Genomic DNA, 266,281 nt, shown 5'->3' on the forward strand with positions numbered 1-266,281 from the left:
GAACTTGTGTATAGTGTTAGCATCCATATTATAAGTGTTGGTAAGAACAACAAGTTTTGCTCTGAAGGTCAGTTTATCTATTCAAACTAGATGTAATTTGTCCTTTCATTTCCTGTTTATACTGTCAAAATAAATAAAGCCTATTACAGCACAGTATTACAATATTAATGTAGATATACATCGTATGACTCCTGTCAATGCAGGTATGATGTACTGATATTATAGGATACCTGGCCAATGCTTATCTGCATTTCAGAGTAAATGTGCTATGTTTTAAATCTTTATTGTTTCAGCAAAATTTCCCAATCGGAGAAGTAAATAAAAACAATATTTAATATTTATTTTTTATTTTATATGTTTGTTTTTTTCATCTTGATCAGAGTTCTATGTAATAGCGGAACCTCCCACATGAATATGATTTAAAACTGATTTTGTTATTATTAGCATACTGGATCTTCTGGTAATTTTATAAACAAGAAGCTGTTTCAGGGACATTAAGAAACAAATATATTTTGTATGTTGTACTTTTGTTGAAATGCCATGAAAACAGCAGTTTATTATTTCTGATTTTCTGATATTATGTATTTCTGATGTATTTCTTTAGAGGATGTGTCTCATTTATAAGGAAACAATAACTTTGTAGGTTCTGTCCAGATGTTATATTTTGGTACAAAATCAGATTTCACTTATTTTATTTAAGAATTAATATTTTTATTTACTTTTTAATTTACTTTATTTGTCAGGTGTGTGTGTGTGTGTGTGTGTGTGTGTGTGTGTGTGTGTGTGTGTGTTTGGAAGTGAAGTATTTTGAAAAAAAATTGTAAAAAGACAATAATAATGAGTTTTATTTTGTAGGTGTGACCGGAAGGTGAGGTGATTTCGCCGCTTTTTTTTCAAACTTTATCCTCAACTTTGCTCAAATATGTGTTGTTTTAAACATAATTAATTATTAATTAATGATTATTAGTTAATTAATATTCATTTCTGTAAAAATTAAGAATTAAGGAAGGAAACTTCATTAATAATCGATTTTACTTTGTAGGTGTAAGCCGGAAGTTGAGCGCAGGTCTTACTTAAACTGCTGTGAGAGAAGTAGATGACGCTGTAAACTCTACTTTTCTCTTTTTTATAAAACATTACTGTTTAATGGATGTGTAATAGCTGTATGTGTTTTTTTTTAGCAGTGAGTTTTATCTCAAAGTTAAAACAAACCGTTAAAAATCAGCTTTATTTTGAAGGTTTCGATCGGAAGCGGAGTGGCGGTATCACGTCAGAGGCCATGACCATGACGACAGTAGCGCGCGGCTCAGTGTGACAGATGTTGTTCGAGGAGAAACCGCTTTACTAAACTGGGAGACGAAGAAGAGGAGGAGGAGAGCGGGCCGTGTCTGGATCTGTCCCCGCGGAGGAGAAGCGGCGCTCACCGAAACATGTCCGGGGAAAAGGCGGCGGCGACTCCCTGCAGCAAGTTCCAGGCGAATATTTTTAATAAGAGCAAATGTCAGAACTGCTTCAAGTCGCGCGAGCTCCATCTGCTCAACGACCACGACCTGGAGCAGGTGAGTTCACGATCACCTCAGGTGCTCCTGTCATAACGTTTAGCCACTTTTGTTTGGATTAGTGAGCTTTCTGGATAAAAAATGTTATCATTAAATCGCCAGCTTTAGTCTAAAAACATGCAAATATTAAATATGAAGATGCTAACTTTAAGATTTCATTTTGGTTGATCAGTAAAAGAATCAGAAAAGGTCATATTTTTTATTTTATCTCTGAAATGTTCGTGTCAGGAAGTCTATATATTCAAAGTGTCCCATGTCTCTCAGAATATATAAAAGTCCATAATCAGCCTCCCTTCAAGTCGAAAGGTCCACAATAAAACTATAAACTATAAATAAAACTTATTTTCCGTGGTCTTCGGCATAAAAATCAGACTTTTAAAGTTATTTAATCTTTATTTTACCAAACCAGCGGTTTATTTTTTTATTACGTTTTTAATTAATGGATTTCTAGATTTACTATGTAACATATTCTATTTATTTATTTATTTTAACATGATTGTTTTATATTTCTTTACTTTTAGATTATATGGTATAATTTTATATAGCCTAAAATACTACAAATGTAAAAAACTTAAAAAGAAATGTTGACTTTAAGTTTTTAGTTCATTTTTAAACCATTTCATCAATGTTAGGAGCTGTGTCCAAATTAATAACTAAGGTAGGTGGTAAGGGATCAGGTTTGTTTTATTATGTGAAAAATGCTTCCACAGCTATGATTCAGGAATGCAAAAATAGGGCTGGGTAATGAGTTTCCTAAGACAAGGGAGAAACAAAAATTGAAACTCTGCACCCAGAATAGATTAAAAGTCATGACTAATTCTGTGATTTCACCACCCAACCCCACTACAGTAACCTCCCTGCAGTCCCTTATCCCATTGTTCTGTAGAGTAGCAGTCTTTGGAAACCCGAATATGTAAATGAACTCTGATTAAATTACATGATGTGATTAAGACTGATGCATCAATGCATAGGTAGTGTTTACTGTTAATTCTGTTAACTGTTATTCCAGTTAAAGGTGTGCTGTTAGGGCTGTTGCTTTGTATTTTGGGATCAATACTTATAAATAGTTACTAAGCAAATCTAGTGGAATAAAAGATGCCTTCACCCGTAGTTGTAGTTTCATTTAATTCTGTTTATGAAGGAAAGACTGGGAATTCATTGGTTTTCTGTTACTTGTAAATTTTTTAAATGCATCAATCTGTCAAAAAAAAGCCTGAGGAAAAAATAAATTACATCATCTTTTTACCAGGCGTGCTTCAGCCCTGTGTACTTAGTGCTGAGCAAAACATGTCAGGACTGAAAACACGCTTATGAAGGCGAGGTGATGTAAGGAGGTGATAGTGACAGCTTCCTACATGCCTCACATTGTTCAAATATGCCATCACTTTGTGTCCCCCCTCCCGCCTGCTTTTGCCGGGCCCTGTAATTTCAACACCGTTCATCAAACCTGCAAACACCACACATGGTTTTCCAGTGACGCTGCAGGCTCAGAGAAAACCTCCTTGTTTTGCTGTAATTGTGGCACTTTTTCCCAGCGTTTTAATGTTTAAAATGACTTTGAAAACAAAAGAACCCAAGTGTCTGAGACAGGAGGAAGCACAAAGAATATAAATATGTTTATTTAATATTTTCGGGTCACCACAGCGGGTAGCTCACCATGTTTGATACAGCAGATTTTTTTTCTTTTGGCCAGATGTCCTTCCTGACTGAATCCTAAGGGGATTTGTGTCTCCCCATGGAATCAAAACCAGGGATCTTTTGCTTGGTAGGCGAATGTGTAAAGCATGGCATGAGTTAAAAGTGAAAACTAAGTACAACCTCACTTAGAGGGCAAACACCACCCAGGTGCTACTGATCAATGCTCAGACCCAAGAACTCCGTCTCAGTCTCTACAGGCCTCAGCTAGCAGGATAAATGTTCAAGTTTATGAGTGTAAAATTAGAAAGAGACTGAACAAGTGTGGATGGTTTGGAAGAGGTCCAGGATAAATGAAAATATCTGTAGGGCTTATGTTTGCAAAGCTTGCTGGAACAATGTTTTTAGACTGATGAGAGTAAAGAGGAGATGTTTGACCACAATGCACGCAACCAGACTTATCATATCAACATATCAATGCCTCATACCAACTGTCAGCACAGTGGTGGAAGGATGAAGATTCGGGCACCTTGTGTTCATTCAGTAGACTGTGAACTCCTCATACCAACGTGTTCTAGAGTCAGATGTGAGTCCATCTGGGTGATTGTGCTGGAGAATAATCCTAAACACACCAGCTGATAAAGAAAAGACTCAAGGTGGTGGAATAACTCAAAGTCCAGACCTCAAACTGACTGAGATTCTGTGGTCGGACCTGCAGACAGCTGAACGTAAAGCAGTGCTGCAAACCTTAATGAACTGAAGTGACATCGTAAAGACGAGTGGGCCAGACGTCCCCCACAACCATGCAAGTCTGAGATATGTGTGATTCTGTTTTATTGTGAGGGTTTTGTGCAGCTCCTGAAGAGTTACAAGGTTGTTTTTTTTAAATTTAAACTAAAGTCTGAATAAGTTATTCTGTACTTGAAAATTACCAGGGGAAACACATCCCAGGCTATTTATGTGCTTACATCTGACTTGTGCTGTGGCACTGTTATTGCACTACGGTGCTGCTGAATGAGTTATTCTGTCTCATTAGAGAACAGGGACTGAAAATGCCCTTTGTTTTGCTCTGATGCCTGTGAGCTGCAGTCTCCGATAAAACACTGTTAGGTACTTTTTATCTGTCAGATGTAAAAGGCTGATATTGCCGCCACACTGCCGGCAGGGCGGGCAGGTGGGTAAAGTGGAAACCCAAGTTTCTGAATGTGATAACTCAAGAACGAAGCGACGTAGGAGTTTCAAATTAATACCATAGGTGTATCTATCAGGAGGCTGAGGGGTCCCACTGAGCGCTGCCAGTGTTTTCTTCAATGTTCATAAATATCATTATTACACATTTTCTTGAAATATTGTGATATAGTTTTGTGGCTACCCATGCATCAGGTTATTGCTGCTAAAGGTGGTTCTACAAAGTGCTGAATCATTGATGTACTGTCACTCAGAAAAAAAGTTTAAACCTGCTGAGACGCTTTATATTTCTAAATTTAAAAACCCCCAAACAAACGTGAATATTGAAACAGGAAAAACAAAGAGCCCACAGATCCATGACGTAACAGAAGGTGTTTTTTGGCGGGTTTGTACATGTTTCTGTTGTCAGACTACAGGTTCAAATCCCACAACAATAACAACAGGCATCAAATCCACACAGTTCAAAACACTGACTAATATATGACATCACTGTCCTGTGTCCTTCCAGGCCAAACCCATCTACGCAGGCTGGCTGTGTTTGGCTCCAGAGGGGACAGATTTTAACAACCCGATGCAGAGGTCAAGGGTAGGTCAACTTTTTAAAAAACACATGAGTGTGGCATTAGTGTGATCCTGTGGTGATTTTAGTTTTCTGTCCTTCATCGTCAGAGATGGCAGCGGCGCTTCTTTATCCTGTACGAGGACGGCAGCCTGAGCTTCGCTCTGGATGAGCTGGTGAGAAACAGCACAGATACTAAAATTACAAACAAATGCAAACATAAAACATAACACGGAGTGTACAGTAAGCCCCAGCCTGTGCATGCATCTGCATCTACTGTATGTTTTGTTGGGATCCAGAAGGCATCTTTAAGCCAGATGTTGTGCACACAACCACAGCAGATGATGTGGGCTTAGCCCGTCCTTTAATGCACACATCCCCCCTCTCTGTTTCTCTGTGATCCCCTTAAATCCCGTTCCCTTTCATTCCACACTTCACACCACAAACTGCTTTCTGTTTAGCGGCCATGAATCTGAAGTTTTAGTAAACATGACGTCTTAACTCGCTCTTTGACCCCTGGAGGGATCATTTGGATGTTCTGATTCTCCTGCAGCCCAGCACTTTGCCACAGGGGACGGTGAACGTGAACGTGTGCACAGACATCTTCGATGCAGAGCCCAGGACGGGCCAGAAGAACGCCCTCTGCATCGTCACCCCAGAGCAGGAAGTATTCATCCGTGGTGACAATAAAGACATTATTAATGGGTCGGTATAAAAACCTCAGAGTAACATTAAAAAAAGAGATTGCTGACATGTGTGGGCACAGATGAGCAAAAAGGGAGAAGCTTTCTTGAAAACACAAGTTGAAAAAAATATAGAAAGCCTTTATTTTGAAAAGTTGGCATGTTAAAGCCCAGCGGTAATTTACTATGAAGGGCCTTTATTCTGAAACTCTGACAGCCTTGAAGCATCTTCATTGCTTCCAGTATCTAACTACAGTCTTTTGTTTTGAAAACTGGACATATAAGTGCATTTTGATAAATTCGTCTAACTCAGGTCTTGTTTTATGTCAAACATAAGACTCAGGGACCAAAATCAGCCCAGTAAAATCTACAGTCTGGCCCACTGGATGGCTATGGAAGGCCACCCGGACATTTAACGGCTTTTTCAGTTACTGTTTTTTCCATTTTTATCAGTAGGTTTGTTTTTTTGACAATTTAAGTCAAGAGACATGCTGACATATTTCTTTCATTTACTACAAAAGGATTTTTTATCATGTACAAAATCTGAAATACATTTTTGAAATTACTCTGCTTATTATTATATTAAGATGAAATGTGTAGTTAAACTTTATTACAATGAGAGAAAGTTCAGTTTCATTCCTCAAGATCAAATGAGCGTGACAACTCTGCTCTAAATAGGGCTTCACATTTAGAAACTCTCACATACCTCTTGTCATCCTGGTAGCTTTCTATACCTACTTTGAGGCTTTTATTTTGAAAGGAATTACATTTAGAGGCGTCCTGATGGCTTCCTGTACAAACTGATTTGTACAGGAAGGGCTGTATTTATCATGATAACCTTCTAAAACTAACTGGCTGGTTTTGTTTGAGAAATCACATGCTTTGAGGCAAAAGGGGGCTTTTATTTTGAAAAAGTTAATATTATGAGACTAATTGTGGTATTTTTTTAATCATCAATGGGTGAGTATAAAGATTTAGTTGGCTGTTTGTGTCATGTTTTGTCTCCAGGTGGAGTGAGCAGCTGGCAGTTTATCTGCGAACTCACAAACAGAATCAGAAGAAGAAACGCAAAGTTGAGCCTGTGGCCAATCAGGTATTGTGCTCATGTGTTAAAGTCTCCAGTTTTTGTGTTCACGCATGCTGATTATGAGGCTTATTTCAGACAAGTTTATACCAAAGAATCAAGACTGGTCTTATTAAGATGAAAACCACAAATGTGCCAGTAAATAATCACCTGTCAGGAGACGTTTAGACGATACTTCCTCAGTGAAAACCTGAAAGAAACACCAAGGAAGAAACTTTCTGATGCCTTTGAAAGTTTCAACTTCATTTCCAAATGAAGACAGAAAAAAAGAGTTCAAGAGATCAAAATAATCCTTATTTATCTGACTCTTAGCCTCAGTGCAGCCCCTCAGTTCATCCTCTGTTTGAAAATACTCTGAAATAATGTGTTTTAGCTCCTCCCCCTTTAAGCCAGCTTTCCTCCGATTGGCTGCCCCTCCTAAACAGCAGGTGGTTCGTGGATCTCTGGTCAGAAATTAGGCATATCCCCCCTCCATGACATCACAGAGACACAGTGACAAGAGTAGAAAACAGTGTCTAAAAAATTAGTGTTTAGAGCAGAATGAAGCATATGAGAACGTTTAAAGTGTCTGTTATTGTACAGAATCTGTTTTCAAACATAAATGAACTGTTAATTTACAGCCACATTATTGTACCTGTATTAATTTAATGTTAAAAGTGTGAATCTTCTTTGTCTCTCTAACAAACTTCAGGAGCCCAGTCCAGCAAAAATGGTAGCAACCGATCCGAGTTTTCCATCCTCGGGGAGGGACCGCCCAGAGCCCGGCCAGTGGCAGGAAGACCAGCGGGACGGGGGGCCAGATGTGACTCCCATCTGGACTGTCACGGACACCGAGCCTCTGGGCCCTGAGCGGACACCTGCAGGTGCAGCGGAGGAAACCATAAAAACACACACACAGGCTTTCATGTCTATCAGCCAATCACAGCCGTTTCCTGTCCTCTCGCACCATCCTAACGTCCTGCAGATGTTTGCACACTCGCAGATTTTTATTTGTCCGTTTCGTTTAACTCTCCTCTAACCAGGCGTGCCGGCTGAGTGCTCACTCGCGGGCAGTCGGGGGAACGGGCTGGATGAGTTTCTGTTTTAACAGGAAGTGGAGTTACTTGGAGAGATGTGCAGGAAATCCTGTGCCTCTGACCTTCAGGCATCATAAAAGCCAAACAGCAGACATGAGCGCTCCAAGGCCTCTTAAACAAGTCCTAATGGGCTTGATGTTCGGCACAGGGCAGGTATTTTTCCCTGCTGGAGCTTCAGGCTGCGACAAAATGGACACGAGTGCCCATCTGGCATCAGGCTTGTTGCATAGTCTGGAAAGGTCCCATAATGAAGGTCTGGATTAACTCCTGCTGACTCTGACTACAGGCTGCTTCATTAGAGAGATGGAGGCTAAACACAAAGCTCCCTCTGTCAGGATTCCCCTGCTTAACAGGCTCTCCTCTGGGGAACTCATCCAGTTTTTTAATTTCTTTTGCACATTTATCCCATTTCATTATGTTTTCATCATTTGGAGATTTCTAATGTTTACTGAAACAAACACATACTCAAATCCACCAAACACATCAGCTGAGATTTCAGTCAGTTGATTCTTTGACCTTCCAGTTTAAAATCTCTGCGTTTTTAGAAACAAATACTTTTTAAATGGCTCTACAGATGCTCTCAACCATTTTTAGACAAAAATAAAAGATCGTAAAACTTGACCGTTAGTTGTGCAGGTTCAGGGAATAATTAAATAAATAGTCAGCAGACTTATTGCTACAAATAAGGGTTAGCGACAACCGTAAAATCACAATGGATCCACTTATTCTTAAATCAGCTTAAAAGGGAGTCTTCTACCTTTGCACTGAACAGATATCAGTTATGATGATGACGGCTTGTGGCTTGATTGTTTTGCCTGTCAATAAATGTTCAAGAAGTACACTAATCAGTACATGCTGATGCTTTCTGTGTTTCCAGACTAGGCAAACAGAAATCCGATAAACCCGAGTTCAAACTTGTTGTTTCATATTGTTGACGTGTCAAAGTTTTTTTTAGTTTTTTACAGAGTGGATTTTCTTTTATGTCTTTAACAAAATGTTTAAAGGTTTGGTGAATGTGCAGTCCTGTGAAAAAAGTGCACCTGGTTTTTTGGCGGCCTGTAGAACCACCTTTACCAGCAACAAAACAATCGTTTTCTGTACGACTTTATCAGTATCGGCAGAAAACGTGAACTTTGGGCCAGTCTTGTTTGCAGTGTGGCTTCAGTTTATGGAAGTTTGCAGTCCTTAATTTATGCACAGGTCTTCAGTCAGGTTGGAGATTTGCTGCTCTGCTGAGGATCATTGTCCTGTTTCATTTGCTCCAAGCTTTAGCTGCCATACAGAACGCCTCACGCTTTACACAGGAGTTCATGATTGAGTCAGTGACTGCAAGGGGCCCAGGTCCCGTGGCCAAACATCTCCACATTGGCCTCGCTTGTACATGGCACGTTGTTCTAGAAGTCGATGCAGCTTTGCCAACTAAACCATGCTGCCGCGGTTTTCTCCTGGCAACACTTCCAAACACGCCGCACCTGTTCAGTCGTTCTCTAATTGGACTGTCATGAACTTTAACCTTTAACATGCTGACAGAGGCCTGCAGAGTCTGAGATGGAGCTCTTGGGTTTACAGTTTCCCTGAGTATTGCCTGACCTTGGGGTGAATTTGCTGGGACGTCCACTCCTGGGAAAAACTGCAAAGTGTCTTCAATGTTTTCCACCCTTGACTCTTTCTCACTGTCAAATTATGGATCTTTACAAAGGGCCTGATAACCCTTCCAACACTGAATGAGTAACATATATCCCCACAAAGCTTCCTAAGTTGAATACTTAAATTAAGACCTGCACATTAGAGAAAATTTACTGACTTGAACTCGACGGGAAATCTTTGAAATCTGTCTTTTCTGCTTCTTTAGTCGGGCTTTGCTTTTATTTTTGCGCTTTCACAGTGTTGTCAGTGTTAACGGTCTCTTTGTATCGTAGCAGCCAAAACAAAATGATTAATAGGCTGTCATACAGTAAACGGAGTACTTCTCTGTTGATGCTACCATAGCAACTTCACAGTATTAACTATAAATGTGGGATTATCCTCTCCACAATGGGGAGGAAGCGAAAACACCTGAACCATCTGCATGACTTTTTCTGCCTGTTTTTCCCAAGAGAAGCTGCTTTAAAAATAGACACAGAATGATCGGATTTAACTTTCTGCCTAATTAATTTGCTCATCGCGAAAAAAAAAGAAGAAATAATTTCATTCAGACGCAGCCAAAGGAAGGTTATTTCCATATGCAGAGCTGCCTAACTGACACAAATTATTACAGAAACTGCAAGAAAAGGTGGAAGTGGGTTGCAAAGTGGCTTGAATGTGTAGCAGAAACTGTAGGAAGTCGAAAGCAGCTGAAAAAGTTGAAGAGAAGAAAGTGACAGATTTGTGTATTTGAGGGCCTGTAACTCAGACTGTTTGTGTAGTGTGAAGGTACACTACACAGTTACTGTAGAGTGAAAATCAGCTGATTTTAAGGAGCAGTGATTTTCCTTTCACCCTGTGATTTATGGCTTATCGCACTGTTGAACTGATGTAGTGATGACAAGCTGATAAAAGTCTGAATATAAAGCATCAGCTTGACATTGTTCTTTTTATCAGAGTGGTAAAAAGCTGTGATTTTAGTTATTTTAAATGGTGCTGAATGAGGTAAAACACTGATGTGTTGGTGTTTCCTTAAAAGCCGGCGGGAAAAGGTTGGGATGAGTGAAATGATTTGTGGTTTGTGATTAAAGCTTGGCTGAGGTTTTATGGCAAAGGGACGCCTAATTTTGTGGACTTAAACCAAGCTGTGGTTTGATGTTCCTGCTCTCTGATGATCTAACAGTCTGAAACTTTTTTGTGTTGGTTTTATCTCCAGGCAACGCCTCCTCCTACCTGTGCCTGGACCCCAGGGGCTCTCTGACCTCAGCCGGCTTCGGCGGCTCGGTCGGTTCTTCGGACTTGGCGGCCTCTGAAAGCTCCGACACCGGCAGAAACAACCGGCTGACTGAACCCAACAACATCCAAACATCAGCAAACAACAAGAACCAGAGGCAGGACGGGAGGTTAGAAGCGAAGCTGCTTCCTGCTCATTTTAAACATCTTATGATTACATAAATCTTCGTGTTTTGGAGCAAGCAGCTTTTTCTTTTCTTATTTATGTTTGTGTGTAATCTGTGGGTAACTCATCAGAGCCATTTAAAGTGCACTGGCAGAGAAATGTGCAAGCAATTAGCACAAAGGACATCCAATGCCTCCCCCAGCATAAAGCCGAACAGGCATCACACACCGCTAAACGGCAGATCAAAGCCTCGCGCTCTACCCCTCCATTAGAGATCTGACTGCTGCATTTTTATATTTAGCCAAGAGAAACCCTCCCAGTTTGTGCCCCAGCAGCATGCGAACGGGTCACGTGAGGAGAAATCATGTCAGCTCTTCGCTCTTGTTGCCTTTTTGGGAAACGAAAACACAAAATCCTTATCCCTCCCCCCCAAATAAGGTCAGAAATTCCAAAACGCTGGTGTAATTAGATATCCTCGGCATTGTTTCTCAGGACCTCAACACCGACAGTCTGCCTGCCAGTCAGGGAACGAACCTCAGTTTGAGGGCACGGAGGTGTCTGAACCCACCAAATCCTCACATTCAGGAAGGAGTTAAAGAAACAGGCCTCTTATAAAAAGCCCCCACAGTGTGCTGGAAATGACAAGAAGAAACACTCAGTTCATTTCAGGTTCATCCAGGTTTACTTTAAAGGTGACACAGCCTCATGTGTCCTTATCTATATGAATACCACAAGTCTGGGTTTCTGTTTTAAAGTTCTTCTGTTTGGTGACTTTTGCCTCGATTTAATAGAAAAATGCCATTTTTGACCTTTTGAAATCCCGGAGGATGAATGTGAGCAGGAGAGCATCCACAGACTAGTATAGGTTCCCGTTAAGGTCCTTATACCTGAGTGGAAGGAGAATCTAATCAGCTCTTCCTGTCTTCCAGCAACAACAGATCGGAGGCCACCAGGAAAGAGCAGGAAACGGGAGCATCCATGTTGAGGACGGGCAGGAGCGAGACTCGTACCAACAAACGAGAGGTGAGATGTAAAAACTGCTTCTGTGACACAGAACCTGCATCTGTTTTCCTTTCTCTTTAAATGAGTGGTCAGTGTGAGTGTCTGAAACTGTGAGCCCAAAAATCTGCGACGTCCAGCTTCTTTTACCCAATCTTCATCTTCACCTTCAAGCGTGCTGAGTTTCATAAAGTTTTTTCAAATATCCTCTAAATTCTAATAGAAAATATTTTTATTGGAGAGTGAAATCCTTCCAGCATGTTTCAGGTTTTCTGTGAGAAGCCCTCTTTAAAGTCAGTGATTAATGGGACGTGTCGTTCAGTTTCTGCAGGTTTCTGCATGTTCGTGCATTTATGAAACAGTACTCAATATTATGCAGCCATGTGAAAAAGAAAGTTTTCCCAGGACTCTGGAAAAAACTCAAGTCCTGAGACAAACAAAGTACATCCCAGTGTTCAGTAGCTTGTACAGTCACCTTTAGCAGGTGTAACTTCAAATAACAGTCTTTAACATCGCTGTGGAGGCATTTTGGCCCGTTCTTCTTCCCACCACAGCATTTCAGTCAGAGTGAGGTCTGGACTTTGACCGGGACACTGCAGCTCCTCCGTTCTTTTCCTTTTCAGCCAGTCTGCTGTAGGTTTGATGCTGAGTCACATCTGACTGATTATAAAGAGAAGCTCATCATCAACTCAGAGGCTGCAAGATGCCCAAATTGTCATCCCCCCACCACCGTGCTGACCGTGCCTGTGGGGTGTTTGGTTTACAGTTTAAAGATAGTGTCATTATTGATGTTATTTAATATGTTTGTAATACATTTGTCTCTTAATTTTATACCATGCTTTTCACCCGTGGAAGTGAAAATGACATCACACTTCAAGGGTCTTCCTGATATTGAAAATCTAGCATCATAACAACCCTGGTTTACAAACACAGCTCATTCTTTAAAACTAGTTTAACCGTCAAGTTTCTTAATAGATAATGGGACGTATTTATCTCGTGGCCTTCCTGCGAAACTTGGCTGGCTTTGGGAGGCAAAGAGAAAGATTCAGTTAAAATATCTGAGTGAGGTTTTCTTTCTTTGTTGTCAAACTGGGCGACGATATTTAGAACCTGGTCTATCCAGTTATTATTGGAGAAGGAAGACCTGAACAGGTCGTCAGTATCACAGGAGTAAGAGAGTGAAACACTCATAGTCCTGTGTTATGGAAGCCCGTTTCCGCCACTAAAAAAAAAAAAAAAAAGATCCATAACTCAAAATTCCGAGTTATTTTCTCGAAATTCCGAGTTATTTTCTCGAAATTTCGACATATTAACTCGAAATTTCGATTTATTAACTCAAAATTTTGAGAAAAGCAACTCGAAATTTCGAGTTAGCGCTGCCAATCAGTAATCTACGTGAATGACGTCATTTCCTTGTTACCCGGAAGCTGAAGCCCTCAGCTACAAATGCTACAGCTAAGCTACCGGTATTACATCCAGTCGTGAATGCACAGATTGCTGAGTGTTTTCAGCCTGGCTTCACAAATGATGAAATCCCTGTGTTATTAGCTGAATCACATGGTGTTACTATCAGCAAACGTACTCGCGAAAGCGCCAATTTGTTGGGATCCGTTTTTGAGTGCGCGGTCCTCTGCGCCATATGCTTCCAGGTAACAAGAAAGCGACCTCATTCACGTATATTTTTGATTGGCAGAGCTAACTCGAAATTTTGAGAAAAGTAACTCGAAATTTTGAGTTATATTTCTCGAAATTTCGAGTTAATAAGTCGAAATTTCGAGAAAATAACTCGAAATTTCGAGTTATGGATACTAGCTGTTTTGTTTTTATTTAGTGGCGGAAACGGGCTTCCATACCGTGTGGACACAAACGCCACACAGGAAAAAAAAAAACACACAGCCAGCCACTGGATTCAAACCCACAACCTTCTTCCTGTGAGGTGTGAGGGAATAAGATGTGATTAGAGGAATCGAGGAAAGAGGACTCACTGCGCTCAGTTCAGAGATTTCTTTGTGGAGGGCTTCATATTCAGCTCATCTGTAAAACACCGCTGGGCTCTGGTCTCTGCTTAATAACCCACATTTTCTTTTTAACAATTCAAACAAATGTTTTTCATTTGAATCATGTTTAAAGTTAAAGGAATTCCCCTTTAAAAACAAAAAAGATGGTGTTCTTTAATAATTTTGATAAATAAATGATGTTTTTACCATGAGCGGGCAGCCGTACTGACCGCTGACCACTGTAATAGTCAGTATACAGACAGAGAGCGCTGTGAACTGGTGACGGCACAGACAGACGGAAACATCCAAAAATTAGAAAACTAAAGACAAGAACAAACACAGAGACAGTGTTGTTATGTAATGTGTAACTGGGAGGTTGGTTTCACATTATTACAAAAGAGGCCGGCCTATTTTTAACCCGGTGAGAAAAGAGCCCAGAGCAAACAATAAACAACAAGATGAGAAAAATTCTCAGTGAAATCGTTTATTGTGGTGAGGCTGTGCAGGAGCGCAGAGCTTATAATAAAAACGTGATTGAGAAAATAAAATTTTAAGTCCTTCAACGCCGGCATCCAACAATTAAAAACCCGCTTCCTGCCTGCGGTCGTTGGTTAACCGTGAACAGGTAATGATTAATCCTAGCGTGGGTTTGCCGTGATTCAGACCAGCCGTCGTATCCAGCTGTGCTCAGGCTGCACCGGGCCGGGCCGGGAGGTTGGACTGGTTTGAACATGACTCAGGCAGCAGCCAGGTGTTATCCATGAAAGACGTCACTCTGAGGCCGAAGGTCCGACCTGATCAAACGCTGCCCAGAATTAGACGGAGAGTTAGGAAATCTCCCAAATTACAGTCTGAGGCTGTTTGCTTCAGTCTGTCAGTGTGGGTGTAAACAACCCGAGGACCCGTTCAGGTCTTCAGAGCGCTCATTCGGTCTAAGCCGGTGATGAGAGCGTGGCGTGAAACGCGTGGACGAGCCGTTCGGGCCGTGTCCGGGCATGACTTTCTTCCAGCGTGAGCGAGCGCATGTGTCGGCAGGTGGGAGGGAGGCTGGTGATTCACTGTGAGCAGAACTGGTTTTGATGCCCTGAAGCAGTTCAGACGCCGTTCCTCTTTATTTTCCAGGGATTCGGAATAAACCAATTAAATGTGAGGACCCGAGGCGCTCGGGGATTCTTCGCGAGTCTCTTGAAGTGCTGCTGACGGGCTGAAGAAACACATGATGTCATGTATTTACTGATAAACTTGGAGGAATGAGCGCCTCCCGGTTTCCAAGCGCACATCTGTTTGTGAATGCTAGTCAGTGTGTCAGGGCTAGACCCCGGTGATTAAGGAGGTGAGCAAACCCCAGCAATAGTCTGTGTGACGGCAAAACACAAACATTCCCACGGATGATACTTAAAGCGAGATCACCTGTTAAACTGGGCTCACTGTAGTAAATATCCAGAAATGTTTTCAGGATTTTCTGTTTCTGAAAGGAGGGTTTAGTAGTTCAGATTCCTCCTGATGAGCCAGAAAAGCAGATTTAAAGGAGAGTCCATTAAACGAAGCAGGAGAGGCCTGTGGGCAGCGTGTTGTGCAGCACACATGAGATTAACTCGCTGTTTCACGGAGGGACCAAGGACCGAGCAGCAACCTTCAGCCAAAAGCTGGCCCTCCTCTCATGTCCACCTGAGGCATTAGCCTTACGGCACATGAGATCCCTGCTTCACCCAGTGAGTTACACCGGCACTGGAGCTCGCTGGTGTCTGCTAATTCAAGTCAACTGTGTTTGTGTTGTTGGTGCCTCTAAATTTATTTATGACTCATAACATGGCTCGCTTTGTGTGCTGACTGTGCAAGAAGTCTGTGTTTGTGCATTGTACACATAAAGTTTAGCTGACAACTTTCCTCTCCATCCTCACATCCAAAAAGGGTCACACATGGCTTCACATTTCTAAGCGGGTTCACTGCCACCCCACCCCACCCCCCAACCGACTGAGGTCTACCCCACCTGGGACAGGTGTCTCTGAACCAGTAAAAAAAACGGATGAATGGATTTTATAACGGACAGTCAGACCTCAGACTGTCGTCTCCAGGCAAGTATTTTTTCCCTCAGCTGTAAAAGACTGATGGGTTTGTTTGTCACCCCGCTGGGCCGGTGGGGAGGTGGCATGGACACTCAAGTTTGAGAACTTCTGTGTGAAGTTTGCGTGTTCCCCCGAGGCCTGTTTGGGCTCTCTCCGGGTACTCCGACTTCCTCTTGCAGCTCAAAGATGTACACGTTGGATTAGCTGGTGATCTTTTTTAAATTGGTCGTGTACAGTGAGTAAACAGCGTGAGTGCATTACATTAGTCTGCTTCCTTCAGCTCTTTATTTTAGTTTGTTCGCTCCTTTCACAGTAAATCCTTGTTTTCAGCAGCCGGAGCTGCTGCAGAAACATTGTTAAATCACAGATGCTCGTCTCAGTGGCCGCGGTTAATCTTTGATTAAACACACTCTCCTTTTCCAGAGGATTTACTTTTTAAATACAGCAGCAGAATATTTAGGCCCACGCGTTCATTTATGTGTCTTTGGGTGCGTTTGTTTTTCTAGTCATGAGAAGGTCAAAAGAGCCTGTCTGGAGATTCTCGAGTCAGCCTCTTCTTCTTCTTCCTCACTTCCTCCCCCTCGGCTTTGGGAGGCCTTCAGGGAACAGAGGAGCGGCTCTGTCTGCAGTCAGAGCGCCGTGCTCCTCCGTGTGTCGGGGCTTTGGATACTTTTCAATATAAATGCCAGGAAAAAAACACAAAGAATGTTTTGTTGTGATTAAACTGGACATTTTTCCCTTTTAAAGTGGTTATATAAGGAAGAAGAATGAATCTTTTGAACAGCGGAGGCTCAAGTAAACAAAAAAAGGGGACCCTTGTTTCACTTAATGCGTGTAATCCAGAGTCTGATACGTGCTGTTAGAGCCGGCATGAAATCTGATCATAACAGGCGTGCGGCAATCTCACTCTCAGTTTCGGAGCATCATTTTGAAAAGTAAGACAAAAGCTGCAGAGTCCCGGGATTATTTATCCTCTAAAACCTTTTTCATGCATTCCACAGTCAGACCCGCTTCAGCGAGTGAGAGTTTAACAGGCAGTGGAGAAAAGCCCGCCGGGCTCCCCGTGGTGCTCCGCGGCGGGCCTAATCCTCACAGCTGACGTCTGTGCCAAGCGTCCAGACTATCGGTTACTCTGGTTGGTGGAATGCAGGCAGCACATGCAAACAGCCTCCGTCCTGATTGAGGAAACGCGTCACGTCTTCTCATCAGTGAAAGCCTTCCTGTGAGGGAAGTTCTTATAAGTTTAATTCGGGCTTCTTTTTTTTCCTTCTGTAGAAACTTCAGTCGTGTGGAGATTCGTCCTCTCTCGTTGCCCCCCCTCCCCAGAGAAGAGCCAAGTCTCTGGACCGCAGGACATCAGACACGGCCATGACGGTGAGCCACTGATCCGAGGGCAGTTTCAGCCTCGAAGTTTCCAGAAGTGACTCTAAGCACAACTTTTTACTCATACCTGATACTGATTATTGATCTGATCCCAGCAGAAAGCTGAGGTAGAGACCCTCCTCTTACCTGTAAGGAAACATCAGGGGAAGCATCGTCTGTTCTGACCTTTTCAGGCACGTTTAAACTCGCTTTGACCAAAAACGTTTGCAAACGCACAGAGAGAAGCTGTTGGTGGAGCAGGTGTGACATGCCTCCAACTGCTGAAACTCTACTCTGCTGACCTGTGGCATAATAAACACAGTCCCACAGATCAGTCAGGCTCAGACTGATATCTGATTCAAACATCAGATGGTGTGGAGCTCCCTCCTCCTACCCAGCCCTCAGTTTTGCAAATGGAAATACTACAGTACTAAAAATCGATCTAAACCTACCTGGGCCTGTCTGTAGAAGTAACTGCCACCCAAATGTGCCACTTTTGGCAAGCCGTGCAACCAAGTGTTTGTGATTAAAAAAAAAAAAATCTCAGTCTTACTAAACTCCAAAACCTTCATTTTGTTTTTGTTTTTTTGAGCACGATGGGCAAGTCATCCAGGTCCTGAAGGAGCAAAACAGCCCCAGACCATCACACTACCACCACCATGTTTGGCTGTTGGTGCTGAATGTTGTGTAAGCTTTACGCCAGACGTAACGGCAGTCAACTCAACTCGTTAGTCCACAGAATTTTTCCCAAAAGTCTTGGGGGTTGTCCAGACGTTTTTGGGCAAAAGAAAAACAAACCTTTGTTTCTTTTTGGTCAGCAGCGGTTTCCTCCTTTCAACTCTCCCATGGATGCTATTTCTGCCCAGTTTCTTTCTGAATGTTGAATAATGAACTCTGACCTTAACTGAGCCATGTGAGACCTGCAGTCCTTTAAATGTTGTTCTGGATGCTTTTGTCTCTTGGAATAATTTTGATAGGCCGGCCAATCCTGGGAACGTTCACCGCTGTTCCAAGTTTTGTCTCTCACCGTGGTTCACTGGAGTCCCACAGCCTTAGACATGGCTTTGTATCCCTTTAAGACTGATAGATGTCAGTGACTTTGTTTCTAGAGATCGCAGCTTAATGTGCTGCTTTTTGTCAGACAGGTTTATTTAAGTGATTTCTTGATCCAGCCGGTCTGACAGTGTGGCCGAGTGTGAAGTCAGCTTTTCAAATCATTTAAAAACTGCATTTTGTATTTACTCGGTTTGTCTTTGTCTAGTATTAAAATTTATCACATAAGTAAACTACTGGTCAAAAATGATGGAAGCAACAAACAGTCTCAGCTCTTCTCTTTTCTGTGTGTTTTATTCAAACTTTGTATTTTTTATCTTCTGTACAGCCAGACTTGTTAAACTTCAAGAAAGGCTGGATGGTCAAACTGGATGAAAATGACCAGGTAAACATTTTAAAGTAATCCAAATCTGGCTGTTTCAGGTTGTGGTGATGATTTAAAGGATCTTACCAGCCTGTGTGAAATGTGCTTTGCTTCCCTCTAGTGGAAGAAATATTGGTTTGTGTTGTCGACTGACAGTCTGAGATACTACAAGGACTCGACGGCCGAGGAGGTACTTTAAACCCGGCTTCATAAAGTAGAATATAAACAGTTTTTGTGCATTTCCAGATCTTCACGACGTTTTCTTTCATCTCCTCACAGGCCTCAGATCTGGAAGGAGAGATCAACCTAATGAAGTGTTACAATGTGTCTGAGTACCAGGTGCAAAGAAACTACGGCTTTCAGATCCACGTAAGTCTTCGCTTCTGCATGTCATCACTTCATGTTCTGCTCTAAAGATGGAGGTTAGTCACATGTTTTTATGTCGCAGACTCCAAAGGGCGTCTTCACGCTTTCGGCGATGACCGCGGGGATACGAAAGAACTGGATCCAGGCGCTGATGAAGAACGTCCATCCGGCCAACGCCCCTGATGTGGCCAGGTGATCAAATCAAATCAAACAGGTTTTGTGCAGGTTGTGCAGTTTAAAGTGTTTACAGGTGATTTAAAGATGAGATAAAAGTAGATGAAAGATAAGGTGAAGCTAAAATAAAACGCTGACGTACTAAAAGCACTTAAATGATAATAAAAATGATTGATTATTCTTTTTAAATTTTAAATCATCCTGTTCTCAGTTTACCTGGCCAGCACATTCCCTGCAGCCCACCTGAGGTCCTCCCCAAACCAGACGTGACTCAGGACTCTCCCTCGGCGGACGTCTCCTCGGAGAGCGAGCCTCACCCCAAAGCCAGCAGCGTGACGGAAAGACGGCACGAAGGCCGCTACAAAACCTTCGACTGGGCTGAATTCAAGCCTGAGAGCGAGCCGACGGTGGACGCCGATCCACAGAAATCCCCCTGCTCGCTGGAGCTGGGTGACCTGGAGCGAAGGAAGCGGCGCGAGGAGAGGAGGAGGAGGTATGAGAAGATGCTGGGCTTCTCTCTGCTAGAAAAGGACGGCAGCGTCCGAGCGCTGAGTCCAAAATCGCAGCAGAGAATGGAGGAGGAGATGGAGGAGTGCTGGAAGCAGGTGGAGAAGACAATGTTCAGACTGGAGAGGACGGTCCCGCTGTTTTCTGACGGGAGAGATGCAGAGGAGATGGAGAAGGTGCTGCAGAGCTACAGGAAGGCGGTGAGTGGACTTTCAGTTTTAAAGAAGCATAACCAGAAATAAATGATAAGAGTCTGTTGATGTGTAAGTTAAACCATAAAAACAGGTAATTATGCAGATATTATTGCAAGTATATCTTTAATTGACACAGTTGATTCTTTTGTGTTTGTGTTTGCTCACAGGGAAAATACAATCAGTTTGTCTGTTTCTTTTCGATACAGGTCTAAAATGAAAAGTAAGGCTCACCTGATGGAGGGTGTGTGAGGCTGTGTAGATTAACTCTTTGTGTACTTTGTGTTATTGGAGGTGGAAGATCTGAAGGTTCAGTTGGAGGAGTCGGAGCATCGACGACTGGAACTGGAAGCTCAGCTCAGCGCAGAAAGATTTCAACATCAGCAGGTGTGAGAAAGCAGCTTTTATCTCAGACACTCTTTGGTGTTTGATGTTTGGTGTTTGATTGCTTCAGTCAGGTTTCTGTAGTTTTATGACCTTTTTTTTTTTTTTTTCAGCTGGATTCTCCCGTCAGTCCTGAAGCTGATTTTTACCCATCAGATATGAAAGAAAAGCCACTCAAAGACCCGACAAAGAGCCTAAAGGAGGCGTACAGAGAGCTCCTGCAGCAGCAGAACGTCATTAGACAGAACATGAAGGAGCAGCTCGGCCAGGAAACACCTTCACCAACACCACAGCTGCCCAGCATCTGGCTCTGCGATACAGGGGGCGAGCTGCAAGAACTGGAGGATTTATTGTCTGAGACAGCGGCCTCACCTTTACTGTCACCTGCATCAGACAGCCAACACTCTCAGAGTGAGGGAATGAGCTTCGATGACAGGACAGCTGACCTCCAGGACCAGCTGCACGCAGACGCCCGTCAGCTGTTTCCTGTCTCAGAGACACAGGTGGATAAGTTCGGCTCGTGGGCCCATGAGCCTGCAGAGGGAGACGAGTCCCAGCTGAAGCAGGTGACTCCTGATCAGGTGACCCTGGAGAAGCTTTCCTTGGAGGTGGAGCTGCTCACGAGCCAGAACGAGGCTCTGAACCAGCGCAACCAGGAGATGCTGAACCAGCTGACGGAGGCAGACCGCGAGATCGAAAGGCTGAAGGCGGAGCTCAGCAGCAGGTACTCAGAGCCCCGTGACCTCCCTGAGGTGGAGCAGCAGGGAAAGACCAGGGTGGAAGATCTGGAGATGGAGCTGAACTTGAAGAACCAGGAGCTCCAGGAGGCCCAGACGCTGATCAGCTCCCTGGAGGAGACCCTGAGGGAGACGGAGGTGCTGCTGCAGCTGAGCGACCCGGTAGGAGAGGATGAAAACAAGAAGAGGGCCGAGAAACCGGAGGGATACCTGCTGCGGTGTTTCGAAGCGACCGAGGCCAAGCTGACAGAGCTGGAGAGACAGCTCGACCAATCAGAGCTGAACTGCAGGGAGCTGCAGGAAGCGGAGAAACTTTCCTGCCAACGAGCGGCGGAGGCGGAGGCTGACATCAGGAGGCTGAATGAGGAGTTAGAGAAGGAGCGGCTGAAAGGAGACAGAAGTGTTTCTGCCGAGGAAAAGACCCAGAAGGTGATCGAGGGGATGGTCGCAAGGCTGAGCGCTTTGGGGAGACTTTTAGAGGCGATCGACACGTTGGAAGGAGGTGAGGCGAAGGTGGAGGAGGGGGAGAGGAGTCCTGCTGTGGTGAGCCAGCTGGAGTCGGAGGAAGCTTTTTGGAGTTTGCTGCTGAAGAAACTGAAGGAGGATCCGTCCAAGCTGATCGAGCCCGCAGATGTGCGGGTCGGCGAGGCGGCAGAACAGATGGTGCTGGAGACACGAATGCTGCTCATAGGCCACCGTCTGCTTCAGACCGAGCAGGCGGCGCAGGAAGGCAGAGAGGGCAGACGCGAGGGCGAGGCTAACGATATAGCATTGGAAACCACGAAGACGGAGGAGGAGAGCGGAATCTTTGATTTGAGTGACTTTGAGTGCTTCAAAGCCGTCACACAGATTAAAATCTCTCTGCTGGACCAGCTCGCCGCCTCCCTCAGCGCCGCCGCCGCCGTGCACGAGGAACTCCAGCCGACAGCAGACAGACTGTATGAGTTTCACTCTTCAGATCATCCTTGGATAGCGTCGTTCATTTACTCGGCGGCAACCGAAGCACTTTACCGCCATCGACTGTGCAGGCTTTGGGCTAAATACGCCAACTGCTCACAATGCGCCAAACTCCGGGAGGAGAACGAGGACCTCAAAGCAAAACTGTCAAACCTTGAACAACAACGCACATCGAAGATGAACGCAGGCTGCCAGACTGATGAGATTTACCTCCAGGACGCGGAGCTTCAGGGCGCAGAGGAGAGTGAAGAAGAGGAGGAGGAATTGATAGATGAGATGGAAATCCCACAGAAGGTCTCAGATGAAAGCTTAGAGGAGAGCGATGAACCAGATGGAAACGTGGAGCTGATTTCAGCTCTGAGAAGAAAGGTGGAGGAGCTGGAGGAGCAGCTGACGGTCTCCGAGGACAAAATGACTTTGGTGCAGCTACAGCACGAGAAAGAGACGGAGAAGCTGAAGGTAGGTGCCGCTTTCATCCACTTTTGTTTGACTTCCTGTCACGAGCTTTGTGTGTGACTTGTGTGAGCATCCGCTGTGCCTGCAGGTCACCTGCGAGCGTGGACTCGCCTCCATGGAGGAATCTCACCTGAAGGTGGTTGAGGAGCTGCAGCGTCGACACAAACAGGAAGTGGAGCGCCTCCTGGTGGACAGGGACAGACTATTAGAGGAGGAGAGTGCTGCTACTGCAACAGGTGAGGGAAACCGCCCAGTAAGAGATGAGGTGTTGCCCAAAATCGATTAAAATTTTAGATTCAGATCAGCCTCCTGATGAATGCCTGTGGTTTGCGGAGATTCAGCACCTGCTAACGTTCCTCACCTGTAGACGAGCCCTGGATCGATCCAGACAATTTTTTAAAATCTGAGATATTAAAAACATTATAGAGAGTTTGAGTTTCAAATATTCAGACCTCCTCCTCTTCCTCTCAGCGATCGAAGCCATCAAAAACGCTCACCGCCTGGAGCTGCAAAGGGAGGTGCAGAGGAGATGTGAGTTCGAGAACAGCAATGGGCTCTCAAACCTGGAGGAAGTCCACAGGCAGCACAGGTACGTGAGCATCCCAGCAGGTTTTACAAGACAGGAGGGAAACACTGGAGTTAAACCAAAATGTCATTCTGGAAAAATCATCACCGCAGGCCGGCGTCAGGACAAAGAGCAGACTGTTGATTCTGGTGGTCAAAGATGTTTTTTTACAGGGAGAACAAAAGCACCTGCAGCTCACAGCTCTGTGCCAGAATCCACAGGAAACCTTTTCCCCACCAACACGGTGCCGGTGCAGAGCCTGAACTGAACTGGCTGGCAAATGTTTTAAATCCCACGATATTTTTTTCAACAATCAGAGCCCGAAAAAATCCTACCTGCCCTCCTCTGTGAAGGCAGGTAGGAGGTGCTCGTACATAACATAGAACATGTAAATCGCAGCAGGCTCTCATACTCACAGCAGTTTTCTAAATCAGTCTATTTTCTGATGGAAATGAGTGAAACTGGATCCAGACTGGGAACCAGCACCCTGTCATAACCGCTGCAGTTGAGTGGGAAGCAGCAGTGATGAGAATTGGCACCTTTGTCTGCTCCTCTGCATCAAAAGGAGCCAGCTGAGGTGTTTCAGGCATGTGATCAGGATGCCAGTGAGGGGTTTGGGACCCGGTGCAGGCCCAGTACATTCTGGACAGATCGAGTCTGTCAGCTGGTTTGGGAACACCTCGGTGTGCCGACAGGAGAGCTGAACAGAGAAAATGCAGATAGGTTGTGACTCTCAGTGTGTGTCTTTGCAGTGAGGAGCTGGCCTCCTGCCAGCGGGAGCTCGAGGTTTTATCGCAGCAGTTTTCTCTGAAGTGTCTGGAGAACGGACATCTGGTCCAGGCTCTGGATGCCGAGAGGAAGGCCCTGTGCCAGTGCCAGCAGGAAAACCAGGACCTGAGGACCAGAAACCAGGTGAGACGAACAATGAAGGCTGTTAACAGCTACTTCTGACATCCTGAAATTTAAAGACAGTTATGAAGACTTTCGATCCGATTACAGCTCAGTTCAGATCACTCTCATTTTCCTCTGCAGCTTTCTGATTTAGCGTCTAAGTCTGCGGCCGCCATCGTAAAAATCTCCACATGACGATTGTTCTCTGTTTAGTTCCATTTATGCAGCCTTTGTTTACACTTTGGTGAAACACTAATCAGGATAATTCAGTGTTTTTACTGTTCCTAAGTAGATTCATGGACTTTTGTACTTGGATCATGTCAGAAATCATTCATTGTTTGAGTGTTTGTGGCTTTACAATCTTTTCATTCACGCACATTAAAAAGCTGAGCTGTTGTTGACTGTGAATAAGAGCTGCAGGAGTCAAAAAACAGGCGAAAGATATTCACAGACTCCAGTGAGACCAGAGGTGTGAGCTCGACTGTCGCTGTGGGGGTTTAAACATGTTTCCAAATACTTTTAAAAAAGTGTTTTTGAGGTCAGAGGTGAAGCAGCTTGATCGTTTCTCCTGTTTTTCACTTTTACTTGTTCAGGAGCTTAGCGGCCACCTGGCAGCAGAGATCACCAGACTGTGCACGCTCGCCAAACAGGACGCTCTGCCGCTCAGTCAGGGGATGGACGTGTACGAGATGGAGGTGAGTTTGGCTACTGCATGGTCATCTAGAGGATTTTAGGGGATTCTAACGTTCTACCACAAACAAAGCCACCACGGCTTTATTTCCAGCATTCAAAGTTATTAAAAAGGACTGAATAAGAAGAAGTCCCACCCTCTATTTTGCTGTCCAAATAGAGGGGCAGCCAATCAAAAGAAAGCTTGCATAAAAGTGGGTGGCTTTAAAAGAAAGAGGAGCTCAGAGAGAGGATGAATCTGAGGCTGCACCAAGGCCCAGGATCAGAAAAATAAGGATTATTTTGAACTGTGAGTCATGCAAAGCCACTCTGGAGCTGATGTAAACTTTCGGCATGTGATACCCTCTGGCTCCATCAACACAAACTGCAGTAAAAACTGAAATTACACCCACTCTAGTGATTCCACATAAAGAATGATGGTTTTTCACGATTGGCTCACACGTACAATATGTAAACTATGTAAATGTGCTCGTGAGCCGACTCAAAGGTTAAAAACACATTTCATTTCAGATCACGCTGCGAGTGAAGGAGTCTGAGGTCCAGTGTCTGAAGCAGGAGATCACGTCTCTGAAGGACGAGCTGCAGTCGGCTCAAAGGGTGAGTTTCACAGCAGCTGCACTAATAATACAAATATTACTAATAATAATATTGTAATCTGCTAGTTAACCAGTCCGTGCTGCAGAGCTTCATCTGTTTTTAAACCTCAGTGTTTGATTTTGAGAACTGAAGGAGTGCTTGAGCCTGAACAGCTCATACTATCAGACTAATAAGCAGATAATGTTGCTTCTACCAGGGCGGGGCTTCCAAACATTAGCTGTAGTCACGATCTGTGTACAGGTGACTTACTTGCAGGGTTCGAGTGTGTTAATTGGGACTGAGGGTGATCTGTGCCTGGAGTCGATCGAATCGAGTGGACAAAACAGCTAAATAAACCAGATTTTGTTTTTTTTGGTGTGACAGGACAAGAGGAACGCGACAAAGAAGTACAAGGACATGTACACGGAGCTGAGCATCGTTCGGGCAAAAGCGGAGCAAGAGGCAGACGAGCTGAGAGAAAACCTGAGGCTGGCTCATCAGGCGCTGGGACGGACGTCGCCGTGACGACTTGTCAGTTTTATTTCCTCATTACATGCCACCTCACCCCACAGTTTACTTCAGATTTTTATAGAGATAAAGATGTTTTTACTGCTTTAACCTTTCTGACACTGAATCTGTGATGTGTTTGTATTTGATGAATATTACCATATAAAAAACTGTAAAATATTTGTTTTGTTGTTTGTCATTTTAGAAAAATATTTTAAATTAAACTCCTTTTCTGGCTGATACAGCTGCACTGTAATTTATATTTGTATTCAGGCTTTAACACTGCAGTGTTTTTATTGTAAAACTATTATTTTTATTAAATGAATTTGTGTCATTGAACCAGCGATGTTGTGTTCCATTGTGCTAAAGGTGAAATGCTTTTCATTATTGCACTGGGTTCCTATACAGTGGTCCCTCGGCTATCTCGGGAGTAATGTTCTAAAAATAACCCGCGATAGGTGAAATCCACAAAGTAGCCAACTTTATTTTTTACAATTATTAGGGATGTTTTAAGGCCGTAAACCCCCTCACTACACACTTTATACACTTTACTCAAACAGGCACGAACATTTTCAGACTTTTCTCTCTTGTTTAAACACTCTCAAAGTTCAAACCTTCATAGAAAAATAAGTCCAGTATTATAGAATGAAACCAAAGGCACCCGCAGGTGCCTATGACGGTGCAAAACATTTCATAGACATTGTTGTGTTTGTTGGGGAGAAAACTTACAAACATACAGTACAGCACTTCAGAGTCACGCTGCTAGCGATCGAAGATTTATGTAAATTTGACAAGCTGAACGCATTCTGTACTGGACAGGAGACGGCACGAGATTGATTGACAATGGTCTGTAGCCAATCAGGACGCAGAACACAGTCAGCTGTAAAAAAAAAAAAAGAAAAAGAAAAAGCATGCAAAGTTGCACAAAAAAAATTGCGAGGCCACGAAAGGTGAACCGTGTTATAGCGAGGGACCACTGTATATAAGAAGTTTTTATCAACACATTTACCTTTATTTTGGCAGTTGTGGTCCTCCGTATAATAGAGCTACATGTTTCGTTATTTAGCCTCTAATTAAAATAAAAAAACAGCAATAATTTGTACCAAAAATAAATAGATAAATATGTAACAGTTTTTTTTATTAAGTTATTCTGACATCTTGTGAAGATGCAGCAGTAAATAAGAATCAGAACGTGAATGCTAGAAGGAGTGAGTGAAGATACCTGAAAGTTAAAGGTGATTTCCAAGTGAATATTTCACAATAAAAGCCCCATTTGTGTGACGTAGGAGTTTATTTTAGATTTCCGTGAACATCATTTTACATAGTACTATTGAAAAGAATGCAGTTAATAAATTATTAATATGCAAAATTCTATACTTTAGGAAAGTTTGTTTCCGGAACATTTTTTTTTCCACAAAAGTCTTCACCACAAAAGTGGCAGAAACAATCTCCCACAGAGCTGCACATTTGTAGTTTTTGGGGGGATGTTCTGGGTGATATGGGATAGTAGTTTGGTAAGTGTGAAATAAGTTTTCAGTATAAGTATACTAAAAAGAAAATGATCAAAAAAACAAGAGTGACAGATATTTTGGTGAAGTCACGATTACAAACAAAGTTTTCAATCAAACAAAACAGAAGTGCTGAGCTCGGTGTGACTGCAAAGGTGACACAAAGTTGAAATACAAATAGATGTTGACGGTTTCCTGAAGCTCTTATTTTGAAGACGCCGCCTTCTCTTCCGCTTTATTTCGCGGTGGCTTGACTAAGGAGGGAAGAGACGTCCATGATGACAACTTTAAAATACCGATGGTAGCAGCAGGTCGGGGTTTACCTGGTGGATTTCACCTCCGCGGAAATGTTCACGGGTCATCGTCGCGTCAAGTATCGGCTGCGTTTCGGAGCAGCGTAGCGGGCCGACGTCGGCTTGCTGTCCGGCTAGCATGAGCTGGGGCTGGCGTCGCTGCTGTTTACATCCAGTCCGGGCCATGGGCCTGGAGAGCTGCGTTAGCTAACCGCGCTACTCGCGCTGCTCCGGGGAAGGTGTCACCCTAAAGTTCGCAGTGTCAGGATCGGGGAGGTCCGCCCCAACCGCCCACACCTCAGGGGTAAGATCCCCAGCTGTTTGACAATAGCAAAACATATGTAACAGGCAGGTTTTAGGAGGCATCTGAGTGAACGGGCCTACCTGTTAGAGGAAAAGCTGACATAACTTCTCATCCATCAGTCACTAAAGCCATATCCTTAATCATCAGATATAAATTTTTGTGATATTTACATTTATTTCCTGTGTATTATTTAAAAGTAGCTTATATTTTACTGCTTGTCCGGCTAAATAAATAAAATAATAGTAAGCTACATCTACATCGAAATTTGATTAGAAAGGACGATACTGTGAAACTAAATCCTTCTTATCGTCTTATATTTCTTGGATAGGAGCTTGTTTTCATGTCACGATTATCACGGGTAAAAAAAAATGAACAAAATGCAAATTTAAAAAAAGGAATGATACTTCGTGTCTAACTTTATTGATTGCGTGGCTTTTTGGGGGAAATGATTCAAAAATACAAAACAGAAATACATCAAGGTCAGTCTGTAATCAGTCATAGCTGTACAAAGGCAAAAAGAAGAATAGTGTAATTGAATGATGGATTACAGTGTCACTGTGGACCAATCACTATTACTGATAATCCTGGAGACTGACAGCAGAAATTTAAAAAAATAAAAATTTTCATTTCATTTCATTTCAATTGATTTATCGTAATGTGTTCATGCTATAAAGGTCTATGCATATCTGCGTTTGTATGCTTATTTTCTAATACATTTTTTTTTTTTTTAATTATACCATTTACCTGTAAACTCATATTAATAACAAACAGGTCATATGACCATCCATTGTTTACCAACACTGAACTGATTGTTTTTGTCTGTTCCATAAATATTCTTTAAGTTGCATGCGCCGCTTTAAATGTTAACTTATTTGTTACCCACTAACAAAACAGCTCTTAAAGTTTCAGTTGCTCTGGTTTTCCAGTGACTGTTTTCAGTTTTCAGTCAGTGTGTTTTTGGGGTGTTTTTTTTTTAATCACTGGGAAGCTGTGCTAACTGGATCACAGGGTTTTGCTCGTCTGTGTGTTGCAGTGATGGATGTGTCCTCCCAGGATCCTCCTCTCATGGCGATGGACCTGTCAAAGAGCTACAACCCACTGACCCGCAGCCACGCTGAAGCCATGGACCTGGCCAAGAAGCCCGAGTGGTACCACAGACGCCCAGTGAGCACAGATCTCGCCTCCTCGTACAGATCCAGAGCCTCCTCCTCCTCCTACGGCTCACTCTCCACGCAGCCAGGAGCGCCCGTGCGCTGCAGGGACATGGAGGACGGCCCAGAGTCTTTGGGGGGCTACATGAACTCGACGCTTGGTCCAGGGCTGGATCTGTACCATGACGGAGTCCATGGCAGCCTGTGGCATCGGGGTTTCTATGGGCCCGAGCAGAGCGGTGGCCCTGTTCCTGAAAGCAGTGGCGGAGAGGAGAGCGACAGCGGCTCTGATGTCATCTTCCTCGTGTCCTCTGCAAAGGAGCCGCTCCTGTGCGGCTCTTTCATGCAGGATGGCGTGACACACATGGTGGAGCCCCTGTCCCCCGCCGCATCCTCGCTCGACGAAGAGCGAGCGTGCTACCACCTACCTCAGCCTCTGAGCTCACCCAGCCCTGACAGCTCGTACTCGGAAGATTCCTCGGACAGCTCGGTGGACATTCCTGTACATCACACCCGGCCCGTCGTCCTCCTATCCGACCTCGGTGCCGTTTACGCCAACACAGCTGAATCTGCGGTCGACATCTCCAGCGATGACAGCGACATCATCGAAGTTTCTGTCACTGATCAGAAGAAGAAAAACAAATGCTACCAGAAGACGACTCCTCCTCAGAGTGAGAGCGAAAAAGCGCCGCAAAGCGAAGTCCGCCGCAGCGCTAGGATACGAAGGCCGGCCTCAGAAATCCCGCCGCTCACCTGTAACGTATCTCGCCATAGCTTGAGCAGGCGAGTCAAACACGACGCTGTGGGTATATACAACGAGAGCTGCGACTCCGATGAAGTGATGGACTACGTTTTGAGGGTGTCTAGCTCAGATGAGTTGCCGGTGAAGTCGCCACAAAGAGCAAGAAGCCATTCAGAGGAGTCTGACGCAGATGTTGGGACGGACAGGAAGTCCCCGCAGATTGAGACGCAGCATCAGCGCGAAGCTTCAAATGCAAAAACCGTTAATCACAAACGAAAGAAGCCGCTTGCAGCTCCTAAAACAAAAAAGTTAAGAAGAACAAAACAGAAGCGTAGGATCCTGCCACCATCGCCGCCACCGCACCAGAATGCTTCAGCCTGTAGGAGTGCGGTGGCGAGCAAAAAAACTGTCGCAAGGTGGCGGAGGAAACGCCGCCGTCAGACTGGGCCTTCGTCTCTGTTTTCTCCGACAGAGCCTGAGATCAAGCTCAAATATGTGAACAATAAAGAGGACAAAAAGGAGAAGAAATCGGGCGGTTTCTGCCCGTTTGTTCACCTGGAGCGGCGAGCGTGCACTGTGGTCAACTACCGGGAGGAGGAGGCAACTGTTCGGAGTAGCGAAGGAGGGCGGCGGGCTGCTTGCAAGTCTCTGTCCGGGTTTGTTCCCAACACTTCCTGTTTTCAGCCGGGTCGGCTCAGCTCAGACAGCCGGTGCGAGTCATCGCTGTTCTGCTGCCTGTGCGGCCACACCGCCAACGTCATGGGCCTTGGGGACCTTCACGGCCCCTACTATCCCAGCGTGGACGCCCAGAAGGAGGAGCTAAACGGACTCTCTAAAAGCCGAGGGGTAAATCCCTCAGACGACAGCAGAGCTGCTGATGGCAACGCCTCCCCAAAGGTGCCTCTTCACCTGGATGAGTGCTGGATCCACGAGGACTGCGGCATCTGGTCTGCCGGCGTCTTCCTTATCCGAGGAAAGCTGTACGGGTTGGAGGAGGGAGCGCGGCTCGCGCAGGAAACGGTGAGTTAGAGCTACAGCTGGGATGAATGCTGTAGAACACAGAGGTGTCGCTCTGAGAACATATGATCCTTATCACACGATTTTCTTTTTTTAATCTATTGAAAGTCCCAAAGATGGTCGTGTTTCTTATGAACATTCATAGTTTCACATTATGAGGTTAGTGTATGAGCAAGTAGCTCTTCAAAGCCCAAACACTGAGGTACAGACTTTTTTTTTTCTTCTCATGGCTCTGTGTGATGTCATAAACAGTGGATATCCCTCATGGGGTCATCTCCGACACACAGCCAATCAGAAGAAAGCTGGCTTAAAGTGAGGAGGAGATGAGGAGATGTCTGTTCAGAGAGCCAGCCATAAATATGGATTATTCTGAACTGTTTAATCATGCAGAGCTACTCTGTTAGAGAGCCAGAATAAATATATGAATATTTTTTTCTTTTCTTTTTTTTTTTTTTTTAGATTTGTTCCACCTGCCAGCAAACAGGCGCAATAATGGGCTGTTTCCAGAAGGGCTGCCCCAGGAATTATCACTACAGATGTGCCATCCAGTCGGGTACGAGTTCAGCACTTCGGTGATGCTCAGTACTGACTTTCCTTTGGTTATTTCATGTCCTGCTTTTGTTTTTCCAGGCTGTGTCCTCAATGAGGATAACTTCTCAATGAGATGTCCAGAGCACAAGGTAAAAACATAGCAATGAGGTGGAGTGTGAGGAGCTGCTCGGCCTGCAGGGGTCACTGTTGCTGCTTTTTGCAGATGTTTAAAGGCGTGTGTGAAAGTAGAGGGACGTTTCCACATGCTACACACAGCGAGGCCAAAGAAGCAGTTTGAAATTTAACTGGATATTAAAACATTTTAGTCTGTTTTTTTTTATTTTTTTAATTATTTAACAGAAGAGTTAAAATCAAAAGTGCATGTCCAGTGTCTTTTCCTTAAATGCCTTATTAAATGGTTATAAGGAGGTCGTACTTTGATTCATTTAAACGGCTGTCTCTCCAGTGGATTTCTTCCTAAACTCCATCGTCTTGTAACTGCAGCTGGCGGCAGTAGTCTTTGTTCTGCTCCACCTGCTTCACGAGGCCCTCGAGCCTGCAGAAGATCTACAGAGCAGAACAAGCACTGCTGATGCCAGCTGCAGTCCGAGGCGCTGGAGTTTGAGTCTGAGTAAGTGTGTCAGTCGCAGCAGCCACATCTGGAATTTAAGCCTCAGCTGAGTTAGAAAGCAGTCCACCTGCTGTAGGATGAAACCAGAGGTCAAAACTAGACCCTGTAGCAGGCTGAACGTGTTTATTTCTGCTGTAAAGTTGCATGTTGGGGACTGGCTCGCTGTTGAAGCCTCAAGTGGACGTTAGAGGAACTGCAGCTTTTGACTCCATTAGCATTAGCCTCGTAGCTGATGCTGTCTAAAAGCTCAGCACGAGTTAAACGTTTGCTCTTCTTTTTGTTTTTCTGAGCTGTTTTTGTGAACGTCCTGATTTTGGTATTTTATTTGCAGCTGATGTTCGTTTGTCTCCAACAGAACAAACTGTTCATAAGTGCGACCAGACAGCAGAAGAGGTGACACAGAGGACACATGAGGGCACTGGAGGTTTGTACTGTCGACCTTTACTTTTATTTTAAACCAGGACATGAAACTTGGGTTTAAGAGTCCTTTTTTTGTGGGTGTGTGGGCTGGATGTGCAGCAGTGCTAACACTGTTTATTAATGCATTTTAAATTGATAAATGGAATCTGGGGACTTTGAAGAGCTTATTTAGGACCAAAAGTTGTGTCACGTATCCAAATAAGGTGAATTCAAAGCATTAAAAAGAAAAAAATCGTGTCCTGGCCTGACGTCGTCCTCCTGTGTTTGTGTCCTCAGATCTCCTCAGGGTGCGACGAGAGCTGCCTGACTTCACCTCAGCTGTTAATCTTTCTTTTTCCCCTTGTTTTGCAAACACTAATTAAAGTACGTGTGTGCTCGAGCAGAAGAACAAACCTTCTGGTAAGGTTTCACCCATCACGGCAGACAGATGGAAGCAGGCGGCCACTTTGGGTTTATTTTCAGTAAGAAGTGTCTTTGGTTCTGTTTCTGTAGGTCTTTAACAGGCACTTACCCCAACTGGACTGAGCTGAGATGGTTTGTGTTTATTTATTCCTCCTCTTGGAGATCCACACTTGGACTAGCCACAAAGATAGTTTATAATTTGAACATTACGTTAGAGTTTAAATAAGCTTTATTGATGTACGGTATAGAGTATAATATCTTTATATGAGGCCACTTTTTTCTACTGTTTTTGTACTACTTTTCTATTCCTGTTCAGTCATAACATAATTTATTTTCCTCCAGTTGCATGCACGGCTGTTTGCTATGATGCACTTTATAGTCTAATTTTACTAGTTATTACTCAGCTGTTATTTATGTCCGTCTGTTCTTCCCTTTTCTACTTAAATTATTTAAATTTAAATAAAGCTGCACTAAGCTAAGATTCACAGTTAGAAACGAGGGCGTCCTGTCCTCGCTGATGGAGATAACAAGCTGCACATTCACCAGAGTCAAGCACATTTCATTCAGCGGTGTCAGGAGTTTGTTTTTCTCCAAATAGAGGAAAAGGTTCAACCCATTAAAAAGATGTTTATCAGTGTTTATCTCACATAGAAGGATTTTTTTAAAATAATAAAAATAAAGGAAAGTTAAAGGGTCGGTTCAGCCAAATCCCACATTTATTTAGAGGTTTGAAATTTGGGTGATGGGAAAATGCTGAACTAAGATATAAATGTAAAGCTTCTGGGATACATGATAGGATATTATTACCACTGAAGGGGGTGGATTAAATGGCATAGCTGAGGTGGTTGAGTTTACTTTTAATACTAGGAGTTTTACAAAAGGCAAAAACCCTTGCAAGTGAGAAAACACCCAATTAATAAATGTATTTTTAAAAATCTACAATATTTATGGTAGTAAAGGTAAATAAAGTAAATTTACACCCCAAAAATTAGTTTAATCAGAAATGCAGATGGAAGATTTATGATTTATGTGAATTTTGCAAGGCAAAAACTTGCAATTCCCTTTAATCTAAGAATGACATCATATCTCATTTTATTGTATATTTGGGAAGAAATTTACACTTAAATTCCTAAAGTTTGTATTTTTTTCTGACTTAAGCGTGAACATTTTTTTTCCCCACCTCTTTTATTGCCTCTGGTGGACAAACTATGCAACATCAACACTCATAACAAATGGTAAATGGCCTGTATTTGTAAAGCGCTTTACTAGTCCCTTAGGACCCCAAAGCGCTTTACACATCCAGTCACCCACCCATTCACACACTGCACAAGGGTGAGCAGTGTTGTGTTTTGTTTTTTTCCATTTCTTCTTTACTTTTAAAAATGACTATTTGTTAGCCTATTGATGAATCAGTCGGGCTCTGTAGCCCAGTAAACAGCAGTTAGTCAGTGCTGACTTCTATCAATTTCCCGTTATTTAAGGCTAGGTGATAAACGAAAGTGTTTTGTGTCTTAAGTGTGAGAAACTTCACCTTTAAAAATTGGTTTGAATAGTTTTGTCAGTCCTGGTGATTTTAATTTTGGCCAAAACGTCTCTGGTGAGCACAAGAATTTTTTAAAATTCCAGGAAAAATATTTGGAAATGTTTGTATTACTAGTAACTAACTCTATACCACCGATGCTGAGCCCAGACAAAAACCAGTTCAGTGGTTTGTATAATGATGAATTTGGAAAGCTAAAGGGCAGTTGCAGTTTATTTCAGCTGTTGTATTCAGCCTTTGCAATACAATGGAAGCTATATTAAGCAGCTATGAAAATAAACAGTTTTAAAATATAAAACAAATTTTTAAAATCTAAGAGAAAACGTCGGAATTTCCAAAACAGGCAGCCTGAGGAGGTTTTGGTGATTTAAAAAGTTCAGCGAATGGGTAAAAAAAAAATCAAAAATGTGATTTAACTTTTGCCAGGGTCTATGCATTGTCCTCAATAATGATAATAATATAATTATCATTATCAACAATATTAAAATTAATAATAATCAGTTGTGATTTGGGTGAATTGACCCTTTAGCAGTGCTGGAGTGGCCTAGTGCAGCTTTGACTGTCCGTCTGTGTTTGTCGTTACTGGACTGAAATGTTTAAAAAGCTTTTAAGGAAACGGTCCGTTTGGTTTCATGCCTGCACTTCCTCTTAATTAATTACTAAATCGTTAAAGTTATATAATAAAAGTCTGTTAAACTGAAGCCTCGTCTGTGTTTTGAACTGGAAATGCATGAATGATTTTGAGCTTCGCCAAGTTTATTAATGTTGTTCATGCCGAAATTTCATTCCTGCTCCCACACAGGAGCAAAATGGTTGATGCTGCAGGGCAGGTAGTGAGTTTGGCAAATTACCATCTGAAGAGTTTCATTCTCAGACTTGATAAACAACTGAAAACATCCTGCTGCTGGTATCTGAAGTTTAACGATCAGAAACAAACTCACTTTAATAGAAGACGATCGTAGGAGATTATTTCACTCCAAGTCTTCAAAGTATTTGTAACCAATACGTAAGGCGCCAGTTTAATTTCAGTAATGTTAACTTCTTTATTGTAACATCTTTCTTTTTCTTTGTGGGCGTTAGTGTGAAGGCAGACTACAGTTTTTACACACAGTCTGAAGTGCTGATTGGTGGCTCTGCTGCTACCTGTCCATGTGTCTGATTGGTCAGATGCTGCTGGCGCGGTTGCTTTCATGTGAACACACTCTGCTTGTCAAGATAATAACCACCTTTCTATGACGGCTTAGCCTGACTCCAGATGTTAAAGTGACGCCAGATAACCAAATCGTAAGGCTGGGTCAAATCTGGTGGCCTCTGTTTGTGGTTTCTTAGCGTGGCTGCTATTTTAGGTGTCTCAGAAGCCCCGTTGTCATCACTAGTTAACTTGCGATGGGCTTGATTTTCATTTTCGGGAAGAAGATAAACTCAAACGGACTCAAATCTGGCTGCAAAGCTGCTCATACCAACTCAATTGTAGCTGAAGACGGGGCTCTCATTACCAGAGATGATCCTCCACATGAAAGCCATGTCAGCTTCTTCAGTTTCAAAGCTTTCTGAACAGGACTTCCAGGGAATGATCTAAAAATGTCCGGTAAGGCCTGAGAAGGTGACCCTGAAGGTGAGCCGGGCCAAACTTAAATCAGGTAAGGCTTTGATTTTTATAGACCTGCCCTGATCGTCTCAGAGTTGTTGTTCCTCGGTGGTAGAGAACATGTGGGCCGCGAGCTGCTGCATCGCTTATGTTCAACAGTTTATATCTGAAGCTTCGTTTGACTCATTTGGATAGAAATAGCCTTCGTGTCACAGAAATGCCTTCTATATTTGGGAGTTTCTTACACCTCTGCTTCATCACATCATCATCATCGGGCTGCTGGTCTCACCTGCTCAAAAAGCCTGGCAGTTGGAGACGGTGGCGGCGGTAGTGGCATAGCGATGGCGTTATTTTTGCATGTGCAGCTGTGCTGTTTGACTCCATTTGAATATGAGAAAATGGAAATTTTCAGCATTTAATCATAAGACACTGTTAGTGTGCCTGCAGAAGCTGCATCCAGGCGCGTAGACCCCATCTCCTTTAGATGGTCTGAGAAATTCAAACGTTGAACTTCAGTTGGCCTGTTTGGATGTTCCAGTGAAAGAAATGGTAACTAAACCTTTAGTCACAGCTGTGATCATCACATGAGCTAAAAATGAAACATTTCCTTTGCATTTTCATTGGTTCATTTTGATCTTTCGATGACTTGCTTGTTGAACTTTTCCATATTAAGTTCCTTCCAACAAAAGGACAAGGTCAGAGTCAGAAAAGTCAAAAATGGATAAGAATTTTTTAAACCCCAATGCTTTGTTGGGGTTTTTAATGTAAAAATGTCATTTTAAACCAAATTATAAGGACACAGCAGCCTAACATTTGCCTCTTTAAACTTACACAAACTGTCTTTTACTCCTCCTCCTCTTCAGTCCGTCTCTTCACTTCCTGCCTCAGGACAAGCCACGCTTTGCTCGAGTTGATCTCTTGTTTTAGGGCTGAGCACAGCCCTCCTCTCGTCTCTGCAGCTCAGCACAAACTGCTGCTGACACCGAGACGAACCAAACACGTGAACGACGCTCGGAGCAACGCTTTGTTACGTAATGTAGGAGCACATCAGCAGAACATAGAAGCAACAAAAGCCCATAAAGATTTACTTAAAAAAAAAAAGCATTAAGAGAGACATTTAAATCACATCCTTTGGTTTTTTTTTTTTAGGGTAATTGATGAAGGTGGTGCCTCAATTTCATCTACAATTCCAAATGCTGGGTCTGGGACAAATGTTCTAAATACTATATACTACAAAAATTCTGCCCACATTTTTCCTCAACTACTCTGAGTGTGTAACATCTGTCTGCATCCTGTGTTGGAAATCAAATCAAACTATCCTCCATGCTTTACTTCCTGAGCTACAATTGGTTATTAATTTCCTGCCACTTATTTTCACCTGGTTTGTGAATAAAGAGCTTGAGGTTCTAGCAAGAGCCCAGCTTGGGCTTCATCTTCGCACATAGCCGATATCTCGGGCTTAGGGCTTACTACCAAGTCTTCCAGCCCAGCACCCTCACAGGATACAGATGTCCCAGCTGGGAATCAAACTTACAACTCCCGCTTCAAAGGCGTGTAGTCTTACCACTACGCTAAACTGAACCAGCTGCTATATATACGCCATTTAAATATTTCGACATGTGAAATGCTCAGTGGCGTTATTTCGAGTGCTTGCTTTCTTGATTTGAAACCTTTGTTTGATGTTGAGCAGATGAAGCTGTTTGACGGGCTTGTGAGGTTTTCTGCTATGAAAGGTTTTGTGTTCAGAGATATGAGAAAAGGATGGATTCCATAAATGTGTCGTGGCTGATATGAGAAACTGTAATAAAATCTTTGTTTTCTGAACTTTTACAAAGGGCCTGAGGTCCAAACTACAAAGGCAGATCAAAGGCAGCGGCGTAACCCTCGTGACCTCCAGTCCTCGGGTATTTTACTTTTTGTTTCTTGATAAAACTAAACAAGCAAACGCCTCACTGGCGTTGCTGAATATGTAAACACGCTGGTGGGAGAAACTGAGATCAGTAAGTGCAGGCCTCTGCTGTAATTACTATGCTGCACATGCCTAATGATTTGCTTTCCAGCTCAGCTTCCCGTCTCCTTTGTATTCAGGCAGATTGTTTTATCGGACTGGCATCAGAAAGGCTCGCTTCACCCTGCTCGTTCTCATCAGCCTGTAAAATGCTTCAGTTTAAATGTCCTGCTCAGCTGCTTTAGGTTTAAGCCTCTGTAGGTTGTTGTAGCTCTGTGGTTGATGTATGGATAACACTGTATGAGAGGTAGGAGGGTTATGTAATTCTTTCTTTAGCCAGGTTTTGAAGGCAGTCACTGCTCATTACAGCCAAGCCTCAAACATGCCTTAGTGCTTTTACAGCTTCGCAGGGCGTTATGAGTTAATTGGGGCATAATTATGTGACCGACTTATAGCAAAGCTTGATCTAAGGCTTAAAAATAAAACTGTAGTGTGCTTTCAACCACTGAAGCAGTAATGCATGTGCTGATACAGCCACAGTTTGATCAAATGAAATGACAGTATCTAGCTTGCAGTTGTTCCCTGCTTCAAAGCCGAGCAGAGAAAAATCCAGCGCCAACTCTGATTCACCATTTTCATTTTTAATGATCAGAGAGGGGAGAGTATGAGCTGGAATCACTGCACAAGGTTTCATCTGCTGACTAAAACACCACAGACATCACATTAAAACACAAAGACTTCCTGCTGTCATTGGTAAATCAGAGTCTGGGATTAAACCCTCAATGTTGGGGAGAAAAGGGACATGTACTAGACACTCGTGGTGAAGACGTGAACTGGTCGCTTGACCAGTTGGTCAGTGTTCCTACCTTAACCTGTGATCTGGGTAAGGTCAAGGTCACTGATAGAAATAGCCGAAAGGAGTTTGTTCTGTGGGGCAGCTGGGCTTTGATTAATTTACGTCCACATAAATCAATGTGATGCACTCATCCTGCATTGTGTTGTAGCCAACTGTTGGTCACCAGTGATTGCATAAGTGTGGTCTCTGATTGTAACTTTACTGCTAGTTGTAGTTTCCGCCATCTGTAAACACCTCAGAGTAGAGCCCTCTTTTTCAATTCAATTTTCAATTTTCAGAAAATTTATATTGCGAAGTAAAGGCCCAACAATAATAAAGATAAAACAATCAGATGGCCCTGTATGAGCAAGCGCTTTGGCAACAGTGGTAAGGAAAAACTCCCTTTAACCTCCTAAGACCCAAAATCTTTCAAGTCATGCATTTTTAATTTCTCTTTGCTATTTGGGCTGATTGGGACCTGATGAATGTGAAAACAAAGAATTATCAGATTTTTTTTATTTTATTTTTAATATATACCTGATTTTTGTTTCAGAGAAAAATGAGATCCACATATGAGGACATTCGTTTTAAATCTCGATGGAACAGTGGCAGTATAATGTCCTCGTAAGTGGATATTAGGCGCTTGTAGAGCAAAATTTGGTATTTTGGTCGAGACAACCCAAAATGTGTTGTCCACACATATGGACACCAGGTCCTAGGAGGTTCAACGGGAAGAAACCTCCAGTAAAACCAGGCATTGGACAGTCTTGTTTCCAAAGGAGCTGTTGAGGTGGTGTTGTCTCCTACGACAATTATAGAGCTCTCTATCCAGGACCTTGAGACTCCAGGAGACTCCAAGGAATACCCTTGCTGTACAGTGATATCTAGTTGGTACCACTCCATCTACTGAACTAGCTTGGGCTCCTTTCCTACCAAAGATGGGAAGTTCCAGACTCTTTGGACCAGTCTACACATCGGAAGTAGGTTCTATCAAGCCTATTTTATTTATTTTTTGCCTTTGGCTGCCTGTCTGGTTATAAAGAAAAGTGGGTCCTCTATTGGTTGGTGGATCCATGGGCTAAGGCTTGACCCAGAAGTTCCCCTTCCAGGTTTGGCTCCAGGAAGGTACCTGGGGCCCCTTTTCCAGCTGCTCAATCATTTCAGTAACGTCTCAAAAAGCTTAGTCTATCCTGTCGCTGGGATCAGTTTGCCTCAGGTAAGATCTGCTGATTACTGTTTATAAATGTATTTAATAATTACAAGTCTTTTAATTCAGAGTTTTATTTTAGCAAATTTTCACCACAGTAACGTTACTTCATGCAATACTTTACAAAAGAAAAAAGGGGTATAAGAAGCATTTTGTGTCCCTCCTGTCACATTTTCAGCGTTTACAGTTTGTTTGTTTGTTTTTTTTATTAAACTAATACTAAAAAAAGAAGACAACTTATAGTATCACCAAATACCAAATCTGCTCTTTTACCCGAACAGCTTTGGTGACATCTTATCCCCCCCCAAAAAAAAACAGTCCAAACATATCGCAGAATAACTAACTGTTCAATGAAAGGGTACAGTTTTCCATTTTCGCACCATGCAACTAGAAAAACTGTTTTGAATTTTTTTTAGTAGTTATTTGATAATATTAGCAGATAAATTTTGACAGACCATAAAAAGTGTGCATTTAGATTACTTCCTAATAATGGGGGTAGGCTAAAGTTGGCTACTACTGTACAGCTTGTTGGGAATCATGGGAAAACATGAAAAAAAAAAAAAAAAAAGACTTACATTTTTATGAGCGGTCACAACATCATGGCCACTTTAAGGTAATTTTTGTAGAAACACATTAAAGGCTTCTAAAATTAAAACTAAAAGAATTGGACGAACAGAAAAACAGCTACGGCATAATGTCCAAGCTGTCTTTGTACTGTTTAAACAAGGCAGTACTTTAATGTAATACCACTTTGAACCACAAAGTGATGCAGTAAGTCAGTGTAGCATCCTGCTAACATGAGCTATTTCAATATTATTTAAGCTAGTCTTAGCTCATTTGTGTTTGGGGGGGGGGAACTCGAGACAAGAAAATTTTTGATTTGAAGGAGTCTTTCAGCAAAATACAAAATAATAATAATAAAAAAAAAAAACAGAAATAGATTGCAAAAACGTTCACCACACTGCCACCTTGTGGTGAACGTTTTCATTGGCCTGGAAAATCCACCTGCTTCTACAATTCTTTTTGTAGTAGCTGAAAATTATTTTTTTATTTCTCATAGGAAAAAAAAAAAAGAACAAAAAAACCAAAAACCTCAATCTTCAGCTCTGTGGTCCCACTTGATAAAATAAATACTAAATAAATTTATGTGACATAAATAAATAAATTAACTTCAAATAAAAAACGCTTTACATGAACAAATCTACCAAATGTGAACATAACTAACACGTTAAACACAAAGTCACGGTCTCGTTACACACAAACCATGTTCGTCGTCTTCTTCAGTTTCTCTTTTCTTTATTTTTTTAACCTATTGCTTGTGGATTATGTTTGCTTTTCTTTGTTTTCCTGTCCTCAGCTTTTCTTGGGTTTTTTTTTTTAATCCTGTAACTGAAACCACACACAGGAAGCTACAGCTGTGTGAGTGTCGCGGGTCATTTCCTCAGAGTTCATCTTCATCAGAAATGAGCAAATCCACGACAAAGCTACAACATACGTCAGACTGTCGTTCGTTTCCCGATGCCAAACATCGCTCGCCGCACCTCTTTCTCCCGCTCGGAGAAATCTTTTTTGTCAGCACACGCGTGAACAGGTAGCACGATGGCAGCGCTGCGCCGTCTCTACACGCAGATCTCAATGGGCGTGGTCACCAGGATGCGCCCTCTTTCGTTGTTCTCTCTGTTGACTCGCTCGTAGCTGCCGGTGGAGGACGGCGAGCTGTTGGTGGACATGGAGGAGTACTGGGTGTCCATCATGATCCCTCCCTTTGCTGCCACGCAGGCCGGCGACAGGCTCTGTTGCTTCAGTCTGTCCACAAGTACGTCCTCTTCTGATGACGATGAGCTGATGTCCAGAGGAGGCGCGCTACTCGCCAAAGCCCCGCTGTTGCCATTACAGTTCCCGTTCTCAGTATCCAGCATCCAGCACTGGTTGAAGTAACTGAAGACTTCTTTGACAGAGCAGCGGCGATCCTGCTCGATGGAAAGGAGCCTACGAAACATTCGCAAGGCTTCATTGGTGAAGCGGCGCCACTGCGATGGCACGGCGGCGGTCCGACGGCGTTGCCAGCGGACAAACTCCTCGTAGAAGGCATCGTTGGGCATGGCCTTCTCCCAGGGGAAGTTTCCTGTCAGCATGCAGAAGAGCAGCACCCCGAATGCCCACACGTCTGTGCTGTAATCCACGCAGAACCCCTCATGTCGGGAAGTGTCGCACAGCTCTGGTGCCGTGTACGGGATGGTTCCGCTCACGCGCTTCACTGGTGATCCGGCGCGTCGTGTCATGCCGAAGTCTGACAGCTTAACCTTTCTGCACTCTCGGTCAAAAATGAGGACGTTCTCGGGTTTGATGTCACGATGCACCAGCTTCTTGCAGTGCAGGTAGTCAAGAGCAATGGCTACCTGGTGCACGCAGCGCTTCGCCACCGCCTCAGGAAGTCCCACCTGAACAGAGAACAAGAGGAGTAGGAGTAGGTCATGTACATGAAACTGAAGTTTAGGTCCATATAAAGGGGACAAAGTTCAGAGGATCTGAATCTTGCTTTATCAAACCTCATACTTACCACTTTCTTACCGGCGCCATGCTTCCTGAGAAGCTGCCCACATTGCGTTTTGGGAACTGAACATTACATAACTCATAGAAAAACATGAAACCAGTTGTAGATGACACAATAAAGGTGGTGCTTGCGTTTCCTTTTCCCCTCAAGATAACACCTGCACTTCTTGCGATCTATTATATTAACAGTAGGTCACAGCTGATTGGAGCCACCGGGCACGTTAGATTAAATCCCCATTAACTGTGGTAAAAGCTCTTTAACACAGTTTTAGATATAATCTCCCTTTATTCAAACACATCTGTGTAAATGCTCATCATAGTGACCTTTTACACTGGGCTCATGTTTGGCCAGTGTAAACAGGAAGCAGAGTGCTGGCTGCTGACGACAAGAACACTCATTTCGAGGCAAAACGTGACGTCACGGCATCTACATCCATCTTTTACACCATTTCCCGGGACACAATAGACCAGCATAAAGTACAGACGGGCCAGTTTTTACCATCAGTTTTCAATACAAAACATATTCTGGACATAAATTCATACTGATGGATTCACTGGATTCTGTTTGTAGGTTGTAAGGTTCGTTAACTACAGACGGGAATTTACAGAATGTCTTTTTAAGGTCGTCTCATTTAGGTCTTGGCACTTTAAAAACCTCTTTAGCAAACACATAAAATATTTCTCTCTGGCGGCCTTTTATTTTAATAATGCTTTACATTTTAGTCCGTGAATTTTCGTGTTTTGGCACAAAAAGAGGACCTCCGAGCGCTGTCGGGACTGAATGCCAATGTGTAATTTGCAGCATGTATGCAGCTGGGGCTTTTCAGTTTCAAGGAGGATTAAGGGATAATCATCTGGATTATTTGAATAAACCTACATCAAATATAGAAACCATCCATCCACTCAGATTTCTTATCCAGGTCTGGATCGTGTCGGCAGCAGTCGGCCACCCCTGCTGTGCTTCTCACTCTTCCAGGGGAATATTGAGGTGTTCTCAATACAACTTGGGTCTGCCCGGCATCTCCTCCCAGTCGGACATGTCTGAAACGCCTGACCTGGCTCCTTAGGATTTGGAGCAGCTTATTTGTTAAACTACAGGAATGGCTAAGCTCTCACCTGTGGAGGGATGATGTCAAACAGATCTCCCGCCTGCGCGTACTCCTGAGCAAAGATGTAGTAGTCGTCGGTTTCGAAGGCGATCCCGTACATGTTGATGATGAACGGGCAGGGCGACAGGTAGAGGGAGATGCTGTACTCTCTCAGGAAGCTCTTCAGCTTGGTGGTCTTTTTCTTCAGAAACTTTAGCGCCATTTTCGTGCCTGAAAACGAGGACAGGACCGGTTACATAACCTCCAGTCTCACTCCTCCTTTCTTGTTCTTTTCCACCCCATTAAAGTGTTTAGGGATTTATTTCACAGCTGTCTAATTGCTTCCAAGAAACTTAATTAAAACAATTTGATGAATAATTAAAATCTCGACAGAGTCAAATCCTGATGATTTATGCTTTAAGTATTTAAAATCCTCTGCTGCAGTAGTTATATTTGCACTGTGTGAGCAGGATGATGCTGCTTTCATGTTTAGAGTTTTGCAGAAAGCGTTGTTTACAGATGGAAATTTAATGTAAAACTTGCACGACAGCACGTTGTCTTCAGCCGCCTCACCTCCGCTCAGTGGCCAAGAACAAGAGAAGCACCGAGGGGACATGAATTCCCAGGACTAATCTGATAATCTGAACGCTGAGGGGAAAACCCCCCAGACAATAACCTGGACGGCTGCCATGTCTGCTTATAATTTCCCCTCCAACAGGCAGCGTGTCAGCAGAGACTTCTCCAATACCACCGGATCAGCTCCCCTAAAGTGCTTTGTGCTTCTTACAGCATCCAGGCACTTTAGAAAGGTCGAGGGGGATTTTCTGTTAGTCGGTGACACAGTTTAAAAAGAAATAAATTAAAAAGGCATTCTTGGTAGCAACACTTTGTGCCACCACAGACTGTACAGAAAAGATCAACAGAATCTAACCACAGTTCGTGAGATTGTCATGATCGATGAAACAGCTATTTGAGAAAATGTTCATTCTCTCAAAGGTCTTTCCATCATATCTAAAATAATTTAAAGAGTCATATTTACAAAGATGTCCACTGGAGGTCTTTCACAAGCACCGTCCATCCTTTTACTCTGCCAACCTATCCTGATGCATTTGAAGGAAGTAAATGAATTGATAAGGACTCAAACAGCAGTTATATATGATAAAGTGCTAGCTTAAACATAAAAATGTGTTCTTGTTTGCAGTGTATCATTTCATTACTTTGATAAGAGAAAATGTTACTAGACTTAATAAATACCCTTTTTATTTCACTTTAAATGGGTTTGCAGATGTTTAATTGCAGTGAACACCAAACCCAATAACCAGCAGGTTGTCTAGTAACATTACTACAGGACTAAAGTATAATAAATGCAGCTTCCTGGCTGTGCAACGCCAACATGTCTGATTTGCACCGATTCCAACAACAGCAGGTCGTCTGCAGGAATTTCATCATGTTTATATGGAAATTTAGTTGCTTTGTAAAAGATCCTGCTGGCTAAGCTGCAAAAATAAACAACATCTGTTCAGGGAGACTCGGCTGATTCCTGTTGAGCTACGACTGAGCGTTTTAGAGCAGAAACTAAATATAACCTATATTTAGGGGGAAATAAATAAATACATGAATAAATCTACCCCACTGAACAATCGAGTCCCTGAACAAAACATCAAAGATGTTGGGGTTGTTTTCCTCTGTAACCGTGACTTACTTACAGTTTTACATAACAACAAACTCATCATTAGGTAAATATATTGCTCATGTAAATATAAACCTATTGTTTTGGCAACTGGCAATTTAAAAACAGATGTTCTATAACCTAATCTAAGTTTCTAGTTTGTCACTATCAAACTGAAGTATACCTTCTCATTTTGAATCTCTGCTTACATACTTTACTCTTTAATCTATATAAGTGAGTCAGTCCAATATAGCTAACACATTTTTGAAAATAAATATTATAATAATACATAGATGGAAAATAATGTTAATAGAATTTGCCATATTATTCATATCTCAAACCACTGATAGTCTAATAAAGTCTTAAAAAAATGTTTTTCTATTATGTCTAATGTTATTTATTTAACTGTCATTAAAATTATAAGTAAATAATTCATAACAGGCATCAGTTACACTCATTTCCAGATACATCCAGTTCAAAATAATCCTTATTTATTTTATACTTTTGTCTTTGTGCAGCCATCACTTCATCCTTTCACCAAAACCAACCACTTCTACTCTGATTGGCCGTGTTACCGTATTTTTATCTCGTATCGTATTTAAAGAATAAAATTTTTAACGATCCACTTCGGTTCACAGAACATTCTAAACTGTCAGAACTTTGCTATTGTGATAAGATTAAATTAACAAGCTTTGACATATCACAGATTCCTTTAAACCATCAGTACTTATACATACGAAATACAGAAATATAAAAACAATGATTGACATACTCAAATTTCAAATTCATCAAAAAGGATGACAAAGAGAAACAGACATTTGAATTGAATTAATAAGATATTGTGAAAACAACCTTTTAAGGTTTTAATTGAGTTTTAACTTTGAAATACAAAATGCATTTCAAACTGCATGTGACTGCTTAAAATGTCGCTAAAGGGATAAAAAACTCGCAAGTTCTACACATGTCGCAGAAACATCTGGGGATGAAACACTTGAGTTTGTTCATTTAAAAAAAGAAAGTAAAAAGGTTAAATGTTACACCTTCAGTCCATCCATTTCCACAGGTAACCTGATTTTCTGCTCCACACTGAAGGTCAGATAATTTAAGCTACACTTATTAACGGCTCTGGGAAGAAGCTGGCGGTTCAGTACCAAATTATGAAACCAAAAGGTATATAACATTTTTTATAAATCCATTAACGGCACACCTCAAATGGCTTGAAAAGGTCACCATTTGTCACTCCAAGAGTCTGCTGCTACTTGAAATAGGCAGTGAAACAGAGGCTTTGTGACTCCATAAAAAAAAAAAAAAGACTATTAAGAGGCTGAGAACAGATGGGCAACAATTTGGATTTTAATGTGAAAAGGTTAAACAGATTTTCAGTCAGTTAAGTGGTGAATTGAGGCAGTTTGGATCTCGACCTGGGCTAAAAATCCCTGCAAGAAAGCGACCTCCAGTACCTCCAATTTGGCTTTTTTGAAAGTAAACACTTCAGTCGTGAAGTACTTTACCTTCACAAACACGCCGTCATCTGACTCGAGAGCTTCTTTCAAATTAGACTGTGTTATTACTCTGAGTCACAAAACAGGGCCACAAATGAGGACAACATCTCATTTCCTGCAAGTGCAACCCTGCAGATCTGCTTATTTTGTGGGCAAATGAGTTTCTCGGAAAATCTCCTCTCCCCAGAAGAAGCAATGGATCTGAATTTCAAAAAGAAAACTGTCTTCATGGGCTTTACCTTCTGGTTCGTTTTTCCTCTTATGCAAGATGAGGATGAAACCGATGTGAAAAAAGGAGGAAATTTAATTACATGGAAAAAAGATCATAGCCATCTTTCTGGCTAAAAACAACCATCATGGCATTTATTAGCTACAGCTAGCTAGCCAATGAAACTAATGATAATTTATTTAATTGACGCTACATCATGAAGTTAATGCTAATGCAGATCCCAAACTAAAAAGCCATTTGAATTAGGAAATTCAAATATATTCCATTTACTGTTTTGTTATTTTTATTTATTGAAAAGCTTTTGGTATTTTTGTTCAATAAAATTTAGACAAAAATACCAAGAAGTTAATAAATGTAAGTACAACTTGACTATTAACTAGTTAATTCTTCCCCCAAGAGCAAGAAAACAAACAAAAAAAATCCCTTTACATTATTAATTTGTCTTAAAAATATTGTAAATGGTAAATGGATTTGTTTTAAAATGACACTGAGTTACTTGATCACTACAGGTAGTTGCCCAGAGTACCAACATGGGTACACCATTTAAAAGCTTTTCCTTGTGCTCTATGCAATTTGTATTTTGGAAAACAAAATAAATAAAAATTTGGATACTTTGCCATTTAGAGTCTGTTGACAGGAACCCCCCCCAACAACCTCTTCTTCCATATTTCACTGTTACTACCAATATGGTCGTCTTTTATGGTAAAAAATGCAAAAATTTACTTTAAAGAAATCACTTTAAATATAATTTTGTTCTTTACAGTAGCAGCCACAGTTAATACCTCTGATTTTGTGGATGACCAGGTCCACCTTTCCATAGGTGCCCTTTCCCAGCTCACGGATGATCTCATAGTACTTGTTGATGTCCAGTTTTTCCAGATTCTGCGCAGCAATCAGCTGGAGCTCCTCCAGGATGTCGATGGAGGCACGGGAGCCATGAGGCAGGGAGTTCATGTTGGTTAAAGGGACGGGGCAAGGGGGGCCGAGGGCTGGTCTGGAGATGGATTTTCCTGGAGAGCAGGAAGGAAGACGAGGTTTACTGTGAGGGAACTTATCCACCCATGTCTGCATTCCTAAACTATACACCACTGCTTTGCAAAGCATATCTTGTACTGCATGTGTGTACTGTACTGGTATCAAAGGGAAAGTGAAAACGCTTTGAGTCCAGGCCAGTGAACCGTTATGTAATCTTTACACTTTGTTCTTACTTTGAGAAAATATAGTTTCTAAGATCACAGCTCCTCATAGCAACAAAGAGAGCATAATCGAAGAACAAAAGGTGGGAATTTTTCTATCAAAGCCCATTTAATATATGCAGATTCAGACAGAGGTTCGTTATTCACACAGCTCAGTTACCTTCAAAGTCTAAACAGAAACTAAAATTGGCACAAATAATGCATCAGACACAAATTCATGTTGTATTACATTCAGTATGCAAAAGACAAAAAATGATGCAAGTTTGGTAAATGAAGGTAAATTAGCATCCTTGCAAGATTAAAATGTTTATATAGATGATAAGCTTATTGAGGTCTCTCCTTCCTGTTAAAATGTAGTTCTTAGTTGCCAAAAATGATCTAATTATTGGGTTCTCTAATAATATTTTAGGACATTTGCTTTAGATTATAAAGGGTTTAGAGATAACTCTTACATAACTAGCTTTGTAGAGATAATACTGATAATGGAAAAAGCACCACGTGTCATTACTACAGCCACAAGGTTAAAACAGAAAATCTCCCTGCACCTGAGTTCAGTTTCTACTTTATTCTAGTTTTATTTAACACAAATAGAACTTCAGTCTCCGAGCAGCAAACTTTTTTGTTAACCTTGTGCAAAGACATCCAAGTTGAATAGCTTTGGGTGAGATAGGCGATATAACCCCGGCACAAAGTCCTGATGCTGACTGATGAAAGAAAATGAAGAAAATTAATTGAACGAGTCCATCCCTGAGAGCAGAGAAGTGTTGCTATTTGCAGAGCTGATCCTCTGCAGCTGATTAACGATCTTTCCACATTAACGAACGTCTAATTCCGAACTGACGTGTTTCTTCTCCGTCACGCCTGCTGCCATTCACTCAGCAAATCTGTCTCGCCTTCCGGCTCCTTCTGCTGCCGAGGGGAGCCAAGCAACACTTCAGATCTCTGGATGAATGCGGAGACTTCACAGCCCTGATGGCCCAGCAGAATTGCACCATGTCTCATTAACAGGGATGAGAAAGTGTTTAAGGAGACGGGATGCTAGCCACATCCTGTGTTTCGGGTCCATCTGTCCCCGCTTGGCTCCCATCTACAGTGTGAGTGTGCACGATGGGGAAATGTGTACAAGAAACTCAAGTAACGCGTGTGAAAACAATGAACCCAAACAACAGAGTATGGTCCGCTTGGAAAAAACACAGTGAGAGTAAAACTGTGATTTGAGTAAATAAAAGCCTATTAATGCAGATTTACTGTACTGAAACAAATGCAGCACGTGAACCGGGACGTTTATTTTTTTTTAATGTCACTGATCTCAGCTTCAGTGTTTGCAGCGTACTCAAGATGGATTAAACAACAGCCTTTATTAACCCAACACTTCATGCTGCTTCACAGGGTGGCTTTTATTGTAAAAAAACAAAACAAAAAAACAACAACAACCCACAGGAAAAAAATCATGTTTTTCTGAGAATTTAATGTCATTTTTTTTCTGTTCATTTCTGAAAGACGCTGACTTGTCTGCAACTGCTCACCAAGTGGTAGTGAAACAGTAAAAACAGACCATTTACCTTCAAAGTAAAAGTCGTGCTGTGAGCATGTCTCAAAAGGCGCAACTTACTTTGAAAGTTGAGCCTTTGAAGGTCTCCGTTTCCAGTTTGCACTGACCGCTCAGCGTAAACGTTGAGTGTTTGTAGGTGAGTCGGGTTCTTCCACGTTTCACCGAGTTGTTTGTTACATGAATAGAACTTTTCATTTGCTAACGTGTCTCGGTTCTTCAGCTCTCAATTGTCCAATCATATAAACGACACCGAACAAGAGTTGAGAACAGAACATGATTTTTGGCAAGTTTTTCCATGGGCTCAACCCACATACTCAAGTCTGCTGCTCAACCCATGACTGTGGGTTGAGCAGCAGCTGTGGGTGCAAATGTGGCACCGTTCAAGGGGAAATAAACAGGCTTTCCAACTGTATGAAATTTATTATCAAACAGTATTGTTACAACGACATTTTACTTTTGGTGTGAATTTAGTCTCATAGCATACATCTTACACAACTGTGTTTTATGTCTTTGCCTCCAAATCTTAGTAATGCATCAATCTGTTACACACAGAAAAACTCAAACTGACATCAGTGATGAATATCTTGAATTTTTAAGCTAACCGTATAAGTCTGGCTGTGCTGTAAACAAAATGTAGTATTTAACTGTGCTTGTTGTTTCTTCAGAACCTCTGTTACTGCTAAATAAAGCAGGCTGACATGTTCAAAACTGAAGCCCCGACATGCTGAAAACACTGCGTTAAAAAACAGTGAAAGGAAGCCGTGAGCTCGGCTGTGTTGGAGTGACAGCGGAGGATGGAAATGGCCCTCGAAATAAACAGTATGTGCTGAGCATTAAAGTACGACAAGCTGATAAAAATGAGGACTCAGCTGAACCCAAAGGAGCCAACTGGCTGTCTATCACCGGTCCTCTCAGCATCCCTCTGACAAGGTCAATAAAGCACAGAAAGGATGAGACAGCCAGAGAGTGTTTAGAGCTGCAAACAGACACACTCGGGCATCTCAATTTTACATGCTAGATACGTAGGTAGATTTTTAATTAAAATTCGAGCCCTTTTCAAAATAATGGCCGTTTTCTTGCACAGTTTTTCTGCTCAGCCAGCAGTACAGTTCACAGGGTCAGAGCGAGGGCCCAGTAAATGAACACGAGACCAGATGCACAAAGAGAACGAAGCATCTCACCTCTGCTTTCAGGATGATCAAATAATGCCAGGAGGAGCACTTTGCGCCTCCCTTCTTTGTTCGTGTGTCAAACACATTTTCACAGCACAAAGAGACACTGCAGAGACCTTTTGTTAAAGGACAGTAAATGTTTTTTCCATACACCTGTTCTGTTTCAGACTTTCATTTGGAGCATTAAAGGAGCCCAGAAAACCATTGTTATTACTGACACTGCTGCTATTATGTGAAACCAAATCATTATTTTAAATAGCAAGTACTCCATGTACAAGCTTGCATCAGACAAAAGAACCAAAACAAAACAACAACAACCCACCACAGTAATCTCCTAATTTTTGGGAAAACTGCTCTTATCTATGCTTTATACTGTTAGTTTTTGTGCTTTTCTGGACTTTGTCTTGACTTTAGATTACTGGACTCTATTATCCATAATCCTCCATTATACTGTTAGCTAGTACTGCTCATGGGAGCAATACTAGCAACAAACATTAAAGTCACCTCCTTTGTATTTTCACTAAAAATTAGCCCACTAAAATTTAAGAAGAAAAAAAAAAATCATGTTAATTAAATCACGTACTTGATTTCTGGGCTCAATGATTCATTAATTCAGAAATGTTAATAGAACACCGACAGGTCTGCTGATTTTCTAGAAACTTTGTGAGAATTTAGAAAACTAAAACCTGGCAACAACAAGTCGAATGATGTTACCATATGACCAAATATGAATGCTGGTCTTCTACAAAAGACGCATTTTTGTTGTCAGATCAAGCAGAGAACTCACCATCCATTTACTTTCTATCGTTACGTTTGCCTAACCATAGCAACTTTGACATATATGCATTAATTATGTTTCACCCTCGGTGTCATCCTGCTATCCGAGCGTGAACGCTTCCTCACGTGCTCTCACACTGAAGTCATATCAAACACCCCGGAGATGAAAGGAGTCACAACCACTGCTAATTAGGTGTAACGTTTTTTAGCTGCAGCTCCCGGCGCTCCCGCTAAGTCTAAGGGGTAACTGCTCCCCCAAGGGCATCAAGAAGCCATGTCTGCCTCTCTGACGAGCGGCGCGAGACCGCCTTCCAATCATTCTTTCAGTCGGTAAACAAAGCCCGGCTGGAATTCAACCAGTCTGCTTTACGTCTGTTATGCACTGATAAGGTTACCTGTCTTTTGCGCCGCTTGGCAGGTGGGTGCAGTCTAACGGTGAGAGCGCCTGTTGATGGAAAGCTGGAGTGGCACAGAGTCAGAAAGCTGTGAGTTTTAATGACCTTTGATTTTCCTGCAGCAACAGCAGCAGCGAGGTGGCACAGCTGCCATGGCTACAGCCTGACGATGCTTTGCATTTCCAGCGGTTCCCTGCAGAACTTGAGCTTCTCTTGGACTGCCAAAATGTCACACTCTTGTTTCTAATAATGTCTCGTTCACAGTAAAACAAAGCGAATACATTTATTGAAGGGTCTGGTTTCAATGCTGGGAATGCTGGAGCTTGTAGAGAGTGCCAGAGTTTTAACTGGGACACATGGTTGATGTTTGAGTCCCTGTAGGTACATTTAGTTTGTATAGGGACAGATTTAAAGCTGAAATTTCTTCTTCGTTTTAGGATTTGTTCCTGAACTCATAGATCCACAAAACCTGAGCCAAAGACAAAGTCAGAAGCTTCCTTCTGTGTTTTCTAAGGTGTAATCTAAAGAGTAATCCGAGGAGACCACTGATCACTTACAAGAAGAATAGTATTGCCGCTGTGACGATGAGTAAACCTGACAAACTCGACAGAAGTGCTGAGTAATGGTCTCCCGGTGCCGCAGGAAAAACAGCCTCTGCCACCTCGTGTGTTCAGGCCAGCATCGACTTGTAAAACATCGGCACCCAATTAATCATTTGTAATGTGAAATCGATGCGTTACCAGGCTGAAAAAATATTTATGAACAAAGGCTGCCATCTTACACTATGCCTGCCTGCCGACAAAAATCTTTCATACCTCAGAGAGTTTCCAAAAACAAGAGGGGGAAAAATGACCTATTCAGGGATGATTTGGACATAAAAGACAAAAGAAGAACTGATGTCTGCTTCGTGAACGTCTGGTGAAACAGCAGCAGCATGACTCTAGATTTCTCCAGCTATTGATGGGCTGGAATGAAATTTGGTGCACATATCCAGGATGTCTGTAGGATGAATCTTAATGCCTTTGCTGAGCTGCTGACTGTTCGCATAAGGTTAACATTTGTGCTCAAACACACTAAACGAACAGGCCAAACACTTGAAAAGACTCCTGAGCTTTAGATGACCTCCTTCACAGTCTGAAGAATCTTTTATGTCTTATACATTTAAAGATTTCAAGGTATTTACTAACAACTATAATATAAACCACCACAGTGGTTTTCTTTTTGTACCCAGTACACTCAAAAGAGCAAGAACATTTTTTTGAAAGCGCACCGCTACACATATCTACAGTTATTAATCTTTAGGACCTCTTAGGTTTTTTGTTTTTGCTTTACTTTGAGCTCCACTAGTACAATTTATATGTTTATCTGAGCAGAAATTCGTTTCTATAAGTCTGCAACGTTCAATGTATGTCAGTTTTATTTATCTAGCACCAAATAACAACAACAGTTGCCTCAAGGTATTGTAAGGTAAAGACCAGAGGCGTAATTTCCAGGGGGGTTATGACCCCCCCCCCAATAATCAGACTCAACCAAAATAACCCCCCCAATAAAATCATGAATTATCTTGCATAAATAGGCTGTTGATTTTCTTTACTCATTTCATGTATTACCAGCAAAATTGTTGCATGTTTAATCATTTGGGAATTTAGCTAGATTTGTTTATTTATTTAGACAGAGATCTTGACCCCCCCCAATGTTCAACACAAAGTTACGCCGATGGTAAAGACCCTTGAATAATACAGAGAAACCCCAACAATCAGACTAAGCCCTATGAGACAAACACTTTGGCGAAAGTGGCAAGGAGAAACTCCCTTTTAACAGGAAGAAACCTCTGGCAGAACCAGGAATAGGGAGGGGCGGCCATCTGCCATGGTTGGTTGGAGGTGAGGTGTCATTGAGTGCCAAAAACTGTCAGGACTATCGATGTCCACCTTGTGCTCCCCCTGTGGTGCTGAAATTTATGTCACTCCAACACAAGTGGATAAATACCTGTTGGTTACTCCTCCAACTCTGAAGTTGAGAACATAAAACAAGAACTTTTGGTGATAATTTCTCAGTTTTGTAAGACTTTCTCCAAATGTTATCGTTCACTATTACTCAGGGCCTGAATAAATAAATAAACAAAGATTTTTGTCTTATTCTTCTAAACTTTGTTGTACAAACTATTCAGTTTTTGGAAGTTTGAATAAATCTAATTTATTGAAGAAAAAGCCTGCAGTTCTATTAAGACTCACATCAGCCCCATGTGTGCGTTATATCAATAAATGTTAGCATGCTAACATGCTAAATAAAGCAGCTAAAAGTACAGAACATTAACCCACTCAGCGCAGTGGGTATGTTACAGGTTTGATGTTAGCCTTCATCTCTAAAATACTCTTTGCCGAAGTGGAGCATTAAAGTGTATGGGATTTATGCTAGAGGGGGATTTTAATATTTCCTGCTACAGTCAGTGACTTTAATCCTATCTGGAGAGCATGTGAAGGATTCTGACTGCTGTCAAAGTAACAATTCATAAAATAATCCCAATCTAAATCCCACCATGAGTTTTTAAAAGTGGATCTAAAAAAAATGAGAAAATGGAAGAAGAAAAAGATCTGATAGAAGCACCAATGAGCAGGTCTATTTAGCCAATAATATGGTGACAGGAAGAAATTAAATCTGTTATTAAATTAAAGAAGAGCAATACCATCATGTAGCTTATTAATATGTCGCAGCAGATGGTTTGTTACTCACAACCATCTGGTGGAATTAATCTTGGAATCTTATTGGGAAAAAAAGGTAGACATTTAAAAAAAAAATATTAAGAAACAAGAAAAAAATACTTTGTAAAAATACTTGATCTGATTGTTTGTTAGCCTATGACAAACAAATAACCACAACTAAGTGATAAAGTAGAGTCTCGCTGAAGCCACTCGAAAACAATTTTTTAAAAAGCTTTCAGTTAACTTTTCGTTCAGTAACGAGATATTCTCCACTTCCGATATAACTGATGCTACAGAGGCCTATAATAAAGTTGGATGACTGGTTGGTTAATTAGTGATTGGCGAAGCCCATCCCTGGTGGATTCTTTGGTGATGACTTGGTAACAGTCTCAACAGCACACCAGAGGCTACCTCCATCTGACGCCAGGCATTCTCTTTTCAAAGATTTCTAAATAGGTTTAGAGGTGTATTTTCTTTATTTTGGTTATTTCTGATGAATATCCATATCTCTCACATTGTTTTGCCAGTTCTCTATGAGAATTTAGCAATGGCTGACTTCTAATCGCTAACTAGTGTGACTACACTGAAAGTGCCCAGTTCTAAAGTCCTTGACATATCTTTCAGGCAGCGTGAACACCCAAGTTTGTCAATGTGATAACTCGGGACCCAGATCATGCAGGATTTCAACATTCATACCGTAGATGCAGCTACTGAAAGGTCAATTTCTTTTTAAACATCACCACAGATTTTCACATTTATACGATAGGTGCATCTACTAGGAGGCTGAGGAATAGCATATGTCAGTATTTTTATAGTTTTATTCTTTGTTTGGAGAGAGATCAAGCACAAAAACAAAAATACCAAATTATCTGCTTTTTAAGGTGTCAAAGCTCTTATTATGTGTTCTGAGTAAAGCTTTACAAACCTTTTTAATGGAGGACCTTGTTCCATTTTAAAGACAAAAAAAAAAAATAGAAGGCAATCTGAGGACAAACTCAAGTTCTAAAAACTAAATGTGTGGTATTTATTAAAGATACCAGCAGTAGCAGAGAGCATGAACCCTGACAGAATGACTGATAGTAATTTCGGTCTTGCAATGTTCAGAATCCAGGACCAGACGAAACACATGTGGGATTTGAGATGCGACAGTCTGGCAGCTTAACTCTCTGAGCTAATGTACTTAAAACAGACATAAAAAGCTTTTCCGATAGTTTTCCATGAAGAGAATAATGGCTTCACTTAAGGTGAAGGTGATTAATAATGAGCCATTTCGAAAAAAAAGCAACAGAGTTTAGTTTTTCTGCCACTGCCTATAGCTATTTCACAGTGACCCAAGTATGTTTGGGGTTTAAGTGACCAAAATAAATTTTTAAAAATACATTTTAGGCCGTCTCCTTGAGCCTTTTCTCAACAGACAGAATAACTAAAATAAAGTCTTTACAGTGATCAATAATGTAAGCAATCATTAGCAGCAGCCTTGGGCTTTTCTTGTGTTTACCGTATATTTTATTAATGCTACATAAAGGCTTCAGTTTGAGCTCTAATGGGCTGAAATGTCTTCTGGTTGCTGTTGGTCATCAGTCATTGTCTGTCAAGCTGAGTCCACTGAACTCTGTGAACCGACAGGTCCAATCAATCAACTAAAAGAAAACAGCCAATCAGTGTAAGAAAATGGTGACTTTTTGCCATTACTGATGACACTTCCTCTCAGTTCACTACCTGTAAGCTTTTTATTGCCATAAATTGACTATTTTAGGAACAAATGCCATACATTTGATGGTTCACGCTAAACATGTCGACTTGCTTCTGTCAGGTATGACTGTAAACGGAGTAATCTGGGAGTTTGGGCTTTTGGTAACAAAAGATAAACATGAATTATTGCTGTGAGACACTGTGAATGTCACAGCTTTTAAAAATCTCAATTCTTCTGCTTAGAGCAGAAGAATGACAGTTTCATTATCACCTATTCCACCCAGAGAAGATCTCACCAGGGCAGATGATGAACAACACTTCATAAAAACATTTTTAACAGACAATAACTGATTATTTAAATAAGGAAGTGATTGTCAGGTTATTTGCAGCTCAAACAAAAATACCCATCACAACGTGTCATGATTTCCTCTAACACAAGTCAAAAATCTAAGAACAAATTTCATTTGTAAAAAGACATTTTTGCCATCTGACTCTATATTGAAGATATAAAGAATAACATGATACATTAATTTTTTGAATACATAAGCACAGCAAACGAGCCCTGTAGACATGGCAAAAACCGTGTGTACAGTGGGTTCTTGCTACTATATAGATTAGGGCTGGGCCATATCATACCGTTCACAGTAATATCGATACAATGTTAGGCAATGATAAGAAAATCAAATATCGCGATAGAATATGGGTAAAACACGCATGCGCAGTGCCTTTGTTTTCATGCGCACATGGAGACACACGGAGAATGAGAAGGGCGAAAACGGATCGTTGAATGAAACGGATGAACCAGAATTTGTTTGTAAAAATGTTGCAACTTCAGTCAAACTGGTTTGGCTTTCGTCCATCAGATACACACCAAAGCACATGTATTGGTAGAGCATGCTAGCGGGCCTTCGTTATTACCGAACCGATTTTATTTGGTACACGGCGCTTAAAAATCTGTCAAAAAATGTTTTAGTACGACTTTGCTAAGCTACGAAGCCACACAGCTTGATGGATTGTCGGAGCATTACAGCTACTGTAGCCTCGCGGAGTGATACGTACTGTGCTTCAACATAATATTACCGTATTGTGTGTGTATAACCTCTTTTTAAGTTTTGTGGATATTATACATGGTTATGCTGAGGATATGTCGGCCAGTTTCTAATTGTGATAAATGTTTTTGGCCATATTGCCCTGCCCTAATACAGATTATAATTACTGAAAAGATGACCAACCACTTACATAACTAATAAATGACACTGCTTCTAAAAATGTCAATTTATCACCTGGTTTCAGTTTCTCTAATCTGAGGATTTACTACATTTCTTTTGTTGTATATAAAATCCTGAAATAATCATTTCAGCTTTTAGATTTTTGGCTTTTGGTTATGACAAAAGGAATAATATAAAGACCCACACCTGACAGCTATGAGCTAAAACCACACACTATTTATAAAAGACAGATGTAACCACTGTGGTTATCACTAATTGGCTTCCGGACTCTGCATTTTGCTCTTTGCTCCTTGATAACCATAATAACATGGATGATTTTGGACATTTCCGTGGGGTCTGTGGGGATTGACTCACTTTTAGAGAAGCCTCAAGTGGTTGCGAGTGAAACTGCAGATTTTCTTGCCTCTTGGCTAAAACTCCAAACAGCACTGATCATCTCATAACAATTGCACATGTCCACGTCTGCTACATTTTACACAACGAGAAAAGAGTCATTTGGAAGACACGAGTACCTACTGACTGAAAGACGTACAAACCACATCCTCGGCACTTTCAGACATCGGTAAAAACCAGATGTCTACTTCAGTGATGCCACAAAAAGTATGTGTCGATCAGTTTGAAATCATACCGAAATATTACTAAAGCTAAAGAGTTTTCATCCTACCTAGGACTTATCCCTTTATCGGCCCTGGAAAGTGCTGACTCTTCCCCTCTCTGTGCTGGTTGTTGTTGGCCTTTCAGCTCCATCCTCAGTCATTCAGCTCACTGCCACTGATCTAATGTTAACGTGTGAACTGTTGTTCTTTAAATCTGCTCACTGAGAAGCAACAAAACCGGAGAGATTACTTCTGCCCCGTGAGCAGCTCATTCCTCTGGAAATGTTTGCAGAAGTCAGACTGCATCACGCCAGCCGTCACGGCGCTGGAGTTCAGCGTCCTCTTGTGCGGCGGCCTCCGGCGAGGCTCGGCCGTCCGCTCCCACGGCGCTCACGGAGCTGTGCAGCACATCAAAGCAGCCGGCTTTAACCGGCTCGACCTACATCGCCTGCGAACACTGAGGCTTTGTCCCTGCGCGCTCAGCAGCGCATCACTGGGCGCTCTCCTTTACTGCCAAAGCATTTCGGCTGCTGCGATCCCCACGCAACAGAAGGCAGCGGTACACTCTTTGTCTGATTTAATCTCATATTCTCTAACCGTCTTCCTCCTGCCTGCCGAGGAGATGTGCATGGTTTTATTTTCACGTCTCCTCTGCAGGGCTGAACTAACAAATATTTCTGTGAAATAAAATATTATGGGCTGCTGTGTGGTGCAGGCCATCCAGGAAGTTTATGCTGCAGTTTCTGTGAAAAGAAAATCTAGAGTTTTATTCACTATCTGTGTCTGAATGCTAGCGCTCAGGTTTATGTTTGTAGTTTGCTATGAAAGCTCACCAGGTTTAGCTGATGAATGCACTCTGCACTCTTATCTCAGTATTCTGGCTCCAAATAAGTGTGAAATCCAAAGATCCATGGCAGTGACTACATCCATGTTTTAAAGTCCTTGTTGTAACAACACAAACACTCAAGGCTCATTCACGTGGGGCTACTTCGTCAATGAAACCTTAAATAGTTTTATCAATACCCATAAGAGGTTTAATAACGCCCTGAATAAGGGTGTTGGCTGTGTTTGTCTGTACAAACATACAAACAAAACCAGAAAGCGGAAATCCTGTCATCTGAGAAGCTAAAAGTGACATGAAAGAAGCAGCTCGTAGCCCATGAGTGGATGAAGGTGTGGAACTGGCACTCAAGAACTCCTGCGCTCTGGACTTCAGGTTCCACAGGGGGATTTCATCGTGCTTCAGACAGAAGGAGCTGAGACAAAAGAGACAATTTTAGGGATTCGATTGTGGCAAAATTCCTTTCTGCGACAGCACCACTAATCACCGCCACTTCCATTTCAATCATCTCCAAGTGCCGCATCCAGCCGCTTCAGTGTTTCGTTTGCAAAAGGTGAGGGAGCGTGTCCTGTAAACCTTTAAGCGACCAATCAGCTTGAGTTAGCAGCACGCTAGCGTTTTACAGGTAAAATCAGCGTCACCAAAAGTGTCGCTTTGTTTATATTTGGACATATGATTGAGGCTATGCTTGTGAAAGTAGGTGTAAATTATTTTTTAAGCAGTTCGGCGTCTCGTGTTGTTCTGCAGCCAATTATATATCCACTACTAGTAACCAGACGTGGCTATTAATCCCACAAAGTTTCAGATTCCTCTAAACTCGATGGATTTATGGGAGCCAGAGCGAGGCGATGAAGGAGCCCTCAGCAGGGAGGATGCAGACAAAAAATAAACTTTGGACAAAAATACCGATAAGCATCAGCATCAAAGTCAACACACTGGTGAACCTTTGTCATCTGAGATGCTGAATTCTTAGTGTTTAGCAAACCTGTCCAATTTTTGCATGAAAAAAAATCTAAAATGTCAGAACCAGAACCACGTCTGATGATTAATCACCTTCCATTAACACCATAAATCCCCATGTCTGTATCCTTGATGCAGATCTGGAGTCAGTAACACTGTTTACAGACACTCAGACATAAAAACTGCAGCACAAAGAGATCAACTATGGAGGTGATCTGCAGACACAAAGCGTGCATGCATTATATCCATGACAGCGTGCAGCACATGAGCATGTCTGTGGCGAGAAATCTGCTCTGTAAATGTAGAGGGAGGAAAGTCAATACCAGAGATTGTAGCTCTGAGACAATAGCTTCACAGCAGCTCTATTGTTCTGCTCAGGTTGGGTGAACTTTGTTTTAGATTTACAGCTGTATATTTAGAATACATTGTTTTCAGAGTGCAAAGCCCAATATAGTGCCCGTGCATAGACACACAACAGCCGTGGAGTGTTGTGCTTTTGCCTCAGAGCAGTGAGGCATCACTTTCAAGCTGAATCTGAGCTTTAAATGCTTGAAAAGACACACCGAGCAGCGTTTCGTAAGCTGTTAACTGGTTTTACTGGGAGAAAAACGAAATCTTCGCCTACCGTTGACAAAGTGCTGGAAGCTGTCAGTCCATTCAGACAACGTTCGGATCCTTCAGCGACTCAGGAGACCGGCTGGGAGTGAAGGCTCTGCGGGGACCGGCTGCTGTCTGTCACCGTGCATCCGCCGTGGTCTGTCTCCCGAGCCCCTCTCTATTGTCTCCGCACTCGGTCGGCGGCCCCGCCCACCGCCTCTGACCTCCAATCAGAGCACAGAGCGTCAGTGACGCCTTCCAGGATTGCAGGAATTTACACGTTAGACCGAATTAAAATTCAGATGTAAAACTGTCAACAGTAGTGGTTTACGATACTGCAAATTTTTGTATAAATCGCCGATACCATTATCAATACTTTTAACCTATAAAGGCACTTTTTACAGACCACTAAATCAGTGAGATTTGTATTTTCCATAATAATTAGTTAATAGAATAAAACACACATTTCAGCTTTTCATGTATTTTGAAACTGTTTTTTGGAGACCTGTAATGTGCCTGTCTCTAAAACACTTGGGTCAACTTCTGTTAATGAAATGTGCTATAGGCTATAAATAAAATACATATGGTGGGTAGCACAAAAAAGTTCAGACATTTTATAGTGCATGTTTAAGCTATATTTTTTTAAATGTAATTTTAAAATATTTTTAAAACTAAAAAATATATTTATTACAATTTAGTGTGCTACATACTGAACTTTTAGCATAAAAACAAACTATCCATCCTATTGTCAGTCATCCAGGTCATTGTAGTTTGAGGAGAAAAGCATCTGGACCTCTTTAAGTTTCTTGAAGACATTTCACCTCTCGTCCAAGAAGCTTCTTCAGTTCCAGGAGAAATTGGTGGAGAGTCCCAGATTTTTAAGCGGAGTGTCCCTAATCATGAAAATGCACAGAAAATAAGATCAGACACTAACTAGGGAGAATCAGAAGGACAAACGGAACAATGTTGTCATCCCTTATGTAGTGGTTTATCAGAGAAACTCAGGAGAGTCTTCTCCAAGCACGACATCCCAGTCTACTTCAGACCCAGCCACACAATCAGACAAAAACTGGTTCATCCCCAATACAAAACTCGCAAAAACAAACTTAACAACGTAGTGTATGCTGTACAGTGTAGTGAGGAGTGCTCAGGCTTCTACATTAGAGAGTCCAAACAGCCACTTAGAAGAGCCACCTCGACACGACAAGACTCAGCTGTATATCTGCATCTGAAGGACAAAGGTCACTCTTTCGAGGATGCCAGTGTTCACATTTTGGTCAGAGAAGACAGATGGTTTGAAAGAGGAGTGAAAGAAGCCATTTATGTCCACTGTGAACGACCATCTTTGAACAGAGGGGGCAGTTTACGACACCAACTGTCTGCCATCTATAATCCAGTTTTGAGATTTTATCTTAGTAAGTCACATAATAGGGTGGGGCTAGGTCTCACAATGGGTTCACCTGAAACCTTGGCTGATTGTGACCCACACCCATTTTCACACCTTGGCTCGTGTGGTTAGGTAGTGGAACAATAGGGGGTCCACAATCCTCTTAGGGACACTCCCAAAAGGACTTAAAAATCTGGGACTCTCCCCCAATTGCTCTTTGACCTAAAGAAGCTTCTCGGATGAGAGGTGAAATGTCTTTAAGAAACTTAAAGAAGCCCAGACACTTTTCTTTCCAAGCTTCTTAGACATCCTATTGTGCTTGCATCAATCTAATACTAATATCAGCTTTGGTATCGAGCATCAAGATTTGATTCGATCTGCCCACTTCTATTCAACAGTAATGGTCATACCTTCACACCTTTGTGCATGTGGAAGACTTAAACACTGGATTCTAATCAGTTGTTGGATAAATATATCACTTCCTGTGCAATTTCCTGAGCGGGAAATGTATATAAATACCGGCGACAACATCAGCCACTTACATAGATTACGTTGTAGCTCAGCAAAGACTCCACACAGAAGTCTAAATTAAGCTGCAACCGCAACGACTAATTATGTTTCCACCAGAGGGCGCTATAGCCGCGGCACGTAACACATCAGTTTTAGCTACAAAAATGAGCAGAGATGAATACTTGTTTTAAAAAATCGAATTTAGACGCTCAAAAACTGGCTTCCAGTTTATCCCACGTCCATGAATGCAGCACGAAAGGAAAGCAGAGCTGTGGCTCAGATGCAGTTTGAAATTAATGAGGGAATGAATAGGTGTGAGTATCGGCTTGTGCTTTTATTACCTCCTTCAGACAGAAAAAGGTTAAAGAAAACAGCCTGTCGAGCAGATATCAACGAGACTTAAGTGTGCTTTTAAAAAAGTAATGACTCGTTGATGGTGTTTAGTTGTTTTATTTCTGCAGTGGGAAATGTAAGTGAATGATCATGGAAATTTTTCTTTAGTTTGTTGTGGTAAGGGCTGTAAAAACAGCTACTCTTGACCTGATCAGGCTCTCTGTGGGCTACAAACAGCTGTTAGTGCAGGGTAATTGGAGGATTTAAAAAATATTCAAAATGCTAAAAAAAACTAAACTGACGTTTTAAAATCCAAAATCAATCACCACAGAACGATGCTGTCTATTAGGAATCAGTAATATTCATCACAGTCCTTTGCATGATGTTGTGAAGTGTGTTAAAGGAAGACCACAGCTTTGCAAATGTAATCACACGTGTATAAGAAAAACGTGACAGTAAAAAAAGCAAATTACTCCAGGGTGAATTAAGGCCTAGTTAATCCCTAAATGACATGTACTTAAATTAACACAACAGGAGAAAATGTGGCTTCCATGTGCTCTTTGATTCAAAGGTTTATGTCTTTAAAGCTGGTTCTCAGTTTGAAAAAAAACCCAAATTTGAAGATCACATTCAAAATCAACCAAAGAAGCTGGTCTCAAAAAGTGATTCAAAGTGAAATCACAGGCTAAACTCACTAAACATGATTATAGTATAAAACTGTTTGGTTAGAAGATGAGGCTGGTATGTGTTTTGACCACCTACCCTACCTACCATACATGATGACATAATGCACTTTTTGAAGTTGTCTCCAATCAATTATGGAAAAACCAATGTTTGTTGTTGTTCCTCTACATCATGGACATTATTGAAACCATGGTAACATTCACACATACACAGGACTTTATTAAAAGTGAGATTGTTTAGTAAAAATATCCCGATTCACATAAAAATGCAAAGAAAAAAACTAACTGTGAGGAAATGCTGGACAACCAAATGCCAACAAACAACAACAGCACACAGTCTGACATAAAAATGAAAATAATGGTCATCACATTGACGTTGGGAGACAAAATCTCAGATTTAAACAATGAGTTAAACACTGGCATAAGCTGTGGTAAAAGCACAGTTTTCAGGTAATCAAAATGCTGTTTACGTGTGTACAAAATGCATTTAAATCTACATTTACCAAAATACCCATGTATGTGTGGACATGCTATATCCCATGATACTGATGCTCAAAATTTGTCTGCTGATAAAGAGACACGTTCTGACGCAAGAATCTTTTTTTAAGTTGGAGTAAAAACTGATCATCAGAGCTTAAATGTATTTTTTAGAATTGTAAAGGTCACGTGGATTTCTTTTCTTGATACAAAGTGCGATAAAAAGCATCAAATTTCAACCCACCCTGTGTACTTTGAGGACGTGTAACTCAGAAATCAGTCCTGGAACGAAGGTGAAAATCTTTGCATGACATCATTGAATCGAAGCTGCAGTTCTGAGGCGGTCGGGTGGGAGGGACTGATCGATTTTTGGAGTGACCCTCAAAACATCAGGAAACAATAATTATTCCTCAATGTCAGACGTCTCCATTTGGACACAAAAGAAAGCTGTAAGAGCATCACCACGACCGCTCTCACCTGCGACGGCACGCTCGCTCGGTGAGATGAAGTCAGACGATAATTTTAATTCACGGCCTCCTGACTCATCGGCTGTGTCACTACAGCAGATTGCTATTCTGCATGCAGAGGGAATAGTGTCTGGGGGGAGACGGGCGACTCAAAAGCCAGGGAGAAGCAAAAACAACAACAGTGTTGATGGAAAAGAACATTGATTTTTTTTCCTTTTCTTTTGCACTGTGCTGTCACTGCTGAGATAATCCCAGAGCTGATTATTCAACCGTCAACATGTCAGTGCTGTGTATCCAACAGCTTCTCTTAGCAGCCCATGTCGTAAATTTACCCCTCACTTTTTAAATCTTGCTATATGAGAAAAACTAGCTGCTCTCCTCGCTCCCTGGGATGGGAACGGTTGTAAAAACTGACAAGCTGACGATGCTTTAAATCAGATGACAAATCCCTGAAGACGAGGAGGGGAAGAGGAGAGGAAATTTCTCCATGGACCGCTGTGACCTCGCAGTAAGTAATCTCAGAAGTGTGAAGGTGTGAGGACACGTTCAAAGACAGGGTCCATTACAACATTAAAGGTATAGTACAGCATTTCAGGAGCTACTTTTCCATCACAAAGTGGATCCCTTATGCTGTTTTTTATTGTAAAATGGTGGATTCCCATTAAACATGGCCAGATTTTTAAATAATGAGGGCAGCATACGCACATGTAATCTCTGTGAGTGGAAAGCTCAGGCTTCAAATAGCTCTAAACACTCGGTTTCTAACAGTTTATTCTACTTGGTGCTCTCTGTGAGGTCATAAAGAGAGGTTAATCTGAATATAAGCCCCACCCACCTGCTGTTTAAACCCAAGAAATTTGTCTTAAAGGGGGAGGAGCAACAGCTTGGGGCTGCACCAAGGTCCCATAAGATGAATACAGATTATTTTGAACTGTGACTTAACCAAAGGTACTCCAGTGTAGTACAGGAATAAATATACAAGAGCTGGAAAAGTGCTGAGTGATGCTAACCCTTACTCAAACTCTGTTTAATTTAAGTTTCAAAAAAATATTCTCTAATGTCTTGGCAATTTCAGCGCTAAAAGCGACCCAGCCTAAAAAATTATTTACATTTTTCCTCAAACAATGCTTTTCTGCAAAGTAAAAGGTGAACAGGTAGGGTTATTTGTTGTTTGTTTTTTTTCTTTTTATAATCTGTTATATCTTGTAAAGCACTTTGTGATTTCTATCTAGAAATGTGCTATATAAATAAAATTTTACTTACTTACTTACTTACTTACTTATTTGTCATTACTGACAAATACTTCAAGTCTTTAACCTGCCAGCTCTGCAGCATGAAGTCCACGTGATGTCCGACTGAGCCCACATGTCATTGTCTGGTGCATTCAGAGTGAGCGAGTGGGCGTCCTGTGTCCTACCTCCTACACGCTCCAGCAGCAGCCACACTGAATCCAAACAGTCTTTCCAATACCGACAACATGAACAGTCTTAATACCATATCATCGTAATATAACATCTTTGTTTGCTACAGCCCGGATAAATATTAATTCTCTCATTTACTGGCAGCATCGTTAAAAACAGGTGCAAGGCAGGATCATGAAGAGCAGAGGATAAAATGAAATCCTACTCCTACTAATTCAAATTTAATTCTGAGTTGGACTCTTCCATAACAGCGTCTGCACGAATTCAAGCATATTCCTGTAAACCGATACGTGCTTCTCATCTCACTGCAGTTACAAAAATAGTATAAAAACAGAAATCACACCAATAAGTAGGAAACAACACACAGCCCAGGAGCCCGGTTTTAAGATTACATTGCTCTTTTATGATTTACACTGGATGAAATTACTTACAGCTTGTAGAGCTTAAAGCTTTTGACAGAGGAACTTTATTATTTTTGATATAGGGTAAAAAGATATAAAACAACCGGTCATAAATATCCAACATACACATGAAAAGCCAAATAGAAAAAAATGGCTTATTTGGTCCATTTCCTGACTGCTATAGCATTTTTAACAACAAGACCAATTTTTGGTGTTTTAAAATTTCAGTATTACACTATAAATATTTTTGAGACATGAAATATGAACAGATTTCTCCAACTCTTAATTTATTAGTATTTTTATTATTATTATTTTTTTTTTTTTGAGGTGAGGAAGCCATTGACTGGGTGGTTGAGTGGTTGATGTTTTCAGTGTGTTGGCAGGTTACCCAGGTTCCACACCAGAAATTAAGCTTTTAAGAGGTTTAATTGTGAGTCTGCTTCTGGTGGTGTCAAACAGACTCTATTTAAAGCAGTACGACACTTTAAGTACTGCTGACCTACGAAGCAAGGTCCGAGGGAACTTCTCGTAACGGTGGTGCTGATTATTGGGGAATTGATTGGTCAGTAGGTGCTGATTTCTTATCTCAAACACTCTAAAGGAAGATTAATGGGTTAGCGAGGCATACTGAGCTAAAGGTTGGATGGTTGGACTCTTTCTACCTGTCTAGATTATATGGCACCTTAAACACCTTTATAATTTAATTTATAGTATGTTTCAGGTACTACACAGATTCTCTGCTGTAGAGATACGTTTTATACATTATACAATTTACCACCACATGAGTTTGCATGCAGTAAATTTACAGCAGTGCAAACTCATGTGAATTTGCATGTACTCAGTTAAGGATGCAGAAAATAGATGTGTATATTTTTATGTTTGGTCCTAAAATCTGAAACATAGATTATAAAACTGGTCCCTCATTTGTCAGTCAATGCATCTGTACTTTGGTTAGGTCTGCGGGATAAGTCACTATGTGCGTAGCCCAGTAAGAAGTGAACTCCCTCCATAAGACAGAAAATCCAGGACTAAACCTGATGGTCACGCTGTCCCCTTGTCATCCTGAAGGTGATCCGTCCCTTTCATATGGACTGTAGCTGCTTTAAAGCTCCTGCTGGTTGACAGTGAAGCCCAAACTGTTCTGGTGGGCACTCAGGAGCAGCTCTGGGCACGCTGAGGTGATTTTCCTGCAGGAGGTCTAAGAGCAGATAATTAGCTTGCTGTTGGCTCATTATCGCAGCGGCGTGTTTGACTGCGTTGTTTGATCAATTCTCCCTGGGCAGGAATAATGAGATCCCAGAGCTGGGAGGAAGTTGCTGCTCCACATTGCATGCAGCAGAAACAAACATGCCATCTGTCAGCAGGTGAATCAAACCTGAGCACCGTGGATTACATTTGCATGCAGAAAAACAGCATTCATTTATCCCAGAGGGATTTGTGCCTCACGTTTGTCCTCACCCGAACTGCTCTGTCTACTGCTGGGCAAAAATAAAAATCCTCTAAACACTGGGATTCCTTCAGTAAAGGTTATGGTAGCAATCTCCCAGAATGCTACGCAGCACCCTGAATCCCCTGTGGGCTGACATCCAGCAGTTTTAATCTCACCAGGAGTCAGACGCAGGAGTCGCTCGCCGGCCTGTCTGTTCGAGCTTCTCCTCAGATAACCAGACTCAATTTCTCAGTCTGATGGCAATCTGTGTGAGTGCGGCAGGCCGAGGCAAAGATCAGGTGGAAGATTGCTGCTGTTGTGTAATTACTGGAAATGCTGCGCTTGCATAAATTAGCTACAACGCTGCAGAAGTGATTTGTTGTTGGGAGGATGTGAAGACTGATTACAGAAAATTGCTATAAAACTTCAGCTTTGTGTGTGGTAATTACTCACCACATTTTTAAAGACCTATTAATAAATCCTATGTTAACTACAGCCATCATGGGAATGTGAAGAAACAACATTTATGTGCAAAACATGCGTGTACAGAGCTCTCTATTTTGATTCCTTAGTTTTTTGCATATTAGCCATATTTCAGACCATCAGATAGTTTTAGTATTACACAAACATAACCCGAGTAAATACAAAATACAGTCTTTAAATGATGATTTTATGTATTAAGGGGAAAAAGCTATCCAAACCTACCTGACCCTGTGTGAAAAGTAATTGCCACCTAAAGCTAACACTGCCACCCTTGGCAGTAAGAACTGCAATCAAGTGTTTGCAATAACTGGCCTACTGTAAAATTATTTTAATTCAGCTTCATTGGAGGGTTTTGAGTATAAATCATTCTAAATCATTTCAGGTGGATTTAAGTCCAGACTTTCACTAGGCCACTCCAAAGCCGTTTGTTTTTTAGCCTTTCAGAGGTGGGCTGGCTGTTGTGTCTTGCATGCCCAATCACTGAAATAAGGAAATCTCAGAAAGTTGATTCTGTTCATCTGGACTTCCTGGAGTTTTCAGTAGGAGAAATATTTCCTCACTCAGCCAAGTGACTTTCTCAGTCTCAGCTGCCTGCACGTCTCCCAAACCTTGAATAGCAACCGAAACTAGCATTTAATGTCATATCATTGACTAACAATGAGGAATAAGCTCAGTTTCATAATTGTTAATATGTAAGTTTTCATCACAACTCAAACACTGACAACAATGAACAGAATCAAATATCTCAAGTGCCGTTGGTCTTTAGTTCACAAACCGTTCATGGTTTCATCAGTTATGGGAAGTCGCCCAGATCCTAAAGCAGCAAACCAGCCCCAAACTATCATCCTACCACCACCATGTTTGACTGTTGATATGATGCTCTTTCATGAAATGCTGGTGTAACTGGAGTCCAAACTTCCAAAACATTTCAGCTTTTGTTTTGTCAGCTCACAGAGTATTTTCCAAAAGTCTTGAGGATCATCCAGATGTTTTTTGGCAAAAGAAAAACAAACCTTTGTGTTCTTTTTGGTCAGCAGTGGTTTCCTCCTTTGAACTCTCCCATGGATGTCATTTTTGCCCAGTTTCTTTCTTACTGTTGAATCATGAACTCTGAACCTTAACTGAGCCAAGTGAGACCTGCAGGTTTTTTAGATGTTCTGGGTTCTTTTGTGACCTCCTGAATGAGTCGTTGATGCACTCTTGCAGTAATTTTGGGAGGACGACCTCTCCTGGAAATCATCATTTAAAAACTGCCTTTTGTATTCAGGAAGGTTATCTTTGTCTAACATTCAAATTTTCTGAGGATCTGAAACATTAAAATGTGACAAATATGCAAAAAACAAGAAGTGAGGACTGTAGTTATGACAAATTGTCTGACCAAGTGTTTGCAAAGTGTTCCTTCTCTGTAGCTCTTCAATTAGACACAGTTTTCAGATACTAATCCACAGATTATTCTTTTTTAAATCCCCAGCTCTGACTTTCATATTCAGAACATCCTCGCTAACATGTTACAAACATCGTGGGATAATGGAACAAAAAGCTGGAGAGAACTCTCCATCCTTCATCCCCTCCCTGCCTCCCGTTGTTGCACATGTGCAGAGGACAGAAGTAAGAGCAGGTGAAGGGTGGTGGGATGTGCCACACCGAACATCTGCCATGTGCTCTTTTCACCAGCGCAGACAGCAGCGCCCCCACCACACAGGCTAAAACACACCAGCGAATGAGAGCAGCTCGTGCAGCAGACACAACACGGCGTGAACACGTGTGCTGAAGGAAGATAAACTGCACTCTGACACCGCTCTCGCTTGGAGTTAATTTCTCTCTCGCTCTTCTTCCCGAGCGGCTCCTTGATGACATCGCTGCGTAGAGGGAGAATATTTATTTTCATCGCCTCCCCATCCTCCGAGGCTCTCCTGCCGCTGCCTCCGTCCTAAACCGTCCTGTTAATTGAAGTGGTTTATGATAATCATTAAATTCGCAAAGAACAACAACATAAATATTCTAGCTTGTTCTCGTGTTAACAATCCAGAGAGGAGGAGGATTAAAATGATTAAAATCCTCTTGGCTGAAACACACCGCAGCATCATGAGACTATAAAGAGTATCAGGCGCTGCACTCGTGGATTGAAGTAAATCTGCATTAAATGATTTGCCGGGATGTTCACACACAAGTCCAGCTATATGGATTGGCATTTTATTCTTCCCATTTTAATTAACCTTTCAAAATCCACCTTACAGGATGCTCCACATTAAAACAAACACTAGAAACCAAAAAACTATGGCAGTTTTTTAAATACAGTTATTACAGTAAAAAGTAAATTAAAAGTGAGGTAAAAATGCAAAACTGTATTTTAACTTAAAGTAAGTGTCTGAGGCTGTGCCTGTAAATGAGTCAGCCCTGTTGGACATTAGAAAGAATGTAGGATTAAGCCATTTAATGTCATCACTTTAAATAATTTACAGTCTATTGTTAAGCTCAATATTTCCATTTTTGAACTCTACTGGAATAGCTTTGAATAAAGCCAAATTCTGGCTTCATAGTTCATTTAAATTGATTGATTGATTAAATCGATTGGTTTCCTGGCAGGGTCCTACCGTGGCACACACATTTTATGACAAAATTTGAGAAAAAGCTGTTTTTTCTGTGATGCACATCACATGGCTGAAAGGCTAATACCTGCTTTTCTTCATGAGTATAATTCAGCATGTCCTTTTTTAAGTGCTTGTATATAATTAACGAATGTGTGTGCACGAACATGCTTGTGTTATTTTCCTCTCAAACACGCAGAATCTCATAAGTTTGGTCAGGCGTGCAGAACAGGATATTCAGGGTGTTCACAGCAGCGGGGATGGCAGCTCCTCCTGACCCTGCAGCTCACTGCTCAGAATATTAACACCGTCTGATTATCAGCAGACTGCAGAGACAGAGCGATTCAGCGTCACGCGCTGTGGTAAACAACTCTGCTTTATGTCACGCTTCTCTCCGTTTGTGGTTTGAATAGTAAAAGCTTCATGTAAGTGGATAAAACGGGTTTGTTCATTCAAATAGAAAAGGCCACAAGTTCATTTAGCATTAACTGTTTTCATCTGTTTGATTTTAGGATTTGAAAGCACTAATGACTCATACGCTATACTGCCAAAAGTGTTCAGTCACCCATCCACCCATCAGTGGATTCAGGCGCTCCAATCACATCATAGCCACAGGTATAATCTAGCACCTTCAGACGGCTTCTACAAAGAACAGGTCGCTCCAGGAGCTCAGTGAATTCCAGCGTGTTACTACCAAATATTCCACAGTCAGCTGTTAGCAGTGTTGGGCAAGTACTTTGAAAAAGTAATCAATTATAGTTACTAGTTACTTCTTCAAAAAAGTAACTGAGTTAGTAACTGAGTTACAAGATTTTAAAAGTAATTAATTACTTGAAAAGTAACTATTGCGTTACTTTAAAAGAATGTTTAACCCTCTGGGGTCCAGGGTATTATTGGCCATTTTAACCACTTTTGATTTTACTTCTACATTTCACCTTTAAAAACTATTTACTTTGCCTTGTTTGGTATCATTCTTTTCAGCACAACCTTACGCGTCTGAATTTACAGTTATGTTTTCATTTTGATATACTGTATTAACACAATTGATCTAAAATCAGGCAAAAAACATAAAATTCGATTAGAAAAAGTTATATTTTTTACTGTAACAACCACAAACATGTTTATTAAGTCATAATTCATAACTTTAAATGCAAATATAAATTGTCAATTTTAAAATCATATGCACAAGTTTTGCAAACAACAAAGTTATTTGCAGCCATTCACCTTTTCCTCTTTTTTTAATAACCATTTCAAACTATTTAAATAACAATCAGCTGTTCTGCATTCAATAAGATGCTGCACAAATTATTTGTGCCACTCCAAAAAAATCATTTCTGTCCACTATAAAGGAGAACATCACAGCCTGATACCTGCAGGTCTGACAGCAGCAGGTGTGTCACTCCTGTTTCTACCTGGAGACAGCAGTCGCCTCATTGTTCTGACACAACACAAAACTATCCACAACACTACACACTAACTACACAAGACAGCACATTAACTACACACTCCAAACACGCTAAACATCACAAATCTCTCACATCTCAAAACTCCCTCTCTCTCTTTTTCTCCTGTCTCTCTCTCTCTCTCTCTCTGTCACTCTGAAAACTCCCCTGTCTTCCTAAACAACCAAATATCATGTTGCCATATCAGTTTTTGATTGGTTGACATGTTGCATTTTTCCACCAAAACGAACGGGCTGCTTTTTGTTTTGTTTTTTTATTTTTTTGTCATAAGCAGAGAGTGCTTGTTAGCGCTGTCCTTAGACAGTAAACGTGGCGAAATTATTCAGGAAAAACACGCGTATGTATTGTTTATCATGACTCTGGTTTTACGTTGCCTATTAGCACATTAAATTGTTTTGCCCCCTTAGCTCTAGGAGTTGTGCCAAAAAGTGATCGTCAAGCGACCTTCAGATTAAGCTCAAGAACAGTGTTTGGACACTTTCATTCTCCCAGTTTTGTGGGAATAGTTTGGGGGATGATGCAATTTATACACCTGTGGTCATAGAAGTGTTTAAAACACCTGAATTCACGGGTGAGTAAATACTTTTGGCAACATAGTTCATCTCTACCAGTGAGCTGGCGCTGAAGAAGCCCCTTGGATAAGAGGTAAAATGACCTCACAGACTTAAAGAAGTCCAGTTGTTTTCTGTTTTCAAGCTTTAAAGACGACTGCGAACGACTGCGACTGAGAACCTAGAAGAAAAACTAGAACCAGATTGTTTTAGCCATTTAGCTCCATTCACTCCTACTCATTGGAAACTGTCTTGTGAGCATTTCTGGCTGAAATGATTAGATTTTCTGCACAATGGGGTTAACAGAAAGTGGAAAGACTCTTCTAAATATGTTCTGGCTTGGCTCCGACTGTGGTCTCTTCATCTTAAAAAGGATTTCTGACTGGTTTATAAACCAGTTATAAATAACCAGCCCTGTTCCTATGTGAGCAGTTCACATGTTTATCTATGAGAGTCCTGAGAGTTTTTTATGGTTATAGCAGGAGCTTTTAATTAAGTGCAGCAAGCAATATTATGACATAATTTTCTGCAGCTTATAAAAGCTAGAGAGCTTCAGACCTTGTTGTTACAAATTCCTACATTATTCCACAATTTTGTTACATTTGATGGATGAAATTTAAGTGGCTTTGGTCTGAGTAAGAGCTAACTACAAGCAGCTCTGTTTCTCTCTTTCAACCATGACCTTGGAAACAGATTTACATTTCTAAAAAGGACGGCTCCAGGTCCATTCATCCTCACGGTCAAATTAAAGACATATTTGTGTGGATGAGACAAACCTGGGACAGTCTCCCCTGCTGAATGAACATGCATTCAGATAGAAAATCAAATCCAACCCTCAAGAATACCTTGAAAGTTTCACGTAGGAGACAAAAAGTACAAACGCCCGAGCTGAGCTGAAGTCCAGATGATGGCCACCAGCTTTATTCAAAGACGGATAAATAATAAGAGGAGCTTTGTGCTGTAGGCGGTGAGTCACAATGCAGTTTTATGAAGTGAAAGGCCACTCACATTATTTCAAAAATAAGAGAGTACAGCAGCTCGAAAACTAATCTGTGGTCTAGTCTGGTGCTGTAACGGGGAAATGAGTCAGATTTCTAGAAATGTTACAAGCAGAGAAATATAGATGGTTGGATTTTAATAAAATATGTTGTTTTTAATGAGGTTTAAGGACTGAATATTCTGGTAAGATTCACAACAGACTGAACATAAACAGGTCTGATGTTCACAGTAAGTTAAAAGCACATCTGGTTTTTGAGCGTCTTGTTTTTTATGTGTCTTACAGACATCATGGAGGTTATATAACATTGCTGCTTACACTACATACATGCATACAAATGAACGCCAACTAGTGGAGCCTGCTTCATTTTCACGCAGATGTCACTTTCACACTCAGACATCAGGATTCAACACATAGCTACTTTCATTTAGCATTGTTTGCTAATTCGCCTGATTTTGTTTGGCTTTATTAAGCCAAAAATACTCCAACGTGCTGTTTTGTTTGAGCGGAGAGCAGACTGTTGAGTTCATTACACTCAGAGGTGAACATTACCTTTTTACCAGGGCCAAGAATTCAGTCAGTGTGGTGTTTAATTAGTTCTCTCCCTTTGCAGAGCCCATTATAATTAATCAGCCTGTAGTACCCCTGCTGGTTTTCTTCTTCTTTTTTAAACCCTAAATAGGGCATCCAGCTGTCAGATGGTGTGTGTCCTGCTGGGGAACATTGCCAGTTTTCCTACGTTTGCATTCAGACATTAATGTAATTGACATGTGCTCCTGTCCTTTGACTCTGGAGAACCTGGAGCTGCATGTGAAGGTCAGTCTCCTGGGACTATAAGAAAACCATATATAAAATATTAATATATAATAAACTTAAATGTCCTTTGTTGCTTTTTCTGTTGAGCTGTCATGGTGGAGGATTTCCTTCAGGACTGCAAATGCACAGGGTCAGTGCAGGTGAGGGAGTGAGTGGGAAGCTCTATTACTTGGCCTTGGTTTAGCCTCATGGATGACATGGTGTTATAGAGATTCCTGTCCTAATTGCCTCCATCCCTGAGGACACTCCAGGTGGAGGAGGGTGTGAGTCAGTCAGCGACAAACATAAAAATAAATAGGGTGAGATTTAAAATCTCCTGAGAGAGGATGTAAGGCTCTAGGAGAGGAGGGAGTGGATGGACAGAAAAATACAATTATTAGATTACCAATCTAATTAGATTATTCGATTACATACATACACGACCTTTTTAAATGTACAATGGTCAGTGTATATATATCCACTGAGAAAAGTGGTCAGGCCACAAGTTAACAAAACAAATTAAAAACCTAAATTTAAACATAAACGATAAACTACATATTTTTTTTATTTTATTTTGAAATGAATCAATCTCACCATTTTTACATAAAAGAATGAAAATAAAATATTTTCTTCTTCCTTTTGTTGAACATTTAAATAACCGCAAAAATGAGTTTTCAGCCCTTTGCATGGTTTATTTTTTCTTCTGTAAATTTAAATTACAATAATTAAGTACCTTCACTGTTTATCTATGAATATATCATAAATAACTGAACATGAAAATGAAAATTAATTCACGTATGTTTGCAGGTTCATTGTGCCTTTTGAATAAACACTTCTTTTATTTATAGCTACACTTCCACAAGGCAGTGAGGTGAGGTCATGGTGCTCCTCAGCTGTTAGCTTCACAGTTTGACATTTATCCATCTTCAGCTGCAGAATCAAAGCAGTGGATTAAAAGCTGCCGTCGGCCTCTTTCTTCATATTCTTATTTATTTATATCCACTGGGAGGTAAGCAATGCATTAATGTTTTTTTGTTTTTTTTATGTGTATGTGTTAGTCCCCGTAGGGAAATTACTCCTCTGCATTTAACTGATTCACCCAGTGGGCAGCCACCAATGCAGCACCCGGGGAGCAGTGTGTAGGGACGGTAACTTGCTCAGGGGTACCTCAGGGTAGCCGCTCAGTGGAGTCGAACCCCCGACCTTCCAATCATGGGGCAATCACTCTACCTACTGAGCTATCCCTGCCCATTAACCTTTACTTTGAAGCAACTTCTAAGTAGTCACCTTTTCAAGAGTTTGGTTGTCCCAAGATCGAGGGTCAATCTCCATTTTTTCTTTTTTAAAGCCAACCTCAGGCTAACCTATTCTGGATACAACTAAAATAATAGAAATGACCATGATAATAAATGCAGAATGGGCCAGAAGAAATACTTTAAGAGAAACTGGTTTGTGGTTGGCCATCACTTATTCTTCTGCAGCAGCTTCTAACCACCAAAAAGGTTAGTGCGGATGTGAAATTCCCCATTAGATTTATAAGGTGCGCCCACCAGTCTGTTTTAGTCTTACCACTGTGAATATCATATCAGGGCATTCTGAACCAACAGACTTGTGCAATCTTCATACTACCACACCAAATTTCTGTATATGAGAAAAGAGTTTACCTGCAGGTGAAGCAGAGAAAGTGATGACAGTTTTTGGAAGAGAGAAGTGTGCAGGAAACCAGAAACAGCATAGCTCTCAAAAATGTTTCCACTGGAGTGAGGATGGTTAATACCATGCATAAATGCACATATAGTTTACAGTAAGATATGAAATACAGCAACATGTTTAAATTACAAGGTTAAAACCTTCATGTTTCCATTTAGTATTTAGCTTTCCTTAGGTGCGCCATAACTTTTTAAAATTGAAATTCTGAGTATTTTGTGGCTTATTTTGTTCCCGAAAACTAAATAATCAAAATGCAATAAAATAAGCTGTTAGTAGTACCATTACTAGTGCTACCAATTCATTTTGACAGCATGTGTTGTGTTTTCTTGGGCCCAGTAGTAACTAAAAGCCTGTAGAGAACTGCCACTTATGTAAATGCACCCCCCCCCCCTCCTTTGCTGATTTTTAAGTAAAGTGACTTTGATGTATGTCTGTGAAGGTTCTCAGTCATCCAGGTCATCGTAGTCAAAGGAGCTTGCAAAGAAAAGCGTCTGGACTTCTTTATGTTTACTTGAAGACGTTTCACCTCTCATCCGAGAAGCTTCTTCAGTTCTTCAGTTCCTGAAGAAGCTTCTCGGATGAGAGGTGAAACGTCTTCAAGTAAACATAAAGAAGTCCAGACGCTTTTCTTTGCAAGCTCCTTTGACTGACTTTGATGTACATCAGATGGGTTCTTTTGTTTGTCCACACTTCACCTCAACAACACTTTTATAAAATTGATCTTGCTGAGTTTTTGGTATAATCTTGCTAACAAAAAATAAATAATAATAATAATAATAATAATCAAGCAAGATTAAATTGCTTATCTGCTAGAAAACTAAATGGAAACAAGCAGCAAGCCCTGCTCCTGCACCTACATCTGTAAACTTCAGCTCCTTAACCGAGTCAGTCACAGAATATTATTTTCTGTTGTGCCTGGGACATGATTGGTTGCAGATACACATTACTATCTCTTTATCCACTCGATGTGTTTAAAAGACGAGGCCATTGTTCAGTGAAGGAGATGCTTGGACCTATAAATACAGGGCTGTTACATCATCACTTAACAAGCACATTGTAACCTTTGTGTTTTTGTTTCCACCATGAAAACATGGACGGGGCAGAAGAAAGAATACAGCCAGAGGGTTTTGTTTTTCCCCAAACACAGGTGTTGCCTCCTGGTGGCCATTAGAAAGAATGCAGCTTTAGGAATTCACTTTTCAGACCACCAACCATTTCCATCTTCAATGTACAGTCTATCAGCTGGATACAACTAAAGAAGTCGGAGGAAATAAGTAACAGGGAATATCACAGGATAGATTTGACAGGAATCAACTTTGTAATAAGAAAGGTGAAAAAATTCTCCTCTCATAATGAGTTCAGATTTAATCTTGGTCATAAAATGTTTTATTTAAAAAGGTCAAAAAATGTGTGTGTAGGGCATACATCCATGTGTTAAAACATGAGCAGACATTCATCGTCATTCTGCTCGTTTGTAGATAAAAAGCTGCACTGACTCACTCCTCTGGTTGAAGGCTGATGTGCAGCATATTATCTAAAAGCCTGCTTTTCATTAAGGTTTAGAAACTCTTAATTGAGGCCAGGTGCACCTGCAGGCCGAGTCCGAATGTAAGCAGGTGTAGTAAAAGCATCAGTGGTGGATTTCCTCACAGTGGTCTCGTGGCATTTACAGGAAACAGTCCAATAACTCCTTTCAGCTTCCCTTTCCACCAAAAAGGATCAGACATATCCAGCACCTCAATGACGTCTCCTGAGTTGAAACCAAGCTCGTCGTCTTGTATAGCAGGGAAGTCGCACATCGCCATCACTCGAAAACAAGACGTAGTCTGTGGGAGAAAAAACAAACACTGATCAATACCCGACAGACAACTGATGAATGAAGCCCTTTCAAATGTAGCCTTAGGAATCAAATGTTTCCAATGTGACTGATTTTCACAATGAAATGGTCAAGAAGGAAGAAAATCTTAAAACTTAACCAAAATAACTGATCTTGTTCCTGTGGTGAACTGGTCACACTAGAATTTGATATCACCAAAAGACATTAAACAGGTACAAGCGCCATTTATATTTACACATTTTCAAATGAGTTGGAAGAGAATGGACCAAAACAACTACTGTTACAAATGAAGATGCAGATGAGAGTCAGCCAGTTGTGTAGGCTACGCCGTATGCTGTGCTGCTTAATGCACAAGTACAAATTTAAATTTGATACCCAGACTTTTCAAAAGTAGAATGGGAGGCACAGACTCTAGGTAGCATACATAGCACACATTTCATTGTTATGCAGATGATACTCAGCTCTGTCAATCCATGAAGCCAGATGATACACTCCAAATAGTTAAACTGCAGAAATGTCTTAGAGACAAAGGTTATTGTACTGTCCTGAAATATCTTAGCAACATGGTATCTAACCAGATGCTCAAATCCAGCATCACATTTTAAATCCTGTACCTCACATACAAGGTCTTGAATAATCAGGCCCCATCTTATCTTAAAGACCTTATAGTACAGTATCACCCCATTAGAGCTCTTTACTGTCACACTGAAGGTTTACTTGTGGTCCATAGGATATTTAAAAGTTGAATGAGAGGCAGAGCCTTCAGCTTTCAGACCCCTCTCTGCTGCAACCAGCTCCCAGAAGCTTTCCTTCTTGATGAGGCTTGCACAGTTTAGGCTGGATGAGGTCATCCCGATCAGCCCTCCTGTGCTGCATCTACACTTCGATGGTGTTCCACATGTTTAAAGTTGTAATGTTTGCTGGTGTGATCACCTTATCAAAAATATAACCGAGTTTGAAAGTGCACGGACTCTCTTGTCCTCTCAGGTTAATTCCATAAAGTGAATTGACTTGACAGCTGCAACGCTGGAATATTTGAATAAGCGATATGCTGGCACCATTTTAACTTTTCACTGCGCAAACAAAACAACCAACATGTGACATCACCCTGTTAAGTGAAAGGAGTGAGAGAGATGCCTGAAACTTGTATCTGTGAGTCTTCCCTCAGTTACTGGCTGGTTGGTCACATTAGACGGTGGTCCCTCCCTGAACGTGCATTTGTTGGATGTCACTTCCTATCTAAAGGGAGTTCTTCCATCCTGTAAGTGCTCCTCATAGGGTATCGACTGGTCTTTACCTTAAAATGTAAAGCACCTTGAGACAACTGATGTTCTGGGACTATACAAGTGAAACTGACTGAAACAGCATGCCTCGTAACTTGCTTGTTGTCATAAACTGCTCTTTAATCTGAGGTTTTCAATAAAAGCAATCATGTCTCACTGGCTGATCATCGGAGGGGCCGCCTTGGTCCAGGATCCCATTGACGTTGAGGTAGATTATCCTGCTTTTGGAGATTGAGTTGGTTTTGTAGAAGTCCACCAGTTTGTTCAGGGAGGTGAATTTTTCCCTCCACAGGAAGTAATGACCTCTCTTGTCCCTCAGCAATCTGTAATGCATCATGCCCTGCTCATACCTGAGAACAGATTTAAGAGTCAGAATAACTTTACTATAAATCACTCACACCAAGTTTATTATACTTAACGTTATTTCAAACCTAGTTTCAGTTAAGTAACAGAAACGCGAATAAAAATGATGCTAGTAAAATGCTAAGAGGAAAAGAATACAGGAAATGGCTCATTGGGGCTTGGGCGAATGTTTGACATTTGACTACATAAACCTCTTTAGAACAACTGAAACAAACAAATGTCTTTGAACTGAAAATAAAAAATTTAGAATTTATGAACTTTAAGTCTGTCTCACAACATTAAAAACACATTTCAAAATTATACATCCTTATTAGAGAGTTCTGGCTGGACACTGAATGGAAGTAGTTAGTCAATTTTTGTGTGTGCAGACTGCAACAGACGTGAGATTTTTGCCAGATTATCAAAGTTAATCACCATATTATATCAACCAGATTGCACACAATGGCCAATTTGACCCCATTCAATTGCAGACTAATAGCAGACTGACTCAGTTTTATTTCCATTTTAACACCGTCTTGACGTATCAGAAATGAATTTGAAGATGGAAACTGCGAGTGGCAGTTCATAGCAAACAGAATCATTTTCTTTATTACCACCATTTTCCCCAGTGTGACCTTATCATAAACGCCTTATGAACTTTATTTATTTCTCCCTTTTAAGGCAATAAAAAGGTCTAAATGATCAGGTACAATGTAATGTGTGTAATACTTAGTTGGGAGACACACTTGACTCACTTGACAGAAATGCAGAAGTTTCCTGGGCTGGTCCGACACCCTCGGATCACAAACTCTCCCACGTGTTTGTTCATCAGAAACTCCACTGCATCTCCACGAGTGGCATCCTCCCGAAACCATCTGCAGAAACAGGTCCTGTGCTCATGACTATCTGATGCAAACATGCATCAAACATGCAAGTACACACACCTACCAGCCAGTGTTGTAAAAGCAAAACTATCCTGCCTTTGGGCCTTTCCTGTACGATTTTAACATCTAAATTTGGGCTTTTTAAGACCTTAAATGAAATTCTAAGCTCAAAAGTGTGAAAATGTAGAGACTTCTCAGGTACATTCGTGTTACTGAAGGAAAATGTGCAGCTGACTTTTGGGCATCTTCTTCATTCCTGCTTTGTAGTCATTTTAAATAGTTTGCACACAGAATGAAAAGGATTTCTGCTTTTGCAGCGGATTATTGTTCATCTGTTTCTTACCTTGGAAAATGAATGTCAAGGAAGTTACGTGGCACAAGCCCCTCCTGTCCATTCATCTCTGCTTTACACCAGATGTTGTCATAACGTATAATCTGTCCAGATGCAAAAAGATAAAACTTCATACAGGAGTATCAGATTTCTTACTTATATTGGACTGCATTGCATTTTAACCTCCCGTCCATCAACCCACATATTGAGACAACATCCCAGACAGTTTTTAAATTTAACACAGTAGGACATCTGTGGGAGTGACGTCCGATTGCTGTGATGAAAGCAGGGAAAGCGGTTATTATTATCGGTTGCAATAAAGGGGAAATTGTGAGTCACAAGCTAAGCAGAACAGAACATGATGAAAAATGACACAGGAAAAGAAACAAAACCACAGTTTAGACTGAGAAGCTGGGACAGACTGGAAGTATCCTCTAGAAATGAAAGTCACCTGAACTCTCTTTATTGGCCAGCAGGTGGCGATTGCCATGGTTTCAAACATGCAACATACATCGACTGTATATAAAAGATGGGAGGAATGCTGAGTTAGAATTTAATGCCTCTTTTCCACTAGCACCTACTCACCTCAACTTGGCGTTTGGTCATTTTCCATTACAGTTAAATTACCACCTCTGTGTTGGTGGTGTTGTTATAGCAACCCAGCCCAAAATTCCCATGACATCATGTGACACGAACAACATAGTAACTGAGGGAATGCGTACCATGTGATGGTGTACCTGTTGATTGTGTGCAGCCATTTTCATTGCCGGGTTTCAAAAGTATGGATGGATATCAGGATGGATAGATGGGGTTTCAAAAATCGCAAGTTTGATGCTTGTGAATGAGGCGCTCTCATGGCTAATCCAGTGATGTCACTCTCTGACCAATCAGTGGCATGCAGTTTGCTGACGGCACATTTTCAGCTCAACTCACCTCACTTGGAACCCTGGCTGAGTAGGTATTAAAAAAAAAAAAAAAAAAAAAAAAGAAAGAATACAAGTCGTACATACTGACCAGTGGTTGTACTTAGTCACTGTGGAATTGGTCACAAAGAGGTATAGAGCTCTTCACTGAGTTGCTTTGGTTGCTAGCAGGTTGTTGTACTAACCCACAAGTTGGCACCTCTGTTGCAACTTACCTGCAAATACTCACCAACTACTCATGAAGCAGCTGTGAAACTGAAGAGTGCCACACAAACTGTAAAGGAGAGAGTTTGCCTTCAAAGTAAAAGCTGCGCCTGTTAAATGGGTTGCTTGTAGTGCTGAGGCACAACCTTTACTATGAAGACAAGCACAACAGCACTAATGAAAACTGTGTACAGCTGAGTAAAGTTACGCACTGACCTTGACTATGTCGCCCTGTTTGAAGCCCAGCTCATCATCTGTTACTGCAGTAAAGTCAAACTTTCCTCTGGTTTCCATTAGGAGGGGCTCAAGCGTCTGAAAGGTTTAGAAGACTGCGAACAGAAGAAGCGGCTCAATCAGAGAAAGCTCTCCAGTAAACAGTCATCGATAAAAGCCCAGCTGCATTCCTTTATATTGTCTTCAAAGCACTCAGACTTCCTTACAACTTTTAAAGCGGTCTTGAGCAATAGGTTCTTCAGGCTTTCTGAAGGTTTTTCAAAGTTTGTCTTTTGACATTGGCTGCTTTTACACTCACTTCCAGTCCTTTCTTTTACCAGTTTCAAAGGAAAGTTTTATTGTTTGCTAAGCCACTTAATGCTAACCCTATGAATCATTCAAGTATAAAAAGCCTCCTAACTCAAGAGGTTAGCCAGTGTTGTGTCTACAACTAACAGAAAACCTAGCAAGGAACCAATTTTAAATTACATCTTTAGGAACTTTGTTACCAGCCGCCTGTCTGAAAAGCACAATTTGTTCCTATTTCTTTAGCTGATCTATTAACACAGTTTGACAGGCATAAAATAATATTTTCATACCTGGCTCTCCCTTCACTTTCTTCTCCCTTATCCCCCAAACGGTTGAGGCAGATCGCTGCCCTTCCATGAGCCTGGTTCTGCCAGAGGTTTCTTCCCGTTTTAATTTCTCATTGCCACATAGTGCTTAGAGTCATTTAATTGTTGGCTTTTGTCTCTCAATTCTTTGAATTGAACAAGTGATTCCTAAAAGCATATCTCAGCATTGTGTGCAGTGTGGCCACTTTGATCCTCTTTATAAAGCAGCTGGGATCAGCATGACAGTGATCCCAAACACACCACCAATGTGGTAAAAGCACACTCTGATAGAGGAACACAAACTCTCAGTCATGGCCTCCACAGACCTCAACATCATTGACAGAGACCAGAAGAAAAGGCAGAAACACCCAAAGAAGAGCTTTGAATGTCCTTCAAGAAGCCCGGAGAACTACACATGAAAAAGAAATTACCAGAAGGCTGCCCAACAGAGTTCAGGCCGTGCTGAAGAACAATGGTGGTCAAACCAAATATTGACTTCCAAACTCATTAAAATGTATAAACCGGTTTTGCTTTATATACTGTATGTTCACATATGTTTCCACCCATTTCCCATTAATCCATGTCTGGGAGACCTGCTGTAAATAATTAAGATATTTGAATGTAAAAATGCAAATGAAAATCACTGATTAGAGGATGGCATGGTGGTCAGCACAAGGTAGACAAGTTTGTTATTAGAGGAAAATCTCCAATGAAAACCTCAAAAAATAAACAAACAAACAAAAACAAAACAAAACAAAAAAACACAACATATCATAGCTTTTAAATTCAGTAATTTGCAGAGTTGTAAAATGCTCTTCATACTCGCTGCACGTCTTAAATGTTTTTTTTCCCAGCTGTTGCTGCTTTTTCATTAAGGTTTAGAGGTTAAATGGGGGCTAAATCTTTGTAAATTAAACCATTAACCCAAACCAGTGGGCAGATTGATTTAAAAACCCAAGAACATGAGTGGACAAACTTAGTTGGGAGCTTAAAATAGAAATGACAGTTAAAGGAAAAATACCATAGCTCAAACAGTCCGCATGAAGAATCAGTTAAACAGACAAAAGTCACTGACTGTCATGGCAGCAGCCACACATGGTCACCTACCTGCACAGGTTCATTTCATTTGCAGCCACTCAAAGTCAAACTTTTACCATCATGCTTTTAACCTGTTTAGATGAGGCACACGCTTTCAGCCTGCAGGGTTACACAGAAATTATTACATTCTTTGTTTCTGTGAGTTACCAGTGATCTGTGAGGTCATGGTAGGGATAAAGACCTTTGCAGGTGGCATGAAAGGGCGTGGCTGCTTCTCCTCCTCTTCCTTTTGGCAGTTAGGTGTATTACTACCACCTGCTTGTGGGGAGTGTGGGTGCAAAGGATGAGAGGTACCTGAAGTATATGTATAAGGAAGGCTGCAGGATCAGTTAGGTTTCTTATGTTTGTTTGGTAACATTGTGTTTCATATAACTGAACCACATCCCCCTTTATTCATTTAATTCATTTTTTGTTTGCTTTTCCTTTTTAGCTGCTGTAATGAAAGAATTTCACTACCTTCAGATGAAAAAAGGATATTTTTTGTTCATTGTTCATTGAACATCAGGCTGTACACCCACATCTGACCTCTGAAGATGCTGCTGTGATAAAAATTATGCTTCGTATTACATTATGGACAATTTCATAGCAAAAAACAAAAAAAGTCATAAATAACATCTGCTGTCTATTGTAAAATGACTATTTGGACTATTCACCCACAGCCCAAGTCTCATAGCTCAGCAGCCTCAGACTGAATTTAGATGTTTTTTCTGAAGCTTCTGTTTAAATAATGTTGAAAGGACCCAAATGAAGAAAAACAGGAAGTATAGAGCAGTGTAAGTTTTGCTGACCAATCATTTTTGTTATAGTTTTCATAATGGCTTTTTTTTTGCTGACGAAAACAAGACGATAACAAGACGATAACTAAAAAATGTTCTGACACTTCAGTCAGCGAATAAGAATGAGATGAAAATATTTTGTAGGGTGAGATCCAATTAGAGCTAATTAAGTGGTATAGAAAGGCGATTTGGAAGTAATCCAATCACGAGTAAGCTCCTTGTGCAGTAAGGTTAGAAACTGTATAACTAGCTTCCTGTTTCTCATAAAGAATAGACACATGGACATATTTTGCATTTAATGTTGTGCAAGATGCTTTCAGGGGAAGCCTCCCAAGTACAGACGTATACACACTATATTTGAAATACCTTTAGATGTAGTTGACGAAATCTAAAAGCATTTAGATGTCTAGATGATTGAAACTAAATGGTAAATGGCCTGTATTTGTATAGCGCTTTACTAGTCCCTAAGGACCCCAAAGCTCTTTACACATCCAGTCACCCACCGGTGATGGCAAGTTACATTGTAGCCACAGCCACCCTGGGGCGCACTGACAGAGGCGAGGCTGCCGGACACTGGCGCCACCGGGCCCTCTGACTACCACCAGTTGGCAACGGGTGAAGTGTGTTGCCCAAGGACACAACGACCGAGACTGTCGGAGCCGGGGCTCGAACCAGCAACCTTCTGATTACAAGGCGAATTCCCAACTCTTGAGTAGCACATTGACCTTATGTCTAAATGTTTTACACTCCTTTAGAGGAAAAGATAACCCGAGTGCTGCGAATGGCACCGACAGGCAAACTTATTGGAAGCAACTACTAAAGCATTTCTTTTAGGTTTAAGACTTTCACGACAGCTCACCAAGAACACAAAACTACACTAGTGGTGGGGCTGTGCATTGCCTTACATATGTGCACTCAGCTTTGACTTCCAGCCTCATTGTGTACAGTGGAAATTTATGCACTCTTGCACCATACATAAAAACCCTTTTGAGTTGCAGCTTGAGGCAGTTTAGTTTGCAAAGCTCACTACAACTATGTTTAAAGTGAATGCAGTTCTCCATTATTGAAGGTTCTCATAGAGACCAAGATCCCCTTATTAAAGAAGAGCAGCAGAAAACTGACAAAGCAAACCCTGGTGGGAGGAGACCAGTTAAGTAGGTTTAAGTTTCAACAGGTAACAGACTGAGCTCTGACATGCATCTATGTAACTGAGCCACAAGTTCTAGAAGTTGAGCTGGACTGATTAGCAATCTTTGTTTTAGAACCAGTCACCTTAGTAAACTCCAGGAATCACAAGCAGATTAGTGGTGTAAAATTATTTATTAGTCAAAACATGGACAGTCCATTTCATCAGCAACATGGCCACAAATGATTCCACAAGCTTTGAGACAGGTCTGGCATTTCTAGCATGGTCTCTTTCTGGAGCCATCAAAGCAGTTTTAAAGCCGCTGGTATCTCAGTTACATACAATGTGTCTTGTAGCAGCAGAGTAACAAACCAACCATGGAGGAATCTGGAGTTCCTCATGCCAGCCGAGGAGGGGTGTGGAGAGCCAAATCCTAAGGATCTGGTTAAGTGCCTAAATCCTAACCAAAGAGGAATAAAAAGCCTAATCCTAATCAAAGAGGACTCGGTAAGTGCCTATGTTCAATAAAGGAAGAGTCTAGACTAACCCAACCTAAAGCGATATGCAGTGCTAAAAAAAATAAAAATTTCCTAACCAAAGAGGAATAAGAGCCTAATCCTAACCTAAGAGGACTCGGTAAGTGCCTGAAACCAACCACAGAGTAGTTGGAGAGTACTAAGTGCTAAACGTAGAGCTCCAAACCTCGTCTCCTGGCTGAGGAAGGTACTTCAAGTTACCGATACCAGAAAACACCTTGTATGTAACACGCGATCATCTGATAAAACGTCATGACGGCACCCTGAATGATAACATGCGGTTCCTGTGTGGGAGGTTCAGGAAGCGTCCATCTCTGCTCCTTTGTAGATAGAAGCTGCACTGACCCAGTCGCCTGGGGAAGTCTGAAATGCAGTGCAGACAATAGCCATTTGAGAGCCAGTGGACCTGGAGAGTTTTATGCGCAGGTCTTGTGAAAGCATCACCGGGGCCTTGTCCTGCTTTAAGCCACCTTGATGTGCTAGTCCATCGCCTGCACCATGGACGCCATCTGTGGGAAGAAACCAGTGTGATGTATCAAACCAGGATTTGTTAAACCATTGAGGCTTTAGTTTTTAAACTCACTTGACAAATGCAGAAGTTTCCAGTGAAGTTCTAGCATCCTCAGAGCAAACTCTCCCATGTTTGGTCTTCAGGAGCTCCTCTGCAGCGCTGCAACTGCTGTTCTGTGAACCACCTGAACACATAATCACAAGCCTCATAGCCCTCTAACCACAGTTTGCAGCCAGTACATTTCTACTTGATAATGAGCATCTAGCCTCTTACGCTGGAGTCTGCATTTCACTGTAGTAGAAATCTTTCTCGTCTCTTCGTCCATTTTACACCAACCGTCTTCAGGGCTTGGAGTCTGCAGAGAAGCACAAAGAGTCAGATAACAGCAGCGAGTCCAATTTATACACTGATATTCAGTGCCTCACCCTTTTTGAAGCTGAGCTCATCATTTACAGTGTAAAACCATGTCCCCCTCTGGTTTTATCTGCGAGCCAATCAAGCATCAGAAAAGGTTAAAGACGGCGACGAGAAGAGGTGCCATCAGGGAGAGAATCCTCCATGAAGTGCTTCACCTGCAGGGATAAAAGAGTCAGATATGACTGTTCATAACTTAGCCAGAAAACTAATTTACATGTATAGCCACACATGCCCACGAGAACAAATTAAGCCCAACACGTCATCTACCCACACAGATGCACTTCATTTGCAATCAGACACTTAAGCAGTTAGAAAATTTGACTTTTAGTGAGCCCACCTCCCAAAAAATACAAAACACATTTACAGAGTCACACAAACAACTAAATTTTTAAAAACTTACCACAGCGTTTACAGAAGTGGCTGGAGGTGCAGACTCTCCCAAACGGCACAAAGGGAACACCTGTGAGTTGCCTGAGACTCCTTAAATCCTGAAGCCACCTTATTGGGTCAAACCATGTGCTGCATGTCATGGGGGTGATTTTGGGTTTAGTTGGCGTCATTGTCTATTTAGTCATGATCTTTTTTTAGTGTGTTTACCCCTTGTGTGTTACTTGGTCTAGCCAAACAATTATAAAGCAGGTGTGCTGATTACAAACACGACCTTTTCCATACCAGCTGGTGGCGCTAATGCACCATTTTGTTATTTGCCAGTCGCCAACAAAAATAATTTCTTACGTCCACTTTGTAAACTTATAAATATCGATGTAAAGTATTATAAAATTACCTCACAAGAGCAGATATCCCACTTTTAATATATTCCCTACAATTTAACCAGTGAACTGGATAGGGAAAAAAAGAAACCAGTCGTTTACTGAGCAGGATGAGTCTGCCTTCCTCAGCACAGGTGCATAAATCACACTGACAATGTAAACGTCTGAAAAACTCACAAAAACTCGCAAATCAAATATGATACAGGGTTATGAGCTGTAAACATATATCTGATGGTTTTGGAAATGTTTGGGTAGAGAATGGGACGTATCACCTGTACTTCTACTTCGAATCACTTCTACATGTCCAAATCTGGCTGTTACTGTTTAGTAAAAGCTGCTCTCAGTGACCAGTCTGCAGCCTTTTTTGTCCTTTTTGGTTAACTCAGTGTGCCAAGTGCTGTTTTCTGGCACCAAACTAGAGGATTTTGTGTTATTTAAGGTGAAACTCTGCACACGTCGCCCTCTCTGTGCCACGTCAGCCTGCCATCATGTGCGTTTGCCAAGGCCAGCTTTGATATTTTCCTCCAGTGAAGTTCAGCAGAAACAGAAACTTAGATGTTTATTAATTTATCTGCTTGATTAGTGGACTGATCACCGCTCTGCGGGAGCTGCTGCACTTCAAGCCTCAGTAAACAAACAGCTAATCCATCTCTGTAAGTGAAATTTAGTTATACTGAATTTGTGAGGCAAGAAAAATACTGCCATTAGTCTCACTGTCAGGAATAATTCAGCCTTTTATTGTGGTCCTGCTGCTCAGCTGCTGCTGGCACTAATTCATGCCCGAGCATAATGGACTCATGAAATACACCGGATGCTTCCAGAGACAGCAAACAACAGGAACGCATTTCCATCAATTTACATTACTGGCAAAAAGGGTCAAAGACGGTCTGACATGAGGTTTTAATTTACCTGCAGATTATTCTGGGTACAAGATAAAAGAAACGGGGATGACATGACTCGAGGAGACTCTATCAGAGGCAAAGCTGAGATGGTTTAGTGGATATATGGGAAAAAGAGAAGAAGGAGCTGCCAGGCAGCTGGAAATGAGGAAGACTCAGAGAAGACTTATGGAAGGAGTTAAGGAGGACATTCAGAGGATTGGTGTGACAGAGGATGATGCTGGGATAGGGTGAGTTGGAAGTGACCCCTAAGGACTCAAGGGTTTTTATTATCATTGCCGCACATCCGGCACTTAAACCTCGGTGAAGACCAACAATAACACACATCAGGAACAACATAAATACGAAAACAAGAACAATATTTACAGTGTAGTATAAAAAAATGAACAATTACAATTATAAATAAGAAATATGAGCATCTGAAAAAAGGAGATTTGTAGATGTTTTCAAGCAGAATCCTCCAAATCTGAAAAATGAAGCCAAAAACTGCAGTTCCTCTAACGGCCACTGGAGGCAGACTCCAAAACCGAATGCATTTCCTTATTTTTTTTCTCTTTAATTTTATAAAAAGAGGTACTGAATACAGAATAAAGCTCTTTAAATAACAGTGTACAAAATAAACAGATCATAACAGATACAAACATGACATTAAAAAAAAGATGCACGAGTTACAGTGACATTAAATAAAGACATTAAAAACAATGCCCATTTTTAAAGCTTTATTTCTATGCAAAGAGCAGCTTGTAGCCACATGTTGTGTTTCCCTCATGAAAACTTGCATTTGCTGATGTGGAATTTCATAAGGAGTAAAATCAAATTAATGAGGTCAGTCTCTTTAGTCTTTCTCGCTAAAGGCAGTACAACCAAATAAGATGCTTTTATGGAAAACTGCACTGGTACCTGTGTTGCCCATTTTAGGCTTTTATTTAAGCCAAACTAATAATCATAAAAAGTTGTGGAGCTATTTCTGTACACTAGTACGAGGACACAAATGAGGAAACTCAGGATCCACATTTAAATTCAGTTAAAATTCACATATGTGTCCTTAAGCACTAAAAGAACATGATATCGATACAGAGGAATCATGCGTGACAATGAAAAAGACCCAGAAACAGCCACGCAAACAAACCACATGTTGTAAAATGAGGTGGTAGAGAAGACTTGGGATAAGGAGCGTGGTTGTGTTGGATACAGGAAGTCTGGGGGATGACATCAGCAATCATTGGCCAGCTCAAAAGTCCAGCCACGGACGGACAGGAAGACGACCGAAGGGGAATACAAACGAGTCTCAGAGGAGAAAAGGGGAAGCAACAGCACAGCACTTACAGTGTTTCAGCACCGTTAAAAACTCCCTCATCTTTATTCAGCAGAGTTATGATTGTTTTCATGCTCATATGTTAAATATAGTCCAGTTAGAACCATTTTCAGACCATAGTTTAAGAATTTAAACTCAGCTAGTATGAAGATCTAAACCCTTGTGGCTTCAATTCAGTTCAGTTTCATCTAATCAGCGTGGAGATGACTTCATTTGAATCTTTAATTAATCCATCAAGAGGAAGAAGGAAAAGAAAACTGTGTCACAGCATGAAATTAGTATTAATAACAGGCAAAAATGAGCAGAAAAGAAGGAAGCAGAGTTATGTAAAAATATGCAAGCAATAATTTCATAATATGTTGAGTAAGAGTGTATTACATAAAAAAGTAGGCTAATAGATTAAAGCGTCATTAGGATGAAAAAACAAGAGCAAAGCAGGAGAAGAAGTTTCGTAAAAGTGTTACTGTTAATGTGAAACAGATGATATGATAGTCAGATGTCATGAAAATAAATAAACATGCACACATATGTAAAGATCACTGTCTGCAGATCAACACACAGTGTAAGAGCACACCTGTTCTCTGTGTCCTCTGACATCATCGCCCCTCCATCACCTTCACCTTGCACGGTTTGCAGCACGTGGACCTGCCGTCACTCTCCGCAGCTCTTTTCCAAATACGTCACCTCTCTGCTGGCACAAACCTCGGCTCTTTTGCTGAATCAGACACTTGGCCAGATCCGGATGAGACATGTGGAGGAGAGCTGCCATCCATCATCTGGATCTCAGTGATCCTGAGATCCAGATGATGGATGGCAGCTGGATCTGTGTGGTGGATCTACAGGTCGCAGAATACGCCACGGCCAGGTGACTACAGCTAAGGGAGCGTAACGGTGTGAAGTTATTGTTATTGATATGTTTACAGCTTATGTTGTCACATTGAAATGACTCTGTGTGGGAACATTTTATTTATTCATTTTTATACATATTTTTCTCCTTTCTATCATTACTTTTACTCTTTCGTACTTTATGAGGAGAGACTTTTTATATGCAAGAAAACTACATCAGCGATGGATAAACTAAAACCTCAGATGCAGAAAGTTTATTTTAAATGTATTAAAACATTATTTATTAAGGCATTAGGGCTGGCTGGCCAAACCAAGTCAGCTTGTGCTTCGGAGAGTCTTTCAGAGGTAACAGCTGATCAGGGAGAAGTGAGGATGTAAAGCTGAGTGGGTGGAGGTTAGAGGAGGAGGTCGAGGCAGGCTTATAATTGAAATCTTTGCATCTATTTTAAACTTCCACATTAATCCATGATGTGCAACTTCCTCAGTGAGTTTCCAGTGAATGATCAGGAAGCTCAGATGAGAGTTTTGTCCTTGTCCAGCGTGACGTCCTGACAGAGATAGAATCACAGAAGAAAGTAGAACACAAACCTCTCCGACGAGACCTGCAGAGAGTGCTTTTACAAAACGATGTGGACATTTAAAAAAAGCTGAGAAGCTGTGACTCATTTCTAACATTTCCACTGATGTTTCTCTGCTGCTGGTGTCATGGTCGGACGGTCTTTCCCGGGGCGACCTGCCTGTGTGTATATGTGTGTGCTTCTCTCTCTCTCCTCCTCCAACCAGTGGCTGACACACCTGCACCTAATTTGCCACCCAGCTGTCACTGATCATCCTTCGTTGTGGGCTGAGGTATTTAACTGTGTGTCCAGATGGCAGTCGACGCTGGATTGTACTTGAAGCTCGGTAGTAAAGAGTGTTTTGCAGCTTAGCTTTAGCTGGCTAGCTTCCTCACCTGTGGTTTTTGCTCGTTTATAGGAGGAAGAGATACAGAGCTGGAGGTTGGAGAGAAGGAGCCCGTGGATTAAGCTATTGGAGGAGAACACACACTCTGAGAATCGCTTTGGAAACTCACCTGCGCACCACTGGGAGTTTGGAGAAGATCACTGTTGCACTTTGCACTTCACTTTATGTTTTGAAACTGTTTTTGGGCACTGTAAATAAACACACTGTGTACTTTGCATCCTGAGCTCCGCGACTGAGTCCGTACTTTCCCATTACCCGTGACGGCTGGTTCTGAATATTCATGATCAAACTTCTTATACAACAAAAACAGAGCTGCTTCAAGTCTGAGCGGCCGAGATATCACATCGTCTGCAAGAAATAATTCAGCACCTCAAGTCCTCCGCTCTCAATCTACTTATACTATTACTGTGTTTAACAACCTTTTACTCTGTAATTTTACAAGTAAAGTTTTATGTTTGATATTTCAGTTTTAAAATACAAACTTTAAAGTACAGTTTTCAGTAAATTACTGACATACTGACACCAGCAACCATAATTTTTTGTCAGATATTCTTGTAATTCTTTAAAGCGGTCTTAAGCAATAATTCTCCAAAGTTTTGGAGGGTGAGGATGGGCCACCAGCCAATCACAGGGCCAGTAAGTCCACTCCATCTGACTATTTTCAGAGGAATGTTTTTTTTTTTGTTTAAGCCACTGAACTGTATCTGTAGACACTTTGTTTCAGCCTGTCACAGAAACACATCCTTTGTTCCCAATTTCTTAGTTGAATCTATGAAAAATGCCAAACATAACACAGTTTGACAGACATAAAATAGTATTTCTGCTTCAACAGCCAAAAACTTGGCATATTGCAGCATTTGTCTGAGCAAACTGGACAAGTGAAGGACAAAAGAAGAAAAAGTATCAGGCCTAAAAAAAACTATCTACAGTAGATGGAAAGTATCTGAAAGTCATGTCCATAAGAGACTGGGAAAAATCCTGCAAGGGGCCTGAGAGATGCACCCGACCCTTCAGCTGGTCCAGCTACTGTTCACTGAAGCTTCATCACAAATACTCTCAGTGAAAGGGCAGCTGTCAAAGAGCCATTCTTAATGAGGGATGAAGGCTGAGGTTAACTGAATTACAAAAGAACGTGATTACAAATCAACTAGGGGAACTATTCCTGAAGACTGCTTACAGAAATAAAGTTCAGACGGTGTTTAAAGAATAAAGGCGGTCATATCAAATATCGACAAACTCTGTTTTTGCTTTATATGCTGTATCTCCACGTGTGCTTGCACCTGTTTCTCATTATCCCAGCTAAGTATAAAAACATCATTGGCAGCTCAAGACTTTTGCACAGCACTGTGTTTCATATTTGTATTTATGTCTTTTCCACCACTGCTAATAGGAGTGAAAATGCAGATTGACTGAAATATCACAAAACACTTGTTCAATAAACAGGAAATAAATGTTCAATAGTGTCTAAGAAAATCTGTATATTATATAAACTCCTCAAATATTATGGTTCGTAGATACTTTACTGAAAATCTCCTGATATTTCTGCATTTATTTAATAACTTTACATTCGCATTAAAACAAATAATTTGTATTTAATGTGTCATTAAAAGTTCTGGTTTCATTGGTGAAATTTAAAAAGTAGAATAAAAGATGAAAACTAAACATTTTCGTTACAGAAATGAAAACTGTCACAGATTATTACCGACACCTAGTGGACAAAGAAGAGACAGCAGGACCTTCATCCACTGTTTTCACTTCTCACTTTAGCTAAACTGAACAAAACCAACCACAGCCTGCTGTTAATCCTCTGAGAGGGAAGAAAGACTTTCTTTTGTACTGGAGCAGCCAGCCATGCCTGAAACTGGTCAGCATGGAAACCAGTAAACAAAGTGACAAACAGGAAGAAGCTCTGATCACTGACTTGCTGTGAGTCACATTCAGGGTAAGTCTGTTCCTCTGTGATGCTGAACTGATAAAATGATTAGGGGGGATATTTATCAGCGAGTGAGAAAAACAAGCAGTATTTATATGTCTTTGTAGCGCTGGTTACAGATGAAAAGCCATTAAACAAAGAAGAAAAACAACCATAGGGCAGAATAAAGACACAAACATGCAGATTTAGAAAATGTTAGCCTATAAACCACGTCCACCCCGGTACCAACAGGTGATTTTACAAGTTTGCACCTTAAAGGGAACAGTCCTACATGTTTAATGCCTTAATATAACTGAAGGAAAGATGAATATAAATTTGTGTCATGGAGTTTAGACAGTAACAGTGACACAGGTCTGGTATTTCATTTCCAGTCTGTCTGGCAAAATTACTTAAAATGCAAATTAATCCACACAGGCGCAAAAGTTTGGACCCATCCCTTTCACAACACTGATGCATAAGATAGATGTCACGGTTTTAGCTAAAATAAAATGATAATTAACCTTGAAATCCAGAAGAAAAAGCACAAATATGTACATTTGATTGCATGGGAAGCTTCAGAAACCTTTCGAAACTGTTACTGTAACTCTTTTTTACTGCGTCAGGTGATTCACACAGTTTAACCTTAACACATGAACTCTTTAGTCCCTTAGAAATATTGGAAATTAATTAACTTTATGGGTTATATAAAAGTATTTATTCAACTGTTAAAAAGTGATGCATTTATTGTAAAATGAAACTTATTTTTGTAGTGACTGTTCTTGTGGGTTTTAATAAATTACACAAATAATTATCATATAAATAAATGGTTATTTAACTTGTCAATGTCAGAAGTAACCTGCTTCCAGGTCTTACTGAGCTCAGCAGAGGGCGCTATAGGCTCACGTATACTTCATAGTCACTCAGCATGTCAGGTTTTTTATGGTGCCAAACACTACAGGCTGCACACAAACACTCCTGCGGTGTATTTCCAGCAGTGACCGTGAGTTTAAGCTAAAATAAAGCGAGTAAAATCAGTTTTCGTCCACCTGAGAAACTGTGAGAGGATTTTGAGGCTCGCAGGATCTCAGCAGGAGTCCAAACTGCAGATTTAACCTTTGTGTTCGACATAAGCGGGATTACTCTCTCCTCAGGTCGTACAGCACTTACAGGTCACAGCTCTCTGACATGTTCATGTAAACAGTTTTATCATTAACTGGCAGCTTTTTTACTCAATACTCAAACTTTGTAGTTATTTATATTAAATTGAGTTTCATGAAAATGTTCTGTTCTGTATCTGCTGGGAATTATTTTGATTTTTTTTAAATAAACCTTTGCAATGGTTGTTTTTTTCCTTCTATTTTTGAGAGCAGTTAAATAATTAAACTATAAAAGTACTTCAAATTCATCCTGCAAGAGCACTTACATGATTAGAGTTACTGCGGTAAAAAGTTACTCGTCCACTGTGACTGTGCCTTCCAAAGGGTCACAAGATAAACAGAGGGGTCTCCAGGTGATTAATGTTAGTTCACATGCACACATTTATATCCAGTGCTCAGACATTTCATTTAGATTTTATTTTGAAAAAGTATTTACATTAATTTTATGTCTAGAACAAACTGTGACTTAACATTTTGAGGCCAAACAATATAAACGATGAACGATACGCTTTGTTCTTTAACATGATGGGTTTTGGCCCAAACTGCATAAAGGGGACAAACGTTTTCGGTTCAGTCTAACAGGTCGACCCTCTGTGGTTCTCATTTCCCACAGTGGTCTTTGGTGAAACTAAATTCATCAGGTATCAGTCCATAATGAAAAATCCTCTGAGTCCTGCACAGCAGACGGAGCTCTGCAACATCACAATTCGACTGTCACATAATTTTATATTGTTTCTTCTTAGTATCGGATCTGTTTCATCCATCCATTTTCTTCACTCCTTATCCAGTTATTCAGGGTGCTGGAGATTATCCAGGTGGGCCAGAGTTGGTGTACAGCCAAGACAGGTTGCCAATTCATTACAGGACCGATTTTATACTAGCATAACCAGAGCATTATCATTCCCAACGTGGCTTTGTGGCTTTCTATTCCAGCCCTAACCTTAATCATAATCTTAACACATTTATAGATTCATGCAAACCCGCTCTCGTGCCTCCGAACGTGTAACATACCGATGATTTGTCACTGTCGTCGGTATGTTACGTGTTGGGATGAGGACCTGTTGACATAACGTACTGAAATATGTGGCTATATGTAAGTGGTTGTGCAGCAGAGCCGACACACAGCTTTGCACTGTCATCTACATATTGGAGCTGTTTACTGTCACTCGGGGGAAGTGTCACGAACTGTGGAACAACTATTCTATACGCCGCTCGTGCTGTTGTTTGTCAGTTAGCCAACACCATCAAGGACAAGAGGGCATACCATATAAAGATGTTCTGTTATGCCGAGAACATTAGAAATGTTTTCAGCTTTTACATTTTCAGTTTTCTTTTCAACAGAAAAGAATCCCACCTATGCACAGCTCCGTCACCGTGAAGTTACACAGTGGTGGGTTGTTTTTTTTTCTGTGGAGGACTGAACATGTCTGGTAAAGTTGCATAACCAATATATGTTGTTCAGGTGCCAACTTACTTCAGGATTTTCTGTCTCACAGGTGGCTGTGAGTCAGATTCTCCCTGTTGACTTTAATACTGTAAACAGCTGCAGCCTTGCAGGGAGTAAATTCATTGACCTACAGACCAATCATGACCTGATGTTAACTGATAAAACTGTTCTTATACAGATCCTAACGGTCAGGTGTTATTCACAGATTTCAGGTTTACACAGCACTGGGGTTGGGTCAGGAAGTAAAGCTAAAACTGCCAAATCAAACATCCAGAGCTCCCCGATGGTGGTGCTTTGGAGCATAAATCCTGGGCTGCACCTGGGGGCAGATAAAGCTCTTAAAGCTTAAAGCTATTAAAGTCAAAATGCAATGTTTGTTCAAAGAGTGAAGTATAAACATTAAGACAGAAGCTCGGTTTGTGTCTGATTAAACCTTCTGCGTTTCGATTTTTGATAGTTTCATGTCAGCTGCTTTGAGCGTTTTGCCCATAGCGTCATCACTGCTGCTACCCGGGGCTGCGTTAATACACAACTTTGTGCAGAAGTGAATGAATGTGTTCCTGAATTTGTCTTAATGACAGCCCTCACATACCAAGAGCGCGCCAGAGAGGCTGGTTGAACCTGAAATGCACTTTGAAGCAATCCAAGGCATAAATATGAATGAGACCAGCAGGATTTTTATGGGACGGGAGATCAAAGACTCAACATGTGTCACATTTTCCTCAAAGGAAGCTGTGAAAAAACAGAAAATAAAATAAGCTCTTCATTCACAGACAATTCAGTGTTTCATGTTGACCCTCGGAGGGATTTCAGTATATTAACATAACATAAAAAAGATGGTGCAGACTTATCAGGCAGAGTCGTATCATCAGCGTACGAACTGTATCACCAGCTATTTTTTTATCAGAGGAGAGGAGGAGCTCGTTAACTTGTTTCACAGGGGGATTCAGGGGCATCTATAAGTATGAAACAAGTTCAAGTCCACTATGTGTAATCAAAATCTTAAGATAGGAGTAAAGAGTCGGGAAACTACCGAGATCGTTTTGTTCTAAACCTCAGCAAACTGTGAGTGAAAACTAAACTTAAAAGTTAAAAAGTACACAAGAAAAGTTGAACCCCAGTTTCCTGGATAAAAATCATGTGGATTATGTCTCCTACAAACAAAACAAAACATTTGAAGAAAGATAACTTTATGTGTCCTTCACCACATCTTTTACAAAACCTTTAGAAGATGTTTAAATGTGGATCTTTCTACAAAAGAAGTGGAAGCTCCAGGATGGTGGCAGTGGGTCGTGGATCAGGCATGTTCTGGTGGACTGGATTAGGGCAGCACTTTGGGTTTGTTGGGTTTTTGCTCTGTGGAGAGGGAGGCTGCTGCTGTTGGGGAGCGTCATTGGCACTGGGGGTGTGATTGGTCTAGAACAAGGCAGAAGACTGGTTTCTAACATGATGTGGAGCGTTGTTCACTTCACTACTGTTGTGGTCTTTTTGATGTATGTTACAACACTCACACTACTCTTTTCCTCAAATAACAAGTACCAGGACTTGACTCCACTGAGGGAATACATCAATCATATATTAGTCATCTACAGAGGGTGCAAAATGCCGCAGCTCATCTTTTAACTGGCACTTGAAAGTTTGAGCACATTTCCCCTGTTTTAGCTTCACTTCACTGGCTTTATTTTAGGATTCATTTTAAAATTCTTTTATTTACTTTTAAAGCTCTCCATGGCCTCGCCCCATCGTATCTCTCTGAGCTGCTACAGCCTTATACACCCACCCGCTCTCTCAGGTCAGCTGATCAGCTGCTCCTGAAGATACCCAGGACTGGGCGTAAACTTAGAGGAGATCGTGCTTTTGCTGTAGTAGCTCCAAAACTGTGGAACGAGCTTCCTTTAGAGATTAGACAGGCCAGTTCTTTATCTGTTTTTAAGTCACTCTTGAAAACCCACCTCTTTACCCTGGCCTTTGACACCATGTGAGATGTTGGTTTTTATTTTTATTTCAGTTGTTTTTAGGTGATTCGATGCTGTTTTATCTTGTTTTTGTTTTAATATAGGGCTGTTTTAATTTTCTGTTTTATGTGTTTTATTTATTTATTTTGCTGTTTTCTGTTATTCTATTGTTTTAACTTATTTTCTATACAGCACTTTGTTCCTGTGCTGGGTATTTTAAAGTGCTTTATAAATAAAATTGGATTGGATCAAAACCTTCAGTAAGTGTGTAATTTCAGCTCGGTGATGGTGAAGTGTCTGAGTTTATTGAATTGTTGCAGTGTTTCCTTTATCCTGTGCAAAACTTTACCAAGACATGTATACATGGATGAGTTTCCTTACATAATTATATTTAATAACAAACTGGTCACACTGAGATCTTCCTGGCTGTCCAGGTCATACACCTTCGTCTCCAGACAGGATTTCCTGTCTGTATCTGAAGGAGGGGCTCGATATCTGGATTCAGGAGGTCCCAGCCCTGTGACTGGCACTGACCAGTACTGGGAGTGAGGAAGCTGGAGACAGCAGACTGGTCACCGTAGCTTTGTTTCCTGCCTTCATTGTTTAAGATAAGCAGGAAGGATGAGCCATCACGAAACCATCTTGGCTATCCTTTTTATTCTGTCACTCTGCTGCTGTGATGTGTGATGTGGGGTTGAGCAGGATTAACCATTTATCAGGCTTTCTGCAGAGCATTAAGCTTTTTGGGGTATGTTTCCAGTCACTGATGAGCTCATTTGGACTCTGTGTCATCATGTTTGGGTTTGTTTGTCACGGGGAAAGGCTGAAAGAATACCAGTGATGTAAGCTGTTGTCCCTGGAAAGAATGGAAATTTAAAAATATAAATTCAGAAACTGACCTGAATTCTGATCAGATGAAAACAAAAAACTGCTGAAACTGTTGGCAAAGAGAGACAGAGTACAACAGTACAATAGCATAAAGAACTGAAGGTAAGTAGAAAAACAATGCACAACATCCTCATAGCTTCTGACAGGTTTTTATAAGAAGTCGTAGAAGTACAGTGTTTTCTCTGAACGTCATAAATAACTAACATGAACACCAGGATTTTCCGTCACTAATAATTCACCAGAAGTGGATTCTTTCATGCTCACACTTCAGGGCTGATGAAAGAGTAGTAACATCTGTGAATGTAAAGAATCAGGTTTTGCCAGCCTGTTTGTTGCCCTGCATGCCGTATTTGTTACTTTATGTTTTCATAATCATCCTCAGTTAGAAACAAACTGTTCTTCCAATTTTGTTTCTTATAGAATCCATAGCATTCTTAAAAGTTCTCAAGTCCACCTTCTCAAGTTCTACCTCTTTTAGTGCTGCAAATAAACATGTTGCACACATGCATTCTTCACACAGATGTTTCTCATTTTATTTTGTATTATTTATGTTTTCATTGTGTCTCATCTCTAAAGTTTCGGGTTGTACTGATTTAACTGTAACGTGGTATTTCCTGTGGTTAAAGATTTCCGTGAACGCAAACAAGCGGGAGTCTGAGAGCTTCCTGGACGAGTTGATCGGGTGGTTTTCTGATCATCAGCAGGAGATCGATCAGCTGTTCATCCGCGGTGACGTAGACAGAAGTGAATCAGTCAGCCTGAAGGACTTTGAGCTGGGTAATCCATCACCCCTGACCTGAATAATCCGGGATTTTCTTTGCCAGGATGGGAGAAGGCTCTCTCGCTTCTTTGAGTGTCACATAAAGATAATCGCAGAAGAGAAGGAGATATGTGAGTCAGTACTAAATGCCACAGTGTCATTGTGCTGAAGTATTTATGGAGGGTACTGTGAATCAGGCTCTTGGTAATGTCAGCGGAGCCTCATTTCCTCCTCACAGATAAGAGTAGCTGGCTCTGGGAAACAAAACCAGGACAATGTTCCTTTTGTCAGTCTGACTTCAGACACACTGAGTAAACTTCCAAAGAGATTACGGCGCAGACCTGCAGCATAACACCGCAGCTATGACTCTGACTGGGAAGACCTACAGCACAGAATCACTGCTGTAGGTCTTGATAATCAATAAATTACTTTTACAGCACATCCAATGTGATCATTTATAGCTTCATTTCCAGGTTTATAGATCATACACGATTCACAGAGAGAGACCTCAGGTTATCTCATCTTCTGAACAAAACTGTCTCTGTGTCTTTAACACGTCTCTCCATAAAAGCGTTTTTTTTATTGGCCAGCATCTGGAAGCTTCGTGAGGGGCAGCACTCGTGAGCTGCAGGAGAAAAGAGGGAATCACATTTTAAACATTAAAGCCTGCAGGGATTGCACGTCCTCATGTTAATGTTATTTGACACTTTGTTCACATTCTACATCAGCTTTTTATAAGCAAATAAGGAAAACGTTTGCAATTATTATTATTTTACTCTATTTTGTTTTTAACCAGGCATGTCACCATTTTATACTTTAGGTAACATTTTCCTTAGTTTTTAACCGTGTTAAGACATTTTCATGTCCTAAAGGCAATTACTCACATGTGGGCAAAATATGGTTTGTGCACCACGTGAATCCGGCCTTTGAAGCCCTAAAAGGAAAACTAAACAACCATCTAAATCTCAGTGCAGATGAGTAAAGGCTGTGCTGTTATTAAACTGGATTTCAGAGGAGGGCGTTCCACTTACACGTGCACGCTCTCTATGTTTTTACTGCGCTGCAGGTTTGATGAGTTTGGGTGTCCCCTGTCAGCAGTTTCAGCTCCACATGCTGACTCAGCAGCTGAAGACCTTCAATGACACGATTAGTTATGAAGATTTGATGAAACAAATACAGTCTCTGAGGTGAAACAAACTTATTTCTCTGTCAGTATTTGATTATTTTTCCTTTTATAGGTTTATGAGTTTACTTGATTTTATTTCCCACAGTGACAGTGCAGAGCTCCACACTCAGATACCAGGGCACTTCATAAAAAGACAAGAACCAGTGGAGACAGAAAATTTAAAACATCAGCAGAGACTGCAAAACACTGAAGCCCAGAGGTATTGAGCTCATTATGTGTTATATTATATGAACAGAACATTCATTCTATAAAGATAAAAATAAAAGAATCAGTGCCGCGTTTTACAAATACACAAACATAGATGTGACAGATGTGGCTCTGGTATTTCATGAGTTTGTATGATTTGAAAAATGTCACAGTTTTATTTTTGTAAAGTTTTCTCAAGTTAACTATTTTGGCAAAATTACCTGATTTTAGCATTTGCAAAATTTTCAAATAAAAAAATAAATTAATGTAACCTTGTTTTCCTGTTTGTGTAATTTCTTGAAGTTTAACCTCCTAGGACCTGGCGTCCACATTTGTGGACATCACATTTTGGGATGTCTAGAACAAAATACCAAATTTTTCTCTACAAGGGCCTGATTATCCACTTACGAGGACGTTATACTGCCACTGTTCTATCAAAATTTAAAACGAATGTCCTCATATGTTGATCTCATTTTTCTCAAAATTAGGTAAAAGAAAGAAAAAAATTCTTTGTTTTTACATTCATCAGGTCCCAATCAGCCCAAATAGCAAAGAAAAATTAAGAATGCATGCCATGAAAGAGTTCGGGTCTTAGGAGGTTAATATTTCTAAGAGAGTTAAATATTTTATTATTTTCATAAATTTACTATTTATAAGTTATGTACAATTTTATTATTTGTTTTTATTTTTTATTATCTGTTCATATTGCCTTATTTTCATATTTCTGCTCATTTTTATAATTACCAAAATAAATATAAATATTTAGTGGAATATGTGGAAAAACTTGCCTTATATTTCGATTGTAAATCATCAATTAAAATTTAACTTAATTTTATTACCTAGAAAATGATTTAGAAAAAAAAGATTTACAATATTAAAAATATAAAACATTTTACTATATTTCAATATTAACACAACCTTACTAAAGTTCTATATGATATTCTATATTAAGTAAACTTACTAAAGTTCATTTTCTGAGCACTTTAAACATACATTTGGCTAACTAATATAGTTATTTTGCAGGTTAACATTAATAATTATTTTTTTTTAAAAGTTTCTGAGCACATTTTCATTTGATGAACTAAAAAAATCTGAGTGATAGAAATTCAAATATCATCAACTGAACCACTTCAGACCAGTCTGTTGATAGAGAAGGACAAAATGGTTTTTCTGTTTAATCTTACTTGGATTTCCTGCTCAAACAGACTGAAATATTTCACTTTTTCCTTCCACTTCAACAAGTTGTTTCACTTTAAATTTTAAAATGTTAAGTCCACCTTTTTTTTTTACTGTGATCATGGTACATTTGAATATTTGCATACAGTGCAGACATGAAGCCACAAAATCCCTCTGACTTGTTTTTAGAGTAAGTGGGAGGAGCAGCAGCTGGTTTTAAAATATCATAAAGCCAGACAGACATCAGACATGTCCTGGAGAAAAGCAGTTTCGACAGTTTCTGTGGCTGCACTGGGACAAACTGGGCAGCTCCTGGGAAACACAATCAGGCTGTGTTGACATTCATTCCAAACCTCCATGAGTGAGGTTAACCAGGCTGAGTTATTCCTGACCCTCAGCTGTAAACCACACTGTGACTCCGCTCCTGTAACTCAGACGCCCAAAATGACAACATCAGGACACAAGCAGCCTCAACAGCTCTGAAAACAAAGGACTCGGGGCGACCTTTAGCTGGCCCGCTGACAGGTGCCGTTGCCTTTTTCTGACCTGGCTGCTGTGATTGTTTTCCTGTGCCACAGAAGGATGTTTTAGCAGTAAATCACACACATAACATAATGTGCACAGCCAAAGTTGAATTGAATTCACTTTTTTCCCTCTTTTGCTGTACTGGTTTGATAAAATTAGACTTAGAGTCAAAAACATTGCATTTCACAAGTTGATGTTATTTAAACCCACTGATTGCTTGATTACATTAGCAAACAGCATGCTGTGTCTGGAAAGTCTCCAGGGGTTTAGGCCTGGAGTTTGCTTCTCGGACGTGTGGTTAAGATGCTGAAACAAACATGTTTTTGCAGTATTTTCAGTATTTGCATTTAGCCTTGATGTGTTCTGTCTGATGTTAACAAAAGCTAGAGATTAATCATTTCTGTTTATCTGATCTAACACGGAAAACACATCGAATGGTTAAAATGACATATTTTAATGTTTCATGAAAAACATTGGCTCTTTTCGAAACACACCTTAAAAAACACTGGGATGGGGGCAGTATAAAGGCTGGAAAACTAAGTTATGCTAAAAAGAAAGAATGGGAGAAACATTTTGTACCTAATCAGGTTAACTGGCAACAGGTCACAAATGGCAAATGTAAGTGCTGTGCTCTAAATTATTCCCTAATTTACTATAATGATGACGACCATTCAGACATTAAACTAGTGATTCAGACCAGAAATTCATCAGGACGCTGTAAATCAAATGAAAGGTTCTCACATTATTCTTAATACCACGGCAGTCGCCCCCTGCTGGTTAATTAGAAACAGTGTTGGGGAGTAACGGAATACATGTACCGCCGTTACGTATTTAAAATACAAAATATGAGTAACTGTATTCCGTTACAGTTACCGTTTAAAAAGGTGGTATTCAGAATGCAGTTACTTTGTTGAAATAAATGGATTACACGGTGGTCTTTTCCTGTTTTATATGTTAGGCTGTCCCCTCTAATGCCTGTGCCTCAATCTCGCGGCCCATGTCAGCTCTAACTGCAGCCTGCAATGACGTGAAGAAATTAAAAAAATTATTGTTCAAAAAATTATTTAATATGAAGGCAATAGGCAGAGTGTTACAGGCATAGCCCTAAAGAATGCAGCCTCATGGGCAGTGTAGTCCAGTTGTAAGTAAGCTGTTAAGACTCGACTGTACACTGTGTTTGTGTTTTTCTCTGAAACAATAAGTTCAGTTGGAGCAGCCTTTCGACGCCTCTCTCTGTCTCTCGCTAGCAAAGTTGACCCGGACAACAAAGTAAAGCTCGTTTTCGGCTACGAGCCCGACACAGAACCCGACGTATTAGCCAGAGGTCCCTTTACTACGATTCGGAGCCACGGACCTGTTTTATATAAGCGCAGAATAGTTTTCTATACGAGATGCCTGCAAAAAGTGCAGCCTTACCTAATATCCACCTACTGTTACTTATTTATATTAAGATTTAAAAATCTAGTTGGTATTGGTATGCTGAGTATCCTTCAGTAATAGTAATAAATCACACAGCAATAGTACATTCATGTAGTTGTAAAAAGCATGACAATATATTAAGTAATCCAAAGTATTCAGAATACTTTACTCTCATCTGGACTTTCAAAACCACTTAACCAACCTTTGAGCCATCTTCTGTAAATATTCAATTCAATTCAGTTCAATTCAATAAAACTTTATTGATCCCGAAGGCTGACCCTGAAGGAAATTGTTTTTGTTTTTTCGTCTCAATTCAATAAAAAAATATATAGTGTAGTCACATAGTTTTATAGAGTCTAAACTCAAAGCTAAATTTTCATTTTCATCAAACCGCCAGGTTCATCCGTCTGAGCGTCCGACTGATACCTTTCACCTCGGCCACAGTGCACCCTGGAAACTTTGAGGTTGTTTTATTGAGCAGCCGCACAGTTTTTGGTCTGATGAGTGTGATCGAGGACCGAGCTGGGATCCAGACCTCGAGCCTGGAGGTTTTCAGTAGAAGAGTGCCAACAGAGGAGGCCCACCTGCCCCTGGAGAGCACGCTGGAGGAGTGCGGCTTCAAAGGAGGGCCAGAGGAGAATCCTCCAGAGGCCACCGTGTATTATGACTACAGACTGCCATTTACAGACTGTCCCATCCTCAACTACGACCACTACATTAGGTCGAATCAGGACTCTACATCGAATCGGAGTCTGTGAATTACAAAGCTGTTTTGAGGTACCTACACCTACTGTAGATGCCAGTTTTGTTATACACCTGAGTTTCAATATAACAACAACAAAGGTGACTTCGAACAGCACCCAATGTCACACATAGTTGAGGTCAGAAGTAAACACACCCTAATCATACACATGAATGTTGTGTTCTTTCTGGGCTTTCAGGGATCCTCTTTTTCCTGGATCGCATGATTGCTCAACAGACATCTTTAATGACTTTAATGAAACAAAAATGTGGTGCACATGTTTAATATGGATTTTCCTAATCCACACAGGCTCAAATATACAGCATACACTCACTTAAATCTTTAAATAAGTGGGTGCTGAGTTTTCTACAATCTATTATCCTGACAAGTCCAAAGGCTATTAACTTCTCATTGGGGTCATGATTGACTTCAGCTGGTAGTTCCTCTTTGCCAGGATAAAAATGATTTCTTTGACAACATTCATTGGATTGACAAATACTCAGAACAATGGGAAAGTCAAGGAGCTCAGAGAAGATCTAAGGGGAATTGTAGATTTATCTAAGAACAAGGTCTGTGAATGAGTCATCACTTTACCAAGGTCTGGAATAAGAAAAGTTGTTAGGATGTTCAGGAACAACCAAGGAACCAGGACTCAAGACACTGCTGTAAAACCAGCTTTACATAGTGAAAGCAAGTTTTACATCACCACGGACTGAGAGTGTGCTCACCAAGAAAGAAGACCCTGCTCTAAAATCCAGAAAAACCCTTTAAGCTTGAAATTTGCAGCTGCAAATGCAGTGACAGGCCTTTAAACCTAAGAACACTGTCCCAACTGTCAAGCATGGCGGTGGTAGCGTTACGCTCTGGGGCTGTTTCGCTGCCAGTTGTAATCATGCAAGAGATATCAACAGCAGCTAGACAGTTTAAACTTGGACACAGTTGGGATCCAAGAAGACAACGATCCCAAACACAAAACAAGTTAATGTTGAGCTTCTGGAATGGCCTTCCCAAAGCCCCGACCTCATCCCCATTGAAACTGTGTGGACTATGTTTAAAAATCAGGTCTGCAACAGCAAACCAACCAATTTATATCATCTCTGTCAATTCTGCCACGTAGACACATATCCACCCAGAAGTATGACAGAAGGTTGTTAATGGCAACCAGAACGGGTATATATATTTGAACCCGCGTGGATTAGAGAAAATCCCAAATTAATTCAAACTCATTAACCAAGTTCTTGTATTTGTTTTAGTCATTAAAGATGTATTTCTCCCTTTAAAGAACACCTTGAAGAAATCATTAAAAGCCCCAAATTACCACAACATTAATGCCCATGATGACATCAGTGACAGCTAGCTGGATAACCACCCCCATGTTGGCAGTTACTAAAGTAAATATTAGCTTTACAGCTTTACTGGTGGATACAACAGTACTGTTTTATTAAACATAATTTAGTACCATGAATCAAGTAATTTGGTAAGTTGGCCAACCAGTTTTAAAAGATGTTTTCTGCTGCTCGTAAAATATAAAAATATGCAGGGATGTCTTCAGTATCCCTTTTTTGTTTGCTAGTGTTAATAAACATGGCGATAGATGCCTCATGACCTCACTCAGGTCTTCCCATTTTATTATTGAAAAGAACTGAACTCCGCACAAACTAAATTAAGAAATAAAAATTAAAACAAAGCATAAATGAAAGCTAATGAGTGCCTCGAGTGAACCCTCAGCAACATTTAAAGGAGCATTTATGTAAGAAAGCTGCAGGGAGCGCCTCACTCAGCACCTCGCGGTCAGCTCATGCTTTAATTACACCCTCGGGGATGCAGTTTAAGCCGGCATGTGCAAATCTTCACACCAGGTCAGAGTGGCGCTTTTCCCTGCAGGGCCTCGTTGGCTGAACGCTGCCATGCTGGAGTCAGTGGAAAGTGCCTGGCTGGTGGAAACCGCAGAGTCGCTATAAACAGTGGCCACCAAAGCGTGCCATGCAGCTACCACACCCCACAGCTTCCCTCCTTCTACTGCGGCTTCTGCTGCTCCACCCAGCCCAGCTTTTACATCCCAACTTCACCCCCAAAGCTGCCTCCTCCTGTTTACTAACACAGGCCCGATTTAAGGAAACAGACCGTAAAATGAGGCAGGTTTTCCAAGTCAAAATAATATTTATTCCACAGGCTCAAAAATACTGCGCAGTATAAATATTACAAAACAGATGAAAAACACAGACAGACGTCAGGTGATCGAGCTCTGCGGCAGTTTTTTTAATACATCAGAAGATGTTTTATGCTTTCATTTATTAAACCAGCTGAACACGTTAATGCTGAGCAGAACAAAGTCGGGTTTATGTTTCCTATAATAAACTGAGTTCTTCCAGAGGAGTTTGGAGAAGTTCTGGAATTTTAATGTCTCATTTTTATTTTTGGCCTGAGCTCTGCGGTTTGGAGGGAAACTAAACTGTAATTAGAGCCGCATTAATGAGGCAATTAACCCAATACCTCATAAAATGTTTACTGTCATGTTCCCAAAAGCTTTTTAACTTTTAAGTTGCTTTCTCATATGAAGTTTAGTGCTTTTACTTTTTTTTCCATGTTTTACACAGCAGGAAGAAATCTGCTTCAAACTACCAGGAATACTCTGCATGGTTTAGGCCACAATCCGACATCTATGGTGCCAAAATCCCAATAAACTATCCCAGTAAGAAGCTGGGACAAACAGGGCGTTTGTGTAGGAAAATGTGTGAGGCTAATCTGCTGAATGGTCTCAATGAGTTAATGGTGTGTTGACCTAAAAAATAAGACAACATGAACCATGTTTGGTATTTAACATTAAAGTAGCTGCGTTTCTCTTTTCTTTGTGCTAATTTCCTTCATGTTTTCAAGGCTGGACTTAGTGTGGGTGCCTCAGATGCCTCCCCTTCTGCAGAGCTTTCTTCTGAAAAACTGATCCTATCAAAATGTGGGTCATGCATCAGTAAGTGGAATAGGTGTACGACATCACCCTGACCTCTGACCTCTGTGTAGGCAGGCTACAGATGGCTCTGTAGTGCGTAAACAGCTTTTCATTTAAGTAAACAAAAGAAAATATTCTTTAGGTTTGGACTCATGAGGTTTTTTTTATTGTTTTATAGAAAGATCAATGAAGCAAATAACCTGTAGAATAATTGATAATAAAGAGGATCAGGCTTACCAATAACTTATTTTTCTGTTTCTCTGGATTGCAGCAAAACTTCCAAGCAGCGATTCTCAAACTTTTTCTCTTGACATGCCTCACAAAGATTCACAACCTACATATTTTTATCAGTTAATACAAAATAAAAAAGTAACTCTAAAAATTAATCAAGTTTTTTTAATTGGTTGTCCACAGCTTAACAAACAAGGGCAAAAAGATAAAGAAAATAAGCTGTGGAACAACTGATAAATATAACCTGCAGTGCTAGTTGTGATCCTCTGACTTCGTCTTAATTTAACTTCTTAACTTCCTGGTGAACCACTTTGGCTTAGTCTAAACCAGAAGAAGTTACCGATCTCTCCGTATATGCCCAACAGGTCAAAGATGCAACGTAACTATACCCTAAAAAAGATCCTCATGGTTAATCCCAACTCCAGCCACTTGGTTTTAGTGCCTAAACCTAACCTGCAATTTAACTTGAAGCTGACCCAGCAGTTTTTTTCCTAACCCTGGCCACTTGTTTTATGTGTCTGACCCTAACTGCCTTTGGTTTGAGGATATCTGGTGCTTTTTCTCATTTTACCCTGATGTGGATCTCCTCCATGTCATCCGCTTCCTCTGGACCTACTTTCAAGGCTTCTTGTTTTCTTTAACGAAGCTCTCAACAGCTCAAATCACTTAAAGTCAGTGGACTGACACGGGAAGAGTCAACAAGATATTTGAATTTTACTAAACCTCACTCAGCATGGTATTTCAGAAACCCTTTACCCCAGTAAAATTTTCCCATTCTTCTGGAGGATCCTGAGGCGTCATCAGGCCTGAAGAAATAGATCATCTCTTCAAGGAACTCTTAGTCTACTCCACAATCTTCTCCCAGTTGGGTTTACCTGGAAAACCTCCAAAGGGTGGCCTCAAGGAGGCCTGATCAAATGTTTGCACCGCCACAGCTACTTATGACATAAAGTAGTGGCTCTACTTTGAGCCCCTCACCACATGTTTCAGACTGAGTCAACCTAAGGAGGAAGTGCATTTCTTCTTCTGAGGGGTCACTACCCACAACTCGTAGACATAAATGAGGGTTGGAAAATGGCTGGTCAATCAAAAATGTCATCTTCAGAGTCGGTTTTTCTCTTAACCATGATGCTTCCTACACAACATGCTGATCCACTTTCCTATAATCGGTAACATTAAAGCTTCCTCGCAATAACTCTCCCTGAATCGTATGTGTTTGACATAGTTTGAGAACCGCTGCTTTAAAGCACGAGTTAGTGTTTAACCTGGAAACATAATCTGCTCGGGGGAAATCTGCCTGCAAGTTAAAGAAACCAAACACACCTTTACCTGCTTTTTTTATGTGTGTGTTTGTGTGTGTGGAAAAATGAGTAACACGCTACAAGTGCTAATTAGATTTTACTTTTAAACGACTGATAATATTTTCTGGTGTTACAGCAGCAGACTGATGTTGAATCTATAGAAGGAAGAACCTGAAACAGCAGAAAACTGAGGGTTAATGTTCAGTCGTTCCTGCGATGAAACAAATGGTGCAACACAAAGACAATTTTCCTTGTTTTGGAAACTTATCTGGATCGGAGACATGCCCACAGGCAGGTACTTCTCTCTAACAAAGTAAACAACTGGGTAACATATTTTGGTTTTGGAGTGTAACATATAAAGCTTCACAGTTTTTTTAAATAGATAGAATTTAAAAATGAATTTGGAAATAGTTCCAGTTGAAGCCAGACGTGAGGGATCACGGAGCGGCTTGGCGGCGCTCTTCGGGGGCTGGTTTACTCCCCCTTTCACTGTTTTTGAGTTTGTTTTTAGAAGCTGGTAAAGAAAAAAAGAGCTTTTAAAACTTGTCTTCCCCCTCTGCCTGCCAGCAAAGCGCCTAGAGTCTGAGTTCAGTTTGATTGTCTCCATCCCACAATGAGTCACAAACAAAAAGGAGGAAGTTTGTGTTCCTTTGGTTGGGGGGAATCCATCCTGTGAGAAATACTGACTTTGGGATGAAGTTCACGCCCTCCGGTATTCCCAAATTGCACTTTATCGTCCACTAACGCTCTTCCTTCAGCAAGTTGCCAAAGTGGAGGCTTTGATGCCTGCTTTGGAGTCCATGTTGGCAACCAGAAGTTTAAGTGTGTCTCCGGATGAGCGAATCAGTTCCCGCCCACTGAAACGAACACACAATAAGTTGGAAGTTAGTTGTTGAGCCTTTCGCTTTACCGTGATACCATAATGACGTGTTTTAGATTTCTGCTATTTTCTATTTAAAATGTTTATATTTAGAGTCAAAAGATTAAAAATACAAACAGTGCTGCGATTTACATGATACCTCACATTAATCTGTGAACTGTTTTCTTAGATGTCTTAAGTTTTCTTTATATGATTTTCTTTTTTGTGCTTTTTATACTTTACTTGCATGGTACATGTTTTATTAAGCACCATTTATCATGTGTTTTGCTGTTGTTAAAGCTTTGGTAACAACAATGGCCTACATGACCTGTGCTGTACCTCAATATGGGTCCACTTCCATTTCCATGATATGTGCTACTACTTAGATCAACCTTTAAAAACTTTGCACTGCTAATCAATTGTACGTTGACGACATCCAAATAGACTTACATCAGACGCCGACTCCTCAGTGAAGTCCTTAACTATTGCTAGCTAGCTCTCTTTGCTCGGTCTCTCATGTGTTTATGTTGGACTGAGTTTTTGCAAACATCACAATTGCAATTGATATGCCATCTGTACTTTTACACTCACATGCTATATTCCATCCCGACCAGGCTGACACCGTTCACGGCCAGGATTCGATCGCCCGTTCTGAGTTTCTGACATTTGGCGGCCGGGGACTCGGGAACGACTGACTTCACATAAATGCCGCTCATTCTCAGCGGTGTTTTCTACATGAAGACAAAAACATGACAAAAAATGTGATAACTTGGAGCACTGAAGGGATTACAACATTTTTATAATTAAGTTTTTCTAGGCTGGTCCACTGCTTTGGTGCAGACGACATTCTGTTGATCTATATGCCCCTCATATTTGCTAAATATTTTTTCATCCCTGGTGGGAGTAGAATTTTGCCATGATGCTGTAAACACATTAGAGAGGTGGTTAGAAAATTTGTTGATTGAAAGTTTGCTGTAAAAGAGGAGTGACACGCTGCAGATGCTCTGCAGTAAAGCAGAAAAAGTCCTCCTACATCGTTTTGCAGATATTTAAGCTCCCAAGAGGAGGATTTGTATTTTTTTTGCTAATGAATACAAAATATTACACAGCTTAAAAGATGTCTGTCAGAATCAACAGATTAAAAAAATGACATAAAAAGACAATGGAAGAAAATCAAGCAAATATTCCAGTGTAGGCGGAACATGTTAAATGTTGTTTTCTGATCATTCCGCCAAACAATTAACTACGTATTTCGGGATAAGCATAAGGAAGCAAAAACATCAGATTCAGTTCATTGTAAGAGTTTTATTGTGTTGTAGCACCTTATTTGTCACCGTGTCATTACGGTGTTAAGCACTGATCTGTAGAGTCTGGTCTGCAGGAACATTTAGTGATTAAATGAGAGCTTTCAGCCTTCCAGCAGTTTGCAGTCTGAACTAATTAGCGTCCGATCTCATCAGTTAAACACACTTCCTCCTGCCTACTACTTTATTTACAAACAGTGATTGTGAATACTTACCGTCCCATCTACGAGTGCCAGCCCGAGACCGTGAGGCCCTTTGTGGAGCTCCACCGCAAACACTTCCTCTCCGTCTTCTTCTTCCTCTGCTGCTGCTTCCTCGTTTCCAGTCTTCCTCCCAACACTTCCACTGGCTAAACAAACACAGACAAACACATCAGATCAAAGAGGCGTCCAGGAGTTGATTCCCACACTGTTCTCCAATAAGTCTGGTGGGTGGAGCTTCTGCATGTACATCACAGACTGAATCTATTTTCAGTCTTTTTCACGCTGCTATAAAAGATGGACGTAGCCACAGTGACGTCAGCCGTGCGTGGACTTTCATTTGAAGCCTGAGCGTTAGCTGTTAGGGAAGCTAACGAGCATTTCACTTTACATAATCTGAGGCCTCAAGTGAGCATTAGAGGAACTGCAGATTTTCACATCATTTTATTTTATTTTTGTCCTGAAGTTGCCGCTTGGGGTCGTCCTGTCAAAACACCATCGACAGCAGCCTTCCCCTCCCCAAAAATAAACCCTGATCCTCCCCCTCCTCCCCCACTGTCTGCCCCCCACGCAGGACCTGCCCCGAACAATGCCGCTGCCGATTAAGATTCCACGCACCAACCCAGCTGTAAATTCCCATGACGGATCCGCCGCTGCTTTCCTTCCCTGACATCACCTCCTCTCTGTCATCAAACCTTCACCAATCATCACGCGCTACCTGAAACCTCAGAGCTAGATGCAGGCGAGTGCAGGAAGAATATAAAAACTCTATTTACATAACTTACAGCATGATGTGAGCATGATGCTCAAACGCTTCATTTTATTCATTTGCTTCATTTTAAAAAACAAAACAAAACACTGACAACATGTAATAAAGTAACATTATTATTATTATTATTATTATTATTATTATTATTATAAGGACAAAACAGAAGAAAACAAAGTTCTTTTTTTGTTTTTTTTGCCAGTATTCTTAAAGAAAACCTTAAAAATAGCTTTCCTTGCAGAATGTGTCTCAGTTCTTATGAAGTTATATTCATGCCACACAAAGTTTTTTTGTGATTTTGGAGGTTTTAGAAGCTAAACAACTGAAAAAAATAGCCGTTGGTTGTTATCCCATGAACTTGGATAACCTTAACTTTAACTGTCTTGGAAGGGACAAATTTATCACTTTATCACTATCATGATTTATTTAATACTTGATGAAAATACTGAAGCGTTCAAATTCCCCTGCAATTAGACTGAACAACAATGGGCTTTTATCATAAAACTGTAAAGAGGAAATAAAACTAAAGCTTTTCCTCTTTACTTTGGTCTTAGTTTAATTTACAGTTAAATGTTGCAGATTTTAAAATCATATAGGAATGTGCCAATTATTTTCCTTGGAAAATAATTTTATCGTTAGTCCATAAAGCATAGATAAAAATAAATAAATAAAAATACCAACAACCCCCCCCACACACACACATAAGTGCTTATCTGTAATGGAAGAAGGAGAAGCAGGAAATTATTCAAGCAGTGGAAGAAATGAACATTTAACATTTAATTGATCCACCTTTATATAAAAGTATAAACAGTGGGATTTCCTGCCCTTAAGTAGAGAGAAGGTGCCAGATGGCTCAGGTCCAGTGTAATCCTCAAAGCTTCTCAGCAAATTACTTTTGTTAAAAGCGTTAAGAGGGAAAACACAAAGCAACAAGTGACCAATGAGAGTAAAGACGTCTGATTAAGATCAACCAAATCCTGCTTCTGTTGGAGCGCTGAGGCCCACCGGGGCATCTGTCAGGGAGCGCCTTAGCACAGGTGATGAAAAGCGTTCCTGAAGGTTCAGATGTGAGGGATCGTTGGAGCAGATCCTCCTTCCTGAATCCACTACAGCACTTTTAACCATTACAGCCTCTGTTTTATATGCATGTTGTGTCTTTGGTGTGTATTTGGTAAATGTGTTGAGGAAATGTTTCTCCCTACTTTGGGACTAAAAACACATCTTAGAGCTGAAGGCAACAAGCAGCTCCAGTGGCTGTGGCTCAAGAGGTGGAGCGAGTCCCCAACTAACAGAAACCCAAATTTCCCCTGAAGGCTCCGCCACAGTGTGAGTGTGCGTCATGGCGTTATTGTGTTGTTATTTTTCACAGTTGGGTCGAAAAATGTTTGAAACTTGGGAATTTACTCATTATTTTCTCAGCGACTCCCTCTCACTCCTACAGATGACCTCATGACGGAGGCGTCCATAAACAATAGGGGTGGGAGAGGAAGCTCTCTTTCCTCTGCACAGTGAACCCACCCTGAGCAGCCTTCCACTTGAAATTCCTGACCTCCAGAGTCAGTAAAAGAAGAAGAGGAGGAGGGCGAAGCCACCTTTATGTGGACAAATATGCAGCCGGCCCCCAGGGTCAGGCTGCTAAATACTCCCCTAAAGACTTAAAGGAGGTTCGGGAAGGAGTTAAAGGTGGGAGTCACCCTGTGCGTCATCTGAATTAAAACCTGCTGTGTGCCAATGAAGCCAAGAAAGAACTACAAAAATGTGGTCAGGTTGTTGGCATGTGCACCAACTGAGGGGGCTCAATCTTTGTTTTAGTGACTGCTGAACATGTTCTACGCTCACTGACAACCAAAAAACCCACTAAAGCATCTGACAGGACCGGAAAAACATAAGCTGAGCTCTGAAAATGATTTGCAGTACTGATTAACGCTCATATATTTTCATCAATGGCTTCAGGCCCTCGTATCCCACACGGAAGTTGTTGTGTTCTTGAAACATCTTTACAGCAGAAACAAAATATAAATAACTTTTATGACAGTAACTTCATACCAAACTTATGGAAGGTGAATGTTTGTTAAAGCCTGATGTTCAGGGTGTTCAGGGTTCAAAGAGCAGATAAATAGATATTTAGAGCTTTGTTTGGGTTTGTATTTACCTGAGATTCGGACTGGTACTTCTTTCCTGATTTGTAGCACACTCTTACCTTTCTTTAGTTGGCGGGTGCCCTCCTGCAGGTCAGCCTCCAGCTCAGCCAGCTCCATCCCCTGTGGGGTGTTGGGTGGCGTGAGCAGGCAGGATGGGTCCAGCGCCAGGCTCTTGTGGTAGCCCATGTCGGCCTGTCCTGGGAGGGTGTTCTGCAGCTCCAGGCTCTTCAGCTTCTGGGCCAGGACGGCCTCACAGCTGCTCAGGTCACCGGGAGGGACTCGGGCCTGAGCTGGTTCCGCAGATGTAAGAGAGTCTGGGTCTACCGGGTCGGAGACCGCCTGTTCGACTGGATCCTGGGCGACTCTGACCGAGGCCGGGGTCGCAGACTGGCTGTCTGTAGTCGTCTCATTGACAGGCTGAGTTTGGGCAAAGTAAAATTAATCAACAGCAGACGCGGAAACATCAAAGTGTCTCATTTACTGCCGTCTTGTTATGGCGGTGCAGAGAGCTCGTTACCTGCTCCTCCGCTTCGGGTTCGGTTCGGGTTTCACTGCGAGGAAGCTGGCTGATGAAGTCCTGCAGACGTGCGAGCTGTTCAAACAGCGCCGGCTCCACGATGGGTTTGCCTAGCTCCAGGTGAAACGTGCTGCTGGGCAGGATGAGCGGCGGGTGGTTGTCGAAACTCTCCAGGATGTCGGCTGCGCAAATGAAGAAGAGGAGAAGGGAAAGTCCAATCACCATCCATCAAAAACAACCTGAACTTCATTACGGCTCTCTAATAAAATTTGATCCTGCATGTTTATGTGGAGCTCCTGGGTTTGGTTTAACGTTGATTAAAAGCAGTACATACACTACAGGCTGTTAAGAAAGGCTTTGATCACGGGTCACCAGACTGATACCAATTCTTTGTAATCAAGGAGACCAGTAAATTGTGTTTTTAATTGTGATGTGCAACCAATCAGTAGCTCTGCAGGCAGCATGTTGCTCTACACCAGAATGGTGACTATAGAGAGGGTGCATCAGAGCTGAATCAGGGGCGATCCCCTAGTCACCATCGTTCGCTGCCTAAAAGGAAAATGTGAAGTCACCACAAATAAAAAGAAATGCAGCTTCATTAAAACGCAAACTTCTAATAAGTCAGCCAAACTGGTGAAAGGTGGTTCTCACAAACATCTGTAGCTCAGAAGGAGACGTGCCAGCTGAAACATTTTTTTTATGGTTACAGCGATAAAAGGGTTGTTTTATCTTCACTTAGAGGAGGACTTAAATATTTTGTATCCTTCGCATGATGAATACCTCTCAACATTAGTGTCCAAAATCACTTTGTTGGAATCTGGTTAATCTGAAGTTGGAGGTGAAAAGGGTTAGAGTGAGGTGGTGGTGGTGGCTGAGAGTTAACTGTGATTGGTGGAAACAGGCTGACAGGCCAGGATTACTCTCCACCGTACATCCACATTAATCCTGCTAATGTTCATTTTTTTTTCTCAGTTTCAGCTCGTTAAGCGGAGTCTTGCTCCCCCGATGAAGAAGCTTCACTCCAGCAGCTCTGAGTTAGAGTGTAAATCTTTTAACTCTGAGTTGAAGTTTGCTCGACTTTCTGGAATAGTTTTGTTATCAGTTCATTTGCAAAACTAACAAGATATAATTAACAATTCATTTTTTGAAATAGTAATCTTTATATTACTATTTATAAATAGTAAATATTGATTTATATTGTAAATATTGATTTATATTGATTGACATCTGAAATCCATGTTTTTTTTACATTTATATTTTAACTTTGATTTTTTTGAGATTGACAGCTTTGGGCCTCCGTAAATGTTACACCTCTACACCTCGACCTCTAAATAAATATGCACAAAACAATGAAAGGAGACGCGCTCACAGCTGCACAGGACAAATACCTGACAATATAATGAGTATAACAATAAACAGGCGTCGTCAGCTGATGTTTCAGGAATTTCAAGATTGCTTCTCAGCTGCTGAGGAGAGTCTCTTCTTCTCTTTTTGTTTTTTAATCACATTATTAAACCTGCTGCCTGCCCTGTTATTTATCATGACATATTCCTCAGTCAAAATTGTCTGACAACAAGTTTGAGCATGCAAAGCTGCACAACAGGTCGTTCTGATTCCTCCTGAGCGAGGAGTCTGATTACTGCAGTTTGCTGTAAACAAGGTCGTCTTGTAGGGAGGACAAAACTGAAAATGTTTCTAGTAACAAAAAAACACTTGCAGTATGAGGAACTTCACAAAAACTGCATTAAAATGCACTTTGTCAACTCTTTGTCGCAGCCTTTTAATTATGAAATCCAAGCAAAAGTAACGGGAACTGTTGATGACAGGAGAATGTATTAGGCAGTTGCATTTATTATTCATTCCCAATAAAAGTTATTACAAAAAAGGCATCACAGTTAGCCAAAACCCAATGTGATGTCTTTAAATTTGTAAACGTGAAACATTCAAATATTTGCATACATATTAGGGGCATTAGAAAAATATGTTTTTTGTGCTAATTTGCTTAATCAGAAAATGTTGGTTTATTTTTCTGATTGGCAGCAGCTGAAGAACAGCAGCTCGTTCATACCCGCCACGAGTCAATTAACAACATTCTTCTCAAAGGTGCCAAACGCTCTCAATTACAGACGAGGTTTGGCTCTTTGAAGTTTGAGATGAGTCCAAACTCATCGTTTTTCAGCCTGCAGGGTTACTTTAGTCCTAAAACAGAAGGTTTTCCTAAACCTGACTAAGATGTTTTTAAGGCGCGAAAAAACCAAAACATAAAGGTCTGACTAGGCCACCACTAACCCTCCAACCTCATAATGTGACCTTTGTAGGCCTCTATAATTGATCATTTAGAATCTGTGCATTAAGTTAATCCTTAGAACGATTTTAACTGGAAACTGCTTGTTAAATCTACTGTTATTAACTATACTGGGGCCCAAATGCTCCAAATGTCCGTTCCAAAAAAACAAACAATCTCTGAGTAGCACTAAGATTTAAAAACACTTCAAATTCTTTCAGTTACAATAAATCGATCAGTGTGGCTGTCCTCTCAGGTGTTACAATTAAATAAAGAGAATTTATGGGGCTATGACTCATGTTAGTAGTAAGAAAAAAAACTTTGACATGACTTTAAAAAGCATTAATATAACTTTGGATGTAGCAGCAGTGAGGTTTGGAGGGTCGCTGAGGTCAGACGGGTTGACTTACAGTGCTGAAATATGGTTAGGCTCTTAAACACATTAGCAGAGGGAAGATTTATGAGAATTGGAGGATAGAATGAAGGTTAACTTGTTCTCAGGAAAAGTGCATGTAGAGACTCAAACACCATAATATGGCAGGAAGAAGACACTGAGAAGGACCAAACTTGAGCTAAGAACACATCTGAGATGATCCGTCCACAACAGCGATTCTTTCTGAAGCATTCAAATATTTGGTGTTTGGGACACTGTGAGCCCGTGGGCTGTAGTTACACAGAGAGCTAAAAACGTGCTGCACACGAACAGAGCTGGTAAAAAGCCGGACACGCTAAAAATGACCACAGTGACACTTAGACGGGACACAAGGCTGCTACGTCATCATTCAATAAGTCTGTTCTTTACCCGTTCTGACGGCGTCCTCTGCATCACCCAGTGACGGGCTCCATCCGGAGGGGCAGGCCTTCCCGGAGTTGTACTCCCTCAACATGTGGTGAAGCTGGGCGGGTTTCAGAGCAGAGAACTCGGTCCTGAGAGAAACCCAGGATGCCTGGAAGGACATAAAACAACAAAGAAAAGACAAAAACATCAATAAACACGAGGCAAAGCTCCTCTGAAGCTCTTCATGGGTTAAAATATGGGTTCATAAAAGAATTTCCCTGATGGTTTAGTTTTAAGTAGGAGTCATAAAAGCTCCTTATTGGACTGTATTTTTCACATCATGCTTCCATATGAGCAACTCTCTCATTTACATGCAAAGTATTCTAAACTAACTAGATAACATGCAAACAGGAAGCTGTGGTAACAAGGCCTCATGGGAAAAATGTGTCCACAGTAGCACTTAAAGTTTCAGTTTTTCTTGTGTTTACTCTCCAGTGAGAGGTGCGCGCTAAGTTTCACTAATCAACTCGTCCTGCTTGTTCTGTGCAGCGTGAGAACTGTAAACTCGCCTTTATCTCCACACTCTTAGCGTGAAAGTCCACATCGTGAAACATGATGATCGCCTCAGAGCTGCAGCCACTCTTAAGACAATATTTGATATTTGATCTTTTGATGAGTGCAGCAGTATAAGGATACAGGTGAGTCACCTGGTTGTGTTATTGAACCTACGGAGTCCAAAAGGATCAAAATTAAATACTTAAAAAAAACATTATCTTTATAAATATTAGTTTAGTTTGTCTTTGTCTTCTTTGTACGATGAGCAGAATCCCAGAAGGAGATGTGCTTGTTCAGCTGCACAGGCCTTAACGACAGACAGACGCTGATAATGAGTGTTTTTCTGAAACATTGGGTGATGTCATCCTGCCAGCTGATCTGAGCTGAGCGTCTGCTGAAAGTAGCTCGAGGACACGGAAACAGGTGAGTCGCCTGGCTGCGTCATAGTGTGTTTGAAGTCCAAAATGATGCAAAATTAACAAAAACATAACCAAATCATACTCAATCATCTTTATCCTTTTTTATTTTATTGTATCTTTTTTGTTTTGTTAGTATGATGACATGTTATGACATCATTCTGCCTGCTGATGTTCCTGAAACACAGAGGATTCCTTCTGCTGGAAGTAGCTTGAGGATATGGAAACAGGTGATTCACTGCATACTATTCATGCATCTGTTACAAGACAAACTTTACAAACATGACACCTTTCATTCGGTCTGCTCCCACTGGAACTACTGAAGGTAAAGACTGTGCTCAGACTTGCTGGGGCCAACAGAAGCTGGAAGCTGCTCGGTCACAGAGACGCCACGCTGAGCCGAGGAGAAGAAGATGAACTTTAAGTTCCGCTTACAAACAACCCAAACTTTAAAAATGTCTCATTTTTAAAGATGTCTGAGATTTAATGTCCCCCTAAAATGAGGCCCTCCAGATGCCATGTTCTCTGGCACAACAAGCGACACCACTTCCCACATCTGGTAATTTACAGCTGTGCCAGCGAGCCACTTCAGCTCTTAGCAGCTCCAGATGGAAAAGCAGAAATCTTCAGAGGGTGTGCCGTTTAGCGGCAGCCACAAAACGACCTCATGCCAGGGGGGAGGGCGAGAAGCAGCAACTCCGAGGCAGAAAAGACGAAACGCTGCGCCCGTCAGATGAGTCATGGGTGGTGCTGCGCGTCATGCAGTAAAAACAGGTGTCAGCCTCACAGTGTGAAACCAGAGTTATGGTTCAATAGTCAGTAAATGTTTCCGTTTTTTAAACTGGGTATATGAAACACAGAGAGTGTACATCATGTTCTTTAATAATCAATAAGTGTGCTGTAGATGAAAGACTTCCTGAGGTTATGCACTGGTAAAAATAATGGTTGTTTTATATGACTGAGGTTATTTAAAGACAAACCATGTGACCTCAGACTGACACAAGAAGGCCTAAATATAAACTCCTTACCCGCCCACCCCTCAGTCAGGGCCAGCTTAAACTGCCCTCATGTCCTTAAGTAACGTTAACTAACTGAATGACCTTCTAGGTGCTTTGTACCTGGGGAACTTTGCAGGTCTGTTTCCCTTCAGTGGCTCAGTGTTTAATAACATACTAAGTGAGAGCTCAGCTTCCTTCTTAGAGTAAACAGGATCTGAATAGGTAGCTATGCGAACAGCCTGCTTAAGGAGGGACTAAAGTGGCGAGCTACCGCAGCACCACACAGGCTGAAGTGTAGACGCAAATATGAACAGGTTGTTCTCCGATTGTCTGTCAGCCTTTAAGATGATTTTTCTCCTCTCTGTGTTTGAACAGCTCCTTAAATGAGGCTTTAACCTGATAATTTCTGAAGTGTTAGTCCGAGCAAACAGGATATCCTCATCACAGCCAAGTGAAGTCAGTCACACCTTCACTGGCAGTGTGACATCAGGGTTTAAAACATTTTAGTGTGTTTACTCTGTTTCCTCATACGAATGTTTCTCGGAGGACTGCAGCTGTTCTCAAGGGGACAATAACCATAAAGCAAGAGCGTGCTTCCACAGACAGCACTGGCCTCGGCTCTGTGGCAGTGCTGTCAAACATGTGGCCCGGGGGCCAGAACAGGCCTGACAGTGCGTCTGACTCAGCCCGCTGTATGTTTTCTTTTTTCTTTTAATATGATGTCGGTTATTTTGTGGTAAAACAGAAATCCTTTCTTCTTCTTTCATTTTTTCTGTTGCTTCTTCCCTTTCAATGCTCATTATCTTCATTTTTCTTTCCGTCTTTATTTTTCTAATTTATCTATTTTCTTTCTTTTTTACTCTTTTCTCTTTTGTTCTTTCATTTCTTTCTCTCCTTCATTTCATTTTTCCTTTTGTTCCTTTCTTTGTGTCTTTCCTTTATTCTTGTATTTCCTCTGTTCCTTCTCTTGCCTTTCGTTGTTTCTCTCCTCCCCCTTTTATCCTTCTTTCCTTTGTGTGCCCCTTTCCCTTCCTCCTTCTCTTCTCATAACTGGTTTTTACTCGTCCAGTTTAAGATCAAACTGGTCTGTAAGGGGACCACAATCTAAAATGACTGACATGCTGCTCTGTGGTGTTACTGGTCACCATAATGTTTGACAGAAGGAGCCAAGAGTTTGGAAAATGTAATTGAGCTTTAGATTTCCCCAAAAATGGAAAGTTTTAAATGAGCCAGAAACATTTAACTCGTACACATTAGAGGAAATACTCGGGCTGGCGTAAACGTGACTCTGCCGCTCAGCTACACCCGCCTGCGGTAAGACAAACAGGAAAGGAAAAGAGGATGTCCTCTGACCTGCAGCAGGGTTTCTTTGGGTGTGGCCAGCAGATTGACAGCAGCAGAGAGCTTCTGGAAAAACTCTGTGGCCAGATCACCCAGACCGATGCTCTGGATCCAGTCCATCAGCAGGTCCAGGTTGGCCCGGATCTGCACGCCTCGGGACCACTGATAGAACCCAGCGACAGATCCTGAACAACAACAGAGAGAGGACATGAATGATATTTATAAAGTTTATTTGCACGTCAGCTTTCATTAGAAGTTAAAGAAAGAGAAGCATAAACATTCTCATACATATAAAAGAGCAAAATAAGACAAAATATGAGAAAACAATAAGAAGACAGACTAAAAAGAAACTCACAGTTAATATTACATCATGTACATTAAATGAGAAATAACAGATCTTACCTCTCTCCATGAGGGTGTTGAAGAGCGATGCATTGATGAAGAAGAACAGGTAGGCGCAGAGCTGTAACGCGATGTCTGGATGCACCTGGAAGGCCGTCAGCAGCTTCAGCGCCTCCTTCAGGACCTCCAGGATGTTCTCAAGACCATCGGGCACTCGCAGCTGACCGCTCTCTGAGAAAGGGTTCCCATCCAGCAGGCCAGACAGGGCTGAATACATGCTCTGTGGAGGGGGTAGGAGACATTATGAACTACTGACATGAACTCCCTTTGTTATGCTGTGACTCAAGAAACAACTGAAAGTATGCAATGGAGTATTAGGGCCCTCTGAAGGTAAAAACAGTAAAAATAGTGAATTTACAAAAAAGGGCAAATTTAAATACGCAGAAAAACTTGTGTATTTTTTTTCTAAAAGGCTAATTTATAAGTAATTACACAAAGAGAGGTGCAACACAAATCACGTGTAAGGTGTGCAGGACATCATAATTCAAAGACAGGAAGGCATTCACAGAGTGAACAGGAAGCCCTGCAGAAAAGCCCGAGGCTCACAGCACAAAGGGCAGCTGTAGGGACGTGAATAGCCCGGTGCTGCAGTTACACCACAGTTTGACTTATTTCAGACACACATGCGAGTATTTTAAGGGGCCCTTTTCTTTCCTGATAAACTAAAGTCTTTTTCACACAGTTTTTGGCTCTCCTAGAATAAAGGTTTTTTTTCTGCTAATTTGCTCAAAGAATAAACTTAAAGCATAATTTCACGGTTATACTTGCATCTCATTTTGTTCTTGGTGCTTCTATATGTCTCACTGAACAAGAGCACCTGTTGAATTGTTGATCAGAGCCTTTTTTTTTTTTACTTGTAAATCTGTGCAGTGCCCAGAAAAGCTAACTAAACACTCAAAAATGATTCATACAACATAATCTGTTTATAACAGTTTCATTCTCCCACAGATTTAGTGACTGTATGGTAGCATTCATAACCCAAACATGACCCTCCCTGCTGTTTGTGTGGAAAACGTGGGGATTTTTCTGATCTCCTAGAAAGTGAACTCGATGCTGAAAATCTGAGTTTGTATTTACTTTGAGCTCAAAAATCCACCTGCAGCTTGAAGGAAGCAGACTGTACACTGACAGATTTACAGTGTAGATAAACCTGCAAGCTTTTCGTATTGAATACTACCTCGCCGTCAGCTCTTATCACTCCTCGTGCTGCTGCTTAGACAATTCTGCCATTGTTTCACACGCATGACATCAACCGCTGCCTCATCGAACACACCAACACGCTCACACAACATGACTAAGATAATGAGCTCAGACACGCTGACAGAGGCCGTAACCCTGCATGCCTGAGGCAACAGGTCAGCTGATAGTTTACAGTGAAACTCAGCAGACCTGCAGGTGTTGAGCTGGGCTGATGGTTTAAAATTACTTTCTGTGCACATAGACGCCTTTTTTCTGCTTCTTTAACACATTTTTTCCACTGTTTTATTTACAGTATAGTCACAAATAGCTTTAGCAGGAAGAAAAAGAAGAACTGAAGAGTCATACTTCACAGGAAATTAACAAAAAGACCCTTTTTGACTCCTCCTCCCTTCCTTTTTGTCTTTTGGGTGTTTCTCCTATGACAACTTGTCTTCCTCTGCAGGAAACAGGCTCATAGCCGCTAATCCTCCCTTTCTCCAACAGTAAAACAGTCAAGTGAAACATGTATAAGTAATACATGTCAAGACAATTCAGAGTACATTACATTCTCAGTAAAGGTGGAGCTGAGTGAATACAGAGCCTCAAAAGTGATAAATTAATGTCTGACAAACAAAACACTTTATAAGGCTAAAAACATACAATAAGAGAATTATATTTTCAGAAAGTCATTCGAAAAATCTTTGAGTAAACAAAACAGGACAGGCTGTTCCTGCTTCCTTCCTCAGAAGTTGCAGGGTTGTGGCGGTGGTGCAGTTTCTACTCATAAAAATCCTCAACATCCCAGACGGGTTTCAGATTTGTAAAAATATGCTGTCTGGCATTTTATCTCTAAGAAAGTAATTATTAAAGTTAAAAACAACTGAAATTCCAACCCCTCCCCCTTTTTAAAATCTCTAATATTAACATATGAGTTGTAGTGTCTTATGCTCAGATTTAAGGTGGATTATCTTTCTCTGTCAGTCTTCCACTGCTAAATTCTTCACATTTAATGTTCTCTAAAATAAAGCTCAAACACCCAATCCAATGAACCTTAATCCACCAACATTTTGGAGTGGACAAGGGCTTTAAATGTTGTGCTTTAATGTTGACTGGATTTGGTGTAAACCAGACAGCCTTAAAGTGCCACTTCAGCCTGGGAAAGTCACATAAAATCAGCCTGGGAGTGCCTCTTAGGCTGTAAAACTACAAACCCGACTGCTGTCAAATCCAAATCCAGACACAAGATGATTCCCAACATTCACAAGTCTAAATCAAAGAGTGTGCCCAGAGGTTTTAAGGGTTTAGAATAAATTATCTTCCTAACATCTGTCAGTTTCTCACATTTCCTTTTACAGTATCTTGTGGTGTTCCTCAGGGCTCTATTTAAGGGCCATGTTTTTTTATCCATCCATTTTATTCTTTTTAACCCTTTCAAGCATAGTGGTCACTACAGTGTACAGCTATTCAAAGGCTGTTTTCTTGTATTTGATGGTATACTTGCACATAAACACAACACAGAGTGAATATTATTTGTGCGTTTGTCAAATTCATAAGTCAAAACATATGTTGTCCACCTAAGTGTACATGTATAAAACTCTGCTAACCACCGTATTCCCGTGAAATAACAACATAGAATTCACGCCTTAGACTATAAAGACCTAAAAAACTGTTTGTAATAGATGCATGTGGACATGTTGTTAAAGTCTGTTGGTTATCACATCTTAATCTGAAGTTGAATCTTACAGCTACAGCTGCATACTTTTAACTTGGGCGGATGCAGATTTACCACTTTTGGCTTTGCATCATTGGGCGTCTTTGCACAGCAATTGCCAGATATGTTCTGGTCAGTCCTGCTGATTATTAGAGGTGGGAATCACCATACATCCCACGATACGATATTATCACAATACTTAACGCACGATACGATATTATTGCAATTTTTAAAAATATTTTGCGATATTCAGATTCTGTACATAAAGGTAAACTTTATCAATATTCATTTTATCTAATATCAAAGTCTCACACTCAGTCTTTCTCTCATTTCAGTCAGTTGTATTGTTGACAAACTGAACGGTTTGTATTACAGTCTAGTCCAACTTAACTGAACGCAACCATCTGGTACAATTATAGCTATTGTGAACTATGAAATTTATGAAAACTATGCAGCCCATTCAGCAACTGAAGAATTTGAAAGTAAATTAAAACAAAATATAATTTTACATTAAATAAAAAAGTTTTAAACTTAATTAAAATAAAACATGTCTTAAATTAAAATAAGTAAACTGTCATGTTTATTGCTGCCATAAAAAAAGTTAAACACATTTGGACAGTGTCAGGATTCTTGCTCAGAAAAAGGATCAACATGCTCTGAAGTCACAGCACAAAAACCTTTTTTTGTAACAAAATATCAATTTCTGCTGTCCCTGTATCGATACATTATTAGCAAACAAAATATCACGATACTACACAGTATCGATTTTTTCCCCCACCCCTACTGATTATGAACATGAAAATGTGCTTTTCATTTTGTTTGCTGCATTTTTCTCGACGTTTAATTTTGCTTTTAAAAATATTCTGTCATGTAACTCGAAAGCTGGAGAACATTTTCACATTGTGGGTCTGCTTTTGTTAATCAACAAACCAAAGTAACCCAGAGAGAGAAGACTGTGTTTATGTTGCACTCTGTGGAAAACAGTGTATTTAAGACATTTTAAAACATTTTAAAGACCAGCAGACACCATCTAATTATCTTTTTGACAAAAACAGCGACAAGCTGGTTTGCTTTTAATTGTTCAATTTTATGTCAGATATTCTCCATCCACCATCAGCTGTGTCCTGGCTAAAGAGCCACATTTACACTAATTATGTTTTCATTTAGTCTGCAAAATAATAATTCCGCTGTTCATTTTTGTTTGTGTATAAATCCTCTATAAACCACACTAAAACACACCTGCTGTTCTTTAAAGCGGTTTGCAATGTAGCTTCAACATTAAAGAAAACGCTCACATTGCAGTTCTGGTTTATGTTATTTAACAAACCAGCATAGCCTCGAGGGAGAGGACTGTGTGTGTGTTTATGTCGTGGTCAGTGGAAAAGACACTCGCTCAGTATCTCACAGGCCTTTCCTGCCTGAGAGTTTGTGTTTCCATTCTGTTATTGTGTTTTCTGTCTGGACAACGCTCAATGAAAACAGAATACGCTGTTTGCACTAGACTTCCTGGTTCATGTGTGACCAACACTGAGATTAGAGAGGCCAAAAGAGATGTGAAACATGTGATCTAATTTTTATGTGAGCTCTTTATGTTATCAAGCCAACCTTTGTTAGGTAGTAGACGGTCTGCTGGAAGGTGAACATGATGACTTCCTCCAAGACTGTCATGGCTTCCTCGCAGGCTGTCCGAGTGGATGATATCTCAGAGTCAAGCAGACCTGTAGAGACATACAAATAAGTCTTAACAGCACACACACAAACACAGACAGCGGTGAGAATGATGAATGCTCACCTTCATCCTCCTGGTCCAGCCTCCATGGCAGCAGCTGTGGGACTTCATGCTGGATGAAGTGCAGCAGTTCGATGGAGTTAGCCATCCACAGCACCAGCGGCTGCAGGCCCGGGATCAGCTCCTTCATACTGAGCAGCTGCAGCTGCTCCGACTGCTCGTCGCCAGAGCTCCTGATATAAAACAACCAGTGGGAGATTAGATCTGAAACAAGCCTGAGAAGACACTGTGAGCTGTCTATAAACAGAAAAAGGTTGTTACAAAGAACCATTCTAAGCAAGTGTCCATTCAACAAATGTGATATTTATTGTATTTTATTGAACTACTTTAACTTTTATGTTCTTGTGTTTAATGAAAATTTTAATTTCCTGGTTTTCTGGATAAATAAACTCCATCTTATCCTATCCATTCACTCTTAACTTCCCCGTTAAGGTTTAACATTTAACTGATTAGTACTTTGATAACCAGTCACATGTTGTTTTGGGAGGTTTGAGTTTACTAAACAATTAAATGTGGGATGTTTTTAAAATCAAGCAATTACTATTAATTCTGCAGATTAACTGATATTTAAACGTACTATACATATGTTTTTCCTCCAACATGACAGCCATGCTAGTCAGTAGTCTTTGGTTATCTAGTATAAAAAGTGGTCTCCATGTCTGCTTGCTTCAAACCATTTACAGTTAACTTCCTTTTAAATTTCTGCAAATCAGCAAAATACTGTGCGTGGTTAAGCACAGTTAAACACAAGTTCCTGCTCCATTTCAAGAAGCTGCGTTTTGTCTTTTCCCAATAAAATGAGTCAAAGTTTCTGATTTGTGATGGGCTAATTAGTTATCTGACTGAAAGCAAATGTAGGAGGTGTTTTTATGGGTTTGTTATGATTTGCTGTGTTTTCTACTGCTACACAGCTGTTCGCTCTACATGTCATGTAGGTCATATGATCCTTTGGATTCCTCCCTTTTATCGAAGCCCACACAATGACCTCTGACTCAGAATCTGTTGACCTTTGATAGCTTTTCTCTTGCTGAGACAGACAGTTTTTAATTCTCATGATTATTCGTGATCACAACACAAACTTAGCTTTTTGTGCACAACCTAAAATTAAAAGAACTTAACCCTTTTCTAGAGGATCGTGTTAGTTTCATTCAGAAAGTATAAGAGGTCATATATCTTGTGAAAACACTTGTACTCACATTTCTGGCTGGATTGCTGCAAGTTCCTTTGTCTTCTCCTAAGGGGGACAAAACACAGATAAGACATTATTTCATGGCTGCTTTAAGTTTACTAATGGGATGTAATAGGATGGAAAAACCCTATTTTTGTGTTCAAAAGCTGCTGTCAGGATATCCAAACATAATGCAGTGTCAGTTTTGCTACTGAAAAGCATGGATACAGGCATTTCTGGCCTTATTGCACATGCAACAGGAGTGGATGACCATTTAAATGAGTCATACAGATGTGATTTGATAATATTTGTTGCAGACAATTTACTGTAAATTGTACTAAATTTTATTCCCCAAAAAGTATGTTTTATTTTCCGCGTGATGCGGCTGTGACAGGAATGTTGATTTCTTTGGAAAGCCAGGGGAAGTTGTTATCAGAATGAGTGCATAATTATCGTAGATGGAAGGCTCAAAGCTGTGAGCAGTGCCTGGGCATTTGGTTCTGTCCTGCAGCTCTTCATTCAGTCCTCAGTGTGAATGTTTAGAGTCAAATCTCACATATTTCAGGTCTTTAAAACTGAACCTAACAGAGCACAGATCAACTGAACCTGATAAGGAGCGTTACTTACAAAGTTTAAAGGCAACCAAATTACTTTTTCCAGTATTTAGTGACAATTTCTAAACAAAAATTGCTCCATAATGGAAACTGCAGAGCACACAATAGCATCTGTGTGATTTTTCTCAGCGGTGCACACATACACAGAGCTCTGCGACATCAAAAACGGACTTTAAAACTTTTTTTTCTTATCTTCTTTCTAGTATCAGAGCTGTTAGATTTTTAACCTTAACCTTTTTAACCTTATTATCACTCTCACATTTGAAAACCCTAACCCCAAGCAAAAAAAGAAAAAAGAAAAAAACTGACTGGAAACCCAACTGCCAAATAATGCTTTGGTCATGAAATTTAATGTGCTGCCGAGTTTTTTTCCTTACCCATGTAATGAGCTGGATCTGATTGGACAGCTGAAGCAGCAGCTGTCTGAAATGCGTCAGCTCAAACGTGGAGGCTGAGTGCTGGATGCAGAGACTCAGCAGGAAAGCCGGTGTCAGCTTCGGTTCATTCCCACTGGGGTCCAACATGTCCAGGATCTGTTGTAGGACTCTTTCCTCCTGGTCGAGTTCATAGCTCAGCGAAGCCTCAGTGCCCTCCAGGTCTCTCCAACGAGGAGGTAAAGGCTTCCTCTGGAGCTTTTTCCTAGCCACCAAGGAGCCGCATGACAAACAAGAGGTCTTTGAGTCAGAGTTTGGGCAGAGTCTGGTCATCCAAGGAGGCGTGTGGAGTGATCCTGGTTTGCTTGTAGGATCCTTAAACATGAACAAGTAGTGTTTCCCCAAGCCAACCAAATCTCCTGGATTCAGTTCAACCTCCTCTTTAAGGAGTAAACCATTTCGGGTCACAGGAGCTCCATGAAGGGGCTTCAGCATCGTCAGCGTCTTTCTGTGCTCTCCTCCTGTGGAAGTTTGGCTGTTAGAGTCCAGTCGTCTGACACAGCAGTGCTGTGGTAACACATCTGGAGCAAACAGGAGGATGTCCACCTTCAGCCTCTCCTCATCTTCTCCAGTGTGATGCTCCCTGCAGCAGCCAAAGATGGTGGTGGTCCCACTCATGAGATAGATGACAAAATCCTGCAAAAAAAAGAGAAAAAAAAAGAAGACATTTGTATCAAATGTTTTGCACAATAAATTCAGCTGCAAAGCTGGCAGATCAACTGCTTTGGTTTCCATTGTAATATCCCCCGTTTACGCTGGTACGCGTCCCCCAACTCCTCCTGGTGTGACCTTTGGTAAGCTCTAACTGAAGACCTTGGCAATATTTAACTTTGAAGCCATATAAGTTGGGTTACAACTTGTATGACACAAGAAGTTGTAACTCAAATATACTTTATCCAATCTGGCATAAACTTTTCATTTAATCTGCCAGTACTGACTAAAATGTGATAAGCACAATCCAACATTCATGACTTTGTCACTGTGGGTTCCGATCATGATATAGGAGTAGTGGGTGTTCTCTAATGCCACCTATTGGGCACAGGAAGTGATTTGTAACTCGTTTGTGGAACTGCCAATAAGAGTCCAACAGTTTTAGCTTTTCCTTAAATCACACCTGTACACAGAAAACTGATGGTGGATGGAAAGCAGTAAAAAGACTCTTATTCTCCGTTTATCTGCACAGGTTTTGGCTGTGATTACAGTAACGAGCGCTGCTGTTGTCAGCTCTTTGCGAGTGAAATGCTCACGCTGTTGGACTCTGTACCACCAGCAAAGACTTCCTGCTGTGTCTTCCATGACAGCAACAACACAAGCTTTCATTTTGCAACCTTAATTCTTCCTCTAATGCAATACTATTCTTCAAGCAAACATTCATTCAAAGTAGCAGTCAGCGGGAAGCCTGGGATTGATTTCCTTGTGTAACACTTTGGAAATAAACCAGGAGTGTGCATGCAAGCAGCAGTAGGATCATCTGGTAAAAGTACAACTTGAACTGGCAGAGCAAGGCGGGACAGGAATGGAAGGGCTTATGAGCGAGACGGTGAGGACCAGGAGCTCAGGGTCACCACGTTAAGACTATTAGTCAGGCGATGATAGCCTATCATCTCTGCTGCCTAAAGTCAAGCAGCCTCAGCGTGAAGGCAGGGCTACAACAGCATTCATATGAGAGGGTGTTATTGCTTTGTTACTTTTAAGATATAAAGGCTATTTACAGACAAAATGATTAATAACTGGGATGCATTGCTGTAATGGGCAATGGTATCAACCAATATTCCACCAGTCAAACATATGCTGACTCCACCATCCTGACTGAAACATACTCAGGCTTGCTTAAAAACGCAGCTCATTCAATAACAATAAAAACTTAATGGGCATCGCGCCACCACAGAAGTTGTGGCTCAGCATCAAAACTCTCTCTCCACTGAAATAAATGCCAGGGAAAGCCAAATTCAGTTTTGTTTCTTTGGTCTCCAACAACACAGTTTCAAAAAACAACCCAAAAATCAGCTTTCAGTTCCTGTTGCACGACCGCTGGTCCGCCACAGACCCGCCTCGTTCCTTTGCTTTGGCTTTGGGTCGACCCATTGTTGCAGAGTAAGATTAGGTCGGCTGCAGCTCTCAGTGTGCTGCCGTGCTCCCAGCATCCTGCTCAGTCAGCAATCCCCAGCAGCGGGGATAAAAACACTGCGAGAAAGAGCTTCCTGTTCCTGGGAATGGGCTAAAGCCACAGCGTGCTCTCTGGTTTACTGTGCAAAAGAGATTTTTAAACAGGCGATGTTGACAAGGACAGATTTTGGAAGTAAGGACAGTTTGAAACAGAGGTCAGGTACACTGTTATGTTGATTACAGCACAGCAGTGTTTACATGCTACAGTTTATCCTCCTAATCAGGACTGCCTCTTTGTTCTGCCAAAGATCCTAAGCAGGTTTCCTTCTGACAGAAGGTTGAGCACTCTGTTCTTCATCCTTTCATTGACACATGATGACACAGGGCTCACCCTGAGCCCGAACAGGATCACCTGGTCCTAACACACCTGTGTAGCAGTGATTCCGCCCTGTCTGACTCTCTGACTGAGGGATTTTCTCCTTGCGTTACATAACAAGCTCAGTTCGCCACTATATGTTTCTCTTCCTCTTGTCTCTTTTAAGCTTATTTGCTTACACGCTCACAGGAGACACTCAAGGGCAATAACAGGTCTTCACAGAACCAGGTTTATTATACTTAACTAAAACTTTACAATAAAAATGAACCTCAAGTCTTTAAAATGTCAAAGAAGGAGTTCAGAAACTGCCTGCAAATCTGCTTGATTATATGTTTTCAATCATCTGTAGGTCAGCTTTAAACTTTGGATACTATTATTGGCAATAATTTGGTTAAATGTGACCAGGCTGAAAACAGCACTGAAAGAGAACAACAGCACCCACCTGTAGCTGATATTACAGCAGCACATCATTCTCTTCATTTCCAGATCCATATTTTTGTTGTTTGACTATACCAGAGCAGTTTTGCATGAGTTGCAGGTAAAATAAATAAACAAATAAAATCCTTATTTCTCTCACACGGGGTTTCGTGCAGGCCCCTCAGTTCAACCTCAATCCAAAACAAGCTGTTTTAGCTTCTCCAACTTTAGACTAACTTTCATGTGATTTGCTACCACTCACAAATAAGCAAGTGGGTGGGACTTCTTTCCCTGAGTTGACCAAATTAGGCTTATCCTCTATGTGACATCATACACAGCCCAGGGTAGGAAAAAAAGTAACTGAAACTGAGTGTTTAGAGCAGACCGAAGTCTGAGCTTACAGGGATAACTGTTTCCTACAATGACCTCATTATCTGAAACTTTGGAGTTCAGAAAGGTCTCATCTGCTTAAGGTAATTATAGTTATATACAGATACCCTTAAGTTGGTCTGCCACTCACCTGTCTGTGGCTGTAGCCCTGCAGCAGGAGGAAATAAGGGAAGTCAAAGGGTGGGTGGATGGAGTACTGGGTTGTGTTATCATCGCTGCTCTCCGTCTCCTCCTTTTCCATGCCAAGACGCAGCACTTCCTTGTCGGCCTCAGCCTCGGGATCCTCTCTGAGCGCACTCTGTTGGGCCTTGCTAGCCTCCTTGCCCATCGCGGACAAATCCATCTCGCTGAGGCTTCTCCAGATGCCGAGTCCATCTGTGTCCTCCCCACTGCTGTCCACAAACAGGGAGGTCACTCTGGAGCGGGTCTTCTGCAGCTTACGAGCCTGGGCATTGATCCCTGGGTGGACAAGAAGATGCTATGTCATCGAGTGTGTCGACACCTGAGTATGTTTCACGACTCATTTTGGACTTTTAAAAAGTCTTTATCTTCTTACTATAAAAAGCTTCCAAAGCTTGGTGCAGTAATTAATTCACTCTATGCTGATGATGCTGGACTCTATCTGCTTGTTAGTCTCTTAGAAAAAAATGATTTAAAATAAAATCCACAGAGCCAAAGGACGTCTTAGTTTATCAGGATCTTCATTACCTAGAAACATCCGGCAGCTCTTCTTCTTGTGGTATACTTAATCTCAATTAATCAATCTCAGGTGCGCTGCAGTGATATTTCTAACTGACAGATTCAAGGCAGAATTGCACAGGGTTAAGGTCAAAGATGACTTTTGTGATTATTACAAATTAGTAGTAGTTCACAGGTAATACTAGCCCGACTACAGCTCATGTTACTCAGGTTTTTGTATAATTTAGTTCATAACATCTACTTAATTAGATGAACAACAATAAAGAACATCAAACTAAATATACTAAAATAGAGATACACAGAGTGTATGCCTCGTGTCACTTAATTAAAAAATAACTAATTCAAATTCAGAAATAAACCATTTAAAATTAAAACAGGACAAACGCAGCAGAAGACTGGACTTCTCAAATTTGTGGCCTCAATTAATAATGTCAGCTTTAGACAAACTTTGAATCAGCGCCAGGAAAAACAGAAGAACTACCTCTCGTGTTTATAAAGTTATCTTTACGATAAACAGAAATCCTCCCAAAATTACTCCGGTCATCCGAGCTGACTCCAGCATAACACTTTTCTGCTCTGGCTTCAGTTCAAGTGCAACATAACCAGAGGAAAAAGGGGGGAAATGTGCAGGGAAGGTGAGATGTGACCACCTCTATCAGATACCAGCAGCCGCTCTGTCGGCCTGACGTAACACAAACACTATTCAGCTCGTTGGGAGCCATTAAGCGAGGTGGAATGTCCACAGGGTCCGGCTTCACACCCGGTGCTCCGCTGCCCTTATCAGCTGTGGAAATGGGTGTTTTCCACATTGTTCAGCACTGCTGTGACAGGCTGGGCTTGATGCCTAAAAACCCGACGGAGGTAAAAGGCAGCTTTCCCCCGGTCAGAGAGGAGGAAGGGGAGGGCAGATCACAGAGAACTCTAAACGCCAATATTTGAATGTGACTTAGATAAGTCTTAAACAAATTTCCCACGTGTGGGACTAATAAAGGTTATCTTATCTTATCTTATCTTATCTTATCTTATGTATTAAACCATTTTTGTAGTCACCCGATACTCTCATGTGCCACCAACAGCTTCTCAACTGCTTTCTATGTGAATCACCCTGCATGAATTTTTCCATGAAAACTGGAAGCAAAGCAACACTAACTAATGCTAGCTTAGAAATGGAGTCTATTAATCACCAACAAATTACCGGCTCAGAGAACAACACAGAATCTAACAAAAACTCTGCATACAGGGAAAAAAATCTGTCTTTAATTTTAGTCTTTGTTAATTTGGTCTACCCTATAATGAAACCTGTGACTGCCTGTGTTCATACTAAACTTCTGAAATCTTAAAATCTGACAAATACCAACCAGTTTCCTGACAGCTAAAACGAACTAAGAAAAAACCCCTAAACATTCTTAAACTAATAAATGAGAAAACTCAATCTGAAAATGAAACTGGAACGCTAAAAACTAATAGACACTGTAGACTAAACACTGTACCTTTTTTAAAATGTACAATCAGCTCAAAAACTGTAATTTTAAAAAATGAAGAAAACCTTCAGTAGAAATCAAATTATAATTAAGGTTATCTGTAATTTAAGCTTCGCGCGATCAGACCAATCCTGATTAAAAAGCCGTCAGAGTGTCGGTCCAGAGCTGAAAAGGACCACAACAAACGTGAGCCAAAGTCAACAGGACCGCTCAGCCCCCAGAGCGCAGGAAGTCAGCTCTGACAGAAAGAAAAACACAGCAGCTATAGGCCTGGTGGGAAGAGCCGCGTTGTGCCTTGATGCTTTGCGAGGACCTTGTGGACCCTTGAATTAAAGCAAAGATAAGAGCAAGGCAGCTTTTGTTTCCTCCTGACCTCTGCTGCATGTCTGTTTGAACCAGTGATAAGAGGCACAATGAAACCCAGCAATAAGAAACATCTAAGGCTCCCAAGGCTAAGGCTGAGTGATTGATAACCCCAGTGGGAGGATGTTAGGGTCACTGTGCAGGTGTTAGGCACCATGCATACCTGCTGTGATCGTGTCCCTGTCCTTTAAACTTTGCTCTTCGACGCTCGCCCGCAGCTGGATCTCAAAACGCCTGGAGAAGCCATCCTTCGGCTTCCACAGCGACTGCAGCATCAGGGGCCTCTCGCTGTCACCCACAACCCTAAAGCACTCTCTCTTCCACTGGTTATCAGCCCCCGTCTGGCCAATAACGTCGCACAGCACGTAGTCGTTGGGGTCTTCTTTTTCCAGACAGTACCTGAAGAGAAAAAAACAGAGAAATTAAGCATTAGCAATAAGTCTGGAGGTTGTTTTTCACACTGAAGCAGTCATAAATGTTTCTGATTTCTAAGTTTCCCCCTTTTTGTCCTCAACAACGGCTCAGAATCCAGACATACTCAATTTACAATTAGATCAAATAGACAAAAGCAGTAAATTCTCACGTGTTAAAATCTAGTTTGACCTAAAAGTAGCACTACTTCACTTTTACTTTGTTTCTTTTAGGAATAAATCTTATTGCAAGGACTCAACAACATGTTTTAGGACCAAGAGAAAACCTCTTACCTTTCCAAGGCCTGCTTCACCAGCTCCTTTGCACTGGACTGAGTGGTAGCCAGCACACTCTTGTAGTTGGTCCCCTGGCAGATGTCACTGCCAAAGATCTTCAGGATACCAGGAATGGACATTTGGCTGGATAGCTCAGCTGGGTCGTCCACAACCTGGAGGTCTCCAGACAAGCTCCCGCCACTACCACTCGCCACCTGGACATGCCGTCCACCGTCTCTCAGGTTGGGGCTTTGGTTGAACACAGTGGAAAACCTGTTGTTGTGGCGGCGGATTTTGCTCTTGGCTGGCTGCCGGACGCCAACGCTCTCAGCAGAGCGGACAGTGCTGTTCGAGTTGTTGGACCTGATTGGAGTGAGAGGACAGAACACTAAAAGATCCTGCACATGAACCACGATCTGTCTAAAGTTCTCCACTTCAGACCCAAATTTAGAACTGAAACAAACCAGGATTTTGTTTTTACGGTTATCTAAACTCATCAGCTAATTGTTTGGTCTCTGTGAACCTATTTAAACCTTTACATAAGTCATTATGTTACCTTAATCAATAGACAACTGTTATTCTCATTTATAGCATTTCTAAAAAAAAAAAAGAAAAAAGAAAAAAAAGCAGAAATACAGTCATAAAATCTAACTGAAAAGAAAACATGAGCCAAGATACTGCTAACATATAAAAAGTCATTACTAAGGCTGTGTAATTACTCCATTAATTAATATAGTTGCAATTAAAGCTATAACTTTGTTTTTTTTCTCATTATAGGTCTACTAAGACCAGATATAACTCATTTATCCTTTAGTACAACAGCTCAAAATAAAGTTAAACGCAACGTAAATGAAATTAAATGTTAACTTATTCACAATATTTTCCCCACAGTCTTAATTTCTAATATTATCATCATTACAAGCATTAATCATGCACATCTTTATATTCATCTCAACATCAAATCACTTAATTTCTTGGTGCACTGGTATAAAATGCAGATATAGCAATATAAATTATGTCTTAATGTGCAAAGTTATAACTGGAGCTGGCTAATGCGTATACTTAAAGCGATTACATCTTCTAAAACTAATGCTGCTGCGATTATAAACCTTTATGTTTCTACTGGAGGTAGAAAACAGGGCAGTTCTTGTTTCCCACCGTTGTCAATAGCATTTATCGTAGGTTGGAGTTACTCTCCAGTATTCTACGCTGTAAGATTACTGCTGTAGTAAAGTGGCGATATGTAAATAAAACTTATTAAAGTAGATTCGATTAAAGCATGTAGAGACTTACTGGACAGATCCATTGCTGGGTTTCCTTCCCAGTTTGGCCAGGCGCCTTTTGGGAGAGCGGATGAGTAAACCCACGGGAAAGTTCAGGGTTTGTTTATTTACGTGGCTGCTTCTCTCCTCCGAAATCATTATTTTAACGTTTTTTCAGCTTCTACATAAACATGGCGAACATGGCTTTATTCACAGCTAATTTTCACGATAAGAAGCGCGCGTAGTCCACTATTTCGACTTCCAGAAAATCAGGAAAATGTGTGTAAGTACTCCAACAGTGTATCGGCATCCATAAGAGAAGTTCACATTCCCACATATGCTGAAGGAGAACCAACTTCAAGCTGCTAAAATCGGACCGCTGGAGGGTAAAATCCAAACTGGAGTCGACGTTAAGGAGGAAATACAAAAAAACAGACGCTTACGTTGCTTTTTATCCGTTTCTGAGCTGTAAAACGGGTGAAATCAAAGCCCGGTCCATGATAAGAAAGCCGCTAACTCCGTCCGGAATTCTGAAGCGGACTGAATGAAACTACCTGCTGCTGCACGAGCCACTACAGCAACACGTCACCGCGGCGTCACGGTAAGGAGCGAGGGGGCGGAGCTAATCACAGCAACACAACTGTCCTTCCTACTTTGTGAGGACCTGCGGGCACGTAAAGCGGAGTCTCACTTCTTTTAGTCCAATTAGTTAGCTAGTCTTTAGTCTCATCATACTACTTGCGTAATATTATTAACCTGCCATTAACGTAAGCACTAAAACCACGACTAAACCTTTAAACAAGCGCCTGAAAGTGAAAAACAGAAACGTTTTAATGTCCTCAATAGCTTGGTTTTAAATCAGGATCGGTCCCCACAAATGTATAGAGACAGGTATACACATGAACACACGTTACTTTATATCTATGAGAATCTCATGCTCATTGTCCTGGTAACTCCACTACACTTATATATGCAAATAGGAGTGCCCTTTCGTATATATTTTAAAATGTAATAAGAATATTTAAAAAAACAAAACATTATTTTTGGTTTCTTGTTTTACTGGGTCCAACAAACAGATTAGCGAAACAAGGTGATATAACTAAGTTATATAACTAAGTTCATTAAAAAAAATCTTAAATTAACTTTGGAGACTTTTTGGCAACGTTAAGGAGTAAATAATTAACTAAGGAATATTACTGAAAAATAGATGTTTTAATTGAAATGAGGGAACAATAGTAATATAGCAAAGATTCTCTAAAGAGTACAGGATATAAGGTTATTTAAGCTCTATGAATTCTAATTTGTGAGAAAGAATAGAGTTTCACCTGCCTTTTAAACCTGTAATTTTAAATGCTGTTATTTTTAAATGTAAATTATAGGTTTGTGTGTCCTGGAAATATTTAAAAATGATACCTATGAAATTGCTAAATCTGAAGCGTCACTCTTTCAATTGTGGCCAATTTATGTACAAAGAGCATCATCTAGTGGCAGGAAATTGCCTTGCAGCTACATCAGGACTTACTAAATAAAAAGGCTTCACTTCATCTCATTCCCATCTTTAACCTTTATTAAATACTGCTATGGTTCATTTAAACTGTTTGTAAAGACATTATTGTTGTTTTCAGTAGATTTAAGAGTATTTATATTAGTGCAGTGATTGTCACCAAAGGTTCTGTGTTCAATTTCTGCAACAGTTCATCAATTAATCAATAAATTAAAGGTGCAGCAGCTGCTTTGGTGGCTGATAATCCATGTTTACATTCGTTTTTGTTTATGGGTGTATTTTCAAATACTGTAGATGATTAGTTACAGCAGAATACCTCCATGTAAATACACATACCTGAGAGAATGCGATTATCCAGGCTCAGCCTTAAAGATAGGATGAGGCACCTACTACTGATGTATGAGACTGAAAAATTTGGTATTGACCTGATACCAAGTAAATACACAGCAATGAACTCATAATAGCAGTTTATGTAGCAAATGCATCAGCAGTATGCTTAATCTGAGCTGGTCATTTGTTAGCAGACAAGTGACCATCACAGATACAGTCTGTATCTGAGTTAGTTAAACATAAGAAGGTAGATCCAAAGAGAACAAACCTCTCAAAAGCATTTCTTCTTATGTGTAGGACAAACTTGCATGGAGACTCAGAGGTAGGAGGCACCAAGTCAAAAAGACTTTCAGAGAGTCCTACATGTTACTGGATGCATATATATTCACATTATACGGCTACATAAGAGTTCCAGTACATTTTTCATTTGAATGGATCTTGTCACCCAAAGGCCAAAATTTTAATGCATTATCAATTTTCCTTATAAATAGAATTTAGTTCTGCTAATATTTACTCATTTTACATTTAACTGTTTAAAACAAGCACCTTTTCAGAAATGCTGAGATGATGGAGGGACATGCTGGAGGATATACATCTGTCTCTCTTGCTCCTTCACATTTTTGCAAAATGGGTGTTAACCCACTGATGTCAACTATGCAACAATTAGTTTTTCTGTGCCTTATGGTGTAATTAGCCAGTACAGCAATATTTTACAATACACACCAGTCACCCCTCATCTGGGACTCTCCTCAGCTCTTTCCGGGAGAGTGGCACGGTTGCCCCTCTGTTGGTCTTCCTTGGTCTCTTGTGCTCTGAGGGCCTCTGGATGTCTGGAGCCTGGATCTCCTCCAATCTGCTTCATGCCCTGGAGGACGGGGCTATGGCTCCCCACACCCTCTAGCAGATCATTACATGAAGGAACCTTTTAAATAAGGCACACAGGTGTACACACGGGTGCTCACAGACACAAACTACACCCTTTTTTGGCTCCTACCTCAAAGCACACTGTGCGCTGTCGATCCTACGTGCTGCACAATAATATTCAATATGTAGTATTTACTGTTATATTCACATAGATCATCGCAATGATGTTGTTTATTATATTGCTCTCTTTTTTTCTTGTTTTCTCTTTTTTCTTTCTCAACCGGTGATCCAGGTGATTGATATATATATTTTTTATCTGTTTGTTTTGTTGGTTTTTGTTTTTTGCCCTTTATCACCGTTCCTCTTTTTCTTTCCCTACCTCTCTTTCTTTCTCCCTTTTCTTTCCCCAAGTCATGTCTGTCCCGTGTGTAGCAAGTGAAAATAAAATAAAATAAACAATAAAAGCAAAGGTGAATCAAATAGACCAATACGGCAAGGCCGGGATGGTCCATTTGGTAAAGGAAATCTGTTGGGCATCTTTCTTTGCCTTTAGACAATAATTCTGATGGCAAAAGAACCAAACGGGACAGGCAAAAAAAACAAAAAAAACAACAAAAAACCAACAAAAAAACAATACACACCAGTACTGTATCATGCATATGCTGTATATGGTGCAGTAAGCGGTACAGTGGAATGGACATTTGTTCCATAACTACTTGTTCTCTGTGGTAATTCTCCACAGCAACAGGATGAGGTCATTTAGGCATTTGGCCAGGCTCTCTCCAGGGCAGCACTTAGGTGATGCATTTTGGACATGCCCCACTGTGAGGAGGCCCCACAAGAGACCCATACGTCAATATACATGTCTGCTGCCAATAAAAACATGCATCAGGTCGTGTCATCCTCATTGCAACCTGTTATTCACATACTGCACCTCCATAAAGAATATATTTGCACTGTAGATAATAAAAGCTAGAAAAACACATTATTAGTAATCATTAATTATAGTTCATCTATTTCTTAACACCTTTTCATGACAGATGAGTTTTTCTTTTTTTTTTATTGTCACTGATGCTTCTGGTGAGAATATCTCATAAACAACACGAGGCAGGTTCAATATAACCAAAACCCCAGACTCACAGTAAACATCATGCCAGTGTTATAAGATACAGCATCCACAGCAGTGTAAAGTTAAGAAAAGTTTCTTCATAGTTCAGAGATCGCTCAGCAGAGAATGATTTAAAAGTGTATGCGTGAAGTGGACTGTTACAATCGATGAGAATTAGCCCACCAAACTATAATCAATGCTACTTTTTTTTATAAAGAAGGAAAACACATTCTTTTTTTTCATTTAAATATAAATTTTTACATTAATTAAAATTAAAGCCCAGTGTAATGCCAGCTTCTAGCTTTGCTTAACAGTGTGTAGAACAAACCTGATGACATGAACTCCCAGAAAACTTAAACATCAGCCAAACACATCCAAGCATTGAGGGGTGTGAGCAAAAAAAACAAAACAAAGCTGACTGATCCCAAAAACAGCTGGTTATTACAATAAACCCAGGAGTTATTTCTCAGAATCTTTTACTATATTATTGGTTTACTTTGAGCAGCATGAAGGTTAACAAAGCGAGAATGTTTTTCCTGAAGCAAAGTGATCATTACAGTCCAGGGATGCACCGATACTGATACTGGTATCGGGTATCGGGGCCGATACTGTAAAATGTGTGTGTGTACTCATACTCATAAAAGTTAACCGATACCATGAACCGATACTAACTTTTTTCATTAATCAGAGGGTGGCTTGTCATTTTTGTTGTAGTTTTTTAGATTGGCCACTAGGGGGACATCCCGCGCTAAACAGGCACAGGGTTAGACGAGTCAGACTGGCAGCTCCAGATAAAAAAAGAGAAACTGGAGGCTGCTGTAGCTAGGCTAAACAAAATGTCAGCAGTGTGGACCGGAACAGCCAACTTTAACTCAGGTTTTGGAAAAGCGATTAAAAATGTCAAGAGAAAATCCACGGGCAGTTAAAATAACAGAGGCTCTGACTCATTTTATCGCTCTGGATGACCAGCCAATGCCAGTCGTGGAAAACATAGGATTCTTCTCAGCATACTCGAGCTGCGATATGAAATTCCCAGCCGCCCACACATCAGGGAGATAATGGTGCCAAAACTTTCTAAAGAGGTAAAGACAAGCAGTGTGTGCGCGATGTCAGTCCTTGGTTTAATGGCACAGTGGACTGATGATCCACGGGCAGATGGGGAGTTCGTTCGTCAATGCCAAATACTTTCGTTATTTTGTTTGTTTGTTTACAATATATTTTATTCTCAAACCTAATTTGTATTTATTTTATTCCAAACAGAAGTGTTTATTTATTATTCCGAAAGCTCGAGACAGTGCCAATAGTTCAGTGATATTTTGTTAAATTACAATGTGGAGACTCTGCAATAATTTAACAGAAGTGGTTATTTTTCACTTGAAATTTTTTTGTGGTCATTTTTATTAAGATATAATTTATTATCGGCAGAGAATAAAATAAAACCTGTCTTCCAATTCATTGCATTTGTGTGTGTGTGTGTGTGTGTGTGTGTGTGTGGTAGAAGTATCAGTTTTTGTACTCTGTATCGGCAAGTACTCAGATCCAAGTATCGGTATCGTATCGGTTTGAAAAAATTGGTATCGTTGCATCCCTATTACAGTCTCAATTGATTGAGTTTGTACGGAGATTTCTCCACAACGCGTGCTGATCACAATTATTGACAGTCTGATATAATAAGTTGCTTTATTTGGAAATGTGCAGGGCTCGTCTCTGTCATCGTCTGACAGAATTGCACCATCAAGATGTGGCAATTCCCAAATTGGCCAGCAGGTGTCACTGTGGAGATGGGGTTCCGATTGTTTCGAAGCCTCGATACTATTGCGGCACAAATGGTTTGAATTCTTCAGTGTTTTATGAAGCCTCGTTTGGCCCATCACTATTTACAAGGTCTTTGGAACAGAAAGGTAAAAATCCAGAGTGCCAATCACACATGAACAGGAACAGAATCTCCTCCACTGTCTCACACACAGAAATGCCAGGCTTCAAGGCAACAACAGAAACCAGACTTACTGATCAGAGACGGTCTTTCTGGTTTTGAAGTGAACTGCAGCACTTTTCTTTGGGAATGGCTGCACTACAATTACTTTACACTCAGCAGCCGTTTGGAGGAACATGTTTAGTCCTGTGCTTCTCCTGCACATGTGCTGAAGTTGTCATAATAACGTGCATGTGTACGAGAACGTTTTAGTTCAGTTTTGTTGGCATAATCAGAGAATGATAGGTATGTACCGATTGTTTCTGTCATGGACACTTCAGGCTTTGCTTTCAGTTTAGGTTTTCTTTCTAATTCTATCTAGAAATCTAACGTTTTCAACATTGTGCCCCTGTACTGTTCCTCATTTCTGTTTTACTTCTAGTTGATTGTGGTCAGATTGTATTGTCATTGCAGAGTTTATAATTGGGCATCCCTGCTTGGGCTCATTGTGACTCTTTAGTCATTTCTGTTTACTTTTTGTTATTTTATAATCCAGATAATGTTAAGAGTTATTTAAAGTTATATCCTTGTCTTTTTATGTATTTAAGACCAGCCTCCTCTAGTGTTTCCTTGTATGTCATTGTCATATCTGTTTAGTGGTTTGTTTACTTTCTGTTTTATCTGAAAGTCCCTTGTGTGTGTTTACACAGTCCTGCCCTGCCTGTCAGTCATTGTTTCAGTATCTGTTTGTGCGCTCTCCTGTTCTCCTCGTGATCCTTTTTGAAAGTTTTATTTTTTATGTGTGTTGTGGATTACTCCTCGACTTTAATAAAAGGTTAGTTTTTTGTTATTTCTGCATAACTATGAAAACTGCATTTGGGTCCTAACCTTCACTGCATGACAGTTTGCTTTGGAGGAAGTAGTTTCAATGCAATGTGATGACAGTATGTGAACTTTAGTTAACTATATTAAACTAAAATGTTGTTAGGTTGAATTAAATTTATGAAAATAAATTCTAAATTTTCTTTTAGTGTACAGCAATTCAAAACTAGTTACAAGTTCAGAGACAACACTTATTGAATTGAACTTCAGCTGCCTATTGTGTTTTATGACTGCATATTGATGCTTACCATGTTGACAAAATCTGCCCATAGACAGTCAAGTCTGACAAGATTTCACAGTTTCTGTAACACATGCAGGAACATAGACACACAAACACAGTTGAAAGTAGCAGTAATATAGCTGATATCCAAGTATCAAGATATTAAGAAAAAGATTAAATCTGAGAGGTGAATGAAACAAAAACGGCAGAGATTTGGTGCTCATTGTTTGCTTTTCACTATTAATCTGTTGTTTCTGTAACATTAAATATGACATCTGAGCTGCTTTGAATACTTTGAGAGTAGCCTCTCCTTGTGAAGACAGAAGTGTGTGTTGTTTATATGTGTTTTTGTATTTTAAAGGTGAAACTAAGTACTAAGAACACCCTGTTTGACAGGTTGATTGTGGTATGTTAGCACTTTAGGTGTTACTAATCACTCCGAATCTCTTTCCTGGAACCTTCAAAATATATGCAGGTGCTTTAAAACACTCCAATATTCATTGGAATAAAATTTTGATGCCCAAGTTGTCCAGTGGCTTTGAAAAAACCTGAAGAAAATTTACATCAGGAAACACAGCTTGTTTGGGAATAGCATGTTATGACTTCCTTTGGTGAATTTTGCAAAAATGTGTGAATATTTTTCCTGTTCATACCAATGTCAGAGTGCTCAAACACAGGTCACTTTGGAGCCTCACCTCTCCGGCATACTTTATTATAGAAACATCATTCCAAGGTTATGAATTATGGGAATTGCTGTAGCTCAGGTCACCTTCTAAGTTCAATCCCCATCTGCTTCTGTCTGCATGCCAAATCTCCTTGGGCATGATACTAACCCCAAGTTAGTCTTCAGTTCATCCATCGGAGTATGAATGCATGTGAACGTTAGACAGAGAGCACTTACATAGAAAGATAGAAGTGTGCAGAGTGCTTTGAGTGGTCAGAGTAGAACAAAACTACATAAGAACCAGTCCATTTACCATTTTAATTCAATTCAGTTCATCCATTCTGATGCAGGGTTAGCTCAGAGAAACAAATCCCACTAATTTCATGTCTTTGGAGTACTGGGAGAAAACCCATCCAAAAATGTGGAGAACATGCAAACTCCACACAGAAAGGCCCCGACTTACAGGACTTAAAGAATCTGTTGCTAACATTGTCAAGTGTTCTGTCTGTGAGGTGCCCACACTTGAAAAAGACCAGACTTTGAATTTCACTCACTTTATTTTGACCAGCTAGTTTGATAGCTGGTAAGTAGATGGATAGATATAGATAGGTGAAAAACCTTTCAACACAAAAAAAGAACATTTCATTAATCATTCAGATAAATTAAATGCATTATACAGAATAGAAATGAAATAACAAAAATATACACACACTTCAGTAAAGCCATTTAACATAGCTAAAGCCAAATACTTTTGTCTAAACTATCATTTAACCCAGTTTAAGTCAGTTTTATATTCATTGGTTTTTAATCACAGAGCTGAGTAATTTCAAACAACGAAGATGAAATAAACTGGTTCTTGAATACACAAAATGTGTCTACCTTGCATTTTTCACTTTTTAATAAACAATTACATTTTTAAAGTATACATTTTAAAGTTTAGAGACTTTAACCAAGAATTTTCTTTTACAAAGAATTATTTTCCTTAAATTAAACCAAACATATTTACACTAGTTTTAAGATTTACCAAGGATTTGGGGTAACTATTTTTAGTATTAATTAACATAAATGTGGGAAACACTATCTACATAAACAATTTATTCAAACTTAAACATTCATTTTAATATCAATATAATTTTTTAAACTTAAATGCAGTAACTATTTCCCAAAGCATAAATACATTTCCACCATTGAGCTTCCATAGTTCCCAAACATATAAACAGCAAATATGAGTCCAAGAGCTTACCGATAGCCCGTCTAGCTCAAAGTCTTCCTCACAGTGGAACGTGGATTGTGCTTTGTTTGCTGTCCTCTCAGTATGTCGCACCCAGGTCAAATGACTGCTGCATGCATTTTAAGGTCTACTAGGCATGCCAGCCCTTGATTGCTCTAATTCAGCTCACCTGGCGGAGCGGCGCGCACCAGGCCACGCTTAGTTATAGATTGCACACAAGGTCTAATCAGCAGCCATGCGCAAGCAGCAGCACAGAGCAGGTAGTGGGCAGGAGGAGGAAGAGAGGAGTAACAGCCACACCTACTAGGTCAGCGCGACAAACATCATCGTGTCAGATGCCACAGCACACCTTCAGGGGTCTATTCTATTCTATTCTATTCCTCAATGGGTTAGGGCTGTTTTGTTAGCAAAATAGGGACCAACACAATATTAGGTAGGTGAACAATATGATGTCTGATTGGTGTACGGTTTCTCTGACTTTGAGGTTGTGGAGAACTGGGAGGACTTCCTACAAGTTGAAGGAAAAACACATGCTGGGCTGGGATATCTTTGTTGTACTAATTATATATGTTTAAATCTGACTTATGAATGATTTTGATCCAACTCCTTCTTTAACAGGAGATATCAATTCTTCTAGCTGCACTTACAGCCCTGACGGAAAAGAGGGAGCGTGAAGACGCCAAGATGTCCAAGAAGATGCCTACTTCCCCATTTGACAGTAGTTCAGATGATGGTAAATATGCTAAGATACAACACTGTGAAAACCTTCATATGCAAATGAAACTGCATGCTAAGTAACATGTTTATGGAGCATAAAATTGGCAAAATTTGCAATGACAAAATATTTTCATCTTCAAAAGTAACTTTTCTGTGATGTAAGAAAATGAAATGACAGCAAACAAACTCATGAAAACATTTGTAAGTGTTGATTTTTGTTTTCTTTCTTTTGAGCTTCCATTCAGGTTCCATCAAATAGCCAGGACTATTTCAACAACAGACCTCCACAGCCAACAAGTAACCCTTACAGGCTGTACCCCAACAGACCTCCACAGCCAACAAGTAACCCTTACAGGCTGTACCCCAACAGACCTCCACAGCCAACAAGTAACCCTTACAGGCTGTACCACAACAGACCTCCACAGACAACAAGTAACGAGTACAGCCAGTTCAACAATCAGCAGGTCCAGAGCAGCAGTGCCTCCACAGATGATCCGAATCATGTCCGGCTCATAAACCACCTTCAGTTCAACAGCAGACCCCAACAAACAACAAGTAATGATTACAGACAGTATCACACAGTCCACACAGACTTGGCCGCCTCCACAGACCTAGTGCGCAATCTCCAACTGTCCAGAATGTGTGGCTGTGTGGCTTGCCACATCTTCTACTGTAACACTGTAGTGAGGCACAACACTCTCAGAGGCCGGGAAGGCGGTGTCATAACACTAGAGATGGGCATAGAGAATAGAGGCGATGGGCGGAGCAATGGCTTTAGATACTTCGCCAACAGACGCGTTAATCATTATCTAATGGTGATCCTAATCATTAATTTTAATATTGTGCTTTTAGTAATGTCACTCTTATTTCATGGCAGGATATAAATTACTCTATGAACAAACTGTCACCAGCATTAGATAAAAATGTGCAAAACTGGAGATGCCAGTTAACAGAGAAAAACAGAAATGAAAGCAGCATCTAAAGACATCAAACACCAAAAGGAAAACAAATGATTTAAGTCTGAAGCTTTTTTTCCTGTTTCACATTTCTACTATTAATGCAGCGGGACAGTATAAATACAATAGTGTGGAACAAATAACTCTAATAGGGACTAATTCAGAAAACTCGTGACTTCTTCATATTACTTGCAAAAATTACTGATGTGCAATTTTGATTTGCCATCTTCTGTTTTCTTGAACTGGTCATTTGAAGGATTTCACATGTAAAGCAAATCTGCACTGGCTGTTTCTTTAATATACAGTCAGTGGGTTAATGCAGACACTTTCTGTAATCACTCTGTGCAAGTCTTACCTTAAACTCCACCAGGGGGCAGCATTTCACCAGTGCTAAATATTTTTTCTTAACCTTTGATTTTTATTTTCAGCTGTACTTCCATGTCCTCAAGAGGCTTCAGCTTTTGACTGTAATTAAGAAGGTTAATGACAGGTCTGGTTGACTCACTGCACCATCTTGTGGCACAAATTGGTTAATACATGAAAGCAGAGCCCAGGCCTGTTTTCAACCGTGTACACCGATATTTTGGGCACAAAGTTCTGGCAGTTCTTGAGAGCTTCAGTTCATTTTGGAAGTAATTTACAAAACCTTTAAATGAAAAAAGAAAAGCACACAGCTGCACTAATGTGCGTTCCCAACAAGTTTAAACGGTTTTAAAACATGTAAATGCTAAACATGTTCACACTGAGAGTTAATAACAGTCGACCACTGCATGCACCTGTGGCATTTCTAAACAAACCCAAGTTTAACACACACACTCACTCACTCACTCACTCACTCACTGTGTATTTATCTTGTGGTATTGAGTAACAGGGCAAGAGGCGGATGTGATCCACCTGCAGCTGCTGTGCACAGCGAGCGGTTTGGAGATTCAGGTCAGACTTGCGTTTTTACACCTTCCTGCGATCTGTGAGCTCTGACACGCCGAGAGCAGCTCGGCACACATACATTCAGTCTGTTTTCTCAGTTATTTTGCATGAGGCTGGCCAGACAGAGTCCCTCAGTGAGGAACTCCTGTTATGCTACAGGAAGAAGCTGTTTGATTACTAACCACCTTTCCTCCGTCTCTGGCTGAATATTACAGAGATGTCTGCTTGTGACTGATGAATAATGCCAGTGTTGGCTTTACAGCGAGATTTTAATTGCGACTCTTCTGTGTAGCTCAGCATAGGATTAATCACCTTACTGCCTCAAAATCTCTTTATTTTTATACTTATTTATATTCTGTATGATTGTTTTTGCTTCTCTGTTAAAGCACTGGATAAACTCTGTTTTTCTTTTTTAAAAAGGTCGCACTATAGAAATAAAGTTATTATTATTAATGAGACGGCACTGAAATGTCAGTTAAAAGAATAGAAATAGAGTTATATGTTTCACATGGCAACAATGACAGAATAATAAAGTGCATTTTACTTTCATTCTGGGTCAGTTTTAAACCTGAAAAAAGGAAAATGAAGGAAACCTGACCGAGGCTTTAACACTGCAGGTAAACCAGTGGTTCAAACAGGTGGAAAACTGGAACAATCTGGAACTAGTCCTACAAATATTCACACAAAAGATCAAACTCTTTAGTAGATTTTTTTTAACTTAGGGATTTCCTTGTTCAGCCAAGAAGAAGACCGTCATGTTTGTAGTCTGCAACCGGATTACATTCAAGACATAGAGAAGAAGTCACTCATGCTTTTGTCTATTCTTTTTGGACATGAATGGACCTTCCTTACTAAATGCACATGATGCACTTTGAGTAATATGATATAGCTGTTTCTCTGTGTTATTTATCTATAACCTGAGTAATGCAATAATATTGTCTGATCTGTGTAAAGTACAATAAAATGGTCTGATTTGGTTTTACTTTGCAGATGATGCAAAACACACAGAAAGTAAGTGAACACAAAACAAACGTGTGCCGAATCAACTAAATGACACAATCTGAAAGAAAAAAAAGATCAAAAGCTTATAATGCAAAATTAGATGCGGACCAGGTTCAATGCTTTTTAATTTCTGTGCATACCAAATTTTAGAAAAGCACAAAATCCAGATTTTTAATCACGACATAAAAACATAAAGAGGATAAAAAATGACATGCATCATTTCTACTTTGCTGTGTTTGACACTTTTCTCCATGCAGTTAATTAAAACGTTAAAATAAATACACTATTTTCTGTTGTATCAGCATTAACACACACTCCATTGAGGTAATAGTCACTGATTGGTGGAGAAACATCAGCGCTGCCATGAATTATAAAAACAATCTAACACATAACAGAAGAACAGAACAGGGATGTAAAATGCATAAGAATTCACTTTTCTCTTTGCTTTTTCTGAGTAATAAAAATTTATCTTTACATTTTACTGTTTAGGAAGCATCTAAATAAGAAGACAAGCAGTTATCAATATAACAGGATTTGATCTTTATCTAATGCACATAATGTGACTGTTTTAAGACTACAGAGGAAAATGAAAGAGAAGCGAGTCTAGTGTCGCATAGTGCTTTTTAAAGCATATTTCAGTTTCTTATGTAAATGTGTAGTTTCATTGATTGATCACATCCTGTGTTCATCAGCACTCATTCAAAAATATGAATAACTATGTTAATAAAAATGTTTGAAAAAATGACTCTATTACACTGTCTTATAAGTTTTTTTTTTACAGATCAAACGAGTGATGAGAATATTTAGAGGTGATGGCATGTGATGTGTGCACAACCAAACATCCTCTTATGCAAGTTTCATGCATGTAAAGCGAGAGTGCATGTACGATTTCTCTCTCCAGAACAGACTGTACAGCCATGTGTGTGCTGCATGCTTGAGAACAAACTATACAGGAAAGCAAGTTTAATAAAACTTAAAGCAACATAATTAAGTTGAGTTTTATTTATACAGCACGTCACGACCACAGTCACCTCAAAGCACTTTATACTGGAAGGTACACACCTCACAATATTAGAGAGAAACCCCAGTCTCAGTGTTCAGATGGTCTCCTGTGAGATCAGGCAATGGCGGGGAGGAAAAACTTTTAACAGGAAGCGACCTCCTCAGGGAGAGGTAGCCACAATCCAGTCTGAGCCTGGAGCAGCATGATTATGGGTTGGTTCAGAGTGCCTGATCCAGAGCTTACTATTAGCTTTGTAGTAAAGGAAAGTAATGATAAAGCTAATAGACTTTTACTGCAGAGGAGTGCATGTGTAGCTGCTGGAGTACATTTGACGACTAATTAAGAATTCTCGTTTAAATTCAATTCCTCATGCTTCTGAAAATGATATGTGCTCACAGGATTTCGGACTACATGCTACTGGTCCCAGCTGTGGACACATTAGCCTCAGTCTTCTTGTAGGAAAATGATCTGTAAGCATCAAGCAAGTTTTTAAATTGTGGACAGTTGATTCTGTAAATGAATAATAATAATAAATACTACTACTACTACTAGTACCGCTTATAATAAAAAAATAATAATACTGCTAATTTAGCCCACATTTGAGAAATTATTTTGGTATGCGAGTTGTTGTAATAATAAAAGTAAATAATATAACAATTAAAAAAAAAGAAGTCATAATAACGTTGTCCTAATTTTTTTTTAAATTAAAACCTGATTATGTGTTTTGTGTGGTATTAAATATTATTTATTTTATTTATCTGATGTAGCATTTCAGTGTATGTATGATCTTGTGATTTCTGGGTTCCTAAAGATCAGGGACACTGTTTTTTAATGAATACACATCAGTCCTTAAAGAGCTGCAGATTATCTGTGTTTTTAGATTTTTAGATTTTAGATAAACTACTACCGTGCTGAAAATAAGCAGAACTCAATGCAAAATCTTCCCCATCTTCATTTCTTATGACCATTCTGGTATCTTTACAAATGTTGCAGCAGCATCCTGCTCACAGTCGCTCCTGCTTTGATGAACGCATCTGCGTTTCTTATTTCTTCATTTCTTCATGTGCTCTGGAAGGTTTTCAGTCTTTCAGGTCTCTGCAGGTTGATTTAAATAGGACTGTACATTAGTGCAGTTCTTTGAAGATTTATTTATTCAGCAGGTAGGTTTGCAAGGTACATTTATCATCTGAATATTCTTGAGTGTGTTGTACCTGCAGGACATTGAATAAGATATTAGCATATATCATTTGTATGACTGTCATGTGGTATTTTAAGTACAAAACGTGATGCTGAACTGAAATTAAAACTGTATTTGTTTAGTGTTTTATTCCAAAATATGTGAAAAATCACTTAATAACATAGTCAAGACATCACTAACATGGTAACCACAGGCACAGTTATCCACCCACTTGCTGTTATTTGTGACTGGCAGCCAATCGGGAGAAAGACAGCTTAAAGAGGGGAGGATCATTTTGAGTTGTGAATCATGCAGAGTTACTGTAGAAAACAAAGGTTTGATGTCCATTTTGATTTCTAGTGTTTTCTGTGTCTGCTTATGTAGAAGAGCCGCGCAGCCAGTTTGTTCAAAAATTTAAATATTTTAGTGTAAGTGACAAATAATGCTGCCTGCTGAGTGGTTGACTGCACTAATAACTTAGTCCAATTTCTTTTCCAGTTATGCTCACTTCTACCTTTAAAAACTAACATGGCAACAGTCAAGACATTGACGCTGAGTCATTAAAATGTAAAGTCCAGAAGCCAGTGGATGACAGGTCTTTGGTTTAAACCCTAAATGTCAGCTCAGCATCTGTCTGGGGATCATATGATGACGCAGCATTTATAGAGAAGTTTCACTCTCATTGTAAACTCATAGATATTTAGTTTCTGTTACCGACCATTCCCTTTATCCAATTTTCAAACTTTGAAAAAAAAAAGCATGATGAAGAAATGATCAAACCAGTGAGTGATGTCAGATTTCAGGTTAAGTAATTTCATTTAATTGGGTTGCTAAAAACTAGGGTTCGCTTAAGATGCTTGCATATTAGAAGAGATTCATCACAAGACATTTGGCCACTAACTGCTGGTGAGACAAAGTGGGATAGATTTTTCTGTATTTGCAGCTGAGTGACTGAAGTGACTCTCAGTGAGAGTGAAGAGTACCTGTGATTGACGTATAACCTGGTAGTAAATACATTAAAGGGTTACCTTGGCAACTGGAGCCTTCTTTAAAATGTAAATGTGTGGTATGTTTCATAAGTTTGTGTAGTTTATGTAGGTGCTCAAAAAACATAAATGCATACAAAATTTAAAAATAAATAAATAATTGATCCAAATCTTAATGATGCCAAGATTTTCACTGGGAATTTGTGACAGAAGAATAGCAGCAAGAGTGAAAGGGAAGGTTTACAAGATGGTAGTGAGAGCTGCTGGTTTGGAGATAGTGGCAGAGTTGATGATGTTAATATTTTCAGTGGGAATGATCAGAAATTAGAACATCAGAGGGACAGCTCAGTTCGGACGGTTTGGAGGCAACTTTGGAGGCTTGGACATGTACACAGGAGGGTAGCGTATATCCTGGATTTTTAAGCTGGAGCTGTTAGACAGGAGGGAAAAGAGAAGACTACAGAGAAGATTCACTGATGTAATTCAATTCAATTTTATTTATACAGCGCCAAATCACAACAGCAGTCGCCTCAAGACTCTTTATATTGTAAATTAAACCCTACAATAATACATACAGAGAAAACCCCAATAATCATATGACCCGTATTAGCAAGCACTTTGGCGACAGTGGAAGGAAAAACTCCCTTTTAACAGGAAGAAACCTCCGGCAGAACCAGGCTCAGGGAGGGGCGGGGCCATCTGCTGCGACTGGTTGGGGTGACAGAAGGAAAACGGGGACGTGGTGAAGGAGGCAGATCATCTGCTGTGATAACTACTAAATACTACTACCACTACTACTAATAATAATAACAATAGCTCATTGGTTTAATGTTGGGCTCTAATAAATAATAAAAAACCACACAGAGAGAAGACACAGCGGAACCCGTGGCTTTTATTTTGATAAGGTGGACTGAAGTCGGAGGGAAGGCGTCGCTCTTGGTGCAGCTGCAGCAGCAGAGCGAAGACCGCAGACTGCAGACGAACGCTGAGCGTGTTTATCTTCCGTCCTCAGTCGACTTCATTCACTCTACTGACCCGTCGGGGAAACTTCATTCAGCACAGAAACAGGACTTTAATAAGATTTTTCCCGCATTTAAAAAAAGTTTAAAATATGCTGCTGCGCTCAAACTGCGCAGGGAGAAGCGGGCAGGCTTAGAATAAGCTCGTCTAAAGTTTGACTCGACTCCAGAGGGGAGGAAAGGTAAGCCGAACCACAATAAATATCAGAAATATTCAAAGCAAAAGCTGTCTGTTAAAAAGACTCAGGTCAGCTCCTGCTCACTGCTCTTCCTCTTTTTCTCAGTTTCTCACTTCTCCATCTCTCATGTTAGTCGCTGAAAAGCAAAATGTGTCTCTTTTAATTTAATATAGATAGATTCCCGCAAATAAAACCCAACAGCTCGTTCTTTCAGCCTTTTTAAATTCAGTTCAATTCATTAATTAAGGCTGAACTCCACTTGAGGCTCTGACATCTTCTGGTTATTCGTCAGTGCCAGTAAACTCATGGCAGATCTTCACGCCTGAAGTAAGAATTTCTCGCATTTTCTGCCTGTTTCTCAGATCTATTTGAATCGGATTGTTTGTTCCCCATTTTGCATGCTTAGAGTACCCCCGGCTTCGGGGAAGTGATTATAAAAGCTATTGTTGGTGAGAAAAAGAGAGGGCCTGCGTGTACTTAGTTCATAACTGACATTAATTCATCAGACTTGTGAACAGCTGCTTCTGTGGCTGCAGTTGGGTCAGACCTCATGTTAGAGGCCTGTTCCATCTCCTCTAATCGAGCTGTGGTGGTCACATCCTCCTCTGCAAACACTGCATGAAGCCTGTGTTGAAAGAATGAGCATCAGGAGCCACTTTCTATTTGACAAATAGACTAAAAGTGGAATAAATTCCGTTTCTTCAATTGTGGAATGTGAATCCAACAGAACATCCAGATGAAAAATGAAAGGAACAGTTGTTAATTCAGTTATATATGCTGCTATATATAATAATTTTATTTTATTATATTTTATTATATTTTCTTCTACTGTACCATGCTGCTGAGTGACTGCTGCTGTCAAACATTTCATTGCAATGTTGACCCTGTGCTAACTTGCATATGACAAATAAAACTGAAACTGAACTGAACTGCTTTTTACTATTGGGTCATAAAAGTGGCTTCATGTGTATTAGGCAATTTTGCATCATGTTCTGCTTTTAAGAAAGCTATTAAAATTCTCATTTTTTAAGTATTAGTTGCTAATTCATCAAAGGAAAACACAGAGGCCCTTTGAAAAGTTAAAAACGGTTAAATAACAAACGTATGAAGCGTTGACAAATGAGAACATTTATAGAGAAGTTGTAATGTAATCACAGTGTTTACAGCTAATTAAACTTCCATAAACTTGATGATGTTATTTTGCCAAATCATTGATCCACCAATCCAACCTTATCCTGTTCCCATTCTGACAATCATACCTCAACTTTGGGTGTCTGCTGATGACAGTTACCATATGATAGCAGGGTTACATTAATGAGCTGTAGTCCTCATTGGAAACGGGGCTAATATAAAACCGATTAAAAGTGTTTAGTGATATTTTAAATGGTCATGCTAGTTTGGCCTGTCCTTGCTCTCAGTGCCGCTGCGAGTGCACACGGAGTGGAGCAGACAGAGATAACTAAGGTGAAATCATGTCAATCGAGTTATTTTACTGGAAGTGCAATAAAAGTTTCCCAGCGAGTGAAAAATAGTGACTCAGGTCTTTTGTGGTTACGTTTGCGTGTTTGGCAAACATACAAAAAAGGCGGCGTCACGAGCGTGAAGCACCTTGTTACCTGTTAGCTTCCTCAGTGCTTTGTTATGACGTATGAATGATCCAGCTTACCTAGTCAGTACTGGATTAGTATCAAAGCTGCATCCCCAGTTTAGACAGGCCCGAGGTGCCACTTTGGACTGGGAAATTTCACATTTACATTTTATTTATTTTTCCAATTTATTTTGAATTTTACTCACGAGCTTCAGATAAACAGATACTGCGCCACGTGGAAACTAAAATATAAGCGGTTCAGCTAAAGAGTTTAATCTAAATACGTATATGAATTTTGATGTAAAACACTCATTTAATATAAAAAGCAAAAGAAAGTGACACAAAACAGCTTTTTTGATGTTTTTTTAGTTTTGGCTCCTAAAAATGATGAAAAAAAAAAAAAGACTAAAAGCGAGCTTAAATGAACAACTGCTTATACATCTGATGCATCCTGTTACAGGGAACATATTCCTGGGTTAGCTAATAATGCTTCTACACTAGATTTAGTGAACGACTTTAATATTGTTGTGTCTGGTTTTACTTGGAGTTTTCCCATTCTGCAGTCCTCTTTGCTTTAACTACCTGTAACGATTGTACGCTGTGTGCTCTTTCTCTACATGTCTACATATTGAACTCCTTAATATCCACTGGTGCATATGTTGGGTTAACAAATTCATGTTTTACATTTTGACCCTTTTGAAGCACTGATCATGATGTGCGACAGTTTTAAAAATGCGTAAATTGTACTTTAGTGGCATGTTCTGTAAGTAAAAAGGATTTCTGAGCAGCATGTAATTTCTCCCAAGTCATTTTTATTTACGGGGCACACAACAAGCAATGCTGAGGAAAACCATTATAAATATGAATCAATCTCCCACGTACCTTAAAGGTCCGAAAGTCGTGTTGACCCAACATCTGCGTCTGAGAAGCTTAAAGCAGCAAATTTCTGCCCTAAAATTTTAGATTATAAAAATGATTTTGTTTGTTTTCCTCGTCACTGAAGATGATTGTGATGACAGTACCCATCAGGATTCCTGACAGATCAAAAGCCAGTGATATATTTGCTTCATTACCATCCCAGCAAAGTTAAAGCTTTACTTTTTGAAACTTTTAATTCAGAGAGATGTCAGTGACTTCTGCACTGCTGGTGAAATCTAAGAAGTTTCAGAGCACCGGTCTGAACTCTTGCATTTGCAAGGGTCGCTGCACAGAGGCAGTTTATGATGCAGGTGCATCAACATGAGAAAGACGCTTCTGAAAGTTGCAGTTGGTTGCTAGTACCACTGAACAAATGCGTGCAGCCTTCTGTTTGCTTTTAGTACTTGGTAGATATGCTGAAAAGCACACTAATTAAGTTCTAAACTAATTCAGGTCAGCAATCGAGTGTTATTTTTAAGCACAACATGCTGGGATTTATCCAGTTTAAGCCTCAGATATGGAAACATTTAATGCTTGTGGCAGCTGGAGTTACTGAGTTTGAGGCTCTGAAATGCTTCCCTTTTGCCTCTTTAGTACTAAATAATGTGAATTTTTGGCAAAACATGGCATTTGAAACATTTTTAGGCCACATAAATTCAGACTAATTGAGAAAATAATCCCCAGATGAATCAGTCTCGTAAACCATGACCAAACTGGATACAGCAGAGACGACAACTTTGATGGTCTAAATAAAAGAGTACAGAAATGCTTTTAAGGCATATTTGAAACTGTACTAGCAAGATCTAACCACAAAGCCCTGGCTGCATTCTGGTCAGTGTTTCAGCTGTGCAGCACATAACAAGGGGGTTTCCTGAAGCTGCAGCCTGCTTTAAAAAACAGCTTGAATTGCACCTGTTATTTTTTTTTAATGGACAGTTAGTTTGATTAACTAAAATGAGCCTTCATTAACTTTAATCTTAACTCACCTGGTTTATTCTGTGTTTAAAAATTCTTTTAACCATTCGTATTAAAAAAAATTATTATTATTTTGTCCGAAATCAGCACGTCAGGTTCACTAAAGCAGCCCTGATTGCCACACCGTCGGTGTTGTTCCGAATATTTCATTAAAACATATACAAAAATCTGTTTAAGTATGCAGAATCAAGCTTGTATTTGCACCAGGAACTACAGAGCAGCAAAGGTACAGTGTTTATATTTATGTGTCCACTTTTTGCTGTTTTTTTAGCCACTTTAAATATTTACCCAATACCAATAATAAAAGAGAAATCTTTCAACTTTAGTCTAAGGAGCTTGGAAAGAAAGCGAGTGGACTTGTTTAAGTTTCTTGAAGATGTTTCACCGCTCGTCTGATCTGCGCCTGTCATCAGCTGTCAATCCAAAGGTTTCAACTATTTGTCTGTGAGTTTTACCCATCGCAACTCTTATTACTGAAAGAAGAGTTTTTCAACTGGTAATTCACAATTTTTAGCAGTTTCAGCTGACAACCTTTGGTTACTGTTGTGTAATCTAAACCCGCACTGATACTGAATACACAATGAGATAGAACAGATTTTAGTTTACTGTTTGCACATTACTGCTTATTCATTACTTAGTTTGAACGATTGTGTTGTAGCTAAGAATGCAAGATTTAATCTGTTGTTTTTATCCAAATCTTTCAAGGATTGGTCCATAACCTTAAGCTCATCATTTCAGGTCTAAATCTGTGACGTTTTATTGATGGATGTCAGCTGTTTACCCATATCCTTAAAGGACTTCAGCTTATATTTCATAGCTTTTAGTTAACCATTTCAATCATTAAAATGGGATTTGCAGTTTTTACTGCTATCCTGTGACTTTTAGCTATTCTTTCGCAGTTATTTGTCTTTTTCAGTTGGCATATAAGCAGCAAGGCTTGCAAAGATGACTTATGAGTTGTGACGTAATAAGCTGAGGCTTTTAAACTAAAACAATTCAGATATTTTATAAAAAAGAAATCAATAACAGGGTCTTTAAAATGATGAAAACTGAACAAGGCATTAACTGAACTAAGAGACCTAATACAACAACACATGAGAAGAAGTTTAGGGTACTTTTCCATCACTTGCAACTCTTCCTCTTATCTCCTCCCAAGGGTATGAGAGAGAGGAAGAAGTGCGAGAACAGACGAGCCGAAGCTGCCAACTGAGAAATCCTTTGACTTTCAGCTAGTGACACCTTTAATGTCAGTTACTTGTGACATAAATGAATTCCACAAAACTTGTTTTCTTTTCGGATCAAGTAAACCTACAAATAAAATCATACACCGGTACCAGTTCTCTTTTTTTCTGCACTCTTGTTGATTTCAATCATCATTTGCCATTTTTTAAAATCTGGGTTATTCGTGCATTAGTTTTATCTGTTGCTATGATTAATTATGCTGTTTCTTTTCTCATACTGTCGTTATCTGATCTACATTATCAAGACTGTGTGACGCATGCGATTCATGTGAAAAATAATCAAAAATTAAGATGCGGCTTTGTGTGACATCACAGCACTTTGTAGCTCAACAAATGTTTTACTGTTACTTTTTCAGTTAGGTCATAACGGTTCGCATATTCTGTTACGTGCATACATCACTTAGAAATGTGTCACGTGACTCCTCAGCTACCACCCAAGTACAGGACCCCCGCCTCCCTTGTTTCACAATTTCCATGTCTAACCGTTATGTGTTGTGTAATAAAACTATTATAATATGACGCTGTGCACTGTGCTCTGCGATACGACTAATTAAATATTAAATATTTTAACTGTTAATCTGTGATTTATATTTAGCTGTTAATTTGTCATTTTTAATGCAACACAATTCAACTGTTAATCCATGACTTTAACCAAATGTTTGTATAATGTCCTTGGATTTTTGAAAGGTGCTATACGAATCTGTTATTATCCTTCTTATTACCATCCTGTGTTTTGAATTAACTGATGAATCTGTCTGATTAATTCAGCAGTTAATCCCTGATTTTTACTGGGATGCTTTAGCTGTTCCATGACGTTCTGTTGAGTAAATCAACTGCTAATGCAGGATTTTGATATGGCTATTTAAGATGTTAAGCCCTGTTATGTATTTGTCTAATTCATATATTAATCATAACTTTTAGGTAAATAATTCAGCTTTTAGTCCTGGATTGTTATCTGACTATTTTGGCTGTTAATCCTTGACTTCAAAATAACTAATTCAGCATTTAATCCAACAATTGTACTTTTTTAAAATTCCTTACTTTAGCTACACTTATTTTCAGGTTTTTTTGTCACTTTTAGCTGACTACTTAACATGTTAATTCCTGTTTTTTATCAGCCAAATGTAGTTGGCAGTCTTTGGCTTTCATTGGATTACTTTAGCTGTTAATCCCAGAATTTACAATGATTAATCTAGTAAACTTTAAACTGTTTATTCACTGTTTTAGCTACACCTTTTTGTGTGTTGCTTCAGGTTACCTAGCTCCTCTATATTGGCTTTTACATACTTCCCTGGCACCTGCAAAAGTACCGCTGGCCTGGGATAACTAGTCTAATTAACAGGAGCTGAAGTTTTTTACATCTGAATTTGAGTCAGGTTTCAGACATCTGTTCATTATTAAAGATAAAAACCATTATAAGGGTTAAAGTTTATTTTAAGTCTGTGTGTGGTTTAACAGGTGGCATTTGTTTGCTAGGTTAATATCAATATCGGGCGTTATGCAGCTCTGTGTCTCTTGTCAGAACTGTGTAAGGTTGCAAAGTGCTCTACAGCTGCAACGATAGAGCCAGCTTTTTCACGAAAGCTTACCACATCCTTCACTTTGTAACCACAAACAAGTGAAGGTTTTATTCACGTTGGTGGGAAAATAAAATAACCAGCTGTGATGATAACTGCTGTCATGGGATTCAGATCCTTAACATTAGATCCACGTTTTAGAGCTCCTTCACTGGAGAATTGCATTTTCTCTAATACTGCGTCGACCCCTGTCTTCTCATCCTTTCTGTATACGTTTAAATAAACTGCAGGGAATGGAGAAGTGGCATCTGTGTCTCTCCATAATGTAAAAATGGACGACAAATGAAGTTTTCCAGTTCCTGTTTACTCCTTGCATGTCATTCCCTTGTCCTTCCTTTCCATGTCCTATAAATTACGAGCTGTGTATAAGTATACCAGAGCCCAAGAAGGTGATTTCAAATGTCTCATAAGAAATATTGAGTTCATTAGCACAAAAGGCTAAAAATACTTCGGCACTACAAGACTGAATGGTTCGTTCCATCAGAGGGTGCACACTGAAACCTATTAGAAAATAAAATACGTATCATTAGAGTTTCTCTTGTAGTCCAAACATAAGTATATGGTGATGGAAGCATAATAACTAACATTTACATTTACAACAGCTTGAGCTCTTGTGGTTTCCGACAGACACTATCAGTTTAAATAAAATGCTGTTATCTGATTTGCATGTTCAAGTTTCACTGCTGTCAGCTGTATTTTTACAACCTGTAAATCATAACTTGTGTTGGTGTTTTTCTTCATCCCTGCAGAAAAAGCCCTTTGCCACTTCTTCTTCACGTTCTTCTAAACCTCCCTGAAACTTCTTCCGACCTCAATGGAAGCCTTAGGAAAGTATGACTTTATTGCAACAGAGGACGAGGAGCTCAGCTTCAGAAAGGGTGATTTAGTAAAGGTCAGTATATGATTAGATAATGAAGGCATGTTTTCCATTTCCGCCGGCTTGACACGTTTTGATTTTGCTTTTGAACAGATTATAAACGTTGAAGGTGATTGGTGTAAGGCGGAGATGAATGGACGGGAAGGATATGTACCACATAACTACATCGATTTCCAGATTCCGGGGTAAGAGAGGGACCTACAGCCTTGAACTGCAAACAGATATCTTTTGAAAATCCATTGGATGTGTAAAAATCGTTTCTTTGTGGGGGTCTTGAACTGAGCCGTGAGCTGCAAATTGACTCACGATGCCAATGCTTTTACCCTTTGAGTGGAAAATCTTCAGTGTGTGCGCACTGACACGAAACAACAGAGGCGGAGCGAGGGGCCTGGTGGAAAAGAAGTGAAAATAAGGTTAAAATCAGTGTCGAGAAACACAAATTAATTCAGTTAAGTGTCATAATTTTTGCACAAACTGCTGTGAGAGCTTGTAGTAGGGTTAGAGTTGGGTTAACATCAACTCTTGTATGAAATGTTTGGCTTAACCCAGGGAAATTTATTCTTACAGGATAGTTTAGGGCAAACGGCGTGTAAGAGACTTCATGCTGTAGCTCAGGTGGTAGAGCAGGTCATCTACTGATTGGAAGGTTGGTGGTTCGATTCCTGGCTTCCTCTAGTCTGCATGCCAAATATCCTTGGGCAAGATACTAACCCCAAATTGCTCTCTGATGCATCCATCGGAGTATGAATGTGTGTGAATGTTAGCTATGAAGCACTTAGAAAAATGTGCTTGTGTGAATGGGTGAATGCACAAGTGCTTTGAGTGCTCAGATGAGTAGAAAAGCGCTATATAAGAACCAGTCCATTTACCATTTGAAAGGTTTTGTTGTTTGTGAAACTATGGCTGATTGGCTAAAACAGAGCATAACCCGAACTCGGGCAAACATAAAAAAGCAGCAGTATAAACAAACCAAAAGATTTAGGCAATTTTAGCTTTTTTATTGCTGTGAGTGAGACATTGAGCCTCGGTGGGATTACAGGTATGAATAAAGGGTAAATAAAGCAACATTGGTTCATTCTTGGTTTTAAACTTTTGTAACGATTCCTGGCCGCTTTGTGCACGAGTGTGAGTGACTTAATTTAGATAACCAGCAGCATTGTGGCCTCTGTGTGCAGGTGGTTTAAGGAGGACGCCAGTCGCAGTGCTGCAGAGGACATACTCAAGTCCAAAACTGTCGGGGAGTTTCTGATCCGAGGGTGCCAAACCTCCCTGGGGGATTTCTCCATTTCTGTCAAGTGAGTAAAGCAATGGAAAGTCTTAAAGTTTGGCTCACAGCTATATTTATGCTGAAGCTAAATGCGTACGTTAGCGTGCCAACGTGCTGATGTTCAGCATGTTTAACTATGCTTAGTCAACATCTGGTTTGACAGTTAAAGGGGAAGTAAATTATAGAATATTACCGAGTCACTTATTCTGTTTGTTCAGCTCTTTGACAGCATGCTAGTACGTCAGCGTCTTCAACCAGCATCAAACTGGATATCCGTTCTTTTAGTTCATAAAACAGTAAAGAAATATTTTTACATTTGTTTCGCATATAGACCAGACGGGGCTAGATCCAGATCCAGAACCAAATGGTGTTGTTTTTCAAGAACTCATCACATAACCTGATGTTTTAGCTTCTTTTTCTTTAAAAATGTAAACTGAACGTCTTTGAATTTGGATAACATGAGACAATCGAAAACATCACTTTGGATTTCTGATTACCTTTCTGCTCTTCTTTGACATTTACTTGATTTTTAATGATTAATTCAAGAAAAAATTACTAGTTGCAGCATGTAATGTGTTATAAAAATTGTGCTATAAAAATCAATCAAGTTTTTCATTTGGCTCAGCGGTGAGAGTCTGCTGGTGTCTCGTATTGACCGGTTTTATGTGTCATGTAAACGATGGGAAGATGCTAAAGTTTTGTTTCTGTTATGTTTCTACCAAGCGGCTGGCTCCAAGTGAGAGTCAATCTCCAAATACTGTTAAATGATAACTTAACAGTACACCTTCTAAATATGGTCTAAGAAACTAACATTGTAAAAACCGTAACTCAAAATAATATGTCCAGAAACCAGTGGGTGATGATGCTATGTCTATTTTATTAATAGTTTATGGTTTCAAGCTAAACTTCCAGCTCTGTGTGCTGTTTGAGTGTCACGTGAATGGACAGTGGTAGAGACCAGTTTCACTCTCATTCAAAAATGCCGAATCTTGGGTTTCAGTTGAAACCAAACTTCCTTTTTCCAACTTTGGTAACTAATAAACACCAAGATTTTGCAATGGATGGCACCAGCCACAACACCGAGGGTTTGTTTGACCACACTGTCATTAAAAACAGATGCGTATTCACTATGTAAAGAAGATTTATATAGGGACTTGCAAATACTTCGGATCTTAAAGTGTTACAGTGACTCCGTTAACCTATCCCACAACCCCCACTGCTCCTGGTAACCGTTTTGGTTTGAACCATAACCGGCTATACACTTTCAAAACTGTCTCTTTGGTCCAACTACAGTTCCCATGAAACAGGCCAATCGGATTAATATAAAAGTACGTTATATCTGCATTATTTCTCCCAGCCAGCAGAGGGAGACTCGTCTGTTTGCGAAAAGATGAGCTAATGAAAAAAATAACCATACTTGTCACTTGAACTGTAACTCCAGTGAACATGTTTTTGAGGAGTTCATGGTCTCAGTTGCTAGTTTCAGGTCTTATTTAATACTTAAGTCTTATTTCAATACAATATGAGGTTAATTTTGTAGCTTAACCTCATAAATCAGAGTAACACACACAAATAAAACAGAGTATCCTTTAGAGCTGTGCTTTATGTGCATCCAACATAGACATAGCACCAAAAGTGTCAAAATGAAATAAATACATAAACTAACAGTTAATTAAAAGTGTAATTAATTAATTGTGGATTTATTTAGTCAAAATCCTATTCACTGTGGTTAATATGGTACTGCATGCTGTGCTGCATGAATTTATTTTATCTTTAACCGCAGCACCAAAGTCAGTGGGCGGGACTAAAACTGCTCTAGTCAAAGCCTTGCTTTGCTTTTGGTCAGTGTTTGTTTCATACTAAGTATAAAGAGTTTGAGTTTTCATACTTGCTCGTTCCTGCGTGACAAGTACAGTCAGGACTGGAGGACAGCTCAGAGTGAGACTGCAGGTTGATAACGTCTGACACTTGGCGACACTTGTGCACAGCTTCACTGAGTACTTTACTGCCTTTTTACGCCTCAGCCATAAAAGCCTGATGGCGTATTGTCGTCACCCTGCTGGGTGGGTGGGTAGCCAGCTACGCGACATGGACACCAGAGTTTGTGAATGCGATAACTGGAGATTAAAGCGACTGATACCATCGGTGTATCTACTGAAAATCTTGGATGAGTTCGAATCTCAGTGACCTCGACCTCAAGGTGAGAGGTCAGAGGGAAAGTTTTCTGAAAATGTAAACAAAGTTGATATTTGGATTAAGAATTAATTTAATTAATTCATTATGTATTTAAAACATTTTTTATTTACAGTTTTAATGAAGTAATATTTTGGTGATGTATTTATTTATTTCATTTTGGCACTTTTGAGGCTGCACAGTTATTCGTGTGAGGCTGCTGTATAGTTTTTCCAGCATAAAATGACACACAAAATCTATGTACTTCATTTATATCAGGGGTAGGGAACTCCATCTCCATCGCATCTTTGATTCAACACAGCTGATTTTAAATAGCTAAGCTACCTCCTCAACAGGTCTTGAAGTTCTCCAGAGGCCTGATAAATAACTAATCATCTGATAAAGGTGTGTTGACCCAGGGTGATATCTAAAACCTGCAGGACACTGGCACTTGATGCCTGGAGTTGGACACCCCTGGTCTATGCACTCTGTAGACCAAAAAAAAACAGTCAAGAAAATCACTAAATTGACATTTAGATTGTTTGAATCATTTTAATGTGCTTGTGCTTAAGAAAATAATTAGGTTGTTTTTAAACTGGAAGTGTGATAACATCTATTAAAAGATCAGTTAGAGTTCCCTAATATTTTGGCGTTACAGTGTCACGCCCTCTGAGCTCTTTCCTCCTTCGCTGGAGGTTCTTATTTTTTATCACCAAAGGCAGCTGCAGAATAAACAAGTGAGGCAGAGGTGAAGTCAGTTTATCCTCTCGTGTCCGCTGTCTGTCAGACCACCAGCGCAGATTATTCCTTTTAGCGCTCTGATTACAGGATCCGCCGGGACAGTTTGAAAGACTGTCGTGCCGTATGTTATTTATAACACCCGTGCAAAATATCTCCAGTCCTAAATGGTTTCAAGACTCGTGTATTTTAATTTTTCAGTAACCAGTAACAGGTGCTGTCTTTTAGTATGTCCATGGGTTTTTAATGTATACAGTTGTGGTCAGAGGTTTATGTACACTCGTGCTTGGGCATCAATGTGTTGGTGATTTGGGGCTTTTAATGATTTCTTTGAACTATTCGTTTTCCAGGTTGGAATAACTGTACCGGAAACATCTTTATTAACTGTAATAAATGTGATTTGGGTGCACAAGTTTAAGTTTATTGTTGATTTTCTCCAATCCACACAGACTCAAAAGTATACTTACAGGGACATTCAGCTACACTAATGTTTGGTTTAATCTCATTTAGCAAGTTGCACCTCGGCCAGACTCTTTTCGTAGCTTCTGGCATAATTATTTCTGGATATTTGACCATTGTTCTTCGAAGAATTGAAAGAGTTTCTTCAAATTTGTTCCAAAACCAGTTTTCATGTGTGTTTGGGATCATTGTTCTCTTGGAGCACTCAATCTTGCCCACGTTTTAACTGTATAGTAGTTAAGTTCATTATTACATCCATGTTGTGCAATGTACCATTGGCATTAAATTAGCACCAGAGCATGATGCTAACATCACCGTGCTTCACAGTTTGGAGAGTTTTCTTAGATTTGAAAGCCTCAGCTTTAGTCATCCAAACATAATTTGGAAAGAAACTGAAGTTTAGGGGACTTCAGCATTGACTTGCTGTAGATCTCTGTATGACCTCTGTATAGTTGGGCGGTAGTTTTACACTATAAATTGGCTGCTTCCTGGGTGTTGGCTGAATTTTTGTTGTCATTTGCTCGAAGCAACACATCACAAGCACTGTACATACAGTACCGTATGATTCATAATGGTGAAAATGTTGGTCTCACTTTAAATAAATAATATCCACACTTCAAGTGCTCTTAGGCCTGTTATGTGCCTTGAGTAGAATTACTTTTTTTACACTATATAAATTGACCCAGTTATGTGCTGAGGGAGTTTTTGTTTGATGTTGTAGTTTTGTGCATCAACCAGCAGAGGACAATCCAGATAAGGAGAGAGGAACCAGTGGGATGAAGGAAACGGGGAGTCGTCTGTTATGTAGATGTTCTTGCGCATTCCCTTTAGAAAAGAATGAGAAGCAGAAAAAAACCTCAAGAAATTAAACAAATTTCAACTCCTTCTTTCAGGGCACTGTTTTATAAGAGCTTCTGACCAGGATTAGTACATCAAGGTTTTCTCTTTATAATAAAGGGCCACGAAAGACTCCGTTTACTCAATTTTATTTCAGTTAACATCATTTACACAATCACACACTTGTTTCAATTTGGAAGTCTGATATGATCAAGGAGAGACCTTTCAGCCTTTGTCTCTAATCCAGTTTTAAGACCTGATTTAGTTTGGTCTTTGCTGCATATAAATCTGGACAGAAGTGGATGTGATGGATGTGATTCGTCAAATTAGTGTAAAAGTATAGCCAGACTGAAGCCGTATGAGGGGCGAAAAACTGATGTTTTAATGGATTGGCTTTATATAGTGCTTTTCAAGGCACTCAAAGCACTTTACAATGCCACTATTCATTCACTCTCACATTCACACACTGGTGGAGGCAGCTACAGTTGTAGCCACAGCTGCCCTGGGGCAGACTGACAGAAGCGAGGCTGCCATATCGCGCCATCGGCCCCTCTGGCCAACACCAGTAGGCGGTTTTTACCACTTTTTAAACCTTTCCTTAATAAAGTCCAAGAGTCTTTAAGTCTAAAAACTGTAAATAAAGTAATTTTTGTTCCTTATCAGTACAAGAAAAGCTTCAAGAATCTGAAGGTTCAGTCTACTTTTTAGTTAAATGAATAGAAGCTATTCCCACTGAGGGGAAGCGGTTAGTTCTGACCCTGAAATGTTATCCACATAGCGTTGTGTAATTAAAAATGACCTTTTGATGTTTAGTAGTTATTTAGTCTGTGGGCCATGGATAGTAAAGATGTAATCTTTATCTCTTCTCCTCAGACATGAGAATGACGTCCAGCACTTCAGAGTGATGAGGGACAACAAAGGCCAGTACTTCCTGTGGCAGGAGAAGTTCACCTCCCTCAACAAGCTGGTGGAGTTCTACAAAACCAACACCATCTCTAAAAGCAGGGTGATTTACCTCAACGATGGCAGCCTCAACGACAGCAAAGGGTTCCCCTCCCCATCCCAGCCGGTAACGCCTCGAGCATATCTACAGAAATCAAAACCTGATTATAAATTTTACATTTTGCAGCAAACATACAGTAATGTGTCACAGAGATAATGGGATAAATGATGTGACAGTTTCTGTGGTATTGCAGAAGGTCAAACCACATTTCAGGTGTCAGGTTCCTTTACAATAAATTTGCAAAAAGATGACGTGTTAAATTTCAGTGTAATGAGAATTTTTTTTTCTAGTCATACTGAGAACATTTTTAACAAAGACTATTTGAAGCCAGCTCCTCAAAATCAGGGAAAATCAGTCTTTAATAGACTGAAAACATGACTGATAACTGATAAAACTGATAACCCATGATGATGATCTAAATGCCAAACACTCCAACGATGACATTTTCCAAAAGAACATTTTTACATGTTGATTGCAGAGAAGCTTTTGAACTCTTCTATTAAACCTCTTGACCTTTAGAAGAACTCCTGGTGAAGTCCTGGTGCAAGATGGGCAACGATAACCTAGCATGCTTTTGTTTTTCGATGGTAGGATAAGCTGGAAAAGCCTAAAAACAAAACTGTGCAGACAGAACTCGACACACATGGGTCCCCAACTGGCTTCAAATCATAGACTGTGTATAAAACATGATGACACATGAAGGTTACAGAGCTGACATTTAGAAACCTCAGCGTTAGTGTGCTGGATGCGGTCATGCTCGTTTTTTGGAGCCTGAGGTTTCTATATTTGGACATATGGTAAATGGCCTGTATTTATATAGCGCTTTACTAGTCCCTAAGGACCCCAAAGCGCTTTACACATCCAGTCATTCACCCATTCACACACTGGTGATGGCAGCTACATTGTAGCCACAGCCACCCTGGGGCGCACTGACAGAGGCAAGGCTGCCGGACACTGGCGCCACCGGGCCCTCTGACCACCACCAGTAGGCAACGGGTGAAGTGTCTTGCCCAAGGACACAACGACCAAGACTGTCCAAGCTGGGGCTCGAACCGGCAACCTTCCGATTACAAGGCGAACTCCCAACTCTTGAGCCACGATCGCCTCATAATATGAGTTTGTTATGCTAGCAAATTGGACTCAGAGGTACCTGCTAATTGTGTTAAGGCTAATAAAATATGAGAATTTCTCTTGTCCTAACTGAGCCTCACATTATTTCCTGTAGAAATGTTCCAAAAGGCACCGACGCCATACTGTAGCTCGGCAGCTATAGCTAATTTTAAACACTAACTACCTTTGAATGCACAGTTGGTATCATGGAGAAACTATCCACAAAGACCAAAACTGTTTTATTGACCACTCTGTAAAATGTTTATTTCTTCTAAAGCTGGACTTGTTGACATGGGACTCTATGGGGACCCACATTTGGGGGCAGCCTTAACTGGCCATTAGACGAATTGCAGTTTTCATGCACAGACTTCATAGTTGCGCTCTAGAATTTGCTGCTTTGGTTCAAGCCTCTTCGTAACCACTTAAGCCACTGTGTTAGGGGTGAAACTGAGACTGAATCAGAGATATAAATGTGCTCAGTTTCACAATGCCTCCCTCCCTATTATTAATAGAGGCCTGTTAATGTTGAAGAGATGCTGTAAAAGTGAACGAACATGCGAGGAGGATTATCTGAAGCCACTGAAAAAAGCAGAATGATCACTTTATCACTAAAGCTAAGCTGTAGGATGTTTTAAGCCTGTTCAGGCAGAGAGCGAGCAGGAAATACATGAAAGTAATAGAGTATGTTTTTAGTTTATGATTAACTGATAAAAAGCAGAACTGTGACCAGTTGCCCCCCTTGACTGATCATGTAAAAGAGTGTGAAGAGGAAATGAAAGCTAAGAAGGTGGTTTAATGTGAGCACATCAAAGTGATGGAGGGAAACTGTAAAAATCCTGAGAAACTAAAAGCGCCACGCAAACTTTGACATGTCTTATTCGAGTCTTTGAATTCTGCGTCTTTCTGTTGGTAGAGATTTTTTAAATTAAATACAAAAATATGTGGACATACACATTTCCGAGTTCTGGGTTGGATGCCGTCAAAAATTTCGCTCCATGTTGACATGATAGCATCACACAGCTGCTGCACATTTGTCAGCTGTGCATCCATGATGCAAATCTTTAGTTCCATCACATCCCAAAGGTGCTCGATTAGACTGAGATCTGTCGACTGTGGAGGTCATCTGAGCACTGTGAACCACTTTGAGATGATTTGAGCTTTAGCGCGTTACCCTGCAGGAAGCAGCCATCAGAAGACGGGTAGGCTGTGGTCACAAAGGGATGGACAGGGTCAGCAAAATACTCAAGAGGACTGTGGTGTTTAAACGATGCTCAGTTGGTACCAAGGGGCCCAAAAATGTGCCATAAAAATCATCATCACCACCAGTCTGAACCCTTGATACGAGACAGGATGGATCCATGCTTTCAGGTTTGACCCTACCATCAGGATATTGCAGCAGAAATCAGAACTCATTAGAACGGGCACAGTTTTTCTTTAAGTGTCAAATTTTGGTGAGCCCATGTAAATCGTAGCCTTAGTTTCGTGTTTTTGGCTGACAGCAGCGGCATGCAGTGATGTGGTCTTCTGCAGCTAAATCCCAACTGTTTCAAGGTTTGCAGTGTTTTGCATTCAGAGATGCTTTTCTGCATAAATTTGTTATGAATGGTGATTTTAATTGCTGTTGTCTTTCTGTCAGCTTGAATCAGTCTGGTCATTCCTCTCTGACATCAACAAACTATATTCTGATGCTCTGTTTGAACCTCAGCAGGTTGTCTACATGCACTTGTTGCCATGTGATTGGCTCATTAGATATTTGTGTTATAAAGCAGTTAAGGAAGTTTATCTAATAAAGAATGATAAATTTTGGACAAAAATTACACATTACGCATACAACAACACTTGCCTCAAGCCAACTGTAGTTGTATGCGCACAACAACAGTTGCCCTGAGGCAAGTGTTGTTGTGATTTGGTGCCATATAAATAAAAGTGAATTGAGTTGAACTGAAAGGGAAACCAAAAAATGTTAGCTGGATGTTAGTTTAACCTTTGGTAATAAGTTCTTCATTGATCAACCACTCACGTCTACACTGAAAGCTCAGTAATGTTGGGTCCTATGATGAAGGAAACCGATGAGATCAATAAATTTTGGGATACTTTTGAGAATGTAATGCACTTGTTTGTGTTTTACTTTGAAAACAATCAAATTTGAAAGCAGCTCATGGTAAAACTGGGCGTTCTGGTTGTAAGAACTTGTTAATTTGTATTTATGATGTTACATAAAGGTATAAAGATGCATTTTTCTGCTTCAGTCTATTTTAGGAGCTTAAACGCAGACCCATATTACATTACCTGCGGTTGTTCTTGTTTTGAAGTCTCTTTCACTGTAAAAATCAATCATGCATAAGATGAAAAAAGTTAGATTTCTGAACATAAATAGAAATAAAAACTGTATCTTATCTTCTTCCTGTCGACTTCCTTCCTGCAGGTGAAGAGGGGGAGTTTGCCTGAGCAACGTACAACACCAGCTTTCAATACGGCTCCACGCCGATCTTCAGACCAGAGTACCAGCTCGATGGTATGAGCTACAGCTTTTCTTCTTCTCAGCTCTGAAGTCTCTGATAGCAAATAATGTGCAAAGGTTTTAGCCACAAAACCTAACAATAGGTTCAGAACTTTAAACCAAGTGCAGGAAACAGAAAAGCAAAATCTAATTTGCCTTTAAAGAGTCGAGACCAAGCTATTTTAGGCGGGGGTGGTCGTAATGTTTCGGCTCATTGTTCTGTGTTGTACAATAAGCAAAAGCAGGAACGTAAAGTGTGTGTTGCTCTCTGCTTTAAGGGCAGAAGACCCGAGCTGGAGGCGCGAGCGCATACGATCGGCCACACAGGAAGAAACAGTCCTTCTACTTCGGCTCAGCCTCTGAGACGCACCTCTGAAACCTTGCCTCTGCCTCAGGTCAGCCCCGCCACGCTTTGATGCTTACTGGCTGTGGTAAACACAGGAAACTGTAGACCAGCTAACATCATGTTGATACACTGCGTTTAGCCGGGTGACATCAGCGTTTATTCTAAACTTCAAATAAGACAACATGAAACGAACTAGATCACAGCTTTAAGATTTTAATAAAAATAATGACTGTTAGGAACACATATCTCAGTACTCAGAATAAATGGTGACAAATATAAACAGTTGTGTGAAAATCTGAGCTTGCAGAGCCATCTTTAGCAGCAGCAACTTGAATTGTTGTTTTCTGTATAACTTTATCGGTCTCTCACATCGCTGCGGAGAAAATTAACCCCACTCGTCTTTACAGAGTTGCTTCAGTTCATTGAGGTTTGCGGGCATTAATTTATGCACAGCTTCTCCTGTAAGGTTGCACCACATTTCAGTCAGGGGGAGGTCTGGACTTTGACTGGGCCGTTGCAGCACCTCGGTTCTTCTCTTTCAGCTATTCACACAGCCGTGTCATTGCGTGACTCAGTTTGAGCCAAGCTTTAGCTATCAGGCAGCATCACATTTGACTTGAGGATACTTTGGTGTTCAGAGGAGATGTTTGTGCCGATAACGTGTTTGGTTTTGTGCATCATGGTCAAACATCTCCACTTTAGCCTTATCTGTACAATGGATGTCAAATGTAACTTTGCAAACTTAAGCCATGGTGCCATGAAAAGTCTTTCTTCTGGCATCCCTTCCAAGCAATCCCCACTTGTTCAGTCTTTTTCTAATTGTGCTGTTGTGAACTTTGACCTTTAATATGCTAACTGATACATGTAAAGTCTAAGATGTAGCCTCTTGGGCTTTTAGCTGTTTCTCTGAGCACTGCTGACCTCAGGGGGAAGTCCGTGCACGCACCTGCATATTTCAGACCAGCAGCCAAAATCTCTGCTTTCTTTGAAGTGTTATGCCTCGCCAATGATCAGTAAATCAAGAGCGTTTGATTAGCCGCTCCTGGAAGCCACTTACCCCCTTAAATCCTGTGCAGTCGTTGTGAATGTACTCTGCTTTGTCCTGAGAAAATGTTCTTTTTTAGAACTGCCTTTACATAGAAGTGAAAAACACATTTAAGCTCTATTAAAAACTGCAGTCAAATCAATTTACACCCACTCAAAGTGTCGCAGTCTGAAGCCACACTTTGCTTATTTTTGAATAACAAACTTTGAGTATCGGTATCAGGATATATCATAGTTTCAATAAACTGCACTGTCTGTGATGTAGAGGAACAGAAACAGAAGTATTTGGCAGTCTGGATGTTTGATCTGTTTTCTGGTAATTCAGTGGAAAACGTTTTTAAAAAGTGCATTTTGGGTAAACTTTAAAGGCTCATTTCACTGTATGGGATGTGTGGCTGCTAAAAAGTTACAGAATATGACTTTTTAGCTAATGTTAAAATGCAGAAGTCACAAAATGCAGTCCAGTAAAGGACTCTCACAGCTACAGCTGTGTCCGTCAGGTATTGATCACTGTTTGGTTTCCACCTGCAGAGACCATCCACGCTGCAGGTGAGGGCACTCTACAAATTCACCGCAGAGGAAGACGACGAGCTAGAATTTTCCGCCGGCGACATCATCGACGTGCTGGATAACTCCGATGCGTCGTGGTGGAAAGGCAGGCTGAGAGGATCGACTGGGCTGTTTCCCGCAAACTACACAGAGCAGCTGTAAGGAAACGCCACAGGCGACGATTTTAAAACGCCTGCATGCGTTCAGACTCGATCTGCGGCTGCGTCAGCTCTTGACGGGTTTCTGAACGTGAACCAGCAGGCTTCTGTATGTGCTGCGTGTCAGCCTCCTACCAGAGGACTGAGGCAGTGCAGCTTTATTTACAAAGGAGCAGAGACAGCTGCAGGAACTTCCTACAGCTCCCACATGTTCACCTGGCACACAGGAAATGCTGCAAATGATGCCCGAGGATGTTGTTTGTATCATGACGTGTCCGTAAGCATGTTGTCTGAATGCTTGCTGGCCAGGCTGCTGATGAATGGACTGTCTGCTCACTTTTGACACATTTTTATCAAAAAATGTTATCGACTTTTTAAATAAACTTTTTTTTATCACCACCTTCATGTTTAAATGATGCTCACTCATAACGAGGGCTTTCTGTGGGGTTTTATCTTATCACATTTTACCTGTGATATTCCTGATATTCATTTGGGTATTTCTATAGTTTTAAAGGTGAGTTTTTATTTATTTTATGTAAAATTTAATGTTTTATTCTTGGAGTTGGTCTCTGCATGATTCACAAATCAAAATAATCTTTATTTTTTATCTCTTACTGGGCTTTGGTGCAGCTACCAGCCCTGAAATGAGCCATTTTAACTCCTCCCCCTTTAAAGATACATTTTTGTACTTGCCCTATGAATTAAACTCTCACCACTAGTGGGCAGTGTGTTACTAGAAAGTTTTTAATGAATCACATTTAACCAACATTAATAACATCACATATCATTTTAGAGTCGTAGCAAAAATTATAAAAATGATTTGCACATCCATTTAAACTAGGCCTGTAAGACCTAAGTGTAACGTCAGTACAAAATAAATAAAATGCAGTTGTTAAGAATAATAATAATAAAAAAAAAAACTAAAAATGTGAAAGTTAAAAGAACAAAACTGAGGTTCAGAATATTAAAGATGCAGTAAAACCTATAATTACATTTATTAGGCCCTGCTGTATAACCGAGTCTTTAACGATAAAAAGAAGAAAAGACTATTAATGATGTGGTTAAAAAGCCATGAAGCACTAATCGAGCGAACAATATTCCTTGTGAATCACATATCTACAAAAAAGCTAACATAGCAAACATAAACTGTTGCTGCATTTTTTTGTCGTTAATTTCCCAGACTTTGTGCTGGCGGCGATAAAAGTCGCTTCCCGAGTCCTTCAGCTGTGGTTTAAATAGCTGTTCTACAACCTCTTCCTCTCCATCAGTATTTCCTCTTCCTCTTATGGCTGACTGGATGCTACAATCACCCACTGTACCTCTTGTGGTTCAAATTTGCAAATTCACTGTTTACAGTTTGAGCGCACATTCACACCAGTACTTTTTTCTCTGCCCAAGCACTTTTTTCACACATTTACACAGTTCGACATGCAGACAGCCCTACAATATTTAACTTTAGTCAATTTGTCTTCAACACAGTACAAACACGATATGGAAATGATGACCGAGGTTTTCTTTACATTTTTTGGCTGTTTTAATTAATTTCGAAAGCTTTAAATGTGTTTTAAACACAGGAAGTTGCATTCAGTGCTTTTAAGGCTTCACTTTAAGCTAACTTTCTTCTGATTGGTTGTCTCTCGCAAACAAGTGGGTTTGCCAGCAGGTGGGTGGGGCTTTGGTGCTCACAGCCAGAGATGAAAAAGTTCATATTCACAAGGTTAATGTGAACATGAACAAATGGAAGACAAAACCTGACAGAAAATAATAGAAATCATGGCAGATGTACTTGAATTATTGTCCACCTGCTTAACATTAACCAAAACTCCAGAAGTACAGGTAAGGAGAGTTGCCCTTCAAAATAAAATCCCTATTAAAGACAAAGAAATTGCACTCGTTTTACTTTTTTGATGCAAGGAACAAAGAACTCATTTAAAACTTCCCCACTGACTTTGAGACTTCTGGAATTAAATAAAAAGACACTTATATACTTTATTTTTTCTTACAAAAATTCATGTGTGTATAACAAGCAGGTAGTTGTGGTGGTTGAAGGTGATCCTATCAGTAGCTTGTTGTACAGCTATGGCACCTGGAATACTGAAGTGGAGATGAAAACAGCCCAACTCAATACAAATAAACCCAATATCACATTTCTGACAACATAACTTAATAAAAAAAATGAAAATTTGCTCATAGACTATAACATAGAAAAAAGTAAAATACTCAATAAATCCAAACATCTGTGTCTTTGATGTAAGAGAAAGTTCACTGTCTGATATCCATTTGTTATCCAGAGTCACTCAAAGCTTTTTCTCTAAAGAAAGCTCACTGAAGAGTAGCAGGACAGCATCTATTTATAGCTGCAGAAAACAACCCCCATGTCTTGTGGAATGACATCAGTGACAGTTTTATCTGAACCATCAGATGAAGGGATTTTTGAGCAGGGTACCAACGACACTTTTTAGTTTGTAGAGAGCACCGCTAATGTAACATGCATCCATTTCTGTATCAGAAACTTTCACACAGGCTCTGCGTCTCGTTAAGATCCGGTGCTCTCTTACTTTAGGCCAGGGATGAGAAGCGATGTTTGGTTTCTAGGTGACTAAGATAACATGTGTGGAAACAGGAAGCTTTTGCAGTAATATCTCCAGACAGTTTTTTTTCTTTAGGTGCTTTTGTGTACCAGCATGGTGGCATCGTGGTTAGCACTGTTGCCTTACAACAAGAAGGTCCTGAGTTTGACTCCACCGTCTGTGAAGTTTCCATGTTTGTCGTGTTTGCGTCAGTTCTCGTCGGGTGCTCCTGCTTCCTCCCACAGTCCACAGACATGCAGTTAGTGAGGTTAGGTTAAGTGGTAACTCTGAATTTCCCATAAGTGTGAATGGTTGTGTGTCTCTTTATGTTAGACTGGTGACCTGTTCAGGGTGTACCATGTCTGTCACCCTGTGGCAGCTGTGATAGACTCCAGCTCCTCTGCAAACCTGATAATGATAAGTGGACATGAATAGATGTTTTTGTTTTTTTTCCCTCATCACTACTAATCAGGGCCTGGTGATGTGTTCTGATGTAGAAAATTTAAGATTTAATTCCTTACTTTTTGTGCAAAATCCCAAAACAGACCATTTGGGAACCTTTGCTTCGGAGTTATTATAGTTTTGTATTTTCTAATTACTTTTTATTTTTATTCTATTTTGACTTTTTGCTTTCAGTTCAGTTTAGTTTCTGTTGGTTTCCAGATTGGATTTTTTTGTTTACGTTCAGTTTAGATTGTTTGAACATGTTTAGTTTTAGTCTTTTTGATTGTTATTGAATGGAGGGAATATGTCATTGGCAATATTTAGGAAAACCAGTACAGAAAGTACAATAACAAGACAGTAATAAAATTTTAAATGTAATAGAAATTTTTACCAAACTGAAAAATATATAAACTTTTTATTCTTGGTTTTGCTGTCCTGTCCGGCACTGCCGCAATCAGAATTCTTGTCTGAAGGCCTGAAAATCTGCTTCAACACCTGCTTAAAAAAACCCAAACAAAACAAAAACAACACAGCAAGGAAACCATAGCAACAACCAACACAACCACGAGTAACAGTAAATAATAAATATTAAATGTTACTGAGTAGCACATGGTATTAATGATGCATGATATGTTTCGAGGCAGCAGCTGACCAAGATAGTGAGTGTCTGTGAGTACTTGTTTGCAAACCTGTGTGTGTGAGTGCGCTTGTATTCATAAGGTTTCTCCATGTAAGTGTTTGATAGTGGGTTTGGGGAGACACAGCCCTGCCCCCCAGGACATGAAGCAGGCATGGAGGAGACCCGGGTCCCTGACATCTACAGGCCCCCTCAGAGCACGAAATCCCAAGGAGGACCACCGCAGGGGCGATCACGCCACCCACCTGGAAAAGGAGGAGAGCTCCGGACGAGGGTCACCCAGAAGCCACGGTGGGCAGCAGTGACGACGAGCCTGCAGGCGCCACAAGCAGCCGGCTAAGCCAGAGCAGACTGAGCCCGAGAGCCCCCACACCCTGCAAGGGGCCGATAGAGCCAGGGGGGCAGACCCCGCCAAGCAGCAGAGCCAGAGTGAGCCAGTGCACACCCGAGCACACAGCCCTGGACAACGAGAACTTTTTTCAAAAGTCTAGTTTTTATTTTTATTTTAGTTACCTAAGATGCTTTTCTGCATTTCGTTTTAATTTGAAGTATTTTTTTAGTTGGGATGCAAAACATAAGACTCCAATCCGACCTGCAATAACGTTCCTCTACTCTGAAGGATCCACCACTGACAAACTTCCGTTGTTGCCTTTTGAAAGTTGTACTCTGAAAGTTTACAGGCCGGATGTTCTTTAATAACGTGCCTGTTGGCTCCGCCCCCTTGCTACCTGTCAGCACAGGTATTGCGGTTCTTGGGAAGCAGCAACAGCAGCAGCGGAATCAGCAGCGGTGGCGCACTGAGGGGGAAGTTATTTTTAAATCTTTGGGCCATGGCGGAGTCTCAGCTGGTGTGCATGGATGATGAGCACGTTAACGAGAAGGTCCCGGAGTCCAAGCCGGAGTTTTACTACAGTGAGGAGCAGCGTGCGGCCCTGGAGCAGCTGCTGAGGAATGGGGACGGAGCCTTCAAGATGCGCCTCCAGGAGGACAACACCAAAGACTTCCTATGCGCCCGAGAGGTCAAAGTTATCCGCAAAACCTTCCACGAGTACGACACGGACAGCGACTCCGAGTCCGGGGAGCACGACAAGTCCAAGGGCTCCTCCAGCGCGGACTCCGGGGTCCACTCCACCTACTGGCCCCAGATGTCCGACACAGAGGTCCCGACTCTGGACATCGGTTGGCCTGGCAGCAGCGGCGTCTACAAGGGGGTGACCCGGGTGTCCGTGTACACCCACCCCCCCAAAGAGCAGGGACCGCACATCAAGGCGGTGGTGAGGAGGCTCATCCAGGAGTCACACAAGGTAACAAAAAAGAAGAGAAACCCTGCATATCCACCCTGTTTACAGCATCTAAACCAAACTCAAATTTACGCACAAGTGTTTTAAAGTTTTGCTTTAATTATTCACATTTTTCTATAATAACCCACCAAATTTGGGACACCCTGACTTATAGGAACTTCAGTCCTTTTATTTGTTAACCTGAAGCGATAAAAACAGTCAGGGCTGCAGGTGAGTGTTCGCTTAGTCTGTGATGTAGTGCTTATGAAGCCAGAAAACAGTGAGAAGTATTCAGTTTTGTCCTGATTTAACTTCAAACCCACAGAGATTCAAATTCTACAGGCATGAAATAGTGAAACTTTAAATAAGAAGAAACCTCTGAGCTTTCCTGCCGAGCACTTTGCTTCTTACATAACTTTCCTCTAAAAGTGCTGATACAAAAATGTGACTGCATGCATCAAACAATAAAACAGGTGGAATAAAACACCTGCAGATTCAGATTTAGGAAAGTTTACGAGTCAGCTCCTGCACCTGAACCAAACAAAGGAAACTCATTTTTATACGTGGAGCAATTAAAGGAGAAAGTCCCTGACCTACTTCTAACAAAGAAGGAGTATAACACTGTAATACTAAAAGCGATTGGCTGCAGACGCTCACCTGACCACGAAAGTGACAAAGACCCCCCCCCCCCCCCCAACTGAGCCGGTTACAGTCAGTCCTCATGTTTCCTGTCTTGCTGAATTCATCATCATAAATGTCAGTTTGAGTTAAAGCTTCAGCTTTTTAGGATTTATTTTGAGTGCAAAGGACAGGTGGAGTGAACTGTGAACAGGGACGGCCTGTTAAAAACAAAATAATATCAAAAGTTTTGATAATCGATCTTTTTAGGGTTAAAAAAATACTTTTAAATAATTTAAAATGTCCATATAAAAAAGGGGTTCGCTGCCTGAATTGTTCCAAGAATAATTTTTGGACTGAGTTTGTTTTCACCCCGCTGAGTTGTGTAGCACTTCCTTCCTCCAGATTCATCCTGTCACGCAGTAATTGGATGATTAATTTGATAATCAGAGTAAGTTTTCTCACTTTTAATATATAAGAGTTATGGAAAAACAAAGCAAAACAGGAGAATATTCACTATTAACAGTAATAATCTTTAGTTTCAGGCCTGCTTGAATAAGGATTATTCAAAGGTTTCTTCAATAATTCAATCTGTACCTTAGTTGTCCATACTGTCATGTATGCATATAACTCACACTGTGGCATATATATGTACACTTTGTACATGTACATACATTTTGCAGGTTTACATCTTGATAACTGCACCGTCTTAACAGTTTAATGAGTCGCCACAGAGCAGAAGCTGCAGGCGGGTTTCAAGTTTTTCACATTTGTTGTAACTCAAAGAGCTTTTTGTCATTTTTCAGCTGTAAGTCAAAGTGAAAATAAAAGATACACATCTGACTTTTTACCTGGAATTTCCATCGTCACGGCGCAGCGCTCTACTCCGGTGCTCCGAGTTTCAGCTTGCAGCGTAAAAAGGAATGATTGACTAATTCAGGGTTTCTTTGGGAACGTCATAGTGGGAAAAGCTGCTGCTGTTTTCTTTTCAAACAGAAACTCAGTTGGGTTTATTTCTTCATATATTCCCTCTGATATTCTCTGATACTTCTCGTGGGATATCTGTACTTTTACATAAAGTAGTTGTGCTTTTGCTGAGGTGTCTTGTGGCCTTCAAGTATAGGACTTAAATTGGTTTATTGCAGACAGAGGATGAGCTGAAGGGATGTACTGAGGTCTAGCATAAGATAAAAACGGATCATTTTGACCTGTGCTACTTAATTAGTGACCAGTAATAAAAACATCAAACTGGAAATGTTGTGTAGTATGTCACTTTTAAATACTTGTTAATAAAGGCCCGAGTAAGTCCACTGCTGTGTTTGAGGTTATTTTAATGAGTGGTTCTCAGATTTTGGCTAAAGGTTGTTCTGTTGTCAATGTTGCCCTGAAAGAGACGTCGTTGTGTTTCTATCTCGTTGGGTCCCTGCAGACAGGGTGGTTATGACTAAAACATGATCACCTGATCACCCATCGCTGTCTTTATGAAGAGAACTACTGACATTAATGCACTCCCGAGGTGCTCCAAGGTTTTTCCTGGCTTTATCTGGTGTAGAGATGGCACGATACCACTTTTTTATGTCCGATACCGATACCGATATCATAAATTTGGATATCTGCCGATACCGATATGAATCCGATATAGTGTATTTTTTAATCAATAAAACGTTTTTTTAATATCTTGCTGCATTTTGTATAAGTTTATACTCAAGTTTAAATAAATAACAACACTAAAGCTATTCTGTTATACCTGTATGTAAAAAATACACTGCGCCCAAAATATTTCATAGTTCAGCAAAACCAATCAATCTAATAAACTTAAACCTACTCCATCCTCCCTATTCTGGTATTTTAAAGAGTACTTAGCAGAAATATTAAGCAACCTAACTAATAGGGTTGCAAACTCCCAGCAAAAAAAAATAGGGAACCACCCTCCACCTCATGATGCTTAATCGATGTAATCAAATTTAATTTGATGCAGTGTGGGGAAAAATGCACAGAAATAAATTATTTTTCAAGAATAATTAAATAGATTCAACATCTTTCTTCAACAGAATTGCAGACTGCACAGATGGTATCTTCCCAAAGGAAAAAGTAGTATAGCTTACTAGGGTATATTAGACTTAACAGTTACTATATACAGTAATGGACTACTATATATTTTACATCAGATTAAAACTTTGGGTGTAAGATTCAGATAATTATTTATTAAAAGCTAGATATTTTAAATGAGAATAAGAAAGAAAAGTATGTCTTTGTGCCCCCTTTTCCCTGTTCATGCCCTATCGGCCCCCCTGGCTAAACTTTGCTAGATCCGCCCCTGCACAGTTACCAGCTACATAGAAAAAGATCCTGGTGTAGAAAGTAATATTAAATAAATTCTAACAACAGCTTATCAAGCTTAATAGTGCTGCTGTTGTTCAACCGCTGGTTTCCTCTTTCTGGTGCAAAGTGGGCCAAAAACTAAGAAGAGAGACGGACTCACGACAGAAAAGCCGATCAGCTGATCATTAAGCAGTTTCACGATTGAAGTAGCAGCAGGAGAGAGAGAGAGAGAGGCAGTCCCTCCATATATCGGTTGTTAAGCTTAACGCTAAAATGCGTTACAAACATTCAGAGATTAACTTACACACTTGCTTTACTTCTCTCTGGGATCACTTCCTCGGATATGAAATGCTGGTTTGGTAGCGAAGCTACAAATACACGCAGCTGCTCTATCACGTGATGCATACTGCTGCGACGTGCTACGGTTATGAGCCGAGTTACCCGTAGCAAGTTTTGTGAGGTGCTTTTTTGATATTTAATGGATCGGATTACATTTTTTATTTCTCGCAGATATCCGATCCAGTAATTTGGGTCAGTATTGGACCGATACCGATACGTAATATCGGATCGGTCCATCTCTAATCTGGTGTTTAGGTTCCTATTCCACATGTCGATGAGATTCTTTTGAGTTTTCTCCCGTGAGTTATCAGAAAACAGATCAAACAATCAGGGTAGCAGGGGTTGATTTATTAAAGTTTTCTGTTAAAAATGTCATTCATCCCATGATGCTAATGCTAAAAGCTGATTATGGGAAACATAAAAAAGATAAATAAATAATAATTAAAGATAAAATAAATATTTTTGGAACATTGTGATGCAGTAGGTGTTTCTAAAATTGATTTAGTTGGAAGTTTTAACAGAGATTAAATGTTTTTTTCAGCCTTGAAAATCTCATTAATTGAAGTTATGAAGGTTCAAAAATGCTCAAATGGAAAAACTAATGAGAACTGTAAAAGTGGCAAAATTCCACCTACTTCTGTGAGCTGTCAGAGGCTGTAACACTGACAAATTCCATATTCTGAAGGCCGCATTTTTTTTAATGGTTTCATTAAGTTACTGAAGTTATGGAATCAGACGGAAACTTTTCTCAGATCTGTTTGATTTTAACCAGCACAGTCACTGAGCCAGTGTATCCTCACATCCTCTTTCTCAAAACGTAATGACCAGCAAACTGCACACGCCGTGTTTGAGGGGCATCTGCAAGTTGTAGCGCTGCAGTAGCGTTGTTGTAACGCTTGTTCAGAGAATTTTCTAGTAAGGTTGAAGCAGGTGAGGGTTAACGAAGCCAGCGTGGGTAAATAAAATGATAAAAGCTAAATGAATGGGAGAGTCCTGTGCAAGTTTTAACAAGCCATTAAAACGCAGAAGGGAAAAGCTGAGCGGCTGAGTGGCAGCTTCACATCACGACACGCACCCAGCAGAGCGATTAAAACCTCCCCCAAGATCCTGCAGACCAGGTTAAGGTTGGCATTTAACAAGCCACTCTTTTTTTTTTAAACTTTTCTCCTCGCCCACTTGGAGTTTTGCACGACTCCGTCTGATTGGCTCAAATCCCAGGTGCGAAAATCGTAGCTAATGAGGAGAATCGCTCACTTGCGATTGGTTTTGACGGGCAGCACCAGAGGCTGTATTTTCTGGGTGGAAAGACGAATAAAGATGTGCAGAACTCATCATATTTGAATAGTTAATAATCCACTTTATTATCCATCTACAGCAGTCTGCTCAGCGCCGTGTCAGCTTAATGAATCAGGCACAGATTGCTCCCCTTCAGATAAAATAAATCATCCCCTCCTAAAAGCCTGACAGATACTTGAAAGAGTCCTTGTGCAGTTTAAGTGGTGCACGCACACACACGTTAATCCTGGATGCATAACATTACTCTACAGGAGATCATTATCACAATCCAAGAGAAGAGCTGAGATGTACATATGAAAGAGCCGAGGTGACGGTTACCGGTCGAACTGCATTCAAGAGAAAAAGCAGAAAATGTCGCCTGAAAGGGAAAGAAAACAACGAGTTCTTCGATTCAGGTGATGTCATGTGTAGTTTCATGCACAATAAGAAGGTGCACTTCACCAGAATCCCATCAGGAGAAGTCATTTACACAAGGTGTTGTCCGTTCACGTCACAGGGCTCAAGTGTTTGATTCAATTTGCCCCAGTGGAAGGTTTTCCATTATATCACACGTGATGATAGATACCAGAGAAAACAAGCTGAAGCCCAGCCATGAACAAAGACTGGCAGCAGCACTCGCCAACAAACACCCAAAGCTCTCCAGGTGTTTCCAGGTCGTTAAAAGTAACAATAAAAAAAAAGTTGTTCTTACTGATGATGGTTCTGTGTTACAGAGAAGTCCCACCCACCTGCTGTTCAAACCTTATGTTTATGAGCACCAGCCAATCAAGAGAAAGTTTGCTTAATGGAGGAGGGGCTAAACCGGAAACGGCTTATGTCAGGCAGAGGGGCAACTCGGGGTCTGCACCAAAGGCTCGTATAAGACAAATAAGAGTTATTTTGAACTGTGAGTCATGTAAATACTTCTCTGCTGCTGACAGGTGCCTTTAATTAATTTTTAAAGCCCTCATTGAAAGCACAATGCTATTGGCAAATCTCTGTACCCACCTAAAAGGAATGGTTGATTTAAAAACTCAAATTTCACAACAGCGCCATCGTAAACCTGCTGTTTGTGGACAAACAGCCCAAACCTCTTTTAGGTGAACTTGTAAACCACTACAACTGAAATGGATCTAATCTGCTCACTTCCAGCTTCATATTTTTACTCTTGGAGTCTAAAAGAGTAGCTTTACATGAGTCACATTTCAAAATAATCCTTCTTTCTCTTGTGCTTGGCCTCGTTTCACCCTCTGTTGAAAATGAACTTCTACATACACTTGTTTTATTACTTTAAAATAAGTGTATGTTATCAGGTTTATCAGCCAGAGCTCGTGGAAGGTCAATGTAATAAAACAGTCTTGGCAGGTGGAATAACCGTTAGCCATACCAAGTGGGCGTGTATGAAAATAACGCTTCAATTTCCAGAAAACCTTGAAATAGTTCAGATTAAGCATTTTCTGGATAGATGTTTTTTCCAACATAAAATGCATCGTAAGCAGTTTGGATGAGAATTTGATGACGGGAGCTTCACTGAGTCATGCCTGGTTTACTGTGTTATTCAAACTCGTGTCTTCCTGGAGAACTAGTTTCAGTTTGCTGGATGAGTCCCAAACAAACTGTAATAAGGAAATGGGGAAAAAGAGTCACATGATCTTTTGAAACTGCTCTTAAGGGTACAAAAACCAGGAGAGGCTATAAAACATCTCAGTACAAACAGCAGTCTTATTGGTCTAATAAATCCAGTACATAATTAAACTGTATGCTGTAAAGTGTTAGAAATGCATCTGTTAGAGATGTAGCTGCTGATTTCTTGCTCAGATTAGCGGTGCTGTGAGTCGTAGCCGTTGCTGGCATTTGTCCAAACTGTCTTTGCTAAAACTTTTAATCGCCTGGAAAAACAAGTTGTGCAGAAGTGTGAACTGCTGCCGTGGTGGAAGGTTGCGTGTTTAAACTTCATATCACAAGACTAATGACAGGTTAGCGCCCTGGTGCCTTTGTTTGGACTGGCAGTGGGAGTGGTGGAAACATTCAGATGTTGTTTTAATGTTGAAATGGTGCATCCCGCAGCCGGATTTAAAAGTAAATACACAGGAATTGTGACTTTTCCCCATCAGGCTGGTCTGAGGTGTTTTACAGGAAAAAAACAGAAGTGGTTTCAGCTTTTATTTCCTTACACTTACTGAATTACCTGTGCGCTTGCCATTCACTTTATTAGATTCAAGAAGGTGCTGGAAACATTCCTCTGAGGTTTTGGTCCATGGTGAGAGCACGAGAGCATCATAGAGTTGGTGCAGATTTGTCTGCTGCACGCCCATGATATGAATCTCCCGTTCCACCACGTGCCGAAGCTGCTCTACTCTGGTGACTGTGGAGGGCAGTGAATTCACTGTCATGTTCAAGAAACCAGTCTGAGATGATTTGGTGCTTTGTGTCATATGAAGATGGGTACACTGTGGTCATAAAGGGATGGACACGGTCAGCAATAATACTCAGTGCTGAACGGTTACTAAGACAGTCAAGAAAATATCTCCCACACCATGACATCACCGTCAGCAGCCTAAATGCTGGTACAAGGCAGGATGGATAAGTGCTTTCATGTCATTAAAGCCAAATTGTGACCCTACCCTCTGAATGCCACAGCATAAATGTAGTTTGTTGCCCAAGACACTTTAAATTTGTGTGATGAAGTGATCAATGAGGACACAAAGTTTGGACTTGGTGTATCCGTGGATGCTTCCTCTGTAACTTCAGGGTTCAGAACTCCGAGTTAAATCTAAATCATAGGTATGCTGCAACCACACGCACTTGTGCTGTAACCTGACGTGTATCTTTCTAGAGAGGAAAATACTCGTTGTATTGTTGCAGTGAGTGCAGTCATTTCCTCCAACTCATTTCTGGTTACTCCTTCTTGTGCTGCTATTTTTCAAACTGACTGGAAGGGAACTGAGCAGCTCGGATAGAGAAACTCAACCACCAACGGGTATTTTAGCATCGCAGGCATAATGTGCACAAGTATAAATGCTGGCAATGGTTTCGGCCTGTTGCACAGCCTACAGCCTAGACTCTGTGTAGATTTAAAGCCAAATATAAATTAGCTCGGTCATGCTGTGACCGCAATAATACTATTAAATCCAGAGGCTTAGCTGAGCTTATCTTCAGTCATAGTGAAAAATAAATGTGTCATATCACACATTCTAATATATCTGCTGATTGACTGATACATAAATGAAGAAACAATGAAAATGACTGATTTGTTTTGTCTGTTAAAGTTGGTAACAAGGTGTCTTCTATAAGGATCCCTCTAATTTATCTTTCTAATCATTCATTATTGCTGACTTTGCCTTTATGTGTGTGTCTGGTATGAAATTCTTTTGTCTGTTTGTCTGTTTAACAAACAAAGATGATGATGATTCACAACACAGGATGCCTTTGATGATTCTCTAAAAACTTACATTTCTGTTCCCATGACTAAAGGCACAAAAAGATGGGTTTGGTTTTTTTACTTAGTCCCAACGTCTTTCGGGTTTTATTTCATATATTTTCTGTTATTTTGTCACCAAAATATGCACACGACTGTGGTGACATAACGGTGACGTCCACTCTTTATTGATCTGTCAGTTAGAGTGGGTGTAAATGTGTATAGATAGACTGCATTTTTACATGACTCATTTCATGAGTTTAAATTTTTTAAACATCTTTAAAGTTCACACCAAGGCTACCAAATTAATTTCAGATGTGTGGGATGAAAAAGCAAAAGTAAAAGAGAAATAGTTTTGCTGATGGGGCTGGACCTGGAGTTGAACTGCCAACCTGACTGCTCACAACCATCTTTATAGCCTCTGTAGCCTATAGCTCCATGCAAAATGTACTTAAGTTTAACAGTAAGCAAATGAACTGGTATAAATGAAAGTCAGGACCACCTTATGAACTGTTAAACAACTTTAAACTAGCTTTGAAATAAAAATTTCAACCAGCATGCGGTGAGCACACATGGTGTGAACATTAGGGGATGCCCTCAGTCACATGCTATCTGCTTTAAATGGCACTAAAACTGCAACTTTGAGAGCCTCGATCCAATTAGTCTCAATATTTTGTGAATTATTTATTATATTTGAATAATATTCACATACTTGTATATTGTGTATGCTTGCTGTTGAAGTCTTCTTCTTTTGTTCAGCAATTGTTGTTTCCAAATTTAAAAAAAAATATGACTGCTCAAATAACTGAAAAAGAGCACAAGTGTTAATGGATATGCACGAGTAACGTGAGATGGCTCCTCTCCCCTCTGTTTCTCGCAGGCAGTGGCCATCGTCATGGACCTCCTCACGGACCTGCAGATTCTCCAGGACCTGCTGGATGCTTCGTCACGGCGCGGCGTGGCAGTTTACGTTGTGCTGGAGGCCAGGGGAGTGCCCCATTTTCTGGATATGTGCTCTCGGCTGCAGATTAACGCGATGCATCTGCGGGTGAGCAAACAGAGCGCTGCAGAGAGAGGAGGTTCTCTAACACAGTAAACAAAGAGGAAATGAACATGGGAAAACGGCTCAGTAGGTCACTGCTGAGTCCTGGAACAATGCCGATGACGGCTGGAATTATCCCTGATTAAAACTTATTCTGAATCATAGGTCAGGCTTTCTGGGAAATCGCTGACAAGTTAATTGCCTCAAAGGTTTGATCTAGTTAAAACATGAACCAGGAAAACTTGGCAATACACTTAGATTAACTGCTCCTAAAGGATCAGAACCAACCACAAAAACCTTACATTTTCCCACTTAACCCTAAGGGTAGTTTTAGGTTTGATTTCTCATAACTGCCTTTGCAGCAGTGCATTGGAGGTTACAGGAATTTAGTTTGTGAAACCTGCCAATTTACTGCTCAGAAAAGTATCCAGCATTGAATGGATGGAGTAGTTTTTAATGGGACTTTTAAAGAATTGATACAGCTTAAAGTAAAACATAAACAGTAGACGGTTAGCTAAAATTTTGAGTAAATGGTTGAAATAGTTTTTAAAAAGGGATAAAATTAACAAATTAAATAGTTAAGTCAGCAAAACAGTCAATGATTAAGGCTGAAAAAAGCATTTTATATAAGTAACTGAAATAGATTGCAAAGATTTGCACAAACTGTTACACTAGTTAGCTAAAAGTAGCGGATGTAGCAGTTAGCTAAAATTTTGAGTAAATGGTTGAAATACGTTAAAAAGATTAAAGTAAGAGAGTTCAAAAGTTCAAAAAAGTCAAAGATTGAGGCTGAAAAAGTATTATCTAAGTAACTAAACCAGATCATTAAAGGTTTCGCAAGAACAGTTTAACTAGTTAGCTAAAAGTAGCAGACGTAGTGGTTAGGTAACTGATAAACAGCAGGAAATCAATAAAATGTGAGGAAATGGAATTGTTGGAGCACTTGTGTGAAAATATGTGTGAAAATAAAAATAAGTATTTTCCTTCCAGTGTAAAACAGGGAGGGTCAAATTAATAATTTTTGAGGAATTATTGGAAAATCGACTGCTGAGCAGACGCTAGCACGAGCTAACATGTAATTGCTGCTTCTTGTGGTGCAGAACCTGAGAAGTGACATTAGGTGCTGATTTAGATTAAGCGCAAATAGTGAGTCATCTGTCATCCTATCTTCACCGTGTCATAATACCCAGTCTTATCTGTTGTATGCAGAGTTTTTCAGCTCCAGTCTGGTTTAACCGGAGTGGTGGAATGGCTGGCCATTGTGGTATCAGTTTATAAGGCTGTGAAAGACCCTTTCAGAGTGCCGGGCTCTGTTACTGTTACTAGTGACAAGGGAACATTCATAGATCCTGAGAACAGATCCAAGGACAGTAACTTGACGCTCTCACCCCACGCCAGGGTTGACAACACAGGAGAGCCTCCTCCCAGTTTGTCTACTCAGCATTTACGTCCTTTTCTTTTCCTGCTTCCCTCTAAGTAAACAGAGGTGGCTGAAGTGTTTGGGTTTTAGCCTTTACTTATTATGAAAGCTGACTTTATGTTTCTGGGTGTGCCTGCAGAAATTTGACTTGGCATCTCTGTAAATCAGCCAGTCATCCTTGAAAAAGCCACGGATGCCCGATAGCTGGGGTCCGTTTACTCAGGCTTACGTGTGTGACATTTTTGACACAGGTAAGCCAGTGTGTAATCCAACAGGTGTTTCTTTTACAGAATCTACGTGTGCGGATGCTAAAAGGTGCAGGGATGGCCCTGTCCTTTGGAAAACTGCCAGGCTCCCTGTGCTCCAAATACATGCTGGTGGATGGAGAGAAGGTCATGTTCGGGTCTTACAGGTAAATATCAAACCAGTGTTTCTTTTTGTGGTCAGGTGCATTCAAAGGAAGCAGAAAAGGTTGATAAAGCAACCTGTTTCAATTTATTATTTAATGTAAGATTTTATAGCACCCAAAAGAAGAAAAAAAAAATAGTCCCATAAACACATTTTATTCATAACACAACACAGAAAACTGAGAAATTTCATGAAAAATATGCACTTGAATTCAGTGGCAGCAAAATGTCTCAAAAAGTCATGGAGCAACAAAAGGCTGGACAAGTGGTACTTAGAAAATAGCTGGAGGAATGTTTTGCAAGTATTTGTGTTAATTGGCAGCAGGTCAATAACATGATTGGGTCTAAAAACATCTTAGAGAAGATGTTTGAGGTAAAAATGGGCAGAGGTTCACTAATTTTCATTAAACTGCATCTGCAAATTGTGTAAAATTGAGAAAACCTGTCTCGTCATCTAGAGTACACAATCTTCCAAAGATTCAGAGAATATGGAGAAATCTCTACGTGCAAGTGATAAGGCTGAAAATCAGCACTGCATTAAAAGCAGGAGCACTTTCAGAAATCACTGTCTGTGAACACAATTAACTGTGCCATCCACAAATGGAGGTTAAAGCTCCATCATGCAAAGACGTCCTGTTTGAACATGATCCAGAAATGTCGCTGTCTTCTCTGTCTTTATCTTCATATCTCATGCCTTTGTGCCTATTGAACTGGCAGCTTGCACATCTGGAAAATCTACCGGCACACCTACATTTGCTACTGAAAGGTAGTCTACAGATCAACATATGCTCCCATCCAGACAATGCTTTTTCAGCTAAACTGCAGAGAGTTTTTATTAGAATAGCACAGAATAGATGCAGTATGTGAACTGACCAGCCAGCAGTCCAGGAGCACCATGAAACTAAAAATACGACAAAGAAGACAAAGGACTGTTGAACAGCTAGAGTCCTATATCAGACCAGAATGGGAGAACATTTCTCTTCTACAAGTCCAGCAGCTGCTCTCCTCAGTTGTTTACAGAGTGTTGTTAAAAGCAGAGAGGACGCTACACAGTGGGAAACACGGCCCTGTCCCAACTTTTTTGAGACACGTTGCTGCCATCAAATTCAAAATGAGCCAAGATTTTGTCTTTAAATGGTTTAAATATTTGATACTTTCTGTGTTTTATTTTGAGTAAAATATAGGATTATGAGATTGCATTCTGTTGTTATTTACAATTTACACAGCGTCCCAACTTTTTAGAAACTGGTTGTACAAAAATTAAATTATACTATATACAGCAAGGTGTTTGTTTTCTGATGTCTCTTTTCTGCAACGTGCCTATATGCTGTAAAGAATGGGATGAATTTAAATATTCACACTAACAGATAAATCATGTAATTAAGGTATGCTCTCGTTGGGAAATGGAAAATCCTTCAAAATAAAAGTCCAGCTTAGCGTGCCGAGTCCAGTTGTATCTTGTTTTTGGTCAAGACTTTGAACCGCTTGACCTCCTATATTCAACTCCATGTTACGGTGACATGTTCAGAGTCACAATTGAGACTCATTTGGACAGTTTCACTTTTACACATAATACAATGTCCCTCTGACACAGTTTCACTCCAAAGCAGATTAACTGATCCTGACATGGTTATTAAATAACCATTATTTGTGCTTCATTTGATTGACTATTTGTATCTTTTGTATAAACCCAACATAATGAGAGCAGCTTGTTTGTGACTGTTAGGTGTGAGACATTTTCTCTAAAAGCAGCCGGCACAAAAGGAACTCCATTAAACCTCCAAATAACTCCTTACACACCCTGAAGCTTATTAATCTTGTAAAATGACTGAAGTGCTTTTTAAACACACTCTCTTCTTATCTGCTGTTGGTTCAGTGTGGGAAAAGATAAATGTATTGTTGTAGGTCCGCTTTTTGGTAAATGTCGTTGGTGACCGAGCCGGACGTTTATGACCTGGGAGATTATTATAAGGGAATCGTACCGCTTTCTCCTGAGTGCTTTAAAATGATTAAGTAGTTTCAGAGAAACCATTAAAACAATAAAAAAAACTTACACTAGGTGAAAGTATGACATTTAAATGAAATCCTACACCAGGCAGTGATGCGGGTGAATTAATTATCCAGCTCTTAAAGATTTCTACAGTTGATTAAGTCACTTTTGTTTAATTTTTTGGTTGCAATATCCACAAATTAAAGGCATTTAGCCTCTGTCTGTACTCAATGTACCTCTCTTATCTTCCTCACTCATTTTTAATTGTATTAATACATTGCTTTGTTTTATTCTGTTCCTTTCTATTCTGCAACCTTTTTCCAGTATTGCAAATGGTACCGCTGCCAGATCCACACAAAAAAGGGCTTTCTCTCCTGGTCCTTCACATTAAAAGCCCTTGGCATATACAGTGCATGACTGCTGTAGTAAGCTGAAGCATTTTACAGCACATTCTGGGATCAAAATAAAACCTTATTTATTAGTTTAATAGTTCAATTAAGTTTTTTTCATACAGTGTCAAATCACAACAACAGTAAACCAAGTAAATGAATGATTAAAGATTTGAAACAAACAAATAAATAGATAAATTTTATCGCTGCTGAGGATAAAAAGAATTCTGCAGAGGTGAACATATGTAACCCAGAAGGGGGGAGATCATATAACAACCAGTGCACGTCTAAATACATGTTGCAGTTAACGGCATAAAAAACATCGAGCCTACGTTTCCGTATAGCAGTCATATCAGTATGAACATTGAATATAAATGTCAGGTATCAATATAAACAGTAATTTTAATGCAAATCTCCAAAGAAAAAGATTCCTTTTAACCTGCAGCAATGACAGGAATTACACGCATTTTGCAGATTGGGCTATGACAAAAGCTAACATTTATCTTTTTAAAAATCTAAATCCAGGACATTAAATCGAATGTTAGTGATGGCCGCACTGGGAAATGGAGATCACATTAAGAGCCAGACACATGCAGTGCACTGATATGCTTTAGATTAACTGAAACATAAAAATCTAATGTTGTTGCACATCCCAGAAAGACTTCTTAGATACAGTTTAGTCTACATAAAGGCAAAATAATGTCATTTGTTCAGTTTTAGATGTTGTGTTGCCATAACTACATACATGCTGATAAAACAGCTGCAACCATTAGTGCAAAGTTCAGAATTACAAAAGAGCTCGATTTCACCTCTGAGCTCCGAGTTTGACAGGATCCACACAGCTGTATTCTCGTTGTTAAATCGCTGTTCTGAAAGCTGCAAACACACAAAATGAGTCTGAATGCACGTCATCTGACCACATCAGTGATGAGGCGAATCTTCCTTCACTGACTAAAGTCACAACTGGAGGGACCGATTTGTGGCAGGTGAAATGAGCACAGTCATGTCCTGACTCATGCGTGATGCCTCATTATGAATGCAAGTTTAAATAGAAAAGTTACAGGCTGCAGCTATGTGGTCAACACCGAGGGCTCAAAAGTGATTCTACAGAGGCAGCCGTATTGAGTCTACATTTTTATACATCTTTGACTTTCTTACTCAGGTCTAAGCAGCCATAACTGTAGTGAAGTTGTGAAATTAGATGCACTGATTGGAGACGGTTCCCTGATTAATTTTCACCAAATTTAATGCATGCATCTCAAACAATGTAGCGCCACCAAAGGGTCAAAGTTGGTGCTGTGTTCATGGAGGAACCATGTGCAAGGTTTGCCTCAACGAGTTCCCATCGATCGTCTTATAACCTGACTTTATGCTGCCACTATCCACCAATTTTGTAGTCTCACAAAATATGGCACCAACGGTAAGATCTAAAGTGTATCTAGTGTTTGTTGGATAACTGCATCCATAGCTTGAGGCACCACTTTACAGCTCCATGAGATGCCTTGCTGTGGAGATGTGGCCCTGTTGCTATGAAAAAAAAGTAACTTAATTTGCATGAAATTTGTTCAGTGGTCCCATTTGGTGATGCTGATGTTAGCCTTAAAAAAGTAATCAGTGAAAAGAAGCGTGAAAACCTATGGCCGACACATGGAAACACCCCTGACATAACGGCCATATTGGATTTCATCAAATTTCTTCCAGTCTTAACCAAAATTTACACAGTTTACATTTTTACATCTGAAAGACCCAAAAATGGTGATGTAGCTGTTACAAAGGAAGCAAGGACATGGGATAGGTCATACTGAAGCACTGTGAGGCAACTGTTGTTGTGATTTGGCGCTATTTAAATAAAATTGAATTGAAGTGCAGCAGCTTGTGATGAATGGTTACTGAACCTGCTGACTAGACTTGGAAGAACTTCTTGTTGCCCTAAAAAGCCCAGTTTGACCTCTGACGTTGTTGGATTTAGCCAAAACCTGTGTGTATATGTATATATTCTTTAAATGGCCTTAAATAATAAAATACAAGCAGTTGTGTCTCCCGGTGTTTAGCTAATATTTTTTGTCCACTTTAAATCACCGCTTTGGTTTACGCTCCTGTTTTTTTTCTGCAGCTTCACTTGGAGTTCGTCCCGGCTGGACAGGAACATGATCACGGTGATGTCGGGACACACTGTGGACTTCTTTGACAACGACTTCCGAGAGCTGTACGCAGTGTCTGAGCAGGTGGACCTGTACAGAGAGTTCAACATCACTAAACCGCCTCTTCCTACACCAGTCATGAAGCCAAAGATGCAGCACATCCGGCCTCTGCCCGTCACTACATCTCGCTTTCAGGTATCGGTTGGGGACTCCAGGCAGATTGACCTGAAAGTTCCTGCGCATAAGTACCACAATCCCAAGTACTCGCTGGTTTTCGGGAACAGTTTGGGTCTGACGGGTTCGCTACAGGACTTGTCGACTCAGAGGGACTCACTAGTAGGTGGGTTGAACCGGAGGAACGGTCTGCAGAACGGCTTTCTCAATGCAAACAAGGAAAAGTTGGACCGAGCCTCCCCACAGAGTCCAGGTTCACCTACAGAGGAGGATGGAAAAGGAGGTCAGAAGAAGAACCAGGCAGACGGACCCAAAAAGCGCAGCTCCTTCAGGCATTTCTTGAAGGGCAGAGGAGCCAATCACAGTACAGACACTATCGAGGAAGGCGTGGTCACTCCTCAGAGCCCCTCCCCCACTATCACAGCAGACTGTAAAGTCTCAGTGGCCAACGGGGTTGCAGGAAATGAATCCGACGACTCGTTTCAGTTCATTGAGAAACCAGGACCACTGAAAACCAAAATCAAGAAGCCGTCGAAGTTCATTCAGAGGAGCGTGTCTATGCAGACCATCAGCACGGGAGACGAAGACGGTGCGTCATCACAGATCTTTTATTTTATAATTCAGTGGTCCGAGTGAGCAACAAGGCAAATATTTACTGAGTGCTTTGTCTATAAAATGGTTAAAAAGTAGAGTTACAAACTAACATGTAAACTTTTTGAAAGTCCAGGATTTTCTGTCTGATACACTCAAATTAAAAGAAATTTCTCCAGTTCTTGAAAATATTTGGCGATTAAGCCTCTATCATCAAATCAACTCATTTCTGGTCCACGTTAAATGCCAAGTAGCTGAAACGATGCTCTTTAATTTCAAATTAAATTTCCGGTGGTGTTAAATATTTAGATTTTGAATCTAGATCTAGATGTACATGACACTAGAACATCGTAAAAGTTTTTACCCTTTTAATTTAAAACCTGACTTTTTTTTTGTTTGTTTGAAACATTTTGGAAAATATCTTATGCCGAGTGTTTGCAAAGCACTTTATCTTACTAGGAGATTCAAAATTGCAGTGTCAGAAGAAGAGAACATTTGAACCTTTCTGAATCCTTAGCATTTTTAAGCTTTTTAAAGACATTTCAGGGACCTGCAGGAGCCCTGTGATGTCTGTCGATAATATTTGTGTTTTTCGTTTCGTCATGGTCAAGAATCAGTTATTGTGTGACTGCAGTTTGTGATTGTGAATTAAATTGAAGGATTTTTTTTCCTTTTATTTACCAACAGGGTTCAAAAGTCGCCGCCGGCATCAGAAGAGGAACTGCATCCAATCATGAGAAAAAACACGAGGATATTCGGACACTTGAGGGTCTGGTTGTTAAACCTGCTGCAGCGGGTGAGTCTCTGTATCACCTTACTGCAACCAGCCAACGTTTCTTAACGAAAAATGAGTGCAGTTTGTCCCTCTGGACACGTATGCTGCTTCAGGCTGAGCTGAAGGTCAACACTAGAGACACGCTGCAACTGAACTCCCTCGAGACGTTTTCGGCCAAAGTGCTCGTGGGAGATTTTATTGCCACTATTAAATGTATTTTCTACACTTTTTTGGTATTAGGTTATTTTACAACTAAAGTGTTTTCATGTTTTACACTCGTGAACCTAAAGACTGAGAGAGCAGCCGATGACTGATCCAGGTGACATGGATGGATTACATAACACCTCTTAGGTATTCTGGTCTCCATGGGGACAGGAAAAGTGATCAGATGTGGTGTTGTACCTGAGTGTAACCTTACTGAGGACCCTTGGCAACAGTGTTTATGGGAGTGTGTTGTACAGACTGTGAATAATGTATGAGGACCTGTGCATCTGCACTTTGGGATTTTGTTTTGATACGCAGGTGAAACAGGCCGGAGAATAAAATGTGAATCCTTGAGAACCACTTGAGACACAAATGATCTGAACTGTTGCAGAAATGGAATAAAAACAAAAGGGAAAAAAAAGTGTTTGTGTGATTTGTTGTCAGTTAAAGAGCAGCATGCAGACAGATAGCCTGTTATTTTCAGAAATGTAAACCAGGGGAGATCGCTTTTTGAGCCCTGAGATTTGATGAAGATCAACAGCGAATATTCAAAGCTTTGCCTGACTGCACAGCAGGAGGTGGGGGTCAGGTCTTATGCTGCTTACAAAGTTAGAAGGAACACGATGTCTCCTGGTGAACTATAGCTGAGTGCTGCTTCGTGGTGAGGGGTACAGATGGGGAGGGGTGCCTCTTTCTGACCTAAAGCAAGTTCCTATGGATTTTCAGTTTGGTGCTTATTTTAAAAAAAAGAAAGAAAAAAAAAAAGTCAATAACTCTCAGCCAATAACTGAGGCTTAGACTATGAAGCAGGTTCAACATAAAAAGTCAGGCCTTCTTTGCATTTAATTGCCCAACTTAACATAAAACTCAAGTCAGATTTAAGAGAAATCACACTGGTTAGCAGCTTGAACTCTTTCTGCATCAGGCTCTGACAGTAAAGGAGCATTTAATGCATCATTTGACTCTTCCTCCATACAATCTGGGTCGATTGCGCACCGCCTACTTCGGTCAGAGATATTATCAGATAGAGTAAGCTAGAAAAGAAATCCACTCTGATGTTAAAAACAAGTCAAGAGTTGGTGATGCTGCAGAAAATTGTAACTTTTTGTCTCCATGAGTGGATGTACATATTTGCTTCACCACTTAATGCTGCAGGTGATTTAAACTGTCTAGAAAACTGGATACATTTAAGTATCAGTCCATTCATGTCTGACAGTCGTAGAGGCCAATGACGGAGACCTGCAAATTAGTTTGTGGTCAGATCACAGAGAAATTAATCAGATTTTATCTACTCTGCATACAGACTGATTAATTTTCTAATGTCTGATCTATTAGCCATAATTCCAGCAGTGGAAAATGGAATTTGGGTACACTAGGACCAACTGAATGAATGTCTATTCTTCTAAATATGTGGTGCTTTTTGCACTGGTGTAACTTTGCTGCACACTGCTTTGTTTCTCTCCGGTAGTTAATTACTCCAGTTAGAGATTGTAGTGGAGAAAATCAGTGAAAATGTTGAGCTACAGAAGAGTTTAAACCAAAGCCCTGAACATAATTTGCTCAGGACCAGGTTCTGAGTTTAGCATTAGTTAACATGATGATGTAAGGGTAAGACGGCAGTCGCCTTCATCACAGTGAAAACCCATTGTATCTCGCTAACCCCCAAAAGTTGATTCTGTTCATTTGGACGTAGCGTTTTCAGTGGGAGAAACGTTTTGTCACTCATGCATGTGACTTCTTCAGTCTCAGCTGACTGCAGGTTTCCCCAATATTATAAACAGTACATTTGCATAATGACTGAAACCATCCCACTGAAGGAACAAAGGGCTGTGAGGTCAGTTTCTTCATCATAATTATGCAAAGTCTCATGACCATTGATCAACAATATATCTCACTAACCTATTTGGGGAGGGTTAGGTGAATTTAAAGGTACTTATTATAAATTTCTGTGTTTAAATAAAGCGATTAACTAGCTCTAACAAAATCAAAAATCAAACGTGTCTGTATTGTATATAAGAGATATCAACTGAAGCCAAATTAGGGCCGGGTTGTACTTTTCTGTAATACCTTTCTGTACCACAGGATGGTGCTGCGAGTCATGTGACCTGTTTTAGCTAGACACATTCTTATTTATGGCTTTTTGACTGCTTGCTGCTTGCCCCCCAGTACTGCAAGGGCTATACTAAAACTTTTAAGTTTTATGATATTTTAATTACAACATGCTAACATCAGCCAGTTTTTACAACAACACGCATATGTCTAACCTGTGGCTTTGAGGCATTACATATTAAAATGGTGTATTTTATTAATTTTCCCTGTATGATTAGAGCAGAATTGGCTTCTACAAGCTGTAAAAACTTGAGATTTTAAGATATTTATGTAGTGTGTAATTTCTTAAAACTTTATGGCATCACTATACTATAATAGGGCATCGTATTGAAAAAACAAAAAGTGTGTTGTACAGCTCCTGCCATGCCCTTTCATTTGATATATTAGTTGATGCGGTTTATTGAAAAAAAGAAAAATTCATCGTCAACTTTGACCTTGGGCGCCAACAGTGAAGCTCAAGGTCAAATGCTTAGCCAGTTTGCACACCCCACGGCCTAGCATATTGGTGTGAAGTTTGAACACGATTAAAAAAAAATTGTGGGCAACATAAAAGAGCTGTTATTGTTACCTACCATCACACAAAATTTAAAAATGATATCTTGAAAACTGCTAACAAACAGAACTGATCATACAGTTGTCGATTGAATATTGCGTCTGCACTTTGGGATTTTCCCCCCTTCGGGGAAATAATAATTCTACTTCCTACTTAGTGGTTACTGAGGTTGTAACCTTTCCTGATGACCTCATGTGCTCCGCTTCTAGTTTAAAGGCTTATTGGACGAAAGATGAAGGTTACGTTAGAAGTTTTGGTTCCTTTTAAGGTCAAAAAGAAAAGAAAATCATGCTGCAAGTTCTTATAAATATACACTGTCCTCAGTTTCACCTCTCATTTGTGACATCCTGTTTTGAAAATGCCAAGATGTTGCTTGCGATAATGCTCAGCTCAAAACTTTCACAGAAAAACTTCACTAACCGATAGATGCTGCGGTGGCTGTGTTGGTCTTTTTTTTACTGTCCAAACAGTCAGAATTCACGCAGTATTTAAGTCACTCACCTGACTGGAGTCACTCCCCATAACAGTGAAGAGGCGCTGACATCCTGATATTTAGGATGAAGCCATTTATGTAAAAACAAAACAACCGCTCCTGGCTTCAACTCCTTTATAGTCACTACAAAGCAAAACCTCCCAAACCCAGTATCACAGCAAAACATGTAACAGCCATGCCAGTCCACCAAGGTTTTGGGTTGAACATCTTTATCGGTTGTGTAAGTTGTATAAAGCACTTTTAGTACTTCGAGTCCATTTATCATACACATCAATTGAAGCTGTACGTCAGGGTGTTGAATGCAGCCCAAGGGGACATGACTGCTCAGTTGATAAGTTCAAGTCATACTGAAAAAACCATTAAGTTACTTTTGCAAATTGTGGTTGCTCTAAGAGTCAGAAAGTGCAATTATCTTGGGTATTTCCTCGGCGAACTATTTTTTAATCATAAGTTGTTAGCAGTTGCGTGTGCAGTTTCACACCCCTCATTCATCACACCTGTTTTAAAACACAGAGATGGTAACTGTGAAAACATTCAGTTCGAAGCTTCAAAATGGCACAAATCAATCACAACTCAGTGGGAGACATTCTTTTATACTGGTCTGTACTGGTAGCCAAGTAGATTACAATGGTTTTAATGGTCCAGACCCCTTGAGATGGCGAACAGAGGAGAATTTGACACCTCTGCTCTAAACACTGAGCTCAGTGTTGACTTGCTCATGCACGTCTCATAGGGGACTGATATTGCCCATATTTAAATACTGTAAGTGTAATTAGCCACACGTGAAATGTGGATGTTAGCAGTAAAGTTTCTCGATTTAATAATTAATTCTGCAACCTCCAAACCGGCTGAAACAAGCAAACAAACAAAAAAGATCAAGTTCACGTTAGTTTATTTGTACCTGCGGATAGACTGGATCGTCCACACAGGAGCCCTCCATCCTCACATGCATGGCATAAGCAGGTAAGTCTAATACAACGTAGTGATAATAATAGTAACACATAAAAGCTGTTTACTCATGCGAGTGATGGTTCCAGGAACCTGCTTTCATACCGTGCTCTTCAGCACTTTGTGACTGTAAACCTGCATCCTGAAGAAAGAAAGAGAGTGAAACTCACTGTGTGAAGGGTGTAACAGTGAAAACATCTGCCTGCTGTGCAAGGATGCTGGGTTCAGCTGTGGCTCACCAATCAGCCTGTGAGACCGTTTTATAATTTGATTGAGTGAGTTTCTGTTTTTTACAGATAAGAATCCAAACCAAGACTCTAAAGTAGAAGGCATGGCACTTTGAAAGTGGAAATAAGTAAGTTTGCTTCAAAGTAACTGTTTCAAAATAGTGTACACATCTCACCGTCACATCTGTCCGCCCCCTTCAAACAGCAGAGCAGTGAGCGTGCTTTTAGCTGGAGTGATCATTTTGCAATTACCACGAGTCAACATGTGACTGTTTACTATGCTGACTAATATGGGTTTGGTATGTGTCATTTTATGAGTGGCAGATAAGATGGTATAAACATAAACCATATCAGGCTACTGTGAGAGAAATATTCATGAAATTGACAAAGAGTTAGTTTGACTTCATTCTTTGAGTTTGAGCTGTGTAGGTTCACATACTTTTGAGGGGAAATAGGTTTTAATTTTTCAGTTATTATTTTCTGTGAGAAGCGTGGGACACAAATAAGGAAAAAAAGCCAAAGGTTAGATGATGCAAAGTTGCATAAAGAAACACATTTCTTTGGCACAAAGAAATGAGCCAATACGCTGTAGGTTTGAATAAAGCTGTGAGAAGATATATTTTCTTTTTTTTTCTCTCTTGTATGTTTGCTCCCAGGAAACCACAACTCTATCGCAACATCAGACACGCTGCATCTTCACAGGAAAAGCCTCCACACATCACATATCATGTTAATCTGATAATAACAGGAGCGAAAATAACAAGATAACATATGATGATATGATGTCGTACCTCGCACAGTAATCACATCACAGTAATAATCTGGTTAACATATTTAGCGAGTCACTGTAGGGGTTAATAATTCAGCATGAGCTTCCTGATCAAAAGAAAGGGTGTGGAGTGGTAAAGTAGCACCATCTACTGGAAAAAGAACTGCACAATTTTAATATACGATATACTTTAATACACGAGAAGTAGTTTGATTACCACACAAGTATAAAGTCATTAAATTATACAAAAAATGATCTAAAAACATGCTGTACAAAGATCTATAACTTAAAATTCATTTGAATATACAATAACAAAAAAAATAATCATATTTTCATTTACAAAACAGCTGGAACAGGTTTACAAAAGTGCTAAATGCATTTTTACACAAGCTAAAGTGTGACTATAGCACATCAGGGTCAAGAAACAAGTACGAGTGCTTTTTAACCTTTTGATACACATTTACAATAACCTGTACATTTTATTTGCTACATTGGTCTGTAAAATCATCTACTTTAAATATTCTAATATGAACAAATAAATATATGTAACTTCAAATAGTCTGCAGCCACGGGGAGACTAAGCGTTTACAAGTACACATACACAAACATCTGTGCCATTGTATTTGTGTTTTTGCTTCATTTCTGTGGTTAATTTTTGTAAAAATTTCTTTAGGTTCACAAAAAAAGTTCTTTTTCCTTTTCAGTTTGCATTATTCTGTTAAAATGACAGCATTCTTTCATTTTTATCTGGTTTGCATTTATTCTCTCGTTTTAGATGCTCACAGACGAATCCTGCTGCTGTCTGATGCTGCAGATTTGTAATTAATGCAAAAGAAAGACTTCTATAAATAGCTGCAAGCCACAAACCTAATTCAGATCCCGATAACTGTGTCAAACCTTGACCTTGAGTCTCATTAGTTTGGACTGTCAACAATGCTGTTTTCATTGGAAACCTTTCTAGATTTAATCTGATTCAGTAAAAAGGACTAGATGTTACAGTCCCTGATAATGCATTGCTTTAGATGGAGAGACTCTTGATGGATGGCTGTTATGAGGAAAGGCAGCCCAGAAACTTTGCCAGCAGCACACATGGTTATGTGCCTCAACCTTCGGTCTTTTACCCAGGCTAATCTGCCATTTTCCTTCCTTGATTAGGTTTAGGGATTAGGGATCTGATCTAGCTTATCATTTTAAAATTTGGGACACATCGTCAGTACTGGACCTTGGATTCATCGGGTTTAATCCAAGTTAAACTGTGGAACCAATGAATCAAGAAATGCTCTCTACACTGTTTATAGACCTGTGCTGATCCTGAATATGTCTTACGATTTTTTCCAGTGTACAATAAAAAGGATATTTTACTTTTATAATCATTTTTGGCTGCACACAAATGTCTAAAGTCTAAATTAAATTCTGACAGTTTTCAAAAGTTGTGGCGTTCTTCTGTCATCTCAGTCCTTTGATGTTAGGTGGTCATAAAACTCAGTCAGACCAGTGTTAAGTCGATCTTTCTGTTTCTTATATTCCAATAAAAGTTTTTTTCCTCCTGCAAGTATTGAAGTTCAATCATGCAAACATTATAGAAAACCAGTACTTGTGCTCTCTCTGTTATCTCAGCCAGTGGCTGCATGCACAAGGACACCATGATGGGAGATACTTTCAAAAGAAATCAAGTTTTCAATCTCAAATTCAATCTCTGAATTCACTTCATCAGTAGATTCAGCTGTAGTCCTAAACCAAACTCATGAAGTTTCTGTGCTGAGATTTGACAACTACCTGTTTTTCTCTAGGTATCCAATTTGGGAATCTAGCTGTAGTCTTACGAACAGTGACCCTACAAGACCTCCAGTCTCTGCAAATGCTGGTTTATGACACATTGACATCAGATGTAAAAAGGTGCCAGACGTTGGTCTTTTGTAAGTCTTTTTAAAAAGGAACTGAAGATGAAGTAAAGGCACATGTAATTCCAACCTTATTCATGCATGCATTGAATCTGTTACCTAAATGATACCAGGTCTGACCGAACAAATGCCATCTCAGCTTTCACAACAAAGTGACCACAGTGAACATTTATTCAATAAGCTGACAAGTTCAGATGCTTTCATATTAACAGAAAAGTGTGCATGTCTAAAAGGCGTGTATCAATTTATATTTTGATACTTTGTTGGCATTTTGTGTCTCAGTGAAGTCAATATGTTTCACTTGTTTCTTTTTGAAGTTGTTTTCTGTCTCTTTGCAGTTGTTTTGTGTCTCTTTCTAGTCATTTTATGTCTTGCTAAAAACTATCTGTGTTATTTTTTGTGACGCTGTTTAATCTTTGTGGTCATTTTCTGTGTCTAAAGTCGTTTTATGTCCCTGAAGTTTCCTTGTGTGTCTTTGTTATGTCTCTTTGAGGTCATTTTCTGTCTCTTTGTAGTTGTTTTATGGCTCTCTGGAGTCGTTTGAGTCTTTTTGTGGTCATTGTATGTCTTCTGGGTTAGACTTTCATGATTGTTATAGCTTTGCAGCAGATGTTTCTCCGTCAGACTTGTCGCCCCTGAAGTCGGAGCAGCAGTGCATTAATTATGCAGAAGTAATGTGAAAACCACGGTTCACTTTTCTCCTTTTTACACTACAAGTATCACATCCCAATTTGCGCAGTTCTTTGAAATACAGAGCAATGACGTTTTGGTTTTATCTTTCGTGAGCAGTCATTAAAATGAAACATGATTCATCAGTCAAACTCATCCATGATCACTAATGGTGCTGTGTCAGTCCTTTGAGGAAGTGTTGCTGATGATCTTTCTTTTGCGTAGTGTCACCAAGTCATAGAAAGGGTCCTTGGTGATGCTCGCCCTGAGAAACAACATTTAACAGATTTAGTTTGAAAACCAAGACCTTCAAGTAACAGCAGTAGTAGCAGTTTTAAGCATTTTTTTTTTCAGTTTTGAGAACTTTGGTGAGTGGAAATCACTAAAGAATGACTGTAAAATGACTTTATTGCACTCTTTGTAGGCCTTTCTTAGTGCATGATCTTAAGAACACTGAGATGGACATTTTCAGATATTCAATCTTGATGATGACTGTAATCACTCTAACTTAGCATTAACCCTTAATCACTTTAATCTAAATATTTACAGCTTTCCCACCAGCCTCTATTCTACTTCTAATGTCCAATAAAAATGTTAGCATGATACATTTTGATAATGATCCCATGTTGTGGCCGTGTAACTAACCAAATGGTAGCTCATGTAATGAACACCCTCGTCGTCCCTCACTGACTACCCACTAACAAGCACAGGGACTGATGTTTTGTCAAAGCCAGAGAAATTTACACTGGGAGTCCTTTAGCATCAGTGCTGTCAAGTGATTTCTGGGTACAAGCGTCTCCTGCATTGAATGCTTTTGTGTTTTTTCCAGCCTACAACAGGGATGTCAAACATAAGACCAGGGGGCCAAAATCAGCCCAGCAAAGACTAAAATCTGGCCTGCTGGATGGTTTTGCAAAATATGTTTTACAGCTTTTTCTGTAATAGCTAAGTGATAGTTACATATAATAGACAAACAATTACATGAAGGAAAAATCCCTGTTTTCCTTTGTGTACTATAGATATTTCAGTAAAAAACAAAACAAAAAAAACCAGGAATTTTTCATTAATCGACAAAAAACTTTATATTTTATAAAAACAGAACAGTCTGAGCAGTGAGCTACCAGAACTTTTTATGTAATTTTACATTTTTATCATGTAGAAAAACTGAGCTGTGCTGTTGAAATTGAACATTTATTGATCTTGTATTAAGATATCTCAGAGATTAAATGTGTACTTAAATGTCTTTACACTGACAGTGTTTCACTTCACTTAAGATCAAAGTGGGCTGTATGTGGTTGACATCCTAGCTATACATTATTATTAGCACTACTGTGTGAAGCATGTCACCCACCCACTTTTAAAATAATGACCTGACATTATGCTTGACAGGTTGAGATGCTAGGTGGGTCCTCTTCCACTTTTCTAGCCTGTGGAGTGCCACAGGGTTCTATTTTTGGGCCTTTACTATTTCTGTTATATTCACTCTTAGACTATTAAAAGTCAGATGGATGACAATTTTCATTAACTAAATGAGGAAAAAAGTTGTCTTGCTTGTGCTCTGGCAGATTTGTGTCTAAGATAAAGAAAACTCTAGGTCCTCTTCCCACTTTTGCTGAATCTTTAGTAGGATGTCTTTTGATTCAGACATCACTTTGGATGCTCATGTTACATATCTAAGTACTCTAAGTACTCACACCATTGCTAATTCAGTTGCATGGGCTCCCCATTAACTTCATAGTCCACTTTAAGACTCTGGTTTAGACTTTTAGAGCTCTGAATAGGTGAGCACAAGCATCACAACATCAGTGAACTTTTACATACATATGTCCCTAGCAGGCCCCATTAGGTCTGGTGTCTATATAGCACCAAAGGCTGAAAACTAAAGAAAATGGAGCTTTTGCATCAGTTACCTCCAGACTCTTGAAGTCTCTCCCACTGAGCCTGAAAAAGCACCTAAAACTCATCTTTTTGACCTTTCATTTAGGTAACCTTTTGTCTTTCTCTTTTTGCATTTTCTTATGGAGCACGTTGTCACATTTCTATAGAAATATGTAATAGAAATTTATTTTTACTAACTAAACTCATGGTGTAGGCTATAGTGCACACCATGTGAAACCAAGCCTGATTTCAGTATGGCCATTAAGCTTGGGATCAGCACTTTTTCAAAGTGAGTAATTCAAACCACGCAGCATCACTCATGACTAACATCCCTCAACATAAATCTTAAACTGAGACAATGACATCAGAACTAAAGGCCTCTTGGGATCATATTTGGCATCATATGAATATAACAGGGGATCTGGAGGTGGCAGAGAACTAAAGTCACCAGAAAACTGAAAGAGGATGTAAAACACAGACTCTTTCCTTCTTATGCAGATTTTGTCACTGTTTCAAACCCATTTGCATTAAGCATCTAATTTTGCCATAGCTGGTGGTTCAAGGTGTCTATGAAAAGCACACTCTGCATATCTCCCAGAAACAATAACAATTTGTTACTTTGTAGCTTTGACAAAACAGCCTGTGAGGTAGAAAGTTTAGTTATATTTATTCTAACACGCAAGAGTCTTTAAAACTCCCAGCGCAATTTAAATTAATTAGCTAACACTTTAATATTTTATTGAACCATTGGTTATCTGCAGATAACATGATTTCTTTGCTCTGTATGGTTACCAGGCAATGAGTGCATTATAAAACTGCAGCTTTAGATTTGAGATGACATGTAGGTCATATAAGTTTGATCATTGTTGCTTGTTTGAACTCTTCCTGATCATGTGCTTCACATTAAGCCTCGATAAACATGAGTCACTGACACACGTGGCCGCCCACGTGTCCTCTGCAGCATCAGTTGCTCTCACCTGATTGCATCTATCCAGTCGTCCCGTTCCTCTGCGCTGGCTGCACTGAGCTTATACGACTGGTGTTTACCCTGGACCACTCTGCCTTTGTTCTCCGTCTTGCAGGCCTTGATCTTTTGTCCTTTAGGATTATATAACTCCAGGCAGAACTGTTTAAACACACATGCAGACCCACATGTAGCACCGTTACTGTATGCATATGCCTTTTGTTTATTTTAATAATCTTCTGATAGCCTCCTGACTCACTGTTTTGAGCACTTGCGCTAGAAATTCATTTAGCAACTGCTGTATGATTCATTGAGGGCTGTGGTGGCAAATAATATGTGTGTGGAAACTCAGCAGTCATACAGTGTGATGCAGAAAGTGAATGATGCTCTACCGGTTTGCTCGAGTCTTGTAGTGCCCTGACACACAGGTTCTCCAGAGGAATAATCCCAATTGGATCTTTATCCTACAGGATGAGAGTGAAGATGTTTGACATGGCCATGTTTTATTGTCATCATGTCTGACTTATGTAGCGGCAGAAGAAAAAAAATAAACGTACTGTTGTGTATTCAAAGTAGTACAAGCAGCTGTCTGTCAAAATGAACCACCTTCTCTTCCAGGTTTTAACTCGACCACCTGCAATGAAGCAAACAAGACATTAGAAACACGAGCAAAGAGAAGCTCTGACATCCTGTCTTGGAGTCCGGGTTTATCGTGTGGTGTTAGTTTCTTCATCTCACCTATTTTAAGGAGCCAACCCTCGCGGTCTGGATTAAAAAACGTCAGTGTGAGGTCATTCCCATCATCCTCTGGGATTTTGAACGGCTCACTACGGATGCTTGTGTACAGTTTCTGAAAATAATTTGAAAATGCACAGAAACATGGAATAAGCATTTTTAAAATTCTGATTTGCGTAATTTAGTGTAGTGTACACAAGAAATCATGTTGAAACACAGATGTGACATTTTTACTAAAGGTTAACAGATTAGCATCAATGGAACCTAACGTATATCAGCATATCAATAGGGAAAAAAACACAAGACAATGAAACAACGAAAAAAATCCCTGAAACTATAGATAACCATCAAGAAATAACCCCAAATGTGGGTCATTTCCTGATTCCTAAACATCCAGATAAACTCATATAAAATCACCAGGTTATTTTAGCCTGATCAATACCAACATTTTTAGATATTTTTACATGACAGTGATTTTTTTAAATAACATTACTTCATGTTGGGATACATGGTTAGGTCTATTAAATACGTAAAAAGAACAGTATCTTAGTATTTAAAGAAAACTCAAGTACTCTGGAAGGACTAGCTTTCTTCAACCTATAATGTACTGTGTTTTTCAACCATTCACTCACTGCTTTTATTATCTATTTAATAAAATAGATAATAATTATATACTAATTATTTGTGATTAACTATTCAAGTAACTAATTTCAACCAGTAATCTGCAATGTTTAGCTAACAGCTTTGCTCTGTTAGCTAATGACTTCAACTGTTAGCTAACATTTAACTACTAGCCATATTTTGTCGCTAACTTTATTTAGTCATGTTATTAGTCAAGCATTTTAACTGCTTAAATATTGCAGTATGCTTGAACAAATCCAGTGTTAGCTTAACTTTAGCTGTTTATCCAAAACTAACATTAAATTAGCACATTAGTTAAACTGATGGTGATACTTAATCATGTTATTAACTAAATAACACTGCTAATAACTGTTCCAAGTTTTTATCTGCTATTCTGTCATAAATGTAGTTTATTTATACTTTTAGCAATTCAACTGGTCATAATTTAAAGTATGTTAATTGAGTGTGGTTTCTTCTTAGTATACACAAAATTAGCAAACAAATTGCTGCCGTTAATTTTAAATGATTTCTGAAGTATATTATTAATTTTAGCTAGCTATTTCAAGCGCTATCTTTTCTTTTAACAAACAGTTTCAACAGTTTATCCACAGAAATTTTAACCAATATATCAACCATTAATTTGCGTCATTACTTGTGTATTTTAATCAACTCTGCATTACCTTGAGTTGTCAAATTATCTACTGCCTAGCCACTTTTAGGCAACTATTACATTTTCTGTTCAAACTTGCTTCCAGTCAGTGCTGAAAATAACATAAACTTTACCCTGAGGTAACACTGTAACACGAAGGGTGATTTAAGGTATAACTGCATTTCACTGCGCAAGAATGATGTACTACTGGGGAAACCCATCGGAGATTATTGGTGTCACTAAAGAAGTAAGGGTAAGCTACGTAAGGAGATGAAAGAAATGCCCTGCAGTCAGTTAACCACCCTGACCAAGGAGCATTGCAGTACTTCTGCAATACATTTAAAGGGTATTAGAGTAAACTATAATGCTGTCACCAATCAGCGCTTTGGGTTTTCTATCACCTGACTGTACAAGCAGGGCCTGACAAAGCCATGAAATAATGAAGCCAGCTAACCGTGAGCAGCTCAGTGGGCAGGTCCTCGCCGTTGTTGATGCCTCTGTTCATGGAAACAAATCGCTGCAGAGTGGGTTTGTCTTTCACGTTGGGGTTGTGGAGACTCGTGTTGAGCATGATGATGGCAAAAGAGAGGATGTAGCAGGTGTCTGTAACAGAAAACCACAGTTTAGCTTTCTTCATCACCTTCTCGAGTATACACATTATAAACACCAGCTGACAGCTGCTTAGGCCAAAAAAAAGTTTTATTGGATAATCTGTTAACTCTAATCAGGGAGGCCTGAGATGTTTCTCTGGCTTTGGGTTTATTTTTCAGAAAGAAAAGCAGATTTTTCTTAGCAGATGATGAGTCTTGTATAGAATTTTGTAATTACAGAAGCAAAAATGTGTGTTTTAATTGGAGTGTGAGGGAAAATGAATCAGCCTCTTTGTGCTTGTACCTGTGGATTGGAAGACCCCGGGGTTACAGCCACAGTAGCGAGCTGCAAACGCCTCCATCATCCTGTCAATCTTTTGAGCTTCTCCTGGGAGACGAAAGCTCCACAGAAACTGCCTGCAAAGGTGGAAGAAAAAGAAAAACAACACACACAGGCTGGTAAGAAGGAGGAGGGTTTCATAATAAGGACGAAAGCAAGACTAAAGGTAAAACTGCTGCAACACTCCAAGCTTCCTTTCACAAACCTCAGTGCTTGCACCAGATTCAGGTCTGAGAACTCATGCAGACCAACAAACGCTTTCAGTATCTTCAGGTGCATTTCCTCCCTGTGTGACAACCAAAACAATGAAAGATAATTGAATAATGAAAACCACAACCCTCAAAATGAGGCTCAAATATAGAATACACATTTACCGTCAGAGCACACTGGTTTCACAGCATACATGAAAGTCACGAAGTCATGTGAATAAGAACATTTTCAAACTAAGTACACCTTTTCCAGGCATTTCTAATGAATTACACTCGATAAGCTGATCATAAACTATAAAAGCAGTATGCTAGTCTGGAGTATTCAAGTTTGTGTTCCTGCAATGCTACAATCCTCCTATCAGGGAACATCTTGTAAGGTCAGGTACAATGATCAAAGAAATACAAAAAGGCAGGTTAAAGGTTAAAGTTCATGACGAGTATGGCTTGTTTGGAAGGGGTGCCTGGAAAAAGCATCTTCTCTCTAAAAAGGACGTGGCAGCGTCATTTAGATTTGCAAAGTTGGATCGGAATAAACCACAAGACATGACCGAATAATGCACATTATTAGCATATTAGCACAAACACCTAATAACAACTGTCGGCACAGTAGAGGAGGGGTGATGATTTGGGGACCTTGCAGTCTTTAAATGGATCCTCTGTAAACCAAATTATTCTATTATTAGTCCCTCGTCTAAGCTTCGTCCCAAACTGGGTCAACAGGACAATGATACCAAACACAGCAGCAAATCAGGACAGAATGGCTGAAAAACAAAAGAATCAAGGTGTTGCAATGGCCCAGCAAAAGCCCACAGCTCAACCTGGCTGAAATGCTGTGGTGGGACTTTAAAGGAGCTTTGCGTAAACGAATGCTGCGAATTTCAATGAATTGAAACAACTGTGTAAAGAAGAGTGGGCTGCGTTTCTCTCACGCTGATGTGAGAGAACGATAAAGTCATACAGAAAGCGATCTGATAAACAATTGGTTTTACAAAATACTGAATCATGCGGTGCACTTTTTCAGTTTTTCAGACGTTGCTTCTGCATTTTGGTTCAGTATTTGTTAAATAAACAACGACACTGTGCAATGTGTCACATGCTGTTGTTCATCTGAGGTTGTATTTATTTCATTTTAAGATATGCAAAGGACCAGAGGATTCTTTTCATCATCTCGTGTTATGTAAAATCTTAAAGAAGAGTTTTTGACAAATGGTTCCAACCTTTGGAAAAAGGTTGTGCAGCGTCTGTCTACAAAGTGCACTACAATACAAAAATGTCAAATTTTGGGCAAAAAAATGTTTTCACACATCACTGGAAAATATTTAATGGAACATTGAAACCATCAAATGGTGCTTTCAAAACAGCTCACCACATCAGTGGTCTGCTTATGAATGCTACCCGCCCCCCCCCCCCGATGATACCCTCCAACCCCCTAACACTACAGCCCACAAAAAAACCCAAACAAAAAAACACTCCATTTTGAGAGGTGGATATATGGTTTTATGTTTAGTGTGCAAACTGAAACCAATCATGTATGTGGGTGGAAAACTGGTGAAAAGTGAATCTTGGTGGCTTTTTAACGTATCTACATAAATTGGTCTAAAGTAACCTGCTGCAGTTTCTCATTAAATTGCTTAGTAAGTTCACCACACACGTTAATGTTTTTTTAGTTAAATCTCACAACTTTAAAGAAGGAGCAGGGAAACTTATACTAATACTCCACCTTTCTCCCAAGAAGTTTCCTATGGCGGTCTTATTGAGCCCCTCCTCTTTGTAAAGAAACTCTGCCACAGACTCTGCCCGCCATTCAAGAAGGTCATTTTCAACCAGGTACTGGACACCCTGCAGCAAAGGGGGGAATGGAAAGTCAGACATGTAAGAAATGAATTTGAAAACTAGGAGGACAAATTTTTAATCAGTGAATTAAATGTCTGTGGTGTGTTTTCATCGAGAAGGCAAATTAAGCGACAGGAAGCTTCGTGTTAAGTTTTGGCCACAGCTTTTAGTTCTTCTTCTCAGTGCTGCTAATTCTAACCTAGTCGTATCACACTTTAAAAAAGTTTTCTTCTTCTCCTTTTAAGTCACGGTCACCACCAAGCACCAGCACACAAGATGTGAAGGGTTGAATGAATACTGCATGTTGTTATTGCTGCATCTCAAAAAGGTACTTAGAGACAGTTCTTCAAAATATGACTCTTGATTCTGAGTGCATACTCCTGCTAACCAAATCAATTCCACTTAGCACCCTTAACCCCAAGAAGACTATAAGCGTGTTATCCATCCACTTGTCTGCAGGCCTGAGCGCAGAGCGGGCTCAGGCCGAGACACTCAGCTTTGAGCTGAAGACCCAGAAAGGAAGGAAGCAAAAAAAAAAAAAAAAAAAAAGATGGAGGTCGCAGTGGTGAAGTGGCGTCTCTGCCCCACTTCAGGGAACAGGATGTGGTTTTTCTCGCTTTTGCTCATGTTATGCGTCTGTGCCTGTGCACTGGTTGCACTTCTGAGCATCACATACACATCTCTCAACTCGACATCCGCTGTGTGTGGAGATATCTGTTACCGTGTTGCTGTTGACCTTCTGATACAGAGATGTTGAAGTGAGTGAAAGTAGAATTAAAACTTTTACTGTGACTAACAAAGTTTTCTTTAATCTCTTGAAATAAACAACACTGTGCATGTCAGAAGTAAATATAAAAGTATGCACTGAGAAATAGCACCATATATGTATAATCTACAGGTATACAGCTCAAGAGCAGTGACCCTACAGGTGTTGGCTCCACCCCTTATCCTACTGGATAATGCTTGTGCCACCCACAATGGTTGGGTTACTGGATGAGGCACTGATATGCTGCTAAAAATTAAAGTTGAAAAATGCTGAAAAATAGAAACTATTATGTTAACAAACCTAGTCAAGGTTTAGGCACAAAGACAAACCTGTACATGAAGCCCAAGATGTGCCTTTAGTTCCTCTAATGGCCACTTGAAGGTGGCTTCAAATCAGTCCCCACAGACTCTCGTGTTAAAATACTGACCTTTTCAAGAAAAATGATTGTTTGTCCGTGTTTTATAGCTTCCCCCTTCATATACCCTTGGTACTTGTCTTTATTTTAAGACCCAAGTTAGGAGCTTTAATGTAAAGTTATTGGAGTCAAAGGTTAAAATAACTACTTGGTTACAGTTGCAGGACCTTCATTATAATTCTTACATGACATTATGACAAAAGTGACATCAATATCTGAGGCTACTTTAACAGAAACAGCACTGACACCCTTTTACTACAATTTAGTTTGTAAAAGAAACACTGAGGATGACTTAAAACAGGGAAAATATAGCATATACCGATGTTTGGTTGACCCATCCATCTGTCTGGACCTCCACCCTAAACAGACTTTCTTGCTCTGATGTTTTTTGCAGTCATGTGACCACTGACCATGTGATGTTAAGGGTTAGTTGGTGAAAACCTCCTTGCAACTGGTTTGGTCTGACTAGTGGATTGCTAATTAAATGTTCACAAGCTGAAAATGTTTATTTTCAGCTCGTGTCGCACTTTTTCAAGTTTTATTTCTGCTCAGTGAGTAGTTAGTGCGTGCTTCAGACTGGTGTCTTCCATATAAACTACAGCCGACTACAGAAATCCATCTATAGCAACACCTAGCTTCTTTGTTTGCTCCTGTCACTGTCACTGGAAGATGTGGAGTTTTTAAAAAGGTCTTACAAAGGATTGTCTTACTTTGTAGATTAAATTAGAAATCTTTCCTTAATGTATGAAAATTTGTACACACAAATATGATATCAACTCACTTTTTTGGAGTCCATGTTAAATTTCTTTTTCCCACGTAGGAATTTCCTGTTCCTCGCAACATTTTTACTGCAACAGAAGACAAAAAATGTTGTAATGTTATAAATCATAAAGTTTTGTAGCTCATTTTGTTGTTTATTTTGAACTGAGAGCTGTGTTTGCCTTTTTTTCGTGTTGAATATGAGGAGCAGATTGCTGGATTAATGTTTGGTTTCCTTTACTTCAGCAGTTTTCGATTTACTAAACATAAATAATACATATATTGGTATAAAAGACAATGAAAAGTTAACTTTGTGACTGATCAATGTTCAAGTTAAAATAAATCATTTTTTCTGTGAATTCATTTATCACACTCCAAACTACTTTCCGATAACGAGCGCTTTGTGATAAGTGGTCGGTGTTTTTGTGGCGTGCGTGCAGCAATACTCAGAAACTGAGGTTGCGATGCCAGTAATGCAGCTATGTGTAAATGTAGTGTCACACTAGACTATTATCGCCTCATAAGTGCAACAGCAAAAAGCAGAAACTCCAAATAAGGACTTCCCATAATGTCAAAAGACATTTTTCTCACCAAATTTCTGTGACTGTAAGCGTGCTCATTAACTTTGTTTTATTACAGCTGGTGCTTCAGTTCGTGCCAGATCACAGTGTCTCCTCCAAAACACATTGTCTCTAATTACCAGCCTCCAAAGATGACTAAAAACTTTTGAAACATTTAGCAAAATAATGGGTAAAAGGTTAAAATAAAGGGTAGCACGGATGTGAAGTACCTGAATTAAACTGTGTGGATTTGTTTTAAAAGGAAAGCAGTAAAAATTGCTCTTTGTGGAACAATTTATGGAGAAAGTGATTGCAAGTGTCAAGTGAAAAGGCTTGACAAGCAAATTAAACAGAGGGAGTAGGTGGCCCCTGCCCCTCCTGACTGCTCAAGGCCACCACCAGCATATACGTCATAAAATACATCTCCGTTTGTGACATTAAAGCCATATACACGTTCATTTTGGTCCAGTATTATTAGTGAGTCCCAAAGTGTGGACCACAGCCCCCTGTAGGGTGGTTTAGCTACTGCATATGAGTCGGGAAAGGTTGTTTAAATCACTGTAAAAACATTCTAATTAAATATTTCCAACAAAAAGCAAAAATAAAAATAAAACCATTTTATATCGTGTAAACGATGGACGTAGCTACACCAGCCAACAGTTTGTGAAATCTCTTTATGAAGTCACAATTTGAGCTTTTGGGTTTCTTGAACTACCAGCTAGCTAAAACAAGGGCGGAATCTGATGATGAAACTGTGCTTTTTTTGGCTAATAACTCGTTAATCACAAATAAATACAAGATGACCTGAAATGATCAGCTAATGAGCTCATCAGGAAAATATTCCCTGGGAAAAAAGGAGCTGAGAGCAGTTTTCCAATGGAAAATCCTAGTGTGAGTTTGAAAAACTAATGGTTGCCAGCTAGTTGTATTGTGGTTATATTCTTATTTAAAAGCAAAGGGTTTCCCTAATGTGACAAAAGTATCACTTAGAGATGCAACTAAATGTTTGGGCCACAGAATATTTACAGATTATGTAGTGGGCTTTGGGATTCTAAATATGGGAATGGTTGGTCTGAAAAGTGGCATCCTGCATAATTTTTTTAGACCTCTGAGGTCTAATAGGTGGTAAACCTAACACTAACAACCTAAAACAGTTAATCCGATTTGTTTATCAGGCTTGTGCAGTGCACTGAAATGCCCCTGCTTCTGACTTGGTCAAATGCAAATCTGAGTAAAGGTGGCTGTGCGACTGAGCATTACGTGTGGTGTAGGAGACTAAGCTGAATCAAAGTGTCGCTTAAACAAGAGGAAGAAGCCATGCTGACTCAGAGAATAGCTGCTATAAGAATTGTCCTCATACTCACTTCTGCTCCTTCAGTTCAGGGCTGTGGATTTCAGGCATGACGTGATTGATCTCCAATCTGAGTTTCTGCAAGAAAGAAGGCAGTGACGTTAGAGAAAGACCAAGGTTTGGTGTTACATCACAGATACTCGCAGACTCAATGATTCATGGTCAGTTTGTCGGCTATTATAAAGCAGCCTTCAAATCCTTCATATCTCAATTAAATGTTATGTATGAATGGTCTTTTGTGCGCTGTGAAAAACTCTGCCGAGGCTGCTAGGAGTGGGTGCATACAGCAGAATAACGAGGCATTTTAATGAAAGACCTTAGAGGAAAATATTCACCGCAGTACCTGAATGTCATCCAGCAGCTCAAACTCATGCGCCTCACCCTGCCTCCTCGCTTCTGGTGGGAGTTTGATTGGAGCTGTTGGGTGACAGAAAGCATCAGTTACACTTCAGGATGGGGACAAATACACTTGATAATGCATTAATTAGCCATGCAACTCTGTGGACTGTCTTGACACCCCCCCCCCCGCCCCGCTCATTTTCACACACATTCATATATCACACCTTCACCCTTCACAGGTTAAAGAAGTGGTCAATCAACACGCTTAAAATAGCTGCTTTTCTTCCTCTTTTGAACAAAAAGGGTTACTTTGAGTGCAGTGCAGCCACTAAAGCAGAATTTAAGTCCAAGTAATTTTTTTATAACATTGTAAAAAAGTTCAGTTTCCTTCCTAGGCAAAGACATTATTGTGCATTGAAAGTAATATGAAAATAGCGTGATATTCAAAGCAGCAGTTGTAAGCAGTTTGAGTTCTAAACTAAACCACACAAATAGTCAACACAAACATCATCAAAACCACTTTTAGTTTTAAAGCAGCGGCAGCTTATGACAACGATTGAAAGTAAAAGATTAATAGGCATACCTTTTCCCCAGAGGAAGCTGTCTTTTCTGCGTATGGCCATGTTGTTGATGGTGCAGAGCGACTGACGGCTGCACAGGAAACAAACTCAGTCAGAGTGAAAAGAGGGCCGGCGCTGCCATTCGGAGACACAGCAGCGACACTGGAGGCGCTCCAGAGCTCGGCCAACAGCACCGCTTACAACTCGTCTGATGATGTGAAACATGGTAAAATGCCCATTGAGCAACAGACAGCTCATTCATGACATTATCGCTATTACACGTTATTACACAAACACTGCAGCTGTGACCACTAAAAATAATGTCATAACATCAACAGGATGAAATCAGGCATTTTTAATTTAAAACAACGGCGATTTTTCTGAGGTGGTGGAGAAGACATTCAAATGCACTGCTTTCACAGAAGCACCCCAGTTTATGAATATTGGATCAGCAGCTGATGCTTAAGCTATTAAAATATTTGTTTATTCAAAAATGACTGAGGAATGCTGATAAAAATGCATAAATGACTTAAATCTGAGGAACTCAAATTCCTGACAGGAAAGATGTAGGCTGAAGCTTTTGCTTAAAACACCCACACTTTATACAGAGGATATTGTAAATATGTATTCTGCACTGCAACACTTTTACAACTAAAGTTCACAAAAAAGAAAGAAAAAATGAAAAATGAAATGGCCTTCACAGAAGCACACTGTGTTAGAAATAAAAATATGAAAGCCAGCTGCAACATGAACGTTACTAATGTGTCCTAATCATGAGGGTTTTTTTCTGTTTTCATTTGGATGTGCGCGAGTGTCTGGTTCTGGAAAAGCTTATGAAGTGCACCAATAGCACAACATGCCAATAACAACGCCAGACAGTGTAAATCTGAATGAAAATATGTTGCCTTGTTCATAATAGTGCAACAAAGGTTCTGTGTATTATACTGTTATATGTATATGCAAAGTGGTTATATATACACACATATATAACATATAACGTACTGTAGCCTCACAGCAAGATGGTTTTGGGTTTGAGTCATGCAGACATGCACTTACTGAGGTTACATGTGGGCTAATCGGAGAGTCTCAGTTGGCTGTAAGTTTGAATATGAGTGTAAATGGTTGCCTGTTTATTTGTGTTAGCCCTGTGACAGACTGGTGAAGGTGTACGCTGCCTCTCGTGCTAAGACAGGCTCCAGCCTCCCTGCGACCCTTAATTGGATAAGCAGAAGAAAATGAATGCACATATACACAAAAGTATAAGAATAACTATTGCACGTTAGATTTCTCTGTCGTAAAGCTTCGTTTTGACTACATGGAGCAGTCCAGTCATTTGCAGCGCTGGTGGTTTGGGGGCATGTTTAGTGATTCGCTGCAGATCCTGTGGAAAGAGAAGACCCAATGATCATCACTGTCGTCACCACGCGCTGCAGGGACTTCCAGTTAACCGTCCTGACATCACAGATATGCACAGGGTAGGTAATTTCTTGTCTATCAGCACAAAAAGAGCAGCTGCTGCTGTGACAAGGACAGGATATGTGTTATCTGTACGACAGCCTCCACTGTGGTGTTGTTGACAACATGTAGTGTGTAGCTATGCTGGCTTCGGACTTCAACGATGATCTCTTTGGTTTAGTTGACATTCTGTTCCAAGTTGTTATCAATGTACCACTCCACCAGTGCAAGGACTTGCTCAGTTTTTCCAAACCCTTTATGTTTAAGAAAAATATAAAGTAAGTAACAGGATTACCCATCCATTAAGTGGAGAGAACGCATGCAGACATGAGAAGAACATGAAAAAGGGCCAAAGCCAGGACTCAAAACAGGAACCTTCTTAGGCAGCAGTGATAACCACTGCCCACCGTAACTGGAAATTGTAGCAGTTAAAGATGCAAAATGTAAGACTGGTATTTTTTTTAAAAAAAAACTGTTAATGACATTCAGAAATTTTGAGCACAATGTGAAATAAAATGGTGTGATGTTACATGAAAGAGGTCTGTGTCAGGAAAGTTGTTCAGGGAGAGAAAACACACAGGGATATACTGCAAAGTGAGCATAATGGGTATCCACGTGTGTGAAACACGCTGTCTAACCTTGTTAGATCTCCATGGTAACCTCTACTGAACCCATAACCCAACGTTGTTTGACTATGAGCCTTTCTGGTAATGCCTCAAAAACCTTTAAAAAAGGTTAATTTATTTTAATTTCATGCCTAATAAGGTGCTACACGGGAACATAAAAGTGAAAATGTTTTTACAGGAGAGGGAGAGAAAATGTACTTTCCTCTGCCGCCACATCACAGCAGCGAGATGAAGCATCAGCTACGTTTTCATCTGCATGAAGGCAACACTTGAAAAGAGCAGGCTTCTTTCATTTTTAAATATGAGGCCCCACCTAGTGGGATGTCACGTTTCTAAACACCAGAGATTGTTGCTATATTTCAGCCTCGACAGCAACAAGTTTTTCTATTTTTAAAGAAAGACTGACATAAGTCCTAAAAGGTTTATAAATGTTCAGTTCTTCAAAAAAGAAATTCTGATTCAGCAGAAAAAGGAGGAAGCAGAAAGAGACAGGCACTTTAAGCAGCTGATATGTTGCTTCTTTTATTTCCTTCAACCATATGGTGTATGGAGTGTAAGGCTGTGGTAATAAAGGACAATTTTACACAGTTTTCAAGCTGTTGGACAACAGTGGAGCTCTGTGGACACTTCGGATAAATAAAAATCAGTGATAAAGATATTACGAGGCAGAAGATATGCTACACAGTAAATTTAATTGATCTATTTCATTATGAAAAGTAATACTTTTGGAGGATATACAGTAAATAAGTTGAATTTTTCATTCAACCGCTGATGGGAAGGTCTAAAAAGTTAATGTTTCAGTAATTTTGTTTCAGGACGTCAACTGTTTCTCTGAGGATTCTTTTTTATTAGAGGAGTGAGATTAAGACATGAGAAGAGGAAGGACAGATCTACAAGAATCTGCAAACTGAGTAAACTGAGAAAGGGGGAAGTTACCAAAATAAATTACTGAGAAGAAACAAGGGAACTAAAGCAAAGAAACAAGGAAACAAAGACAGACAAGGAGAAATTGGGTGACCCTGGGAAATAATTATAAAAAGATGTAATCAATAAAACTCCACACTAACACTAATAAGGAAACTGCTAATGACCTTCATGCTTTAGACTGCTTTAAACACTCCGCTTCTCCTCCTGGATCGGACATACCGTTGTGGGGTGTCAAATGTATTATAGTTCCTGGGCCACCTGTAAAACTGCTGAATAATAAATGATAACATTTTCCCCTTTTTTAAGTGTAAATAAGTACTTTCTGAGAACTTTTGCATGCAATGATTCATCAGCATAAGATAGCTGAGGTCAAATAAATGTAATTTTAACAATATGTGTCACTTTTTCCACTTTTCCACTCTACTGTCATTATGAAAGAGATGCTTCTGTCATAACCAGAAACCAAGCACCTCAGTGCAGCTCCTTGACTTGTAGGAAAAATACAGTGAAAAGGCTTAAAAACGATGTCGACATAGTCGACACTACAGGAGTATACAGTATGTCATCAGACCTCCAGCTCCTTCGCTCCATGACCTCAATAAACACATTCTTGCCAGTTTATGTCTTATTTAACACATTTCCTAAATTAAGGTCCTCATTAGAGTCAATAAAGACTCAGTGCCAAAAGATTCTTAGTCACCAAACACCAAGATGATGATGGTAAAACACAGTCCATGTCTAAAAGGTCTTATTGCAGGGAGAGGACGAACTGAGGGGCAGCACTAAGGTCCAGCATAAGATTCATGTGAATTAATTTAAGCTGTGACTCATGAGAAGCAACTTTATTCCAGGAGTCCAGATGCAATTGAGGCCCATAGGTCAACTTTAATGTGGAACAAATGGCAAAATCTGTAAATAGACAAAAACAAGTCATCGAGTGTGCGGAGGTGGATTTTTTCTGTGCAATAAATCAGATATATTTTAGACCTCGTGAGTCAGGATCATTGTCTTTTTATAACCTTTTGCTCTGTGATTCACTTACTGGGACTCTTCATAGTTCCTCTTTGTTTTCCTCCACAATAAACTCTTGATTGAAAAGACAAACTATCCAGTTTTTAGAGTCACATTTGTTGTCAACAGAATATTCCCTCACAAAGCACTTTATCAGGACCAGCAGTCAGCCAGTCATTTGGCAGGGCTTCACAGCATAAAACCTTCCTTCAGTTAACATGATTCTGGCATGACTGCTGGCAGCAGATAGGCTGGTTTGCGAGAGTTCGGTCAGAAAGATGGATGAGCAGCAGTTGTTTGGATGGACACTCTTTGCTGATGCCAGAGTTCAGAGGTGGGTGAATGACAGAAGGAGATAACCTCTGTTCTTCCTTCAGAGAAAACAGAAAAAACAAATGTGAGTCTGCAGTGGGCACAGGCTCACCTTCTAGCGTTAAAGTTTGGTATTAGCAGTATGAATACACAGCCTGTAATGGGACTGACCCAAAGCTGCAGTTCCTCTAATAGCCACTTGAGGCTGCTGCCAAACGTTAAACCCCACAGACATTAAATTTTGAGTCATACTGAGAAAAAGGAGTCAATTTTATAAATGTTGGTCATTCTAAGTTTCACAAATGAGGATCATTTAGATTATGCTCATTGGTTTTCACAGTCAGATCAACCCCTCTCTCACATCAAGTTTCAACACAAAGATGATGATGGCAAAAATCCTCGGGGCTTCAAACACCAATGGATGATGTCATGATGGCGACATTCATATTATCTTTTTCTATCTGTCTCTTAAGTCTGACATCATTAGCCGTCATCGAGAGTTTAAAACTGTCTAAATTCCTTCATTTGTAATAAAATGATCAGTGTGGCTGCTCTACCAGGTGTATCAATAAAGTTTAACATCCAGGCATCCATGAAAAACAGAAGTTAGCAGTTAGTTAGCTTCCAGTTTCCATCTAAATATGATATAGTATGAGGGATTTCTGAAAGCCTAAAATGTACAGCTCTGCTATCACTTTGGATAAAATGAAGAAGGAAAATTAAGCAGCAAGGACGTTTGTAGGGTTACTGAAGTTGGGCCAGCTGGCATATAATGGTGCGGTGCGTGTTGGCTAGCTAAAGAGCTATGGTTAGGATATTAAAAACACTTGCAGAGTGAAGCTGGAGGATTCATTTATTTTTTTCCCAATCAATTAAATATGAGAGCCCCAGATGGGTAGAGACGAATGCAATCACACGACAGGAAAAACATGCTGAAAACAGACCAAACTTCATCAGGATAGCATCTGAGATAATCCATCCAAAATATGAGGTTAGTCATTTATATATTGCTGCATGATTTGGATTACTCATTATAAAAACCTCCTGATCTTCAGCTTCATGTACTCATTCAAGTCTTTGTTAGTCTCAGAGTGATTTTCTGACCTGTTCAAATATTTGTTGTCTGGCAGCCCAACCCGGTGTCATGGCAAAGCTGATGGGCTGTAGTTACATCGTAAGGTTTTAAAAACAAAGCTTTAAAATGTGCTGCAGATGAATGGCAGTAATAAAAACTGAGAGAGGCCAACAGTGATCACTGACTATTTTTAAGGGCTTGTTCAGATTAAATAGAACAAAATACAAAACATTAAAACACGTTAAAATGACAACAGCCTTAATAAACACAGTGTAGTTTGGACCCGGAAGCAGGGTTTATATGTCATCCCTTAACAACCGAATGGTGGCTTTTATATGGAATTTTTTATATGAAACAAAAAACTAAAAAAGTAACAAAACAAAAAAAGCCCAAACAGAAGACAGCCAAAATTTGCGAAAAGATGCTGCAATGCAGAAGAGAATTCAGAGTACAGGAGACAATCTGTCAAGAACTTGGAAGTACATACACTAGATTTCAGGTTATATGCTGAGTAAAAAATTTGCTTAAACGGAAACAAAGGGAGGAAGTGCAACTACCGGCGATGAAAAGGAAATGATTACTTTGTATGCCTGCAGGTTGGCATACAACCTGTGCTGTGTAAAGTCTGCTGCTGGTGGTGTAATGGTGTGGAAAGTTTCCATAGCACACTGAATGTTGTTTTCAGTGTTGTTATTGACGATTTGAGTCCATTTACGGCCACAGTTTGCCATCTTTCAGTGGCTATTTCCAGTATCAAAATACACAGAATTGTCTCTTTCCTGGTCACCAGCTCTGAAACCAATTACAAAAGTCCCTTTGGGATGTGCTGGATTCACATCATAACAGTGCAGCTAACAAACCTGCAGAAATAATGTGAATCTCAAATAAACATTTCCCACATCTTGTCCAGACCAAGAAATTAGGTTGTTTTGACAGCCAAGAGAGGTTCAGTGCACTAGTATTAGTACAGCGTTCCTAATGAAGTCCTCACTGACTGTATTACTGCTGTTAAAGAAGCACTCAGTTGTTAAGTATACTGACTATTCATTTATGAATGTGTCATAAAATATAAAACAAACCCTGATTTTATTATTTAATGCCTCTCTATGGTTCAATTGAAGCTGCGCGTACAAACATTGTTAATCATAAAGGAGATAGTAAACACAAACAGGGAAGGTTTGGTTGAAAATATTACTTTAAGTTAGCGTGTGACTGTGCTGCTGCAGGAAAAACTGACAGAATGTGGCTCTGTGTTACCAAAAAACTAATTCGGCAGAGACATGAATAGGCCAGATAAGTCTCTCAGCTGGGTTGTTCTGAGCTGACCCTTGTCAAATTAGATCTGTTGCCACCAATGCCAATCAACTGGAGTATTTGTTACGAGATAAGGTAATCTGCCTGCTGCAGACTCTTCTGACTGCATCGCGTTGACTGATCTCGCTGTAACGGCTTTCATCATTGTACTCTGTCCATTATGAAGAATCCATTGTTCCCACTGCTCCATTCATAGGAGAATAGTTTGTTGCAAGGCAAACCACAAAATGGATTTAACGGGGTGCTGGATATTTGTGCGGCGGTCCAAGATGTTCTTCGGCCTTGGATTTTTGTTTCTTACTGAAAAGTCACTCTGAGAGCTGTGAATAAAAAAGGACCGCAAAAAGATACAAAATAATCACAAGTGGCATAAAACATAGACACAAAATAACAAATGAGACAAAATAGGATGCAATAGAGATACAAAACAATCACAAAAGAGATGTAAAATAATCAAAAAGAGACTTAAAAGCACAAAAAAGAGAAAGTAGCCACAGAGCCTCTAAACAACCTGAAGATATACAAAAGAACTACAAACAGAAAAAATATACAAATTAACCACAAAGGGACACCAAACAACCAAAAATATCACAAAACAATCTTAAAGAGAAACAAATTAACCACAAGGAGACGCCAAACAGAAAATAAAAGATCCAAAACCCCCACAGAGACGTGAAAGAACTACAGACACAAAATAATCCAATTTAATTTTATTTCGATAGTGCCAAATCAAAGTAATCGCTGGTGGTGAGCAATATTCTAAGATTTGGTATTGATCCGATACCGAGTAAATACAAGGCCGATTATTGCCGATACGGATACTTTTTAGTAATTAACATAGATGCATCACCATTGCTAAATGTGAATGGGTTTTTATGACCTTTAAGTGTTTGGGGGGATTTTTCCTTTAAGTTATTAATGAGTTAAAACCCAGGACAGAAATACTATAATGAGTAAGTCTGTAGCACATCTAGTTGTAGTTTAAATATAATAATCATACTGTATCTGTTTCATGGTTAACACAAAGGGGTAATTACATTCAATCAAATCTGAGCCATATTATAATTGGAATGTTTGCTTTAATTCAATTATATCAAGGTCTCAATGTAATTTATACCTTTTTAGTTGATTAAAATAAGAATTAGCCAGCTGCACTTTAAAAATTACAGCAATGCTGAAGATAACTAAAATATTACTGTTACCACCATCATGTTCCTGGATACTCTCTGCCATACTGCGCTGCTGGGCAGCCTGGCTAGCTGAACATGCTTGCTTCTTTGCCTAGCGCTGCTGACAGGACCAAACTGTGGCTGCTCTGCGCTGTGACACTTGAAAGCAGAGGCACTTACACAGGCAGCCAGGTTGCCCCTTTGCAGCAGTGCATGCAGAAACTAAAGTATCGATCTCATTACACATGGATTGGATCAACCCGCCCACCACTAGCAATCGCCTCAGGCGCTTTATATTGTAAGGTGATAACCCAGTTCTACAACAATAGACCTAAAATAGCTCATTAGAATTACAAAGGAGACACAAAGAAACCCAATTAGAGAGACTTAAAATAACCAAAAAGAGGTACCAAACACTCACAAAAGAGACACACTTAAAACATCTGTAAAGAGGCACTAAATAAAACCCTACACATAAACTCAGCACAAAGAAGCCACAGCATGCATTTAAGGGAAATTAACCACAAAGTTTAGATAAACTAAGTTTATGCAAGAGTTTAAAATCTAAAATTACCCAGCTCTTCACTAGTCTGATGATTCAGTCTGATGTCACATTACCCCCCTCTGTGTCCTCCTGCCACTTTTGGCATAAATGCAAAACCATATACAGTACAGATTGGTTCAGAAACATTTGTGCAGAAACAGTTTTCTTCTTTTTATATTTGCAATCAAGATGTAACCGAAGGATTTATTTGGTTTTAATACAAGAGATGCAACAATCTCTTTCAACTGACTATCTCATCTGGCTACTTTTGTAGTGGAAGGTTTAATATCATTTATTATCCAGTGTTTACACAGACAGATAACTGCATGGGAAAAGTGGGCACATGCCCAGGGCATTAAGGTTTAATTATTGTATATCATACAATGTTTATTTAAAAGGTATTAGTTAGTAGCATGATTACTGTTAGTCTGGTGGGAGAAAGGCAAACTAAGAGAATCGGCAGAGCATAAACTGTCAGCAGATGTGTCAGAGTGCCTGGATGCTAATGCTGCTAGAATGAGTTCACAGGATGACTGCAACATTAGGATGAGTGATGTTTGTGGTGCAGCAGTGCTCACACTACCAAACCAACTGTCTAAAGTTAAGAATATTCTCTGGCCCCTGTTGAAGGCTACTAAGGAAAATAGCTTTTTTCTTATGATTTAGGATGTTAAAAATCAACTGAATTGAATCAGAAGCAGGACTTGAACAACTGTATTTTTCTCTCAAGAACGTCACAGAAAGTTAGTGCTTAGCAGCGGCAGTTCCAGATGTTTTACATGGGTTGCCTGGAAAGGGAGCCAAGAACAAGATATCTAATATTATAAATATTTTATTATATTAAATAGTTTAAAATCAGAGCAACATCTAATATAGAAAAACTGTAAAAAAAAAACCACGCACATAATTTCATGGACATGACGCTTTGAGTGTTAATACAGATTTGTTACATGAAAAGTTGACCTACACACAGCAGAAGACCACACCAGGTGGAACACCTGTGATCTAAGAACTGGAAACTGAGGCTGCAGTTCACACAGGCTCTCCAAATTGGACAATAAAATATTGGAAAAACGTCTCCTGGTATCATGAGTCTTGATATCTGGATGGTAGGATCAGATATTTTGGCCACTTAGTAACAAATTTAGATCATTTAAAAGTCACAGCATACCTAAATATTGTTGCTGACCATGTAACCTTCTTCTGATGGCTGCTCTTGGGAGGATAAGGTGTCCCAAAGCTCAGACTGTTTTAAAATGGCTTCTTCAACATGACAGGGAGTTCACTGTACTCAAGTGGTCTCCACAGTCACCAGATCACGATTCAACAGGGCAGCTCATGTGTGCGCCAACAAATCTACATTGATTGTGTGACGATTTCATGTCAGCATCAACCAGAATCCCAGAGGAAGCTTTCCAGCACCTTGCTGAATCTGTGAACTGAGCAATGTTCCCTCTAAGCTGCGCGCGTGCGCAATTGCGCACTTCTGGCACGGTCTCTGCGCACAGAAAATCTGTGTTGCGCACAAAAAAAAAATCTAACCTGAATTGAAATTAAAATTAATAATTTAACAATTCTGTTTTGCAGTTTGAGTCAGTAAGTGTGTGGCTGCTCCCGTATATGGGATTACAACGATGCCACCTTATCCCATAGTCCAGCCAATAATGCGATTCACATTCGTATATACGCAGCTAATCAACGTCGTTGACATGCTATGACAGCGTCCTTATGTGCTGACACCGGTGTTTTAGCGAGCAAAGCGGCGTGGCTGATGTGGAGTGAAGCCACGTTAATGACAACGTGTACAACCATTGGAGATATGAGCAGGACAGACGGAACAATTGACGGAAAAAGTGTGGACTTTATACCAGTTTTTTGATTGTGTTGATAGGCCACGTAAAACCACAGTTATGATAAAAAATATCTGCAATGTTTGGTTTTCTTCCTGAATACTATCGTTGTTTATATTTACTGCGGGAAGAAACGGTAAAAACGGCGTTTTATAAGGAAAGCGCTCGAAAGCCTGTGAGCAAAAACAACACCAAAAACCCCAGCCTTTCCAATTGGTGGAAAAATGTACCATGTCGACCAATCAAAAAATGATATGGCAACATGGCATTTATTGTTTAGGAAGGTGGAAGTTTTAGGAGTGACGGCGGTGTTTTGAGATGTGAGAGATTTGCGACGTTTAGCGCAAATCTTGTGTAGTTAATGTGTAGTGTAGTCAATAGTTTTGTTGTGTGTGTCAGAACAATGAGGCGACTGCTGAATGTTACAGGTGTTACAGCAGTGATACATCTCCTGTTGTCAGGCCTGCAGGTATCAGGCTGTTGTTCTCCTTTATCTCATAGTGGACAGAAATTATTTTTTGGAGTGGCACAAATAATTTGTGTGGCATCAAATTTGATGCAGAACAGCTGATTGTTCTGTAAATAGTTTTAAATGTTTATTTAAAAAACACCTTGGCTGCATTTTCAGGTAAACAGCTGCAAACTTCGTTGTTTACATAACTCAGTTACTTTTTTGAAGAAGTAACTATATAATTAACTGCCCAACATTGGTCATTATATACTGTATTTTGCAGACAGAGAGTTACAGGACTCTCTCCCAGACCACAGACTCATAATACAAGTCCGAGCTTTAAAAAAAGAAAAAGAAGAAAGTTTTGTTTTCAAAATTGGAGTTCAAGTTACTTTTTACTTCCAATAGTGTTAACATACTGCACGGGTCATGAACAAGATTTTTTTTTAAATTTTCATTGTAAGTGGGCTAAAGCAGTTAATTAAAAGTAGTCAAACATAAATGCTGTAATTTGATTATTTTAATAAACCATGTAACTTGGATGGATTCGATGCTGGCGTGACCACAGTGCACACGTCTGCTGTTGCTCACAGTGGTCCAAGGGGCCGCTCAGGGAGTTTGTGTGTTCGCTCAGACACATGAAACATTAGAGGGAACATTGGAACTGAGGTATATGTAACCTATGATACCTAAACAGATTACATCAGAACTGTAACTCAGTAAACCTTATGAGTAAAAGTACTCAGTTACATGCTTTCCATTGTTGGACACTATAAGATTAACTCTGTCCTCATGGCTTCAGTTGGGGATGAGGGGGGTCATGTGCCCAGTGCTCAGGAAGAACAGTGCTCACTGTTTGACTCCTAAAGATGTTTATGTTGTGTTGCACATGGCAGGTACAGAAAGCAACAGAAGAGCAGTAATCTAACAAGATGTCAAAAAAGCAAATGCAACAAACAAACTCAAAGTAATGCAGCTGAAGTTGTAAGCTGCCTCGTGCTATGAATGTACGTTTTTCTAATGGAGTCATTTGGCAGAGACGTAGACAAACACTTACATCGATCAGTATGCGGTTCCAGTCTCTATGAGCCTTGATTCAGTCAAAGCAAAAATAATTGCCTCCAAAGTGGGCTCCAGCAGCTGCGGTGGCGACGGTCTGAAACAGCAGCAGCGAGTCATGAGGACGAAGCGGTCTGAACCTGCTGCATAAAGCGCAGGTGCGACAGAAGAGAGGCAAAATTGTCCTTGATATTGGTAATTATTGAGGTGCCATCCATCCCATTTTGTGCCATTTAGAATCTCCTCGCCTGCATAAACAAGTGTACTCAGTGTTTTGATTTGGTCATTAAGTCCCAACAACAGGCCCTCATGCCAAAGCAGACACACTTCCACATGTGAAACTTTGATTTCCAACACTACTCTTTAGCCTCTCGCTTAAGGTCATTGTGTTTGACTAAGTTGCCATGGTAACCACATATCTATAATGCAAATGCTGCCTTGTCAGATCCGTGAGCTTTAGGTAAGGAAAGCAGATCTATTTACAGCAGCGGTGTGTAGGCATAATGCACTATAACAGTGTTGGAAAGTCACATAAAATGTAGCAGTTAAGTATCTCTGCTGGATACTCACATTATGTTATATAACAAACATTTGATACAGTAAACAGTGTACTTATGACGTCATCGTTAAATGAAACAATCGAACTGCAAAAAGTCAACAGAAAAAACAAACAGTTATTTGAAATGGACTGGTGAGCAAAACGTGTTCAGATTCATTTTTAATCCGAGCAGCAAACCCAGAGCTGAAAAATAACGTCAGTGAAAATCTGCAGTTCCTCTAATGACCATGAAATAGTGTTAAAAAGCTCAACTTTACAGCAGAAATAATCATGTTTACAGCATGCAACAATATACAGCTCTATACAGGGTGAATTCCTGTATTACTAATCCATTTGGATACCAGTAAGACTCAAAGTTAGAGGTGTGGTGACTTAACAGCTTTACCAGCTAAACTAAATCACTGAACTACACCTTGTCTGTCCAAAACTATAACACATGTATATACAAGTTGTTTAATAGGTGGTATGGCTATCTCCCATCTACACATGACATATCAGAAATGCAGAAAGACCTACACTTCTCTGCCAGTGCGTAGGTGGCCTTTGTTCTGTTTGAGCAGAACAAAGGCCACCTGCACACTGCCGGGGTGCTGCAAGACTGACACAAGTACCACACGGCACTTTCATGGACATCCTGGGTTGCAGCAACAACTCGGACATGCATGCCATGCCAGCATCCAGCAGGCAGTGTAGTCCAGCCTCAGTCACCTTGAGTCAGTTGCACTACAGTGGCACTAATGACGTTGATATTGTGTGGACCCTTTTTGTGTCACATGACCAATGGCTGGAGAATGGAGTGCACCAAACTGATTCTGAGGTGCAAAAGTTCATTTATGCTCAGTAAACAAATTACTAACTTGAGTTACATCCCGTTCTTAATCCACAGGATTTAATATGATCTTGGTCCACCCTTTGGACCTATAACAGCTTCAATTCTTCTGGGAAGGCTTCCCGCAAGGTTTAGGAGTGACTTTATGGGACGTTTTGAACATTCGACACTGATGTTAGACGAGAAGTCCTTGTTCATAGTCTCCACTCTAAATGATCCCAAAGGTATCCATGGGGTTGAGGTCAGTTCTTCCACTGCAAATTTGCTCATCTATTATGGACCTCGCTTTGTGGAAGGTGCCCAGCTATGTTGGAACAGGAAGGGGCCATCGCCAAACTGTTCCCACAAAGTTGGGAGTATGAAATTGTCCAAAATGTTCCTTTGGACAATTCCTGAACTCCTTAAAAACAACCCCACACCACCAAACTTTACACTTAACACACTGCACTCAGAGAAGTACTGTTCTCCTGCAAACTGCAAAAACCAGACTCACCCATCACATTGTCAGACAGAGAAACCTGATTCATCACTCCAGAGAACACGTCTGCACTGCTCTGGAGTCCAGTGATGGTGTGCTTTATTCGCTGCATCCGACACTTTGCATATTGCATTGTTAGGGTTGCATTAAAAATGTGATGAAATTCCTTAAACCTGCTTTCTAATGGCCAGGGGGCGACCCCTTTGGTAGCAAAAAGTTCAGTTGTAAAGATGTTTGAGAAAATTAGCCCATTTCTCACTTGGAGATGTAGAGTCTCTTTAATATTATCACTATAATTGATTTCTGACTTCAACTTTTATGATTTGTGTTTGCTCCTTGGAAAACAGAGTGATTAGTACTACAGCAAATATTAAGATATTTATAGTATATTTGTTCTCACAGAAGCTTCATAATCATGAAGTTTGGCTTCATAATTTTGCACTTAATAGATTTCAGGCAATACGCAACTCAGAGAGATACAAGCGAATAATAATTAATTTAATTACATTAATTAAATCCCAGAAAAGGTGCAGACATACTGAAAAGGAAAGAAAAGAACAGTAACACTACACCTGAGAATTCAGCACGTGGCAGCAAAATCACCCGATTTAAAAAGTAAATTTCTGTTTATGTACTTAAATGATCCTTCTTTACCAGTACCACTTTACTGTACTCAGACTTTAATAAAAGATGTTTTAAATAGAGCCACAATGAAGTCAGGCAGGTGTTTTGGATGCATCACACAGACAGAGAAACCTGTTCATTACTTTATTACCAATTAACTGTGCAGAAGGTCACGTTACCTTTCAAATTGCATTTTAAAATACTCAAAATGACACCACAGCTAATCAAGAGGGCATGCCTGTGGGGGTTCTCGGTGTCTCTTGTTTCATTTTAAGGGCTTTGCAGCAGTAGCACAAGGTCTTCTGGACAACTGAATACTGAATATTGAGGAGTTTTGACATTAGAGACTGTTCATGTCTACACACTGGATACACACAGAGGTTAAACTTGATTTGGCAGGTGGGTTAACCCTAAGATGAGGCGTAGCAGTGCATCATGGAGAAAATAATTACATAGATATAAGTCACATAATTTGCTTTGTGAGCTCCAGCAGATTTTCCTTTGTGAACAGCTGACCTGTGCTCCTACCGCAATATTCACTGCTCTTTATAGATTTAGCCAAGTTAACTCAAAAAGATATAAGCAGGTGTTATGTGAGCAGATTTCTAACCTGCAGACATTATGAAGCTAGTATAAAAAGCAGACTTCAGTGAGTGAATCTAATCAGCTTCATCACCTAAAATATAAATTGATATCTGCCACCCGTGATATAACCTAGTAACAGCACCCTAGATGTAACCAGTCCAATATAGCAGCGGTCCCCAACCTTTTTTGCGCGACGGACCGGTTTATGCCCAACAATATTTTCACGGACCGGCCTTTAAGGTGTCGCGGATAAATACAACAAAATAAAACTAGTACCGGTACCGAAAAAAAGAAGATTTATTCATAACACACGTGAAAAGACCCAGGAAAACCAAGTTAACGATAAAAACGATAACAAAATAACGCTGAAAACCGATAAAAACCCTGAAAACCATACATTTCACACCTGAGCCTCAACTCTCGCGGCCCGGTACCAAACGACTCACAGACCGGTACCGGTCCGAGGCCCGGGGGTTGGGGACCGCTGCAATATAGTGCATCAATATAAGTGTTTTCACAGTAAATCGGTTAAATTAAAAGCAGTTTGATTAATTAGCACCAATTCAAAACATAAACAGCCTCAGGGCATTTTACATTGTAAGGTAAAGATCCTACAATAACATTAGTGCAAACTAACCAGTTTAGCCTGCACTAAACTGTGTAGTGCAGTGTTTGCATGCAACCACTGAATTACAGTGGTCACAAAAGTCACAAAAAACAGTTTTGTGTGTTTGCTGATATTTGTTGGTTTGATTAAAAAGTTGCATTTGAAATTGGCTGCTGCTTAAAAATGTTTATACCTCTATCTTTATATCTGTATATCTTAATCTTTATACCTCTATGCTTATGTACTACTGTATGACCACAGCTCTACGTTTGTGCCATGAAGGCATCACTGCGATGAGAAGGAAAAAGGCTGTGCTGAGAGTTTAAGGTTGTGGGATATCATTTTTTTTTAAATTATCAAGCAAGTATATAAATGTTACCAGAAGCAATGCCCTGCTGCAGCACAGGAAAAATTACTCTCATTTAATAATTATGTGCATTAACCAGCCTATCAGATTTAATTACTCAGTAATTGAAGGTGCTGTTCTGGCCCACAGATGCAAACATTAAATTTTTTACATTTATTTTTGACTGGATTTTACTGTTCAGAAAAATCGCCTAGTTTGCTATTTCTGTTTGTTTGTTAGAGTTGTTGGATCTGAATCCATTATAGTTTTGAGGGATTACTGAACAATGCAAGCTTGGGCACAAAAAGTTTTTAGCCTTGCTGGCTAGTCTAAAGTAAGAAAACCCTTAGAAAATAGCCAAAGCTAAGCGCGGTTAAATGGATGATGTTAGGGTTGCAAACATAATTTGAGATTAGTTTGCCGAGTGTGGCTGACGTTAGGATGCTAACATCCGCTTAATTCACACTTTGTTCATTTCTAACGTCTTGCCACAAAGAGAGAAAGGTGCTGCTCTGGCTAGTGGTGGATGGCGTCATAACATCTTAGAACCAAAAGGGAAAACTGTTTTATCAAATAAGAATAAGGTGTTAAGGTGTTCCTGCCTCTTTACATTCAGCTGCAAGCCACTCCAGTGCAAGTGCGAGTTTCTTGTGTTTTTGTCATTTGGTATTATGTCAGTCTACTTTGTTATTGTAGGGTTGATTCTGTAGTGACTTGGTTATTCTGTTTAGCTTTTATTTATTAGATTCCCTGTTGTGTCTTTGCCGTCTGTGTCTCTGTGTTTATTTAATTGTGTGAGTTCTCGTGCCGTGTTTCTCCTCGTGTTTTATTCCATCATGTTTATCTATGTTCCCCAGCTCGTCATGTTCTCTCTCCCCGTCCAGTCTGCGTCTCTGTGTACTTCCTGTTTTACTTTGATAGTCTCCCATCAGTGTACGCCATGTTGTGTTTGCTCCTCTCGTTATGACTATCCGTGTCAGCTGTGTTCCCCGTGTGCTCCCACGTCCCTCGTTATCTTTCTGTGTACTTACGTCAGTGTCTCCCTCAGTTCCGTATCGCATTTTTCTTAGTATTCAGGTGTGAATGCAAACTTGAAAACCAGCATAAAGAGAGTTCAGAGTGATCACCACAGTGATTGTAGAAACATGAACAGATAGAAACAGAGGCTGCAGCCTGACTGCTCATCAATTTGTTTTCTGTTTAAGGTCAGGGTCTGGTCTGCTGGGCTCGGCATTCATCAGTCTGGGTCCTTAGCTAGCTCAGCATTAGCATGGATTAGCATGCTTGCAAAGAGCTCAAGTTGTCTTGGCAGCTTAAGTCAGTTGTTCCTGTTCTGGATGCACTTTACCATCACGTTCTAGTCTGTTATGCAATAATTATAAAAGTAATGTCCAAATCCAACTGTTGACTGCTAATAATTTTCTCCTCTAATAAACTGAAATCAGCTGATTGTAGCGCAAGTGCAAATGTTACTGGTAAACGAGGTCAATAGTGAAGCAGACTAACAATTCCAAGGAACTAGACTACTGGGAACCAGCTCTCTACATAACCAGTTCTTAATTCCCATCTCTAGACATGACAAGGGAGTGTGGAGGGAATGATAGCACTATCATATAATGATATGTACTTACTGTGGTGTATCTCCAGCTGCCTTGAAGTAGTATCAGAGGTTAGGGACCGTGACCTGCTTGGCATTTAAAAAGCATTCTTATGGCTCCCCTCGCTGACATTTAAGTCAAAATATTATTTCTTCTTCACAGAGCAGTTTCTCTTCTTCTTTTGATCACAAATGTGATCATTTAGTGTTCAAGGTCAGCTGAGAAACAATCCATGCACCTTTGTGACAAATCCATCCATCATCAAAAGCAGCGTGATGACTCACTGCCTTTCATTCACCGGCTTCTTAAAAGATGATGAGCCACATGTAAATGCTTTTTTAACTTACATTCACTGAATGAAGGCTTCGCTGTACGTGGACAGAAATAAACTTTTGTCCTCTCTTGTTTTCATCGACGACTCGTCATAATAGCTATTCATCTGCTCCTCTGTTAGAGGCTAAAAAACACTCATTTCCAGAGGGAAAGCTGAATGCCCCCAAACAACTCCTCAATTATGTCTGTGCTGAATCATTTACTTTAATTTGTGCAGCGTTTCATTTCTTTCACAGATAGCAAACCAGGTCAAGATGATTGTGGATGTTTCAAAACCAAACTGTCGCTCTTGTGGGCTCGTTGATTTTTTTGTCCTTGAAAGAAGGTGCTAGAGTATCGGTGCTGTTGTTGCTGCATCTTAAATGTGAACATTTATTTTCTCAGTTAAAAAACAACTGATTGTTGACTGACTTTTTATGCATTCAGGTTTATTATTCCCTTTGTCTCCATTAAGGTATGAATCACCACTTGACCACAACCATAAATATATTTCTTTGATCTCTGAACAGTCACAACGGTTTAACATCTGTGACCTTTACCGTTAGCAGATTGAGTAAAAAACTTCACAAGAAACACATACAGGAGAGTTTACCTGAACTTGAAAGGGTTCCCCGTTCATTTTAAACATAAAGGTCAATACACAGACTTTAAAAACAGTTATATATAAAGTTTTAACCACTTTTTTGATTAGCTCAAATTGTTCCCCATCCACTAATTTGATGCTTATTTTATTTAGAAGACACTTTTAGCTCAGCATGTATTTCCAGTTATGTGAATTTGTCTGATTTGGAGCGTACATCCCTGCAAGTTCATGGTTTTTAGAGACAGAGGCAGAAAAGCAAAGATGCAAAAACATCCATGCATAAATAAGCACCAGAAGCATTTGAATACAAAAAAAGATATACACTTATAAAAAGTCACAGAAAAACACAAACAAATTGACAAAATTACAGAAACACAGAAATTTAGTTTAAAGAGTTAAACAGCTTTAGCTGAGTGATGCTATTTTGACCAGAGCCAAAATCTGCAGTTCGTCTAACGGCCACGTTAGCCTGACTCCAAAAGGGAATCTCTCAAAGACTCAACAGGCACAAATTTACAACAATACATACTACATAATTAATCTTATTTATATTCTGGGACAAACCGTTTTGGCCTCCATAGATAGTTTCACCTCTCATAACAACTCTGACCTTTTCAAATCTCTGTGTGAGCTGCTGGAGCCTTCTGGAGCATTTTAATGGATTGTTGGACTAATACTATGTCTTGTGGTGAATTACAAACCATAACAGAGGGTGTGCTTGAATTTTAGAGAGTGGAAACGAGAGAGATGGGACCCAAATGCAGACACGGTGTAGCAGGATGATGTTAAACTGAAAGCGAGCCTTTTTTTTTGGGTGGCTGTACAAAAAACTCTTCAAAGTAACCAACGAAGGGATGAACTGAAAACACTAACAAAACCTAAACTTGGTGGAACACAGCTGAGAGTAATCAGACAAGATGAGACAATGGGGAAGCTAAACTAAAAACACTGAACACAGGATGTGACACTTTCCAAAGTAAAACAGGAAATACACGAATGTGGAGACAAGGATGACAAGAAGGAACACAAGGGAGGCACAGGAACGCCTAAACACTAGAAATAATGAACAAATAAGCAGAAACCGGACCAGTTTAAAACATACCTTTACTTTGCAAAGGTGATCTGCATCAGGTAATAATATTGCAGCTGCAGATTTTTAAGGTTGAGGTCAGTATAAATATCTTCTATTCTCTATAAACTCCAGCATCATATTCTAAAAATGTATATGTTTTTACTGTTAATGTCCTGAGTGCCATATATTTCTAAAACAACTCATACAGGAAAGAAGGCCTACCGCTGGATTTTACAAAAGTATATTAAAATATTTTGATAGCAAACAAATCAAAATTGAATTTGAAAAACCACAAATGTAGTTTTTCAATGATTATGGGTAAGGCTGTGGTAGGTCAGTCATGGTCCGGGGGGAGTGCATTCCAGCGTGCAGTCCACAGCTACTTAAGACCAGCGCTCGCAACTACTCTTCGCCAGATCTTCAGCTAACCTCTGTTATTGTATGTCATCACAGTTCTTGTGATATCATTCTAGCGACACTGCTCATCCATCCGATCTCCACGCTCTAACTCTGACAGTACTCACTTTCATTTGGTTTAACGGAAGAGCTTATGCTCACTTCTCCTACCTGCCTGCCTCCCTGCCACAGTTACTGAATACCACGGATCATCACTGGCTGGAACCATCACCGCCGCACTCGCCCCACTTACCCCACTTACCCCTCTCATGCCATTCCTCCACCTGCAATAAGTAAGACAGTACTTGTCCATGTTTGCTCTCTCCTGACCTGCACTGGAACATCTTCTGAACCCTGTCTCCTCTCGTTACAGTGACTCAAAGACTCCTGGTTTCGTTCCCCGGCCTGACTCCCTTTTTCCCCACGCCACAGATTTCATGTGTATATAGTTTCCTAGTACTCCACGTTTATTGTACAGTTCACGTTTGCTACTCTACTTCTTAGAATCTCACGTTGTTTCATAGCTCACGTAGCATCATAGCTGACAGTTCCTAGTCACGTCATAGTTGTAATTTTCTGTTTTTAAATAAAGTCTTGTAATCACGTTTACCAGTGCCTCCATTTGTATCTGCAATTGAGTCCGTTTACCTGGTTTGGCCTTCAGCCGTGACACTGTCATAGCAAGAAAAACACTTTGTAAATGGTGTGCTGGTATGTATGAGCAAGGAATGAGGAAGAAGAGCTGGTGCTTACATGTTGAGGTGAGGAGTGGGTCAGTGACCTGGTCATGAACTGGCCCACAATTTTTTCCCCACCAGTGGCAGTGTTGTTAATTTTAAAATGGCACTGGATGAGATCATGGACGGAATCATAGCTTGTGCTGGTAGAAAGTGCAGTTTTGATGAACATGTATGCGATGCACATAAACACAAATATATGTATAAATAAAGAAACCAGAGCATCACTGGAGCATGTGAGAGGGTAACTTAGCTTAAGCCCTGTTGGTACAAACAGCCTGTACATTACCTCTGTGCTCTCACATGGTGGTGTTTAAATCCATCTGTGGTGTTTCTGTAATAAAGTGGCAAACACTCCCAGAGTCTTAATGGGAAACCATCACTGAATGGAAGATTGGAGGGCAGCCACAGAGTTCATCAGGTTCAAACAATAAACACACACTAGTATTAGTATTTGTATGTATGTGTATAGTACAAATTATTCATGTATACAATTTTTTGATTTCTGTATTTTAAGCATCTATCTATCTATCTATCTATCTATCTATCTATCTATCTATCTATCTATCTGTCTGTCTGTCTGTCTGTCTGTCTGTCTGTCTGTCTGTCTGTCTGTCTGTCTCAAAGGGTATTGAACATTCTGAGATAAATGCATTTCTCTCCTCTGCAATGTGAAGGTATTATTGCTTCAAACATAAAGGACCCTTTAGTGTGCTGAGCCACTATCAAAGTGCTGCAGTCTCTGAGAGGCTATACAACCTTTATACTGTGTGAACATACATGGAGTGCGATGTGAGCTCCTCTTAGGGGAATTCTTGTCCTCCGAACACTTTAGAGGCATTGTCTTTGCAGAGATTGCAGGTTTTTGGTGCCATGCACATTTCTTCAAGCAGTAAAAACAGAAACTTCGAAGTTAAGATAAATAAAACCAGATACTGATTCTAGGGTGAGATTTACTAGTGTTTCTATTACAAATGCTCACAAAGGTTTTGTTTGTTGGATTTATTTTTAGCTTTCTGTCAGTTTTTCCTCCACATGATTACACCCTTCCTTCTTTGGCAGTGCTGCTGCATGACAAGCAGAATAACAACAATCCCTACAGAAAAGACATACAGACCATGCAGATAATCAAACTGCAGAAACTGATGGGAATAATCAAAAAATACATCTTATCATACACAGTATGAGACAAGTGGACAATAAAGATGCTTCAAGGGAAGGATTTGAGAATATATCGTGTGCACTGTTGTGTGTACTGCCATGTATTTCACAGAAACATGTTGACAGCAGGTAGGAATCTTTATCCAATGAAACACTATCATGAAACAACAAAACTAAAAACAAAAGGAAACAACTGCTTTTGAGTACCTAAAGCCAGCCTCAAGTGGCCATTAGAGAAATTCCACTTTGGCATTTCTGCATTTTCTTAATTTTTCAGTTGTTTTTTGCATCACCAGTATGGGCTCAAAATGTGGTCATAAATATTTTGTACTTGTAAAAAAGATTTGTATGTGTAAAAAAGATTTGTGTGTGCGTAAAAAAGATTTGTATGTGTAAAAAAGATTTGTGTGTGCGTAAAAAAGATTTGTGTGTGGACTTAGCCCAAAAAAACCCCTGCAAGTTACAAGTACGAATTTTGACCCTATTTTTCTTCCTTTCATCTGATTGGTCAATGTCATGTCAATCACAAATGTAACAATCCAATCAGAGAACAGATTGGTTTGGCTGTTGGAGGGGCGCTTTTTTTGAACTGCAGGTCTTTGAAGGGAATAAATGCCCTTTTACATGCCAACCCAGCGTTTTCCTTCATCACCACGAAGGAAAACAGTCTGTGGTCGTCCGAGTTTGGTGATTTTTGTGTCACAGGTCTACGTGTTTAATATAGGGACTTCCACAGCCTTTTCAACAGCGCTGCGGACCGCGGGGTGGGGGCGGGCAGTGTTTTGGAAATGACAGTCTTCATTACAAAGCTTTCTTCGTTATGAATTAGCATACATGTTTTTATTGAACATTTGAAGAACCAGCAAAAAAAACAGAAACTCTTGTAGAGGACATAAAGTCAGAGATAGAAAAGACAAGGAGCAGGTGCATCTAGTACAGGTAGAGCTGCTGCAAAAACCCACAGAGCCCAGCAGCCAGCGCAACAAATTCTGGATCCTTTGCTTTTAGTTAGCAGTTAGCATTAGCAGCACATCCTGCGTCCGATGTGAAAGGACTTTTATGCTGCGCACTGTGACTCACAGCAATGGTCCCGGGTCAGCCCTGACTTTGTGTTAAACTAATCCTAAAGTAATAATGGTATTTCTAACCACTGATATAGCACAACTTTATCCTTTCAACAGCTACTGAAAGCTAAGGGACCTAGCTGCTATCGGATATTTATATAGAGATCCTCCAGCTTCAAACTGTATCAACCTTCAAGGACCTGCAGTTCAAAAAAGCGCCCCTCCGACAGCCAAACCCATCTGTTCTCTGATTGGATTGTTACATTTGTGATTGACATGACATTGACCAATCAGATGAAAGGAAGAAAAATAGGGTCAAAATTCGTACTTGTAACTTGCAGGGTTTTTTTTTCTAAGTCCACACACAAATCTTTTTTACGCACACACAAATCTTTTTTACACATACAAATCTTTTTTACGCACACACAAATCTTTTTTACACATACAAATCTTTTTTACGCACACACAAATCTTTTTTACACACACAAATCTTTTTTACACATACAAATCTTTTTTACGCACACACAAATCTTTTTTACACACACAAATCTTTTTTACACATACAAATCTTTTTTACGCACACACAAATCTTTTTTACACATACAAATCTTTTTTACGCACACACAAATCTTTTTTACACACACAAATCTTTTTTACGCATACACAAATCTTTTTTACACATACAAATCTTTTTTACGCACACACAAATTCTTTTTACACATACAAATCTTTTTTACAAGTACAAAATATTTATGACCACATTTTGAGCCCATACACCAGGCTTAATTTTGGAGTGCTGAATGCATTAATAAAAGTGCTACAGATAGGCTGCAGGGTATACCAAATAGAGACAATGAGGAAACAATGAAACTCCAAAATAATGGAACAAGAGACATAGGCAGGAACTCAAACAGAGGACACAGGAAGGTGAACAGAAGATCTGACAAAAACAAAAAGCAAAGGAGAGACACAGGTGTCTTTATGGCACGGCAGAACAAAGGCAAAAATAGAAAGTCAGTAACATTCATCTAGAGATCGGTTCGCAATCACCTTGTGACCACTGGTTGCTAAGTGGGCGCCAGGTGGTGGTGAGTGGTTGCTGACCATCACTAGGTGAAGATAGTTGCAAAGAAGATGACAACCTCCTTGTGATGACTTTGATCTATTGCAGATTGCATTGAAGATACAGACTCGTCTTTAATAAGCACTCGGCAAATACTCGCCAAATGATAGTGAAACTTGGAGAAATAGTTTGCATAAAATATGGAGGACCTGAGACCAGTCGGTGAAACCTGTTAACCACCAGCCGTTTGCAACATGCTGGTTGCAGCAGTAAGTCACAACTTTTACCTTAAAGTCTCAATTTCTGGTTTATGGTGCACTCTTCACAGTTAACAAGAAGTTGATGAGAGTTTGCAGACAAGTTGGAGTCTTCCTCACAAACAAAGGGCAACCATAATATTCTGATAGCAACCGATTTTGTGACCAACTTCCTCTAGCGACTAGTGGTTCGCAGGAGTTCACTGACTGGTGTCTAGACCTGGGCTTCAGCATTTGATTTAACAGTGACTGCCAAGAACCTCCAGCACCCACTCATAACTGGTTGGAGATTACTTATGTCTCTGTGACTGGGCCTTAAGGGAAAACCCAACTCTGAAACAAAGAACAAATAATCAAAAGAAAAAGAAAGAAATAACACGGAGAAACATGAAGACAGACAGGGAACTACAAAGAGCAGGGAGAAAAAGAGGAATCAGAATCAGGAATTATTTAACTTTACATGTAAGTAAGAGCTCATTTTTGGCTAAAACTGGATGTAATTATTGCACAGCACTGGCTGTAAACTATGGGTCTGCAGGGACTTTGCAGCTTTTAGTGTGCAGCTCATTTAGCGTGGTCTATAAAGCAAATATGACTTTTTAAAGATATGTTACGAGAGCGTTTCAATTATGTATATGTGGTAACTCATTTTCACAGAGTCTGTGAGGACATGCTCATATTAAAAATGTGGGTATAGAAGTCTCAGAACTCTAAATGATCAGATAAAAAAGACTCATGAATAGATGTGGAAGTACACTCCAAGATTCAATTAAGAGATGCAGAGTTCCTGCACTTTACTTAATCTTACTCTCCTCTGTTGACATTTTGAAACCCGGTGAGACTTGAGACGAGCAGAAGGCCTGACCAAAGAAAAATGAACTTGAAGACAGGGATTAAAGGAAACTAAGAAGTGGGTCTGTGAAGGTTACAGCCTGAAAAGAGAGCCACTTATCTAATCGGAGTAGCAGCTGGTTCCCGTCAACATGGATAAAAGGAGCACGGAAACAGCTTTACTTTTTCATTAAGAGTGATAAGCGTTCAGCGTAAGCAGCCGTCACACCTGAATACACAAACACACAAGATGCGGCTCTGATTTTATTCCCTTGTTTGGAGACGAGGTGATTTGTAATATGGCTGACAGAGTGATAGAAATAAATTATCTTGGTTTAAAAAGATAATTCTACAGATGGGCCACATAGGGTGGTGTACTGATTTGTTAGGAAACATTTCCCAAAAGTTACAGATTTAACAAAATTAGCCCTGAAATCTGATCTGAAAGCTCTAGTGAGGCAGAGATGCATGCTGTGGTTGTGCTTTGAATCACAGACACGGATAGCTTGCACACCTTCAGCTATTTAGGATTCAAAATGGAGCAGCTGCTTGTGGCATGATGGCAAAACCTGCACTGCAAACTGACAGATGTTGATTTGTACAGCACACGCCGACCCTTAATTCTTTTTATTTTCCTAGGAAAATGAGATATGGGTTCAGCAATTACATCTGCAAACATACATGGAAATGAGGTATTTAAGGTAAAAACAGAGTTTGTACAATTCTGCCTCTTAGGAAAGCTTTCTTGTAATTTCTTTAAGTAATGATCAGGAATAGTTCTCAGGGCCTCTTGAAGGACCTTCAAAGCTCTTCTTTAGATGTCAGCTTCCTTTTGTTTTGTTCTCTGTCAAGCTGATCCCACACTGGTTCAATCATGTTAAATCTCTGGGGAAGCCAATTCATGACCATTAGAGTTCCATTTCAGGTACGCTTTTGCCAAAATGACTGTTGTTCCCAAACAGACACATTCCAGATTGTACTGATTGTACTGTACTGTAAGATCCCCCAAACCACTGGATGAAATGCAGCAGAGTTTAGCCCTGCCACGTCTTTGATGTGTCCAGTTTTCTGCAATTTTACTAATAGCTCTTTGGGAATCATCTTGTTGTTGCAAAAATACTATCTCATGCTTATCAAACTGTGTTAAATTTAGCATTTTTTCATCAATTCAACCAAAGAAATTAGAACAAATGTTGTTTTTTCTGACAGGCTTCAAGTAAAAAAGTTCCTAAAGATGTGATTTAAAATGGATTTTTTGCTAAGTTGTCTGTTATGTGTAGACACAAGACTGGTTTGTCTCTTGAGTTAGATGCATTTTTTTTAAATGCTAGAATGACTCATAGGTCAGTGTTATGTGGCTGAAAAAACAAAAAAAATATTCCTATGAAAATTGTCAGATAAGGACCGGGCTGTAAGCTCTGAAAGACCTTCAGAAACTCTGTAGAGTGATTGCTCAAGACCACTTAAAAATGATGAGAAAGTCTGGCTCCGTGAAAGAAAATGATAAAGAAATGAGGGGTTGCTCAAGACTTTTGCACACTACCTTATGATGGTGTACCCAAATCCTCTCTTAAAGACGAAGAAACATTTATCATATTATGGCCGCAGCCTTTCACCGTTTACCACAAACATTAATGCTGGTATGATTACAGAGGCACCACTGAGAGTTAAGAATGGTTTGGACTGAGCCGTTAATGAAACTGTAATGTTGTGAAGCTGTGCATATGAGTAGCAGAACTAAAGCTTGCAAGAGATAAAGCTACTTAAGCCTTATTATAGAGAAAGGAAACTGCTGAGGCAATTTTTATTAGGGTTTACTGGCAGCAGTAAAGACTAGATTTCATGGAGTCATTGAGTCCAAAGGATTTTCATCCAAATATTGAAAACAAACGTCATTTTTAAAATTGTGTTAGTTTGTCCAGTTTCATTTATGCTAAAAAAGTTAATGCACATGTGGATGGTTTAATTTGAAAGCTACTGTGGAGGTTCATCGAAGCAAACTACAAAAAAAACAGTCACTGTCCAAACACTTACGGACCTAATTGTGTGTTTGCAGCAGATGTCAGACTCCTATAATATGAGCGAAGATTTTAATTATTTGTTTTTTCAGTTATACATATCTAGAGTGTGGAACCATCTGTTTTCATAATGATTCTTAAAGCTTTCCAAATAATGAAGATGTTTTATAATCACAGTCTGTCTAGTGAAACACTTTAGACTGAACGGTTTGGAGGAATTAAACATCTGTGGGAGGTGTAGTTGGCTCCTCATCTACAGGTTGCTTGAGGGTTAAACAATATGAACAGCAGATTATGATGCAAACTAGCAGTTGCCAGCCTGATAAAACATTTTGTACTTTGGTGAGATTGGGTCTCAGTCACTCTGGCCAGGAGACCTCCTGGCAACCTGTGGTTGAAAAGGGGAAAAATAAGGTTTTCCCAACAGGTTGGTGAACGGTTGCTGGGGTCTACTGGCAGTTGCAAGATAAAATTGGTTGGGTATACAGTGCAGCACCGACAACCTTCTTGTGACTGCTTTGGTCAGATTACTGCGGCCACTTGTCTGCAACCCACTGCCAACTACTCACTGAGCAGTGATGCAAATCGAAAAAGGAGATGCTCACCTTCAAAACAAAAGTTGTGCCTTTTGTGTTGGTTTCGGTGCTGAGGCCCAATGTTTACTTTGAAGGTAAAAACTCTCAGTTTTAGGTTTTTGTTACACTTTTTCAAGTTTCACTACTACTCGATGAACATTAAGCAAGTGTTTGCAGACAGGTTTCTTTTATACTAACTGTGGATGACTGTGGCAATCTCCTAGCAACCAAAGCAATAACAAGGAGGCACCCTCTTTGGGGGTGTCGAAATTCATAGGCTGCATCCTCCTGAGGCCGTATTTGTAGGCCGATTATGTCACAGCGATGCGACGAAGGCTGTCCAAATTTGTAGACTCCTCCAAATGCAGCAGACAAATGTGTCCTCCTTTTCCCCAGATTTGAAGGACGGGTCGGGTGTGTCCTTCGTGGCCCACCATATCCCAGAATTCATAGTGTGGCCCAGCCAATTCCAGTTTCCAACAATGGCGGCAGCTAATTAGTTTTAATATTACTCTTATTATTCTTTCTGGGTCACAAAATAAACGTTTAACATATTTTCAGGCAAGAATGTAGCTGTGTAAACTTCAAATATCTGCTCGGTTTATCAAGACATCACATATTTGCAAAAGTGCTCCGACGTTTTCGGAGACGTCTGTTACCCACCAGCTCAACAGATAGCCGGGGTGACAACAGTGAACTCACATCATTTTCAAACCCCCTGCGGTCTTTCGCTACTCAGGTTAAACATGATATATAAGTCTTTTGTGACCAATTTCACCTAGCGACAGCCAGCGACAGCCAGCAACCACTTGCCAACCAGTTGGGGAATAACCATTTTTCCCTAACAGCCAATGGTTGCCAAAGGTTCTCCAGCCAGTCTCTAGACATGTGTGAAACGGGAGTCTTAGATGCTATCATCAAAACAGGAGAAACGTGCAGAGTCAAAAATGACCACGGCCGCTGAGGTCATCTACTAGGTCCAGTCTGCACATCACTGAGTAGACTTGTAAAAAGCTTCACCACATTAAAATTGCACATTGTTTGCAGTCAATATTTATGCTAAAATGTTCACCCTTACTAGATTTAATAGATTTGAACAACGTAATTATGCAGCGAAGTCCTTATTAGACTTAACATATTAAACTTCATTTAGTAACAAAAACGGATTCTTCATTAATTTGTTCCTTTTCTTCCCAAACATTATCCAAAATAGAAATGGAAATGTGTGATGTTTGAATAAGAAAATTGAACGCAATGAAAAGACAGTGCTTATGATAAAGTGCACTGATGTCTGAGGGAAACTAGGCTGCAGTTGGTTTGTGAATATATCTTTTTTTTTAATTGTTATAAATCCATTAAATGGATAAATGGGAAATGACGAGTAAAATGAATGTCCTTCTGTTTAAAAAACATGATCTATTCATCCCTGTGTCCATTATTCTTCTTTTGGACAAAAAGAGTAAAAATTTTAACAAAATTTAATTTAAATTTGCTTTTCTTTTTCTTCCCTTTTCTCTTTGCCTGAAAGCTGAAAGAATATGTTAGTCAGTGAATGGCAGTTACATCACTGGAGTGTTCATTCAGAGACAACAATTTGGATGTCAAATCAGCCCTTCTCTTCTGTGGTCACGGAAGGTGGAGGTCAGGGATGAAGCTGCCAGGGGTTTAGTGTGTTGTTCCAGTTCACCTCAGCTGAAGAACACTTCGCTGTACTTTCCGCTCAGTTGCTGAAGTACATCGTTTGAGTTAAGTTTCTTTTTTCCTATTTGTCTTTTTTTCAATCGAGGCTTTATGATTGACAGCCTGAGGTTCTTTGTGCAAGTGCAATCTTTCCATTATTCAGCACACACAGGATTGATTCTCCCTCTTACAGAGGTTTCTGTAATGCTTATTGATGAAACTGCACTGGTTTTCTGTATTTATTTAAATATCTTTTTGTGTGTCGTTTCTTAACAAGTGCTAAGTATTATTTGGTGGTTGAATTGCAACCCAACTTTTCAGGGTCTGTCTTTTGAACCAGGATGGAGGCAGTTCTTTTGATGCCCAGGTATGACTGTAGGGGCGACTCCAGTTCAACTGATCAGACTTTCATTGTCTTACTTTCATAAAAAGAAATCTGCAATAGTCCTGGATATGGATGGTGCCACCGTAACATCACCCTTAAGTTTGCTGTCTCCCTATTACGAAACTTCATGTTTTAGCTTTTTGGCCACTGCCATGTATTTATGGAGCCTGAAGTGACCATATTTAAAGGTTGGCGTGCTCAGTTATGAGCCAAGGGTTGGAAAGCTGCATTAATACAATGCTCAGATACAGACATCTGCTAAATAACTGACTAATTTCACTTACCAGAACTACAGCTCAGACTTCTTGGATGGGGATGGATGGATGGATGGATGGATGAAGTCCAGTTAAAAAAGTTGAAGCTGCAGCTGCGTCTGCAGGACTCTCCTCCAAGTGGCCACTAGCGGAACTGCAGTTGCTTCATGTTTTAGCCCTGGAGGTTTCTTCTTGGCAAGAACAAGCCAGCTTTTTCTTGTTCTTTTAACACTTTCAACCTAACAATGTAACAGACACTGGTGTCCCAGTCTAATTACCTATTGTCTTGTCTGCTCTCAGAGTGGATTATCACTCCTTTATCAATCCTCTACAGCCACACCAGCCATCTCCAAGTCCTCCTTCACTACATCCATCTGTGGCCTTCCCGTTTCTCCTGCCTTTCAGCTCCAAAACTGTTGCAGTTTTATTCAAACCACTGATGTGTGAAGTCATTTTTGATAAGAAAGCATACTGTAACAGTGAAGTTGTTAATAAATATTTTTCCTTCATATATTTAAACAGGGAAAAGTCTTTTTTCTGAACTAAGTTCCTGCAATAACCTACAGGAGGGCAGTGATGTGTGAAATTATTTCTGGTGACACTACACTGCACATTTTTTTGTGTGTTGTTCTTTGTAGATGGCCCTTGAACGCTCATTTCACAGCACACCTTTTCAATTACAACTTTTTCCTAAAGGTGTCCAGCTCATACTCTTCATGAAAATGGTGATTTAGCAAAATGTTTAAAAACATTCATGGAAATAGGGTTTGAACACCTTTGTTCAGCATCTTGAATATTCTGTACAGTAACTAGTCTTCATGAATAGTTCTTCAGTTAGATAGTTTGTAGCCACTTCTTCTTTTGTCTTCCACCTGTACAGTTTGCTCAGATTTTTTAAGAGCACACTGCAAATCACGCAAATATGGCAGATTTTCAGCAAATAGCTCTTTGGGAACCATCACGCTGGTGTAGATTTTATGCCTGTCAAACTGTGTTTTTTATTTTTTGTAGATTGAACTAAAGAAAGTGAAACAAATGATGTGTTTTTTTTGACGGATGCTAGTAACAAAGTGCTGAAGATACAATTTAAAACTGGTTCTTGTTGTCTGCTGTTAGTTATTTATAGTTGTCTGTTATGTGTAGACCCAACACTGCTTCAGCCCTTAAGCTGGGTGTCTTTTTTTATAGTTGAATGATTCATAGATCAGTGTTAAATGGCTTAAAAAATGGACTGAACATGAGTGAAAAAGCAGACAATTGTCATGGTCCTCTGTCTGTTTCCGTCTCTCCACCTCAACCTCTCTGCCACATTCTTGTGCTATCCTGCTTTGTGTGGTTATGTGTGTGTGTATCTGGGTGTGCTGGTTTTTTGCAATGGTGGCAATCAGTGGATATTTCTCCCCTTTTGGTTCCACACACCTTCTGGCAATCACACACCTGCCTGTGATGACCTTGTCAAGAGCCACTACTTAAGGCAGTGTGTGAGATTCTGTCTGCGCTGTATCGATGAATGACTACAGTCAGTGTAACCTCAGCTCTGGTGTTAGTTTATGTTTCCTGTGAAGAAATTTGTTGTGTCTCATGTGTAGAGAAACCTGTGGAGCGGAGGTGTGGAGAGAGTGGTGAGCAAATTGTTAATACTGAGCGAGCTGTAGTGGAGAACAGCCTTCTGGAGTAAAATCACTGGCACCTGGGAGTCGGGATCAAACATGACTGTGGAATCGAGGTTTTGGGATTGTTGTTGTTGTTGCACATTTTTCACTTTAAATAAATTCACTGTTATTCAAGGAGTCCTGCATTTGAGGCCTGCTTTGCCTCACAGCCAACCTGACACCACTGTCCAAAGAAAAACTTTAAAAGATCTTCAGAAATCCTGGAGAACTATTCAAGCCTCAACACCAACTAAAAAATATTACAAGAAATCACCATTGGTGAATGCAGGCAAAACAGAAGCTGCCTTGGCATTATCTCTCCTTGGAAGAAAATAAAAAGAAATGAGCGGTGACTTTTGCACAGTGCTGTATATTAAAGCCAAAACCTCATAAACGGGTCACCAGGTTGCTCTGGCAGATAGATTGAAATTGTATTTAGTGTGTTAATTGTGTATGGAGCCACAGGTCAGTGTATTATTAGTGCCAGGTCTAGTCTCAAACCCAGATAAATAGGGACGGATCTGTCAGGAAGGCCATCCGGCTGAAATCAAATGTGCAGAACATCAGGTATGAGATTTCTATACTGGATCAGGGTAGACCAGGATAACAATGACTGCTACTGGTGCCATTAATCAGCAGGCTGAGTACTACTACTGAAATTGTGCTACTGCTGGGTAAAGAAACAGGAAGAGGAGAGTTATGGATGCAGTGAGAGAGGAGATGCAGAGGGTTGGTGTGACAGAAGAGAAAGCAAAGGATTCGGTGAGATGGAAGCAGATGAGTCACTGTCATGAACCTTAACAGGAGCATCTGAAAGAAGAAGAAGAAAAAGAAGAAGATTGTTTATTTAGACTGTGTTTCATAAACGATCTGACAACATGGGTAAAATTAAACACCCAACTTACAAATTTGGCAGCTGGGAAATGGTGCTGAAGTTTGAACAATTCTACAAACAGCAGTTTGCATATCACAACCAACATGCCACACAATTTTAAAGTTGTGAAGTTTTTGTAAGAACCAAGCAGTTCTGTCACCTTTTATGTTCAGTGCCTCGGGCCTTGAGTATTAACATATCACAAGTGACGTGTCTCAAGATGTTTGGTATAGAAGCAGTTTTATAACAGCAGGTGGTTCCACGTATGGCTTTGATTCCAGCGTCTGCCAGTAGCAGCAGCTTCACAAAGGCCAAGTGGATGTGCAGCCTCCTCCCTCATCAAAACCAGAGAAAAGATCAGTGGCAGGCAGAGTGCAGTCCACACTCTGGCAGACGTGCTTTATTCAGACAGTCTGCATGCCCCAAAAGTCGAGTTTTATTCACCAGAATTTTCTTTGACTACAGCCCTACAGAGCAGGGAGGTAAACAATGAACTGAAGCTCATTATAAAAGCAACAGCAGATTCAGCAGATAATCCCCTGCAGGTTTATCAAGACAAGAGAGAAGTACTGTACGGTTCTTGAGTAAATGTAGCTTGCACCACTAAGAAGCAGTGAACCTTTAACATTTCTCCTGTCTCTGTTTACTAATTCGTACTAAACACTGAAAAAGAGCCACACTCATTAAACAGCTAAAAGGCAGAGAGCAGGGATCTCATTAAGAAGATCCTGTTTTTGTTACGCGCTCGCCCACACCTCATCATCACATCTGACTCATCAGAGTCTTCGCAGGACTGTCCAACAAACGGTTAAAAGCTAAAAGTTAAGGATCACGCTTTAAGGTGGATGCCCTCTGAGCCCTAGGCGGCTGCTTTCGTTCACCCACGTGCAATCGACAATCCCTCTATTTTTATGCATGTGAATTTAATTAGACAAACATTACATCAGGTAATGAGCTCAAGCTGGAAGCAGGGTCTGACATCCCCTTTAAACAAAGACATCCAGAAGATGTTTTAATTTGACAGTTTCATTGACTTTGTGGAGCTGTTTTTGTTTTCCTTTAGGGATCAGGTTTGCCATTTACAGTCTGTGCTATTTGTAATGATAAAGCAGGCAGGAAAGACGTGGGCAGTGTCCATGACCTTTTTGATGCTGTAGGAGTCTGGTCCCTGAGGCGCTGTGCGGCTTGCACTCTTCACATGGATGGTAAACTACATCAGATAAAGAGAATGTAATACCAAAGCTATAGGACTGTTAAGTATTGTGCCCAGACTGAGCGACTAAAAGGATAACCTTGATTTTCTTCCCAGGCAGAGCCAGTTGACAGCTCTTTTGCTGAGACCTAATCTGAACCATGGAAAATATGAATGGTAAAATCCGATAATAGACCTTCTACAAAAGGCTGGTGACAGCAAACACGTGAATATTAGTGCTGCAGCACTTCTGTTTGTATCCTTCACAAACATTTTTATATCGGTTTCCTTTTTTTGTGTTTTTTTATTTCTCTTTTTCCTTGAAGAATCTAAACTTGACAGCAAACTTTCCCGTTGTTCTCTTTTGTTATTGTTAGATTGCGATACAGATAAAATTTCTCATTTCAGTTTGATACGTATTTGTGAATCTGACTCAAAATGTCCAATTTTGGCCTACGTCTTTCGCAAATCCAACATCAAAGTGATTAAGTAATAGAAAAACAATAAATGACTGAAAATTACCTTAGAAATGTTGTGGGATTCTTTTTTTTTGGTTCAATAAAAGTTTAAGTTGACAAAAACATTTTGCTTTATAATTGCAAGAGAATCAGGTCAATGAGCTACCAGAACTTTTTCTGCAAAGTTACACATTTATTTCTTACAATTTAAGCCCAAAGAGCCGTGCTGACAGATACTACAGTGTCTCTTTTTCATGCAGAAAAAAGAAATTGCACTTCTTTTTCTTATATTAAAATATCTTAGGCACTAAATGTGTAGTTAAACTTTACACTGGCATAAATACGAGTTTCCCTGGCCATGCTTTTAGGCGACAGTTGTTGTGATTTGGCGCTATAAAATAAAATGGAATTGGACTAAATTGGTCCGGCCCACTTGAGATCAGTAGGTTGTATGTGGCCCACAATGTAAAATGAGTTTGACATCTCTGCCCTAAGAAAACATCTGACCTGATTTGGAACTCAAATTCATACAAAATGACAGAAGTTATACTTAAGCTATGTGCAGTATAACGGAGCCCCAGGCACCTGTGAGTTTAAAACCTTTTTTGGGGTGCTCAAGAATCCCGAAATTTCATCCTAGCACCCCTAAAAATTGCTATAGTAACAGCAGTAATAATAATGTATTTTGGTATTATCTGACTTACTGGAGTCTCTACTGAGATGGTGCAGCTTAGAATGAAAACAGGTTTAAATGTCCAATGTTCTTGATGTCACGGTGTTAGGGTGCACACACACACACACACACACACACACACACACACACACACACACACACACACACACACGGGTGCTGGATGCTTCAACGCTAAAGCTTGTCATCAATAAATAAGACTTGCCGCTCGGGACAGAAAGGAGAGGAAAAGGTAATTTCATGTCACAAACTTTAGAAAGGGAAAATTATTCTGTTAATGCCCGGGTCATTGCAGTACTTAAAAAGTGTCTGGTTGTGTGTATTTGTTCTCTAAATAATATCAACAAAGGCTAAACTGCTAGAGATTGTGAGCTTTCTGAGTCACAGTCTTCTGGCATATCACTCGCTGCCAACCAAGAAGCTGATGTCCTTTATTACTGTAGTCTGTTAAAGTTTCCTATTCTTGTCAAATTGGGCTTCATTATTTATTTAGAATACATTTACGGATAATGAACTCAAGCGAAGAAAGGAAAGATGCTGTTCTGAAAATTACATTTTTTCATATGTTACCTCTTAACTGACCGCCAGTCGTAGCAGCCCAATATTCAATTCCAGTATGACTAATTGATATGGATGGAGAGGAAAATCGACAGGGAGAGCAAGAGAGGGAGAGCTGTCTGAAGACAGCAAAAGCAGACAGCACAAAGAAACAGGTAAGAGTGGGCGTGTGGCCAAAGTCAACACCACTGTTATAATGCCAAGACAGCTTCTGTTTTGCCTGCATTCACCAATGGTGATTTCACATAACTAAGCAGTTTGCTACATTGTAATCAAATGTGGAGTCTCCCTAACCTGATTTTATAATATCTTATGTCTCTTTATTTACTGATAGTGAAGTTAAATGGAAAACAATGATTGTTTAGCCAGAAAAAAGATTGATTTGTGTGCTTTTCAGTGGAATTGGAGTGTTTAATCCTACATTAATTGCTTGGTTTGTTGGTGGACGGCTTCTGAGTGACTGAAACAATGTTGAGTATGTTTCTACTTTGATCTACTTTGCTAAAAATAGTTCTTCAACTTGCTTTAGAAAATTCTGATAAAAATGACTAAACCTTTGCCTCAGGTTTGATAATTGGAGGGTCCACTCCAAAGCAACTGGATTAAATTCTGATCTGCAATTATTCTTCCAAATTATTTTTAGACACTCCAATCAGCCATCCGACTAAGTAGGTTGCTTTTAAAAGAAACACTGTAACGTGTGTCTAATTAAACTGACATTTGGAGAGTTATGAAGGGTTAACGATGTTTACTAGGAGCTTACACCATCATTCACTCATTCTCAAAACCTATTTTGTGGTATAAAACTCACAGTACTAAAAGCAATTTATTATGTTTCATCAATTATAAATTGGAGTGCACGACATAAATGACTTTATCACTGGGAGCTGAGCCCTACTAAGGGTTTTATCCTAAAATCGCCCCTGGCTCCAAGACTAAGCTCAAGCTGCAGTATAGATATACTCTTGACGTGTGACCTTATTATCGTGAGCCAGTCCCAGGACATACGGGGGTATTGTCGACCACTGTTATCTGCATGAAACGCACCAAACCACGTTGACATCTGGTAGACCTATTCAGTGCCTTTTTGTCTTCAAGTGGTCCAGAAAAGAGTGGCCAGTAGTTAGACCCTCTATCTGCCTTTGTGTGTAACTTTGAAGATGAGACAAATCAGGTGACATCTTCACTTTTATGCACTTGAGCTCATTTTAAATGTTTTGCAATCTGTTTAATCTGCAGTGATTTATCATATTCTCCAAAGTCATGTTTGTAGTGTGGCTGTTCTGCAAGGAACATTAAAACACGGCTGTTTTTGAGCTCAGAGAATCACAGCTGAAGTTAGAGGCAGGGTGTGACATGGTTAAATGTAACTATCTGCAGGGGAACTGAAAATATTAATGAAAAGTAAAGGTGGTGTATTAGCAAAAGAACAGGTTAAACGTACACATTTAGTCAAGTAGGTAATCTAAAACTGCTGGAGACTCCACCAATTCTACACGCCTGTTTTATTAAACTAGATCTAGGAGCTCATCATCATGGATTACTTTGCTAACATGCTAAAGCAGTTATTAACAACCTTTTCACTATATACTCTAAGTCTACCCCACATGGTCAGCGTGGGTAGTAAAAAGAAACCTATCTGTTAATGATGCTAATTTACAGAAGTTTGTTTAGTCGCTAACCCTAGCTCCGTTACCACAGAAAGCAGAGATGTAACTGATCTCAGATCATTGAAAGCAGAGCTAGCTACAACTTGTCTGCAGCACGCTTGTCTCTAATCAGTTTCCTGTCAAGGACCAGAGCTTCATCCACAATGTGCAAACAAGAGATAAAGCCACTGGCCTCTCAGCTTCACAAGCTGATGCAGGCGTGCCATCAGAGTGGATCCTGCTTTTACAGACAACAGCCAGCGGCAACCACGTGATGGCAGTAATTTAAAGGAAAGATGCAAACAGGCCAGAAGCTTTATGACAAATTATTATTGTCGATGAAATGAGAGAGATCACTTTAACTTTGGTTTTAATTAATGTCTATTTTTAGATTTCCATGGACAAGCACTGCTTGCCTTGCTTACCCTGACTGGATGGCACGGCCTGAAAATATGAGGCAAAGTGAGCGTGAGCTACAGTGATAAAGTTGTAAAAACAAACAACTAAAGCACAATATAAAAATACGAATGGGAATATTTGAAGAGTGATCAGTGACACTTGATTGCTGTTACTTTAATCTATGCTGGCTACATAATTGTTCATGTAACAGTTCATGCTCCATCTGAAAGCTTAATTATTTCCATTAAATTAAATATTTTCGGACTGGCTGCTCTCTTCCTATCAAGTAGACGGGGCTTCCTCTTCCTGACAATACAGAGACCCAAGAGTAGAAAAAACTGTGAATCCCAATTGTTTAGAACACTATAAAATTAGAGTTTTGCCATTTTTCATGCTGACCTTATTATATGAAACTTTCTCCACGTTTCAGATGAGCATACATATGTCACAAAGTAAACAAAAGGCATGAGCCTTTGTAATTTTGCTGGTAAAAAATTAAGAAAACTTGACATTCACTGAAGAAGAGGACTGATCTTCCTGAACAGACAGACAGAGATTTCAAAATACCCATTATTTGGATAAACTGACCACATATTTAAAATCCAAATGGGTAACTACTCATCTAAATATCCATCCTGTTGTAAAAAATAAAACATGTCTCTGATGTTTAGCCGATCACTTCCCTTAAGGGTGTTTTTTAGTGTATTTTATTGTTATGTTCTGCACATATTTTGCCTTTTCTCTGTGTTTTTATACACACTCTATAATACTTTCAGTATTGGGTGGCCCACATTCTTGTGGAGGTTTCACTTTTCTTTCACAGTCTGCTTTCACCGCAGAGGACACACATATATTGTATGTGAAATGTGGAATGAATCTTCATCTGGTTGGCCGTGCATGTGCACTCACATAGACTCACGCGCTGTTGCGGCAGCAGATGGGCTCATCATCCTTGTTGTCATGGGTGTTTTAACGAGAGTGAAGGCATCCTTTTGTAGCCTTGGAGGGAGAGAAACACTTTATTTCAGAGAACCGCCTGTTTGTGAAAGCACAGAAGAAGTGATTATAGGGAGTCTGGAAAAAGAGCTGCACTGGCGGTCTGTTGATCGGTTGCACCATTCAATCCATACATCTGAAAGGAAAATGTTGATGACAAATCTGGTGTATGAGATCTGTGGTGCCAACAAAGCAGCACCAGCACACAGGCCGTAAAACGGACACATGCTCACAATAAAACTATATTAAAAGATGTCTTTCTTATTTATCAGCAGGACTAAAAATTCTTTTACCCACATTGTCACCAATCTTGTGAACATTTGATGCACATACGACAGCTTTATTGTTTTTCTATTGCTTATTAAGTAAGAAATGTAATAAAATAAATCCCTGCAATGAAAGACAGACAATGGAAAACACATTATATGACAAACATATTAGATGGCAATTTGAAACTGATATATTTTTATACCCAACCTCATGGCAGCTGTCAAATAAGTACTATTTCACATGGATCCACTTCAAGTCCAAATTATCACCGGCCTTAGTATGTGGGAGGATTTTGTGGAAGAGGAGTGCTAAAATTTCCCCAAATTTAATAATGTAGCTGTGAAGCCTTTGAAGATAAAAACATATTTAATTCCTTCTTATTACTTTTATCTTCAGCTTTTTGGGGGCTGGGAGCTCATTTAGCTTCCAATTTCTGTGCCTAACACTCCATTATCAATAAAGAATGGCAGAGAATGGTGTAATGATGAAGCTAAGAGCAAGAAACTCTCATAAAAGAGGACTGAAGAGAATATCTCCGGTCTGAAATCAAGAAACAAGATACATGTTACAAGATATATCATTTATACTTCAAGAGCATCTTGGCATGTCCTAAACTAAATCATATATTTAGGATTTGCTCTAAAATATATCAGCATATTCTATTGCTGCAGTGGCCCAAACATATTATAGACTGTATAGAAAGAATTTAGGTTGTCAGTTCTGAATTCCTCTTCTGAAGCCTCATTGTTTGTCATTCTGGTTGCTGTTGTATTTTTTTTTTTTTTTTTTGAGCCCCAGGTTACACGAGTCTGCAGCTAATAATTACTAATTTACTCATTTTTGGTTCAGTGAGCATGAAAATGATTGGGTTTGCTCTAGTAATATGTTAAATTGTTATTTCTAAGTCCAAAATTAACTGAAACTAGAAATGACATTTTGTTTCATGAACTTTGGTGTTGAAAAAAGAAATGTGAGAATGTGAGTATGAATGCTTGTCTTTCTCTCTGTGTTAGCCGTAGGCTGGTGACCTGTCCAGGGTGTACCTCTTGCCCTTTGATAGCTGGGAAAGGCTCAGTTGTAACTGTATCAAGTACAAAGAAAAATTAAAATACAATCATATGACGTAACCTTAAAGAGAGAAGACATAAGCTCATAATTTATCAAAATAAAATTGATCTGAAAGATGTAAATACAGCAGGTATCAAATGTGAAAATAAAAAAACAAGAGCACTCAGAGAGATGCAACTCCCCCAGAAGGGCAAGGCCTGTAGTAAAACTTTTTTTACTGTTTATGACAAAATACTGACGTCAGTCTGCTTTTCAAACAACTCGCTGATGTCTGACCTTTGACCTTGAAGCAGTACAAACTAAAACGGTGTATTTTACAAGTATGAGTGGAGCAGACTCAAGTGAAATCTTTGGCTTCTACAAGCTGTAAAAACTTGAGTTTTCCAAGGTCTATTGTAGTGTTGAGAAGTTTGAAGATGATCCATAAAACATTGGTGGTCACATATAGTTTTTACTGGTTTTCCCATTAATATGCATGCTCCATCTCTGCGATAATGGTTTGGTTAGGTAATCAAAGGAGCTTGCAAAGAAAAGCGTCTGGACTTCTTTAAGTTACTTGAAGACGTTTCACCTCTCATCCGAGAAGCTTCTTCAGTTCTAAGGTCAAATGGTGGAGAGTCCCAGATATAAACCTAGTGGGAGTATCCCCCCACAGAGGGACAAAAGGACCCCCTGGGGGGAAGAAGCTTCTCGGATGAGAGGTGAAACGTCTTCAAGTAACTTAAAGAAGTCCAGACGCTTTTCTTTGCAAGCTCCTTTGACTACGATGACCTGGATGACTGAGAACCTTCACAGACATTTTGGTTAGGTAACAGAAACATTAATGGATTAATGCATAAATTATTATCTTTTTAAAAGTTATATATAAAACGTTCATGAAGTATCTTAGCTGTTTCTAGGACTGCACTCTTCTGGACAGAGGTCTTGGATGTTGTTCTTGGGATCCAAGGGCGTAGATTTGGTTTTGGCATTGGTGTGGACCAAGGGTCCTCAATCCCAGTCCACGAGGGCCGGTGTCCCTGCAGGTTTTAGATCTCACCATGGGTCAACACACCTGAATCACATGATTAGTTCATTACCAGGCCTCTGGAGAACTTCAAGACATGTTGAGAAGGTAATTTATCCATTTAAATCAGCTGTGATGGCTCAAGGACACATCTAAAACCTGCAGGGACACCAGCCCTCGTGGACTGGGATTGGGAACCCCTGGTGTGGACGAACGATTCAACTACCGAACCCTGCCCTGTTTCTTTTTTTTCCTTTTTGTCTTTGCTTCTTGATAAAAAAAGGAGAAATATACTTGCCTACATATGCTATTCTACATGCTTTTAAACTAGGGGTGGGTTTTAATAATCGATTCATCGATTAAAATCAATTCTGGCTTGGATAACGTGATATCGATTCATTAAAATCCTGAATCGATTTTTTATATAAATGTATTTTGCCCAAAATTCCAGAATCTCAGGTGAAACGTCACAAAATTTTGACAACCACCAAACATTTAAAACAGTAAATGAGAGCAGGTACACGGCTTCTGCACAAAGACGTAAACACAGTGCGGACCCGCGGATCAGAATCAGTGAAATGTCGCCTTTCTCACCCGACACAGTCTGGGCTGAAAGCCGACAGCTCGCTGATTCTGATGTTTTGGCGGGTCCGCGCTTTGTGTTTTACGCCCTTTTTGCGCTGATTCTGAAGCTGCAGATTTGATCTCTCTCCAAACAATATTGACCGAACCAGCAGCATAAGAAGATCCAAACTAAGCTTCACATAAACATCGCCATGAATTCCCTCTTACTCTTGCTGTTTTGCTTCCACCACAATAAAATCACACTTCATGCACAGCCCTCTCTCTCTCTTTCTCAGTGTACCTCAAGAACAGTTTTTTCTTTTACTTACTTCCGAAAAGAAAACCTAATTTCTGCCGTTCAACAGGCTTCTGAACAAATTTAAACTTTTTAAAATTATACAAAATGCAAAACGCTTAGCCGTGTCGCTAATAAAACCGCTGTAACTTCAGAGGTAATGTTCATAAGTTGATTAATGGTTTTCTTTTGTTTCTGATGTACTGCAGAATATTTTTATAAAGTCCAGGCCAGGAAAACCACCTTCATGTTTTTCTGTGTTTTATCTTCAGCTACTTTGACACAAAGGCATCTGCTGTGACGCTTACACCTTTGATAAAGTCTGGAAAGTGTCATCTTCCTTTTTATAGATACAAAAATATGTAAATGTACTGATCGGAATTATAATATTTCTGACTGTCTGAGGCAAAATTTCTCACAGTAAAAAATCACCCTCTTAAAAACAGTCTATGTATTTTATCAGCAAACGGTTACTTTGATAACTATTTTCCTACAGAAAGGTGAACTAGGGCTTGGAAGATGTCTAGAAAATCAATCAGGAACTCGGCAAACTGTTCTTCACTTAAGTCTTCAGAGGTGGAATATTCATAATGGGAATCCACTGTTCCACAGGAAATAAAAAGATCTACATGAACACCATCAGGTACAGTTCTTAACCCAATCGTCAAAAACGAACCAATAAGGGTACCCTGCAACTCGGAAAAGGGGATAGCAGGATCGCCCATTAAATACTTATATTGCTCCAAACTCAAAAAGTACTTAAATCTCCAACTATATTCTCTCAATGTCCTTCAAAAATGAGAATCTAAATCCTGTCTCACTCACTGTTGAAGTTCTAGTTCAATGAACACATGTGTCGCAGTTTAAAATTAAAAAGAGGAAGTAACTCACACCCAAAAACTGTGTGTGTGTTAATGTGTGTGTGCCTTCAAATGAAGAAAAAGGGAACATATATAGTGAGTTTTCTTCAATTTACACAAAATATGACCTTAAATATCCTTTTCTAATTCCTGTTCTTCTTTAAACACGATGAATAACCTTCAGCTCATGAACTTTGGACTTATAATCCGGATATAAGTCCACACAATGCACCGACTACGGAGAAAATGCAACCTCAGTATCTAAAATTCTCCACACAATTGAAAAACTGTTTCTGTCATTTATTTAACCAAGATCTTTATCAAATGGAACTCAGAAGACCCATCTGTATTCAGCACCTGTATATCAACGCAGGTAGTAATGTACAAAACTCAAAACAGTCAAACAGACACAGTCAAAATATTGATTTTTCTTCAAAATCAATTTCTCAAGAAATACTCAGACCAGCACTGAGTCAGTTACCTGAATAGTCACGTCACTTCTGTAAATCTTGCCCCACCCGAAGTTTAATTTCTCGGGCCTTTACGCCCGAGATCAACTTCTTTACTGAACAAATAACTTTGTCAAACTGATCTTCTGATCATAACCTATTTTAAACCAAGATCCCAAGTCATTGGCAGATGGTCAATCTGGAGTGACCGCACGCCGGCGGACCCTAACGAACGTCTCCAGTAGGGGGGACTTCTCCAACTCTGAACTTGAAAGTTATTTAAACCTTAAAATTACCATTAACCTATGATCCTGTGTTTTCATATACACAACATTGCCTTTTATCCTTTGACATAAAATACCTTTTTATTTTTAACTCAATATTGTCCTTTTCAAAATCCTATAAAGAGTCAAAATGTCCAAAAATCACTCACAACAGACATTCACTAGTAATTTAGCTGAGTAAATTTAGAATATAATATTTCAATCAGCACATTTTGATTTAACAGGCGGCGCCTACCTTTTTGTAGTTAGGGGCCTTTAACTCAGCCAAACCACTGGCTCACGTCCGCCCGTCTGACCACCTCTGTCCTCGCCTTTTCTCCGTAAAAACCTTCAGAACCGGGTCAATGGCCCCCACATCCGGGTCTCGGCACCAAAACTGTCCCGATTCGCGATGTTGAGAAGCAAAACAAAATACCAGAGGCCCAGGAGGATGCAATCAAACAGATGAGTTTATTGAACACATGCGTGGGAAGATATACACTGCAACACATCAGATGTAGATCTCCGCCCAAAAATACACTTCAGATTGCTTTTATAATGTCAGGGTTAACGCCCCTTCTCGCGTTTTACAAGAACATAATTTGTATCTTAAGAACATCATTTGCATCTTTTACAGACAATGATCAATTTTGAGAGATAAATGCAGACACCGAAGTTCCCCTCTCTAGCATCTTCTTCCAAATATGGCGATGAATTCAGGCCCTGACGTTTCCCATGGACTGGTCCTCCTTTTTGGCCCATCTTCTGTCACCTGTTAATAAGCAAACTCAAATGCAACAAGAAGCCGGATACATTCAGGCCTTCACTCAAGCCTGTTTCTAGATTATATGTATTACATGTGTTTTGTAGGCGTGTATGCAGTTTTAACCTTCTATAGCTCCAAGTCACTTACACAATAGATCGTCCGGACATCGCGCCGAACGAGGCTTACAACCTCCAATTAATTGACCGAGCTCCAACTCTTTAATAAGCACAAAAATGCAATGTGTATAAAATGGCCATAGCTGCACCTGTAAGAAAAAGGTTAATGTAATGGCAACAGCTTCAATGAATGTTTTAATGAAATGATGATTAATTTGATTAATGCAATGGTAATGACTTAATGCAAAGTTAATTAATGCAATGGTAATGATGATGAGTATGAGTAGCAGTAAAATATTTTCCTTATTCCACAGTGCCACCGCATATATTTATATATAAACATATATAAATACAACCACTTTTTTTTTACATTAGTAATTCCTTTTGTGCATAATTTTATATTATTGTTAATAATAAATTAATTAAAGCAACAAAACAACCTGAAGAGCCAGTTCGGAGCCGAAAGAGCTGGAAATCCCATCACTACTTCTGAGAGCACTGAAGCTTCTTTCAGCCTCAGCCGAGGATACTGGGATGACTAAAAGCAGCCTGACAATTGTCATGATAATAAATACTAGTTAATCTATAGCACCAAATTATCAGTCAATCACCTGTGACCTCGCCTCTTCACCTCTGTCCGAGCTACAACATGGCACAGCTGCCTCTGTCACCTGATAAATAACAGTGAAACATTCCAAATACATGCAGTCACACATGTGCTGCAAATACAGTCATGAACCACCAAGTCATCATCCAATTTCACCTGTGATCTTGTGTCACCATTACTCTCTGAGCTTTGTGTTGGTTCTTCTGTCACCTGACAAATAGGACATACATGACAATAAGAATAAAATGTGGAGCTGCTTCAGTGTTTCTGTCGATTTGTGCAGATCTTGACTCATCAGTAATGTTTGTAGGGTGAGTGCATTTTTTTTTTAAATTGTGCAAACTGCACTACAAGGTGGAATATTAGCAAAATCATGACTACCTCATGATATTTTGTCTCAAAAATTAACCCTATGAATATGTCAGTGCCATTAGGATGAAATTATTGTGTCACCAACATTTTAACGTTAGACATATAATTTTAACAGCCTCTGTAAACTAATATCCGGGCTTGTTCGAGGCTGCCGTTTTCTCTGACAGTTTCAATCAAAATTAGAAATGCTACTGTGGGAGACTGAGGTAAATAATAGTGCTGCCTGTTGTGCAGTTAGTTTCCAAAACACGTTATTCATGGTTACATACAATTTTAGACTGATGTGGGCCAAAGCCTAGCATAGCCTGTAACGTTATTATGACGGACACATTTTATGAGTGAACTTGACTTTAAGTGACTTACAGGTTTCTTTGAAAATACTTTCTTATATCCAGGTTCTTCCTTTTTGCTGCCATCCTCCTCTCCTCCTGGCAGCGCAGGTTTGCTGCTGCTAAAACTAAACAGAGCTCCCTGAAAGGCTCAGCCAATCACATTGGCCATATTTGTCACATGAGGTAGGACTCCAGTAGAGAACGTAATTTAACTCTTTCTGCACCGCTGGGTGAATGAGACGTTGACAGATCGTTTTTTTCTTCTTTCTATCAGGTTTGTTTTTCTTTACTCGAAGAGATCAAATTATTGGTGTGGACAATTCAACAATCGCTGAATATTGGTGGGGACATGTCCCTTCCGTCCATGCCAAATCTACGCCCTTGCTGGGATCTGCTGGAGCCACTCTTGGGGGTCACTGCACTGAGTGCTCCGATTACCACTGGGACCACTGTTACCTTCATCCTCCACATCTTCCCGAGCTCTTCTCTGAGCCCTCGGTACTTCTCCAGCTTTTCGTGTTTCTTCTTTCTGATGTTGCTGTCATTCGGTATCGCTACATCTGTCACTACAGCTGTCTTCTTCTGCTTGTCCACCACCACTATGTCTGATTAGTTAGCCATCACCATTTTGTCCGTCTGTATCTGGAAGTCCCACAGGATCTTAGCTAGGCCACTCGGCACAGGTGTTTCTGTATACTATGCCGGCCAGTTGGTTATAACGTCCCATGTATACCCTGTCTGCTAGCATCTTGCAACCTCCTGTTATGTGCTGAAATGTGTCAGGGACATAGCCTGCATCTGAAGATATAAATTACTAACAGATAGGTGTGTTGTTAATGGTTTAAATAAAAATGTAAATCATATAGTTCAGTTTGGTCTCATTGCCATGGTGGCAAAGAATACTGTTTAATCATCAGGGCTGTCCATCCTAACTCATCCCTCTTCACTGTGAACTGTTCATTTTGTGAAGGGCCTTTTTGTAACCCAAACCACTATATTTGCCTAAATCTAACCAAGCAAAAAAACAGTGACTCAACACATAGAATTCAAATCAAGTACAAAACAAAAGGTCCAAACAGGAAGTAAACCATGGTCTCCTGGCTAACAGTTATCCCTCCAGTCTCCTGATGTGGACTTTCTAGGTCTCTAAAACTGATTTGTTATTTTTTTGGCAACTATCATTGCCACAGCTGGTCTGTCAAGGAACCGATTCCCACAACGCGCCTTGTGTGTAATTGTGAAATGCAGTGAGAAGGTGACAGAATAGCATTACATGACATAGACATCCAATAACGAATTTCTATAATTTATATCAAACATTACAAACTGAAAGTCTTGCTGGCAAAAAGCCCATTTTCTTTCTTTCTTTCTTTTAAACAAAGGCAGCTTCTGATTGAAACCTGACATTTTGGGGATAAACCACAGTGGACAGCAAAGAAGCACTGTCATCAAACGCAAAAAGCGATTCTTCTTCTTCTTCATAAAGCATTTTCAGCAGTGACAAAAATGCACAGAGAAAGAGGCGTTTATTTCTTTTCTCTCCTTTGCGGCATCATTATGACTCTTGCAGCTGCAGTACAGTCGACACTCGACAGATTTTCCATTCCCTGTGTGATCTGAAATGAGAAGCTGAGTTGAGAGATTGGCCCTTTGAAACGTTTGTTGCAGAGAACATGCTCGTGTAGCTGAATAGACCTGGAAAAACAGGTTACTTCACTTCATGGAAACTAGATCTTACAGACAGACTTGTCCCAGAGTTTATGTGCATTTGCTGGTAAATGAAAAACTCGATACACGACTGAGCAGTTTTCCAGGAAGATGTGCATCGGGAAAAGCAAAGACAAGATGCCTTATCTTTCCATTGATGCTTGACCACTAAAAAAGGACAATGTAACTAACATGAAAAGCATGAAATTGTGCCTTTTTCTGACATATACAGACATGCACGCACACCAAAAACATATATTTTTGTGCGTTGGCTGTACATTATGATAAACCTACCAGGCATATGATATTAATATGTGCAGCGTAGTGTTTGCATCACAGTGATGCTACATCAAAACAGACCTGAGCTCCGGCAGAATCACTACAGCTCATTAAGTGTGATTAAAATCTAACATCTCACTGTCTGTAATTTTAAAGGATCGGCATGTCGAATTTAGGCGGATCAATTAGCAGAAACAGGATGCAGGATTCATAATTATGTTTTCATTTGTATAGGGTCACCTGTGATTATGAATAGCTGGTTTCTGTCAGACTGGAATGAGCCCTGCATATCTACAAAGTGAGCAGATCATCTTTCAGTCTGCAGTGCTGCTCCACCATGTTTCTGACTCTGAGGGTGCTCAACCTCTAACTCTGTACTTAATTTTGTCACCTTGTGACAAATTTCCATCTCCCTGTGTTTATTTTTTTGACCTATTTTCAGACATTTTGTGTTTATTTTCCATCTCTCTCGTAGTTTTGTATCACTTTGTAGTCATTTTAAATCTCTTAGATGTTAGCAGTCTCTTTTAAAACATTGTATTTGTGGTTATTGTGAGTCTATTTTTTATTTGCCTTCCATCTGTTTTTACTTCTTTGTGTTTGCTTTACCTCTGTTTATATATATTTTTGCTTTCAGTATGTTTTACTGGTTTATCTGAATGTTTTTGATAGCTTAACAGTCATTGCATCACCCTTAACCACATAGACTGTTTCTCTGTATGCAGTCAAAGCCTGCTTAAATGGGGTTGCTTAATTGTGCATAATCATATTCAGATATCTGTTTGTAGAGATTTCATCTTATCACTAAAGGTGCAATAATTTCTCTCACACACTGATTCATCTCTGCTTCCACAAGGACAGAAACCGCCAAGCTTTCATACCTCATGCAGTAAATCTTCACAGTGCAAAAATCTCTGTGTCTTCCAGAGAAAATCTGTCCTCTTATGGCAACAGCGCCTTTCTGAACCCTCACAGCACATTTGTATTTCACTGAACTGTGAGTGTTCTACTTATTATTAAGCTGTTTTGTTATGTTCTTACCTTAGTTTTTAGTTGCTCTCACAAAGAAATTATCAGCTTTTGAAGTGAATAATGTTGTGCTCTTCTAAGTTGTTTTACTTATTTTGGGGTGAGGTTTTCTTTTTGTAGTTTTAGTATTTTTTTTGTTGATCTTCTGTCAGTTTTTGTAGATTTTGTGTCATTATTTGGGTGATTTTTCAGTATTTGTAGCTGATTTGTGTGTCTGTTTGGTTGACTTTTGTTTCTAATTTAAAAAAACAACAACTTTACATTGGAATGAAAAAAAGGACAGGACAAACATAAGGACGAGATGTGATGACAAAACAGTAACAAGAAAAATGTATAAACATTGAAGTGTGTGTGTGTGTGTGTGTTTTGAATATTTTTGTGTTGAATGTGTGAGAAAATGCTGTGAAACTGTTAATTCTGTCCAAAACCAACTGTCACGGCGAGTGGAGTGAGCCGTGTGGAGATGATAAAGGAGGATCCAATTGCAGGCACTTGTAAAGGTGTGAAGGTGGTTTATTGAATACACAGCACAGGGAAAATGGCAAACTAAGACAAACTAAACCACACTGGACACAGCTAAACTACAGAGCACAAACCTGAACAAGAATGAGAACGAGCAGAGGAGAATGACGATGGACAGCAGGGAGAACACACGGGTGAGACATGGTGGATACACAGACGGACCAGCAACTACAATAACAGAAGACACGACTTAAATACACACAAAGAAACACAGGGAGATTACACACAGGTGGTGGACACAGCTGGGAGCAATTAACGAGACGAGACAAGAGGTAAAACTGAACACATTCACAAGAGACGCAGACCTTCACAATGAAACAGGAAACAAGACCTCACTACACAAAGACGCAGACTTGACACTGAGAGACAGACTGAATATAACACATGGAACCTAAATGCTAAACATGAGACACAAATCCTGAAACACACATAAACAGAAACATGGAACAGTAATAATAATCTATCATCATCATAATCATCACCACCACCACCACCAGTATACAGGAATAATCCATTATTCAAAGCCAAAACATAACAACTCCAAAATGCTGGGTCGAACCGACCCAGAACCGTGACGCCAACAGTACTGAGATTGGTAAAAACAAAAAGAATCAACAAAACAAAAGCAAATGAGAAGGAAAATAAACTGTAATAAATATTTAAGTTTAGTTCTGTGTCATTATACATAAAACGTAAAAGTACAAATAGTAATAATAGTAATAGGGAGGTACTGGGGGAGATTAAAGGAAGGAGGGGTGGCTATCTGTGCCTGTCATGACCTTTGGACACTGGGGACGACTCAGGATGAAGTGCTCATTAGGATCACCCATGGTGGCTCAGGGATTCCATATCAGCAGGTCACTGGATTTTTTATTCTGTGTTTTACTCTGTGTTCAATAAATTCAACATGTACGTGTATCTTTCATCATGTTTGATACTGTTTTTGTTTGGGTTTTGCATTTGTAGTTTTGCAACTGTACATCATGATGGGTTTAAATCAACCAATCAAGGTAAAAGTGATGTGCAGACTTTCAGCTTTAGATCAAAAGGTTGACTGACCAGCAGTTTTGTGGCCAGGTGAGACCTGTCCCCTCATTATCTCATGACAAATGAAGCTGAATTTGCATTTTGTGGCTTTTCAGTTTTATTTAAAAAATTATCCCCAAAGAGATGTCTGCACGTGAGGGAGGCCATTATTAGAAGTAACCTATCACAGAGACTTTAAAAATCTTCAGGAGTGGCCAAATCAACAATCTGGTACATTTAGAAAAGGGCCTTAAAGACCACAGAAGACCATTTAAATTGATGATGACAGAATTATTTCCATGGTTAAGAAAAACAGTCAAGTCAAGAACACTTGAGGGAGTAGGGGGTGTCATTGTCAAAGTCTTCAATCAAGAGAAACCTTTAATGGAAATAACAGAGATCAGGGTGAAAACCACTACTTACACTCAAGTCCAGAAGGGCCGGGTTAGACTTCACTAGAAAACATCTAATCCAAGATTTGATTAGACTGTACCAGGCATAAAGAGAACTAAGGTGGGAAGCAGCTCATGATCTGCACGAACTGTTAATCATGGTGGAGGCAATGTTACGATATGGCCATGTACGGCTGCCAGATGAACTACGCCACTAGTGTTTACTGACTGCTGATAAAAGAAGTGCAATAAACTCTGACGTGTACTCTCTGCTTGGATTCATCCAAATTCTGCAAAACATCATAGTGTAAATGGATAATGACCCAAAGCATGCTGCAAAAGCAATCCTGGAGTTTCGTAAGGCAAAGAAATTGGATATTCTTCAACAGCCAAGTCAGTCACCTGATCTGAACCCAGCAGAGCAGCTCTTCACTTTGTAAATGCAAATCTAAACACAGAAACATCCACAAACAAGCAGCAACGTAAGGTGGCTGTAGTAAAGGCCTGACAGAGCATTTCAAGTCCATGGATTCCACACTTCAGGCAGTTAGTGACCGCAAAGGATTTCCATACAAGTATTA

At 40.1% G+C, this 266,281-nt stretch overlaps 11 protein-coding genes across 18 annotated transcripts; 6 read left to right on the plus strand and 5 right to left on the minus strand.

The window, feature by feature from the left end:
- Positions 1 to 1,263: 1,263 nt before the first annotated feature.
- Positions 1,264 to 25,987, plus strand: LOC146388053 (uncharacterized). The gene is made up of 22 exons (XM_084925143.1): positions 1,264 to 1,559; positions 4,891 to 4,968; positions 5,052 to 5,117; positions 5,495 to 5,646; positions 6,633 to 6,717; positions 7,400 to 7,571; positions 10,624 to 10,810; positions 11,736 to 11,829; positions 17,144 to 17,242; positions 18,612 to 18,668; positions 18,769 to 18,837; positions 18,927 to 19,016; positions 19,096 to 19,205; positions 19,399 to 19,894; positions 20,180 to 20,272; positions 20,383 to 22,422; positions 22,508 to 22,655; positions 22,891 to 23,008; positions 23,737 to 23,896; positions 24,469 to 24,570; positions 25,076 to 25,162; positions 25,526 to 25,987. The coding sequence occupies exons 1-22, from the start codon at positions 1,431 to 1,433 to the stop codon at positions 25,664 to 25,666; spliced, it is 4,773 nt and encodes a 1,590-aa protein (XP_084781269.1). The 5' UTR covers positions 1,264 to 1,430; the 3' UTR covers positions 25,667 to 25,987.
- A 1,390-nt stretch (positions 25,988 to 27,377) lies between these two features.
- On the plus strand, positions 27,378 to 34,888 carry LOC146388054 (uncharacterized). Of its 3 annotated transcripts, XR_014800021.1 has the most exons (7): positions 27,378 to 27,753; positions 28,787 to 30,666; positions 31,123 to 31,216; positions 31,294 to 31,343; positions 32,157 to 32,249; positions 32,522 to 32,644; positions 32,738 to 34,888. XR_014800021.1 is itself a non-coding variant. In XM_084925144.1 (6 exons), exons 2-5 carry the CDS (start codon positions 28,789 to 28,791, stop codon positions 32,220 to 32,222), a joined length of 2,088 nt encoding a protein of 695 aa, XP_084781270.1. In that variant the 5' UTR covers positions 27,378 to 27,753; positions 28,787 to 28,788; the 3' UTR covers positions 32,223 to 32,249; positions 32,522 to 34,888. The 3 variants fall into 3 exon arrangements, 2 of the variants coding, with proteins under 2 accessions (XP_084781270.1, XP_084781271.1); XM_084925144.1 differs by having other exon boundaries at positions 32,522 to 34,888; XM_084925145.1 differs by having other exon boundaries at positions 27,379 to 27,753; positions 32,181 to 32,249; positions 32,522 to 34,888.
- Positions 34,889 to 39,823: 4,935 nt separating this feature from the next.
- Positions 39,824 to 60,707, minus strand: unm_sa1261 (un-named sa1261). Its single transcript, XM_084925146.1, has 4 exons — positions 60,544 to 60,707; positions 47,589 to 47,816; positions 43,435 to 43,637; positions 39,824 to 42,206 (listed from the first exon to the last, which is right to left on the minus strand). Exons 2-4 carry the CDS (start codon positions 47,758 to 47,760, stop codon positions 41,385 to 41,387), a joined length of 1,197 nt encoding a protein of 398 aa, XP_084781272.1. The 5' UTR covers positions 47,761 to 47,816; positions 60,544 to 60,707; the 3' UTR covers positions 39,824 to 41,384.
- Positions 60,708 to 77,554: 16,847 nt separating this feature from the next.
- On the minus strand, positions 77,555 to 84,155 carry LOC146388056 (GRB2-related adapter protein 2-like). Of its 3 annotated transcripts, XM_084924760.1 has the most exons (7): positions 84,087 to 84,155; positions 83,949 to 84,010; positions 82,231 to 82,343; positions 80,900 to 80,991; positions 80,428 to 80,547; positions 79,488 to 79,680; positions 77,555 to 78,036 (listed from the first exon to the last, which is right to left on the minus strand). In XM_084924760.1, the coding sequence occupies exons 3-7, from the start codon at positions 82,306 to 82,308 to the stop codon at positions 77,857 to 77,859; spliced, it is 663 nt and encodes a 220-aa protein (XP_084780886.1). In that variant the 5' UTR covers positions 82,309 to 82,343; positions 83,949 to 84,010; positions 84,087 to 84,155; the 3' UTR covers positions 77,555 to 77,856. The 3 variants fall into 3 exon arrangements, with proteins under 3 accessions (XP_084780886.1, XP_084780885.1, XP_084780887.1); XM_084924759.1 differs by lacking the exon at positions 84,087 to 84,155 and having other exon boundaries at positions 83,949 to 84,076; XM_084924761.1 differs by lacking the exons at positions 82,231 to 82,343; positions 83,949 to 84,010; positions 84,087 to 84,155 and adding an exon at positions 81,625 to 81,810.
- Positions 84,156 to 86,023: 1,868 nt separating this feature from the next.
- On the minus strand, positions 86,024 to 87,758 carry LOC146388057 (uncharacterized). Its single transcript, XM_084924762.1, has 5 exons — positions 87,706 to 87,758; positions 87,314 to 87,460; positions 87,162 to 87,243; positions 86,961 to 87,072; positions 86,024 to 86,886 (listed from the first exon to the last, which is right to left on the minus strand). The coding sequence occupies exons 2-5, from the start codon at positions 87,335 to 87,337 to the stop codon at positions 86,628 to 86,630; spliced, it is 477 nt and encodes a 158-aa protein (XP_084780888.1). The 5' UTR covers positions 87,338 to 87,460; positions 87,706 to 87,758; the 3' UTR covers positions 86,024 to 86,627.
- A 4,949-nt stretch (positions 87,759 to 92,707) lies between these two features.
- LOC146388058 (uncharacterized) lies at positions 92,708 to 105,773 on the plus strand. Its single transcript, XM_084924836.1, has 5 exons — positions 92,708 to 92,734; positions 100,084 to 100,234; positions 101,284 to 101,404; positions 101,489 to 101,602; positions 105,107 to 105,773. Exons 1-5 carry the CDS (start codon positions 92,708 to 92,710, stop codon positions 105,465 to 105,467), a joined length of 774 nt encoding a protein of 257 aa, XP_084780962.1. The 3' UTR covers positions 105,468 to 105,773.
- A 4,237-nt stretch (positions 105,774 to 110,010) lies between these two features.
- Positions 110,011 to 137,726, minus strand: radil2a (Ras association and DIL domains 2a). The gene is made up of 16 exons (XM_084925147.1): positions 137,198 to 137,726; positions 135,923 to 136,267; positions 135,382 to 135,617; positions 132,806 to 133,134; positions 129,330 to 130,022; positions 128,367 to 128,404; positions 127,174 to 127,343; positions 126,987 to 127,099; positions 122,492 to 122,711; positions 122,102 to 122,274; positions 118,804 to 118,948; positions 115,718 to 115,899; positions 115,260 to 115,617; positions 112,309 to 112,442; positions 111,381 to 111,520; positions 110,011 to 110,787 (listed from the first exon to the last, which is right to left on the minus strand). Exons 1-16 carry the CDS (start codon positions 137,323 to 137,325, stop codon positions 110,685 to 110,687), a joined length of 3,507 nt encoding a protein of 1,168 aa, XP_084781273.1. The 5' UTR covers positions 137,326 to 137,726; the 3' UTR covers positions 110,011 to 110,684.
- Positions 137,727 to 143,626: 5,900 nt separating this feature from the next.
- Positions 143,627 to 150,454, plus strand: LOC146388060 (uncharacterized). Of its 4 annotated transcripts, none has more exons than XM_084925150.1 (3): positions 143,627 to 143,719; positions 146,500 to 146,614; positions 146,833 to 150,454. In XM_084925150.1, exons 2-3 carry the CDS (start codon positions 146,566 to 146,568, stop codon positions 147,480 to 147,482), a joined length of 699 nt encoding a protein of 232 aa, XP_084781276.1. In that variant the 5' UTR covers positions 143,627 to 143,719; positions 146,500 to 146,565; the 3' UTR covers positions 147,483 to 150,454. The 4 variants fall into 4 exon arrangements, with proteins under 4 accessions (XP_084781276.1, XP_084781274.1, XP_084781275.1 ...); XM_084925148.1 differs by lacking the exon at positions 143,627 to 143,719 and adding an exon at positions 145,785 to 146,314; XM_084925149.1 differs by lacking the exon at positions 143,627 to 143,719 and adding an exon at positions 145,785 to 146,188.
- A 2,991-nt stretch (positions 150,455 to 153,445) lies between these two features.
- On the plus strand, positions 153,446 to 173,633 carry grap2a (GRB2 related adaptor protein 2a). The gene is made up of 8 exons (XM_084925153.1): positions 153,446 to 153,850; positions 160,896 to 161,038; positions 161,117 to 161,208; positions 162,199 to 162,318; positions 167,370 to 167,565; positions 171,035 to 171,124; positions 171,388 to 171,504; positions 173,031 to 173,633. The coding sequence occupies exons 2-8, from the start codon at positions 160,961 to 160,963 to the stop codon at positions 173,208 to 173,210; spliced, it is 873 nt and encodes a 290-aa protein (XP_084781279.1). The 5' UTR covers positions 153,446 to 153,850; positions 160,896 to 160,960; the 3' UTR covers positions 173,211 to 173,633.
- Positions 173,634 to 177,308: 3,675 nt separating this feature from the next.
- Positions 177,309 to 195,913, plus strand: sack1fa (scaffolding CK1 anchoring protein Fa). The gene is made up of 5 exons (XM_084925152.1): positions 177,309 to 178,161; positions 186,990 to 187,157; positions 188,862 to 188,983; positions 193,471 to 194,261; positions 194,951 to 195,913. Exons 1-5 carry the CDS (start codon positions 177,688 to 177,690, stop codon positions 194,998 to 195,000), a joined length of 1,605 nt encoding a protein of 534 aa, XP_084781278.1. The 5' UTR covers positions 177,309 to 177,687; the 3' UTR covers positions 195,001 to 195,913.
- Positions 195,914 to 200,258: 4,345 nt separating this feature from the next.
- LOC146388063 (cytohesin-3-like) lies at positions 200,259 to 215,580 on the minus strand. The gene is made up of 13 exons (XM_084925154.1): positions 215,504 to 215,580; positions 214,925 to 214,998; positions 214,595 to 214,659; positions 212,693 to 212,759; positions 210,618 to 210,736; positions 208,894 to 208,974; positions 208,653 to 208,765; positions 208,213 to 208,361; positions 206,492 to 206,603; positions 206,311 to 206,387; positions 206,146 to 206,217; positions 205,767 to 205,915; positions 200,259 to 203,176 (listed from the first exon to the last, which is right to left on the minus strand). The coding sequence occupies exons 1-13, from the start codon at positions 215,541 to 215,543 to the stop codon at positions 203,092 to 203,094; spliced, it is 1,203 nt and encodes a 400-aa protein (XP_084781280.1). The 5' UTR covers positions 215,544 to 215,580; the 3' UTR covers positions 200,259 to 203,091.
- Positions 215,581 to 266,281: the final 50,701 nt, after the last annotated feature.

This window comes from Perissodus microlepis, chromosome 4 (assembly GCF_051167445.1).
Source record: "Perissodus microlepis isolate ML-2025 ecotype Zambia chromosome 4, ASM5116744v1, whole genome shotgun sequence".
NCBI lineage: Eukaryota > Metazoa > Chordata > Actinopteri > Cichliformes > Cichlidae > Perissodus > Perissodus microlepis.

Bases quoted from the DNA above. Each gene is read 5' to 3' on its own strand.
- LOC146388053 (XM_084925143.1), top strand. From the start codon at position 1,431: ATGTCCGGGGAAAAGGCGGCGGCGACTCCCTGCAGCAAGTTCCAGGCG. The intron at 11,830-17,143 runs GTGAGATGTAAA...TTCCTTCTGTAG, and splicing joins CTCGTACCAACAAACGAGAG to AAACTTCAGTCGTGTGGAGA. The intron at 23,897-24,468 runs GTGAGACGAACA...TTACTTGTTCAG, and splicing joins ACCTGAGGACCAGAAACCAG to GAGCTTAGCGGCCACCTGGC.
- LOC146388054 (XM_084925144.1), top strand. From the start codon at position 28,789: ATGGATGTGTCCTCCCAGGATCCTCCTCTCATGGCGATGGACCTGTCA. The intron at 30,667-31,122 runs GTGAGTTAGAGC...TTTTTTTTTTAG, and splicing joins CGCGGCTCGCGCAGGAAACG to ATTTGTTCCACCTGCCAGCA. The intron at 31,217-31,293 runs GTACGAGTTCAG...TTGTTTTTCCAG, and splicing joins CAGATGTGCCATCCAGTCGG to GCTGTGTCCTCAATGAGGAT.
- unm_sa1261 (XM_084925146.1), bottom strand. From the start codon at position 47,760: ATGAACTCCCTGCCTCATGGCTCCCGTGCCTCCATCGACATCCTGGAG. The intron at 43,638-47,588 runs GTATTAACTGTG...CCTCGTTTTCAG, and splicing joins GGTCATCCACAAAATCAGAG to GCACGAAAATGGCGCTAAAG. The intron at 42,207-43,434 runs GTGAGAGCTTAG...TTCTCTGTTCAG, and splicing joins TTGACATCATCCCTCCACAG to GTGGGACTTCCTGAGGCGGT.
- LOC146388056 (XM_084924760.1), bottom strand. From the start codon at position 82,308: ATGGAAACCAGAGGAAAGTTTGACTTTACTGCAGTAACAGATGATGAG. The intron at 80,992-82,230 runs GTCAGTGCGTAA...GCATCTGGACAG, and splicing joins AACAGGGCGACATAGTCAAG to ATTATACGTTATGACAACAT. The intron at 78,037-79,487 runs GTGAGACATGAT...TTTCTCCCACAG, and splicing joins GCCCCTCCGATGATCAGCCA to ACTACGTCTTGTTTTCGAGT.
- LOC146388057 (XM_084924762.1), bottom strand. From the start codon at position 87,337: ATGATGAGCTCAGCTTCAAAAAGG. The intron at 87,244-87,313 runs GTGAGGCACTGA...GCTTCTCTGCAG, and splicing joins TGAGCTCAGCTTCAAAAAGG to ACTCCAAGCCCTGAAGACGG. The intron at 87,073-87,161 runs GTAAGAGGCTAG...TTATGTGTTCAG, and splicing joins AGTGAAATGCAGACTCCAGC to GTGGTTCACAGAACAGCAGT.
- LOC146388058 (XM_084924836.1), top strand. From the start codon at position 92,708: ATGGGCCACCAGCCAATCACAGGGCCA. The intron at 100,235-101,283 runs GTAATCCATCAC...ACTGCGCTGCAG, and splicing joins CCTGAAGGACTTTGAGCTGG to GTTTGATGAGTTTGGGTGTC. The intron at 101,405-101,488 runs GTGAAACAAACT...TATTTCCCACAG, and splicing joins AAACAAATACAGTCTCTGAG to TGACAGTGCAGAGCTCCACA.
- radil2a (XM_084925147.1), bottom strand. From the start codon at position 137,325: ATGATTTCGGAGGAGAGAAGCAGCCACGTAAATAAACAAACCCTGAAC. The intron at 118,949-122,101 runs GTCAGAGGACAT...ATGTCCTTCCAG, and splicing joins CCAAAGAAACCCTGCTGCAG to GCATCCTGGGTTTCTCTCAG. The intron at 110,788-111,380 runs GTGAGTGTAAAA...TGTTCGTTTCAG, and splicing joins GTCGGGATGGAATATAGCAT to TGGGCGGGAACTGATTCGCT.
- LOC146388060 (XM_084925150.1), top strand. From the start codon at position 146,566: ATGTCCAAGAAGATGCCTACTTCCCCATTTGACAGTAGTTCAGATGAT. The intron at 146,615-146,832 runs GTAAATATGCTA...CTTTCTTTTGAG, and splicing joins TGACAGTAGTTCAGATGATG to CTTCCATTCAGGTTCCATCA.
- grap2a (XM_084925153.1), top strand. From the start codon at position 160,961: ATGGAAGCCTTAGGAAAGTATGACTTTATTGCAACAGAGGACGAGGAG. The intron at 161,039-161,116 runs GTCAGTATATGA...GCTTTTGAACAG, and splicing joins GAAAGGGTGATTTAGTAAAG to ATTATAAACGTTGAAGGTGA. The intron at 171,125-171,387 runs GTATGAGCTACA...CTCTGCTTTAAG, and splicing joins ACCAGAGTACCAGCTCGATG to GGCAGAAGACCCGAGCTGGA.
- sack1fa (XM_084925152.1), top strand. From the start codon at position 177,688: ATGGCGGAGTCTCAGCTGGTGTGCATGGATGATGAGCACGTTAACGAG. The intron at 187,158-188,861 runs GTGAGCAAACAG...TTTCTTTTACAG, and splicing joins TTAACGCGATGCATCTGCGG to AATCTACGTGTGCGGATGCT. The intron at 188,984-193,470 runs GTAAATATCAAA...TTTTTTCTGCAG, and splicing joins GTCATGTTCGGGTCTTACAG to CTTCACTTGGAGTTCGTCCC.
- LOC146388063 (XM_084925154.1), bottom strand. From the start codon at position 215,543: ATGGCCATACGCAGAAAAGACAGCTTCCTCTGGGGAAAAG. The intron at 208,975-210,617 runs GTGGAGTATTAG...GTTGTCACACAG, and splicing joins GGAAACTTCTTGGGAGAAAG to GGAGGAAATGCACCTGAAGA. The intron at 205,916-206,145 runs GTAGAGCATCAT...GTGTTTAAACAG, and splicing joins TACAAGACTCGAGCAAACCG to TTCTGCCTGGAGTTATATAA.